The following is a 263,273-nucleotide window of genomic DNA, read 5'->3' as shown; positions in this document are numbered from 1 at the left end:
TCGGTTTCTACACGAATCGTACCGGAACGCTAAATCGCTTAGCGTTACGTCTTTGCGGTTAGGGTGGTAACTAGCCACGGCCGAAGCCTCCCACCAGCCTGACCTGGAACAATTAAGAAAACCTCAATCGGTCCAGCCGGGGATTGAACCCAGGACCTCCGTTTTGTAAATCCACCGCGCATATCACTGTGCCATGGAGGGCCATCCTAAGGCCTCACTCGACCCCCACCAGGTGGACTGACGACATTAAATGAGTCGCAGGGATTCGCTGGATGCAGGTGGCTCAGGATCTTGATGTTTGGAAGTCCTGCAAAACTAGAAACCTGCATAGCTAAGAATTTTCTTAAGACTTTACGTGTGTGAAGTCTGCCAATTCCCATTTGGCCAACGTGGTGGACGAAGACCTAACCCCTCTCGGTTTGAGAGCAAACTCGTGCTAAAAAGTGAGCCGAGTATGGGTTGTTATGGATGAATGGTGATGATGATGTATTTTAAAAGCTGCAACCAAAAAATGCTCCTCGTGCTGCCGCGATTTTGTCGTTATGTTGCTCTGTCTGTCCGCAGCGTGAAAAGCGGCAGGGCGAGTAACAAGAAGTTTTTGCTCGCTTCTCTACTTTCTACGCCACTCTTGAGGCGGACGGTTAAAAGTTAACGAAGCAATCACAGCTGGATATCATGTAATGTTTTTGCATAACTGGCAAATGCGACTTTCGAATTCACCTCTATTTTTCTCATTCTATAGCAAAAAGTGATTAGAGAAAAAGTATATTATAGGACTCAAGGGATTACAAATATAAGAAAACTAATGTCGAACAAAGGTTATGTGTGAACCATAACCTTTGTTCGACACTTGTCAGGACAACTTAATTAACAAATCAAACTGTAACCAAAATAAGACCCTAGAATGGCAGAGAGTGACCTTGAGTGGAGTCACGCACTTGTAAACGATGTGTGTAGGGTTAAAGGATCCTTTGACTTATATCAAACACTCCCCTTTTCCACTCAAGTCACTCTCCCCGCCTATCATAAGTAACCCATTAAGAATTACACAACAAGAGATGTAGACGGCTCGAACCATAGATGATACAGGGCTCGAACGTCACGAGCACACTGAAGCCAACACGAGATCGAGCGACGTCATATCCGCCACAGACTACTATGTCCTACATACACTATTTATTAAAAACATGTAAATTTAAAAGCGGCCAACGCGGCGATAACAAATATTACCTATAAAACCCATGGTTTTATGTTTGTACATCCAATATGTTGTTAGAAGAGTGTAACGAAAAATAAACAAGATAGAACTTTTGAATTTATGCTTTACCATTAGGTCGGGCGGTAATGGCTTCAGAACAAATTAAATCAAGTTACCGAAATGCTACATTGTTCTACGCAACAACGCAGTTTGGGTATAATGTCGTAGCGTGATCAGGAAATTAGGATTCTTTTAAAAATCCTAGATACTTTGTAAGCCAATTCCAATTTTTAATCCAAATTCAAACAATAAAAGGTGCAAAGAAAATAAAAAATAACTTCACCACCGCCTTCAAACTGATCAGAAGGTAGCACATAGGTAAGATGTTATTTTTTGCTTTTTAGTTTAAGTTAAGTGAGTTGGAAGTTTTTTTTTTTTTATTTTATTTTTTACAAGTTAGCCCTTGACTACACTCTCACCTGATGGTAAGTGATGATGCAGTCTAAGATGGAAGCGGGCTAATTTGTTAGGAGGAGGATGAAAATCCACACCCCTTTCGGTTTCTACACGGCATCGTACCGGAACGCTAAATCGCTTGGCGGTACGTCTTTGCCGGTAGGGTGGTAACTAGCCACGGCCGAAGCCTCCGAAGTCGGTTGAATTTTTTTTTATTAAAATTTCTTAGTATAATATTTTTTTTGTGAATATTCTAGGAGTTTTGCAATGATCCTATTTTTCTGATTTCCCTACAACAGAGCCTGGAGGCTGTACAGGATTACAGGACCCAGTGCCAGTTTACCGCGAGACGTTCTACCGACAGCACGTTTTCGGCTCCACTGTACCTTCGCAACGTATACGTATAAAAACATTAAAAACAAACTTTGTAATACTTGTGATTTAAATAATTTAAATTTGAATTTTATTCTCACATACGGTATCGTGTTGAATATTATTGAACAATAAAAACTTTAGTGTTGATTCAAATACTAAACTTCGCTCGTATTTTTAGTTTCATAATTGTAGTTAAGACTTTATTCTACGCATTGACATAATTTAATAAAAAAAATTGCTGGGACTTATAAAGTTTCAACTGCTTGTCTATTTACATAAAGTACGTGAATATTAGTGCATTTTTATCAATTTTGGATACGGAAAAAACTTGAAAACAAATATGTAGGTATTTATGTTAAATTTAGGTTGAAATTTTCATTGTTTTTTCACATCAAATATATGTTATTAGAATAAATTATGGAAATTAATATTTTAATTGTAAAAATTTTGCATACTGTAACCAGTTGAATGTATAGGTGACTCAATAATTTTAAGACCAAAACATGTACCACATTCTAGCAAATAAATGATTTGATTTGATTTGATTTGATTTGATTACCTAATCATTGAGTAATCAATTAATTATTATTATCATTATAATACCTATTATATTTTATTTGGTAATTGTGACTGTTTGTATTTTATTTTTTAATTTTATTTAATTTAATTTGGTAATTACACTTTGTATTTTTTGTTTATTTAGTTGAACGTTGTAAATAACAATAATTCTTACAATGGATAATGTTACTAGGTACGCAAAATCATTTGAAACTTCGTTAAATTAGAGCTTTTATATATACAGATACACTAGATTTTGTTTTACCAAATAGTTATGATTTTACATGCATTCAAAGTTCGCATAAATATCGACTCCCGCTAACGGTCGCGATATTGTACGTGACGTCTCACACAACATTTGCTCACATGTTATAGGCGTTTCGTACTTCTGCCTTACCTACTGACGAACTAATGGTTAAAATTGTTTTTTTTTCAATTCTAACCATTACTTCGTCAGTAGGTATGGCAGAAGTACGAAATTACGTATAACGGGTGAGCAAATGTTGTTTGATGACGTCACGGCGTGAAACGCGAGCCGATCACCGCGCGGTCACTTTAAAATTCTATATCTCGGAAATTAATTAACGTATCGAAATAATTCTTTCACGAGCATTTTTCGTTTTTAATGGAGAATAAAGAAAGCTAACATTTAAAAATAGTTAACATTATTCATTATATGATTTATTTATATTACCTAAGTTTAAGTAGCAATTTTTTTTTTTTTTTTTTTTTTTAAAAAGAATATTTGCCATATTTTTAAATATGACCAATATTCCCATTCCCCTCCAACTAGTCGGGAAAGACTGTATTAGGAGTGGGTACGACAATAGACCAACGGGGCGGGGATCGAACCACCACCCTTCGGTGGTGAGTCCGACCGCTCTTACCGTTGAGCTATTGACAGTGAATTTGTGATTTCTAACATCAGCGGTGCTAACAACAGTGGAAAGCTTGTTTTTTAAGAAATATTTTTGATATTAATGTTTATTCGTGTTAGAATATGAATAAGGGTACAAAAACTCTTATTTGTATTATATTTCTATTTGTATTAAGTGGCATATTAGGCATGTCTAAGCTTCGCCCACGCTCCGTTCTTCAACCACCATCGTCCTTATATTTCAGCCAACCCAATAGTAATTATAAATGCGAAAGAAAGTCTGTCTGTCTGTTACTTTTTCTCGGCCCACCAACTATATCGATTTTGATTTGATAAAATGTACGATGATATTATAATAATATGATAACTTAGACCTTGGAGGCTTGGAACAAAACATAGGCTTTTCATCCTGGAAAATGTGGGAAATGTAAAGAAAAGTTTTACGCTAACAAAGTTGCGGGCAATCGCAATAAAACCATAATCAATTTATATAATGATTTATTTATTTTGCTATCATCCGCGAAAATTCGGCGAACCCATGCGACAACGTCACCCAGGTCCGATAAAATACTCTCTACGTACGTTTCACCCCGAAACCGGAGCATCCTCAGGAGATGTTGACTCTACAACGTGCAATTGCACGTTGTAGAGTCAACAAAATAAATAAATCATTATATAATCATGATGAACTTCCGCAAAGTAACGCCTGCTTCTATCCAATACATAATCAATTTATCAGATTTCAGATAGACGGGGACATTTTTTACAGCTCATAAAAAAAAGTTATCGAAAAAGATAATAATACGCCTTACTTGATTACTTAGGCCTCATTCGCACGAGAGTTTTTTTAACGGACGTTAAAAAAGAGTTCAAACACAACAAATGCATTCCCAAGCATATGTTCTCACGACAGCGTTTTTAAAATACGTCGCTTTTTTATCGAGCAGTGTTGCATTTTCAATTAAGATCGTTATAAAAGCGCCAACGCTGCGGTAGATTAAAGTTTCATTTGGACATATTTTCGTATAACTTAATTTCAATTATGTATATTTAAATGTCAATCTTATTTGTGATTATTTATTTTATTTGTAACAATTATAACATTGTAAGTCTATAATAATTACTTATACAGTGCTTTATAAAATTGTAAAATTTGCACACCATGTTTATGGTAATACTGTGACATAATTTTTTTTTTATTCTTTACAAGTTAGCCCTTGACTACAGTCTCACCTGATGGTAAGTGATGATGCAGTCTAAGATGGAAGCGGGCTAACTTGTTAGGAGGAGTATGAAAATCCACATCCCTTTCGGTTTCTACACGGCATCGTACCGGTACGCTAAATCGCTTGGCGGTACGTCTTTGCCTGTAGGGTGGTAACTAGCCACGGCCAAAGCCTCCCACCAGTTAGACCTGGACAAATTAAGAAAATCTCAATCTGCCCAGCCGGGGATCGCACCCAGGTCCTCCGTTTTGTAAATCCACCGCGCATACCACTGCGCCACGGAGGCCGTCAATTATACTTGTAGAACAACATTTGTATACGTGTATTGGGCAAATATAGTTTCATTTCATTTCAACGCTGGGTTAACGTATCGCTTTTTTAACTCTTGTGCGAATGAGGCCTTACTTTATCTTATACTTGTTACGTCAACGCATTTACATAATAAGAGTCTATTAATAGACTCAAAGTGTCATTTTAAATGCGACGTCACGTTTTGCAAATTCGTTAATTAAGCACACAGCGAAGGTGTCCACAGGCAAAGTTATATTACTCGTAGTTAAAATATTATCTATTTGCAGACGCCCCGGGATTTCGCTCGCGTAATTCCTGTTTTTGTAGGGGTTAAATAAAAAATAAACTTTATAAAATATAACTCTAGTACCTAAAACGGGGTCTAAAAAGAACAGTTCCAATCAAATTAACTACAAAATGGGGATGATGACTAGGTTTGAATTTATTAATTTTTATGATACATTCGGGTAAATAGGGTTAATGTTAACTAATTTATTCATAAAAAGCAAAGATTGTCTGGATATTTGCAAAATAAATGAGATTATAAAATTTCAAAAACTATTAAAAATATTTTATCGTAATTAGATGAAAATTCATACAGTTTTGTCTTCCTTACATTAAATGTGACAATTTTTAATATATGAACTATAAGCATAAACGCACAAATAACAAAGATATTAGTAATTTTGTTTGAACGCGCATACAAATCTAACGATCATTACATTGCCTATGACGTCATTATTTCGAGCCATTTTGTATGGGGCGTTTTTCAGGGATCCGCGGCAGCGCCGCAAATCTGACTCTTTAAATCCCTGTAGCTCCGAAAGTAATGATCGCAGATACCCTGTTCCTTTTACAAAATTGCTTAACTATTAGTATACTCTTAATTTATATACAATTTAAAAAACTGTCATCATCCCTATTATCAGTTTTTGAAAAAAAGTGAGAATTGATTGCTGAATTAATTAATTAATTGTGATATAATAATATAACTACCATTTACTGATAATTACGTGGGAATAGGCGGTGACTTTACTGCAATAGGTCATATTAATAGCGTAAGAGTGATAATAGTTTAAGAGACAGTGGCTACTTCATTACAATAATCGCCCTATAACAAACTATACAATATAATGGCGCTATGGTTGGTTATTTCAGTAGGTTGATGATGAAATTTACTGTTATTTCATTTAAAGTAATAGAGAAATTAAATCAAGGGCTTGTCGTTTGCTTCAGTCACTTTCTAATGTCATTTTGTCGAGGTAACCGCTTTAGTACACACTTCGTAATAGCTATTACTTTAAAAGTACTAAGTATAAGTTACTTTGTAAAAGTTTATGATTTTACAATGTATATTCGAAATCCGTGCAGTACAATAGTATAGTCTGGCAAGTTCATTAATGACACTCCCATGATGGGCGGGCGTAATCGGGAGTGTTACGAACGAAGTTGCCAAGCTATAGCACTATTTTCCCGACAATTCGACAAAACAGTCAACTCAACTGACTCTATCAAAGTGATAGCTCAGTGGTAAAGCGGTCGGACTCATCACCGAGGGGTGGGGGTTCGATCTCTGCTCGTTGGACTAATGTCGTACCCACTCCTGATACAGTATTTCCGGCTAGTTGGAGGGCCTGACGACCTCCGTGGCGCAGTGGTAAGCGCGGTGGATTTACAAGACGGAGGTCCTGGGTTCGATCCCCGGCTGGACCGATTGAGGTTTTCTTAATTAGTCCAGGTCTGGCTGGTGGGGCTTTGGCCGTGGCTAGTTACCACCCTACCGACAAAGACATACCGCCAAGCGATTTAGCGTTCCGGTACGATGTCGTGTAGAAACCGAAAGGAGTGTGGATTTCATCCTACTCCTACCAAGTTAGCCCGCTTTCATCTTAGATTACATCATCACTTACTATTAGGGGAGATTGTAGTCAAGGGCTAACTTGTAGTGAATAAAAAAAGGGGAATGGGAAAGATTTGTGGCAAATATACTTTTAAAAAAATACGTGTACATTTTTTATCAACTTATGCAATTAATATTATTTATTTATTTTAATTATGCAGTATTTTTTTTCTTTGATATTAATTCAAGTTACACTTTTTGAGCTTGGTGACCGAAAAGAAAACAATTTTTTTTCTTTTTATTGAATAAATAAGAAATACAAAAATAAAAGTCACTAAATATAAGAACAAAAAGAATAAATAAATAAAAAATGTCTTTACGTTGTACTGAAATCGAAATCTGGTTTTGACCCTTGGTTTCACACTACTAATTGTCCAGATATGATAACGTCGAAATGTGTTAACTTGATGCACGGCTTAGCTGTTAGGTTTATTCTCGTTACAGAATTTCTTGATTCAGTCGCAGCGCTCAAAGCCGCGATAAAAGTTATGCAATAGCTTAAAATAAATCAATGCCTTTGCAATCCGATGTTGTCGTGATGTAATTGAATATTGAGAGGCATAATTGAATATTGCGCGAAATATGCCTATTAATTATTCGCAGTGGCTGAAAGTGGATAATAACATTATAATATTTTAACCAAGCATATATATTAATTCCAATATTATCTTAATACTAGCGGATACCCATGACTTCGTCCGAGTAAATTACATTTTTCCTTTTTCACAAGTCCTAGGATAAATAGTATAAACGACGAATAACTAGTTCTTTACAATACGGTTTCAAATTACGTCTTCAATTTCATTTATAGATTTCTTATCACTCAACGATGATAACACTTCTTGTCCCTATTACAAACATTTCCATTCCCTTAAATAACAAAAATAAAGTTTTGTTCCAAAAAGTCTGTTCGTATTTTAGATAAAATATAATTTCCTTTTGATTTCCAAGTAAAGGGAAAAATCAACGCCGCTTTTCGTTGTATTTTTATAATTCAAAAACGGGCTCACCTAAACAGTATGTTTAGGCTTTGTTTGGACTATTTACTCGTAGTAGATGGTTTTTGTGAAGTTTGCACAATATCTTCTTAGGGTAGGGTATGGGTAGGGTAGGGGTAGGAGTAGGGTAGTGTAGGGTAGGGAAAGATAGGGAAGAAGTGCAAATAAGTCAAAGCGAAGCTTGACCGAGTCTGCTAGTTCTTTATAAATGACTAGCGAACGCCCGCGACATCGACCGCCCGTAGACCTCCTTAATACAACCCTGTCGCAAAATCTGTTTTTAGCGGACACCTACAAAGATAAACTACCTCCCTGCCAAACTTCGTCTTTGTCTGTCAAGTAGTTTTCGCATTTATATATCAAGACTAGCTGACGCCGCGCGGTTTAACCCGCGTGGTTTTCGTTCCCATAGGAATACAGGGATAATATATAGCCTTTCTCGATAAATGGGCTCTATCTAAATCTAACACAGAAAGAATTTTTCAAATCGGACCATTAGTTCCTGAGATTAGCGCGTTTAATCAAATTTATAATATTAGTATAGATAACGATGAATAAAATACACTATCATGACATAGACACAAGGCACTACGTAGCTGGTCCAGTGGTTAGAAAACGTGGTTTTGGATCATTTTGGTCCAGGGTTCGAGTCCTGGGACGTGTATATTGAGATTTTCTTTCTTCTACGAAATTTTTACTTAAAATGATCAGTTCGCAGTTGTAAAGTTGGTGGTGTTACACATGAAGCCGTTCGTCATTAGAATGCATTGTTTATATAATTAAGTTTCCATATGAATACGGGGATAATATATAGCCTATAACCTTTCTTGGTAAATGGGCTATCTAACACTGAAAGAATTTTTCAAATCGCACCTGTAGTTCCTGAGATTAGCGCGTTCAATCAAACAAACTCTTCAGCTTTGTAATATTAGTATAGATATTTTTCGGCGCGAGTGAGTCACGTGGAGAATGACTTGTGTAGAGAAGGGGAATGCGATGTAATTTTAAAATATGTCTTTAACCCAACATACAACGGTCACAAGGCCGGGATTTCACTCATGGTTTATTTTTATTTTCTGCCACTCGAGGGTTTATTGGTAACATTCTGAGTGAGGAATTGTTAGACCTGATAGGTTCAATAATTGTGTTTTGCTTTTTTAATCCGCTTCTGATATCAACCCGTTTTTTAGACATATTAAACATGTTACAACAGACATTTGGATAGATCAGCTTTGTCATTGTGCTATCGTGAAGTAAGCCGGTCTCGTAAGCTTTTCCGGCGTTCGTAGGCTTCTTACAAATTGATCACGTGTGACGCCTTACGTAGATATAATATAACCTAAAATATAGGATCTCGTGTCGTTATACTAGGTCCTGGATTTGCTTTTCCAAGAATTTTTTAGTTGTGGTTAAGTCGGTAAGGTGGCGGTGTTACACTCCGTGTCTCGGAGAGCGCTAGCTATCGGCCTGGTCGCCATCATTATCACCCGAGACGTCCACTGCTAGACATAGGCCTCTTGTATAGACTTCAAAACATCTCGGGCCCCCAGCATCCAGCGGCTCCCTGCAACCTGCTTGATGTCCGCGGTCCATCTAGAAGGGGTCGAATACTGCGCTTTCCGGTCCGGTCCGGTCATATTAATCGTTAAAGTGTCAAAAATTATCACCATATGCTGGCCAACTCGTATTAGCGTGGTGGGTCGAAGCTCCATATCCTAGTAGGCTTTTATAGGCAATAAATTTTACTGTTTGATAAAGTATAGTAGGCTGATTATAATCATAAAAGCGTGTAATGTTTCAATGTTAAAATTAATGAACTAACTTATATTAACAACCTTTTCAATAAACTTGAGCTTTATTGGACCGTGAATTAGTATTGGAAAATACTGATTATATAGCAACTTTATATTATAGCCATTGCCCGTTTTTAGCCTTAATTAAAACTTAAGCCTTGACTTAAGTTTTGAATTACAAACAACTTAGCCATTTTTTGTTTGTTTCAGGATGTTGATAATCGAGAGAAATTAAATTTGAAATAAAAATGGCGACGAAATTCACATTAATTTGGACACTATTCGTTTTGACCAATGAAATATCTACAAAATGTCTATATCGAGGCATTCTAAACACTAGTGATGTTCCAAATGATATCGCCGAAAATGAAATGAGAGTTGACACAAATATTGATGTGCAAAATGAATGTAAAGAAAACTCTACTAAACCGCTAGTGGTGTTAAATACGCATAAAAAAGTCGATTACGATAAAAACAACTATAACGTCGATATTGGTGACAGCAATAGATTTAATCATAAGAAATGCGATCTACTAAACGTGACTCAAGAAGAGCCATTACAGACGAAAGAAATTGATTCAATCTACATGAGTAATATTCATTCAATTGAAACCATGAATCTTATAGAGGATCAAGTGTCTATGGATGACTTGGAGGTCGGAGGACTCAATTTGTTCGACGTTGTGAAGAGTAATTGCGGCAGTGCTGACATCTGCCCGAGTTTTCGGAGCAACTGGAGTGAAGCGAACACTATTACTATCGGTTTTCTCGGCGCTTACGGATGGAGTCAGGTAAGATATGAGTATATATTTTTGACGGGAAAACGTCCTATAATTTGATGAAGCCAGATGCTTACTCGAAAAAATATGACGTCATGCGTCGTTCCCTCGCTCAAGGGTTGCCAACTTTTTTTTAAGAAATAAAGTATATCTCGCTCTTTCTTTTGAAAAATGCAACCATTACAGCAGTATTTTCTGACGTTGTCACGTTCAACGTCAGTAAACCGAATTTACAGACAACCGATTTTTTAAAGGCTTTCGTGTCACAGTGGTGGCTTTACAAGACGGAGGCCCTGGGATCGATCCGATTGAGGTTTTCTTAATTGGTCTGGTGGGAGACTTCGGTCGTGGCTAGTTACCAACCTACCTGCAAAGGCGTACCCCCAAGTGATTTAGCGTAAGGAATAAAAAAAAACATTAATGCCAGATATCGCAAGCTATTGTCCTGGTGTCAAGTAGAACAAATGTGATGTGTGTCATAATGTATTAATAAAGATATTTTCTTTCTTTCTTTTCTTTTATGAAAATACGAGTTCATGGTCGGTTAGGAACATGGACAATAATAGGGATGATGATCAGGTTACAATATATGAGACATTTAGGTAAATAAGTTCAATATTAACTATTTATTACACACTGAGATTCTGTGTGTTTATAAAACAATTAATAAGAATATATAGTTTCAAAATCTTTTGAAAGACGTAATTAGATACAAATTCATATATATTTATTTTCATTTTTCATTATATGCAGTAAAAATATATAGTAAAAATAAGCGCACAATGATATTTGTAATTTAATTTGAAGAAGATCTCTCTCAACGACGACGTAATTCTTTCGTTTTTTATGCGATCCATCCATCCGTATTAAATTAATTGATTCTAAATGAGTCTGACCCAAGCAAGCTGGGAATCGAACAAAACGTCAAAATATTGACATTGTATTAAACCATAAGAAAGTGACCAAATTACGAGGAGAGTTTGGAGTTCTGTATTAAGTAAGTTAAGAAATAGAAGCAGAAAATTATTATTATCTTATGCGACCTTGTCCGTTCTAGGCTATTCTATTTTTATCTCATATTGCACACTATCTCACCCTACAAGAGCAGTCAGGAAATAAAAACAGTCGTAAATTCTACGAACGAAGTAGCACGCCTACGCAAGCCTCTACGCCGTAGTGGCATCTACGCCGTAGTGCGATCTACGCCGTTCATTGTGTTAAAACAACAACAGTTTATTTGTGAAAAACAACACTTCGTGAGGTTAAATTAAGTCTTATTTTACAACGTAGAGTTTTTCGAATAGAGTAATATCGCTATGGGGATAATTTCGTTTATGGTTACATGCTTTTTTACTTTTCCCACATGCCTAAGCGCACTGCAGCTTTGGCGGTATCGTTGACCGTGTGTTGCTAGCGTAAAGGTGAGTTTCAACTAAACGAACAAAGAGCTAGCACAAAGTATTCTTTATTATTCGTTTAGTTCTCTAAATAAAAACCGATTTTTAGTATTTACACCAAAATAAACCAAAAGTATTACGAGGGTCTACGAGTTCCGGCTAACAAACTATATATATACTATACTATCAATACATTATTATAAACATTGTCTGTTTATTTGCTGAATAATTCATCAATGACATGAATACAGTTTTTCGTTTATAAGATACTGATTTTTATAGCCTCAATAGCTCAACGGTAAGAGCGGTCGGACTCATCATCGCGAACGCCCGCGACTTCGTCTGCTTGGAATTCAATTTTTCACAAATCCCGCGGGAACCATGAATTTTTAGGGACGAAAAGTACCCTGCCAAATCGCTTTAGTAGCCGCAGCATAAAGGAGTAACAAACATACTTACACACTTACACACAAACTTTCGCCTTTATAATATTAGTATGATAGTGTGATTTGTATTAAAATGATATCCATAACTCCATAATGTTAGATTAAGCCGTAAATTAAAAATTTGTTGTAAGATACCGAAACCATTTTGAATTATAAAACCGTTTCGAATCAATCAGTAATTATTTTGTCGTCTCACGTATGTTAGTCAGTCGAGCGCGATATTTCTTGGTGACAATACACGTTGTTGGAATTATACGAAGATTTTTATTGCTGAATACACATTTCTGACGTCACGCTGCCCGTCTCAGTAATAAAAGAGCAAATCGAGAATCAAGAACAAGAATTCCAGCACACGCTCTACTCTCGCACTGAAGGACGCTATAGCCAGCTGTTCGCACGCTCTGGTGCCGTTTACATAAAGCGAGCCATCTTAAAATATTCAATAGAATCATCGTGAGTGAAGACAGAATAACGAGAGCATTGCTCTATCTCTGTTTACACTAAAAGCATTTAACGGGGATAGAATGAGCATTCGCTCGCCTAATATAAATGCGCCTTAATTATAAATTGAATATAATATTAATTACAAAAGAGTGTAACTATTTGTTGCACAAAAAATATTACAAGCTTTATTTAAGTTGTTTAATATTGATTTTGCAATTGTGCTTTTAAATATTACGCCAACCGCCTGAGCTGAGTTTCTGGCTGGCAGACTTACAAGGATTATATTTAAACTTAGGATTAGATAATGAAACAATAAAACCTCACTTTAAATTAGTTACGGCGGATATCCCTAGAATGTTTCTAGTATTTTTGCCATTAATTTACAGAATTTGTGTTGGGTTGCTATGTAAAAATAATTTATATCTGTGGTAGACATACTTTCTTGATTTTATGCTCATAGTAAGGGAGCCGAAGAGGGGATTTTTGCAGTTACTCGAGCACGGCAGTTACGCACAAGAGACTATACCTACCTTGCACGTTGTTGAGTACCTCCACCATGTATGAGCTTTTAATATTATATATTATTTGTACCAAAAAAAAATAACTTCAGAAATACTCATCCAGCACGTCAGATAAAGATATAGTAGGTTAGTTAATTACAAAAAGGAGTGCATTTCGAAAATCTAACGATTTGAGCGTAATATAATGGAATCCATGGGTTCCAAAGTAACAAAATATAACCGTTTTCCCCCCAAAGGGCAGAAAACGATTATTTAGGTTTCAGCCGAAGCTTGATCCACTTACGAGATTACCCTCCAAATTTTGCCCGTTTGCAGTGTTCCTACCCTACATTTCATTGGATAAATGAGGTTTTGACATAACATCACGCCGTCATCCGCCGGCATGTCGCTTGACAGTTGTCAATGTCAATCAGTACTCTCGTAAGCCGGCAAGGCATGAAATTTTAGTGGATCAAGCTTCGGCTGAAACCTAAATAATCGTTTTCTGCCCTTTGGGGGGAAAACGGTTATATTTAGGTGTTCGAGCCTTCAGCTTGATCCACTTACGAGATGTGTTTATATTCTGCCGGCGATGGCAAGGCGTACTGTGATGACCATTTTTTATGATAGTAAAAGAAATGATAATCATTATACATGTAAATTAATGATCAACGACGTTTAAATTATCAGTATATAAATCAGTATATTATCAGTGATTATCATAGAGACAAAATATTTTTCTCATCTCTGAAGTAATTAACTAGATATCAAATTTAGTTGATATTAAAATTATTGTTATTTAATTAATCACAGTTATTAATGTAGATTTCACCCAAAAGCATCACACATATTTTTATTAATTGATATTTTATTTAATGGTAAAAACAAAACCTATTCAACCCATATATTCATTTAAATTGGTGTAAATCTGCTGCACTTAATGCTGTAAAGTAGTAAAGTAAACCTCAAAACATCTGAGGAACTTCTTCAAGACAGCGTAGATATATTGACTACCTACTTTAAATTTCTATTGTATTTTATTAAATCTGTATTTACAGATGCTTTTAAAATTATCTGAGAAAGCTGAAAACGTGCTAATTTCAATAAGCTTCGCAGTTATACCGAAATGACTGCGAGCAGCTACTTTATTCTTTGTCTTCTGCTAGACATAATAAACAAACCAGATTCATTGACATGTCCAATAATTTCTTTACCCAAATATAACAAATTTGTAATATCAGTTTGTACTAATAGATATAGCCCTCTGACTACATAAAGTTAACCAAACCAATGTTTGATCTGGATTTTGTCAGAACCGTACTGTGTATAGTCAAAACATGAACTCTCCACTCAAGATAAAAACAAGGAGTCATGACATGCTACTTAAAATAAGCTATCAGTTGAGTATTTAAATAGACTCATAGGTGACCAACCATGTTAGAGGTTTTGGTTTTAAAATTGGTTTCAATGCTAGTCTAACTTTAGGTTGATCAAGTACCTAGGTAATTATCTACTCCATAATTTTTGGGTTTATAAACCTATTTGACTAAGGATTTCTAAAGAACAATAGTTCTGAGTACGAGTTCTGATTTATTTATTAAGTATTTGCTAAAATGAAGTCCTACCGAAGTAAGATCTAACTGTTAACCCATTCCAACATATCCAGGCTTGATTACACGTATTAATTGTGAATTTACGCCAAGCTGTTTCTAAAATATTCTATCCTCTGTTGCCAGGGACCTTAGTAGTACAGCAAGCACATACAATATGTTACTGAATGTGACCTGTTGGTACTCGCGAAAGAAATGTTAGATTGTTAATTGTAAATGGTTGGCTCTTGGTTCTCTGGTACAATGGAGACCTGGAGAAGAGGAATATCATAAACATTCTCTCCTATCTGGAGCTACCTGAAGATAGGTTCTCAAGCAGTGATTAAGATGTCTCGAATTGAAGGTACTAGCGTTGAAGATGGGAATAAGCTAGGGGCCACCACAGCCTTTAGTTTAAGTCTTTGATGAGAACGTCGACGAATGGGCAATACTAGAAAAGCAATCATATTTTAGATTGGTTAGATCACTGCCCTTGTACTGGTAAACAAGTCTACTTCTGGTTTTTCCATCACCTTGAATGTTGTCTGAAGAGCTTCGTAACTTTAGAATTTAATCTAGCAATTCTAATAATCGGTATAGACCCGTCTGTAATCCCAGAAAAGTACCTGGCTTAGGTATATTTGAAGTTGGTTAGCTAAATCTAGAATTTACTGCTTAATGCAAAGAGGTATACATTTATATATTTGTTATCTTCTTGAAATATTGCATACAGATTTTTCTATCTAAGGTCCTTTCTCACTCGCTCTCTCATAGAAAATCCAATACAATCCATAATATCTCTTTAAGCTTGTGTCAAACATGTTGCCGTTCATTTTAGAAACTGTTTATGAATATTAAGTTTCTTATAGTTCTCTACTGAATCCTACTGCATCTGATGTTATAAAATTTCAAGTAGATGGTCTTCTCTAATACGTATGCAGATATATTGTATAATGTATACTGAATGAGGCGAGGAGCATGCATAATTTATAAATATTATACACTGCTATAACAGTTTCAAGCCACCATGCCCACCAGCGAAATTTCTTTATGAGTAAGTAGCATTTCTTGACTGTTCTTTTGTACTGTCTTTGGCGACATACAGGCGATTTTCCTATTTGTGTTGACATGAGATTGAATTTTCGATAGTTTATATAGATACCACCTAATATTGGGTAGCTGTATCTACCACCTATATGATGAATAGAGGCAGTATGCTTGAATCGTTGTTAAAAAGAATATCATCTATAAGTAAAGTAACTAAGTATAAGTAGGATGAAATCTGAATTACTTAGCTAAATATATATCCATTAACAAATCTATACAGAGTTATCATTCTACAAAGTAGACATTTTTCAAAAGTTTAAGAACAGAAACCGTCTATGAGGCAGGGAAAGATGTGGCTTGTGATACCTTTGCCTGTACATTCAAGATATATAAAGCGACGGAATGATTATATCGGCAAATCAAATAAGCTTTTGTGGGCAAGAGTAATTAATTAATACGGCCATATTTTCCCCTTGAAGGAGAAGGAAATATTTATTCGTTCCTAACTCTCTTAATTTCCCGACAATATATGTATTATATGAAAAAAAAAAAAATTCCATAGATTAATTTAAAATCTATCATATATGACAGATTGACAAACTTAGAGAAGAAATTCAAACAAAGTGTAATTTTAGATCCAGGCACACTTAATTAAGTGCATGAATATTTTGAGCACTAAGATCTTTTCTGACTTCAAATATAATTTATTTATTTTTCCTTCTCATATTTAGTTCGTGGACATTTTCTCGAGCCAGAGCTTCTATGGAGTGGCCTGTTTTAATTGTGTCTGGTACTGGGAATCGAACCCGAGCCTTTGTGTGTGAGCCAAGTATCTAGCCAATAATGACTAAACCATACCGGAAAATATTTATTTATTACATCTTGCATTTTAATATGATAAAGCCAGTTGACTTTCGGTGGCTAAATGGGTGTTGTACAGTGAAATACATTGCAAAAGATTGTGGAATCTCTTATTGGAGGCTTTATATATAGGTCTCAGGCATTGTATGATTTCCACCCTTTTTGTATCTAAAGTGCAGTCATGTATCACGAGTATCTGAAGTGCAACATTCACTGTCACTGTCACTGCATTATGAAGTGATTGTCTGTGAACGCGGGGTCATCTTTGCTAATGCACTATTTAGTATTATCTTCAGTCAAGTGAAGACTGGACTGTTGTTGTATATTCGAATATTCGCGAAGCTTCTGGGAATGATATCCTTGCTTGGCTAGGAATTTTTACTGCATGTCCCATTTTGCTTTAAGATAAAGTATTTATCAAAATAAAAAGATTAGTTTCCTGGTCTTGCTTGTCTTGCTAAGATAATCTTCTAACTGAACGGGAGCAATCCAACAACATTCAGTATTTATATACTCTAATAACATTGTATGATGCTTGGTTCTAAGATTTTATTACGTTGCTCCAATAAACTTTCTGTGCAAAGTAAATTTTTCTTCCGATACAGTCAAGACGAGGCAACTTCGTCCATAAGGAAGGCCATCAACTGGATCTCTTAATATATACAAAGCCTCTCAAAATAGAAGAAGGGCAGTAAGGACAAAGAACATCCGTTTTAAAGAACCTATTATCGTATGCATCGATCAGAAAGATTTGTTTCATTGTTGAAAGTAGGAAATAAATCAGGACTCACAGCAGTAGTTAAATAATTATGTTAGCTTCAAATGATAAGTATGCTTTTGCGTTCTCTAAGCCCATGCGAGCTTTAGACACTATAAACATGCGGTAGATGGAGAGTAGGTATAGTGAAACGCAGTTAATTCCACTGAAATCTTTTCTTCGAACACATCCAGGTTTGATGTGTTACCAAGGAGCTTCAATATTGATAATAAAAATTCATCAAGCATTTATAACTTTCTTAAAGACTCCCAATCAACTTGAGTTTATATACGTTATGTATTCCATGATCTATAAAGATCGTCATTAAGCTGATTACTGACGTCCAGGGACCCTGGTAATTGAAGAGTACCCAAATACGCGCCTTAGACTTCAGGCGCGCAGCCGACAAGGCAGCTGTCAGAGGTCACTTAAAGGACAAGCAAATAGCAAATAGCTGACAAATAGGCATCGTAAACGCCGGCCAAAGCATCGACGGACAACTCAGATGACGTCTCAGTTAGCGAATCAGCCGTGCAGCCGACATTCCAGGCGACGCGTTGGTCAACAACCCAGACGACGCGTCAGCCAATATTTTAGACAACGTCTCAATCAGCGAATCAGCCGACATCTCAGACGACACGTCAGCCGACATCTCAGATGAAGTCCCATTAAACGACACCTCAGCCAACGTCTGAGCAGCCGACGTCTGTGCGGCCGACGTCTGCACAGCCGACGTCTCAGCCGACGTCTGTACAGCCGACGTCTCAGCCGACGTCTGTACAGCCGACGTCACAGCCGACGTCTGAGCAGCCGACGTCTCAGCCGACGTCTGATCAGCCGACGTCTGAGCAGCCGACGTCTCAGCCGACATCTCGGCTGACGTCTCAGCCGACGTCTGAGCAGCCGACGTCTCAGCTGACGTCTGCGCAGCCGACATCTCGGCCGACGTCTCAGCCGACGTCTGAGCAGCCGACGTCTCAGCTGACGTCTGCGCAGCCGACATCTCGGCCGACGTCTCAGCCGTAGTCTGAGCAGCCGATGTCTCAGCCGACGTCTCAGACGACGTCCCAGGCGGGACGTCATCTGCTCATCATTCAGTAGGACTATACAGCGAGTCTGCCGTCCGCAGAGCGGGCATTCGCTAAGACGAAAAAGAGAAAAACTCTCATTCAGTATAGATCTACAAAGCAAGTCTGCCGTCCGAAGAGCGGGCATTCGCTAAGATGAAACAGCTTGTCGGGAGTCACGTGGACACTCGACAGCGAACAATACACATCGGTCGTACAAGATGGCTACGATTTTTTCGTTACTGTCTTCATTTGGTAACTAGGTCTATCCAGCGAGTCTACCGTCCGGAGAGCGGGTATTCGCTTAGAATTGAGAATAATCTCTCGTCTAACTAGACCGTTGACAAAAATATTCTCCAACAAATTTCACTGTGCACTATCACTATTTATTAATATTCACATTTAACACTGCTCACTTAACAAAATTTGAAGACGTACTGATTGACATTGACAACTGTCAAGCGACATGCCGGCGGATGACGGCGTGATGTTATGTCAAAACCTCATTTATCCAATGAAATGTAGGGTAGGAACACTGCAAACGGGCAAAATTTGGAGGGTAATCTCGTAAGTGGATCAAGCTGAAGGCTCGAACACCTAAATAAAACCTATATCATATTTTAGTTTTCAAGTTACGAGTGCGATTAATTTTTTACTTATTTTGAAGGAAATAATCGCTTAAATTTTCTGATAATACCATTAAGCCGAATTAATCAAAATTGCCTTTAAAGTCTGCAGATTTTATTCCCACCACTGAATGCGAAAAAAAGTGTATAATTATTTATATTTCCTATCATCTTATCTACTAAATCTATCTATCTATAAATGTAATCGGTCCCCATGGCGCTTTAGTAACTGCAAATTTAGCATCCCGGGCTCCACTACTATCAGGAGCATATACTGATAAACTTATAGCCTTGTTATAATGTCTGCGTATCGTCACAGTCCAATGTATTTGAATCATGACGTACATTACACTACGCTTCAATGCTTTCTGGCAAGACGTTCGTATGTTCCCTATTTCCTTTGTATGTACATTTCTTAGGAAAACTACGCTCGAGAAAATTTATCGGAAAGTAGTCGGAGTATTTCGATATTATAATAACTGTTATATTTAGTTTCTTGTTACATATTCGTAGTTGTCGTAAAATTTACTATAATACGTGATAAATTAGGCTATTTGTATTCAGTGGGGAATGGAGGAAAACAATATTTGGTTAAGTGCTGCATAAACTGAGATATATAAAGATATTTGTTCTGTTATAACAACAACAGAAAAATGTCTTTATGAATGTCATTCAGGCGAGATAGCTTGGTTTTAGTATACCCTTGTAAAAATAGGTAGTTTATTGTGTTATATGGGATGCTCTTAATGATTTTAACAACAGTTTATTATTTTGATCATTTATTAGTCAAATTTTTGTGAGACATTGCAGAATTAAATCAGTAATATAGTTAATCCAGAGTAAAATCTATTTCCATTCCAAATTTCAGCCAAATCGCTTCAGTAGCCGCAATGTAAAAGAGGAACAAACATACTCACACACTTTCACACTTACACACAAACATAATATTAGTGAGATGAGATGAGATGAGATAAATAAATTATTTGTTCCGCTATTATTTTAATTTGTATTGGCTTTGAAACACTTAGTCAAATTTTAAAAATAATACAACAAATCCATATCTAGTCATGAATCTAGCCGAATTAACAACGACAAAATTATTTCCAGCATAGTAAATACGCCGATATCTTTGCATTGATAGATCTTAGTTGTATAGTAGCTAAGAACCATCTCAATCACGTCAGCTTTTAAACAATAAAAAATCCCCATCACAATCGGTCGATTCGTTTAGAGCTATGATGTAACAGACTGTCACGTACATACATACACATACACACAGATACATCAGTCAAACTTATAACTCTATTTTTAATATCGGGGTTAATAAACGTAAACTTACGTATACATACATTGCATGTACGGATTGTACAACTAAAAAAAGGGTACCTACCTTCAATGTATATAGGTAATGGAAGTCTGATCAAATTTTTAAAACTGTTACTCTAAAAATGAAGGACTTTGCATATAAACTTTCAACCCCTTATTTCACCTCCTTATTTTTCATTTTTATTCTAGGGTTAAAATAGGGTCAAAACCCTATGTTTTGCTCCAAGGTCTCATTTACCTTATTACTAAAAATTATCTTGATCGGTTCAGGCGTTTAGCCCTAAAAAGGTAACTGACAGACAGACAGATAGACTTCCTTTCGTATTTTCAATATTAGTATAGATTTTATGAGAGACAGGGTTTATGAAATCAGTTTAGTAGTTTTGGGGCCTATTTCAGAGCTACGAACAAACAAAAATATTCTCTCTTTATAATATTAGTCTGGAGTCTAGACTGAACATATAGTTTTTTTTTTTTGCATTGCACTATTGTTAAAGTTGCTTGTGCTATTTTTACATGTAAAATCTGCAAAATCACTTTTATTATTTTTTCCGAATACAAAATACAATTCAATGGTTTTTTGAAAAAAAAAACTCGATAACCTTTATTCAAAGCTCGTTAAGGGACTGAAATGTATAACCTTATAACCAATAGAAAACTCATTAAATTCAGGACAAACAACGCATTTTATGTAAATATTTTCAACGATTGATATTTTATTTGCTACACAAGTAGGTATATCAACTAAACACTTGAGAAAGATTGCTAAATCAAGTATCAAGTGAGGCAGACTACTTGATGTTTATAATAGGATTCTCTAGTATAGGTCGCGGAAAATAAGTTGAACCAAAAAAACTATTAAACGCATGCTTCGTCGTTGCTGAGAAAGAAAAATCTTTAAGTTATTAATTTTTCAATGAACAGTGACGTGCTTTACTATAATAAAAAAAAATCAATGAATGTATTAATTTGCACATATATAAATATACTTAAACAATACCACTTAGCCCCAAAGTAAGCGTACCTATAACCTGTAATATATGTGTATAACCTGTGTAATGGGTACTAAGATAGCGGATTTATTATTATTATTTATATACTACATATGTGCTTATATAATGTATAAATACACCCAAACACTTCTTCATGTTGTTAAGTTTTGGGATTTGGTGATTTGGAATAACACCTGATGACTGCTGGGTCTATAGTCAGCTCTACAATACGTTTACTTTCTTTTACAATTATGATAACCATTGATATATAAGTATTTTTATATTATTTTCTTTTATTCTTGCTCCCTTTAAAGTTGTTTGTAGTCGTTTGATTTTCTTGAAATTAAAATTTAGAGAAATTGGATATCAAAGAATTGAAAATTTCGTACACGATTGTAATGGCATCAACGTGTTGGTTACGCGTGAACACCCCAAAACACGCAAGATTCAAGTTATAGGCCGCGACCTATACTTATACGAGTATACTTTAATGTTCGATGCCCCTGATTTTCGGAAAAATCCATAGTTCCCGAGGGCGTTGTGAAAAACTAAATTTCGTCCGCTAGTAGACACCTATAATATTTTATCCATACCTCTGAACACATACCGGAACGCTAATCCACTTGGCGGTACGTCGCTGCCGGTAAGGTGGGAACTAGCCGAAAGCCGAAATGGCCGAAGCCTATACCAGTAGACCCATAACTGTCTTAGAAATGTGAATCTGATTCAGTACCGAATAACTCTGTCGTCAAATAGGTATTTTCGCAGTCAGTGTTTGTAGTCAAAATAAGGGCTGGATATTTTATTTACCGAGTTCGCTTGCCAACCAAATCACGGCTCAAAGATACACAGCCTCGGTGAACGGCTTGCGAATGACCCCATAGGGGTCGCACTAGAGGGCATCGCTTGACACCCTCTAATTGAATTCGGGGGCATTATAAGCAAAGCCTGGAGGCAAGCAAAATCGTTGAGCACTCAAATGGAACTCGGATCATGTTTACTGATTTTTTTTTGTTAGATATAAATCAAATAAATAAAATTGGAAGGGTGTTAAAAGGGTCGACAGCCTACTTTTTAATTCTTATTGCGGTCTTTACGATTTATTTTTTTATACTACAGTTTAATTTAATAAGAAATTGAATAAGAAAGAATTATACAGTGAATTCATTTTTCTTTTTGCCGAGATATTTTTAACTTCAATATGTTCGGAGAGTTTCCTGTTTAATCTTTTCGTGCAACTTAATTGGGTGTATTGGATTTTCTGCTTGAATGGAGTTAGGTTAGTTGTGAAATGTAGAAAAATATAAATAGGAAAAACATTATATATATATGTACAATAATATACTTTTCTTACAAAAATAAAAAACCTATTTAATTTGCGAGTTTCCTTTCGTTTTGATTAGTTTTTTTTTTTTTTTTTTGGTGGATTTTGGTATAGACAAATTCGTTGACACATCTAAGTAAGCGACTATTTTAAGCACAGAGTAGGTATATGTGCACATACAATATTAGCTCAGTTGGGTATCCAACCCTTGAGCTCTTGGGCTTAAGCCCGGCTCCTAAATGGTGTATTTATTGTTGCCTCCTGAGACATAAGTGTTAAGTCTTATGTGTCTGAATGTACACCGACCATCTTACCCTTACTTTTTTTATTCTTCAATCTCACCTGATGGTAAGTGATAATGCAATCTCAGATGCGGGTAAACTTTTTAGGAGTAGGATGAAATCCACATCTCTTTCGGCTTCTATATGACATCGTACCGGATCGCTAAATCGCAGTACGTCTTTGCCGGTATCGATACCTTTCTGAATTTGCTTGATAGGCTGAGTTTGTTGTGGGCTCTTCTCGCACCAAGGTGAATTTGGAACCCTCGTAACTTTAAAATCAAGTTTTCGACAAATTATAGTCACCATCATTTAATAATATTATTACCTGAAATAAATTTTAGCAGACTCAAAGGTGATTACTAAAATAAGAAAACTAATGTCGAACAAAGGTTATGATTCACAACATTTGTCAGGACAATTTAATTAACAAATCAAACTAACCAAAATAAGACCCAAGAATGGCAGAGATTGGCCTGGAGTGAAGTCACGCACTTGTGAACGATGTGTGTAGGGTTTACTTTTTTTTACAAACGCTCCCCTTTTCCACTCAAGTCACTCTCCCCGCCTATCCCAAGTAATCCATAAAGAATTACACAACAAGAGATGTGAACGGCTCGAATGCCACGAGCGCACTGAAGCCGTCCGTACCGCAAGTCGTTGCGACGCGGCAATAGTATAAATTAACTATGACGTTGATTTTGACCTCATGTATGTTTGTACAGACAATCTTGGGCGCTCTCCCGTTGGCTGTGGCAGCCATCAACCGAGACCCGGATCTACTCCCAGGGTTCAAACTGCGTTTCATATCTGCCGACATCGGACGACCCCGACCTACCCTGCCATTGGATAAAGATAGTCTATCTTTACGGTAAGTATTTTGTGGTATAAACTTTTTTATATACGACCAATGTTCCTTTTTATCTTTAACGAAATCCCTGTTTTCTTTGTTTTTTTTCTAATTCATTCCAAGTTAGCTATTGACTACAACCTCACTTGATGGTAATTGATTATGCAATCTAAGATGAAAGCGGGATAACTTGTTAGGAGGACGATAAAAATCCACACCCCTTTCGGTTTTGTAACGCTAAATCGCTTGGCGGTACGTCTTTGTCGGTTGGGTGGTAACTAGCCACGGCCGAAGCCTCGCACCAGCCCTGTGTTTAAATAGATACGGCAAGTAGTAGGTATTAAAGGGGGTATAGTATAACCAAGGTGAAATGTAAAGTAGGTGTCACTAATTAGTATAATAGCATAAAATTTAAAATTTTGAAAAACCCCCGAAGGTGTTGAAAATCCTACTAATATTATAAACGCGAAAGTTTGTATGGATATTTGTTACTCTTTAACGCCGCTACTACTGAAGCGATTTGGCTGAAATTTGGAATGGAAATAGATTTTGCTCTGGATTAACATATAGGCTCATCCCAGAGGTCAAGTCTAGTCTAGTATCTGAGACTAGACTTGACTTACATACATATTTGAGAAATACTTTAGTGAAATGCATTCAAAGTGCAAGCAAGTGAATCAATATTACCGATATTAACGTAACCCAGTTATCTGTATAAACTTATATATTAACTTCATCCAAATATGCATTGCAGAACTAAGTTTCAGAGCTCCAAATAGAGATAACGGAAATCATTCCACTGCAAATACTACGAGATGTGGGCATTCAAAATACATTTACGCTACGATTGAATACCCGGAGATTATGAAATGGGTTTGTGGTGAAATTCTGTCACTGAATAAACATCACCCAGACATTATACTTGCACATAAATACTATTTACAGGATTTAAGCTTAAAGGTATTATACCTACATGCATTTAGATCTACTTAAGAAATGTAATATTTTTTAGTGAACTTCCGGGATTCCGGGACGTCCACTGCCATAGGCCTTTTGTAGGGATTTCCTAACATCACGATACTGAGCCACCTGTATCTAGCGAATCCCTCGATCAACACTGCGCTTTCTAGTGCGGGATCGCCATTCCAGCACCTTGGGATTCTAACGTCCATCGACTATGTGTCCCGCCAATTGCCGTTTCAGCTTCGCGATACGTTGAGCTATGTCGGTGACTTTGGTTCTTCTGCGGATCTCCTCATTTCTGATTCGTTTACGCAGAGATACTCCTAGCATAGCTCGTTCCATCGCCCGCTGTGTGACTCTGAGCCTTCTTATGACCTATTGTTCCGGGATTTTCTCGCGTGGAATTTAGTTTTTATACCTCGACGCTGCTACGCAAAACGAGGGTTGTTATAAGTTTAAATTAATACTGTTTGTTTGTCAGTAGTCCAGCTCAAATTCCATATAAATGGAACTTGAACTGAACTAGCTCACTCAAATGGATCGAAAAATTTATCTAAAAATTTTGTACATATTACTCGTGTCACGTTTTGAAGGCGAAAAAAATACAACCAAACCATATATTTTATTCTTTTTTAGATATGTCTATAAGGTTTCCATAAGTATTGATTTGTGTGTTTGTACACACAAATCAATACTCAATATATATAAAAACTAAAATTTTAATTTGCCTGTCTGTGATTTAAAAACATCCGTGTTTTTTCGAGTTCTTGATGTAACATAGTGTCATGCTCGGCTTATAGACTCCTATGATAATTTTTACTATAGATAGGTTACGTCCCTAAAAAATAACCACAAAACGTGATCTAAATTTAGCTACACCACTGAGCACATATGAACAATTTTGTCTTTAATTCCATTGTAGACGATAATTTGGACGATATTCAAGTCAATTTTCCACAATTGCCCGCCGCAGTTTTGATGCACTAATGCCCCATCTCTAGTATAAAATTTCATTGATAGACTCTACTTGTCCAAGCTAATGTCTGTACTGTTGAATTGAGAAACCTCCTTTTTTAAAGTCGGTTAAATAGAAGAGTTTATTGAGCAACATAAAGCCGAAAATTTATTCCGAAAAATCCATGAATTCCGAGGGAATGGTGCAAAATTGAATTTCACGGCAAAGTCGAGAGCGTTCGCTCGTTCAGCTCATAGTGATGTTTTTGTTGAACAGGGTGATGACTCAAATGCGAGACCTCGGCGTGGTGGCGTTCTTCGGGCCCGACAGCACCTGCCACACGGAGGCGAAGTTGGCCGCTGCGTGGAACCTTCCACTTATTTCTCATGTAAGTATTATAGGACTTAAAACTGATTACAAAAAAAGGAAAACTAATGTCAATTATGATAATGATTTACAACACTTGTCAGGACAAGTTAATTAACAAATCAAACTGTAACCAATATAAGACCCTAGAGCGGCGGAGAATGACCTTGAGTGGAGTCACGCACTTGTGACCGATGTGTGTAAGGTTAAAGGATCTCTTGACTGATATCAAACACTCCCCTTTTCCACTCAAGTCACTCTCCCCGCCTATCCCAAGTAACCCATAAAGAATTAAACACTGAAGCCAACACGAGATCGAGCGACGTCATACCCGATACAGAATACTATTCCTACACTATTTATTAAAATCATGTAAATTTAAAAGCGGCCAATGCGGCGATAACATAAGTACCTATATATACGAGTCTAAATATATATAACTCAATGGTGACTGACTGATATACAGTGGAGTTGTAGGGGGCACCCCCAGGGGATCCTTCAGCCGCAAAGTGTCGAATTTAACTTCTATTTGTTTGAGAATTTGACACTCAGCGGGTGAATGATCCCCTGGGGGTGCCCCTACAACGTTTGTGAATTCCACTGATAGTGATCTATCACACGCACAGCCCAAACCACTGGACGGATAAGGCTGAAATTTGGCATGCAGGTATACTTTGACGTAGGCATTCCATAAGAAGGAATTTTAATAAATTCCACCCCTAAGGGGATAAAATAGGGGATGAAAGTTTGTATAAATGTTCTTAGATTTTCGACTGATGTTCGACATCATCACTCACCATCAGGTGAGATTGTAGTCAAGGGCTAACTTGTAAAGAAAAAAAAAGTTATCAGACCCGGACCTAAGTCTGTTAATTATTAAGCCACAGTCCAGCAATTATGGGAAAGTAATAGAAATGGGGGTTCTATGTTATTACTCGTTCTTAGTGTTTGAAGGTACTGTGAAAATTGCACTGTATACGTACTGCAGGGGAAATGTTAGCGTTCGGGAAGCTAAACCGCTTCGTAACGTAACGCATTACGGGCTACTCTGTCTGGCTTCCCTTTCTCTCTTGCATACGACAGCAGATTTAAGTTATCAGTTCTTTCGAGCGACACGAGACGCACACGTTTTTTTTCTTTTGCTCTTAACTACATAATTTGATTTTTTAATTTTTTCCAAACAAATACTACATAGAGGTAGATTTGTTTTTTGTTTATTCGTTTGTTTGCTAAGAATAGGCTCCGAACTGCTGGACCGATTTATAAAATTTTTGCCAATGTTAAGCTACATTATCAGCGAGGAACATAGGCTTATTTTTATTCCCGTATTTCCACGGCAATGAAACTATGCAGGTGAAATCGCGCGGGTTCTGCCAGTAACCAATACCTAAAACAAATATGGAAACGGTCTATTTTCTCTATTTCTCGTCTCTCCGAAGGGATGATGGTTAGATAGATTAAGGTTACTCAAATAAGACGGCTTAACTGCGTAATAAAATGACGGTTGTTAGTTCAAGACTGATTTAGTATTTATACAGGGTGTACCATAAATCTTACGACATACTCTACAGGCTGATAGCTGACATCAACGCCTACTAAAATATCGCAATATATCTGAAATTTTACGCTTTTTGAGTTATATTAATTTTTCTACTCTGCCCTGAAAAACCGTAAACAACCACAAAATTTTGGCGAACATGTATTTATTTTAATAAGCCTTGATGTATCCATCACCCTGTAAAGTACGTAGTACTATTTTCGAGACACTACTATACATTTACTTATATTACATAGTAAAGTGGTAATATTGTAAGTGGGTAAGAGATGTTACAAAATAAAGATAGTCATCAAAGGTTTAGTTTTAACACAAGATTTGCAAAATATTAAATTAGTTTCTTTAGTTATCTTTAAAATACACAACACGGAAAATAACGAATAATTTCTTTTGTTCGCGCTCTAAATACAATGAATACAAAGGATTTATTTTGAGGAGTGTGTATTATAAAAGTAATTATTGTTTTTGAATGTTATAAGAAGGAAAGTATTGTCATGTAGTGGGTCTCTAAAAGGATTTTTACATACACCAAAAATATTTTTTTTATTATTATATTGTTTTTTCATTATCTTAAGTTTAATATTATTACCTGACGTTTCGAAAGAGCTTGTAATTAGTTTACAAGCTCTTTCGAAACGTCAGGTTTTCAGGCCTATTTGAAATAAATGAATTTTGACTTTTGTAGTTTTTTGAGCCTAAATTTTTATGTAATTATACTGAACTAGTTGAATAGTTATACTATTAGCATTTACCGCCCCTCATTTTTGCCGCTCTGGGCAAATGCCCCGCTAAACAACCCCCCCCCCCCCAACCCCCTGGATCGGGCCCTGCTATATAATAATTTTTTTTTTTTTAATTTCCGTGGCAGAAATGTGCAGGAGCTCAAGGCCGAGAGGGCGGGCTGGGCGCCACGTTCGCGCGCACCCTGCCGCCGGCGCACAAGGTCAGCAAGTCGGTGGTGGCGCTGCTCAAAGCGTACGGCTGGACCAAGTTCGCCATCGTCGCTGGTGACGAGGTGACAGCGGCTGAACAGCAAATGGTTGCTATTAAGGTAAGCTTGAATTACATTTTTTTAGAACTTATAAGAGCGGGTAGTGAAAGAGAAGAAAAGCGAGAGAGCTAAACATATCAGGAAGGTCAGCGTGAAGTAATGCCAAGCGGTTCCGCGCTGACCACGGAGCACAGGAGAGGTTATTTTTAGTCCGCGCAAATCGGACATGCCCTGCTGACTAGCCGGAGGGATTTTTTTCCTCCCCGACAAGAAAAAAAAAACAGGGAAGGGGATTGATGGTATACTGTCAATATCCTAATAATGTTAACCCTACACCTATTGGTCACTTAAGTGTAATGGCAAAATACTATTCTAATAAAATTTATTTTTAAAAATTTTATTTTACGAACTTATTGGCTATCATACTTCATACTAATGCTAAATTACAACTTTATAGTACTAATAGTTTTTGAGCTAAACTGCGGTCGGACATACGGGCTAAATAAAAGGGTTTTAGCACGGCACCCTAAAATTTTTCTAAAAAACTAATTGTATTTTTACTACAGTTACTACAGTTTCTATGTTGTTTTTGTCATTTCAACGGTTTATCTTATGATGCAATGTAAATTCTTATGTTATTCGAATGACAGGAACAATTTTTAATAAGTAACAATTTTTACATAATCATCCCTTTTGGGAACGAAATAGCATAATTTCAAACACTTCGTCACAATTGCTATTTGCTAAATAGCAATTGTGACGAAGTGTTTGAAAATAATGTACATATTTGGAATGCCTATTAAATGAACAAGTTTTTAATCTAAATGTACAAGTTTGCCTAGTACAGTTTTTTTTTCAATGTGACCGTTAAAAGTACATTCAAGAAGTCGGTTACAAAAAAATCGTTTAACTTGAAAGAATATATTAGTCCCGTTTCTTGGAAAAAACTTACTTAGCAAAAGAAAAAAATTGAAATAACTATTCAATAATAATTGCGAACTATAAAATTAACGTTTAAGTAATTTTTCAGCATATGTTATGACTAAACTGCAGTGAAGATAGGGATTTTTGTATTATGTACAAAAATCAAGTGAGTCGTAATAGCCCAGTGAATATGACCTCTGCCTCCGATTCCGGAGGGTGAGGATTCGAATCCGGTCCCGGGGCCTCTAACTTTTCAGTTGTGTGCATTTTAAGAAACTGAATATCACGTGTCTCAAACGGTGAAGGAAAAACATCGTGAGGAAACCTGCATACCAGAGAATTTTCTTAATTCTCTGCGTGTGTAAAGTCTGCCAATACGCATTGGGCCAGTGTGGTGGACTATTGGCCTAACCCCTCTCATTCTGAGTGGAGACTCGAGCTCAGCAGTGAGCCGAATATGGGTTGATAATGATGATGATGACAAAAATCAATATAACTTAAAAACGGTAAAATTTCGGCTAATATATATATTACTTTATTTTAGTAGGCCTTGATGCCAGCTATAGGCATCCAGCTATATATAGAGTATGTCGTAATATTTACGGGACACCCTGTATATTCAATGGTAAAATACCATACTTAACTACGAAAAATAACTATGTTTTTAAAGGCAGTTGTCTCGTTTGTCGACTTAGCAACAAAAAAATACTTTCCTACAACACCTCTGTCGAGTGATCTCTCAACGATAATAATAGGACAATAAATATAATATTTAATAAATTCGAGAAAAGGAAATTAAATTCCTAAAATTCTTATACTTCCTTCTAAAAAACATGCTTATTTCAATAAAAGATATAGACGACGAATATAAGTTATTTAATATCATTTGTGTTGCTAGGTTTATTGTTACATCATACCAGAATATAAATGAAATTTTCTTTTTTCAGATTCGCTGTAATATTTTTTTTTATTTCAAAAATTACAGTTCATTGTGAAATTGTCCATTACTTGTCTAGTAGACAGTGAAAAATATCACGAAATTAATCCTGAAGAATTCTTTGAAAAAGGAAATATCGGGAAATACTCAACATTTCTTTTGTGAACAGGCTTAAAGTTCTTTAACCTTTGCCTATCTTAAACGGCATTCTGAGAAAGCAGAAGTTTAACTTTATTTTACGATAGTCTATATATAACATTTTAAATAAATAAAGTTTGTGGAGTAATTGTAATGTCTCTAACAGGGTAAACCGATTTTGAAAATTCATGTACCTCTAGAAAGCCACGTTATTTGTATAGGCTATATTTTATCCCAGTATTCTCACGGGAACGGGAACTACGCGAGTAAACCGCGGCGCGTCGGCTAGTATTACATTAAAGCGATCACGAAACGGAATAACGAAAGCCGCTTGAAGTAGAAAGTTGAAATTTGGTAGGGAGGTAGGTTATAGTTAGTAGAGGTCTGCTAAAAACGAATTTGTGGGAGTCCGCCAATTTTTTTTATATATTTACTAGCAGATGCCACGCGGTTACACCCGCGTGGTTTCCGTTCCGTAGGAATACGGGGATAATATTATAAAGCCTTCTTCGATAAATGGGCTGTCTAACATTAAAAGAATTTTTTTTTTTTTTTTATTTCTTTACAAGTAGCCCTTGACTACAATCTCACCTGATGGTAAGTGATGATGCAGTCTAAGATGGAAGAGGGCTACCTTGTTAGGAGGAGGATGAAAATCCACACCCCTTTCGGTTTCTACACGGCATCGTACCGGAACGCTAAATCACTTGGCGGTACGTCTTTGTCGGTAGGGTGGTAACTAGCCACGGCCGAAGCCTCCCACCAGCCAGACCAAGACAAATTAAGAAAATCTCAATCTGCCCAGCCGGGGATCGAACCCAGGACCTCCGTCTTGCAAATCCACCGCGCATAGCACTGCGCCACGGAGGCCGTCAAATTCATTTTTTAGTTTTAGTCAAGATTTTTCAAATCGGAGTCGAGTATTTGCTATTACTTTCAACTTGATGGCTCTATGCGTTTCTCATTTATTTACAGGCTTAGTTAGTTCTTCGATCTTTACCTATCTTAGACGGCAATCTGATAAGTAAAAATAGAATGCGTGGGATTGTTTAACTTGAGTTTACTACAGAATTTACCCACTTGTAGTCGTTCGAAAGCTTTTAGACGGAGAGCCAGCGACAGACAGAGCTTCGTCATTTTATAAAAGTTGAAAGTTTATCAGCTCACTCTTCTACTATAGATGAATACCATAACCAACTATGGAGTTTGGATCGTGGTGATAGCTGGTTTCAAGACCCTCAACCACCTAAGTATAAAGTATATTTTTTTGTATATTTTTATCGGCATAATATGACAAATGATATCCTCATTCGCCAGACACTTCGCTTCATGGCAACCCTTCGCTAGAGACTTTTGAAGTTTTAAATTAAATAGTGTTTTTCGAAAGGTTTCCATGAAGCTAAGTGATTGGCGACTGGTAATATAATTTTTCAAATTATGCCGAGGAAAACATAAAAAAGCGGCCCGCTCGCTCGCACGGGTATCACACTATCGTCGTTATCAACCCCATATCCGGCTCACTGCTCAGCTTTTTCAGCTTCAGTTGCTTAACCGTTTGAGACACGTGATATTTAATTTCTTAAAATGCACACAACTGAAAAGTTGAAGGTGCATGCCCCGGACTGAATTCGAACCCACACCCTCCGGAATCGGAGGCAGAGGTCATGTCCACTGGGCTATCACGGCTCTCACACTATCACACTAATATTATAAAGGCGAAAGTGTGTGTGTAAGTGTGTGTATATATTTGTTTCTCCTTTACTATGCGGCTACTGAAGCGATTTGGCTGAAATTTGGAATGGAAATAGATTTCACTCTGCTTTAACACATAGGCTTTTCATCTCGGATAATCCATGGTTACCATGGGATTTGTGAAAAACTGAATTCCACGCGGACGAAGTTGCAGGCGACCGCTAGTAATTTTATAATCAGTAAGGAGGAAATAAAGGGTCCTAATGGTGTCGTTATAGAGTTTTTATCATAATGTTGTTACAGGAACTGTCACAGAGCAACGGGCTCACCATAACCGCCGAGCATCGCTTCGCAGACTACATCCCTCGACACATCTCACATATGGAGCGGATTGTCGATGACACCTACGACAAGACTAGAGGTTAGTATCTTTGGTAGTGTACTTTTATAATAATATTTATAACTAGCGGACGCCCGCGACTTCGTACGCGTGAAACCCTACTTTTACCCCTACCCCTACTCTACCCTACCCCTAACTTACCCTACTCTACCCCTATACCCCTACCCTACCCCAACCTTACCCCTACTCTATCCCTACCATACCCTACCCTACCCCTACCGTAGGGTACCTACTCTATCCTATGGTTACCCTACCACTACCCTACCCCTACTCTAATCCTACCCTACCCTTACTCTACCCCTACCCTAGCACGCGACGGCGACGGAAGCTTAAAAAATGGAGTAACTTTTCTCAACATTTCCCTTCACTGCTCTGCTCCTATTGATTGTAGCGTGATGAAAAGTATACTGTAACTTGCCCAGAAGTGTGAAGAATAATTGTACCAAGTTTTGTTAAAATCCGTCGAGTAGTTTTTGTTTCAATAACGAACATACCACGCGGCGAAAGTTTAAAAAATCGAGTAACATCTCCCGTTTTCCCAACATTTTCCTTCACTGCTCTGCTCCTATTGATCGTAGTGTGATGAAAAGTATACTATAACCTGCCCAGAAGTATGAAGAATAATTGTACCAAATTTCGTTAAAATCCGTCAAGTAGTTTTTGTTTCTATAAAGAACATACATACAGACAGACAGACAGACAAAAATTTTACTGATTGAATTTTGGCATCAGTATCGACCACTAATCACCCCCTGATAGTTATTTTGGAAATATATTTCATGTACAGAATTGACCTCTCTACAGATTTATTATAAGTATCGTCGTCATCAACCCATATTCGGCTCACTGCTGAGCTCGAGTCTCCTCTCAGAATGAGAGGGATAAGGCCAATAGTCCACCACGCTAGCCCAATGCGCATTGGCAGACTTCACACACGCAGAGAATTAAGATAATTCTCTAGTATGCAGGTTTCCTCACGATGTTTTCCTTCACCGATTGAGACACGTGATATTCAATTTCTTAAAATGCACACAACTGAAAAGTTGGAGGTGCATGCCCCGGGCCGGATTCGAACCCACACCCTCCGGAATCGGAGGCAGAAGTTATATCCACTGGGCTATCACGGCTCTTATTATAAAGTATAGATAACATTTATTGATTTACTAGTACACATAAAAATAATTTTACATAGATCTGTGATATCCACACTAGGATTCCCTGTATTGTGGTAATCACTTTCTTCCACAGTAGTGAAACAAGAATATAACAGTTTATGAAGTGTGTGACAAACAAGTTAAATTAGGTAATAAAGTTAAGGTAGGTGGTAAGTTCTTAATGCTAAGTTAATATAATTCAAAATAATTACAATAAGTATATATTAAGTGAATATGCGTGTGTGGTGGTGGGTTTGTATGTGTGTGAGTGTGTGTATGTATGTGAATATGGGTTGATAAGATTGTAAGAAGAGAAACAGATAACGTTGCAAGATTATCTATTATTTTAAGCGCTTCGTATTTACGCAATGGTAGAAAATGCATCGTATTTCCAGTTTAATTAAACTTGGAATGCCGCTGCAATCACACCAGTTCTACAGTTTACAGCGCTCTAGTGGACAAAAATTAGAATGCTTTCTAATATTAGAAAAACTGCTAAAAATTATTCTATTCGCGGACGAAGTCGCGGGCGTTCGCTAGTAATATAAAAAGCTGAAGAGTTTGTTTGGTTGAACTAGCGCGTTCAATCTTGGGAACTACTGTTTCGTATTTTAAAATTATTTTTGAATATTCCATTTATCTAACAAGGCTACAGCGCGTTCAACCAAACAAACAAACGAGCTCTTCAGCTTTATATATATAGATTTCAAGATTAACGCGCTATAATCTTACGCGCTAATGAAACTTGTTCTAAAATAATGCACTTACGAAGGTTTTATGATATTAATTATTCTTCAAAAAAAGTACAATATTCGTTACAAGTATTTATTTTTCAGTAAAATGACCCAAGATATCATTTACTTTTATTAAATATCTTATCAAATATCATAGTTTTAAAATTATTCCGAAACAAAATAACGATCAAATAGGTACAACACATATGATAGGAATGCTCGGAGTGCCTAGTAATAGTTTGATACTGTGATGATCGCGTAACCGTAAACGTGAATTTATAAAAAATAGAAACAGCGCCATCTAGTGGCACCACTGCACAACTGTTTCAATTCCCTAGAAATCCGCGTTTACATTTACGCGATAGTCACAGTATGAAAACATTGTAAACTGCCACACTGGACAGCCACTGATAGCCCTGCGAGGTACCTACCACAAGCGTGACTTCCACGCAGCCAAAGTCGCGAGTATCGGCTAGTCAATAATATGTAGAGCGCCCTAGTTTATTTAAGAGGAGGTTAACCTCTAGTATGACGTTGGATATTACCTGTCTATTGAAGTTCAAGACGATGTCTGAAGCTAGATAGTTGAAGTTTGAATTACTTCCTGTAGCGAACGTTATTCTGTAAAGATATCTCGACATTATAAGTTTTGATTTCATCTCTATCTATCTCCACCTACAGTCACAACGCTTAGTACTTTATTACCCAATCAATTCAGGATTAGAACGAAGGATTGGAAGCCAAACTATGCTAGCCACTGAATAAAACAAGTGCTGCTGTAAAAGCTGAATTTTGGATTCCCCTCTCTTTCTCGGTCGAGAATTCTGGACCAAGATTTACTATGTGCATAGTGGTACTGGCAGGTAGTAAAGTTATTAACGAAAAACTGGTATTTATGTTATTTTGTTGAAAATTTTTTTAGAAATTAAATATCACATGTCACAAAACGCTTGAAAAGTGAAAGGTGCGCAACAGAGGAGCAGCAGGCCGCGCAGCGTAGCAAGGTGCGCAGAATAGGTTGCGCACAAAAAACGTAACGCTTTCATTCGTTCATCGAATTTTACTGCCCATATTTTTTCATACCGGGGGCTATATATGAAAAATTGATTCATAAGGAGCAAACTCCAAAAAACTTATAATTCATAAGATAAGGTATGTCTGGCTACCGCATGTTTTCATTCTACAATATTTTTGCTCTATCGCTTTGGAATATAAAGGGCCGTCGTGTGGAAAATATAACTTTACGGGATTTAATAACGTTCATATTTCGCTACTATCAAGATTGGAGCAGTAAAGGGAATGTGATCGGTAAAGAAGGGAGCGCTCTATGTCTTCAGTGTTTACAGTAAACGAATTAAAGATATGGCCCAAAATGGGCCTTTATTATTTATAATTTATGAGCAGATTGATAGCATTTTTTACAGATAGAAGATACAAAATTCTTGGAACCAGCATTAATTAGATAAATATTTTTTTTTGTTTTGCTTCCTTGTCTGCAAATTAAACAGACAATACAGTAAAAGTGTTCAAAACAGTCAATAAAAACACCTGGAATTCAATTCATATCCGGTGTAAGCTGTCAATGTCAAGTAATATTGTCAAATGTCAATAAGAAACAAGTTAAAAAGAAACATTAAATCGTAGACAGAGAAGCATTAAACAAAAAAAACTCCTTAAATTGCTTTAAAAACCCTTTAAACGAACGCTACTACGCAAATATCACTGATAATCAATCAGGGTGTGAGTTACAAGCCAGTTGCCATTATAAAAAATATTAATCGATGTTATCAGCTAATGAAGAAAATACATTTTATTTCATTAATTAAAAAAAATGCGGGTTCCAAAAATATTTTTATTTTGGGTTTTAAGCCCTATATTTTATGTTCTTTTAAGATTAAAAAAAAATTCTGCTTAGTTGGCACTCGGAATAAAGGCCTAGCCTCCATACAAAATTGGGACATGTCCTTTAAACTTTACATAAGTAAGATAGTTACGTAGGTTTTAAAGGGTCAGCTGTCTGAGATTACAAGCATCGGCAACGAGATTCCTATTACTATCTCCAATCTCTAGGGGAAGGAGTTATTCTGAACAAGCAGTTTAATAACTAGAACTTAATCTAGTTATTAAACTGCTTGTTCAGAATAACTCCTTCCCCAGGTTAAATTAAGACCTCTAATAATATCGCACTTTCCAACTACCAAGTCAGTGTAAATTAGCTTTCATTCAATATTACATTCGTAAATAGAGAGCCGTGATATCCCAGTAGATATGACCTCTGCCTTCGATTCGGAGGGTGCAAGTTCGAATCCGGTCCGGGGCATGCACCACCAGCTTTTCAGTAACGTGCATTTTAAGAATTAAGGACATTTTAGGAATGAAGGAATAACATCGTGAGGAAACCTGCATACCTGAGGAGTTTCTTAATTCTCTACATATGTGATATCTGCTAATTCGCATTAGGCCAGCGTGGTGGACTATTGGCCTACCCCATCTCATTCTGAGAGGAGACTCGTGCTCAGCAGTGAGCCGAATATAGGTTGATATATTATTATTCATAAATAGACAGGTTCTATGTGTGCTGATTATAGTTTTAGCAGAGTAAAGAATGAATGAATTCATTTAAATTCAACAATCCATGATTTGTATGTAACACAAAGTATATTTCAAGCTTATTCACTAATTTGGTCTTTCTTAACAACCTATTAAAATTAACATCAAATCAACTGTCATCAACCTAATGTACAATCGTCGGTATCCACGAAGGGTTGTCAGTAAACACCGGATGACATTTGTTACATCAATTTTGTATTATGTCAACTAACATAGTCAAAGATAGTGAATTAGCCTGCAGATCCGGTGAACATTTTGACTATGTTTTTGATGTGAAACATCTACAGCCCCACGTAAAACCGATTTCTGGCGTGGCGACGCATGGTATATATACAGTCTATATGCAGTAGTGTGTACGGTGTGGCGACGCGTCGCCATGCGCAATCGACTGTGCGATTCTCTCCCACTCGATCCGGCGTTAAGCCATCTCTCTCGGTACACTGAGCTCGGATACCTATATATATATATCTGTCGATGGCTCACATTGTTTTTTTAAAATTTTTACAATTTTGTGAGCCTTGGAGAGAAACACTGAGAGCTGTCCAATCTATTTCCGAACTGAATATACTATACAATGATTACTCGTTTGAATAACATTAGTAAGATAGTTACGTACAAGGTTTCAAAGGGTCAGTTTTCCGAGACTAGGAATACCGGAAACTAGGTACGAGTAGATTTAGTTTCCTATTACTTTCTCCAGTCTCTAGGGAGCAAGTTCTAGTTGTTGAACTGTATAAGTTCAAAATAACTTCTTCCCCAGGCTAAATTAAGACCTCATAGTAACATTTGGAAGTTTTGTTATATATATATTTGGAAGTTTTGTTATATACATAGTAACATATTTGGAAGTTAAGTTACACTGATTTGGAAGTTGGGAAGTGCCAACTTCCAAATTAGTGTAAGTTAATTTTCGTTCAATATTGCATGTGCTGATTATAGTTTTAGGTTAGTTACAATATTAGTTTATATCTGTGTTGTGATAGGTCACTAATTAATTAATTAATTAATTTAAATTCAATAATCAATAATTTGCGAAACACAAAGTTGTCTATGTAGTCTAGCTGGCCTATTCACTAATTTGGTCTTTCTCAACAACCTATTATATAATCTTATTAACAAAAAATACATTCAGATTTTATTTTTCAGTTTTTAGTTTGTCCTGGAATAGTGAACGAAAGCGCCACAGTACGGGCAATTTCGTTATTTTAATTTTAACTCAAAATTACCGGACCGATTTTCATAAAAATTAAATAGGAGCAGTCTGGAAGTATACCTACTCTTTAAAAAAAAAAAAAAATTTTGAAAATAGGTTGAAAAAAAACATACGCAACGAATTGAGAACCTCCTAAAACCTAACCTAAAAATAAAAATCAAATCAACTGAGAAATGTCATCTACCTACTGTATGATATCCACGAAGGTTGTCAGTGGGCACTGGATAACATTTGTTATAATATCGAAACCCAATTTTGTTTAAGTGAATTATCCTGCAGATCCTCCAGACCATTCCACGTGGGCATGATTTGTATAGTTATTAGGATAAGTTAGCTTAAGTTCCTTATTGTTACTTTACGTTCTTACTAATATTGTAAAAAAAAAAAAAGATCCTGTTTGAATATACAATTTTGAGAGCGTGATAGCCCAGTGGATATGACCTCTGCCTCCGATTCCGGAGGGTGTGGGTTCGAATCCGGTCCGGGGCATACACCTCCAACTTTTCAGTTGTGTGCATTTTAAGAAATTAAATATAACGTGTCTCAAACGGTGAAGAAAAACATCGTGAGGAAACCTGCACACCAGAGAGTTTCTTAATTCTCTCCGTGAGAGTTTCTTAAGTCTACCAATCCGCATTGGGCCAGCGTGGTGGACTGTTGGCCTAACCCCTCTCATTCTGAGAGGAGACTCGATCTCAGCAGTGAGCCGTATATGGGTTGATAACGACGACGACGACGATACAATTTTGTGAGCCTTAGAGAGAAACACAGAGACCTGTCTTATCGCTTATCTCTCGGATCGCTTGTTTAAATTACATTAGTAAGTTATAGTAAGATAGTTACGTACAAGGTTACAAAGGGCCAGGATTCCGAGTTTACAAATACCGGAAACGAGATAGTTTCTTCAGTGTCTAGAAACCAAGTACAGTTGTTGAACTGCACAAGTTGAAAATAACTCCCCAGTTTAAATTAAGATCTCATGGTAACATATTGACTCTCCAACTTCCAAGGTAGTGTAACCTAGTTTCCATTGAATATAACATTCGTAAATACACGAATCCTGTGTCTGTATTTATAGTTATAAATTAGTTACAATCAGTTTGTCTGTATTGTGATAGTTGACTAAATGAATCAATAAGTCAATTTACGATAAAAATTAAGTTTTATAACTATAATCCGACTACGTAAAAAGGGGTCTAGAAACTCAGACCAATTATAGAAGGACCTGTATCGCACTCATAGTCGCAAACAAAATTTTCTGTCATTTTCTGAGGAAAACGAGCTTAGATTTGGTTTATATCTTATATTAAACTAGAAGTTTTTGTCCGTTTTTTACACCATTCAACTACACAAATAGGTATTTTTACGGAGTTCTTTAACCAACGAACACGATTACAACTCTTTAACATCGATTCTATAGAGACAGCTTTTATAATCGCATTAGATCGTTGATCATATACTTTGACAGAAAAGTAACATCTAGCGAGGCAGGTCCTATACAATAGTTGGTCTGAGTCTAGAAAGAACGTAACAAGAAAACATTTCAGATTGAAATAGAGAAAGGTATAGACTAAAAATGGTCATGGTAGAGTCGTGGTCACACCCATTATATACCTAGCATATCTACCCATGTTTTGCTCAAATAAAAGTGTATCTGGCATAATCACATTAAACCATACAGTCGGTGCGACCACGGCTCCACCGTGACCATTTTTGTTCCTTACCCTTCCTTTTGGCTTCGCCGTAGTCGGGTAAAAACCGAAGTAACGTGAAGGAAAAAGAAAAAGAAGACAAAAGTAGCCTCACATGGTTCGTGTAAAGATACCTTGTTGCTTTGTTGTCAGCCATTCTCACGAATTTGGTAGACGCTTTCCGCGCGTCTTGATCAAGGTCAATGGACATATTGACATGTTTTTTAATAAATTACACTAATGTTTCTCTTGTTCTTCAAATAGTCGTGAAGGCTATACGACATAGTCCAACGAGTGAAGATCGAACCTATGATAACCTCTTGGTGTTGACACTCCCCTTAACCGTGGAAATATTTAGGGCTTTTTAATTAATTGTAAAGAATAAGCAGGGCTTCACATCTAATTAGATGGAGATACTCATTGAAAATGTTAATTTTGGGAGTAATCAATACATAGGTACATATCTATAAATGAAATTAAAATGAATGTCGGTGTCTTTCAAAGTAACTGTATTTATAAAGTGCTTATAGTTATTTACACGGTACTAAGGCTTTTTATATATTTTCTGTTTGTTTGTCCTGGCTTATTTATTGTTTTTTTTTTTTGGAAAAGGAATTTGACTGGAAGATAGAGGCAGTTATTGAGCAACATAACTAGGTCTGCCTGCTTATAAAAGAGGGGATGTGGTGCTTTTATCCACCAAGCTGCTACAATGAGGTTTGGTGGACTTAGAGGGTTAATGTTTCTTTCTATACCAATCGATTAAACGCCTGCGTATAGGCGTTTAATCGGCATAGGCTAACGTTATTATGTAAAGTAGTATTTACAGCATCCAGTGGTATGGGCTACAGAAATTTATAAAGAGGTATGGATTTTACCTTTTTTGAGGGTTTGTATTATTTATTGTAGCGAAGCAAAAACGATGAAAATTCCATCTTTGATATTTTCAAGACTGAAATATCTTTCGAACGTTATTGTATCCTTTGAAAGAGCAGACAGTGATGTGTTTGGGTTATATGATGAAGCCTCTATAATATTGATATGATTTTAATGAAGCCAAGTTCTGATGTTTTGGTAACAATAAATATGTCCAGTGTTCGATTTCCAGCGTGAGACAAAACAAAGTTTTATGTTTTCAACTAGCAGTAGAAAATATAAAACTTTGCACGCCCGTGCAGTTCTCATTCCCGACGAGCAAGTATGTTATTCGCTTATAATAAAGTTCTCTATTACTGAAAGAATTTTAAAAATCGGTCCAGTACTTTCCTAGCCTATTCGTAATAAACAAACAAACAATCAAATCTTACCTATTTATAATATTAAAGTCAAAGTCAAAGTCAAAATTCATTTATTTCAAATAGGCTAACTATTAGTTTACATTGGCTCCGACAAGATAATTAGAGTCACAAATCTAGGGCACGTGCTTCGAAGAAATACTAGATACAGTTCATCCTGACAGGATAACTTACGAAGTCTTTACTTAAGAAGTAGATATGAGCATGTTTTCAGTTAGGTATGTGCATTTTTAAAAACTAAATATCACGTCTCTAACGGTGAAAAACATTTTATACTTTAAGTATGTGAAGTCTGCCAATCCGAATTGGGCCAGTGTGGTGGAATATTGGCCTAACCCCTCTCATTCTGAGAGGAGACTAATGATGATATTTGATATGGCTTGGGAGGAAAATGCCTCACCACCATGATAAGAAAGAAGAAAGACAATCAATTTACTCAAATCTACATGTTACAGATAGTCACTACCCTACCTTTACGATAGCATGTCTGTCTTTAAGCCTTAAAAGAAAGGGTGTTTGATGTCTTATAGTCATGAATGAATATTTTGTTCCTGGGCCCAGGGATAGGTAACCTACTTACTCCGACTACTACTGAGAATATGAGTGTTGAAAGAAACACTTTATACTTTATTTTTGTTGCCAACCACTGACTCGGATCCTGGGGCGCATAAAGCTAGCTACGATCAAGTATATCCACGTTTCTGCAGCACTCACGGCTATAATTGATCGTGAGTTGGTCGCTGCGTGCATGACGGCTCGACTTCACGCATACATGAAACGTCTTCGCTGCGGGGGGCGCTGCAGAAACGTGGGTATACTTGATTGTCAATGGCTAGCATGACAGTAGCCAAATAGTTCAAGACAGTGGAAGGCTAGGGGTAATAACATCTCACTGGCTACTCTTAAATGTGAAACGTTGGGTCCACTATTGAACGAAAATTCTCTAGTAGGTAGGTATGCAGGTATATGTAATGACTTTGTAAAGTCTAAAGGATAAGACGCACGATAACCTTCGACCCTCGCTCAAAGATAATTGAAAATGTGTAGACGGGATGTACGATTTCTCTAACTATTGTATTAATATGATAATAGCCCGGGATCCGTGGAACAAAACAAGTGATTACTATCAAGTTAATTTTTCGTAAATTCTTGATTTTGGTAGCTACTCGTAACTGGGGTACCAGGTAATAAAAAAACTAATTTTAATAGAATATCGATCAATAGGTATAAATAATTTGTTGTTAAGAGTTCGTTTGTTTGTATATTTGTTTGAACTTCCTAATGAAGTTATTTATCTTTACAATAGTCCTGAGGACCCTGAGTTAAGTTCGAAAAATCTCAGGAGCCTGCTTAGGGTAAAACTACAATACAAAGAATAAATAACTCGTAAGAATTCATGACCAAATTGACTAAAATTAGATAATTTTAGCTAATTCTGCTAATTAGTAAGTAATTAAAAAAATAATTTAATGCTGCTAATTGTAAGTAGCGGACGGGCGCTAGTTAAGTGCCTAGTTTATAAGAGAGTTTGGTATAAAGGCCTGACGCCTGGCTCTATTGGTTAGGATCAAATCTCGTGTCTATTTCAAGCTACTAAAGAATCCTTCAGTAGCTAGAAAATATTAGCGGACCTAGTGAAACACCTAACACCTAAGCTGAATGAATGTTTTAGACAGGTAAGATTTGTTTTTGTGTTTGCTTGTTACGATTTAACTCGAAAACGACTCTATCGATTTTGAAAATTCTTTTACCATTAGAAAGAATCTTTATCGAGTAATATAGGCTATATTTTATCCTCGTATTTCCACGGGAACGAGAACTACGCGGAACGTTTGTTAGTATAAAATAAATATTCCAATTTCATTTTTATGTTCAGGATAAGAGTTAACGCGTCTACTTTTAATAATGTCTGAGCTTTTAGGGCAACAAAACTATCCTTCAGATTAGATTATTCAAATCGTTACAAGGCTTATGAAAGCCAGTGAAATAGAATTTTGTTAAGTATTTTGTTGTTTTTCTTACACAAGGTCAGTTGTCTACTGGTGAATGTAAAAAAAATTATATTTCTATAACCAAGAATTTCTGGGTTCAATTTTATTCGATTTTGTCTTTTAAGGACAAAATTCTGTTATAATTTTTATCAATTTCTTATTCTATTCACGTTAACTAATGTCTTGTCTTTGCTATTTCAAGTTTAATACTTGATTTTTTTTTATTCTATGACAAGTTTACACTTGACTGTGATCTCACCTGATGTGAAGTGATGATGCAGTCTTCAGGTCCACCTAAGACCGCACCATCAGTTACTCTTCCAAGTAAATCCGATTTGATGGTCCTGACTGTTTCTAGGCGGCATCGTACCGAATCGTTTGGCGGTACATCTTTGCCGTTAGGCTGCTAGCCACAGCCGAAGCCTACCACCAGACCAGATCTGAGCCAATTTAGATAAGAAAATATAAGATTCTTAACTGACCCGAGATGGGAATCGAATCCACGATCTTTGTGTTGTGAACCACAGCACCAACTGCGCCAGAGCGTTCGACAAAATTATATTCAAATAACTTATGTCTTGTCTATGCTATTTGAAATAGGTCATAATCACAGATTAATCAATAATAGGCAGATGGAGCGTACGGACGACGACGACGACGGTGTCGTACCCGTTACAAATATGAAATTCAAAAACGAATACACTTTCCAGTCAGTACGATTCGAAGCGTTACATCAGTAATTTTCAATATTAATCAAGAAAAATGGCGTCTCATATTTTTAAATATTTTATAAACTGTTTACAAAAACTAAAGAAATAAGATGGAATATTTTTCATTGGTAATTATTGATTATTACACCTATTAATTACGTACGTTGCAACGTAATTGTTGTTAGCGTTAAATTTTGAAATACAAATTATGAAAAGGTTTGTATGCGGTTATCAAGGAAACGCGTGACGTTTGTTTTTTTATGGGTCCAACCTCAGACCAATTATAGAAGGACCTGTATCGCACTCATAGTCACGAACAAAATTGTCTGTCATTTTCTGAGGAAAACGAGCTTAGATTTGGTATATATCTTATACTAAACTAGAAGTTTTTGCCCGTTTTTTACACCACTCAATTACACAGAAAGATATTTTTACGGAGCTCTTTAACCGACGAACACGATTACAAATATTTAACATCGATACTATAGAGAAAGTTTTTATAATCGCATTAGATCGTTGATCATATACTTTGACAGAAAAGTAACATCAAGCGTGGCAGGTCCTATACAATAATTGGTCTGAGGTTACACCGCCTTCACCAAGTTGATTGTAAATACTCACTCTGTATCGTTATAACTTTGTGGGTAGGTATATTATTGCAAGTGTATAAGCTTCAAAGTTTATTGCACAACAATACCCTGTATGTCAGAAAATAAATGGAATCCACAGTAGGGAGGCTATTAGTACAAGTCTTGAACATGAGGTGGACAATAGAAATAAGCCTGCGGTAGGTCAGGACTCAAGTTTTATAGAGCAAGTTGAAATGAACGACTATACGATAAAGTTTAAAAACTTGAACTCGACCCGGGCTTTAGTTAAAAGTTTTGTTACGGAAATAGATCCTTTATTGAAGAATATAAGCCATTTATTATGTTTTTCAAACAATTTTATTTCTTCTCTCTTGTCTTCCAAGCCTCATCGTCATAATTTTGTGCTCGAGTCATTACCACCCCAAACCCTTCTACTCGGATTATAGCTGGGTGGTCTACGCTCCAGCCCCTGTAACCGAGTAGCACGTCGATTCTGTTTCTATGATCGCAAACGCTTCGAAAATTAGAAAAATGTATAGGATTGACATTTGCTAACGACAGGTCACGTGATCAAGGTCTAATTCATGAACTTTTTGGAAACGGGGCAGGCAATAAATAAGATTTGGTGCAAATATTGCACACTTGGGAAACTCTTTTCGCCTTATTTGTGACAGCTTGTGCAGAATCGCTTGTCAACCTAAGTTGATTATAGCAACCTACACACCTTCTTCGAGTCAGTTTTCTATCTTTTCCATCAACTTTTATTCACCTTCTTCTAGTCAGTTTACTGCCTGGGCATCATTACCAGTCCACAGACCGTATGTGGTCTGTTTGAAAAAAATCTTTTCAAGGGACACCCGGATGGAACGACCGATCGAAGACGATATTATATTTATTCGACCAAACCCCGCAGGGTTTGTATACCTAGTTTTCCCTAGCTAAGTAGGTAACTGCATTTGTCACGTAACATTGGAGTGTAAATGACAAACGTGTTAGTGTTTATTACTGAACGATGTTTAGTCTACGCTTTTTGCGGGGGTTCGTGACCTTTGTGTAGATTTACGAGATTTTGTAATTCGTACATACGAGTACCTATAGTTCTTTTATTTGGCACAGGAACAAAATGTTTATTCATGACCTGCCTGACACTGCTGAATATATGTGGACTTATGTAAAATTTTGTGTAAGTATATGAAATTCATTAAAGAATAATTTTCGTTTATTCATCCCCTTATTCTCACGGGGACCAGCACTACGCGGGTGAAACTGAGAGGCTAGGCTAGTTTTTTTTTTTTTATAAAAATACGTCTTAAGTAAGTGAGTGTAAAAGCCCATTATTGCAGAAACTATTATAAAGGAAGATAATAATAATTTGAATGTGTGAAATTCGTAATCTGACAGTTTTTTATTCCATGTTATAGAGAGCATGTATATAAGTTATGGCTGGTGGGAGGCTTCGGCCGTTGCTAGTTACCACCCTACCAGCAAAGACGTACCGCCAAGAGATTAAGCTTTCCGGTGCGATGTCGTGTAGAAACACAAAAGAGGTGTAAATTTTCATCCTCTTCCAAATAAGTCATTTCATCATATATAGTTTCATCTTAGATTGCATAATCACTTGGCATCAGCTGTGAGATTGTAATCAAGGGCTAACTTGTCAAAAGATCAAAAAAACCATCATGGCCGATAGCGTTTTAGCTCGTATTGTAAAAAAATATTTAAAAATTATAATTTTCATGTATTCACGTCTCAAAAAAGTATGATATATGTTTTAATCTACTATAACGAATAATTTAAAACCATTTAAAAAAAGTATCAACTAACCTATTATGCTAAGAATGGTACCTAAAGAAAAGAGTAAAGCCTAAACACTGCCGTGGGCAATTGAAGACTATATGTGGATACGGTGATGATCATTGGCGTATCTAGGATTATTTCCTAGGGTGGGCCTGCCCCCCCACATAAAGTCTATTATTAGTATCATATATACGCCCATGGTATATATGATACTAACAATATATATAGGTTTACATAGCTTACTTTTTTACATTGGACCATATGACTATTGAAAAAAGAATATAAACTTTATTAATGTACTAGTTTACTTGGTTCTACAAAAATTAAAAAAGATAAAAATTGTCTACAGATTTCTCAGCCTACGCGTCAAACACATTTCGTGTATAGAATACTCTTTTGTTTACGAAGTTTAATTTGCGAACTTCGAACGTAACGCCAAAGCATTTAATACTTTAATTGTATTAAGATTTTATAGTTATTTATATAGGGTGAATAATATTTTAAGTATTATAAAAAAAAAATACGCCCATGGTGAATAACCACAGACTCTCGTATATACGTGAAGTATTGTTTATCGCCAACAGTCTACGTGTTCCTCGGCGAACACATCGCCCTGGTGGACTTCGTGAACACGCTGCAACGTCGCGGGCTGCTGCAGGGCGGAGAGTACGCCGTGGTCGCCGTCGACGACGAGATATACGACCCCAACGACGCCGCCATCACACACGCTGGTACGTACAAACAATTCAATAAACAAAAAAGTGTGTGTCAGCTCCGACGCACGAATGGAGTTTACTCTTTCAGATCGACTGTCTTAATAGGTGTATGTTGTCCCGCAGCATGCACTATGTACATCTCAATACTTACGCGTTATATTGAAAGATGCGCAGAATAGATTGCGCACAAAAAACATAACGCTGTCATTCGTTCATCAAATTTTACTGCCCATTTTTTATTCATTCCGGGGGCTATATTTGAAATATAGAAGGAGTAAACTCCAACAAAGGTTTGCACTCCGAGAGTGCCGGCATCCAAAATGTTCAAAAATACACAACACTGCCGGTAACACTGTAAACTTTGACAATTGAATTCAAACGGATTTACAAATTTACGATCGGCCACGAGTCGTGACGCGAGATTAAAATTTTTTACGCATCCTAAAAAAGTGCAAAACGCCGCTTAAGAAAGTTTTTACTTCAAAAAATAAGACATTAAATTATTTAATTTTTTCATCATCATCATTATCAACCCATGTTTGGCTTAGTGACTGGTGAGCTCGAGTCTTCTCTCAGAATGAGAGGGGTTAGGCCAATAGTCCACCACGCTGGCCCAATGCGGATTGGCAGACTTCACACACGTAGAGAATTAAAAAAATTCTCTGTGCAGGTTTCCTAACAACGTTTTTTTCTTCGCCGTTTTTTTTTATTTATTTAAAAATCTTCTTTTTTAATGTTACTTTAATAACAGATTTACAATATATTTAAACCGTTATTTTAATACAAAATTAGCTAATTAAAAAACTTTCCTTCCTTTCTTAACGTCTCATTAACCCGTATACGTATCCTAAATCTACAACAAAACAAGCCCCTGCCAGACGAAACAAGTTTGTTATTTATTACAGATTTAGATAAATTACACCGAGCCACCGGAGGGCACACACCACTCAAGGCTCACGAAATTGGGTGGGAGGGAAAATTGATACGTAGCAGGTGGTTCTAATGAAAACATAAAAAAGTGTCCTAACTCAAGACGCAAATGTGATTAGGCTTTGTTTACAACTCATATCACATGATCACTCTAAGCATACGCGATTTTAACGATTTTCGGGATTTGTTTTACGATGTATTTGGATTTTTATAACGATTTTGCATGAAAACAAATTCTAATCACACTAATCGCACTTCACATCACACTATCACACTTCACACTAATATTATAAAGGCGAAAGTTTGTGTGTAAGTATGTTTGTTCCTCTTTTACGCTGCGGCTACTGAAGCGATTTGGCAGAAATTTCGAATGGAAATAGATTTTACTCTGGATTAACACATATGCTACTTTTGATTCCGGAAAAATCCATAGTTCCCGCGGGATTTGTGAAAAACTGAACTCCACGCGGATGAAACGCGGGCGTCCACTAGCGAAAACATAAAAAAGTGTCTTAACTCAAGACACAGCGTGATTAGACTTTGTCTACAATTCATATTACATGATCGCTCTAAGCATACGCGATTTTAACGATTTTCGGCGTTCGTTTTACGATGGATTTGGATTTATTTAACGATTTCGTATGAAAACGAAATTTAATGACGTCCGCATCTCAGCTGGGGGTAATGTAAAACAGAGTTTAGATACTTTTATAAGCAGTAAACAGTGAGAAAAAACATAATAAAGTTCTTAATGACAGTTATTTAACCGGACAAATCATATATTTATACAATTATACATATTATCTGTAGCAAAGCTACATTGCTGTTTTTTGCAGCGTAATGGTTACGTGCGTTACAGTAAAAATACAGACAACATATTATATTATAGGGAAAAATATACAAGTTTAACCCGAGGGCTAGAAAAACGTATACAGACGAGACGTCTCGTCTCTCTAGAGAAAAAATTGCGTCGCAGTAATTCGTGTGGTGATTTTCTGCTCTGTGTATGCGTTTTCCCGATTTTAGTTTGATGTTTCTATGTTAAACCTATGTTCTACGTTGTCGTAGTGAATCCGTAGCACGCTGCAAAACCAAACATGAGTGTAGAATAGTTTCACGTATTTTTCGCAGCTTCGTACCATTTTCGTCGGGCTTTTATACAAATACATGAACTGTAGGTACCAAATGCTATTGCTAGCGTGCTATATAATTTTGCTAGCGTGGAACAAATGACAGTATTTGTCGCGTGATTGACGTCGTGAATTTGTTTTTTTACACAGAACATAAACACTAACAGCCAGTTTCTTCATGTAAAGCTAAAGTAACAGTAAAAGTAGTAAGTAGTAAAGAAGACTTTATTTTTCAGTCAATAAGACCGTCACTGTTGCTTTATGACGTTACTTTGACTGTTACTTGCGATGAAGATACTGGCCGTTAACACTCATACGCACGAGAGTTATTTTAATGGACGTTAAAAAAGCGTTATGAAGTTAAATGAAGGTCTGTTTCCATCGCCCAAAATTGAAAAAAACAACACTGGTCGAAAAAAAGCGTCATTTTTTAAAAACGCTGTCCTATGAACATGCACTTGGAAATGCAATATTTGTATTTGAACGCTTTTTTAACGCCCGTTAAAAAGCTCTCAAGCGAATGAGGGCTTGAAAGTGTTTTAGAAGTTTGTGATTTTTAACCGATTTCAAAAAAAGGAGGAGATGAGATACATGTTATGCTTTCGTAACAGTGTTTGTTGTTGCAGATCATCTGATACAGAACAGTAGCAGCGACGTGCTGGCGTTCAGAGCTGTACTCAAGTTGACGCCTTCCTATCCGACCAACCCTTTCTACTTGTGAGTAAACTCATTTATTTATTTATTTTAATAGGATAATTAACAGCTATTACTATGTCATATGTTAATAATTTACATTGGAATAAATATACTAGTAGTTATTGCACAGAAAGAAAGAAAGAAAGAAAAAAGCTTTATTAGTGAATTATGCCACACAACACAATTTGTTCTATAACAATATCCTGCGATTTGTGGCACAACCCAGTAAACGGATCCAACTCAGCATAATAGTCTCTAATACTCTTTAAATAAAAAGAGCATGCAGCGCTGGTTTTCAGTTGGAACCGTTGACCAGATGCCGCCACAAACACAGCACACAACAACCTTATTAACTAAAATAAACAATAATAATAACTTAAACTTAAAATAATACATTACTATTAACTAAAATAAAAAGGGAAAAACAATAAAATACTATACTAAAAAATAATAACGTGAGAAGAAAAAAATATTAAAAATTAAATTGTATCATATATACAAAGGTATTTACAAATTTACGCAATTCTTATACAGTTATTTACCTATAAGAAAGAAAAACAGCTAAATATCTATAGGTTATCACAGCATTCATTATGTCAATACTATAGTTATCAGAAATAAATGAATGTCAAATTAAACAATGCAAATTAATATGCAAAAAAATGCCAGACTACAATAAATTAAAAGCAATAAAAATAAAAACAAGTCGCATACAATTAAATATAAAAAACTAGAAAATGATATCTAAAAATTATTACAAATAAAATTACATTATTAAAGATTACAATACAATTACAATTATGTTATTACTATCAATACATGCCAATAACAAGTCAATTATTAATTAAAAGTCAAATCATCATCATCCATCATCATTATCACAATCAGCCTATTTTAGCAGGCCACTATTGGGCCAAGGCTCTCGCTGTCCGAGAGAGGATATGGAGCTTAGGCCCACCATTCTGCTCCAATACGGATAGGCTGGCTTATTTTGATAATGTTTCTGATAAATAAGCTTATAAAGTAATGAATAAAAAAATAAATGAATGTGACGGTAACAACAAAAAAAAACCTACTTTAATTTTTCATTTCAGACTAAGGTTTGTTTGGAAATCTTTGATTTTAAGCTGACAACTCTAATTTTATCACTATTAGTTAATATTAACAGAAAAAATAATAATAAGTGCATTGCCATTTCAAAATGAACGATTTACTTTTGATTATTTTTAATGAATAAAAAATTATTCATTAAAAATTTTAAAAAATAATGAATAAAAAATTTTAAATTGTGAAAGGCTGTTAAAACCTAGGTTATATATAAATGATAGGGCTTTAGGGCATAGACCTTCGTTGTAAGCCTATAGGTACATAAATCACAGTTATATAAGTCCAATGTAAGCCCCACAGTCGAACAAAAGCCCCTGGCATTAGAGGGATGTTTTGAAAAAGTAAATATCATCCCCTGAATTGATTAAGATTTTTTGCGACCGCAAAAATCTGTCATCTGAAATGAATTTTACTTCGTTTTTCTTTATGCGTATCATTTGAGTTAATTGCTATCCATAATCATAAATTATATAACAATGGATTTATAATACATATTGGCGGACTTTAGGTTGGCAATTAATATAGTAATTCTACAAGCAAACTATGCTAGCGTAATAATTATGTAACGCTTGCTAGTAATTATAAAGTTATTATGGAGTAGTAATCCCTACACTTATGTATGTATATGTCACCGTCAGATTGTAAAATACGTTACTTTATAATCTCACTCGTAATATTATAATCTGCCGTCATATTTTGAACTAAAATACTGATTACAATTTAACGTGTTATTTTTCGATATATTATATAAACTATCAGAAGATTTTGTCTTGATTGGCACTGCGAAGGTATGAAATGTCCTTCCAGCTTCAGTTATGCCTATCACCTACAACATTGGTTTGAAAGCCGCATGGCGCAGTGGATAGTGATCCTGCTTTCTGCATCCATGGCCGTGGGTTCAATTCCCACAACTGGAAAATATTTGTGTGATGAGCATGGATGTGTTCCAGTGTCTGGGTGTATTTATTTATTATAAAAGTAGGTATTTATATGTAGTACTAGTTGACGCCACGCGGTTCCCGTTCCCGTAGGAATACGGGGATAATATATCGCCTATAACCTTCCTCGATAAATGGGCTATCTAATTTTTTTTTTCAAATTTTTTTTTTTTAAATTTTTCAAATTGGACCAGTAGTTCCTGAGATTAGCGCGTTCAAACAAACAAACAAACAAATTATTCAGCTTTATAATATAAGTATACAGAACACAGGCTATACGCTTATTTTGGAGCTAAGTAGTGATGTGTATTAATTAAGTCAGTATAAGTATATTGGTATCCCTTTAGGTCAGGAGTGAATAGGCACCTTCAAAGTAAGTGCGGTCAGACAAGATCGTAGCATTACATTTATTTTTTTTCAAGACATAAATGGCTCCTACGGTACGAAAAATGAAGAAAATTGCGAGGAAAATTTGTAAATTGTTCTCTTATTGAGGAGATGGATGATTTTTATCTATATAATTTACTTGTCTGTCAACGTTTTTGAATTTAATATTAAGATGCGTTAACCGAACCGTTAAATGTTCTGGAAAAGTAGCTTAGTCGTCATCATCACTTGTAAACTAATTTAGAACTATGATTAAAAACTGCAAAATACGATTGAATTATAAGACTGCAATCCAATTCCAATCTCACTTGACTTGATCCTTTATATACAAAAATTTTCTAATACCTTGCCTTTCAATAAAAACTTTTTTGCTGTGGGACACCTTTATATTTATGCTCATATTTTTTAATAATCTTGATTGCAAAAACCATTTACCTTTACATGAATATTAAAATTTATTCTCGGTATTATTAATTTTATTTCTAAGATTAAGGCACCTCACACACTAGGCAACTTGGATGCTGCAGCATAAACGGCAGGTGAAATATCAATCAACAAATTTACAGTGACATTCACTTGTACTCTGATGAGTAATCATCATCATCATCATCATCATCATCATCATCATCATCATCATCATCATCATCATATCAGCCGATGGATGTCCACTTCAGGACATAGGTCTTTTGTAGGGATATCCAAACATCACGATACTAAGCCGCCTGTATCCAGCGAATGCCTGCGTCTCGCTTGATGTCGTCAGTCCTTCTGGTGGGGGGTCGACCAACACTGCGCTTTCATTCCAGCACCTAGATGAGTAATATAGAGTTGAAACTCATGGAATAATCACTCGACCAACGAGCAGGCGGTGTGAACGATTAGTTACTTGTAATTAATGGAATCGCACAAAAAAGCAAGCGAAAATTGGTATTGGTAGTATATTATACATCGGCAAACGATGTATAATATACTACCAATACCAATTAACCAATATTTAGGCTACCAATTAATTAACCCGTATTTAGGTAGTCCTGAAAACCGAATAGCTGTCAAACATTAAGACCTACAATATTGCTTTATACCAATTCAGCGTTGTCGTGTGCCGTGTCACAATCTTTCAATCAATTATGTATTCTGTGGTTCTTCGATCCAGAGGGCTTGGGTTCGAATCCTGTTCGAGGCATGTACCTCCAACTTTTCAGTTGTGTGCATTTTAATGAAATTAAATATCACGAGTCCGCAAACCTGAGAATTTTCTTAATTCTCTACGTGTGTGAAGTCTGCCAATCCGCATTGAGATAACCCCTATGATTCAGAGAGGAGACTCGTGCTCAACAGTAAGCCAAATATGAGTTGTTAATGTTGATTCTATAGTTAAACGCATGTGAGTGTATTTTTCTAATTTGATGGAATATTGCCAACGTATAATCATCTATACTAATATTATAAAGCTGAAGAGTTTGTTTGTTTGATTGAACGCGCTAATCTCAGGAACTACTGGTCCGATTTGAAAAATTCTTTCAGTGTTAGATAGCCCATTTATAGAGGAAGACTACAGGTTATATATTATCCCCGTATTCTTACCGGATCGGGAACCAAGCGGGTAAAACCGCGCGGCGTCAGCTAGTATTCAATATTCATGAGTTACAGGAGTATGCAGCGTATCTGTATGGTTTAATGCATATGTTATACCCATATGGTTTGTTGCAGGACTCTTTGCCAAATGATACGGAAGCTGTCTGCCGCTCCACCGTTCTGCGTGCCGAACTACCACAAGATATTTGACGATACTTCGGTAAGTAAAGCAATCTGTGTGCCTAGTGTGAGTTTTCAATATTTCCATTCTGTTACTATCGCGTTGACGTTTACGCAAATTTATATGGAATTGAAACAGTTGTGCAGTAGTGCCACTAGATGGCGCTGTTTCAATAGAAATTCGCGTTTACGTTACGTGACAGTAACAGTATCAAACTGCCACTAGGCCCTCTGTTCATTACTCACGCATTCATGCTTACTTCATAATATCATCCTATATAGATCATAAAAAGTAGGTAAACTCAAGATTTCTAGTATATTAATATTATATAAATGGAGATTTGATTCTTTTTTTATAATGAATAGGTTCTTCTTTCATCAATGGACAGCTACATTATCAGGGAATAATATAAACTGAGCCGTGATAACCCAGTGGATATGACCTCTGCCTCTGCATGCACCTCCAACTTTTCAATTGTGTGCATTTTAAGAAATTAAATGTCGTGTCTCAAACGGTGAAGGAAAAACATCGTGAGGAAACCTGCATACCAGAGAATTTCCTTAATTCTCTGCGTGTGTTAAGTCTGCCAGTAGCCATTGGGCCAGCGTGGTGGACTATTGGCCTAACCCCTCATTCTGCGGAGGCTCGAGCTCAGCAGTGAGCCGAATATGGGTTGATAATGATCAATATAAACTATTATTCTTATCCCCGTAACCCTACCTTGAAATGACGTAGATAAAACCGCGGGATTCGGTCCTAGTCAAAATCACCGCTGTATGTCCAATATTTGCTTGGTACATGCAGCACAATGCTGAGCTGGATCCCTTTCAAGGTTGTGCCAAATATGTCACAGTGATGTCATGTTCTCATGTACTACTTCTTGCCTAAAGTGGTCTGTTATTTTTTCCTATTCTTTACAAGTTAGCCCTTGACTACAACTCACCTGATGGTAAGTGATGAGATGCAGTCTAAGATGGAAGCGGGCTAACTTGTTAGGAGGAGGATGAAAATCCACACCCCTTTCGGTTTTTACACGGCATCGTACCGGAACGCTAAATCTATCTACCTACCGGCAACGGTGTATTGCCAAACGCGATACACCTTTGCCGGTAGGGTGGTAACTAGCCACGGCCGAGCCTCCCACTAGCCAAAATATCAGGCACTACAATAATGTTAAGGTGTTAAAAGTAGCTCAGTTATGATATAAATGTTTTTCTTTCTTTCTCTTTTCTAAAATAAATAAGGTAAAGCCAACTCGTCGTGGTTAATCACAAATGAGGGGCTCCACCAAAATTTGCAAATTCGCACACTAAATAAGTGATGTGAAGTGCTGGCGCCAAGGTCCATGAATCGATACCTTAATTTACTTTTACGTCTTGTCTAACTGACTTTTGCCCGAAGTCTGTCCGAGACAACCGCAGCGTAAACAAATCCTCAACTTGGACACTTTGACGCCAGGAAAAATCAAATGATCGCCAACTCCTAATCAGGATCGATCTACAAGGCAATGACTTATTATAATCTATGTACATAATTTTCACGTTAAAATTGTAAACACAATGTAAATTAAAAAGACAGTTGGCATATAAATAAATACAGTCAATGATATTTTATACTAGAGATGGGGCACTAGCGAATAAAAACTGAGTCGGACAAATGTGGAACATTGACTTAATTTCGATTAGTCGCTTATTAAACAACGAACGTTATTAAACAAATAATACCTAATTACCGTCTACTATGTCGAGTTGTGTGTTCAGGAAGGTAAACACTATATATACATAAATATAATGGAATTAAAAACAAAATTGTGCATGTGTGCGCTTGGTGGTGTGGCTAAATTTAAATCTATAGTTTAAAATTATCATTGGATACAGTACCTTATAGGTACTCTATAATGAAGAAAAAATATAATTTTTTTTTATTTGGACACCAACAGATTACAATTAAATACAAATACATATATTAACAAGAACTAATTATAATTGTAAAAAAAGTATAATTGTAAATCTACTTATAGGTAGTCACAACATGCTTATTTTAACTATTATTAATTTAACAAATTAACAAGTTAAATTTTTAGATTAACAAATTAAAAAATTATCATGCAGTAGCTTAAAAAATTGACACAAAAGTTCTAGAGCTCAAAGCCGTGGAGCTATCAATCTTTGCATGTATTTTTGCTCGGCGCAGTCAAGGTCAGTAATATTTCAATACTGGGGATAGCCTTCGTTACAGCAGTGTCGAGTGTCCGGTGCAAACAAGCAGAGGTTTTATATTCGTAGGCTTAACGAGACTAACAAGCTTTGTACACTATTTATATTCTACCTACTGCAGTAACATTCGAGCAATTTTAAATTGGCGGCACGATATTAATTAGCTATTGTAGACTGTATTTTCTTTGCCGGGCAATGATAATTTCATACTATAGATAGGTTACGTCTCTAAAAAATCACCGCAAAAAGTGATCTGAATTTAGCGACTCCACTGAGCGCACACGTGTACGATTTTGTCTTTAATTCCATTATATATTTATCTATATATAGTTTTTACGCTTTCTGAACACACAATTCGACTATGTAGACGATATTTAGGTAGGTATTATTTGTTTAAATAACGTTCGTTTTTTAATAACTAACGACTAAATGATATTAAGTAAATTTTCGACATTTGTCCGTCTCAGTTTTGATGACTAATGACAAATGATTGATTTTATTTCATTTAGTCGCTTAATAAACAACGAGCGTTATTAAAACAAATAAAGCCTACAATGTCGAGTTGTGTGCTCGGTGGGTAGCTAAATTTGAATCACTTTTTGCGGTGATTTTGTAAGGACGTAACCTGTCTAAAATTATCATTGCCCGGAAAAGAAAATACAGACGCAATTTTTCTTGAATAATATTGAAAATTACTGATGCGACGCTTTGTGTCGTACTGATTCGAGAATGTATTCGTTTTTGAATTTTATATTCGAAGCGGCTACGACACTGTCGTGTTCCGTACTCTCTATCTGTTTAATCTGTATTATTATTATTGCTAGAAAAAAAAAGATTCCGACGAATTGATAACCTCCTCCTTTATTTTGAAGTCGGTTAGAAACAAAACAGTCAACCTCCACACGAGCGAATCAATTCAAGTTCAAACTTATACTTGGATTAAGTTTGAATCAAAACGGCATTATATCGGAATTTTGAAACAATTATCATTCAAAGCCCTCCATAATCCTGTAAATTTGGCGATTGTTTACCAGTTTGTCTTATCGAATGCACGTGTGATTTGATCAGGACTTAACTAGCTTTGAAAACAATTCGCGTGTTCGAATCGATTCTACTATAAGGTTAGGGAGTGCAAACTGTATGGGAAACAATGGCCTTCAATATAAATTCACCAACTGCAGTCTCCATTGGGCTATCACGGCTCTCTTACTGAGCCTTATGGCCTTTGCCACCGATTCCGGAGGGTGTGCACTGTGCACCTCCAACTTTTCAGTTATGTGCATTTAAAAAAAAAAAATATCACGTGTCTCAAACGGTGAAGGTTAACATCGTGAGGAAACCTGCACACCAGAAAATTTCTTAATTCTCTGCCTGTGTGAAGTCTGCCAATCTGCATTGGGCTATTATTGGCCTAACCCCTCTCATTCTGAGAGGAGACTTGAGCTCAGCAGTGAGCCGTATATGGGTTGCTAACGACGATGCCCTAAGAGTTGTTTACTTAGTGCTTATTAAATACAGAATTTTCCAGTTTGCTTAATTTTATTTCTAGTGCATACCCTGATCGACAACCTTATGCACGCCACTGCTACCTATCGTATTTTCCTATAATAGGAGTATGGCCTGAAGAATATTCAGCTTTTATAAAATTATGAAGGTTTGCACATTACAGATACATAGCGTGGCGTGAACTTCATATATGCATAAATACACTGCATATCCTGGGGATGCAATGCCCATATTGTAGAAGAAATTTTCTAGTTTGTACAACTCACAAGTCTAGTGCCCACCCTAGTTATAACAGAATCAAAACAATATGATTATAAAATATAAACGAGATTTTTATGAAAATACTAGCTAACACCGCGCGGTTTCACCCGCGTGGTTCCCGTTCCTGTAGGAATACAGGGCATATACAATACAATATATAGCGATAGCCTATAGCCTTCCTCGATAAATGGGCTATCTAACACTGAAAGAATTTTTCAAATCGGACCAGTAGTTCCAGAGATTAGCGCGTTCAATCAAACAAACAAACAAACAAACTCTTCAGCTTTATAATATTAATATAGATAAACGAGATTTTTATGAAAATATTTCAAAGCTAAACCTTTCAAGTCGTTATTTTGTGTTACACAATTTTTTCCTTTTCTCTTTTAATATAATTGATTCAATTTCATACTCGGAACAGCGCTTTCAAAGCATCCAAGTGTGTTGAAATGAAAAAATTGTTAGAATTCGTATTTTATGGAAAGCTCCATTATTTTAATATTATTTATGTATTTTTCTTTGAACTGGCTTGCTCTGTAACTAGTTTCTTATCAGGTCAGGACAAAAATAAACTTAAATATTAAAATTCGCATTTGATCTATCTTTCATTTCAATATTTAGGTTTGAATAAAAGAGTGAGACGTCTAGGGTAATTTTCCTTTAAAAAAAAAATTAAATTCATGCTCGTAGATACATTTTTCACTAGTTGAAGGAAAAATTTGTCATAGGTTCTTTTATAATGAAATTGGCGTTTAGTAAGGGGAACATAAAGTCAATTTTTTAAATATAATATATTTATTTAATCAAAGTGTGTACCATTGCTATCTACATTTATGCACTTTTGCCATCTTATGGGTAGTTCATTGATCCTTTTACTAAAAAGCCATTCGGACGTGAATCAATAAAATAATTCAAGGCTCTTTGGACTGCCTCATCAGAGTTGAATTTTTTCCCTTGCAGGAAATTGTCCAAATTTCGAAAAAAAATCGTAATCTGTCGGAACTAGGTCCGAGGAGTAGGTACGGTGGATATCTTAGACATTTCTGTTAAAGCTCGTCTAATTTGGTAGCCGTCTGTCACCGCCATACACATCATTAATTCTTCGAGCCGCTTCTGCAGCACTGGTGCCATGATGAAACTCTCCTAAGATATTCTTTTAAAATAAATAAACAAATCAAAGGCAATTTTGTCTAGAATTACATAAGACGAATATTGTACTTATTTGAATAAGAATTAATGTAATATTTCCAAAAACACCTTCACAAAGTTTTAAACGTGTTTGCTCTGTCACCTCACAACTAAATCCTGGAAAATAATTGATGCAATGTACCATTTATTTCTCAAGGTGCCAATAGAAGCAGCTCATCTGTTCGACGCGGTGACGCTGTGGGCGCGCGCCGCCACCGCCGCGCTGCAGCACAAGCTGCCGCTCACAGATGGCGCCACTCTCGTCAAGCTGCTGCGACCGACTACCTACAGATCATTGCAGGGATTTGATGTTAGTTACTAATCGCGATACAAGTCTCCTCACTTCTTTTTCGTTCACACAGAGATACTGCGCAAACTAACCAGGAATGAGGAGATTCGTTGAACCGAAGTCGCCGACATAGCTCAACGAGTTGTTAAACTGAAATACACGTAGAAGGCACGTAGTTGGAAGAGTCCACCTGTGGCGCTTGGTTCAGTAGATAACTCCTCGCCTCTTTAGGCACAGAACCAATCACCCAACCCAAACAATCAGTAACTGACCATTAACTTACAACCTCCTGTTTCCTACGCAGGTGATCATGGACAGCGCAGGCGACGCGGAGGGCAACTTCTCAGTGATCGGTGTGGTGGAGGACTCCTCGGCTCCTAGCGGCTGGAGCGCGCAGCCAGTCGCCGCCTTCCGATACGTTAACTCCTCACATTTGTTGCCTGTAAGATTTTAAATCTTATGATAAATTAGCATATAACTGTGATCTCATCTACAGGTGTAGCATGCGTTAACGATATAATGTCAAGAAGAGTAAGAGACTGAAGACTATAGCTTGGCAACTTCGTTTGTAACACTCCCGATGGGCCGCGCGGGCCGGGAGGGGGGTATAGGAGTCTTTCCTCTCGTCACCCACATATCATGGGAGTGTCATCAATAAACTTGCCAGACTATAGTACCGGCATCGAAAACATCGCTTTTTGATCCCATCGCAACGAGAGAGAACGATATAAAGAAGCGATATTTTTCTTCATCTCATTCATCTCGCAACGCCTAGGCCAACTGAATACTAGTAAGGTAAGAAAAAGATAAACTAAAGACTCCTCGTTTTGTTGTGGGTTAAAAAGTAGCTACCCGGGTCGCAATCGCAATGCCAAAAACCTTCGTTCGTTCTAAGCTAGTGAACTCATTGGAGAATGAGTGTAAACACCGGCGCACTCACTCTTGAATGTGCCGGTGTTTTCACATTCACTTGTGCACTAGTATCTCCTGCGTAGAGGGTTGGATCAAAATGAAGCACATTGCACATACTCGTAGCTATATTTTTTACCTACTTATGTTTTTGTGTGTCTGCTAGAGCCTGATGGTATCACCCACGTAGTTCCAGATCCCGTGGGAATGCAGGGATAAAATATAGTCTATATTATTCGCTGATAACGTAGCTTTTCAATGGTTTCAAGAAATTTTAAATCGGTTAAGAGGTTAAGCCGTAAAAGCGTAACCACTAACAAACAAACATACTTACTTTTAGGTATGGATTACAATTGACATTTTTTTTATGTTTACGTTTTAATAATTTACTTTCCGATGGACGTTGGGCTCTGATCAAACGAAAATTTAATTTCATAAGTACGTACCTCCTTACTCGATCGTAAGACCATTGAGCGCCTTACTTCGTGTACTAAGTACATAATACCCGGCTGTTGTTCTATAACATTACTTTGAAAGCTTCGACCCGTGGCTACGAGATAGAAAATTTTCTGTTTTCCAAGAAATAGAATGAAAAAGTAAACTGTTTATTATTATCTAAATCACTTAAAAAATAATCTTGCCCGGTCTAAGGGTGGACGCCTGCGACTTCTTCCGCCATTAGACCTCTTTAATCCAGCCCTTACAATAGTCGTCGTCATCAACCCATATTCGGCTCACTGCAGAGCTCGAGTCTCCTCTCAGAATGAGAGGGGTAAGGCCAATAGTCCACCACGCTGGCCCAATGCGGATTGGCAGACTTCACACACGCAGAGAATTAAGATAATTCTCTGGTATGCAGGTTTCCTCACTATGTTTTCCTTCACCGATTGAGACACGTGATATTTAATTTCTTAAAATGCATACAACTGAAAAGTTGGAGGTGCATGCCCCGGACCGGATTCGAACCCACACCCTCCGGAAACGGAGGCAGAGGTCATATCCACTGGGCTATCACGCCTTACAATAGTATCGCTGTAAAAATGGAGCAACTTCACCCGTTTTCCCAACATTTCCCTTCCCTGCTCTGCTCCTATTGATGAAAGTATACTATAACTTGCCCAGAAAGAATAATTGTACCAAGTTTCGTTAAAATCCGTCGAGCAGTTTTTCTTTCTATAGTGAACATACAGACAGACAAACAAAAAATTTACTGATTATATAATATATATCTCATGTACGTAATTGACCTCTCTACAGATTTATTATAAGCATAGAAGATAGATTACACATTATGCTTCAATAGCGTCTCGGTTAAGAGGCTGAATTCAACCACTGAAGGTCGTGCGTTCGATTCCCGCTCTGGTTGCACTAATTCCCAAGTCCTAACATAGTTATAAGGACTGTGTAACGAGTACCTACTTAGGGACGTAAGTAATGAATATGTTACTTATCAGGCTTCTTTTAAGCAAGATCCTTACGGTATTGCTTATCATCAGGCGTGATTGCAGACACAGTAAGAGCGGGCGCACACGATGCGTTGCGGCGCCGCATTACAAAGATTTCACTGTATCAGCGGGCACACGAGGAATGCGGTGCTGCAACGTTGTTATATCGCAGCGGCGCCGTAGCAGCGTTTGACAGTTTGTTAAGAGCGCGCAGCGCGTCAGTACGATATGGATAAAATTCGAAGCGCAAACGAGACGCCGAATTATGACTTTCACGTGAGTGAAAAGCACGGAGCGATTGACGCGCGACGCAAATTTTATGACGTGAAGGCCAAAACCATTTTTACCTAATTGCAAGTAAATTAAACAACATAACGAAAAACAAAATGACCATGTTCAAGATATATACCTAATTTTCTATACAAAACAAAAAATTAAGAAAATAAGTTTGCTTTTCCTGAGATTGAAAGCAAAATGTGAGCAAAACATGTATTTTTTAAAAAAATAAACTATCGAGAAAAGTTTTACAAATTGTGTATTTTGTATAGTCATAACGAAGCTAACACTTTGTTTGTTTGTAATGTTTGAATCATTTACCCAAATTACATATTGCACACTCTTAATAAAGTTATATTGTGACGCATAAACAACTGAGCGGTGCCGCTCCGACGTCGCAACGCATTCACCCCTCCCCGCCTCGTCTCGGTGGTTGCAAGTGCGGTGCACCGCCCCAACGCACCGTGTGACCCGCTCTTAGCAATACTTAGTAGTTTATATCATTAAACAAAGAGAAAATTTAAATTAAGTGACATATAAAAAAAACATTAAGCCTAAAAAATTACTAATTAGCCAATTTTTGCTAAATAGACAAACAAAAATACAGGACCATTTCCATATGGCATATTGGTCGAATGAAGTCAGGAAGATGGCTTTGTAAGATCATCCCACTGCCTCAAGGTTCGCTACATTCATAATTTAGTCCTACTCGCCATGAATATCACATTCACAACGTTAGCGTGGTCATGAATAAATATCTTGTTCCTGGACCCAAGGAACATCCTTTAATCTTTTAATTCATAGCTAGGTAGGTAGTTATACCAAAAGATAATATTTCATAGCTCATTCTACCTATATAAAGCAGCTAAGTATTTTATTTAAGGGTAATGTTTGTAATAAATTATGGTGTAAAACATTAATCATCAAGCAATTTAAGTTAAACGATTTACATTTATAATGCTCAAAACCTTAGCCGTCCCGGATTGAGGCCACGCAACTCGTTAAAAGTGGGTTAACGGTTAACAATAATTTTGATAAATTGATAGAGCTTTTCTTGCTTTGTAGTAATTTGAATGGTTTGTAAGTGTACTTTTGAAAGCTCTTCGTAACGGAAGTAATAATGCTGCCTTATCATGCCATTTCTACCACAAAGCAGCATCAAGGCGTCCGCTAGTCTGTGCCAGGGTTGTTGCGAATATCAGCATCAGCATCAGCTGATCATCAGCTTAATTTTAAACATCAGCATCAGAATCATCACCCGCATTATTTGTTGCTGATGCTGATATTCGAGTCGCAACAACAAGACCTTTCTTCACTGGCTCGGAGATTCCTGTCACCTCCAGCGAGCAATTATTCAGCAGTGCCGGAATTATATACAAACCGACCCGAAACAGATTACAAGCTGAAAAGCAGCTCAACTATTGTTTTTGAAAAACAATTTACCTTTAATACAATTCCAGTATTAATAATAGTTAGGTTAAGTATTTAGTGAATATAGAGATTTTTTTTCGATTATTTAAAAATTAAAGAAACATTTTTATCTTTCATTGTAATAAGTACAGAAGCTAAGAAAATGTAAAATTTATACAAAATATTTTAGCACATTTTAGGAAAATAACATAAATTCAGCATCAGCGTCAGCATCCGTTGATGTCTAAAACAAAAAATCAGCATAAATCAGCAGTATACCTAACAACTGGGCCACCAAGACTCCCTTGGCGTTTCTTAGGATCGTGATTATTTAGCGAAAAAGTAGGTAAGTAAGTAGTAATGTAAAAGAAATATAAATCGGGACAAGTGCGCGTTCTCGCGTAGAACTCGTCTGATTCTTTTTTTAAATTTCTATGTTGTCCTCCTAAGTTACCTCCATATTCAGATTCGTCGATTTACGTAACACCTTTACGATTGGGAAATAGAAATTCATATGTAATCGATCTGGTAGCTATAATCCTATTTAAAGTGACGGACGGACGGACAAGAAGGATCCTAACAGGTTTCCGTTTATTCAGCATACACAAAACACGATTGCAAAAGTGACTGAACTTTTTTTCTAATAAATTATTTACTACTAAGTTCGTAAATAATTCTATTTAGGAATTCGTTGGTGGTACAAAAATCGCCTGGATAGGCGGTCAACCTCCAGTGGCGGAGCCAGCGTGTGGGTTCGACGGCAAGAAGTGCGACCTCCCCCACGACCCTGTGGTGCTGTCGGCTGCCGCCGCGGTAGCTGCCGCCGCCATGCTCGCTGCTGCTCTGCTGCTGCGGCACTATCGGTATGAGCAGAAGCTTGCGTCGGTGCTGTGGAAGATCGAAGCTAAGGACCTGAAGATAATTTCCACTGGCAACGATAATAAGGTAAGTGTGTGGAGATAGAAAGCTACTTACACTTGTTATTGTTGCAACGAATTGCGGTACGGACGGTTTCAGTGTGCTCGTGGCGTTCGAGCCGTCCACATCTCTTGTTGTGTCTTGCTTTACGGGTTACTTGGGATAGGCGGGGAGAGTGACTTGAGTGGAAAAGGGTCTTGACGGCCTCCGTGGCGCAGTGGTATGCGCGGTGGATTTACAAGACGGAGGTCCTGGGTTCGATCCCCGGCTGGTCAGATTGAGATTTTCTTAATTTGTCCAGGTCTGGCTGGTGGGCTTCGGCCGTGGCTAGTTACCACCCTACCGGCAAAGACGTACCGCCAAGCGATTTAGCGTTCCGGTACGATGCCGTGTAGAAACCGAAAGGGGTGTGGATTTTCATCCTCCTCCTAACAAGTTAGTCCGCTTCCATCTTAGACTGCATCACTTACCATCAGGTGAGATTGTAGTCAAGGGCTAACTTGTAAATAATAAAAAAAAAACACTTGTTATCGCCGCGTTGCAACAAATTACGGTACGGACGGCTTCAGTGTGCTCGTGGCGTTCGAGCCGTTCACATCTCTTGTTGTGTAATTCTTTATGGGTTACTTGGGATAGTCGAGGAGAGTGACTTGAGTGGAAAAGGGGAGTGTTTGTTAACAGTCAAGTTTTTACAGGCGCTTTTAACCCTACACATAACGTTCACAAGTGCGTGACTTCACTCAAGGTCGTTCTCTGTCATTCTAGGGTCTTATTTTTGTTACAGTTTGATTTGTTAATTAAGTTGTCCTGACAAATGTTGTAAATCATAATCTTGGTTCGACATTAGTTTTCTTATTTTTTAATTTGAGTCTGCTAAAACACTGTCGTCACTGAAGGGAATATCTGAATACAGGAGCGTATTTCGAGAGTTAATCTTTTAATGTAGTTTGAATTCTTCAGAAGTTCTAATTTCATCATTAGACATAGTACCCCAGCAGTGTTATAATTATGTCAGAACGGTGTAGAAGTTTTATGATGTTGTAATAATAAAATGACGGCCGCGTGGCGCAGTGGGTAGTAACCCTGCTTTCTGCATCCACGGTCGTGGGTTCGATTCCCACAACTGGAAAATATTTGTGTGATGAGCATGGGTGTTTTCCAGTGTCTGTGTGTATTTATACATTATATAAGTATTTATATGTAGTATATAATTGTATATTAATATTAAAATATCAACTATCTTAGCACCCATAACACAAGCTACTCTGTATGCTTACTTTGGGGCTAGATAGTGATGTGTATTGTTTAAGTATATTTATTTATTATTTATTAAATAACATTTATGGTACCTACACAATAGATCATAAATATTTAAAAATACACAATTAAAATAAAAAATAAACATTTCCAAAAGAGATCTAATTGGGCATTGTCCCCAACAGGCTACTAAATCTATAGCAGACACTATTACCTATCTGGAAAACGATTTTCAAGATTTTTAATCTATTAAAAAACGGTAATTTTTTGTGACAAATGGTTCCGATTGCCATTTAATTAAATGTTCTTAGTGAAAAGCTTCAAAGCTTATGAGGCTTTATGTAGCATATTAATTAGCTCTAAGCTCCTTGACGTGCGCATTGTAAGGAGGTTCCTTACTTATAGCCCTTTGCCTTGGGCTCTCAAGCTTCGCAATCGAGAGAAAGGGTTTTCTAAACTTATTTTTATGATAAGAGGTAAGATTTGTTTTTGTTTGTTTGTTACGTAAGCTCAGAAACAACTGGATTGATTTTAAAAATCCTTTCGCAGATGGATATGTACATTACAAGCCAGTTACATGAGCTATATGCCCTTATAGGTTTAATCCCCGTTTTCCCACGGAAATGGTAAATATAGAGAGCTGTTGTTTTTATTTTATATCTTTGATCTTTGACTAGCTGACAACGCGCAGTTTCACCCGCGTGGTTCCTGTTCCCGTAAGAATACGGAGATAATATGATAAATGGGCTATCTATCACTGAAAGTACTTTTCAAATCGGACTAGTAGTTCCTGAGATTAGCGCATTCAAACAAACAAACTCTTCAGCGTTATAATATTATTATAGATAGTGCTGAGTTTCTCATTTTTTTTAAAAAATCGTTTAAATGTTTGAACGCTAAAATAAAAACATTTCTGTTTTAGTCTAGAATTTTCTTCGCTCTCTAATGGAGTAAGTTTACAGTCGAGGGACTATTTATTGCCTATTGCAAATTGTAGCCTAATGTAATAACTTTTATAATTGCCTTCACTGACTTCGTAGACTCTGTAGATCTAAACAATGACATAATTTGTTATTTAATCTTTCAATGATAAATGTGTTTTAAATTATCTAAAAGGACTCGCAACTAGATAATTTAAATTGCTAAATTAATTTAAATTTCAACTGCTTTATTTGCTACTAGCGACGTTCGCGACTTCCCGCGGGAACCACGGATTTTTCCGAGATGAAAAGTAGCCTATGTGTTAATACAGAGTAAAATCTATTTCCATTCCAAATTTCGGCCAAATCGCTTCAGTAGCCGCAGCGTAAAGGAGGAAAAACAAACTAACACACACATCACATCACACACACACAAACTTTCGGCTTTATAATATTAGTGTGATACTGTTTACTTTATTATTGTAAAAAATAATAAAGTGCGAGCCACTCTCGTCCACCGAGGGTTCCGTAAATAGGTGTTTAATTTATTACTTAATATTTAAGTGGACACTTTGGAGTAGGTAGGTAGGTACCATGTTGCTTGATATTTTCGTTGTTCTATGGGCCCTAAACTCCTACTCATACTACTCGCACCTAGTATTTCACTTACATAATACCGGTTCAAAAAAAAAACAAAATGGCGGGGATCGATTTGTCAGATGGGTGCAATATTAGGGGATACATAAAATTGCGCTTTAGAATCGAAAATAACAAGTAACCGTATCGATGTTTTTTAGCTTTTTCGAGCTCCAAGAAGTTTTGTAAGAAAACGTGCCGCAAAATTTCTTTTATACTATTTGCGCGGTAGCATGGTGCGGGTGACAATTAATTTCACTATTGAAAATTTGCCGCTATTCACGATAATAATACGTATTTTTAACATCATAAGGCAACTGTCATCCGCACCATGCTACAGCGCACATAGTAAGACAGTTTTTTTCTCGCGTCCAATAACATAAAACGCCCACGTTCTCTGCCTCTGTAACGTTTGGATTGCTACTCAAGTCTCAGTCCAATTGCGTAATTTAATTTATTTTATATTGCATTTATAAAGTATTTACTATAATAATTAAGAAACTAAAACTGAATTACGCTACGGCCATTTTATCACTCAAAGCGCTTTAATAGTCCATTCAAGTGTTAAATAAAATTTACCCCCAATTTTGGTGCACATACACGGGCAATTAAAATAACTCATTCTAGGCAATCGATCGATATCAACCCATATTCGGCTCACTGCTGAGCTCGAGTCTCCTCTCAGAATAAGAGGGGTTAGGCCAATAGTCCAAAACGCTGGCCCAATGCGGTTTGGCAGACTTCACACACGCAGAGAATTAAGAAAATTCTCTGGTATGCAGGTTTCCTCACGATGTTTTCCTTCACCGTTGGAGACACGTGATATTTAATTTCTTAAAATGCACACAACTGTAAAGTTGGAGGTGCATACCCCGGATCGGATTCGAACCCACACCTCCTAGAATCGGAGGCAGAGGTCATATGGTGGCTATCACTGACTTCTAGGCAATATTGGTTTATATAAATCAAGTTGTTTCATTTAGCGCTACTTTGTTAGGACATGGAGTAATAAATGATTGAATTTAGAACCGCTAGGCAATAAATACATTAAGACATTAGCAAATATTTAGCATTATACCACCATGCAACCCAATTCCAATACGAGACAGCTATAACAACCAAGTAGACAGACCAAGAAAATCACACTAATATTATAGAGGCGAAAGTTTGTGTGCAAGTGTGTTGTAAGTATGAAAGTGTGTAAGTGTGTAAGTATGTTTATTCCTCGTTTACGCTACGGCTACTGAAGCGATTTGGCTGAAATTTGGAATGGAAATAGATTTTACTCTGGATTAGCACTTTTCATCCCAGAAAAATCCATGGTTCCCGCGGGATTTGTAAAAAATTTAATTCTAAGCCTCAATAGCTCAACGGCAAGAGCGGTCGAACTCATCACCGAGGGGTGGTGGTTCGATCCCCGCCCCGTTGGTCTATTGTCGCACCCACTCCTAATACAATCTTTCCCGACTATTTGGAAGCGGACGAAGTCGCGGGCGTCCGATAGTTGAATATAATTTCCGATAGACGTTTAGACGATATTTGGAGCATTTTAATTCAATATTGCTCCAAATTGCTTCATACGTGATGCCAAGCAATAAAAGTGGCTCGTAAGCGTACCATTTATACGTACATGCTTGACGAACACGTTTCCCTAATGTGAAAGGACATTCAGACTCAATGTACTGTCAAAGAAAAGCTTTGTTACACAATACGAGAAAAATAAAAACGTATTTTCCTTATAATGTAAGGTGTCAACCTTTTTGAGAGATCGCATAATGGAGGACGTAAGACTGGCACTTGGTTATTTAAAACAGAAATTATATTTGCCTTCCTTGAGATTCAGTTGGAAGTGAAACGTGGAAGCACTTAACAAATTAGGTTAGTAGGTAAAAGACAGTCCAATATTTATTGGGCTGTTTTATGATATGACTAGATAACGCCACGCGGTTTCACCTGCGTGGTTCCCGTTTCCGTAAAAATACGGGTATAATATATAATTTTTAGCCTTCATCGATAAATGGGCTATCTAACACTAGATTTTTTTTCAAATCGGACCAGTAGTTCCTGAGTTTAGTGCGCAAGCAAACAAACAAACTTTTCAGCTTTATAGATGTACTAGCTGACGCCGCGTGGTTCCCGTTCCCGTAGGAATACGGGGATAAAATTTAGCATATAGCCTTCCTCGATAAATGGGCTATCTAACACTGAAAGAATTTTTCAAATCGGACCAGTAGTTCCTGAGATTAGCGCGCAAGCAAACAAACAAACTCTTCAGCTTTTTAATATTAGTATAGATGTATAATGTTGATAAACAAAAACAAACCCCTGGCTAAGTTTGTTGTCTTCTTGGACCAAGGCGCTTTGGAACCCTCGTAACTTTAATGTTATTAGATAATGGCGATAATAACATTACCTGACGTTTCGAAAGTGCTTGTAAAGTATGCCTAATTGAAATAAAAGAATTTGACTTTGACTATGAATTCGTGTTCGCATATCGTATTAAACAAAAAAAAAAATTTTTCATTTATTTTTTATTCTTTACAAGTTAGCGCTTGACTACAATCTCACCTGATGGTAAGTGATGATGCAATCTTAGATAGTAGCGGGCAGTTAGCCCGGTTAGTAGTAGTAGTAGTTGTAGAGGTTAGGAGGAAGATGAAAATTTAGGTTTCATCTTCCTCCAGGTGGTAACTAGCCACAGCCGAAAATCTCAATCGGCCCAGCCGGGGATCGAACCCAGGACCTCCGACATGTAAATCCACTGCGCCACGGACGTCAAATGTTTTTAATTTCATTTTATATTAGGTACCTAGATATATTAAGACAACACACAAACACACATCACCATGTAGCCCTGAATCAAATCAGGCTAGAGATACTACTAGACCCAGACCCCAGACACCCATTTTCACCACAAACCATGGTGGGAACTTAGCATGGATGATGATTGATGATGATGATATCTCCCAGGATGCTACACCTCAGGAAATGGACACGAGGCGAGCACATACAACCATAGCATCCTACAGAGGGAACATCGTAGCGGTGAAGCGTTTGAAGAAGAAAAATATTGACGTCACTCGGGCCATCAAGAAGGAATTGAAACAGGTAGGTCTATCTTTTAATAGCTCTTTCATTTTCAGGGCCTGTAGCCTTGTAACACGTAGATTGTCTTTCTACAAACGCTAACGCTTCGCAACCAAAAAAATGTATTGGAATGATAGATCCGATCCGTCACTTGATTACATGAATTATTTAATTTTGCAATTGTAGAAAGAGAATCGCCATGACTACAGGTCCAGGTTTTAACCCCCGCGCATCAATGTTAAAAGGTTAACTAGCGGGTAACCGTAACTCGATCGTTAGTTGTAAGCCCGCTTGCTCAAGTTACATCACAGTTGAGTTGAAAAATCTTTTATGATCAATCTTTACAACACAAAACATTATTAATACATCTAATATGATCGTTAAAACATTATCACTGCTTACCCCAATTAGAGCTGTATCAACAGACCTGTGACAGACCTGGCTAGCGTGTCAACTAGCATTAAACCTGCGTTTGAAGCTACATAACCCTTCTCCTATAAGGAAGGAAGCTTCACCCCCTACAGGTACCACTAGGTAACTGTCAGATAATTCTAGACTATTCCCAACAGATGCGCGAACTACGTCACGAAAACCTGACTCCGTTTGTGGGAGTCTGCATAGAGACCGGCGTAGCTTGCATCGCCACCGCCTACTGCTCCCGAGGCTCGCTGGCCACAGTCCTGGACGACAGGGACTTGCACCTGGATGACATGTTCGTGGCAAGCCTGGTGGCGGACCTGTTGCGAGGCCTGACATACCTCCATGACTCGGCGTTGGTGTCGCATGGGAATTTGACGTCAAGCAACTGCTTGGTAGACAGGCGCTGGGTGTTGCAGATTACTGACTACGGGCTGCATACTTTGAAAAGTAAGTATACGTTTATAGTAATTGAACTTCTTCCAAACAGTTTTAACTTGTTCTACTGCCTCTTCTAAGACTCAGCTACAGCCTTCGTTAGTAGACGTGTAGAAACCATGATATAGGCTCGTAGCTGATCAGATGCACAGTTCGCTACTGCTTTTGAGGCTCACTGGCCACAATCCTGGACGACAGGGACTTGTATCTAGGCATGTTCGTTGCGAGCTTGGTGACGGACCTGTTGCAAGGCCTAACGTCTCTCCATGACTCAGCGTTAGTGTTGCATGAAATTTTGACGTCAAGCAACTGCTTGGTAGACAGGCGATGGGTGCTGACTACTGACTACGGGCTGCATATTATGAAAAGTAAGTAATTTATATACTTGAACTTCTTCCAAACAGGGTTTTCACTTGCTCTATTGCCTCTCCCAAAGTTTTCTAGCTACAACCCTTGATATAATTAAGCATACCTAATAAGTATCAGTTATCTATAATTAAATATAAGAAGGTAACGTACACGTAAAGATAATTTAAACCTCAAAAGCTTTACGATGTAAGGGCTGGACTCCAACCCTTGCTCTCTCGTAATTGAGTCCGATCCCGACTGTCGAGCTATTAAAGGCTTTAAGTAACAGCCCTCCTAGCCAAGTGGCACGTCGATTCTCTTTCTACGATCGCTAACGCTTCGAAAACTAGAAAGATGTATGGGAATGACATTTGCTATCGACAAGTCACGTGATTAAGATCTGTCGTTGCCATACATTTTTCTAGTTTTCGAAAGAAAGAGAATCGACGTGCCACTTAGCTAGGGGGTAGTACATCTGAGATAATAAGTAGGTAGGTATGAGATTGTCGTTTAAAAAGTAAATTTCTTTGTGGAAGTAAGATGTCTTGAGCTTGACCTATTTACTTAGGTAACAGATACATTTAAAAAGGAAAACATTAGGATATATGTATGTATAAGTTAAACATAAATTTCTGGAGGTCTATTAAAATATTTTCCTATTGATATGTATTACGAATAACAAAAGGTCCTTCAGAAAGCTATTCAGAGAAATACCTGCTCCATTAACATACCTACTTACTTCGCTTCATATTGATATGGAATATAAGTGGCTCTCCATTGCGACGATCTGTAGGTGCGTAATAATATTAGATCTAAAGATACGCAGGGTATTATATAATTTGAGGTGAAATCGTTTTCATAAGGCTTTCTAAAGTTATTAGCTAAATTCGTGTCTTTCACAGTGTAAAGTCAACAGAGCTTGTTTGACATTAATAGTACAAGTAGACACGTTTTACGTTCCATTATATTGAATGATACAATATTATTAATTACTAGCGGACGCCCGCGACTTCGTCCGCGTAGAAATCATTTGTAAACTTTCAAGCCCCATTTCACCTCTTTAGGGGTTGAAATTTAAAAGTTTTTGAATCACATTATATTTTGTATTTTTGTGAATGCGTTACGAAAAGTGTCATGGGCGAGGCGAACGCTGAGAGGGAGAGTTCACAGTTCGAACCGAAGGATCAGGTACGTTTTGTTTTACTTGAGTAGGGTAAACAATGATGTTTATCTAGCCATCGCCGCACTGGTGCGAACTCCCAGGCAACATAAACACCAGCTACACAGCGTCTTCGCCGGCGAAGACGAGGTCTCCGATATCTGACGTCACCCAGACGTGGGCTTTTTAACTCACGATCTCGGGGGCGCCCGGACTGATACACTCAGGCCAAAACACCCTTCCCGAACGACCCTCTCAGCCGAGGTCCGAGTCTCAGAGGAGACGCCCTTAGAGAGCCGTTCCGTCCATCTACTCTGCTTCTGCCTTCGGGCCCCATCAGGTGATGCTTCTGCGCTCGCCCAAACCCGCCGGTGACGCCGCTAAGGTCCCATAAGGAGCCTACGGCACTTACACAATCAGAAAAAAAAATGGGTGCGAATGTAGAGCTGCCTCTATCGAGTCTATTGCAGTTTTCGGTTCGAACTGAGAGCTAAAGAAGTTGGTCGAAAGCATACTGATGGTTTATTTTTCTAAGGTGGTTGCGCTGACACGGAAGATGCCCTGCGGATGGAGCGTCGGATGCTGTGGCGCGCGCCGGAGCTACTGCGGGATACCACCGCGTCGCCCAAGGGCACCCAGAAGGGAGACGTGTACTCCTTCGGGATCATACTGTATGAGATACTCGGGAGGAATGGACCGTGGGGGGAAACTAATCTCACTAACACAGGTGAGTTTGTATGAAGATGGTGATTTAGTGGTAGTAAGGCTCGGTTTGTGTTCATTAACACGTTAATCTTTGACTGCGATCTCACCTGATGTAAAGTTACGATGTAGATTAAAATCAAATTCAGATTTCACTGAATTCAGACTGAAAAGAACCGTTAAATTGTAAGCAGACACTATCTTAATATATAAATGCGAAATCTAGAAATCGCTTGATTTACAAAGATGAAATTTGACAAGGAGGTAGTCTATAGTTAGTAGGTATCCGCTAAGAACGGATTTTGCAATAGGGCCGGATTAAAGAGGTCTAAAGGCAAAATTTTTATGAAAATTTTAAAACTACAAACTTAAAATTTGGCAGATAGGTGGTTTATATTTGGTAGACGTCCATTAGAAACCAATTTTGTGGCAGGGCTGGATTAAGGAGGTCTAAATGCTCTCGCAAGTTTGAATAAAAGTTCTTCATTTTGTAAGCTACAAACTTAAATATTGGCAGGGAGGTAGATAACTGTTAGTTTACGTTTGCTATGAATGGATTCTGCAATAGGGCCGGATTAAGGAGGTCTAAAGACTCTCACAAGTTTAGTCACTTTTGTGCTAAGACTTTTAAAGCTCACACCGATATTAACGCAGACGAAGTCGCAGGCGTCCGCTTATTTATTCACAAAGTAAGAAATAGAAACTGATAGAGTAAATAAATTCCCGTGATCGTGGCAAAAAAGGTATACAGCGAGGTCTACTGAATACCAGGTGAAATTTTGTGAATTGGACGTGTTTCTTAATAATGGTAACTTGAAATTTTATGGTGATGTTTCAATACTACACCTAACTAGCTGAAGCAGCGCGGTTTCACCCGCGTAGTCCGCGTAGGAATACGGGGATAATATTACATAGTCTATAGCCTTCCTCGATAAATGGGCTATCTAGCTAGCTGAAAGAATTTTTCAAATCTGACCAGTAGCACCTGAGATCAGCGCCTTCAATCATACAAACAAACAAACTCTTCAGCTTTATAATATTACTCGTAGTATAGATTCTAATGTTCTTTACCTGTAATAAAAGAGATAATCGGGCGGGTACGTCAACCCATCGGTGGCGTTTACTTCCGTCCGCCGCTGGGCGGAGTGGCGGCGCGACCATCGGTGCTGGCCGTGCTGAAGTCCTGCTGGAGCGAGCGCCCGGAGCGGCGCCCTGACCTGCGGCTGGTCAGGCTGCGACTGAAGGACATGCATGCCGGAATGTGAGTCATCAACCCAGTGTAGCGTTTAGTTCCTACTGTCGGTGCTGAAGTCCTGCTGGAGCGAGCGCCCGGAGCGGCGCCCTGACCTGCGGCTTGTCGGGCTGCGACTGAAGGACATGCATGCCGGAATATGAGTCATCAACCCAGTGTAGCGTTTAGTTCCTACTGTTGGTGCTGAAGTGCTGCTGGAGCGAGCGCCCGGAGCGGCGCCCTGACCTGCGGCTAGTCAGGCTGAGACTGAAGGACATGCATGCCGGAATGTGAGTCATCAACCCAGTGTAGCGTTTAGTTCCTAATGTCGCTGCTGAAGTCCTGCTGGAGCGAGCGCCCGGAGCGGCGCCCTGACCTGCGGCTTGTCAGGCTGAGACTGAAGGACATGCATGCCGGAATGTGAGTCATCAACCCAGTGTAGCGTTTAGTTCTTACTGTCGGTGCTGAAGTTCTGCTGGAGCGAGCGCCCGGAGCGTCGTCCTAACCTGCGGCTTGTCAGGCTGCGACTGAAGGACATGCATGCCGGAATGTGAGTCATCATCATCACTGCAGAGATCAAGCATTATATAAGACTGGAAATTTGGAGGTCCACCACGATTTATCAGTGTGGATTGGCGGGCTAATGCGAGTAAATTTTGTTTGAAACTGTAACTAGCAACATTTAATGTTAATGACATTAATCATAACCGTTGACCGCTTAACGTGCTCTCTGGAGTACAAGCATCAGTAACAGTTGCAAAGAATTTCCTAGAAGAAAGAAACCCCAATATTTCCTAGTCCGACCCAGAACCCAATCTTCCTATTAATATTATATACGCGAAAGTTTGATGGATGTTTGTTACTCTTTAACGACGCAACTACTGAACCGATTTGGCTGAAATTTGAAACGAAGATAGAAGATAATCATCATTCAGCCCGAAAAATCCATGGTTCCCGCGGGATTTGTGAAAAACTGAATTCCACGCGAACGAAGTCGCGGGCGTTCGCTAGTATCTCATATTCCTTAGCTGTAAAGGCGTATCACTGAATCTAGGAGAACGTGACAAGATAAGTGGATGTAGGTACAAATTACGAGAAAAGTTATTTTCTTTCCATTTAAGAGAAAGCACATGACGGCCTCCGTGGCGCAGTGGTATGCGCGGTGGATTTACAAAACGGAGGTCCTGGGTTCGATCCCCGGTAATAAATAAAAAAAAACATGATTGAAAAGAAATAGGTAGGTATAAGGCAGTAGCGTAGGCCGTACTTTGCCTTGATGGGGCCTCGTATCAAAGTTAGTTGGGGGGCAAATCCCGAAAATCTCTTTACCTGGCTTTTTTTACCCCGAGAAGCACCAAATTAAATGAGATTGGGAATTAAATAGGTACTAATTTTTGCTTTTAACTACCCCATCTATCATTGATACGGCTGATACAGCGCTTACTAGCTACGCCCCTGGTATAAGGTTATCTAAGGGACACCACGCACGTTATAAATATTTATAAGTACCTAACCATTTTATATCATTTCGTTTGATATCCTAGCTCCTAACGCGCCCAAAGTTGTTACGTAATTTAAAAGATGAAAGGTTGTCAAGTAAATTGCGATTTATTTAAAGCGCCAGACGTCTTATTCTCAGACCAGTAAACCCAGGTCTGTAGCCAGGTGGCACGTTGATTCTTTCTACAATCGCAAACGCTTCGAAAAATAAATAATATATGGGTTCGATACCCGGCTTGGCCGATTGTGGTATTCTTAATTGGTCCAGGTCTAGCTGGTAGGAGACCTCGGCCATGGATAATTACCACCCTACCGGCAAACCGATTTAACGTTCCGGTACGATGTTGTTTGGAAACTAAAAGGGGTGTAGATTTTCATCCTACTCCTAACAAGTTAGGCCGCTTCCATTTTAGATTGCATCATCACTTATTCAAGATCAAACTTGTAAAGGATAAAAAAAGTCATCGATCGGTGTTATTCCCATGTAGGTACTTTTCTAGTATTTGAGCGTTAGGGTTTGTAGAAAGAGAATTGAAGAGTCACATGGCTACAGGCGTAGCAGGTTCTTTACTACATTATTCGAAAGTGAGCCTGCAATAGCCATAAATGCTTCATTTTGCAGAAACACAAAGATTCGGACTTTCAAGGTGTAAAAACATCGTTACAGCCCCTGTAGCTAAGTTGCACTGTTTTTCTAGTTTTCGAAGCGTTTGCGATTGTAGAAAGAGAATCGACGTGCCACTTGGTTACAGGGGCAGGATAGCGCAACAGTTTGGAAGCAAGTTATGGTAGCTTATGCGTGGTTTGCAGGAAAACAAACATCTTTGACAACATGCTGTCAATGATGGAGAAGTATGCTTCGAACCTCGAAGGTCTGGTGGCGGCGCGGACTGAAGAAGTTCTGCAGGAGAAGAAGAGAACTGATGATCTGCTCAACAGAATGCTACCCAGGTAGATACAGTACAATTCGACCAGCGATAGCCAGACATACCTAGCTGCCAGCGACGAAGAGTCCTTTTAAAAAGACATACATATTCATTGCCGTAATGAATATAAATATACAGGTTGTCCCGTAAATATTACGAAATTTACAGGGTGAGAGCTGACATAAAGGCCTACTAAAATAATGGTTTTGTATAAAATACAAAAATCGTATACCATGTGCTGAATTATTTATGCGTTGATTTTATGCTTGGTAATTATTTTTGAATAATTTCAGTTGTTTCAGCTAATTAAAGCTACTTTTTTCTTCTACAAAGTGAGTTCTTTCCAAAAAACGGGCCTTATTATTTTTTTTTAAGTTTAACGAAACGGACGATTTTATGAACGAACGAGAGTAGCCAATTGTGGAGTTTGGACTGTGGCTTTGTAAGATAGCAAGTGTCAAGCCTTCAGACTCTCAAGCTCAACCGTCCAAGTATAAGCTTTCATAAAATGAATGAGTATGATCTCGTTCAATAAATCAATATAAAACTCTTTTTTAGAATTTAATTTCTTGCATCGCGGCACGATCCAAACTGGGCCAAGAACCAGCTCATGACTAAGGGCCCCGTATGGGTTCGAAACTAGTCGGGCATACTCCGACCTAATATCACGTGAGTTTTAGCCGTGTTTCATAATCAATTAATATAAAACTTCTTCCATTATCTAGGACGGTGGCCGAAGCCCTAAAGCGCGGGGAGCCGGTCCAAGCGGAAAGCTACGACTGCGTCACCATCTACTTCAGTGACATCGTGGGCTTCACCAACCTGGCAGCTGTCAACACGCCGATGCAGGTAACGAGTTATAGCTCACTAGCGAACGCCCGCGTCTTCGTCCGCGTGGAATTTAGTTTTCCACAAATCCCTCGGGAACCATGGATTTTCCGGGATAGAAAGTAGACTATGTGTTAATTCAGGCTATAATATATCTTAATACCAAATTTCAGCTAATTCGGTTCAGTAGTCCAGGCGTGAAAGAGTAACAAACATTCATATCATCAAAATCATCAGTTTTCGCAAATCTCTAGTAAAAGTTCAAGATAAAAAGTAGCCTATGTGTCAAGTCACAGTAAAATCTATTTCCATTCCAAAATTCAGCCAAATCGCTTCAGTAGTAGCGGCCTTAAAGAGTAACAAACATCCAAACATCCACCATACAAACTTTCGCGTTTATAATATTAGTAGGATAGGATAGGGTAGTTAATTAAAACATACAGTAGGTACATCCAGAGAACTAGAAGCCTCAATAGCTCAACGGTAAGAGCGGTCAGACTCATCACCGTGGGGTGGTGGTTTGATCCTCGCGCCATTGGTCTATTGTCGTACCCACTCCTAATACAGTCGATCCGTCGATCATATCTAGAAGATGACGTGCATGTTTATTAAAAAATCTTTAAACAAGACGATCCACACAAATATAATTTTCACCAAAAGGAAAAATAAGACTCGTCGAGCCAGTTTCCTTACTTTACCTGTAACGAGAACAACTTATGGTAAAAAGACCCCAACCTATGAAGGAGCCAAATTTTACAAAAAATTCCGACACCAATTAAAAATGTAAACTCACTCAATGCATTTAAAACTAAACTAGCAGATTACATAATAAGTAATCCACAGCAGTTTAAATAATTATCACTGAACTAATGCATTGAGTGAGAAATAGCAAGAAAACATGATGGCGAAGTAATATAAGTTAATTTAAGTAAAAAATTATGTTCTCATGTTAGCGGTTAAGCCTTTTTATGAGAATAAATATCATCTTAAACCTTAGATATGACAAAAATATTCTTTTATAAAAAAAAAAACTACGCGTACAGATAGACTATAATTTAATGGTTTTTTGTGTGCAACTTAGGTGCTCCCCTTTTAACGCAAATACTCGATTTTTGGTGATTTTATTCGACTAGGTACTTTACTAATGGTTGTTTTGCCTACTTATATAATCGCACATTAAAATCCTTGGGCCCATAAACTAAATTTTATCTACGACCATATCCACTCGAACTTTGTTTAGTAGGTATGAGTACTAATGAGATATTTATGGTAAATTAGATAAAATGTAGATATTCAGAATTTTTTACGTAATTAATTTTAATTCCCGTATTATTTATGTCCCTTAAATAGTACCTAGATAAAAATAAAGTTTGGAAAACGGGCACGTGGCATCCCGGGACAGAGAAAAGGAGCCAGATTTGTGAGCCTAATTGTAATTCATATCGTATTCGTCTGATCCTGTTATCTGCTTGCTATGCCGCCCTTTGCCAAATTATTAATGCCGGACGGTTTCTTAATGTGATGGTAGATAATGTATTTGAAGATCACAAACGATTTCGTAGTCCAGTAAAATATTTTCATAAATAACAAATACCTATACTTAATTAAAGAAACATCTTACTTTTGACAGCACATGTTCCTACCGTAAGTAGGTAGGTACCTACCTACTTACGGTAGTACGGTAGGCAACTAATGAACTTTTAAAAAAACAAGGTTTTAAGGATACAGATTAAAACTTTTGCCAATGCTCTATGCTAGAGACTCCTATGTGAATCATAATTTGTTAGTTTTTTCCATCAATCTTTCTTGCACCCAAAGCTTTCCCAAAACAGTTATCTTACTTAGGTACCGATATGAATATGTTAACTTGTGCTACCTATATACCTAATAGGTATTTATTTTTGTAACACTATTGAATGCTAATATTTTTTTCTTACGGTCACATAAAGCTCATAAAATGCCAGAGCTGGCTTTATCAGAGGGCGAACCCTAAACTCAAAAGGTAAGGGTGTGTCTCAGACTAAATACATAAGGACTAGTATCGCACCCAAATTCACGAACAAAATTTTCTGCCATTTTCTAAGAAAAACGAGCTTAGATTTCATACATATCTTATACTAAACTAGCAGTTTTTGTTCGTTTTTTTACACCATTTAACTACACAAAAATGTATTTTTACGGAGGTTTTTAACCGACGGACACGATTGTAAACTATGAAACATCGATTCTATAGAGACAGTGTTTATAATCGCATAAGATCGTTGATCATATACTTTGACAGAAAAATAATGTCTTGTGAGGCAGGTCTTTATCTAATTAGTCTGAGGGGGTGTAGATATTCTTATGTTCCAATATGTACATTGTTGCAGGTGGTAGAAATACTCAATGACTTGTATACGTGCTGTGATGAGATCATATCGTTCTACAACGTGTATAAGGCAAGTAAACTAAATAATATTATACCTATTATCCTTCCTAAAATTGACTAGTCTTTCTGTTGACTAATAGTAATTATTATTAGTGGGCATCCGATTTTTACTTGTAGAAATATCTAGATTAGCTTTCCTTACCTACTGCTTTTATTTTATAATTGATTTTTATTTTTTATAATTAAGTATTTTCGTTTATAATTAATGTATTTAATTACCTACATAAATTTTAATTAAATCGTAACGTATGAGTAGGTTGGGGTAAATAACGAAAATAATGATATTTTGAAATTCTTTAAGCCAGCCAATATTTTTTGCTATGGCAAAACTAATTGAGGCCTCATAATATTAATTTTTATATTTGTAACTGCAGAGGAGTTGATTTAATAATTTATTTCCGGATTACCCCATCGAAGCATTTAATTTAATTAGAACATCTATATTAGGTATTACATCGTATTTGTATATATTGTATAAATGTATTCTGTTAAATTTCTTTATTTAGCTTTAACAATATTAAAATAGACAATTTAGAGATCTAAACGATCTCTAAATTACTATCCAACAGGTATCAAATCGCAAAGTTTTCATGTACAAATACAAAAGGAAAAGTGACTCTCCCAAGTCCTAATGAATGTCTTGCTTGAAGAAAAGATTTTGGGAAATTCCAACAAAGAAAATGGTATAGTCTACCATAAAAGTGTAGTTTGCATTTGTTCCGAAATCACCCAAGCTTGTTGCAAGTTGGATCACGGTTGTGGGAGAAAAAAACATTCTTCCCACTACTGTGATGTAACCAGAGGTTTAAACGTGTAAATGACCCCTTTAATTCAGGTGGAAACTATCGGAGACGCGTACATGGTGGTGGGTGGTCTCCCGGAGAGGAGTTCGCGGCACGCAACCGAGGTGGCATCTCTCGCGCTGCACGTGCTGGATGCTGTGCCCAAGATACGCGTGCGGCACATGCCTGCAGCCCGTCTGCATATCAGGATAGGTGAGAAGATTACTCTAAAGAACTGGCATTTGGTACTCACCTGACGAAGCGTATCGTAGTGTCAAATGAATCTCAAAGAACCCACGAAATAAGTTAAGTCACCCTGTAGGAACCACGTCAGTACATACTGTAGGAACATACATATCTAGTGCCTATATACGTTAACATTAATAAGTTATTGATAAGTCTCAATAACTTATTTTTTTATTAAACGCAAGCTTATAGAAAAGTCGTTTTATATGTAAAACATTAATGATTATCTATATACTTATAATAAGTCTGTAGAGAGGTCAATTTTGTACACGAAATATATTTTCGAAATAACTATCAAGGGGTGATTAGTGATCGATACTGATGCCAAAAATGCAATCAGTAAAATTTTTGTCTGTCTGTCTGTCTGTATGTTCGTTATAGAAACAAAAACTATTCGACGGATTTTAACGGAGCTTAGTACAATTATTCTTCATACTCCTGGGCAGGTTATAGTATACTTTTCATCACGCTACGATCAATAGGAGCAGAGCAGTGAAAGGAAATATTGGGAAAATGGGAGAAATTACTCCATTTTTTAAACTTCCGTCGCGTGTGCAGCCTTAATGGGTATGGTAGGGTAATGGTAGGGGTAGGGTAGGGGTAGGGGTAGGGTAGGGTAGGAGTAGGGTAAGGGGTGGGGTAGTTAAAAGTTTACATCTACTTCACGCAGACAAAGTCGCGGGCGTCCGCTAGTTTATACAATAAAAAAGCTTGGTAATAAAATGCGTTATATGACTGGCTACTTGTATAGCTATCTATTATTAAATGGTGTTAAACTAAAAATGTGTGACATTAGGTGGTGTAAAGTGTTGCTTCTTCTCAAATCAACGGGTTTCCACTTAATATCAGATGGTATACCTACTTGTTCCGTCAAGTATTACAACATAAAATCAATTGTCTACCAGGTATCCACAGCGGGCAGTGCGCGGCTGGCGTGGTGGGTATCAAGATGCCACGCTACTGTCTGTTCGGGGACACCGTGAACACGGCGGCGCGAATGGAGTCTACGGGGGAGCCCCAACGCGTGCACATCAGCAACGAAACCTACCGCCTGCTGAAACAGCATGGCGGGTTCCGATTCAAAGAACGGGGAATCATCAATATCAAGGTCATATAACAAATAATTCAATATTCGAAAAACATAGAATACCTACATCTCATGTTGACATCTCATTTTTGACGGCCTCCGTGGCGCAGTGGTATGCGCGGTGGATTTACAAGACGGAGGTCCTGGGTTCGATCCCCGGCTGGGCCGATTGAGGTTTTCTTAATTTGGTCCAGGTCTGGCTGGTGGGAGGCTTCGGTCTTGGCTAGTTACCGACAAAGACTACCGCCAAGCGATTTAGCGTTCCGGTACGATGTCGAGTAGAAACCTAGAGGGGTGTGGATTTTCATCCTCCTCCTAACAAGTTAGTCCGCTTCCAACTTATATTGCATCATCACTTACTATGAGGTGAGATTGTAGTCAAGGGCTAACTTGTAAAGAATAAAAAAAAACATCTGCATAAGAAACAATTGAAAAAATTTGAAAATTCACCCCCAACAATAACAATTACCTAAGTGTGACACGGGTACCTATTTAGTTACCGCAGTTTCATCCGCGTGGTTCCTATTTCCCTTAGGTATTATATAGCCTTTAGCATTCCTTGATAAATGGGCTGAAAAACACTGAAAGAATTTTTCAAATCGGACCGTAGTTCCTGAGATTAACGTGTTCAAGCAAGCAAGTATAGATTAATGTAGGTTTTTAATAACGACATGATCCAAATAATGTTTAGTGACACTTATTAAACATTATATTTTCAGGGCAAGGGAGACATGAAGACATGGTGGCTAGTCGGTGAAGACAACGAGCGTAGGAAAAATTCACTGTTCAAATACCGTAAGTGATCTGATATTAAAAAGTCCGAGAAAGTTCCTACATACTATATATGTACATATATAACGGATCATGACTAAATTTCCACTTCTGATTTTGGAGGAAAACTTAATCACACGGGCTGATAATTGAGTTATTATTCTACAAAATGAATGCGGGATGGATGAAATGGCGACAGGTATCAGGTGTACTATGTGACCCGCGAATGCCTCTTAGACTTAAGGGTAATAAAATTTACAAAACGGTTGTAAGACCTGTCGTGATGTATGGATCAGAATGTTGGGCGGTGAAAGGGACGGATAGTAAACGAATGCATGTGAACGAAATGCGTATGTTGAGATGGATGTGTGGTGTGACAAGAATAGATAAAATAAGAAATGAGTATATAAGAGGAAGTCTGAAGGTGGCGCCAGTGACAGAAAAATTGAGGAGTATAAGGTTAGCTTGGTATGGACATGTAATGCGTAGGGAGGAAAGTCATATTACTAGAAAAATGTTGAATGTGCAAGTGGAAGGACATAAGAGGAGAGGAAGGCCAAAGAAGAGATGGTTGGATTGTGTGAAAGAGGACATGTGTGTAAAAGGAGTGGATGATGAGTAGACGAGTAATAGAGACGAATGGAAAAGATTGACATATTTTTCCGACCCCACTTAAGTGGGATAAGGGTAAGGAGATGATGATGACATTCTACAAACTGTATATCTCAATATTGTAGCTACAATTACTAATTAAAAATACTTGGCGTTCCAAAATGCTTTCCGTTCCATACGTTCGTTTGAGTTTTCATTTAATCGCGTTTCCAATGTAAATGTTCTTTGTAAGTGCTCATTGCAATTACAATTAATAAGAGAAAACTTTGAAATTAATTCATTAAAAACACTAATTACCAAGCCGTTTGTAACCTAGTTAAACTAAATGCAAATGTCTGGGTAGGCCAATAGTATATTTAGTAAAATAGGTCAATTATGTAAATTGGCGTATTATTATGTAAATGACCTTCAATTGACGTCACAGTGACATTGTAAAGTTCGTCTATTTAACTATTTCTCACGAAATACCTAGTAACTAACCATTCATATTTATACATACACATGATGTTAGTAGGAAAACCATAATAGTTATGTAGGTATTATGGTTTTCCTGCAGGCATTATAGTATGGTTATTAGTACTCGTACGATATGATATTTTGAAAATCGCTTGATGTAGAGTTGAAATTTAACAGAGACATAGTTCATAGTTAGTATGATTCGTTAATAACGTATTTTGCCAGAGGCTTAGACTAAACAGGGATAAGGGCGGACAAAGGAAATAGCTAGTAGGTATTTAATAAAAACAAATTATACAAAGTTGCACGCTTTGTTTTGCATTGATTCTTGTATCTTGATGCATAAACTTTAAGCATGAGGCTGACGATTGCAATGCAACGCAATTCATGTTCTTCCTAGCATGTCTAGCAAAGTGTAACAGACGAGGTGCTTTCGCTCGCAGTTACAGCTTACGAAAACAAACAAAGGGGAATGGCCATTCCAAGCCTAGACCTACCCTAACCATCCGGCAGTTTACTTAAATCTAAAAACTCTTGATAATTCTACTAATAATACCTAGATAAAACCATACAAAAATAATAATACAGCTTCAAATGTTGTTTCGCCATTTTGGTACACCGGCGAACAATTTGCCCTAGAAGAGTGATAAAATAAATTTTTCACTACTCTTGCTCAAAAACACTGTCATATTACCACTCCACAGCGGGGCTAAACAAGCATATTAGCCTCTAGGGGCTAAAGTAATTTTGTTTTTTTAATTCTTGTCTGTTACGAGTACTAGCCTACTACAAAACGGAGGAGGTTTTATTCGAAAATTGAATCATTATAGGTAAGGCTCTGATTGTTTTGAAAAATAAATAAAAAACTTTAAATTGGAAATAAATACAGCGTTCTTGTCTGTGGAATGCGTTCATTTTTTTATTTAATTTTTATTGAAGACATGGTGTAATACCTTTACGGTGTAATACCTTTGCCTTTTTCTCATGTGAAAAAAATAAAATTAAAAAGCGAGAATTTAAAAAACAAATAATACATACTTGATTTATTTCAGAAAATAATTGTAAATTTGTGACTGTAACTTTCATATATTTCAACATTAATTGTTGTTAGTGTCTTCATCTACTGACAACTGTGATCCTAATTTGGAGATGGATGAAATTTTCAATCTGTTACCATCAAAGTCCAGACGCATTTACTTAAATACTTACCTACGAAAAATTTAATAAGTGAAGAAAACAACAACAAATGGATTCACTTACGAAAGGAGTTTTTAAAAACTATTATCTCCCACGTTTACCTCATATACTCGTTATTCAGTAGTCGGAAATTATGTTACCGGGTAAAAGCATCTCCCATAATATCCAAAATTGTAGACTTTGTACATTTAATTTTCAATTAATTAAATCATTGAATATTGAACTAAACTATTTTATTTTCTCGCAATCGTAGTGAAAAGCAGAGTGTAACACGTGGGGCTAAACCCATTATATACTCGGTTTCTATTTAGGCGGCCCTCGACTTACGTCTCAGGCCCTAAAAATACCTCGTATATAATGGGTCTTTTTAGCCCCTTGTATAACAATCTACTATTCTTTAACAAACATACTTTTACTAAGCCAATTATTTAACTAGATACTTATTTATACATCATATTATCATCTCCATATACTTTTATAGTAGGTACCAATGCGCTGGACTGACCAAGTAAAAACCGCTCTCCATAGATCACCCCACGAATGTTCTAGGAGAGCCACACTACGGGAGGAACTGGCGACGGATAGTGAGGCCACTGCACCCAAATGACGACCACGACCACTCTGTCAAGAGTGTAACGACAGAGAAGAATATACTTTTATACGTGGTTTCCCTGGTACCTAGTTTCCCTGGGCCGGCGTTGTAAGGGGCGGTGGTCATTCCCCTTTAGTATAGGATACTCTTTTTTTGAAATTTTGAAATTTTAGTTATTTTTATTTGAATACTAGCGGACGCCCGCGACTTCGTCCGCGTGAAAGTCGTTGTAAACTTTCAACTACCCCTATCCTACCCTACCCTAACCTACCTCCACCCTACCCTACCCCTGCCCTACCCCTACCCTACCCCTACCCTACCCTACCCTACCCTACCCTACCCTACCCCTACTATTCATTAAGGCTGCACTTCTTTATTTATTCCTCCCACCGCGAGTCGCGTCGAGCGCGGCAACCGTTACACAAAAATAATCCATATAGCATGAATTAGTATTCACGCGCGATGGCTTAGCATATTTCTTGTATAACTTTGGTGTTTCTTTACCGATTTTTATGATTCTTTTTTTATTGAATAATGTTAACTTTCTTATTTGGGATGAGTGATGTGTGTTATAAACATAAGAGTAGACAAATATAATTAGAAAGCTCCGAACTGCTAAGCTATCGGGAGTTACATGTGTTATTGTGAGTCAACCATAAAAGATAGACATATATATGCTATTGTGTTTTTATAGATAATTATAAGGAGAACATTTCCGTCATACATGATTTCTATGTAGCTTTAACCATTAAGGCAGTACACGCGACGGAAGCTTAAAAAATTGAGTAACTTCTCCCGTTTTCTCTACATTTCTCTTCACTGCTCTGCTCCTATTGATTGTAGCGTAATGAAAAGTATACTATAACCTGCCCAGAAGTATGTAGAATAATTGTACCAAGTTTCGTTAAACTCCGTCCAGTAATTTTGTTTCTATAAAGAACATACAGACAGACAGACAGACAGACAGACAAAAATTTTACTGATTGCTTTTTTGGCATTAGTATCGATCACTAATCACCCCCTGATAGTTATTTTAGAAATATATTTCATGTACAGAATTGACCTCTCTACAGATTTATTATAAGTATAGATGATTTTCTATTTACCTATATATATTTATATACTATAAAATATATATTATGCATTAATAAATACATACACTTCATAATATTATAAATGTATATATATAAATTGCATTGTATATTTTTAAAATGTAACACATATTTGCTGCTTATTTTAATTTAATTTAGTTAATGTCAATTTATTTGTACAATTATAAGCTGTGACGTCACACGGGTCTCAGCTGAAAATCAGCGCCGTGTATTATGCTTGTATGTAGTGCACGGCATATGCTGAGCTGTACACCCTTTCTTTTTAAGGGTTACAGACAGACATGCTGTCATAAGGATAGGGTACTGACTGTCTGTAACTTTTAGATTTGAATAAATTTATTTTCTTTCTTTCTTTCTTTATTGTTTGTTACAGAAGCGGGAATGATTCCCCTACACAAGGACTCGTATGAACACGCGCCGTGGAGCATGGGCAAGAGTATCCTGGACATCCGGGAGCGGGCCCGGCTGTCGTGCGGCGGGTCGCTGGGCCCTGGCTCACTGGGCCCTGGCTCTGCGCTGTCTTCGCCGGGCCCACCTGCCTGTGCGTGCTTCGCCCCGCAGCGCGACCACCACTCCGCCCCTGCCGTTACCTTCTATGAAGACTGACGCTAACCAATCAAAGTATTCCATCCCACAGTCTACAGGTAACTTTATTGAACCATAGTACCTAATCTTCTAATATCATGTCAATGTTAATGATTTGCTGTTATATAAATTTGAAAAACGCTATATTATCTACATTTTAAACCGTTATCAAAGTTTTGAGATGTTCATTTAGCTCGACGAAATTTGCAATATGAAAAAAAAATATTATTGTTTGATAAACATGAACTGTATCTGTTTATGTATAAACAAATACAGTAGGTACGTATAATGACATTTCGCAAAATTACGCTTGTAGGTTATTTTTTTTGTCGATCGAAACTCCTTACCTACATACCTAATTATCTAATATCTCGCGGTAGGTTGGTACCTCTAGGTACGTAGCTAAATTAGACTAACAGAACAAAGTGTAGGTACTAATACAGATAACAAAATATGAACAGTAAAAGCAACCCTTATGAAAAAGTAAAGTCAATGAAAATTGTGTAATGAAATAAACGTCTAATGCATTTATGTTTCCTGCAGGTTGCTTTAGTGGAATAAATCAGGAACTGAGTAGCTTTAAGGGTTCAACTTGGAGTGGCATGGCGAAGTATTTTCTAGATAATAAAGGATACAGGGTGTATGATAGTAAGGTTGCGGGCAACGACGATTTCGACGATGTGGCGATGCGCGCGAGGTTGATGGCGGCCATGCAACGGTTGCGCTGTCTCGACTTCGACTATAATAATTTAACGTAATAATTTGTTTACTTTTTAAGTAGTCTGTTTGTGATGATATAAAAAAACATTTGTATTAAACATGAAGCTACTGAGACTTGGAAGGCGCTATTATAATAACTATAAAGGCATGTGCTTCTGATTCAAATTTATGTATTTATGACATTTTAAATACGAAATATTGTGGAGCAATTAATTGTGTATTTTTTTCGTAGGTATAACATAGCCTAAAGATAATTATGATGATAATATTTATATATCTTGAATGTTCTTGTTATTTACGATAAAGATCAACATATTAGGTAGTTTATACATTATATATAATAAAATAAATGACCTATTGTTAAGAATACAATTGTGTATACTTCCTAATCTTAACTGACATGTTTCGCCATCCTATTTTCACACATGTCTTTTGGAAAGGATGGCACTATTTGAGGAATAATATTGTATACTTTAGGGACTATGTCTCTACTTATACCTAATCGGATTAGGTCAACTGCTATTTGGGTCTGACGTTAAAAAAATAATGTAGATAAAATACTGCGAATATTAAATGTTTTTACGTATGTCTGTGTTAGATATTAATATATGTAGGTTTTTACTCAAAAAACTATAATTGACATCGGCCCAGTAGGTATATATAATAATATAGGCATGCTTTTAATTTCGGATATCTGAAGGATTTAATCTAAAAATGTTTTATTTTTCAACAATTTTCATGAGTTTCACTGCTAAACTGCTGATTTTCCTCTACTTGCATTCGTTTCTATAGTCTCAAGCGAAGATCCGTCCTAAATTAACTGAAATTATATTTACCTAAGTATATTAAAATTAAATATATTGAACATGAACTTCTTTTTCGCTACAAGTAAAACAATATAATATTTCACCTATATACAACCTACTAAAAATAATGGCCAACTTTGGGCTTATCCCGTTTTTTGTTTTCATAGAAATGAACTCTGCGTTATTGGCGAGTCAATTAGATATTACTAAAAAATATATATCTAGATATCATACGTCTCTTGTCAGGCCTATATAGGTAATATAAAACTTGAAAAGTAGATACTTAATTACAAATTATAGTGCTACCTACCTATGTAGCTATCTTCTTATAATTATAACACGAATGTTCAAACCAACCTACATACTCGTAACTATCTTGTTATTTATATTTTTAATAAAATTGACAAAATAACCACCTACTGCCGTAAAACTTTATGAGTAGTATTTTGACCTAAAATAAAACTTACATATTATAAGTACCTAGTGGCTAATGTGCTTTGGGGTAATTATGAAAATGGGGTAATCCTAAAAAGTATTTTTGGATACCTACGTTTATACTTGATAAATACTTTGCCTTTAGTAACATAACACGTTTACTTAGAAAGTATCTAATCGCAAATTTCTTAATTACCCCCCTAACTAACTATGATTACCCCAAATGAAAAAAATACCTTTTTATAATAAGAAATTATACAACTTTAAATAAAAATATGATGTAAGTCATAGTACCGACCTTCCTAGGTCCTACTTAGAAAAGTGAATTATCTACCTACTGATGTCCAATTACTAGTCAATGGTAAAGTCTAGTTTTTAAGAATTATTTATAACTTATTTATTGTACCTATCTCAATGTATTTATACTCAAATATCTAATATAATATATTCATATTTCAGTGTTCTACATGTGTATTGTACTGAAGATCAATGTTTACTTTGTAAACTTAGTCTACATAAGCGAACCCTTTAATGTTATCGTTGTTTGTTAAAATATACACGTTTTTTTAATAAATTTCGTTTTATTTTTTACTAGCTGACGCCGCGCGGTTTTACCCGCGTGGTTCATGTTCCCGTAGGAATACGGGAATATAGACTTCCTCGATAAATGGGCTATCTAACGCTGAAAGATTTTTTGAAATCGGACCAGTAGTTCCTGAGATTAGCGCGTTCAATCAAACAAACTCTTCAGCTTTATAATATTAGTATTGATGAACCTACATAATTAAAAAAAACACTGATACTGAATTTGCGGTTTTCGTTTTTTCATCAGTAGATACCAGCCTATTTTTGAGGAATAAATTGCTATGGTATTACCAAGAGCAGGGGCCGATCCAGCAATATTGCCGCTCTGGGCAAAGATACATTTTGCCGCTTTTTAACCGACTTCAAAAAGGAGGAGGTTCTCAATTCGGTCGGATTTTTTTTTTTTTTTTTATGTATGTACACCGATTACTCAAACGCCTGGACCGATTTTAAAAATTCTTTTTTGTTTGAAACGGTATAGTCCCCATTTGGTCCCATTGCCATCATGTCAAGATCTGATGATGGAATCTTGGAGAAAATGAGGGGAACTTTCGAAAATTATATGGATGTCTAGTGTGTTCGTAAACTTTTCCATTTAGTACTTTTAAGTGCTACAATTTCATGAAGGTTTAAAACCAATCTGATGATGGAGCCATAAAACAGACGAGGGAACTCCTCGGCGATTTACAGCAGTTGCCTTGTGTTTGGGCTTGATGAATTTGTATTAATGAGAACTTTCCACGTAGATAGGTTGTGGACCGTCATTTAAGGGTTTGGTGATGAAGACCAAGGACAGTTAAGGGAACTCCTTAACAGTTTACAGTAACTACCTTGTGTTTGGCCTTGATTAATTTGTATTGCTGATAATTTTGTACCAAGATGGGTTGTGACTGTCATTAGGCGTCTGATGTATTCGTTTGAGATGAAATTTTACACTAAAAATGGAAAAATAATAAAATTTTTAATAAAAAAATACAACCGACTTCAAAACCTAAAAAACGTAACCACTATACTAAAAAGCGAAAAATAACATCATAATATGTTCTACCTGCTGATCAGTATGAAGGCGGTGCTTAGCCGGTGTTGTCTTAATTTAAGCCATTTCTGACAGGACCACATGAAACAACACTGTCTGTAAAATCTAATCATGGCTTGAATTAATACATCACCGGCTTGGCACCGCCTTCATACTGATCAGCAGGTAGAACATATTATGATGTTATTTTTCACTTTTTAGTTTAGTGGGTACGTTTTGGGGTTTTGAAGTCGGTTGTATTTTTTTTATTAAAATTTTTTACATACAGCAAACATATTGTTTTTCAATATTATATTAGAATATAGACTGTTAGAATAGTATAGTTTTTGAGCCTAGTCTATACTAATATTATAAAGCTGAAGAGTGTGTTTGTTTGTTTGTTTGTTTGTTTGATTGAACGCGCTAATATCAGGAACTACTGGTCCGATTTGAAAAATTCTTTCAGGGTTAGATAGCCCATTTATCGAGGAAGGCTATAGGCTATATTTTATCCCGGTATTCCTACGGGAACGGGAACCACGCGGGTGAAACCGCGCGGCGTCTGCTAGTTTGTTATATAAAAAATACTAAACTAGTTGAAAGAAATAAAACAGGTCAAATTAGTAGCACCTCCCCGCCCCTCATTTTTGCCGCTCTAGGCAAATGCCTCGCTTGCCCTCCCCTGGATCGAGCCCTGACAAAGAGATAGAACAACGTCCGCTACCAGAAGGTACAAAGTCGCGACAGCAAGGTCAGGGAAAACAACCTCCCTCATCACTGTGACGAGAAAACTCTTTCTATCCGACAGTTGGGATATCAATTTTACAGGCGTGTGCATTTATATGTTTCGTATAATTGTCAGCAAGCAGTTACCCAAAGAAGGATTCTATAAAGATTTGTAAGTCTGTTTTTGCATAAATATTTATAACTATTTAATTAATTTAAAATGAATTTTAGTTTAAAGAAAAGGGTCAAATAAACTAGTGATAATCATAAATTAGGGTTACAAAAATTTACCATACCCCCTATACTATTTAATAAACTAACCCCGCAGCGCTTATCAAAAAAAAATGGAGGTAGATAACATGCGTTATCTACCTTCATTTTAAATTTAAGTGTTTGTAAACATTTCACATCCAGTTTGGCTTTAGTACTTATAGGTTGCTAGGTATAAATCCATTCAAATGGCATAACCTTCAGAATAACAATTTAAGTTTTTTTTTTATTGAGAAAGAATACAATAAGGAACTTAAGCTAACTTATCCTAATAACTTTACAAATCATGCCCACGTGGAATGGTGGCAAGAATACTGGCTGCATTTCCGCGCTGGACAGCCAGGCTGATCCTTTGCGCAAAAAATGAGCCAGCCCTTCTGTCACCAGTCGAGGCAACAAGCCGCGGTGAAATGGTACAAACCTGTACCTTAATTTATATATGTGCCTACGAGTATAATAGGTACCTAGCTATACTTTCTTATTATATTTAGTCCAACTACCCTATGAGTCCACAATCTTCAGGCTTCAACCTTGGACCATAGACACGTGCACGAAACATAATGTATCTACCTACATTTAAATGCAAAATAAATATTTGTGCATTTTTAAGTAGGCAAAAGCTTAACATCGGTAAATACAAGTTTTTAATTACGACATTGACCCACAGAAGTTCGACGCAAATAAATAAGCCGCGTCCAAAATCAAAATTTATTCTATGCATACGAAATGAGTCCCTACTTTGTTGTATACACGTGATTTCAAAAGTATGCAGAAAACAAGGATTATGAAACCAAATTGAGTCAATCATTGGGGTAAGTATGCACTTAATTTTTGGATTTGAAGTTTAAATTACTTGCAAGCGTCGTTTGGCAGTGGCTTGCACTTCATAGATGCTAAAAGGCTCTGCCTACCTTGAGAACTTATTAGGATAGGTACTGTATTGAGAATAGGGGTCATTCAAGTATTATGTAAGGGGTCTTTGCTTTTCTTATTTTTAATAGAAAACAGAGGGGGGTCTAGATGATGATTAGTCAGCAGTAGTTATTTACTTTTTTACACATAGCAGCCCACACATTGTCATGCATGAGGGGAGGGGGGGGGGGGGGGGGGGGTTATTGTATATCTGCTTATATACTACTTCAATGTCTTACTAGTAAATATTCTATAGTCTCATTTATCTTCAGCTCATGTGGTTCCTTATAAGTGGCGTCAAAAAATAAAATGTAAATTTTAGCTAGTAGTGATTTTATCATAGGTATTTTACATTATTTATAATTAATTAACTAATAACCTAAGTAAGACTAAAGGATGACTTAATATTTTATATAAGGTTAATTTTCTACTTATCTGGAAAAAGAATAAATAAGTTGATACTAAGTTATTCCTTCTTCAAGCCTCTAATCCTTAGCTCTAGTTCCAAATAAGCCCTCATGGAGGGGTCGTCTACGGTCTTCATGATTTTCTCAGCTATCTCTGGTCCGGCGTTATTCATTTTGGAGGCTAGAGTTTCCGCCCATACAATAAACACACAGTTGGCACAACCTGATTGGCAGCAAGCTGTAGGGGGCTCTTCAATTGAAGCCTGAAAGAAAATATATGATTAATGTATGCGCTAATTTATATCTTTTATTTTAATTTTAATTTTTAACTGTACTTATATTATAAAGAGGAAAGATTTGATTATTTGTTTGTTTGTTTGCATTGAATAGACTCTGAAACTACTGAACCAATTTGAAAAAATCCTTCACTCTTTGAAAGCTACACTATCCCTGATGCTGACTGACTGATCACTGAACACAAAAAAAAGTTAACAAAACAATAACTTTACACAAAGTCTTACATTTTTCTTAATTCTCTCAATTTCTCTTTCTTTTTCTTCATCTAATTCAGTTGTCTGATTGGTGCAGTATAATAGCTTTTGACGCAGGAGCAATGACCTCGACAAAAACAGTCTACTTTTCTGTAAAAGAATATTCTGAAAAAAAAATATTAATTTCTGAACTTAAATCTCTCTAAGTTTTAATTTTTAAAACATATTTAATTAACAGATTTAGCTATAGTTTATGAGTGTGGGAATTAAATGTAGTTTCTCCTAGATTTCCTCCAACTGTAATACTATTGAATAAAAGGGGCTTTTTTCAGACAACATACCAGGACATTGCCTGCCTGCCTGTAGCCTAGGGGGGCAAAGTAACATTATAGCTTTAGACCTTTGGTTGCTTTGCATTTTGATATACCTAACCTCTAGATTTTTTAGTTTTTAAGGGGAAGCTTTTGCCTCCCCTTGATATATGTATGTTACATATTAATTCAGCGCTGCCTCTAGCTAGTGTATTGCAAATGAAAACCCTGCAGTCTTTTAGTAGGTTCCATTATGGAATAATTAAAGTACAGTTACATAACCAATGCTGTGATAGCCCAGTGGATATGACCTCTATTTCCTATTCCGGGAGGAGTGGGTTCAAATCCGGTCTGGGACATGCACCTTCAACTTTGTGTGCATTTTAAAAAATTAAATATCACGTGGCTTAAATGTTGAAGGAAAAACGTCGAAAGGAAACCTGCGTACCAGAGTATTGTCTTAATTCTCTGCGTGTGTGAAGTCTGCCAACCCGCATTTGGCCAGCATGGTGGACTATTGTCCTAACCCTTAATCTCATTTTGAGAGGAGACTCGAGCTTAGCAGTGAGCCCATTATGGGTTGTTAATGATGAAAATATGATGATGAGTTACATAACCAGTGAGCAAAAGTAGTAATAATCGCTGATAGTGTGCCTATATGCCAGTGAAGTAAATAGTATTTCATAATTAATACTTAAAATACTTGATACATTATCAGATTCGCAAGGGTTTGGAGCCGTCAGCGTCACTGGTGACACTTAGCATCCCAAAAACCCCGCAGTCCTGCACTGCACATAGCCCATGCCCCACAGGTAGGTTAGAACGAGAGTTTATAAGTATAAAAAATTTACTTACAAGCATACCTCATTATTTATTTTTGATTGTTTTAAATTTTTATTTATTTTGGTTTTTTATTTAAATTTTATTGTTTTACACATGACATGACATTGACCATTGACATTTGACAATTTGACATTGACATATTTTGTTTTTTTTTTTTATTATTTCCCGGCGTTACTCGAAAAAGGCAAATTGACATTTCTAATTTGAAAAGAGATTTGCGCCAGCCGTAGAGAAGGAAAGCGAAATCATAAGCATAAAGATTCAATCACGTTCACTACCACAGTTTTTCGTTTCTTAAAAAGGGTTAAACTGTGGTCGTGCAAGACATTATTGCATTGCAGTCATTAATTCTATGTGAAATGGTTTATTGAGCGTTTCAAACATAGTCTCAATCATTAGATCAAAGAAATAAGAAGAAAAAAGTATTGAAGTATTGAAGAGCTGACACATTCGTGCGAGTCGTATTTTTTTTTCTCGGATTCGGATTATGGTCGGATTTAATTTTACTTTTAGTCGACACTACCGGAACGGGAGTATCATGAACAACAAATAATCATAGAGAAATATATGGCAAAGGAACAGGAAGTGGTCGCTGCCGCCGACCGCCGGGAGCCGTCACTTTATTTGACGTCTGTGGTTGTCGCTTTGCCGTCTGCGGTCCGGTCTGTCATTTTTGATTAAAGTTATTTTACAAATAAATCTAAATTTCTAATTCGATATCGGTCGCTTAATCCTATTTATGTTAGGTGTTGTTAGTAGATAGCCGGAGTTTCTTTTACTTCCAAATTACTATTAAGGTAAGTTAATAATACTCTTTCATTACTTACGAAATTTTAAAAATATGGATGCCTCGATAACGCTGGAATGACGAAGCCGATAATGTCGCATGTTGTATATTCATATGGGCGTGAGTTAATGTCGCCTCACGTTGAAGATATAAATACTCGTGCATCATAATAAATAGTAATTTATGCAATGTATACTAGGAGCCGCCCATGCAATTTGCAAGTTTATGTCGGCACCACGCTATGGTGCTAAGGTTCCTGGCTGTATGAACTTCTTTGCAATAAAAAAAAAACATCATGATTCATTGCGAAATCGATTGTGGACATCGCGGAATGGTATATCCATATAATTCCATTCATTGTATTCTGTTGTATGTATTTATATGGTATCTCTTATCAGATAGGTAAAAGGTAATAGGTATATAGCTTTGGTATATGTTTAGAATATCATAATAGAATTAATATAGTTATTGAAGGTTAAGTAACTAAAAAAGTTATGGGGGATAACAAATTATTTCAAAAGTAACATTTTATTGGTAAAGTTGTGTTTTAACTTTAAATATCCTGCTAGAAATGATGTAATTTGCATCATTTGCATTTATACTTGCAATAAAATGATGAAATATCCCTTTTTTCAAATACATGTTTGTATTTATATTAATACATATGATTTTATTTCATTTGTTTAAACTAACATAATATACTGTATAATGAAATTAAGCCTTACCAAAGTGCAACAAAAACCACTGTTGGTTTTACTGTGAATTGGTACATTAAGTATTTATTAAAATAATTATTACTATATAATGTTTTTCCTTCACCGTTTGAGACACATGATATTTAATTTTTTAAAATGCACACAACTGAAAAGTTGGAGGTGCATTCTCCGGACCGGATTTGAACCCACACCCTCCGGAATATGAGGCATAGGTCATATCTCCTGGGCTATCAAGGCTGTCTTAATAATTGGTATACATATAATAAATATCATTGCAAGGTCAACCACAAGGCATGCTAGCACTTATAAATGTGCAGTGTATTATTCCAGTCCTTAAAGGGTTGGCATGAAATACTGCATTGAGGAAAATATTTCTAATTCATGGCAAGCCTCAATCAACATAGTGGTTAATTAAGATAGCTATAGGATATAGCCATGTAGTCCAGTGACAAACATGCCATAGATTTATATATTAACATCTTCTTCTTTTTCCTTCTTGACCGTTTCCACACTTGGCCATGTATTAATTAACATATCAATAAGAATAATTAACAATTCTGTCCTTGATACACTTAAGCCTGGGATATCAGTATTGGACAGGTTAAGGAAATTTAATAAATAAATGTCAGTTCAGTTATTGTAATTCAATAGTAATTTATTAAAAAAATATTATAATTGTATCATACATAAAAAAAACGGACTGTATAAGCATAATGAACTGATAACAAAAAGACAAGTATCACAATATTTATATAAAATTCTAACTAAATACCTATGACAAATAGTTATGGTAGATAATTCTCTCCCCGTAGCCCATAGTTGTAGGTAAGAAAGTATTGTTTGTCCCTGCCTGCAGAGTACTTAGTTGGTGTTTCTTGCACTCTGCATTCCTGATTCTCACTGCAAAATTTCTTCTGACTACTGTTTTCCTTATAGCCTACAATCATTGACCTCTTATAATAAAAAGACTCACAATCATGTAGAAAATTTTACTTAATAACTGGTAAATTTTGCTTTGACAATTTTAGAATTGTTGTTAAAGAAAACCATACCTAAAGGCCATTAAATAGTCCAATATTCAATAAATTCAACCTTAAGTATTGAGATTAAAGTTGAATTTGCATATGCAACTACTTGATTTGAGTGCCAAGAAGTTGTGTTTGACAGTAATTGAGTGAGGACATTTTTTGGCCGCTGATTGTGCATCCTTTTTTTAATAGATGGATGCCTACAACATCCTTATCTTCAAGTCAAGAGTGAATAGGCACCTTTTAAGAGTGCTCAGCCATAGGTTGCATCTTCACATACCATCAGCCATGATTGTAGTCAAGTACTGGCCTAGCGTCATAAAATATTATTATCCTGTCTGTAATAGTTCTGGTGTTTTAATTAATTTTATTTTATATCCAAATTAATATTTGAATTCTTTCACCAATTGAAAGCTACATTATCAGCAACCAACATACACCATATTTCAGAAATAGGAACTATGTGAGTGAAACTGGGGGTTTGCTAGTTATGAATAATAATGCATACTTCTCTAATTCAGAAAATAAACAATGTCTGGTGAATCTGGAGTAACAATCACACCTGATGAAGACCCCACCTTGTCTTTTGAGACTGAGACATCTGGAGATGTTGAGGAGGAGGCAATCAAGTCCTCATACAAGCCTCCGCCAGAGAAGACCATCGAGGAGATTCTAGCAGCCGACCAGGAGGATGAGTCTCTCAGAAAGTATAAGGAGGCTTTGCTGGGACAGGCGCAAGCGGGTGCTGTTATTATTGGTGAGAATAAAATATTTTCATATTTTCAGCTTTCCCCCCTTAAACCTAATTTGGTTATGTCCAGTTTACTAAAATTTGTCTCACACAAATCGCAGTGTGGACTTTTTCCATCAAAGTTTAAAAAAATTTAAAGGCATTATCGTCAAATTTGCAATCAGCTAGTGATTATTATAAGGTACTAAATATCATATTTATTAATTTATTAGTTTTTAAGCTTTGTTTTTGACATTTTAGCACTTCTTGAATATGTGTAATTGTAAATTGCACCATATTTCTTTTGTCGATCCTAAAATGTTTTTTATGTCAAGCTGTATACACCTGTAAGTGAACATTTTTTTATAACATGTACTGTGTACATGCTAGCTAAAGGTGTATAAAATAACTAAATAAATATTTATTAACATTTTTTAACAGTTAAAATAGAAAAAATTGAAAACCAACATAAAAAATATAATAAATATATTGAAAGTTGCTGTATATCATTGATACATAAATACATACACAGCTAAAATCAACCCTTACTTTGGGCATACCCCAGTAAAAAGGTCCCAACATCTGATAAGAAGGAATGGGCTGCAGCTTGGCTTATCAGTGAGTTGTTTTTTATCTTGTGCGATCTCATGACAACCTTATCAACTGATAGTTTGTGTTTGTCGGGATATTGAAATGCCCCAAAGATGCTGATTGTAGATAACAATATGTCCTGAGTCGAGAAACTATGACATTGTCTCATGGTTGAATTGTTATGTGACTATATTGTAAAACATAGACAAAAAGTAATAGACGCCTTCATAGCATCTGTCGCATTCTTTTAAAAATAATCTCTTTTTTAAGCGACTTCAAAAAAAGGAGGAGGTTCTCAATTTGACGCGTATGTTTTTCCTTTTTTGTTTTTCAACAAATAAATTGAACCTATTTCAAGATGCATTACTATAAAAAGCGAAAAATAACGTCGTAACTAATTTCCTTTCAATTGATCGGTTTCAAGGCGATGCTATGCCAAACAGGCTCTTAAAAGTTCATTTTGTTTTTTAAAAAATCTCGTTGTTATAATCAAAAATATTCTGACGCACAACAGCACCATAATCATAGTGTAGTGACGTAAAAATCAATGTCAAAATATCTTTATTTTTTGACAAGACAACGGCACCCTAATCATTTCAGTCCATTTATATTGCTTCCACGCTTGAAAACCTCTAAGATAGATGACTTTTTTTTGTAGATGCCAACGATCCACGTAAGGTGATTGTGAAGAAGCTAGCCCTGTGCGTCCCCAACAGAGATGACCTTGAGCTTGACCTCACAGGTGACCTTTCGGAATTGAAGAAACAGGTAGATTTTTCATTTATTTTCATTGAAGCTTCAATAGATCAATAGTAAAGTGCTCGGACTTAAATACGAGAGATCTAGCCTATTATGTGCACAACGTATCTCGAGACGAGAGAGAGTCAAATGTCGACAAATAGCAGTACAATAGAAAACATCATCAAAACACATATGATTTGTGCACCTTCAAGGCAAGAGAGAATAGACATTTTCTAGACAAGCGCGCTTCAATATACCTTTTAGACCTCATCATTGCTTTCCACCAGGCATGATTGTAGTCAAGAGCAAGTCTATTAAAAAAAAAAAGAAACAATCTCTCTTGTTTCATCACAGCATTGAGATTGTGTACAAGGCATATTAGGGTCTAAAAATATGGCCGTTTATTATGGCAATTGTCTAAATACAAAATAACGCAAATCTGTATTCACCGAATCCAATCAAACTGGACGTATATCTGAGACAGGTGGCATTAGTAACGGAATATGTTTAGCCTATACAACTCTGGACAAATCTCCTGGCGATAGGCCAACACTGCACTGTGGTTTATCAATCGCACACTCGTAATGCCGTGCGATATGATACACTTCGCGTAAGGCTCAATTCGCACTGACGACATTTTTTGAACATTTAAACTAGTGGTCGCCCAAGCTTTCAACCTTCGGTCGCGTGTTATTACATTTAGATGATTTTGAAAACTTAGGTAAGAAAAAAAGTTTTTTTTGTGTGTTTACCCTACGTCCGATCTGATGAAACAATGAAATGAAACGAAGCCTGGAAAACTAGGCAGAATTTGTTTACGGAAAATAAAAAGCTTTAAGGTCTTTTGGTTTCGAAAAAGCTTGAACCAATAAATAAACAAAAATTATAAAATCACACTACTTTTTTTACACTAATATATGTACGTATAATTTCACACTAAATAACACTAACAAAAAATAAAATTGCGTCCACTGACGACCGCACCATAAGCCCAAAAAATTAAACATTTTAATAGACTATAGAAAATCTCCTAAAACTGCTCTTTGATTTGTAGTAGGCAAGTAGGTATTAATTCTAGAATGCGATTGATTTGTCGTACGTTAAACACTACCCTTCGTTCAAAATGCCGACTCGCGACCAGTGTAAATGTCACGTTTAAACATTCAGATGATTTATTTGACAGCAACTTTAATTTGAGCTGGTCAAATTGCTATGCCTATGCCTTTTCATCGAACTACTATGTTCTTTTATCGATCTATAGATAAGTAATATAAATAGTTGAATGTAAACTCAATATAATAATAGTAGAGTCGTCAGTGGATATGACCTCTGCCTCCGATTCCGGAGGGTGTGGGTTCGAATCCGGTACATGCACCTCCAACTTTTCAGTTGTGTGCATTTTAAGAAATTAAATATCACGTGTCTCAAACGGTGAAGGAAAACATCGTGAGGATACCTGCATTCCAAAGAATTTTCTTAATTATCTGCGTGTGTGAAGTCTGAAAATCTGCATTGGGCCAGCGTGGTGTACCTAACCCTTCTCATTCTGAGAGGAGACTCGAGCTCGAGATGATTTGATAACGAAATTGCTATGTCTTTTGTATGACCATCGAACTACTATGTTCTTTCATTGATCTATGGATAAGTTATAGAAATAGTTCAATGTAAACTCAATTTTTTTTTGTACAAACCCAACAAAATATCCAAACATTTTGATTCATCAACCCAAACAACACCGTTCCCGAACGGCCCTCTAAGCCGACGTCCGGGTCTCAGAGGATACGCCCTTAGAGAGTTGTTTCCCCCATCTACTCTGCTTCTGTCTTCGGGCACCATTAGGCGATGCTTCTGTGCTCGCCCAAACACCCCGGTGACGTCGCTGAGATCCCATTAAGAAGCCTACGGCACAAAAACACCGTTAAAGATTAGGGTCTCTATCGGGTTGCAACGAATGTAAGTGTTTAGTTTTGAGGTGGCTACATACTTTTTTTTATTATTATTATTATTATTCTTTATAAGTTAGCCCTTGACTACAATCTTACCTGATGGTAAGTGATGATGCAGTCTAAGATGGAAGTGGGCTAACTTGTTAGGAGGAGGATGAAAATTCACACTCCTTTCGGTTTCTACACATCGTACCGGAACGCTTAATCGCTTGGCGGTACGTCTTTGTCGGTAGGGTGGTAACTAGCAACGGCCGAAGCCTCCCACCAGCCAGACCTGGAACAATTAAGAAAACCTCAATCGGCCCAGCCGGGGATCGAACCCAGGACCTCCGTCTTGTAAATCCACCGCGCATACTACTTAAGTCAAGAGCATGATATGACAAACTTGAAGCTTTTATGAAAGGGAGGTCTGAGCACGACAGGCCCTTGTTCCATTATGTATAGTGCAAGGTAAGATTGTGTGGCCGTGTGACACAGTTGGCACTATTTGTGTTGGATGAATGACTCTTCCCGACGCCCGACGCGTTGTTTTGTTTAGATTTGTTTTGTTTTGCGGGAAGTGACGTAACTCGTGGCAACTAAACTAATACAAACGGTGCTACTGCTTTGTATTGCTTATGGGATATCGATTTATAAGACTTGTGAAGATTTTTTCAATAAAACAATAAAATAATCATGAATTATATCTTCTTATCAATAAAAAATTGTAGTCACCATTTCTGCAGTATGCTCTGGTAAACTATGTTGAATAATTATGAATTATATTAATTAAAAATTGTAGAGTCAAAATTTCTTCATCTTCTCTGGTTTAAAATTAAAAAAATAGGTACATTCGTAGTAAGTAAGTAGATACATACTGGTAGTTATGTTGTCGCTTGGAGTTATCGATCTTTCGGAGGGAATGGTATAATTAATTAATTTTTTCTTACCTAGACATCATTAAATATTACTCTTTAAGGGTCTTGCGAAGGGTTGCCACCAGTGGCGTGCGCGAGTTTTTATTAAACTAGGGTAGACTAGAGAGAAAACTCCTTCTCCAATTCAGCTCAGGGGCTTGTTTTTGCTAAACTATCATGGTATCTGTCAAACTTATTTAAGGGCGTAAGTAATGTTATCTCAGTAAGTGATATGAATTGAGTGAATGGAATGACGTCTAAAATTGCTATACGAAACAATCCAAATAAGCTTAATGGCCCACAAAGTCCAAAATGTCGCAAAATAATGGAATCACTATGGATTTACGAGTAAGAGCTTGTGGTAAGGTCACTGTAATGAGTTTTCATGGTAGGTGGTAGTGAATTTTTGCACCAATGAAATGCACTGCGCTGGTTGCCACGAAACTAAGTGTCATTAGCATCATTAACAACTCGAGCTCGAGTCTCGTCTCAGAATAAGGGGGTTAGGCAATAGACCACCACTTTGGCCCAATACAGACTGCACACACATAGGGAAAAGAAAAATTCTCAGGTATGCAGGTTTCCTCACGATGTTTTTCCTTCACCGTCTGAGACATGTGATATTTAATTTCTTAAAATGCTGCTGGTGTATGCCCTGGACTGGATTTGAACCTACGCCATCCGAGTCGAAGGCAGAGGTCATATCCACTGGGTTAACACGTCTCTGAAACTAAGTGTACGGTTGTAAAAATGTCACCACTAATGGCATGGCGTTGTACAATTTGCAGGTGTTCGTGATAAGGGAGGGCGTCCAATATCGCATTCGGATTGACTTCGTGGTGCAACGCGAGATCGTGCACGGCCTCAAGTATGTGCAGAAGACCTACCGCATGGGAGTGCCGGGTGAGAACACAGTTTACACTGAACCCTCTAAGAATAATCATTATAAGGGCTTGTTCACGCACAACACGCGGGGGCGATGGACTTGGTGAGCTCGTGTTCACATTGGTCGCCAGAAGATTGCCCGGGTGTGATAAGTCGCCAGGGGTTAAAACATGGACGACGATCTTTAATTTTTAACCGAAAATTCATTACTGAAGTAGAAGATGATAAAAAATTCATTTGTTGTGTGATAGATTGAATTAAATCAATATAGTAAGAAAACAGAATATTTTCTTACCACTTTATTTGTGCTCAGTCTATTTTGTAACACAATCACAAGCTACACATCGTCTTCGCCGGCGAAGACGAGGTCCCCGATATCTAGCGTCACCCGGACGTGGGTTTTCTAACTCACGATCTTGGGGGCGTCCGGACTGATTCACTCAGGTCACGGTTACCTCCTCCAGAATGGCCTTCTAAGCCGAGGTCCGAGTCTCATAGGAGACGCCCTTAGAGAGCCGTTCCGTCCTCTATCTTTCTTTCAGCCTTCGGGTCACATCAGGCGATGCTTCTGCGCTCGCCAAACCCCCCCGGTGACGCCGTAGTGGTTCCACAGGGAGCTATCGGCACCTACTCAGACAGAAAAAAAAAAAAAAAAATCTATTTTGTTTCTAATTTTTTAATTTAATATTTAATTGAATAAATAAACAAATGTACATTTTATTAATTCAATAAAAATACGTGTGCCTCCGCTTTCAGGTGTTAAAATAAAGCGCACTATAATGGGATAATTTTATTTTAATTGCGCATGTTTCTTACGCATTTGATTTAAATCTCTATAATAAGTTAGTTATTTTTTTACTTTGTGAATTATTTCTCTTTAAAAATAAATATTAGCATTAACGGAAATTAAAATCTAAACATTTACTAATACTATTAATACTAATTGAGCTTTTTTAATTTTATTTTCATTTCATGCAATCTGGACAGTGCCCGGTGCGTAATATGTCAACATCTTTTTTGTGATGTATTGTCGTGACGTCACATGTTTTTTATTCTTTGAGGAACTTTTGTTGTTATGTAAAATTGTAATTTTTTTGCTTTTTAACCGACTTCCAAAAAGGAGGAGGTTCTACGTTCGGCTGTATGTATGCTTTTTTTTGTATGTCCAGCGTTATTCCGTCATTTATGGACCGATTTTAAAAATATTTTTGGTACATTATATTTTCAAGTGACGTCACGGCAATTTAGTCCTTACCCTTTGTCACATGTTACAAGTTTGCTATTTTATGTATCTGTGTTTGTGTATGTTGTCTGTGTGTGGTGTCGTAGTTAGTTAAGGACGCGGTTTTTTTAATAGAGAGCTGATTTTTGGTAGATGTTTCATAACTGAGTACTTACCATGAAGAGTAGATAAAGTAAATCAAACATTTACTGTATGAAGACACAATATTGGATATTTTAGCAATATTAGTGACAAGGAGTCAGACGTTTTTAAGAATAACATTTTTTTAAATATTATCTGACCCTGAATGGTGTTCTGTATTTTTAATTTTTTTTTTGTACAAAAATGCTGATATCACTGTAAAACAAATGGGGCTTGGAGGTAGGAAAATGAAAAATACCTAACTATATTCTCATATTTAACTAAATGTCTGGGAAATAATCTGCTCCCAAGACCGAAAACAGCGTCAATAACATTATTCAAGACCGTTTCATTGCTGACAAACAACATAACACGATATCAATATAGATTAGAATATACCTTTAATCTCTCAAATACTCAATATATGACCCCCGAATCACACTATGACGAATCCAGTAGCATAATTTAGATATTAATAGATAGATTAATTTATATTCGTACGTTGTTATTATTACACGCCTATAAATATTCAGCAGATCATTGTTGGGCTATCTTCAGTTAGAATAACGTCTCTATGATGTTAGTAATTAGGTCTATTTTAGAACGTCCAGGTGGTTAAGCCATAAATAGTGAGAGTTATTGTACTAACATATGCGTGACATACGACTACTTTGCGATCCAAGTACTAATTTGTTCCTTGTTACATTAACCTGACAGTTCAGGCCTACAAAGTACTTATTTTTGAAATTGGTAAAATATATACAATGTAATATTTCTATACTTTTTCTTTGTTTGGAATTCCCCTTTTTGAGTCACTTTTTTTAATTTTTGTAGCCTCTTCTATTTAATTGACGCCATAAATATATCAAAATTAAATTATCTTAACTAATATTATAAAGTGTACGAATTTGCTCCGAAAATACTGGAAAATAATCTTTAAATGTGTAACATAGGCTTCAAAAATGTTTACTTAAAACAATATTCGAATTTTGATATCTACACTAAGGAATATTAACTGGATTTATGATCTACTTACTAATTAATTAAGAAGACTAACAACACATTAATGTATTGATTGTGAATTAATCAATGATACATTTACCCTCCGTTTGATAATCTCTTTTACTTCATATTTAGGCAGCAAGTTAACTTTATCAATCGATTAATAAATTGATAATCATATAAGTCAAATTGATATTAAATGTACAGGTAGTCTATCCCACTTCTGATACATACAAATAATACCACAAACACGTTTATTACACTTACTTTCTAACATATTTATTTTATCTATCTAATTATTATCACTTTATTTTTTTTATTTATTTGTTAATTATAATTTATTTATTTATTACTTCATTTATAAAATTCTGTGATTATGATGTGTTAATCTTTATTTTTTTCAATTTCCAGTTGATAAAATGACCCACATGGTTGGTTCGTACCCGCCCAAGACGGAGATCCAGTCGTACACAACCCCCCCTGAAGATGCACCCTCAGGCATGCTGGCGAGGGGGTCGTACAGCGTCAACAGTGTGTTTACGGACGACGACAAAAACATACACCTGGAGTGGGAGTGGTGTTTCGACATTAAGAAGGATTGGAACTAGACGCTTGGCTTCATTTAGACACTGGATTGGACCCTGTCACTTCTATGCACTTTACCTTCCCTGGTATGTGTTTTTGGGTGAGCAAATGTTTTTTGTAATAAATTTCTTTCAAAACTTTTATTTTGTAAATAAACTGTAACAATATTTCGATACCAGTGACAGAAAAGGAGACGGCAAAATTTTTTGATTATAAAATAATTCCGCTCAGCTTAATTGAATGATAGCGTATGTGCCATAGAGTTACATTGCTCAAGAATTGTCCTGATGTTACGCACATTTTATTTATGACGTGTCCAATCCAGTTGTAAGTGTATGCTGATGAGACAACGTTTTCTGCAGGAATAGTCTTGAGTATAGCAGAACCATGATAAAAAGCTATGTGGCATGGTTCTAAACTATCTTTGTTCTTTTGTGTGTATTCGTTTATCTAAATCTTTGTCAGCATTTTTATTTATGTCTTATTCATTTACTTTTATATTCAAATGCAATAATAAAAATAAAAAAAAACTCATTCTATGTAAAATTAAGTACAATAAATTTCTTATTATAATTATTTTCTTTTCGACATCCTAATTGAATTCTGACATTTCAAAGTTGTGGTAACACCACGAAGTACTTTCCCTTCTATATATTTTTTATTTTATAAAAACAGCTGATATTTTTTGTAAAATTTTAACTTCTGTTAATAATAATATAGGCAGAAGCAAAATTTGTGAGAAAAGATGATGTTGCTATCTCAGCATACCCTTTATCAAGTGTCAATACCGTTGGCTGACTGGTAGATTCGACATTGCAATATCGCCTTAATGCCAAAGCAGTAAGGTACATTTGTATCCATCACAATATGTCGATTATAACATATAACGATGTCTATTTAAAAATTACGTTTGACGAGATTCTGAATGTTAATTTGACGGTGGGTACACACTTTTCCAGTATCTGGAACAATCCATCAATAAAATTACGGCGTGATGTATTTAAGCATGATAAAAGCATGCTATTTATTAAAAGTGATACACGTGTATTTTTCGGTAACTATGGCATGTCTAAAACTATTGAACTCTACGGTAATCATAACTAAGAGCTGCACTAGGCAAAGGGGCTAGAACTCAGAGCCGTAACAAAAAAAAGCTGTATTCTTATAATCCTCGATTGCCCATTTTTAAATAAAATGAAAAAAAATAGATACAGTTACTATATTGTTAAAATAATGATAATAATAAAAGTGATTGACAATTTTTTTGACTCTCTAATTTTTGATACTACATACATAGAATGTAAATAGTCACTTTTCTACTCAAATCCAATATTTTTATACAGTTCATATTGTTCCATTGTCTGTGACATGGAATTAGGAATAAGGGTGGCTATCTTAATCAGAAAATACTCATTTAAAAAAACATTACAAAATTCAAGAATGAGCCAACCAAATCGTGTTACATTTTAAATCCTACTAAAATTAAGTTTAATTAAAAGTTTTTTAAACATTGTGTATCAACTAGAACTAATGATTTTTTTTTTGGAATTGTGACTTATTCTAAACTTGTTGTAATATATAATTATATAACAATTAAGTAGGTTCTCCATAGAAAGACACCTGAAATACATTCTAAAAACTGCATTTGCTATGTCGATTTAAATGCATATAATTAATGTTCCTTATTTTCAAACGCCTAGGAAATAAGAAAACTTCAAAAGGATAAGGATTTTATTAGTATAGCTCATTTAAAGAGTATTAATTAATATCAATTTGTAAGCTGTTGAATAATGGAATTGATAAATTTTTATTGAATTTTAGAAGTTTAATACGATATTAAAATCTACGTCGATTATATTCTAAAATAAAAGTGATTGTAGCATGTTCAATAGTAAAACTATGTCTAAAGTAATATGTTACATTTAAATGACTTGATACATTTTGTACGTAACATTTAAATAACTCGATTTGTTTAAATAAATGTTACATTTAAATATCAGGATGTATTTAAATGAGTATATCACATTTAAATAAATATGTTATGTTATTTAAACAAACAAATTACATATTAAGAACTCCGAGGTATTTAAATGAATATGTTACATTTAAACAACTTTATACAACATGTATAATGTATATGTTCTAGAAACATGTATATGTTCTAGAAACGTGTATATGTTCTAGAAACGTGTATATGATCTAGAAACGTGTATATATTCTAGAAACATATGTATGTTCTAGAAACATGTATAAGTATTTGTTCTAGAAACATATGTATGTTCTAGAACCTTGTATATGTTCTTGATTTTAGTCAGCCATATTTGTAGTCAGCACTGTTACCGGTTTCCACCGGCAATTCCTGTATAGAGCATTTCAAGCCAAGCTAATTGAGCTTATGTGTGTGCGTATTGAATTCTAAATCTATTTTATATAGTTCATAAGTACCCTCATTTACACTTAAAAAATACAATAAAAGTACTACAGTTGCCTCACGTTTGTTGAAAAAGTGTTTAAAACAATGATTTTTAACAAAAAAGAGTAAATACTGCTTGAGTGGTGTGATATAGTTGGGAAAGTATCTTTAAAGCCGCGTGACTGGATAAAACTTATGAATAAAAACCGCATATGAATTTGCCTTGGCAGTTTTTCCGACAATATCACATTTAAATTCTCAAAGTTAAAATAATTTTATTTCGGATTTCGGAATTTAGAGCGCCAGATCAAGCCGTATATTCCGCATTTTCAGCTTTCGTGAAGGAAACTGCATTTAGTCCAATAATTTTAGACATTTTAAACTCCTATCTGGGGAAAAGTCCTGCTGAGCTGTATACACCTTTACTACGGTGTTATTATGAAGATGTGAATAAGTTACAAACATCAAAAGTCAGTTTTTCACAAATATTTGACGACCTGTTGCTTGTAGGTCAATAGAGGTCATTATAAAAAATGTTCCTCATAAAATTGTCTACACTGTCTTTTGAAGTTTTTCTGTAAAATTAAAGGTTTTCGGAATAAAGCGCTGAGAAAGCTATTTTTCCCCAGATAAAGCCTAATATTACTGGACTGATTACTTTTCGTCGACTGTCTGTCGTTTTTCGTAATAATCAAGTAAGAGACAAATATCGTCGTCGTGTCTGTATAATGGAGTATATTTTTAATACCTAGCTTCTAATGTAAATTAACCCAGTTATCTACGCGCGTGTGGCAATAATGTTATAAAAGTATTACTTGTAGTTTAAAATAGACCTTAAGAGTTTTCACATAAAGTACATTTTTAATCGCGCCCGTCGCGGGCGTTTATCGCATTTCGGAATTGTGAAGGTTGAATTTCGATCATAGAAGATATTGTTCACAATTAATAAGTATAAAACAATCAGTATGTCCATATAGACTTGTTACTGAGAGCTTATGTGGATTACTGTTTTTCAATTGTACTACTATGATCATTTTTCAGATTAGTATTTTATTATGAGATTTGTGCGCTTACAATTGGAACACCAAAGTAAACCTTACATTCCTGGATTTAAAGTCTAGATTACAAAACAACTTTTTGCTTCAATAAAGTGACAAAATGCTCTAGTTTTGTATGGAGGGAGGATCTTTAATTCTAGGGTCACGCAAGCAGCTCTGACAGTGGAATTCATAGACGTCGGGGGTCGCCCCCAGGGGATCGTTCATCCGCTGAGTGTCGAGTTTAAACTCTATGCGTGTGAGAATTTGACATTCAGCGGGCGAATGGTCCCCTGGGGGTACCCCTGCAACGTCTATGATTTCCATTGTTAATTATCTTTAACATAAATAATAACCTTTAAAACCTTAAAAATACATGACCACCAATTTTTTTAATGAATAAAGTAATATATATATTTGCGACGGCTGGCAACATTAAGTAACAAAGGCGTGAATTTCTGTCATGGCAACATTCTCGTTACCCTGACAGACTATCCCAGTAATATGCGCTCTTTTAAGGCAAATTAAGGTTTAATTTTGTTTCGTGTTTGAAATGATATTTTGACAATATGCATGCCATTGATAGCTTACACCGAACGTGGGGTTATCAAAGTTATATCGCAAACTATGGGTCTTAAAAGAATTTGGACTCTAAACCATGGAATATAAGATGTATTTTACTTTGATTGTGTGTTTAAGCGATCAAATCTCGTAAAATGATACTGAAGGCTTGTCGTGTATAAATGAGGTGCTTCAGTGGTGCCACTGGTGCTCTTCGTTTTAGGTATTGCGTAAATTTAGTGGGTAGCAAGAAAATAAAATACAATATTGCAATATTCAAATACCGAGAAGTGATAAAATACAATAAAACCGATAATAAGAGATGTGAAAATATGTAAATTGTAAGTTACATGAAAATCAAACTATGTTTTCCACTTAGATTTGTATTTTTACATTGTATCAGTAAAAATGTTGAATGATATTTTTAAATTCACTTGTGTATAAAATTTCTTACAATATATTTCATACAATAGTGGAAACATTATTGAGCAGATTTTTACAATGCTTGTCGGTCTGTTAATATTTAAATATATTATATTAGTAAAATATGAAACAGTTGCTTATTAGAGGTTATTAAAACTCGGAACGCATTTATAATAGAGACACGACTAATTTAGGCACAGTTAGTAAGCACGCAAGTTAGGCGCCGTTTCATACTTTACTTTATCTAATTTCATAACAATAAAACATGAGTAAAGAAAACAATTTACTAATTATTATGTACCTTCACATAAATATTTTAAAAAGTAACTTTATTTAAGACGACAGTTTTTATTCCAAATTGTGAACTATAAAGTTGTATTTAGTGTAATTCATAAGAGCCAGCGGGAAAAATAGCTTACCTATGCTTCAGGTCACTCAGACTTTCTGATTTTACACTGCGAATAAGCAGAAGTACCTATTTATTTAGAAGCCACGTAACAATGTTTCAATAGTAGCATCATAACTTGACTAACCGATCGGCGATCATTGTGAATTTCTGAACAGTAAAAAAGTCAAAATGACAGTTAAAATAAATAAATAGCGCAAAACCAGTAAGCGCGAGTATAGTATAAGTTAAGGCTTCCCTTTTATAATATACATATTTTTAGTGTAGACATCTATTTTTAGCTTTTTTCATTGAGTACACTTCTGACATCACACGAAAGACCACAGGTAAGCGATTTGTCATGGGCTAATGTATTACGGAACTTGTAAAGGGAGTGTTAATGTCACAAAGAATCTTGGGGTCACAAAGTCAGGGTCCCGCGGTGCACCGTGGATTGCTCGTCTCCTGTAATATTCGTATCTTAACTACGGGAGTAAGTTGATTTTGATTATAAAATGCTATATTATTACTGATTCAAACCCAGGGTTCTAACTTTACTACTAATACTTTGTTTTTTTAAAATAATCATCTATTTTAGTTTTCATAACGCCATCGCTTGTGAAATAATCCATTTGTTTATTATGTTTGGACGAATTAGTGAGTACAATAGCAGTGTGGGCCATCTTCCAAGAACAGGGGAACATTGCTTTCCCGGTAATGTTCTACATTTCGGGGCTAAGACCTCATTAGGGTCAAGGTCAATATTTGCGAGGTTGTTTCTGGGTCTCTAGCCACGTTACATATCGATCATCTCTCTATAATAAACATTAACTCTTCAAAAATTGAAAAAATTAAGAGAATTGATAGGTGACCACGTGACCTATCGGTAAAGAATGTCATACATTACACATTTTTTGTCTTCGCAGCTTTAGTGTTTGTAGATTTGATATGTAACAGACCACGCAACTTTTGATAGATGTTTTTACGAGTATAATATATTAAAAATACTAGCAATTCGTAGTTTCGTAATACAGAGGCTTATAGTGCTTATGCATTATTGTGATCTGAACCCGAAGATATTCAGCTTAGTGCCAGAAATGGTGTGTTTATGTGATTCGGATTAGACTAGTGCAGAGGTACTGATCGGTGCTTGATGTGTCACAATTTTGTAACTTGCAATGGTGTTATAATGTAAAAGGAGGGTAGTACACCTTAATGTAAATTTGGTATAGGCCATGATTTATGGATTTAAGTAAATGGAAGATTTGCGTTTGAACTTTTTTTTTTACTAAATGAATTTCATTCATTATAAAATAAGTGAATAGTAAATATCGTGTAAAAAATATCAATGCAACATTAAGTTTTTAGCATATTACAAGATGGCGTCGCTCTAGCAAATGACAGCAAATGACAATAAATCTGCCATAATTTTGACTGAAATCTTTACTTTTAGGAATTATAATTTATCTCTCTTTTTATATTATAATACCAGTATTATGGAGTGTACAAAAATTACAATGTAGGTATATTTCTCTGTGTAATTAAGAACTCTTTTCGGTTTAATTAGTGAAAATAACAGAAAATATATAATTATAAAATATTATACCTAGTTAATTTGATTATTTACAAATTGAAATTAGCAATGTTTAATGCTCCTAACCTATTATAATTGTGTAGTAGGTTTTTAGTAATAATATTTTCTAGTGCTATTAGGTATTTTATATTGATTTTATTTGTTACTGCTGTAATTGATTTATTTTTTATTTCAATAGATGTGTAAAGTTGTATGCAATGTAATAGTTTGGCCAAAAATAAAGCTTATTTATTCAGATTTATATTGTTTTAATGTTTTGTTCTGAATTCCCCATAGATATCTAGTAATAAGTTCGGATTATACCACCCTGGAATCAAACCCTTCAAAACAAAAAAATAATTTTCAAAATCGGTCCACAAATGACGGAATTATCGCTGGACATACATAAAAAAAAAACATACATACAGCCGAACGTAGAACCTCCTCCTTTTTGGAAGTCGGTTAAAAACTACATACTACGAGTATGTAGTTGAGGTGAGAAACACGAAAAAGCATACATGTCTTATTGAAAACGTTCATGACATCTACCATTCTGTACCAACTGGAAGTGATATGTGGAACTTGCAACGTTGCAACTTGCAGGTGTTCTCATTCCAAACCTCAAATCTTAGCACGCAACAAAATTATTAAATACTAACTACCAGTCACCATCTCAGTGTCCAAGCGTGGGGTCATAAGTACCAGACGCAGGTGAGTAAAACTTTTTTTGCTCATTTATTTTCAAACTTTTTTTTGCAATTTATTTAATTACTGTGGAATGTACAATTTTTACAACATTTTAACAATGGGTTAATTTATTGTAATTTAGGTCAGATAGGGATCTTTCATCTAACAAGTTAGTCCGCTTCCATATTAGATAGCACTTACCATCAGGTGAGATTGTAGTCAAGGGCTAAATTGTCAAGAATAAAAAAACCTTCCTTCATCGTCATCTAGTTTTACCTCGTTTTTTTGTGTTTAAATCAATGGGTAAAATTAAATATGCTTACGGTTAGCCTAAGCGGCTTGCCCTAAGTTTGAGTTCTCGGTCGAAAATTAAAAAACTGAGTTGAGATCACTCTCTTCAAAGAAATTCTCACAAGCAGCCCGAGTTAGAAAGTTGGTGTTATAACCCTGTGCCTTAGAGAACATCATTACAGAAAGAAACATTATAAAGGAGATGGTCCAAAATTGTATGGAGCCCAGGATCAGTCATTGTACCCTGGCGGAAATAAAACAAAAATATTTTTTTAAAAACTATTTTTGATTATACAAATCTACGTATTTACTTTAATACTTTCAAAATAATATTCATTATCTCCCAAGAAATTCAACACTATTATAGGTAATAATGGCGGATTGATGACGTTTTCAATGCAGTAGTAGATTTGACGTTTGCTGTCAATTGTCATGTCATTCATTTGCTTTATGGGCGCCATCTTGATATAATTCAAAAACTTGGGTTTTAGTTTTATTTATTTCTTTTTAATTAGTTAGATTTATTCAGATTTTCTTGTTTAGATTTTAATACAATCTTTGTATATTTTAATGTACGGGGTACTAGAGTGGACCTGAAATGGACCATATCCTTTAAACCTACCACACCACTTACAGGAGCAGCGTGGCGCATTTAAGCTATAATTTCCCTGTAATGGGTCACCAAAAATAATCTAATGACAATAACACTTAGCAGATATGTTATAGTAGGTATCTTACTTAAAGCAAAACACAGATATTTAAGTAGGTATCAGATTTTATTATTCAAAATGTTTTAATTTATGGAACAATATCTCCAAAAAACTACAATACTATGTACAGATCATAGCGTGCCATGCAAATACAATAAACATAAATAAACTAACACTACAAGTACGAACGAAACAGCTAAACTTAGTGTTTCTCACAGAACTCTTAGCTTCGTAGCATTTTCTATGAAAAACGATGTAAAATAAGTTTTAATGAGCAAAGTTTTATATAATCTTAAAGTGAATTTTGTTTAGACACAAAATTACCAAGATTTGATCATAGACTTATCAATAAAGATTATATAATTTTACAAAAGGCACATTTATTTATGCCGGCGAAGAAAGAAATATTGATTTTTAAATGAAATCTCTACAATCATTTCAATAACACGATTCCCAGAAACATTTAAATTTAAATGAAAATATTAAAGCTAAATTAAAGTGTTTGTGTGTGTTAAAATGCTATATAATGATAAATTAGATATCTGTTATGAAACTATAGGTACCTAGGTAATACAAATTCTGTACATATAGATAAAATAAACATTAATCAGTTTCATTGGGTAGATATACGAGTATCTATTGTTTCAAAATTTTATGTTACTCCATTATTCTTTTTACTTTACTCATTTTACATATACCTATAATTATGAATAAATAAAAAATGAAATAAAAGCATAATGAAGAGAGAAGAATTTGTATTTAATATTATGTTTGATTGGCCGGCATAAAAAATGATATGAATGAACTATCCTTACCTAATCGGGACATAATAATATTGCACTAGAGAAAATAGTTAGGTACACAATACTTAAATATTAGTCGTTGGTTTTATGCGTAACACTAAAACAACTATTAAATTAAAAAGTTACATCATTCATCTCCCTAAACGCAATAATCGATTCCAATATAATCACAATAAAATCGGTGTATTATTTGATGGTCTTGACTTCACGACAAACGTTGATGAATTTTTGGCTTTCTCTTCAGAAATTATAGATTTTTCAGTATAGGCCTGAGGGCATATCCGTAACTTTATTTAATCCAAAGTTGCTTGAAGAACTATTTGATGAGACGGTTTTCTTCAAATCGCTGTAACTGTGTGTTCCTGTCATGACTAAGCTAGTCATGCTTGCCGGTGCATCTCTAATTAAATGGGTGCCAGAGTACAGCCCTGCGGTACTCCCACGTTTCATAATGAAAGCATGATTAAAAGTCGAAGTATCGAATGCTGAACTAGGTTTTATGGGCAATAACTTTTGTTCCTTATTCTCATCTTTGCTTTTATAGGTCGACGATTTCGAATTGTACGTATGAACTCGATTATTCGATCGCGCGAAAGGAACTAGTGGAGATTCGTTTCCAGTTTCACTATTAGTTCTTGATACTGATCTTTGTATTCTTTCGTGCCACGATGATTTCTTAGGTTCATTCGTCATCACTATGTCAACCATAGAATTTAGCCCTTCGTCAATTCTGTCTAAGCTTTTAGTCAACTTTTTTGATTCGATTAGACTGACTATTTCATCAACGCGATTGCATTTTGGAGTTTGTATCTTTGGATCGATTGGACTTTGATTTTGTGATTCGTAAAACATGCTATCAATGTACTCGCGTTGACGCGAACCAATTTCGGAATTTTGAAATGACTCGCTGCGTTTTACTGACGTCCTACGACATTCTTCTCTTGACCTTGTTCTAGAACGTTTTACTCTATCTTCATTACGTTCTACACTATCAAATTTAGCGCGACACTCTTTGAAATCAAAACTTGTTGTAGAGTTCTTTTTCGTTACTTTATTCTGACAACGTGATGCGCTTAACAATGAGTCTGATCCTTCATCACTCGAATAGAAGTTGTCGTCAATTATATCTGGCGCTTTGCTATATAGCAAGCCATGTTCAACAGGCGGTACAAATAAATGTATCAGACTTTTAGCTTTTCTCGGAGGATGAGGTAATATTTTACTGGGAACTATTACGGCTTCCTCCTCTTCAATATTATCATCGTCTATATCTGTGTTATTTTTTATTTGAATGCTGTGCCTAGTGCTTGTAACTGAATCCTCTTTTTCTATAGATTTGTGCTTGTGATAGTCATGCAGCGATATTTCAGAATCATCATTACATCTAGACCTCTCATCGTAATTCTTGTCTCTTACGTATTGTTCGGATTCTGCATGATTTACTATATTTCTTAGTTCCTGTATTACTTCGTCAATAGTGGTTTCATCGTCTTCATCTGATGATTTTAACTTTAAATCAGTCTTTTTAGTACTTTCTAGTTTTTTGTGCAAAGGTCTTTTGTTCCGCATTAAGTCATAGGTTTCATTTTTTATATTAAAAACTTCATAGACCATGGTTTCTCTTTGTGGATCGCCTTCAGGACTAAGTGATCGCTCTGAGGAACTTATGCCTTCATCTTCTGGTGGTGATGACTCATCTGAAATTTAATTATTTAACATTTAAACATAATTGTTGTTTAAATCTTGATTAAAGTATTACCTACTTATAACTTATTGTTAATGCAATATTTAAATTTTTGTTAAATAAAATACGTTTACCTCTATTTTTGTGAGTGGCGTTTTTTTTCTTAATCACAAAAGTCTTCTTTCGGTTTGAGTTACTATGTTCCGACTTCAGAGTGCTCACTTCTTCTTGCAATTCGCAACATTTTTCTTGTAAACATTTCTCTAATGACAACAATATTCCTTTTTCTTCTTGCAATATCTAAAAATATCAATAATGTCAGTTTAATTTGTAAATTTTAATTTAATAATTTATTCAAACTACAAAATAGATATATAAGTTAGGTACACCAATTAGCCACAGAGATCTTAGTCCACAAACCCTATACATATAACCTTTAAGCCACTGTCAAAGTCTCACAGGAGATGCCCTTAGGAACTGTCCTCTTTCATAATTCTAGCCCTCGAGCTCGACTCTGATAAAGTTTCTACACGGAAATCCCCCGGTGACACAGGTTTGATGCCAAAGGGCAATTAAAGCAATAAAATTATACAATTAAAAAGAACCATCGAATTACCTTAACTCTTTTCTCTAGTAACTCCAATTTGTGTCTAAGATCATCTTTCTCTTTCACTGCCTCAATAGCTTTCTCGTTGAGGGTGTCGATATCAATCAGCTGTTTCTCGTAACTCTCTATCTCTTTTGTTACTTGTTCGTTGGTGTTCGGCAGTTTCATTACGATCTGTTGACAACATCATCTCTAAGTTATCCTTCTCAAATTTTCTATGATAAATATAATAAATGAAACACAAATCAATTAACATTAGGTAGAATAATTCCTAGTACTTGAATCTCACCTTCTTTAAAGTGACGATATCGAAGCCAGCCTGCTCCAATTCAGCCTGTATGTAAAGTTTCCGTTGAGGACTTGGCGCGCTAGACAGTAGAGCATTGATGAAAGCCAGTCCAGCGGTCTGCAGCTCCCCAGACCCTCCCCCACTCTGTAGCATCCCCACCAGGAACCTGAAGCGCACCGGCTCACCGAAGCGAAGGCGTAGTGTTGATAATGCTTCGGATATCATGCTGTGGCCTGATGCTGGTGGGTAGCAGGCCTTGGTTAGAAGCTGGAACATAACATGACATTTAGTTAGTAGTACATAGTAACTGCCTCGTGGATCCAGGGGTAGGCTTTTATGACTTTGAAACTTGAGATTTACTTTCTTCTAAGAATTTATCAGTAACAGCCTGGAGTTGAGAAGTTGGTATTGTTACAACCTCATGCTTCGGAAAGGATGCTAAGCTATCGGTCCTAGTCATTACCATTAACATCTGATAGTTATTACTACATCGTTAAACATCATCACCCAAAGCCTCGTATTGGAGCAGCTGGTCTAAGCTCCAAAAGCCCATGTCATATGATAAATGCACTGTAGTATGTTTTTAAAATAGCTTTAAAATTCAAACATTTATAAGCCAAAGATGATAAATACCTGCAGTGCCAACACTCTGCTCTTGTTGACGGTGGACATGATGCAGACCGTGAGCGCGTACACGCCGTTGGAGCCCGCCATCAGCCGTCGCACGCAGTCCGAGTATCTGCTGCAGCAACTCCAGAGGCATTGCCTAGAAATTGGTGCCACAATATACATAAATAAGTAATTAATGAATTAGGAGGTCATATGGAACTGTTTGTAGCCAGGAGGACTAGGAAGTTAAAAATGTTATTGGTGTGTTCTGTGCTGTCCAAAGCATTCGATTGTGTTGACCATACTTTCTTTACCATCTTTTACCACTATGGCATTAAAAATGTTGCGATTGATCTCATCGCCTCATGATATGACGCAAAAGATGTCCATAAATGATATAAAGTTGAGCAGTTCTTCTACAACAATGCGTCCCACAGGGTTCAACTCTGGGTCCTTTTCTATTCTTAGTGTACAAAAACCATTTACCACACCATGTCAGCAGCATCATAAAGAAATGACGCAAAAGGTGTCCATAAATGACATGAAGTCGAGCAGTTCTTCTACAATAATTTGCGTCTCACAGGGTTCAACTCTGGGTCCTTTTCTATTCTTAGTGTACAAAAACTATTTACCACACCATGTCAGCAGCATCATAAAGAATAAGATCCCTAGGTATATAAAACCAGTCCAGAGCAAGTTATGGAAAGCAGAAAGGTGCTTACAAAGGAATGGTGGTACTCACAGGCAAGCCAGCTCATCCAGCAAAGGCCTCCGTCTGACAGCTGGCGGGCCTCGTGAGGCCTCACCTGTTTGGCTCAACTGTATATTGCGCAGCAGTTCCAGAAGAAGTGTCACGCCATCTAGCGGCTCGCATGCAAACTCTTGCACGAAACTAGAATCCAAAATAAGTTACTTAATGAATGATAAAAAAGTATTAGTACAAAAACAATTTTAAGTTTCTTTTCTAGATCGCGGATTTTCAGCTTAACATATCATGTCATAGACAAATTGTGCGAAACTAAATACAGACTTTATATTGTTTTGGAAAATATAAGGAAAAAAATCCGAATTTCTTGTAGGCTCAGGGGTGGTCTCTCATTATTTATTTATTTTTATTAAATTAGTCCGACAGACTTGTAGACTATCTAATAAACTACCTACACATTTACGAGAGGTAGACGTGTGCAAATGTAAACATTCTAAAATATTAATTAAATAATATAAAATGTTATTAAGTGTTGCGTTTGTGTAGGTTCCATATTTGAGTTCAATACTTTAATTAATAATAAATCAAAGGTAAACTATCAGAACATCCTATAGAAAATCAAAATGGCGTTAATAAATCGTTATGAAATATACGCTGTAGTTAAATTTAACCTTATGTTAAGAGTGTCTTTATAAAGTGGCTGCCTATATTTTTAACATGCCATTTAAAATTATTGTACAGAACGTCTGTAATATAATATTACCGAGCCGTTCATTTCTTATTCATCATTTTTGTTCATCGTCGTCTTCTAACAAGTCGTTCGTGGTGTTTCGAATTTCATAAATTATTATTTTCTCTGGTTAAGCTAAATATCTCAGCAACAGAAAATGTAAGAGCAGTTGAAACTCGAAATTCATTTATTTCATGACGTATCTATGGATTTTTTTTATTCTTTACAAGTAAGCCCTTGACTACAATCTCACCTGATGGTAAGTCAAGATGCAGTCTAAGATGGAAGCGGGCTAACTTGTTAGGAGAAGGATTATTTATTTAATATTCTGTTTACCTACTAGCACTTTAGGTACATCTAGTTTGTTTGTCTATTTGTCACTAGTGAGTCTATCATCGGTTCTGAAGAGAGCATCTCTTTATTTGGCCGGTAAGAAACTCAATCGTTGCCCTTTTAAAAATCATAGGTACATAACCATAGTTTATATTCTTTACTCCCATAAACTTTTTGGCTGGTGGGAGGCTTCGTCCGTGGCTAGTTAACACCCTACCGGTAAAGACGTATCGCCAAGCGATTTAGCGTTCCGGTACGATGCCGTGTAGAAACCGAAAGGGGTGAGGATTTTAATCCTCCTCCTAACAAGTTAGTCCGCTTCCATCTAAGACTACATCATCACTTACCATCAGGTGAGATTGTAGTCAAGGGCTAACTTGTATAGAATAAAAAAAAAATTATACTTAGTCACAGTCTAGATAGTTCAAAGATTAGCCGAACCGCACTACAACATATCAAAACAAGATTCTTAACGCGCCAAGCTCGTGGAAAGTCCCCGCAATTGTTTTTCTGATGCTTCGGACATTGTCGCTCATCACATTTTTGCTATGATGTTCGCGGAGGGAGAAACGTATAATTTGTCAGAATAAAGAAATCATTGTCACAAATTACTGCGTTCAGCGGACATTTGCCTCCGTCGCCACTGCAATTTGAGTTGCATAGAAAAACCAAGTGTGGTACAAGTTGTGTAGTTTTGCGTACTAATTGCGGAGTCTGTAATTTATCTGAATTTAAATCACAATCAGCTATTTTCAATGGGCCTGAGTTCCGGCCTTATTGGTCAATTCTGTCTGTTGGTTTATTGTTGTACTTATTCCACTTCATATCAACTAGGCACAGGCTTTTCGTTTTAGCAGTATTTTAGTCGACTACAAGCCTCACTCCATAAATTAGCATAGATAACAATAATCCAACATATGGCATCGAACACATTAGTCAACTGACGTTTCAAAAGTATTTGTAAACAGAGCCTACTTGTAATAAATGAATTTTAAATTAGAATTTGAAGGCCGGGGCCAGCGTATAAATTCACTAACTTTGACGTATGTTAGTTGACTTATAGATTTTATATAACAAATATCATCCGGTGTCTACTGACAACCCTTCGTGGATATTATGCAGAGGTTGACATTTGATTTGATGTTTATTTTAATAGGTTGTTAATAAAGACCAAATTAGTGAATATGCCAGTTGAGCTCTTATTCGTGGAACTATTGATGCTTCAAGTGTATGAAATAAATCCGCTTAAGCTTATGCCAAACACCACACCACGCTCGTAAAAGAAATGCATCTGACCGCATCGCAATGCTAAAGTAAGATGTAATTGAAAAAGATACTTGTCCATACATTATCCCGTTTCGGTTTACTTTTTAGCATCATCACGAGAATTATAAATGGCGGAGTGATTTCAAGTAGCGCGGCAAATTATGCCGCTAGTGGTTACTGTGAAATAAAAAGCTGATGGGAATTTTATAGAATTTAATGAACATGTGTTATGTTCGTTGCATCGCTACGTATAAAAATTATATGACGCATAATTGAATGGTTGATTTGAGTCAGCATTTATTATTCCATTAAGTTTTTTATTAGTAATTGCAGTTATAGGTTGGTTTAATCAGTGGAGGATAAAGATTAAGCTTAACTTTAAGTTAATTTTAAACAGAGCAGCGCAAAAGACATGTTTTGCTTTGTCTAAAATACAGAAAAGTCCGTTTTTTTTCAACGTTAAATAACAAACAAGTCCATAGTGAATAATCTTGACTACTGCATCGAAATTTCAGCTAGATATTTCAGAAGACAGTATTTTATTTTAATCTTTATAAGTAATTATCTCAACGGGAGATGGAGCTAGCAATGCTTGAAGTTCTCTGTGTAAAAAGTAATTTTTTTATTGTGAGTGTTTGTCAGCTCTTCCCAAAAAACTGAACACTTATAAATTATACTTATAAATTGGTGTGTGTATAATGTATATTTTAGTGGGTACCTATTAAATAAAATAAATAATAAATATACCTATACTAGCGGACGCCCGCGACTTCGTCCGCGTGACACTCGATGTAAACTTTCAACTATCCCTACCCAACGCTACCCCTACCCTACCCCCTACCCTACCATACCCTACCTTACCCTACCCTACCCTACCCCCTACCCTACCATACCCTACCTTACCCTACCCTACCCCTACCCTACCACCTACCACACCTTGCCCTACCCTACCCCCTACCCTACCCCTTCCCTACCCTACCCCTACCTTACCCCTACCCTACCCCTACCCTACCCCTACCCTACCCCCACCCTACCCCCACCCTACCCCTACCCCTACCCTACCCCTACCGAACCCCTATCCTACCCCTATTCTACCCCTACCCTACCCATATCCTACCCCTTTTCCTGAATTTTCTTTGCTATAAACCTCACGGAGCCCGAGACCTTTCCAACGAATGCAAAACCGTGGAAATCGGTTCGTGCGTTCTAGAGTTATAGCATCAGGAAGGAAAACCCGACTTATTTTTATATAGTAGAAGATGACATAATTAATTCAGAGAAGACCTATAACTACAATAGCAATGATATTTTTACAATTCCATTTAAAATGGATTAATTGTATTTTCACATAACTGCACAAATTAAAGTAATTACTAATTAAACGGATTAACGTATCCGGGTCGCGCAGCGGTCAGTGCGCTAAAGAGATTACGGTGTTTGTGAAACCCGACGTAAGCTGATAATGCGATTTGACTAATTCAGCGATGGAATTAAAGATCTGTTTATTTGTTAAATGAGGTTAAACGGAATGTTCAATTAATGGTATATGGATTCGCTGGAAACCGTAATCATGTTCTTATGTATTTCGTACGAGATGTAGGTCGTATATAGAAAGTATCCATTGAATATCCTTAAAAAATTGAAGCAAAACCTCATTACATCCAAGTGATTTAAAGATTTTACTCAAATCTGAAAGATTCTCTTCAGAATATTGGTAGAGTCTTGCGAATTTTGGCGAATGTTTAAGGTTATAAAGTGTATACAGCAACGATTATACAACACAAGCTGACACCGCGCGGATTCACCCGCGTGGTTCCCGATCCCGTAGGAATACAGGGATAATAAAAAAGGGAATAAGTATTATGCTAGCGACTCACCATCGAATAAGTTCACGTTCCTGAAACGCTAAACCCTGCTCCCTAACCTGAAACACTGCTCGAAAAAAAGCGTCGTATTTTAAAAACGTATGTTGGTAGCGATTTGCAAGACATCATGCCGATCAAACAACACACTATCAGTGGCTAGCTTTACACTGATGTTCAGATGTGTTGGAAGCGGGCTAACTTGTTAGGAGGAGGATGAAAATCCACACTCCTTTCGGTTTCTACACGACATCGTACCGGAACGCTAAATCGCTTGGCGGTACGTCTTGTCGGTAGGCTGGTAACTAACCACGGCCGAAGGCCTTCCACCAGCCAGACCTGGACCAATTAAGAGAACCTCAATCGGCCTAGCCGGGGATCGAACCTAGGACTTCTGTCTTGTTAATCCGGGCTCAGCTGGGGATCGAACCCAGGACTTTCGTCTTGTAAATCGCATACCACTGCGCCACGGAGGCCGTCAAATCTTTCGGATTTAAGTAAAATATTTAGATCACTTGGATCTAATGAGGTTTTGCTTAATTGACTTTCACGTGCACAGTATTTGTACACATCGGAGCACTATGTGTGTTGAGTAGTGTGTGAAAACTCGTGTGAACACACTTTTTGTTGTTGTGTACCTTATAAAGACATATGTTTGTTTTCAGCAGTTATGACAGTTTCACCTTATTTGTTTAAACTTAGATTGTAAAATCTAGTGCACCTTTTTTTGTATTTACCTAATACGCAACTTTGTCTGTGTGGAATGGTGTTTTTAATATGTATTAGTTTATATTATATAGTAGGTACCTATAGCATTTGCATAAACGGAAACAAATTCAGTAGCAGCGGATTTATATAAAATCATTGGTTAGTAACCCTCCGTGCTTCGGAGAGTACGTAAAACTGATCTTTCTGTTATTGTATCTTTAAGTCACAAAATATCATCTCGCCTTTAGAACATAGTGGAGAGTCTAAATTCCAAATAAGAGGATATTTACATATCCTCATATATTTACATAGCCCGGGAGGCTAGACTTGTCTTAAGTCTAGCCTCCCAGGCTATTCTAATAAAAATAATCACATGTTAATTATAAGTGGTATCTGTTACCTGCACCTTCGTCTCCATAGAATTCGAATATTTTTTTCCCTCAAAACCGATCTTAACTTTGACAAGCCAAAATCTTGGAATTACGTAAGTGGTGTTCTATAGCTCGTTCAAGATTGTCCCACCACCACGCGATGTCGCGTTACCAGCCGCCGCTTAAAAGGCCGCATCACGCGACGTCGCGTGGTATGGCAATGAACGTGCTAATGAAACAATATCTTATTACATTTCTTTCGTCACCATTACACGATAAAACATTGAAGTATTTATCTCACCTGGGGAAGGACAGCCTGAGGTCAGCTCTGAGCTTGGTCAGCAGCTCGCTGGGTGACCCGAACTGACGTAGGCTCATCTCCTCCCCTAGACTCAGACATGGGTTCCTGGAACAGTTGCAATGTATAATCTATAGATACAATATTATATAGGAATAATAGGTTCGACAAAGGCCCCGTCATACAAGCAAGGTCTTTTAACAACGCGGTCATTGGGCAGCATCCAGGGATACATTATAGTAAAACAGAGACTTCAGGGACCCTTAGGGTGAAGCCAAACGAGCGTAATTTTGTGGGTTGCCAGTCGCGTAATTTCGGTCGCAGAAATTCGCGTGTAAGTCGGAATATAACTCATTTTGCGACAGTCAGTGGCAGGAACTGGACTTTTGTATGAAAACGAATGAAGCAAAAAAACGCCACTGACAACACACAAAATTACGCTCGTTTGGCCTCACCCTAAGGCTCCCTGAAAAACAAGCAATACGAAATAATTTATTTCTTACTTAATTTAAACTTACTTAAGTGTTTTATGGTTACAGTGACGTAGCTTGCCTTGGAGTGGGCCTGTATTAAAAATAGTTGGGGGCCCAATAGACGAGCGGCAAATCCCGAAAATCTCTTTAGCAGTTCTTTATTAGCCGTGATAGCCCAGTGGATATGACCTCTGCCTCCGATTCCGGAGGGTGTGGATTCGAATCCGGTCCGGGGCATGCACCTCCTACTTTTCAGTTGTGTGCATTTTAAGAAATTAAATATCCCGTGTCTCAATCGGTGAAGGAAAACATCGTGAGGAAACCTGCATACCAGAGAATTATCTTAATTCTCTGCGTGTGTGAAGTCTTCCAATCCGCATTGGGCCAGCGTGGTGGACTATTGGTACGCAGCACTCTCATTCTGAGAGGAGATTCGAGCTCAGCAGTGAGCCGAATATGGGTTGATGACGTTGACGACGACGATGAGTTCTTTATGTGTTTTTTGTCCGGGAAGCACCAGATTATGAGAGATTGTGGATTAAAGTTTACTAATTGTTGCTTTCACACGTAAGGGGCCCTTGTAGTGGGGGGGGGCCCGTAATATTGATACGGCAGATACGGCGTTAGGTATGCCCCTTTATAGATGTTACAGAAGTGGTTTGTAACCACTTCTGTAACAGTGTTAAGTAAATTATTGTAAGTAAAGTGTTACATTTGTGGGCGACATGGTTTAGATTACAACGAAACGGACAGATATCCGAGACAATGGCTGTGACGATTACAAATTATACACGGATTTATATTGAGGCGCTAACATCGAGGTTCGTTTCATTTATATTATTTGTAAGTGAATATACTGCATACCTATATAGGTACCTGGGAATTTTCAGAATTCTCTAGGTGTATGAAGTCTACCAATCCATATTGGTCCAGCGTGGTGGACCCTAACCCCTCTCATTCTGAGAAGAGGCTCGTGCTCAACAGTGAGCCGAAGATCAGTTGTCAATGATGATGATGATGATGATGATGATGAAGCTAATTCTGGCTTCTAAAATAATTTTAAGAACGAGTTTGTTTAAACTTCTCTTGTATATCTAAACGAAAAGACAAGCAAATAAACATTTTTTTTGTTGTATTTCCCTGTTAGAAATACCCAAGGTGTTGGAAAATTAGGATGCTGGAATCTCATTCCATAACTTTGCAGTGTAAATCAGGAACGAAAAGTTCGTACTAGTCCAAGCAATTACGTAAGGATGCAGATTACTGCGATGCGAGGCAGTTCTATGGTAAAAGTAGCGATTTTCCTCCTCATGGTGGATCCTCTTCGCGTGATCGGTCACCCTCTGCGTGATCGAATTAGAAATGAGGGGATCCGCAGAAGAACCAAAGTCACTGACATAGCTCAGCGAGTCGGGAAGCTGAAGTGGCAATGGGCAGGCCACATAGTTCGAAGAGCCGATGAACGTTAGGGTGTGGGAATGGCTACCCCGCACCCGAAAGCGCTGAGTTAGTCGACCCTTCACTAGGTATAACGAAGACATAAAGCGGGTTGCAGGGAGCCGCTGGATGCTGGCGGCTCGAGACAGTTGTGCTTGGAGGTCCATGCAAGAGGCCTATGTCCAGCAGTGGAATCCTATCGGCTGATAATGATGATGATGATGATTGTCAAGAGGCTAAGGTTATTGGATCTTTTTAGAACTTGAGTAGGTATTCAAGACGACGTGTTTCCAACGAAAACAGCAATTGCCAAACAAGTGAAAAAATATAAACCTGAAATCTTTGCTGCCCTGAGTGGGCAAGGTCCGCGCTTTGTTGGGATCCTGCCCGGGGTCCAGCTCGTAGAGGCTGCCCGCGCCGGTCTTCTTGCCCCATTTCTTGAGCGACGTTGCGTAGTCCTCGGGATTGTATATTGGTGGTCTTTGCTTTTCCTGAAAATTAAAAAAAACGTATCTTTACATAGTGTAAAACCCTCGCTAACCGTTTGTAAGCAAGAGAGATGAAGCTCCACCCTTCACCACCCTTGTGAAGGGGCAATCCATGCATCCCACAGTAAAGTTTTGAGAGGATTAAGAGCTAGGCAAAACCAAAGAGGCCTCAAACTATCGCCCTAGAAAATACTTCGCCTAATGCCTATCAGCTCAGTCGATTCACAGATGATGTTAATATTATAGTATTTATTAAATGTATGTATAGACGTACATTCGGTAACGGTTTTTAATTTAGTGGTTGTTCTGTTGAGTTATGTGCATTTTAAGAAATTAAATATTACTATTATTATGTCTCAAACGGTGAAGGAAAACATCGTGAGGAAACCATACCAGAGAATTTTCTTAATTCTCTGCGTGTGTGAAGTCTGCCAATCCGCATTGAGCTAGCGTGGTGGACTATTGGCCTAACCCCTCTCATTCTGAGAGGAGACGCAGTAGTGAGCCGAATATGGGTTGATAACTAGTGGTTGGCGATTATAGTCACAAGTAGTACAGCTTCTTGTGTGTATGCTTTTCTGGGAATTAGGTACCTTCGCAGGGACTACCACTATGCCTTTAAGTTAAAAAGCATTGCTGAGTGGTGTGGTTGCTGGTGAAATTACAGGGACTAGAGGTTTAACACCCCCCACCTACCTACAATAAGGTATCATGTAACTATAGTCTGGCAAGTTTGTTGATAATACTCCCATGATATGCGGACGACGGGGGGAAAGACTGCGCGAATCTGAAATCGTGGGAAGTGAGGTGCATCAGTTGTAGGTTTTTATTAATTGCTGCACACCCTCCGGCCCGCGCGCAACATCGGGAGTGTTACGAACGAAGTTGCCAAGCTATAGAATAGGCGTACGAGGAGTTTTCGGCCGACTGTCTCACATAAACGTTCGTGAGTACGCCACATTCATATCCCGTCACACTTCAACTTTCGCGAATTTATCATTTAATTAAGAATGTCGAGGTGCGGCTGCACTGTCAGCGGATATTTAAATGTTATCAGATGCTCTTTACTTATTTTTATAGAGCCGTATTTTTTTTTTTGCCTTCTTATCTCCCTTTCCTTCCTACCTTAGGAAGGGGGTGGTCTATCACGCTTGGATATTTGCTTCCTGGCTATCCCATTCGTCTCTAACGCGTATTAGCTCAGTAGATCTATGTCTTTCTTTCGTAGGTTCGAATTCCCACGCACCTCCAACTTTTCAGCTATGTGCATTTTAAGAAATTAAATAATATTTAATTTCTCAAACCGTGTCTCAAACCGTGAAGGAAAAACTTCGTGAGGAAACCGGTACACCTTAGAATTTTGTTAATTCTTACTTGTGTGTGAAATCTGCCAATCTGCAGTGGGCCAGCGTGGTGGTCTATTAGCGTAACCCCTCTCATTGAAAGCTCGTACTCAACAGTGAGCCGAATATGGGTTGTTATTGACGATGATTAAGGTTAAAGTAACGCAAAAGTCATGTATAATAGAATTGTTTCTATGCATACGTTTGTGATTGTGTATATTTTAAGATTGACATTTAAACCTTTTTATGGTAATTAAGAATTGTCAGTTTCATCTAGCCAAAGTCGCGGGCGTTCAAATAATTAGGTTCAGAAATTGAACCTATTTGTCTTATCAAACCCACACATACACACTAATGCACACCACACTAGATTACAAAAAAATAGTAATTCTTTTAAGGGCAATTGCATACGTTTTTATAATAAACTACCACATGAAGCCACTGGAATGTCACTCAAAAAGTTTAAACTGTTTATAAAACGCAAGCTTAAAGTCTTATTATAGTGTTAATGAGTATTTAAATGATAAAAAAGCTTGGTGTTGAACTGTATTATACGACTGTGTGCTTAGTTTTAAATAAGTTTGTAAAATGGTGATAAATAAAAAAAAACCTTGGCTGAGTTTGTTGTGGGCTCTTCTCGGATCAAGGCGCGTTTGGAACCCTCGTAACTTTAATTTAAAGTTTTCGAATGATTATTATCACCATTATCTTAATTTTAATATTATTACCTGACGTTTCGAAAGAGCTTGTAAACTAAGCCTATTTGAAATAAATGAATTTTGACTTTTACAAAGAAGTACCATAATCCAATTTTATAACATTTACAATGAACCAGGTACCTACTATATTTTGATAACAATAATTGATCTATTAATATAATTTGTAGCTCCCGCTAAATGTGGCACCACACTAAACTATTAAGCTCATCCAATTCCACCAAGCGAGATTCCATATAACCTAACAATGGAGTTATGACAATAGCACTAGAACGGTGAAAGTTTTACGACAAAGTGTTTAGTGCCTAAAGCCTAATGCAACAAATATGTGAAATTCTCAAAATTCCTCATAGAGACGTCAATTCAAATTACAATTGGTATAAAGGAAAAGACTTGAGAATAACTTTTAGATGTAGTAATAGTTAACAGTTATGAAATTATAGTCTAAGAGGCAATCTGGAGGCTTCGGCAGTGACTATATAAATATTACAAAAAAAAAATAATAAAAAATATTCAACTTCAAAAATATAAAACCTACCGATTAAACTAAAAAGCGACAAATAACATAATATTTTGTTCTACGGTGTTCGATGATACGCTATAGGTAGTCACCCTTACAATTTTTGAAGGTTACCCTCGATCTCTCCAGGATCCCATCATCAGATCTTGACATAATGACTGTTCAGACCTTGTAAATGTAGTTGCCGAGTCGCATACTAGATGGCGTTGTGTTATTTCGCGGTGAGTGATCAATGACAGTGGGACCACCTCAGTAGTCCAATAGTCCACCAAATCGATCCAGTAGTCTTTCAGTAATTGAGTACCATACAAAAAAAACAACTTTCAGGTTTTATAAAATGACAAAATGTACTTATATACTTTCAGACGATTAACCATTTATCAAAACGGATTACGAATGTAAAAATGAATATTAATTTTATTTCAACATAGATACATTAATCTATCAGACAAACCTTTATAATTTTATGCAGATTACACATCTCGCTTTACGCTAATTATCACAAAACGGGAAGCATTAGCATGATAAGAGCTGCTAATGGTGTTACATCACAGGATTATGCTAAATTGCTAACATCGAGATATCAACAAAATGAGCTCGCCATAAAAAAGAAAGTCGATAACATTTCTTACAGCCGAAGTCATATTTTTCTAATTAATCACTTGGTTTTTCTCGTAGTTTTGCTTAACAAGATTACGGTTCCATATTAATTAGCTGAGTAATTTATTATAATATGCATTATTTATTTTTAAAAAGGTTTTAATTTTAGTATGAGAAAATATTTCTCAAATATATTGGCGATGTAAAATGTATGGGACTGATAGATTTTGATCACGTGACCTGTCGCTAGCAAATGTCATTCCCATACAATTTTCTATAGCGTTTGCGATCGTAGAAAGAGAATCGTCTACAGGGCTACAGGCCCAGGTCACACTAACATTTAAAAATTAAAAATTAAAAAGTTTACTCTAGTAAAAAAAAATAATACTATATAAGTAATATAAGTATATAATATAAGTAATATAATACACTAGTAAATGTAAAAAAATACTGCTTTGAAAATAAGTAGACAGTAACCTTATCTCATAAACATAATCAATTAACTCGCTCATTTATACAATCCACGTAATTTGTTTTATATTGCTACTGAAATACCACTATTGTAATTATGTTTCTAGATTTTATCTATTCATATTATTTTTTGACAGCGGTTACATAGGGCTGTCACAGTTTTTCGCAAAAATGTATAGCATACTTATAGTTTAATTTAATTTATACTTAATTATATTATTTAGCCCCAAAGTAAGCGTACTTACTATTTCTATTTACTATATACTATTATACTATTATAGGGGTTTTTATTTTATATATTTTTAAAAACTTTACATACATACTTAATATATAATGTAGAAATACACCCAGACACTGAATAACACCCATGCTAATCATAAAATTATTTTCCAGTTGTGGGATTCGAACCCACGGCCGTCTATGCAGAAAGCAGGGTCACTACTTCATCTTACATAAGTTAGGCCATCGATTTGATTGAACAGTAAATTAATAAAAAAAAATATAAGATAACTTTAAAGGGTCGAACGTAAGGCCAATCGGATAATTAATCCAAAGTTTTGTTGTTTAATTTTGAACTATTTTGTAAACATGTTTTTTTACTTAAATTTACATACGGACATGTAAAATATTTAAGTATTTTCTTTTTATCGTGATAGTAAATTCGACTATCGACTACTATCATTTTAAATTATGGTCCTGCGACATTAAATTGTTGGACAAAATCTTCATTACGTCAAGAAAAGATACGGTCAAAAGTTAGTGTTAAATAAACAAAATTTGGCAACCCTAGTTTCGTAACTCTAATTGCAAGATTGATGCAACAAGTAATTACATGTAGTAAGAAAAGAAAGGTACTTAATCTTGTATTAAAAAGAAACAATAATCATCATGGTTAATTGATGCATTGTTTGGGTGCGACGAAGCGACGTGTTAGCGCATACGAAAGGTTCTGGATTCGATTTCCGACTTAGCAACGGCTAAATGGACATTTTAAAACCTGATTGAAATTCAATTATTTTAAAATAAATTTATTTCAAGTAAGCTTAGTATATAGTCCAGTATAGTCCAGGTTTTATTTGGGGAAAAAACCCTACTTAGCTGAATTTTTGAATATACCTTAATTACGGTGTTATTATGAAAATGTGAAAAATCTAAAAAGCGCTTTAATCCGAAAACGGTTAATTTTACAAAAAACTGCAGGAAACATTTTTTTGTAGAAAATTTTATGAGGAATAATTTTTATAATGACCTCTATTGACCTCCGAGCAATAGGTCTATTATATAATTATAAAGTCGTTTATAAAACATCTTATGTACCTATATAATATACCCAAAGTTAACTACCGTTAATTAGTATTAGAAGATGCAGAAAAGCAATGCGCCCGATAGAACGCTACCAGACGCGGTAGAACAAAAGAAATTGTGGCTTGCACGTAATGGTGCGTGTACGCGATCGAATAAGCCCCGGATTTATATTTAGCTAGATACCACAAGATATCCACCAACGCCTGCCCGAGCTAAACGCCTATATTCCGCGTTTTTTATTGTGTCCTACATTTTGTAAAAACTATAATAAAATTTGTTTACTTCTGTAGTATAACATCACAATCGAGGCTGAGCCTTTTGTAGGACTGCCCAACTTTGTGTCAACTTCTATCGTGTCATCATCGTAGCATCGCATCACCAAAACACACTGAAATGTACTTTCTGAAATTTCTTGGAAAATCAAGGCAAGGAAACTATTTAAAATTTATAGCTTTAATGATCCATTGAGACATTATCCTTCTCTTTCGATCAAAATAAATCCTGACTGAGTTTGCTGTGGGCTCTTCGCGGACCAAGGTGCGTTCCCTCCTAACTTTAAATTTGTTTTCGACTTTATTTATCAGCATAATATAACACAACGTTTGAAAAGTACCTACTTGTTAACTAAGACTATATCAAACAAATTAATTTTGAAATATCAGCGGTGTCTAGCTAATTACAAGTCCGTGGTGTAGGTGCCTGGCGCGAGTCGCACGCTCTCGATTTCAATATCTCCTGCAGTGTTGCCGCATTTCGACACGCTATCGGTAATCCAATGAAATTTGTGTTGGGAAGTGAAAATTGTTGGTGTCGCGCACGCTGGTGCGTTGGCTCGTGCGTTGAAGTATGCGTTGTATGTTGCGTTATAGGACGTGTTGAGATGAGGGTTGCGTTGAAAATTACGTTGATTGTGTTGAAGGGTTACGTTGAACGTTATGTTGAAAGATGTGCTGCGAGTCATAGGCTAGCACTTGGCTGCAATCACGCAAGAATGTAAAGATTTTTTTATTCTTTGACAAGTTAGGTTTCATTTACACGAGCAGCAACTGCTACCGACGACTGCAGTCGACTGTCGTTGCCTGCCGTGGACTGCCGCCAACTGATATCGGTTGCTGTCATTGATAGCAGTTGCCAGCTGCCGTTGGCAACGTGCTGCTCGTGTCAATGAAACCTTAGCCTTTGAATGCGATCACACCTGATGTTAAGTGATCATACAGTTTAAAATGGAAGCGGGTTTACTTGGAAGAGGCACAAGTTTATTCTATCCGTATCTCCGACTGTCTACTCAACATCGTACCGAAACACTTGGCGGTACGTCTTTGCCGGTAGAGTGGTACTTAGTCACGGCCGATGCCTACCAGCAAACTGGACCAACAGCCAATTTAGAAATTATAAAATCCTTAAATCGGCCGAGCTGGGAGTCGAACCTAGGACCTCTCTGTTGAAAACCATTTACTACCAACTGCACCAGATGCAGCCTTCGTAGAGTTACGTTTGTCTAAAAGGTGTGTATTCACTTCATTTAACTTCACACAACTTATTTCTTGATTTAAAGATACTCATATTATGGTTCGCTAAAAAACCGCGAGGAACGCGATGCGAGGAACTAAAACGTAAATAAAAAAATTGTTACGTTGGTGACAGTTCCCGAATCCTGAGGCACAAAAAGTTTTTAGAGTCAACTGATCATAAATATTCACAGGGATACCCACTTTCTTTAAAAACGAATAATAATTAAAAAAAAAATACCTATTTAAGTTATATTTACCTTAGATACGGGTTCTTCGCTCCAGCCCCCACAATTAGCCATCCCGTCTACAAGAGTCAGCTCACTGTAACAAATAAAAAGAAAAGTAAGTAAACATTTCTTACATAGCTAAATGCATCACGATATTGTGTCTCTAAGAATTCAAAACTGGAATTCTTAGACAAAACTAGTTTTTTTATAATTGGTGTTTTCAACTTATCACGTGCGAAAAGTATTGATAAAAATCCTGGATACTTATAAATGTAGCAAACCAAACATTATTACGCTCGTAGGCGGCACCATGTTGTAAACAAACTACTCATGTAACATGGTGTCGCTTCTAAACGGCCTAGTAAGCTGCACCATTACTTATTTTTAAGTATCATCATCATCATTAGCAACCCATATTCGGATCAGTGCTGAGCTCGAGTCTCCTCTCAGGATGAACGGTGTTAGGCCAATAATCCACCACGCTGGCCCAATGCGGATTGGCAGACTTCACACACGTAGAGAATTGAGAAAATTCTTAGGTATGTAGGTTGTTTCATCCTCGACATCCTCACGATGTTTTCCTTCACCGTCGAATCCACACCCTCCGGAATTGGAGGCAGAGGAGGCAGAGGCTATCACGGCTCCATTTATTTTTATAAGTATACGGCATCTATTATACGTATGCTGCACCCCACAGTAAGTACCTAGTAATTTGCAAGCTCCTTAGGTAAGTAGCTCATTTAAGTAGCATATTTTTCTGTGTAAACATAGTTGGATGTAACCTTCCAAACTAAACAAGTTTTGGAATGAAAAGGAACTTTATGAAGTTGATTTTTCATAATTTTAGAGGTATTATTCGTAAATGAGCTTATTCTATTTGTAGTTAATGTGGACACCATGTTTTCCAATCCTTTAGATGTCATACAATAATGTATGGCTCACAATCCTGTGGAAGCGGGAACCATAAACCGAGTGCGCCGGCGAAGTCGTGCGGGTACCGTAATACTATAAAATGTTTAATGCGACACAAATATAATACAATGTTCGTGAGAGCACGTCGGGTAGTCTTTGTATGCGCGCCGCACAGAATATAATATGGTTGACGACTAAAGCCGGGTTTATATTTATCTGACGTGTCGTGTCGAGATGTGTTATCGCCGCGTTGCGACTTGCGGAACGGACAGTTTTAATGTGCTCGTGGCGTTCGAGCCGTCCACATCTCGTTGTGGACGTTGTGTACTTAATTCTTTATGGGTTACTTGGGATAGGCGGGGAGAGTGACTTGATTGGAAAAGGGGAGTGTTTGTTAACAGTCAAAGGCGCCTTTAACCCTACACACAACGTTCACAAGTGCGTGACTTCACTCAAGGTCATTCTCTGCCATTCTAGGGTCTTATTTTGGTTACAGTTTGATTTGTTAATTAAGTTATCACAAATGTTGTGAATCATTTGTTCGACATTAGTTTTCTTATTTTTAATCTTTTCTGAGTCTGCTAAAATATGGTAACGTTTACACTTATGTGTTTCTGTGATGAGCCGTGATAGCCCAGTGGATATGACCTCTGCCTACGATTCCGGGTGTGGTTTCGCATCCAACCAACTTCAGTTGTGTGCATTTAAAAAAAAAAATTCTCTGAGTGTGCGAAGTCTGCTAAACCACATTGCAAGTATTATTTATTATTATGCAAGTATTATTGCAAGTATTATTTAGTATTACATTATTGGTACATGATGCAAGTTTCTGTGTATAAGTGTGTATGTTTGTTCCTTTTTTAAGCTGCGACTACTGAGGCAATTTGGGCAAAATTTGAAATGAAAATAGATTTTACTCGGGATTAACAGAGGCTTTATCATAACTTCTCACCCGGAAAAATCCATGGTTCCCGCAGAAATTCAGTGCAGACCAAGTCCTTAGTGTCCTCTAGTAAACCATTAAAAATCTTGGAAATAAAATGCACTTTAAACTAGGTATTTGGTTTTCTAAAACCAAAATTCATGTAAAATGTGTAACTATAACCAAAAAAACTTAGCCGAGTTAGTTGTGGGCTCTACAAGGCGTGATTGCAACCCTCGTAGCTTCAATATTGATCATATTACACAGTAGGTACTTTGTAATATGATTTTGTTAGAGCCCATAGAACCTGTATATACATATTTGATTATTATGTGGCTTAGATTAAAAGTAGCTAAGATTTGAAAATGGAATTTCTGATGTTTGTTTAAAATGCAATTTCAGATTAACGGTAGCCTTCAATTGAAAACAGTGGATATTGAAATATCGCATTAATATAACAAAGCCGATGGTGGTACTGTTCGAAGGCTCGGTCCGTTACACGAACGTGACCTACCGCACGCCGTACTGTGACTCAAACATTATACTTATGATTATTCGAAAGAAAGAAAGATTTTTTTTTGTTTTTTTTTTTTAATTTTAAGGAATGAACCATAAGCCATGATCGCCCAGTGGATATGACTTCTGCCTCCGATTTCGGAGGGTATGGGTTCGAATCCGTTCCATCTTTTCGTTTGTTTGCATTTTCAGAAATTAAATATCACGTGTGTCTCAAACGGTGAAGGAAAAACATCATAAACCTGCATAGCAGAGAATTTTCTTCGTTATCTACGTGTGTGAGAACTCCTCTCATTCTAAGAGGAGAATTGTGCTCAATAGTGAGCCGAAAATGGGTTGCTAATGATGATGATAATTTGCTGCATACATTTTTAAATATGAGCAATATTCCCATTTACCATCCAACTAGTTGGGAAAGACTATTATTAGGTGGGTCATTATCATCTACCCAATGTATGTATGTTATACATTTTGATTGATGTTGATTATTGATTTGTTTGTTTGTTACAAATAAGCTGCAATACTACTAGACCGATTAAAAAAAATCTTTCACTAACAGAAAACTAAAACTACATATTATAACTACATAATTTGTCCCCGTATTTTTCACATTTTTCACGGGAATATGATCTTTATGATCTCTTTTTCTCTTGCCGTTTGGTTATTGCGCAGGCGTCGACTACGTTCCAAATACAAAATAACTGAATCTATACTAATATATAAAGCTGAAGAGTTTGCGTTTGATTGAACGCGCTAATCTCAGGAACTACTGGTCCGATATGAAAAATTCTTTCAGTGTTAGATAGCCCATTTATCGAGGAAGGCTATAGGCTATATATTATTCCCATTTTCCTACATGAACGGGAACCACACGGGTAAAACCGCGCGGCGTCAGCTAGTGTCTATATAGAAGCGAAGATATGCGACCTTCTTGTTCACCACAAGGCAATTGGTCAAGTTCATTGACATTAGTTATTTATATCTCTGTGGTAAACGGCCTTAGAACTTGTGTCCAAGAAAACGCTGAAAACTGTAAATCTATCCCGTTGACAATGAGGCAGTAAACAGCGCGATTAACAACTTCATTTGTAGGGGAACTCATAAAAGTTGTACTTCGCTTTATGGCTCCATTAGTTTCACAGCTACGTACTGGCTTGTTAGGGTAATCGCCCACTAGACAGAATGTGAGCTAAGGCACATAATTTGTAAGTAATGTAACTTGTTACTAGAGCTCATCATCATTAATACATGCAGGCATATGCTATACCTACTTGTAAAGGTAGGTTTATGCGTTTAGAACCACTAAACTTCTGTAATGTTTGTTGTTGGATTTATTTTATTAATGTTTGTAATGATCCCTACTGGGCGATATTTGTATAGGGTTTTTTTTTATTCTTTACAAGTTAGCCCTTGACTACAATCTCACCTGATGGTAAGTGATGATGCAGTCTAAGATGGAAGCGGGCTAACTTGTTAGGAGGAGGATGAAAATCCAGACTACTTTCGGTTTCTACACGACATCGTACCGCTAAATCGCTTGGCGGTACGTCTTTGTCGGTAGGGTGGTAACTAGACACGGCCGAAGCCTCCCACCAGCCAGACCTGGACAAATTAAGAAAACCTCAATCGACCCAGCCGGGGATCGAACCCAGGACCTCCGTTTTGTAAATCTACCGCGCATACCACTGCGCCACGGAGGCCGTCAAACAAGTAAGGTCAAAACTCTGTAAATTTTGAGTTTGAGAATTTGTTATTAAGATAGTGTAGTGACAGATCTTTGATTTTGTTTAAATTCTTATTACAAAATACATATGTGTGTAAATAAATTATTTGTATGTCTTTAATTTTTATTAAATTTCCCAACTGGTTCCTAAAAACAGTTTATTTATTCACTATAGTAGAGAAAGAAAAAAAATATGTGACCAAAATGTAGCCTGTAATGTACTTTTACCATGTTACTCGCTAATAATGTTGCTTTCAATTGGTGAAAGAGTTTTTCAAATAGATACACTAGTTTTTGAGTTTATTCGTTACATGCATACAAATTTTACCTCTTCATAAGTCATCTGGTAATCCTAAATCGTAGTTACAATTATTCCTATCAAGCAGCCGTTTTGAAAGCATATTCAATTGAAACCAATTTAAGTATAATAAATACCCTTTCAGAGAGGAGACTCGAGCTCAGCAGTGAGCCGAATATGGGTTGAAATGATGATGATGATGATGATGATGATAAATACGGGCTGGCGCTCATTTGTTGCGCGAAGGATCAGCCAGTATTCTTGCCACCATTCCACGTGAACAAGATTTGTATAGTTATTAGAATAAGTTAGCTTAAGTTCCTTATTGTATTCTTTCTCAATAAAAAAAAGAAAGTATATTAATCTCAGTAATTACTCTTTTACTATGTGACCATTTCACAATTAACAATACATTAATGCACTATCTATAATATGTTTAAATGAAAGCCGAGGTGCAAATGAGGCGTCGTTAACTATAGATGAGCATTAAGAAACATGGACGTATCCATAAAATGTAATGAGACTAACGCATTGCTTTGTACTAAATACAGGCTCAAACTGTGTACATATGATCCGTGAATATGTACAATGAAGATTGAAGACATTTGTAAAAAACGAGAATATAAATAAGTAAAGTGTTTACGTAGCATAAACAAATACTGTAACCTTAAGTATAAGTATGTATATCTTTTAAATTACATCACAGATTTTAATGTTTTTTTCATCAATAGATAGAAAGGTATAGAAAAGCAAGTCGTTGTTTAGAATTTATACACGGACGAAGTCACGGGTGCCCGTTAGTTAAGTAAAAATATTATATTTATGTTAAACCTATTATTTTTTTTTAAACGTCACCTTAAAAAATAACAGGTGTTAAGCCATATTTAAGATTTTGCAATATTGGATTGGAAATAACGTCATCTAGCTAACCATAGAAACCAAAAAAATATTAATTATAATAATAGTAAAGCCTTTATTTCCAATAATATATTAATTTTGAACATGTCAATTTCAATTCTAAATGTAAAATGTTTTGTCAGAAAAATTCTTCGTCATTTTGAATATTAGTCTAAAAAAAAATATTTCTATATGTCAGTGCTTTATATTAATTAATTATTGGAACGACCATTTGTGACCTTTTCCATCCTTCTCCATGTATCTTTATCTCTCAAAACAAAATTACGAATCGGATAACTGTTTTAAAATTTAGTTACAACATTCCTAAATAAACAAACAAACTTACATATAAATAAAAGCTTGTAAAAATTTGGCCGCACCGTAGAAAATGGTTTTCTAGTAGGTGAGCAAACACCTTTATATATCCGTGACTAGCGAAGCTTGCAGTAAACTTTCATAGCACGAGCCCAAATAGCCCAATAGAACTTCCACACGGAACTTCCAGCAGTTAGGAATTTTGTTATATTTCCTTCAAAATTATGTGGTAAATGCATATAGTAATTACATATGTAAACGTATAAATTAGAACGTTTACAAAAGCGAGCTTATCGGTTTTGTATTAAAAATTAATTAAGGAAATTATTATTGTATACGACTTTTTTTTAAATATTAATTAACGATCTATAGATTATATGATATTTTTCGATCTTTATAAAATGTTACATTAATACTACGTACCTATCTATATAAACTACATATTATAAAAAATAATAAAAAAGGAAATATACTAAATTTAAATTATATCTAAAGACTCAGGCGTCGTAGAATTCGTCCGAATTGATTTTCATTGGTAAAGTGCTCAGAAGGCTGGCAGTATTGCCACGTTGTATGGCAATACGAATTCTCTGGCCTAAATATAGGCCAGCCTTCTGGTCATGGGAGGCGTCGATTAAACGCTTTGCAATTTACGAATACGAATTATTGGATTAGCTATTTTCAACCAAAAGATATATCTAAGTTCGATCTCAAAAAATTACAAATAGCAAATACAAAAGTATGTATGTGATACCGCGTTAAGAAATCATAAACAATCATTGACGCCAGGCTTCTATCCATATAGATATAGGAGAGGAGATATGGAACTTAGACCCACCATGTTGCTCTAACGTGGGTTGGCGGACGGACCTTTTCCTTTTTCATTACAAGTTAGCCCTTAGGTGCTTAGGGTTTAGGAATGAGGTACGGGTGTAACACCACTGACTTCCGGATTGAAAATTTCGAAGAAAGAAAAATTCAGTATCTCATAGCCCGACCCAGAAGTCGAACCCGTGATTCGAAACCACATTGTCTAACCACTGGGCCAACGTGGTAGATGCGGATATAATAATAAACAATAATATTTGCCGGGAATGGCTTCCGGTCATCCGTCGGTATCAGAAGTGGGATGGATACATTCCTTTATTACGGTTGTAAAAAACATTATTGTCGGTTTCTCGCTTGACCCAATGAATGTGACGTCAGCGCATCGTAAGTGCAGTAAGTGATTTCTGTTTATTGCATATTGTAGCACTAGACGCACCTTATTGAGTAAGTTATACATAAGGGGTTCTGTATTTCACATGTGTCGGTCAACCCTAGGTGGACTGATAACATTAAGAGAGTCGCAGAGATTTGCTGTATGCAGGTGGCTCAGGACCGTGATGTTTGGAAGTCCCTACAAAAGGCCTATGTCCAGCAGTGGACGTTAATCAGCTGATATGATGAGGATTATTGGTTGAAATTTGGAATAAAGAAAACTTTTGGAAGAGAAAAAATTGAATTCCACACGGACGAAATAGCGGGCGCCCACTAGTGCCATATAAGACTGCATCGTCACTCAACATCAGGTTTTATCGCAGTCTCGGCGCGTTAACTTGTAAATGAAAAACAAAGCCAATAACAGTCATCAAATCTGTCAAGTGACTCGCACAAATCGTTTACTTGCGGTGTGTGTCGCAGTGTGCAATCACCATTAGCCGCGACGCTATACCGTTGTAGCCGCTGGCTCGGACCGTTCAAATCGTACACCATTACCTCCACTCAATTCGATATATTTATTTATAGCTTTTGATTACCAGTAATTTGCCACTGTTTTTTGCTTCTTAAGTGTGAATGAGGAAAAGCGATTTACTTCGCCACTGCTAAGTTGGTTCATTGGTTAGCCAATGTGGCATTGGATCTCGGGGAATCGGTGTCGAGTCCTGGGTAGGTTTGAAGAAATTCTCAGTAGCAGACGGAGTTTTTTTTTAAATTCTTACGAGTTGACTAAATTTCACCTGCTGGTAAGTGATGATGCAATTTAAGATGGAAGCGGGCTATGTGTGGATACTGGATACATTTCTTTCATCTAACAAGGAATCGAACCTCGGATTAACAATATTTTGATAGTCAAAGATCAATTTGTAAATTCTACTAGGCTCGAGTAACTTATTATATAAGCAATTAAACGTTGAGTTTTTCGTACGGAAATAACTTTACCATTTCGTGCCACGGAATTGGAAAATATTATCAAATGTGGGTAGTTATTTATGTCCGTGTATGGAAAGCGTGACCCAGTGTCCGTAACAAATTTTGAAATTTTCCACATCTTTTTTGACATTATCTCGCTAACAAGCAAACTAATATGGCGGTAAGCAATCAGTCACTGATCTCTTTTTTACTAACTTCATAAAAAGATGAGGTTTTCAATTCAACTTGTTTTTGGAACAAAGTTCTAACTGAAATGTTTTTTGTATTCTAATATTTTTATAATATGTAGAAATAGTAGCAATTGTATTTCTTGCTACTGATTCTTCATGGTCAGGAAGTGGTTTGTTTAGATAATTTCACTTTTGAATATCGGTTAGAAAATGTAATTTTCCGACCGATTGCTAGCAATATAATAGATATTTACCGCAACTGTATTTGCTATTGGTTTTGAAGAAAGTGCGCAAATTGTTAGCCGATGATTACGAATATTTTGTTTGACGGCCGAGTGGTGCGCCGGGTAGTGACCCTGCCATCGCATTCTAGTCCGTGGGTTCGATTCCCACAACTGGAAAACGAGTGTGATGTGCTAGGATGTTTTCCAGTGTTTAGGTGGTTAAAGTAGCAATAATACATTTAAGTAGTAATATATTATAATAATAATATAAAGCCCAGTGGATAAGACCTCCGATTCCAGTGGGCGTAGGTTTAAATCCTGTCCGGGGCATGCACCACCATTTTAAGGAAGAAAATATCACGTGTCTCAAACTTTGAAGGAAAAACATCGTGAGACCTGCATAATACCTGAGAATTTTCTACGTGTGTGAAGTCTGCTAATCCGCATTGAACCGCCATCCTGGTGAACTAAGGCCTAAGGCCCTCATTCTGAGAGGAGACTCGTGCTCAGAAGTGAGCCGAATATGGGTTGATAAAGATAATACACCTACTCGCATATATGTACAATTACAACATATTATATCTAAGTAACTATAACATAAGCTAGGCTTTGACTAGATGGCGATATTGTGTGAATTGTCCTAATCTAATCTAAAAAATAGAATTTAAATGTCTGTTTGTAATCTCAAGTTAGCAGCTTTTCACTAAATGTTAATATATAAATGCTAAAAGCCATTCATCACGAAATCTCAAAAAACGCTTGACGTACAAAGATGAAATTTCGCAGGGAGGTAGTTTAAAGATAGTTTAGTTTATATATTATAGAGGTACGCTAAGAACGGATTTTACGAGAGGGCTGGATTAAGGAGGTCTAAGGGCGGACTGCGGGCGTCTGCTAGTGATATAAGGTGTGTATTTTAAGAAATCAATTTTATAATTTTTTGTCTGTTCCGACTAATCTTGGGAAAAAAATGGTAACATGGAATGTTTAAACAGACACACTAAATAGATTCTCAATATATGACAGTTGGGAAATAGGCGGTTGCAAACATTCATTTCAATTCAAATAAATTACTCGAACTGATAAATAAAGATGATCTTTTATATCTTATCGTAAATTTTGCCGTTAACGGTATAGTATATTAAGTATACTATCATCACTTACCTGCAGGTGTAATAGCTTGGTACAACGTCAATTCTTTTGTGACAGACCGACCGACGGTCGTAAAACGTGTGCGAGTAAGGTCCTTGATCTTGCGACTGTAAGGATGTCACTATTAGTATATCGATAAAATTAAAAAAAAATAATTGTCATTATGTTTTATTTATTATCTACTCTACTTGTCATCTGCAATACTTCTATGGGAGAGATAACAATTTTGATCTTTTTAAAAAAGATCCCTAATCCCCTCCAATTAGAAAGAAAGTCTGTGGTAGTGTCTTTACAAATAGTAAATTTTGACTTTTCAAAAGTGCTTGTAAACTAAGCCTAATTGAAATAAATAAGTGAATTTAGATTTTGTTTTTTAAGTACATTAGCCTTGGATCAAACTTATGACCATTTTGTCACTTTACTGCGAAGTCATGTAGGCTTTAGCCTTATTTTACTAACAAATAATCGGTATACACATTTGCTAATTTAATTGATGTATTTTAGGTAAATAACCTTGAGTTGGCGATAGAAATTTAAATAAGAAACACTTCAGCAAAGCCTTGAACTTTATTTTCTTGTAAAAAGAATAGTGTCATGGCAGTGAAACGAAATTTATTACGCTCAGCAAACAATTAGGATCATCCCAGTTGAAGAACTTAGAAGGTCGTCGCTAAGTTACGTAGTTTAGCTTATTAAATCTTTATTTTTTAATAAGACTGGTCATTGTTTCAAATCAAAAATTAGTTAACTGTAGGTATGCATTTGAATTTACCAATGGTTCCGTTTGCGGGTAATTCTGTTTTTTTTCGGATAACTGGTTTTTAATTCTTATCATAATGAAAAAAAGCTGTATTAAATTAAATAATATCTACTATTGCTTAATCTCGATCGAATACCAAATAAAAACTCCGTTGAGTAATTTCAGAAATAACAGACAGAAAGCATTTAAAAATAATGTTTTTAAGATCAACCAAATTCATTAATGCCTCATGAACTAATTTTTTGATAGGTGATTGTAATCAAAGTATAGACTTAGAAACTCGATTTCTACTTTCTTATACAGATAGAAAGATAGATTTGTATCATTCATAGAGTTTTTTATGTTACCTATTGGCAAATTATGAAACCTATCTGACTTAAGCCAACCTCACAAGAAACTAGCACATGCAACAATACCTTCATACATTATTAAGAAAGGTGAATTGCCTGTCTGCACGCACGATATCGACAAAAATCTTATCGATATTAATTAGTTTTCACATCACTATAAATAAAAGTAAAACAATGGCACCCAGTCATTCTCACGCAGTACCAAGAATACCACCAACGAATTTCCCACACCACAAGATCACAAGATGCACATATTATATTGCATCAACACATTTGAATACCAAATGCAGGCCAATACAGTGTATATTCTGTATACAGGATACGCCCTTTGGAGGTCGTGAAGGGAATTTTAATTTGATATAGCCCAGTTTTATACGGAAACCGATAGATAACCGTCTATATAGCACAGTAGGATTTATAGTAAGAGTTTTATTAGGGGAGAATGGGGATTTTTGGATTCACTTAAGCGCGCCAGATGAACATAAGGGAGGATACCATGCATGTTTGGGGGCAATATGGGTATCAAGCGGGTTACAGTCGGCGGCTCAAAACAGTGTTGTTTGAAGGCCTATCTTCAACAGTGGACGTCCATCGGCTGGTGATGATGATTAGATTTATGTATCTATTTATTATTTAGTTTTATTGGGTTCCGTATCCCTCATAGGATCATTCGGTTGTCCGTTTGTCTGTCTGTCAAGACCCTTTTTCTCAGGAACGCGTGGAGGTATCAACCTGAATATTTATATCTAATAATTCGGTTTACTGTCTCTTAGAACTGTAAAAAAATCGAACTTCTAAAAGGAAAATTTTTCTTTGTTTTTTTTTATTCTTTAATAAGTTAGCTATTGACCTGATGTTAAGTGATAAATTCATGACGCAGCTTAGGCTCATGATGAAAGCGGGCTTACTTGCACTATGTGGAAAAATTGGAAAATAACTTGTCCAACTATGTATTCTGTGGTCCAACATAGGTTTGTATTGGGTTCTTAGGGTAGGTAGTGCATTTTTGCATCTATGAATTGCATGCCACTGCTTACTTGGAAGAGGCACAAGGTAATTCTGTCTATACCTCCGACGGTGTATTCACATTGTACTTATGAAAACCCTCTATTCCTGCGGGAAAATAGGAAATTCCACGAACGGAAACTGCCATTACGTGAGCAGCAGATGAGTCAACCGCCAAGAGCCAAGAGCTGACAATTATTGCAAGCGATTACCACTTGCGACGCCCGATGTCGGCTCCAGATAAACGCTGTTCACTGGACAGGCAGTTTAACGACTTTTTCTTCCTTTATTATAGTTAGTTGGAGAACTAATGACAAACTATAGAGCTAACTAGCTAACTAAATAAATTAATAAATAAATATATTAGGGGGATATCAAACATAAATAGCCCTAGAGTTAGCAAAGCCTGTGTTATCGTTCGACTTCTACCAATTAAATATTTAAAAAAACTTGTTTTTCTTTTAGTGTCATACACAATAATATTTTTACAATACGAGTGAAGGGAAAGAGAAAGAAAGGTAAGGTTTTTTGGGATTAGCTCTTTACCTTTTTAATAAATTACAAATATACACGTAATTATAAAACCTTCTTTCTAATTTTGACGGCCTCTGTGGCGCAGTGGTGTGCGCGGTGGATTTACAAGACGGAGGTCCTGGGTTCGATCCCCGCCTGGGCAGATTGAGATTTTCTTAATTTGTCCAGGTCTGGCTGGTGGGAGGCTTCGGCCGTGGCTAGTTACCACCCTACCGACAAAGACGTACCGCCAAGCGATTTAGCGTTCCGGTACGATGCCGTGTAGAAACCGAAAGGGGTGTGGATTTTCAGCCTCCTCCTAACAAGTTAGCCCGCTTCCATCTAAGACTGCATCATCACTTATCATCAGGTGAGATTGTAGTCAAGGGCTAACTTGTAAAGAATAAAAAAAAGACTCCTATCAATTATAAATTAAATAACTTGTCTTTCTTTCTACGTTTAGCCCCCATTCGCACGAAAGTTTTTTTAAATGACGCTAAAAAAGCGTTCAAATACAACAAATGCATTCCCAAGTAGGTATATTCACACTACAGCGTTTTTAAAACACAATGTATTTTTTCGAGCAGTGTTGCATTTTCAATTTTGGGCTTTGGATATAGAGATTCATTTAACTTCATACTATATTTCAATGTTTTTTTAACGTCCGTTAAAAAAACTCTCGTGCGAATGAGGGCTTACTGTCATATACAATTATATTTTTCAATACGAGTGAATGTCCGCGATTTTGTTAGTTTGGAAACCCTGAACCATGATTATATTTTTAAATCGAATTTTAAATTTATTATTTTATTAGTTATTTAAATTTCTATAAAATTTCAAGTAGGTATACACGTATCAATCTATCGATTATTGAAAACTGAATTAAAATTCGTTCAGTAGTTTAAATATACTGAACCGATTTTAAAAATTCTTTTGCCACTAGAAAGTCACACTGTTTGTGAGTGTCTTATGCTATACTTTATGCCAGAACTATACGGGTAAAACCGCAGTGCTTCAGCTAGTATAGCACTATATACTCTTAAACAACATTGTACTCGCATATAGTTTCAGTTTTTGATTTCATCATCATCAATGTTCTGAATTGCTAGTTGCCTTCAACGATAACAAACTTAAAGGCGTATTCACATCAAAAAGTGCCATTAGTTAAAACTTCAACATAATCGTAAACAAATCAGTGTGTCTAGGACTTTAGACGTACGTAAAACGTTTGCTACGTATTGAGTATGCATTCGATGTGGCTGATAAAACGCATCGTAGTTTATTGGCTACGATATTTAATTACAGCGTAAGTAATGTGTTTAGATGGTATCACATTAATAAGCACATGCTACATTGATACTCGGGTATGCTTCTCTGTAAGTGATGCGTAGGCCTTCAGCTTAGATTTAAGGCTGCGTTTGTTGTTAGGCGGAAGCGGAAAAACGAATACAATTACATAATTTTATTGGATAGAAGTTGGCGTTACTTTGCGGAAGTTCACCATGAATATATAATAATTTATTTATTTTGCTATTATCCGCGAAAAGCTAACGAACCCATGCGACAACGTCACCCAGGTCCGACAAAATACTCTCTACGTACGTTTCACCCCGAAACCGGCGCATCCTCAGGAGATGTGCAACGTGCAATTGCAATTGCAATTATTGCACGTTGTAGAGTGATATTAGCAAAATAAATAATTTATTATATATTTACATAGTAGTTACATTTATTATATTTTTGTGAAAGGAAGGGCCCTGGAAAAATACTGTGTACTGTGGATGTAGTAGGTTTGTAAAATTTAAAGAGGATCAGATGCGAAAACCTTACAACATACTAGCCAATGCTCCGCGATTCACCCGCGTGATGTGCGTTCCCCTGGAAATACGGGGATAAAATATAGTTCATGCCATTTGCGAAAAACGTGGCTTTCTATCGGTAAAATAACTTTTAAAATCGGTACAGTAGATCTAGAGATTACTCCGATAACCTCACAGACTTTACCTCTTTATAATATTAGTATCTATAGAAATGTTAAAACATATATTAATTATTATTATCAAGTTATCAACTACTTGTGTGCTAGGCAATGGTTCTTTTGATATACGGCTTTAGATATCATACGTTTTCGTACACTCTAAATAATTTAACAATGCGTATTTGTTATGTTGACGTTCTTTCCTTTACGTTACACACACAAAGGCGTTAGTGCTATCAAATTACTACTACATTCAAAGACAAACAGTCTTCGCATCGGAGAACTATGCAGATACAGGTAATCTAACTGTTGACAAAATTATGTATTCTGTGCTTTATAGAGATAACGATATAAAATTATCGCGTAATCTCTGAATAATCTGATTGGTTGTTTGTTGGATCCGCTCCGCTAGTCTCAGCGCATTGCAGCGACAAGCTAAACAGAGATAGGTAAATGACGTTAAGTTATTCCTGACTTTGCTTAACCACCTGCGAACCACAGATACAGCTCCTACTAGCTACAATAAATAAAAGGAACTGGCGATTTGAAGTTATTTTTAACTCGCTTTTAAAGATCTTGGCCTCACTAGAACCGCAGCAAGTTTTTTATTGGAACGGGTATTCAAAGCATGCTCTAGTAGGATCCTACCAAATTTGAGCAGGTAAGGATAGGGGGAAATTAAAATCACGTGTCTCAAATGATGAAGGAAAATATCGTGAGGAAACCTGTACCTCAAGCTGAGAATTTTCTTGATTCTCTGCGTATGTGAAGTCTGGTCTGGCCTAACCCCTCTCATTCTGAGAGGAGACTCCAGCTCAGCAGTGAGCCGAGTATGGGTTGATATTTAAAGGATATGGGGAGAGTTGACATGTTATACAGGAACTCCCAAATATTATACATGGGTCATAAGACCCAGGCTGTGCTCGGTGTTTTTCCCTGTCACACGATAAACCTGGCATGGCATGGCTGCGTGAATGGCTGTGATATTCGTAGTATTAGATTTGTCTAATATTTTTTTAGTTCGAGCCTGAGATGGGTGCGCTCAAAGCAAAATACAAACTAACTAAAAACTATAGAAAATAGAATAAAGAAATACAATAAAGAAGCCTCAATAGCTCAGTGATGTCAGGATTCATCACCGAGAGGTGGTGGTTCGATCCCTGCCCGTTGGACTATTGTACTACCCAGTCCTAACATATTTTTCCGATTAGTTAGAGGGAAACTAAAAATAAGCGACTGTGCTTTCTTTCTTTCAATGTCCATTCACCTTTCCCGATTACACTTTTTGTAACACATCTCCCCAAATCAAGCAGTTAGGAAGTTTTACTTAATATTGAAGACTGGCAACACTGGTTGCTCGCTACTCTACATTAGTAAACAAGATATAATGTGGCGTTACACAAACCTGCTTGTATGTACACTGTACAGCGTACAGACAGGACGCCGTGTCGAGGCTCGTTGATAAGTGATAATTATATCATATTATTTAGAGCGATAACTATCAACTACAGCTGGCTAACCACTATGGTTTAAACTATAGCTCGACGAGTAGACGACATGCTTTCTTTTAAGAAGAAATGACAGTGAAATCAGTTATTTTTGTGTTGTATTTTTTGTTCTGTATTTTAAATATGACCAATATTCCTTTTTCTCTCAAAATATTAGATGAAACTTATGGTTAAATTTAATCTGTAACCGAATTGAAAGACAAACTCTGAGAAACCTTACCCACCTTCTTATTTCATAGGTGAGGTACCTACTTAGGAAATACACCTACAAGGCCTACCCTAGGGCAACATTACCAACCCACAGTTAGTAAACTCAACTATTGTAAAAAACCTGTCCTTAACCGAACTTCAAGGTGAAATCCATAATACCTTTACTTTTACTAAAATACACCCTAAGATATGCCAAGATTTAATCTACACTAATACTTTATAGCTGAAGAGTTTGTTTATTTGCTTGAACGCGCTAATATCAGAAACTACTGATCCGATTTGAAAACATCTTTCAATGTTAGATAGCCCATTAATCGAGGAAGGCTATAGGCTATATATTATCTCCATATTCCTACGAGAACGGGAACCACGCGGGTGAAATAGCGCGGCGTCAGGTAGTATAAAAGCCATAAGCTATTTTAAAATCACATTCAAAGGCTTACAATCTTATTTATTTGTACATTTGCAGATAGAAAGATAAATGTAGCGCATACCTCAGCCCTCATTCGCACAAGAGTTTTTTTAACGGACGTTAAAAAGCGTTCAAACACAACAAATGCATTCTCAAGTAGGTATATGTTCAATGTTCACATGACAGCGTTTTTAAAACACGACGTTTTTTTTCGAGCAGTGTTGCATTTTCAATTTTGGGCGATGGAAATAGACCATGAATTAAATCAAGAACGTAAATAAAACCAAAAACGGCTAAGCAGCGTCCGGGAAACTCCGCGACATCTTTTTGTCCGAAATTCCTCAGTGCTTGAAGACGAAGGTCTTCGAACAGTGCGTGTTCCCAGTGACGACATACGGATCCGAGACTTGGTCGTTAACTATGGGCTTTATTAGAAGGCTCAAAGTCATTCAGCGGGCGATGGAGCGAGCTATGCTTGGAGTTTCTCTGCGTGATCGAATCAGGAATGAGGAGACCGGAGGAGGAGAGAAAGCGCAGGATTAGTCGACTCCCCATTAGGTGGACCCAAGACATCAAGCGGGTTGCCGGGAGCCGCTGGATGCTGGCGGGTCGAGACCGGTGTGCTTGGAAGTCCATGAAAGAGGCCTATGTCCAGCAGTGGACGTCCAGCGGCTGATAATGATGACGCCAACGCTGGGTTTTCGTATCGCTTTTATTAAATCTCGTGCGAATGAGGACTTAGTACTTGAACCTGACATAAATACTGGTAGGTATTTACACGCAGGGTCCTAGTCCAGTAATTTTAGGCATTTTATACCCCAATCTGCGGAAAAATTCCTAGTGAGCTGAATTTTTGTATACACCTTTATTACGGCGTTATTATGAAGTTGTGAAAAATCGACATCGATATCGTGCCGGCTAAAAAAATTACAGAGGTCAAAAGGTCACGAAAATCAGTTTTTTGCAAATATTTCGCGACCTATTGCTCGGACGTCAATAGAGGTCATTATAAAAATTGTTCCTCATAAAATTGTCTACAAAAAATGTCTCTTATAGTTTTTCTGTAAAATTAACGGTTTTCCGATCATAGCGCTGAGAAAGCGGCAAGAATGCACTCACATACGGTATTGTATACCTTACACCAAGGCGTAAACTCTATTGCTTTTTAGTAATGTTTGTAAATGTCTCTAAATCTTTTATTTTACATTTAGATGTTTCCAGAAAGATATATTTATCGTATAGGGGTTTAGGTTTTTAGTAAGACGTACTATATCTCATTCTAATGACCTTCAATGGCAGATGTTTCGTATTTCATTGTTTCGAGACCCGTCCCTTTATACCTGCTACTGCCAGTTAGACTGAGTATACTCATAGCACGCACTCAAATACTTGATCAATCTACATCAATTTTTTTCAAAAAACCAGGAAAAAACAATGCTGAAACAAAAATATACTCGACTGATAGCCTCAACAAGTATCCACATTGCAAAAAAAATATTCTGTTTCTGCATGCCATGACCGGATGCGATACAACTTCAGCACTTTTTGGGAAAGGAAAATTGAAAGTCATGAAGATGTTTGAAAAAAGACTTGATTTAAACAATTGTACAGAAATATTCCAACAAGAAAATTGCTCTCGAGATGTCATTGTCAATACTGGAATACATTTTCTACTAGCTGTATACGGTGCTCCAAAATCAGAAAATTCAATTGATAATTACAGATAAAAGCTACAGCTTTGCTAAATTAACAAGACAAAATACAGCTGTAAAATTTCCTTCATTACCACCTACTTCTTCAGCTCAACAGCATATTTTTCGAGCATATTACCAAATATAAACCTGGCTAGGAAGAGACATCGATCCAGAACAGTGGGGTTGGGAGTTAAAAAATGATATGCTGCATCCAATAATGACTTTATTACCACCAGCACCCGATGAACTACTGAATACAATCTTTTGTAATTGTACAAAAGGTTGTGGCGGCAAATGTGGATGCAAAAAAATTGGATTGAGATGCTCAAAAGTTTTGTGCATTAAGCATTGCCGCGGCCAGTCATGCTTAAACGCAGAGTCAACGAATGATGAAAATGATGAAGATGTAGATTTAAATCAAGAAATAACTCCACTTGACATTTTGTCAGTAGCCAATAACGATAGTGAAGCTGAAAATATTGACAATGAATAAAAAAAAAAATTATTCGCAAAAATTTATTTTTTTCGGTATTTTTCAAAATTTTGATACTAAAATATTAATTGTAAATTAAAATAAACTTTCATTATATATCATGGATTATGCCTACGGGGGAAACCATGTAAAAAACGCGCCTTGCATTCTACCTCGAAGGTGTTGAGGAAACGAGTGCATCGTTACAATATAGTCGCTTTCTCAGCGCTATGATCGGAAAACCGTTAATTTTACAGAAAAACTATAAGAGACATTTTTTGTAGACAATTTTATGAGGAACAATTTTTATAATGACCTCTATTGACGTCCGAGCAATAAGTCGCGAAATATTTGCAAAAAACTGATTTTCGTGACCTTTTGACCTCTGTAATTTTTTTAGCCGGCACGATATCGATGTCGATTTTTCACAACTTCATAATAACGCCGTAATAAAGGTGTATACAAAAATTCAGCTCACTAGGAATTTTTCCCCAGATGAAACCTAAAATAACTGGACTATCCAGCGTCCAGTGGCCACGGTGAACCGGTTATATTATGGGCTATTAATTAACAACTTATGTAATAGTATCTTCATGTTAGGTTCACATCGTTCGTTTTAAACCAAGGATTCCCAAAGTGGTCGATCGATATCTCGGGAGTCGGCAAAAACACAAAAAATAGGTGAATAGTAAAGTCTATATAAAAAAAATCGACTTCAAAAAAACATTAAGTACACTGAAAAGCGAAGATATCTATGTCCTTTCTATTAATCGATTTCAAGGAGGTGCCAAGTCAATTACGTATAAGCTTTTTTTGGAGTTTACTCCTTATGAATCGATTTTCCATATATAGCCCGTATGAAAAAAATATGGGCAGTAAAATTCGATGAACGAATGACAGCGTTACGTTTTTGTGCGCCATCTATTCTGCGCACCTTTCACCGTGCGCTGCCGCCAGAAGCATAAGCATGCGTGCGGCTTGCTGCTCCTCGGTTTCACTTTTCAGGCGTGAGTATTGAGATGTACATAGTGTATGCTGCGGTTCAACATACATTTGAGCGTCAATAGCTCAACGGTAAGAGCGGTTGGACTCATCACCGAAGGGTGGTGGTTCAATCCTCACCCCGTTGGTCTATTGTCGTACCCACTCCTAAAACAGTCTTTCCCGACTAGTTGGAGGGGAATGGGAATATAGGTTATAAAAGATATGGCAAATATTCTTTAAAAAAAAAAAAAAACACCTATTTAGACAGTCGATCTGAAAGAGTAAACTCCATTCGTGCGTCGGAGCCTACACAATTTTTATTTTCGGTATAACAAGCTACCGTAGTAAGCAGGAAGGGTACTGAAATAGTTTGGGAACCTCTGTATTAAGCGATGACACTGGCATTTATTTCAATCGTTTTTTTTCTTTCTTTTTATGTCCGAATATGTATGATACCTAGTTATTAAATAACTTGCTCTACGTACCTAACAAACGAATTGAGTTTATCTTATAGTTTACATTTTTTCATGACTCTGAATTTAGAAAAATTTAAAATGGTTTTTTTTACTAACGCATGCGGATATACGGATGATTTTTTTTTTCACAACTCCCACGAAAAGTAGTGTTTTTTTTTCAAGAATAAAGTTATGTTTCTATGTAATTGTGTTGTATATTCTATTTCAAGTTCCAATTTATTGTACCAAAATACATCAATATCAGACAATAATTCTTTTTAGGCAGGCCTATTATGCAATTTATTTTATACGATAAAATATAACTTATATTACACTAGCTGACGCCAAGCGGTTTTACCCGCGTGGTACCAGTTCCCGTAAGAAAAACAGGGATAATATATAGCCTATAGCCTTCCTCGATAAATGGGGTATCTAACAGTGAAAGAATTTTTCAAATCGGACCAGTAGTTCCTAAGATTAACCCGTTCAATCAAACAAACAAACTCTTCAGCTTTATATCATCATCATCATCATCATTCTCAGCCCATATTCCGCTCACTGCTGAGTTCGAGTCTCCTCTCAGAATGAGAGGGGTTTCAGCTTTATATATTAGTATAGCTTTATATATTACATTGGATAAACACATGGGTGAAGGTCAACCTTATAAATTTAGACCATTACATTTCCCTCACTTAGCCATCGGCGTTAGTATGATTAGTTTGCCTCATCTCATTGCTTGTCATCTTTAGAAGCCAGGTATAACTTCATCGCGTTCCACTGCTTACTGTAAAGCAATCTACTCGAGATTCTTATCAAGAACCGTTATTTCTAATAGCCTGCAGCTCATATTTCATTTGACAAGTTCACTAGTTAGTTGGCCGTAACACTTTCGCTTGGCTTAGTGGTCGGATATCGGTTACAAAAACCTTTTATTTGTGTTTATTTTTATTGCTTTAATAGACAAAATATCAAAATTAAAATTTGCTGGTAAACCCTCTAGCTCGACACTAGCCACTAGCCTAGCCTAGCCTAGCCTAGCCACAAATCCCTCGGGAACCATGAATTTTTCCGGGATGTAAATAAGCCTATATGTTAATCCAGAGTAAAATCTATTTCCATTCCAAATTTTAGCTAAGTCGGTTCAATAGTTGCGGCGTAAAAATGTAACAAACATCCATACAAACTTTCGCGTTTATAATGTTAATAGTATTGGATAAGAAATATAATATTAATTGTAGGTTTTAATTTGGCTATTTGTTAAATCTCTAGGGGGTAGCTAACCTTCCTAGCTCCACCCCTAGGCGATGGCCTTTGAAATTCTCCTGAATTCCGAAAATTGCCTTAATTTCAAGAAATTTTTTATTAACAAAGTTGTTTTTGGGGACTTTAATTTTTTATTAATATAATTAATTATTATTGGTAGCTTTTATTTTCTTTTTACAATATTAGGTAAAAAAAATAATAAACATTGACAACAATGTAAAATAAATAATTTATTGACGATTCAAAATTATCCATAAAGGATTTTATTAAAAAGTTAAAAAATAGATAAAAAATATCCTAGAATTCGATCTTTAAGGTACCAGTTAATGTGTAGTAACTTATACTAGTGACATTTCCTCAGTAAAAAGTTGTAATTACCGGTATCTGGTTCATCCACTTTACTAATGATTGCTTCTAATAGCAGCCGTGTAATCAATCATTATTATCGATCTTCTGAACGATGTACAGAAATATAATTTAACGACCGTATTTTATAAACATGGATTAAGATTTAAACCCTTTATTTTCTTGAAAGTAAAGTGTACATAATCACTAAAGTTCATTTTGCTTTGAAAAAAATTGATGGTTACATTTTAATTTAAATTTATTATTTACTAGCGGACGCCGGCGACTTCGTCCGCCCTTAGACCTCTTTTATGCCTTTACAGTAGTATCGCAGTAAAAATAAAGTAACTTCTCACGTTTTCCAAACATTTCCTTTCTCTGCTCCTATTGATCGTAGCGTGATGTAGTAAAGTATACTTAACCTTCCCAGGAGTATGAAGAAATAATTGTACCAAGTTTTGTGAAAATCAGTCAGACAGACAGACAAAAATTTTACTGATTGCATTTTTCGCATCAGCATCAATCACTAAACACCTCCTGATAGTTATTTTGGAAATATATTTCATGTGCAGAATTGTCCTCTTTACAGATTTATTATAAGTACCTACCTATAGATTTAGATAGATAAATATGACATTAGACTCTGACATGCTATAATTCTGCAAGGCAAAACTTATTTGGGGAAGTACTGCTACAATGCTGAAGTAGGTACCTAATTTTTATTTAATGACAATCCATGACTGCGATCTCACCTGATGATAAGTGGTGTGGTGCAGTCTAAGAAGCAAGCAGCTTTATCTACTTTGAAGCTGTAGAAGTAAATTCTACCAATACTTCTGACGGTTTCTACGAGGTATCGTACCGGCTAGCTGGGAATCGAACCCAGGACCTCTATGTTGAGAACCACAGCACTACCACTCTCGCTAGAGCGGTTGTCAAAAACTGCCCAATTAACATTGCCGCTTTGTTTAATCGCTAGCAGAACTTCGCGATTTCACTTACGTTGGCCCCATTCTTGTGGAAATACAGGGATGAAATATATCCTATGTTACTAAATGATAATGTAACTTTCTATTGGTGAAAGAATTTTTCAAATCGGTCCAGTAGTTATTGAGTTTATTCATTCTATACAAAACTTCGTATTTTTCCTTTATAATATTAATGTAGACTAGCAGAAGCGACTTTGTTCGCGGGAAATTTTGTTTTTCACAAACGGCTGTTGGTCGATATTTATTGTTGCGGTTGTAAGTCGTATAATTTTCCAGTTTCCTTCAATAAATTCTCTCAGAACATATTTCTGAACAGCTTTCGTTTGGCGGTATGACTTAGCTTTTACTGTGCGTGGGAAAACATAGGTATAAGTTATTAGAAAAGTACGTTCAGTTTAATTGTTACAAAGAATCAATTCTTATACTTAACTAGTTTCAACACTAATCTTAATTACAGCAGCTACAGCATTGAAAAACTGATTCAAGATATAACTTGATCACTCTAGGGATTGTATCAAAACTATTCAAATTAGTTGTAGGTAATTGGATGGTGTATCTACCATTTACGTTTTAGCCATCAATTACTTAAAACTCAAACTTCATTCATTTGAATTCTGCTTATAGTTTACAAGCTATTTTGAAACGTAAAGTTATGTCAAAATGGATTTAATGGTGAAAATTAAAGGCGAAAACTTAAAATTAAAGTTATGAGGGTTTCAAACATAAAGTTATGAGGGTTTCAAACACGACTGGGTCCGAGAAGCCCACAATAAACTTAACCAGGGTTTATTTTTTATGCTTATCACTGTTTACAAAACTATAGAACTAAGTACATAATCCGCACTAAAAAACGTTGGTCGACCCTCTACCAGGTGGATTGCCGACATCAAGCGAGTCGCAAGGATTCGCTGGATGCAGGCGGCTCAGTATTGTCACAGTAAAGGTTATACTGTGGTATTGTGATGTTTGGAAGTCGCTACAAAAGTCCTATGTCCTGCAGTGGACTTCATCGGCTGATATAATGAAGTACATATTCATATAGTGCAGTTCAATACTGAGCGTTAATCGCTTATAATATAATCATCAACACTATAAGTTATAAGCCTGAAGTATCTCGATGTTCATAAAATGTCCGAAGCAAATAAATAAAGTCTTTACACCTCCATGCACCTTACACCTGTATTTCAAATAGAAGTAAACTATTCAATGATTTCAAAAAAGGATTCCTGCCTAAGTGCTACTTGTGGGCTCATTCAAAAGTCACTTTCCTAAAGCCTATAGCATTTTAACAGCCATATGGTAAAGCTTGCTTGCACTTTAATGCCATGCTTTTTCTATGCATTACTATTCCAGAATTTCAATAGATTCTACATACGAGCACGTTTGGCATGTTCTACATCCAATTTAAACTTATAGGTAGGTTATATATAATAAAATAATTTAATGTACTTGCCTATTTAAATTGTGATCACATATTTTGAAAATTCTAAAGTTCTGAAAATTTAATATAATTCAAAAAGTTAATTAATTTACTTTGCCATCAATCACTATAGAATAATATTATATCTTCTTAATCATAATAACGGCTAAAATATAATAATAAGACTCTTAGGGCTTGTCTTAAAAAACAATATTTTTTTATTCGACACAGAATATCTAAAATATCTAATGAAAGACAATTTGTTTTTTTGACACACACACACATTTGAGGAAGTCTTTGTTTTCTGTAAATCTGTCTTCACTTTCTGTAAAATAATTTTTTAATTTTTATAAGCATAAACAATAACACAAAATGGGTCTTTTCTTTAAAAAAATAATTCAAACACTATAAGAAACAGCAGTTAGAAAAATTCTTGCTTGTCATCATTCCTGGACTCTAGCTTGAATTCGAGTTTTGGATACTTAGGTTATTGGGGTTTCTATTTGGATATATACTACCGAAAATCATATAAATTACCGAACTAAAATTATGGTATGTAATATGTAATGTTCTAAGTTGCATCATCATCATCATCATCATATCAACCGATGGACGTCGTAGGACAAAGGCCTTTTATAGGGACTTCCAAACATCACGATACTGAGCCGCCTGCATCCAGCGAAATAAGTAAGTTAATAAGTAGCATGTGGAACTACAATTTATTTTATTTATGTGTAGTTAACTAAAATAAAAAAAGTGTAGCAAAGAGGCAAGAACCGTGCAGAAACAAGACGAAACAAAAACGCAACTAAACCTTTTCTTTGTCCCGTAGAACATGTCGCGTACTAAAATAGCAATACACTGGTGTTATTAGGGTTCCGAGGCCAAATGTGCTAAACTAGACTCTATCAGGACGCCACTGCTATATTGCTCGGTAGTACTCGTAAAAAAAAGCTGCAAGAAATTCTTGTTACTTTGCTATAATATCATATTTAATCTTAATAATGGCTATAAAAATATAATAATGAGACTCTTAGAGATTGTCTTAAAAATTTTAATAAAAATCAATTGGAAAAATGTAGTAGGTATGTAAGTACTCACGTCATATAAAAAAGAAACAAGGAATTGTTTTTTATTAGGTATGTCCGCAAATGTTTTGTTGTTTTGCTGGCGGCTTGTTGGAATGATTCGATGGAGAGGCAATATCAGCGGACCCAAAAGCATCGTGACCAAGGAAACAAGCCTAACAGATGCTTTGTAGGTTTAACTAAGTGTGTATTATCTACGGAATCCTTCGTATCCTCGTCCGTCTCGCACTTGGTCAGTTTTATCAAAGAATCTCAGCTATTACGACTATTACCGCGATATAAGTAACAAGCCGTGACCGGAAACGCGCTGTCGCAGCCGACGGGTAATGTCGTCACAACCGGTCCCTGGAACCTATATTTTATCCGTTTATTTGTCCCGGGTTGTTAGCTCGCTGCTTCCAAGAACTGCGCATGCTGTTATGGCAAATGGCTTTCCTTTTACATGCCGAGCGATCTCTTTGTCTAAAATAAGATGTGGGAACCAAAGTATGTAGGTTTCTTATGCTGGCCGACCCCCGCTAGGTGGACTTGGAAGGGGTTAACAGGGAACTAGATGCTGACTGGGCTGGGGAAACCGTGTTGTTTGGACGTTCATCGCTGAAGAGGACGAATAAAGGAATATTACTATCACAACGACTAACTGGCTGAATTATCAACGTATATGTATGTACAACCAAAACTGTTTGAAAAACTTTTGACGGCCTCCGTGGCGCAGTGGTATGCGCGGTGGATTTACAAGACGGAGATCCTGGGTTCGATCCCCGGCTGGGTCGATTGAGGTTTTTTTCAAATTGGTCCAGGTCTGGCTGGTGGGATGCTTCGGCCGTGGCTAGTTACCACCCTACCGACAAAAACGTACCCCCAAGCAATTTAGCGTTCCGGTACGATGCCGTGTAGAAACCGAAAGGGGTGTGGATTTTCATCCTCCTCCTAACAAGTTAGCACGCTTCCATCATCACTTACCATCAGGTGAGATTGTAATCAAGGGCTTACTTGTAAAGAATAAAAAAAAAAAATGTTTGGGATATTTTGTAACGTTAGTGAAGCAGCCTCTACACAACAACTTTTTCAGTATTTTTTGGGACGGCTAATTTACAAGTAGTCCATCTGTTCTTCGAACTATTAACTGCGCTCGAATTTGTAGTAGACGAATATATATATACCCAGGACACACAGTTCAGTTAGGTAGGCCCAATTTCGAGAAATTGCCGAATCCAGCTCGGCTGGGCAGCGTTCGGGAAACTTCGTGTTCGTGACATCTGGGTCCTAACTGAAAATCAGTGCTGCATACTTTTTTTATTGAAAGTATGCGGCAAAATGCTGAGTTGGGGCCTTTTTCTAGGTTGTGCCACATATTACAGGGCATTCTTTAGTGCTCCACTGTTTGAGTGGACAGTTAAGCCATAATATGTTATAATTTAGATTTTATGTGATATGTGGCATTACTTAAAAATAAAGATCTTTTCTTTCTTTCTTTCTTTCTTACATCTTTTCGACCAAAATTCCTCAAATGGCTACATTTTTTAAAAGTTAACTAGAAATACAAAGAAGTCACAGGCGTTGCTAGTGCTAAGTATTTTCCATTCAAGAGAAAGGCAGTCCACAATGTTTGTGTTGTTTACCCTCCCAGCCGCTCGATAGGTATCCGTGGTGATACTGGTACTGTTTATCGGATTGTTCCATTTGTTTATAATAAACAGTTTCCTGAGTGGCCGATACAATGTAGTGTATGCAAGGAAATTATGTCGCGAATGTACGTAAACAGTCAAAGTCAAAATTCATTTATTTCAAATAGGCTTAGTTTACAAGCTCTTTCGAAACAGGTAATTATATTAAACTTAAGATAATGGTGACAATAATCATTCGAAAACTTAAAATTAAAGTTACGAGGGTTCCAAACGCGCCTTGGTCCGAGAAGAGCCCACAACAAACTCAGCCAAGGTTTATTAATTTTTTAATTTATCACCATTTTTCAAACTTATTTAAAACTAAGCACACAGTCGTATAATACAGTTTAACACCAAGCTTTTTTATCATTTAAATACTCATTAACACTATAATAAGACTAAAAAGACTTTACTAAAAGCTTGCATTTAATGTGGACGTATACCTACAATTGAATATACAATTTCGAAAATTGCACATGTCTGAAAATTTTAAATGTCCAAGAATTAAAAAAAACGAATTATTTTCCAAAACAGTGTATAATTTCTAAAATTAACTATTGTACATTACTGGCCTTCTAATATTACTAAAATTATTTATTTTAAAATTAATCTAATCCTAGTTATGTTATTAAATTAGATTTATATTTTAGTTATGTTATTAAATGAGATGTAAGTATAGAATGATCTGACATGTCATGTGCCCTTTTCGAAATTGAATATTCAATTTATTCTACGCTATTTTCTATAGCAATATTGTAGAAGATTAAGTTAATAGAAATCACGGATATAAGTTAGCAAAGTGCTCTATGTTCTGTACTAAAAATATACAAACACATTATTGGACTGACGGGAGTCGAAACTAAGACTCTTTAAAAATAATCCACTAGTGGTTTTTACACTATTTCAAACTCTTTTTTCTTGTAACATCATCGCTTTCCACAAATAAGTTGACGCAACCCCCAAATCTCAGCAACTCTCAAGAATTTTTGCTGAAATTTTCCAGGAAGAAAGAAAATCTCAAAACTTCATAGACCGATCCATTCTAGAAGGCCTATTCCTTAACGATGTTTTATATAAATTGAAAGATTTATTTATAATTCACTTATACATGATAATATTTAAATAAAAAAAAATTAAAACTACAAATTAACAGTATATTAAATTTAATATATATCTTTCTCTTTCTATAGTATCATGTTGGACAGAGAGAGATAGAGGTGAATTCAAAATTCGGACTTGAAAATAACGTCACACAGAAAAATCATACAGGGACTGAAGGTGTTAACCACTGTATCACTGCAGCTTAAATTATATTGTATAGGTACATAATATTAACACGTCCGCTGCGGTACGAGGTCAATTGACCTTGTAAGTCTAGCGTGATCAAGAGTTACGAGGTCGATGGACCTCGTACCACAACAGACTAAAGTACAGATAAATCAGTGCCGCAGCAAAAGTGTTAAATGTAAGCTTATTATTTTCATGGCATCTCACAACAAACTTGCAAATTAATTTTGAATATTTAACTTCAATTCCTTCTTAACCGCTGCGTCATCATAAGTCTGACAAATCGTGTATCGGCAACGAGTTGTGTACAGTTAGAGCATCATTAGTTAGCACTTGTCATGGGATTAGCAGCTCGGCTGGTAGCGGACTGATGGTAATAAATCATTATACTACCTTTGTAACTAAATAGGATGGATGGTGGGGTTTTATTTGAGTGGTCGAATGTTCGAACCACAAAATACAAAGAACTGGCAGACGCCTCGTGGTTTCACTCGCGTAGTTTCCATTCTATTGTGATACTCGTAAAACATGATATTCGCAAATAACGTGACTTTCTATTAGTAAAAGAATTTTTAAAATCGGTTTAATACATACAGATCAATGATAATTTTATACTATAGATAGATTACGTCCCTTCAAAATCACCGCAAAAAGTGATCCGAATTTAGCTACACCACTGAGCGTATACTTCACAATTTTGTCTTTAGTTCCATTATATATTTATGTATGTTATATAGTTTTTACAGTTCCTGAACAAACAACTCGACATTGTAGACGATAGTTAGGCATTATTTGCCCAAATGACGTTCGTTGTTTAATAAGCTACTAATTGAAATTAAGTCAATTTTTCACATTTGGCCTCAGTTTTGATGCCCCATCTCTAGTGTATAATATCATTGATCCAGATACTATCCCCTATAACCTCACAAACTTTTCCTCTTCACAATATGAGTATAAGATTATTTATTTATTTATTTTTAAGAAAAATCAACAGCGTTACCAAGAATACAATTTTACAATATTTCCTGATGTTACAGCCAATTACAGATTTTCCATAGTTAGAACAATTTATAAAAAAACACAATCTGAGAATACATTCAAGAAAAGGAAATAATAAAAAAAGAGAGAGAAGAAAAAAAAACACATTAAAACGTATGTATGAGTGAACGTTGGTATGAGAAATTGTGTGTGTGTGTGTGTGTGAAGACAGTGTGTGCTAAGTAATTAACTATTTAGTTTCCGCTAGATGTCGCTTAAAAGTCTTTTTTGAATACCGGAATATGTCAATTTGTGCGTATAGCTTATTGTAGCTATCTGTAACTCTGGTCATTACCGAGTTCTTAGTAAAGATTTTCCTTTTATGTGGCACTTGGAATAACGTCTTTCGGCGGAGTCGAGTAGGAGCTGCTATTAATTTAAGTTTTGATAACAAGTGAGGACTATCAATATGCCCATTTACTATATCATATAACAGTGACATATCAACAATTTACCTTCTCTGTCGTAAGGTTTGTAATTTATAATGGCCACCGTTGTCAACGTCATTCAGAGGAACAGTATGTGTACGAAAATTTAAGTGTTTGATAAATTTACGTTGAATTCTCTCTATATCTTCCCTTGGCTTTATATAATATGGTGACCATATACTACTACATATTATAATGATTTGATACCTCATCGACATTAACTCGACGAAATCTCAAATAGCCACTCGTCCTAGATTAATCTCATGGTTAGCCTAAACCAGATCGAGTCTCCCATTCCCCATGATTGCACCATGACGCTGTGGTCCACTTTTTCGTAATTATACTATCATTAGATCACGATCATCGGGCTTTTTGTGCATTAAGATCGAATCTGTAGCTACAACTATAATAATGGAGGTTGAGCTTTACAAGTAGGTGCTTTCTTGCTAAGGTTTTCTCCTTAATACCTATTTTGTTGAGGTTTTAAGAAAAGGTTTTAATGGAACTTGATTATCTGTCATTTCTGTCTATCTGCCTTGATGGTTTAGTGGTTGAGATGTTTAACTTCGAAACATATTATTAGGGCATGGGATCTAATATGAGAGGTGACTGGTTTTTGTTTCTTCACTAAAATTTCAAATCCATTTAGTTATATTACCGATCATCGGTATGTTATTTATTTATTTTATTCTTTACAAGTTAGCCCTTGACTACAATCTCACCTGATGGTAAGTTGTGGAGGATTTTGGAGAGTCCAAACCACAGGGAGACGCGTATAAATAAAACACGTAATTCTTGTTATGTAGAGGTGCGATCGCTTCAGGCTTCGGGAGTGAAGTGTGTGTTTGATATATGGGGTGCTTTATTATATAGCCTTTGAAGCGTCCGCATTCCCTTGTCTTTATTGCAGTAATAGTGTACAATATAAAGGAGACAGAGTTACATGTATAAAGGAGATAGTTATACAGTGAGAGCGAGATAACAATAGTGTGAGAATAGTACAATAAACATACCTCAGAATGAGACAGTTATTATTAGAATAGTAAAGCAATATAGAATATGATGGTTAAACAAATACATGGTTATAATATATATAATTTAAGTACACTATCATATAATCTACATCTGCATGCATATTTATATACATTAATCATTGCTCTTATAACTAATTAGCTAAATGGAAATCATTCTTAATCACACAGATATTATACTTAATAAACTATGAACATATAAGGAAATACGATTAACAAACTTAGTAATCTAATACCTACCATTATTATCTATATCCTAAGCGCATAGCTGAACATTTACTAATGTATCGACAACTAGAATTGGTTGCCTAACAATTCTTAACATAAGTGATGATGCAATCTAAGATGGAAGCGGGCTAACTTGTTAGGAGGAGGATGAAAATCCACACCCCTTTCGGTGTTTACACGATATCATACCGGAACGCTAAATTGCTTGGCGGTACGGCCTTAGTCGGTAGGGTAACTAGCCACGGCCGAAGTTTCCTACCAGCCAAGGTGGATCTAAGCTCCAAATTATTCTCTTCAATAAAAAGATAAGCAGGACCATGCAAAGACAGGTGATTGCGCAAGGAATCGTTTGTAATTATAATTATTAGCCTATTTTAATGACCCAATACAAAGCGCAGGTCCGTCCTCTTCTATAAAAGTAGGAAGTTTTATGTTTGGACCCACCACTCTGCTTCGATACAGGTGGGCGGGCTAAATAAACTGAACATTCAATAACAGTACACTTTCTCGGCAGATCTCATTTTTTTTTCAGCAGATGTCTATATATTTTCAAGAATTCTTGTTACAAAAGTGGATAATAAATTCATTTCCTGACACACATTCCGAGATGAATCTCTCGGAAGGCCGGTGCGCTGAATGCTGCGCTGTACCGATACGTACGTGATGTAAAAACGTCGCATCATCGCATTGAGACAATATGAGCCGATTGTGTACAGTTACTCGTCTCTGGACACCGTTTTCACAATATACTGACGGTTTTGGAATACTTTGCACATTATCTTTGTACAAACAAACTTTGTGTGTATGAAATATATGGTTTACTAGTTGACGCCGCGCAGTTTCACCCTCGTGGTTCCCGTTCCCGTAAGAATACGGGAATAAAATATAGCCTATAGCCTTCCTCGATAAATGGGCTATCTAACACTGAAAGTATTTTTCAATTCGGACCAGTAGTTCCTGAGATTAGCGCGTTCAACCAAACAAACAAAAAAACTCTTCAGCTTTATAGTAATAGTATAGATTTAGATACACGTTAATAATGCAACTTATCTTATATTTAAAGATAATACCTACAATACCACAAGGTAAAGTTTGTGGTATTGTTGGGGGTAATCTCTGGATCTATGAACCGATTTTGAAAATTCTTTTACCACTAAAAAGCTACATTATTTATAAGTGCTATAGGCTATATTATAACCCCGTATTCACACGGGAAAGGGAACTACACAAGTGAAACCGCACGTTGATATTGGTTTGGTTTGCACAAGCATCTTCTCACTCAAAATGCATAAAAAAAACGAAATAAAAAAATGAAAATGCTACAGCAAGATACATCGTTGCTTAGAATATTCTTGTATTCATTTATAATTATTTTTCCCTACGACTGTGTAAGGTAAGAAACATTAGTTAGCTTCCTGCAACCCGCTGCGTCTATGCTAATCCCTGGAAAATATATGAGACAAAATACACGGAGACTTTTGCGGTTATCTGCATAAATATGATTTTATATTTGCGTTGTTACTTCGTAAGTAAAGACAACAACATAGAGGAAATAAAAATATGCAACACTGAGATACGTCTTACAATTTATTATTATGAATAACATAGTTTATGACTAGTTTAAGAATGAGCATGTGTAGTTATAATTTTAATGTCCAATAAGTTATAGCAATTTTAATTACCCGATTGCGTCAGAAGGAGTGTAATGTTTTTATTCTCAATAGACATGAGCGGGACTACAATCAAGTCTGATGGAAAGTAATGGTGAGGTCCAAGATAAATTCACTATTGCCTGAAAGGAGGAAACACAGATGCCGGAATATGCCTTGCATTGATTTTGATACCGGAAAGACAGTTCACTGTATAAGTACTCGTGGATACGTAAATGATTAATTATTTACTTGAAAATTAAAAAAAAATCTATTAAAAATATTTTTTTAATGATTTCTAAAACCAGTTGTAGAAGCGATTATATTTCAAGTTTAGCAAAAAATACAGCCATTTATAAAAAAAAAACATACTGTCTACTTCTCAATCAGAAGCAATCGAAGCAAACCAGTTTCAAATTGGCAGAACAAAATTATTGACTACTTTTTTAGCTGATCAAACAACGTAATTCAAACACCAACTCCGCATAAATCCTAACGGCGTACTGAAAGTGAAACAAAAACGTATAACGATCGAATCGTTTAGCTTCCATCACTCCACGTAATAGTCGTTACGACGCAATGTAAACGGGACATAACTGTCTATACTGGTTCACGGGTGGTTTTTATGTACAAAATCTGAGGACACGATCACGATTTTCATACATAAGAAAGTGGTAGAGGGCTGGTTGCTAGTACTGCTTTCCCGTTACGTATTCCGTATGATAATTAAATGTTTTAATTATGTTACGGGTACGGCTTGACGGAATTTATTAATTGGTTTTTTATTGAGCTACAATAAAACAATATCCGCCATTTTGGTTTTTGTTTTTGAATTGCGGTTGCGCGTTTTAAGTTTTTATCATCATCAGCATATTATTAGGGTCAGGAATCTTTCTTTATATTCATCACTACTCCAATGCGGTTTGGCGGGCATAAGGTGATAAAGTATACATCATACACTGTAACCAGTGGCGTGCATAAGGTTTTTAACAAGGGTATGCACTATAAGTAAAAATTGGAAAATCCCTTGTCCAACTTTGCATCCTGTGTCTAAACATAGGTTTGTATTGTATTTTTGCATCTATGAAATGAACACCACTGATTGGAACGATAATTATCAGAATTATCAGAGGAGGCCTGGTACACCACCACCACTTTCCTAACTGTCGTATACCTACTGAGAACGAGAAACGTTGCCAAACCCGGCTCTCGAACCTAAGACCTCATGATCCGAAACCGCTTTGGCTAACTAACCACTAGACCAACGAGGCAGTCACTCTCAATTGGATACATACCACCAAGCAGCGTGGTGGGTCCAAGCTCCATATCCTCTCATAAAGGCTTTAGCTTACTATCTCTCAAAGCTCAAATTCTTAGGATTTGTTTCTAGAAAATAACGGACGCTTCAATTAAACAAAGCCTTCAAGAATCCTAGCATATTTTACCGTACGCTGTTTACACTGCAAAAACTTGTTAACCACTCTACTCTAATAACGGAACTGTCTTCCGTAACTCCTTAATTCCCCAGCTTGTCCGTAATTCCGGATCAAAGTGGGAACATTTTTTACGGCGCTACGGAGATCGTGGAATTCTTTGTAAGTAGTTAAGCGTGCTTTTTTTGGCGTCTGGGATTTCTTTCCGTTTTTTGTTGACATTAGTACCTACTGTTTTGCTCTCTATGAAATTACAAGAGTTTTTTTTTAATTATATAATAATTAAAAAAAACTGAATTAATAATTAAAAAAAAATGAATTCACTATTAGATTGAAAACCTGCGACATCTTGTAAAATAGGAAAGTTTAGCAACTCATACTTCTAAAGTTGGGACCTTGTGTTAGTGTTAACCCTTATTAAAAGTTAGCCCTTGACTATAAGGGCTAGATTGTAAAGAATAAAAAACCCTAGTTAAAAACCTCATGCACGCCACTAGCAATGATCTAATCTGAGACAGCGTCGTCACTTATCATCAGATGAGATCATAGTCAATCGCAACTTGTTATGAAAACAGACATACAGTCGCAGTTAATTACTTGCGTTGAATAAAAAAATAACTTGTTCCTCTATGATCGTTAAAATAAGTTTCTGAACTTAATTAACGTACATATCACTCTATGCTCTATGATAATGATATTCACACGCACAAACAAAACCGGTTTACTTTAACAGAAATAAAAATGCTTGTTAACTTAGATACAAAATGCATTAAACGTGGCTGATAAAGATATTAAAAAGTTTATTTTAAACGCATCTGCAGTGGGCGAACGTGTTTACAGGTCACTTGATATCAAGTGATCACAAGGTCCAATGATTATATCATTAATCGAAATACGCGTTATCCACGTCTCCGAAATCGGTTTTGTCTTGTAACGTTTCAACCCCTATTAAGCCCACTCAGGAGTGGAATTTCCAAATAAACCATAACTATTTTTAACCGACTTCAAAAAAGGAGGTTTCTCCATTTGACCGTATAATATATTTTCTTTTCATGAATATAATTTGTAAAATTATATTGAAGAAACGAATCTCTTATATCATCTCAATGACGCTAGCCAAAAATATAGAAATATGGCTATACTATTGTTTCGATATATCCTGCAAACTAAACTGTAAACTTGATCGTGTGTGGCTGGCGTTACGAGTACAACCCTCTGTAAGGTTCTATTTATTAGCTCGCTTCAGCAATTTATGCTATAAAACATGCTTTATGTTTGGATTTATAATATTAAGTGCGGATTAAGAAATTGATGAAACACTAAATACTATTGGACTTAGACTAGAGTCTAGACTCAAAGTCACTCAGCGGGTGATGGAGCGAGCTATACTTGGAGTTTCTCTGTGTAATCGAATCAGAAATGATGAGATCCGCAGACGAACCAAAGTCACTGACATAGCGAGTTGCGAAGCTAAAGTGGCAATGGGCAGGTCACATAATTCGAAGAGTCGATGGACGTTGGGGTTCCAAGGTGCTGGAATGGCGACCCCGCCCTGGAAAGCGCAGTGTTGTCGAGCCCCTACTAGGTGGACCGAGGACATCAAGCGCGTTGCAGGGAGCCGCTGGTGCTTGGAAGTTCTTGTAAGAGGCCATCTGATAATTATATTTTTTATATAATTGGAGTAGGTACATGCATTATGGCTTTCACTGGAACACCATTGAACATGAGTTTCAAGCTCTCAACCTAATCCACCATGACAATATAGATCGGCTACACCCATTCCACGTAACACGCGTGTCCACTGGAAATGAATGCGATTTCACTGTCATTGTACACGCATTCATTTCATTTATTTATTAATACTGATTGTAAATTAAATTAAACGGATTTATGTGATTAATGCAATTAATAAATTAGATTACACAGCAATAATGTATGAATGATATACAGGATGCTCGGGAGTATTTATCATAACTTCAAGGTATTAACGAGACACACGATTAAAGGAACCGAACTGCATAACAAATATTTCATGACCTACTAGTTGACGCCGCGCGGTTTCACCCGCGTGGTTCCCGTTCCGGTACGGGAAAAATATATCACTCACTGAAATATAACACTGAAAGAATTTTTAAAATCGGACCAGTAGATCCTGAGATTAGCGCGTTCAAACAAACAAACAAACAAACTCGTCAGCTTTATAATATTAGTATAGATTCATACAAAGTAATTCAAATAATATCGACTATCCGTGTAACACACGCCTTTAGGTAACATAGCGACGTTGCATTTTAAAATATAATTACGTTATTATTTATAAGGAAGCGTATAAGGTACACATAATTTTAAGTTCTACTTACAAAATAAATATTATTTACTCAGAAAAATATTCATTTTAAAACACATTTGTTTGTTAAACATTTTAAAATAATTTTTGTTAAAGAATATAACCCTAAAGTTATGGGAAATACTCCCGAGCATCCTGTATAAAGCAAAAAAAACAATCATAATCATCATTAGGGTCTCGTACGTCTAAATAAAACCCCTATAGAATCACAAGTGAGTCTCCAAATTTACTAGACCCATTAAGATGAAACTTGGTGGACATATCAATTCCTAAGATCCAAACGTATGACGTGATTATTGAAAATTTTGATATGGGAGTCGGAAACATTGTTGTAAAATTACGATCATTTCAAGCTTTAATTACGAAATGCACATGTATTGTACAGCACATTCAAGCACGCTCACATAGTATTGCGATGAAATTTAGAAAGTGTTCCGATTCGAGATACATCGCCTTCAATAGATATATACAGAGTGGTATTTTGAGATGGGCCAATGAACAGGAAAATACTCTATTAGAAATACATAAATACTCAGTTTTGATTAATGTGAATGAATCTGAAGAATTAAACTTAAAGTAATAAACTAGTTTATTTTAATTATAATAGTGATAACAAATAATTAAGTCAACCGTTATTGTTGCAATTGTCCTTTCAGTCAACGCTCTGACATCGAAAGCTTCGACCAGCACTTTAAGAAGATTTCACTTGAATGGATGCAGCAAAGGTCAGATACAGAAAGCTGTATCCTTGGGACGGCACGTAGCAGAGGTATTGTGAGGAGGTTAAGGAACCTCCTCACAATACCTCTGCTACCCTGAGTTACCTACCATTTGCTTGAGCACGCAATAGACCCACAAGCGGTGGAGCAGGTTTTTTTTTTAAATTTGGAAATGCTTTTTCAATATCAACATCGCAAGAAAAATTTAGGTATGAGAGAGGCTAAAGATGAAATGAGAAACTAATTTAGTGGCAGTAGTTTTATTTTTACGATTGGTATGATCGTTCTCAAAATCTCACTCTGTGCAAAGATGTACAAGTTTCCGTTCTTGTTAATTACTGCACGCGATGTGTCGGTTATTTTGTTTTTCTGCAGCTAAGCGCATGATATTTGAAATTTATTTGACGTATTGCGATTATCATTGCAGTTTTTCAACATGAACGGATACCTTCAGAACGTGTGGATACCGAATGGTATCCGATGGTAGTAAATGAGCATCTTGCCACGTTCCAGAATAAACGTAGTATTTTGCTCCATACACACAATTGTCGAAGAAGATTTTTGTACGTATGAATGTTTGGCGAATTGTCACGTTCTATATTCAAAATTGTTAGATGGATTTCGACATGGATATAAGAAGTAAAGCGCAGCTTTGGTGCTTTATGTTCAGTGAATTTCAACATGTTAGGTGTCATTAGATTGGTCTTGGTCGTAAGAGTTAGTTACATTAAGTATACATATTACTATTTCAGATTACTATTTATGCCGTGGTTTATTGGTATAGTTATATAAATATATAATACGTCTTAATTAATGCGAATATAGTGTGAATATCATAAAAGTAATTCACATAAAAGAAGAAAGACGCAGGACCTAATAACCTACCCTGTGCAATACGCTCAGAGTAACAATAATATACCTAGGTAATGTTCTATTACTTTGAAGAAAGTTACGAATAGCTGTTTATGACATCATAGTCGTGATCTCATAAACAGTAGTAATATCTAATGACTGCTTGCTTACAATATTTGCTAGAGGAATGTTAAATAATAAAAAACAAACTTTGATTATATTTGATATTGTTTGTTAGTTGCTTTCATAGTGTAGCACTCGTCTCACTATTTTGCAGCTCTACTTTCATTCAATCTTCAATGTAGATGATGTCGGATGACTGAGCATATTTCACGCATTTATTCAAGTCAAATTAGTTATTAATTTGAATTGAATGGAAACTTTTCTACTCATTGTTATCTGACAAAGAACCATTTCAGTCAAATATTAAAATAATAGACTAGCGGATGCCCGTGACTTTGTTCACGTCAATTTCTGTTTTTTACAAATCCCGCAGGAACTGTTGGTTTTCCGGAATAAAAAATAACTTATGATATGATTCAAGTTCCCATTTATCACTGCATCACATTTCATCGTTTCTGTGATATATCTATAGAAAGGTGACAGACAGATTGACATACCTACTTGATTTTGGATACAAAATATTAGGTAGGATTATTAAGTCAAAATATGACAAATATATTACAATATATACCTACTTTGTTTATTCCCTTTAATTTTAAAATTCTTGCTTCTTTAGATGGTGCATATTTGCTGTGGTCACACATGTCTAAAGAGAAGGCAGTCCAAACTTGCATGGTGTCAACTTTTAGAAGTGATAATTGGTTGAATGGTATTACCAAACATTTAAGTTGAATGGATTGCATGTTTTTATTGACGTAATAGGTACATACATTTTTATAATATCTTTGACCTTAATAGTTAGTTGTACATTTACTGCATAAGACTTCTACTTTTCTTAAATTGTAAGTCCATTAGAAACAGTAGCAAATATAATATCCACAATAATAGCGAAACTGTTAATTTAATAGCATCTTACGTTGTTTCCTATAGTCTTCCATTGATCATACTTTAAAATAATCTTTTGTTTCACCTTCAATATTGTACTAGACAAGCGTGACACGTGATCAATCACAGTAATACAATGTCTAAAAAATTCGCACTGAATAATTTTCTATTGTCTTTTCGTGTATTATGTTTGACATTCGTCAGTGTCTTATCTGTTCTGTGTTACAATGTGTTCCAATTTATTCTCATACATTCTAACTTAAATCATTAAAATAAATTTATTTAGATTGTGTGAGAGTGATTTGGAATAATCAGACAGTTGACAATGTAAACTGTCTGATTATCAGAGTCGGTTACCTTTTAGATACTTTAACCACAGATCTAGTGTTATTAGCATTAAGACTTTAATATTCAATCCAATTCAATCACTGAGACAGACATTATCTTTAGTCACGCTTACAGGCAGCGCCGGCACGAAGTAAATTTTAAAATGGAGCAAGATCCAATTATGGCGCCTCTCTTGTTTGTTCCTAATAATGTGTAGATACCTATACCAAATTATGAGTGTAAAGTAAGAATGTAACGCGAAGATCTCGACCATACTCTGGGGTGACCAATTGAAAATCAGGCGCAGTACCTTCTGCGGTTAAGTAGGATTATCATTTAGGCGCTCTCTAGGATTTGGCGCCTGGAGCGACTGCTCCGTTCGCAGTATGGACGGACCGGCCCTGCTTACAAGATAGTAGTTATAAAACTGTTAATTATTAAAAAAGAATATTATATTTTTATCAATCGTAGCGCGTACATCTCGTGCTGTTGTTATAATATAAGGAATTTTAAATATTTAAATAATACTTCATCAAATCTTTCTCATATCAGTTGATGGATGTCCACTGCAGGACATAGGCGTTTTGGAGGGATTTCCAAACATCACGTTCCTGAGCCGCCTGCATCCAGTGAATCCCTGCGACTAGCTTGATGCCGTTAGTCCACCTGGGGGTACTAAAGCTTTTTTCGGAATCCGGTTTCAATTATATTTAAACTACTATAAAGTAACTAAAATACTAAAGTCCATTATACCAGGATATATATTTAAGTAATTACAATCAATAGAGACCTTAGTTAGTATAGTTTCCGAACAAGGTTTTAAGCTCCCCGCACCGGAAACCGCAGTGTTGGTCTACCGCTACCTCAGGGATGGGTTGGACCCCCGCTAGGTAGACCGTAGACATCAAGGGCGCGGCAGTAGGTATACATGCGAATCACCTGGCCCAATTAGTAATTTGGACTTTAATAACGACTAATTAAAATAAACATCAAATTTACTGAGCACCGAATGTCATTTGTTACGTAGAATCTGAATTTCGTTTAAGTCAACTAATATATATCAAAGTTAGTGAATTAGCCTACAAGACTGTAATGTTTGGAAGTCCCTACAAGAGGCATATTATTATTTCCAGCTATGGACTTTTATCGGCTGATAATACTTATTATGGTGATGAGATAAAGTTTTTAAGAATAACTAAAACACGTTTTGCTTTGTTGCTCATATATTAAATTAGACATTATTTAGTATTAGGACATCACATAATTAATCTAATAAACCTAAATTAAGCAGCAAATACATTTATAGACGAGAATAAGAAATTTTATTGTTAAGATCACAAAACATCTTCCATTCAGTCCTAGTACCCAAGTTTTTGTTTCAAAGAATTTTTAAATCACCTCGAAAGCCTCCATTTAATTGCAATCGTAAGAATAGGACAAAAACGAAACCGCGGGTTTTCACAATCGAGTGAAGAAAATTATACTCAGTGCTCAGTGCTCTAATTAAAATGCCGAGAGAATCGCAGAATTTAATATATCTTTAAGTGGTCATAACTTTTTATTAGTTCTACTGCAAAAAGATATAATTATAATAAGTTGTATGGAAGTTACAGCAGAGTTAAACTATAATATTATTTTTATAGACATTTAAAGCTTAGTGGAAGTAGAATGTAATTTGCTTTCTGAAATGCGTACGTAAAATGATTTCTAGGGTTGGGTGTCGTCTCCTTTTCAATATGAATCCATTCCATCTATTCCATTCTATCACAAACCCATTTATATAATCACATAACCTATTTCACACACAGTCCATCCAAACTTCTTTTGATAGTAATTTTAGACATCGTTATCAACCCATATTCGGCTCATTGCTGATCTCGAGTTTCCTCCCAGAATGTCCAATGCAGATTGGCAGACTTCACACACGCAAAGAAATAAGAAAATTCTATGGTATGTAAGTAGGTTTTCTCACAGTGTTTTCCTTCACCGTTTGAGAAACGTGATATTTAATTTCTTGAAATGCACACAACTGAAAAGTTGGAGTTGCATGCCCCGGACCGGATTCGAACTCACCACTCTCCGGAATCGGAGGCAGAGGTCATATCCCCTGGGCGTATCTATCTATCTATAATTTTAGACATGCTTACCAAATTTGAAGTTTATAGAATGTTGCTTTTGCTGTAACTATACGATTGTCTTCATGAAAAAGTTGATTACAGTACCAGTCGGATTATATGTGATCAGATGATGAGTATACTCGTAAATATGTCAATTTAGATTTTTCTCGACTGCTGATTTTTCTGGCTACTCTTTCTCATATTAATTTCCTGTAGCAGTATAATACTTAGTATTGACTCTACAGGTTGGTTTGTTGACAGTCAAAATGAAATTTTCAAGTAGGCTTAGTTTACAAGAACTTTGAGAGATTGACTATTTGTAAATACTCTACCACCGGTTCGGAAGAGAGGCTCTATTTACCTTTCGAACAGAACCTCTCGAACCTCTTGAATTTAAACCAGAACCTCTTGTATTTAAAATGATGATTTTTAAAGAACAGTCTTTAAAATGTTTCTTTATTTCCATCTTTACACTGCATCCATATTTAACCCATAATCTATAATAACCTTCAAATGTCCTATGTCAGCCTAAGAACTAATAATCTTCTTTAATGGTTATACTGTGTAATAAACAATTAACAAGTTAGCATTATATTCTTGCACGGACCCATCAAATAACAGTGGATTGCCCCGTCATTAGAAACGGTAACGAGTTAGAAAGCTTCCATCTCTTTTAAATAATGTACCCGATATGATTACTATAATTTCCACGCGTATAACTTTGTGTTCTTACATCATCACCGCTATTGTAGTATGTGTTAGTTGTTAGTTATTTCAGAAAATTATGGTATTGCCCTTTTTATATTCTTGACAAGTTATCCCTTGACTACAATCTCACCTGATTGTAAGTGATGATGCAATCAAGATGCAAGCGGGCTATATTGTTAGGAGGAGTATGAAAATCCACACCCCTTTCGGTTTCTACACGACATCGTGCCGGAACGCTAAATCGCTTGGCGGTGGTCTTTGCTGGTAGGGTGGTAACTGGACCAATCAAGAAAACCTCAATCGGATCCGGGATCGAACCCAGGACCTCCGTCTTGTAAATCCACCGCGCATATCAATCAACGCCACGGCGGTCGTCAAATTGGTATGGTTTTGTTATCTTTTATTTTAATTCACAAACCTTTCTTTGAATTTCGTCTTTTAAAAGCTTGATATGTGATCAATTCGTGCATCATACTATACACTAGGTATGTTGGATGAAGTTTTGTTGAAGTGTTTCAATGTCATTTTACCGTTGGGGGTTCCAAGGTGCTGGAATAGCGACCCGAACCGGAAAGCGCATTAGAGTGACGACATTATATTATGTGTCGCTAATTAAAGGAAGTTCAGGACCACATTCGCCATTGGGCCAGCGTGGTGGGCCTAATCCTTCTCATTCGGAGAGGAGATCGATTTTAGCAGTGAGCCGAATATGGGTTGATAACGAATGATATCGTCAAAGTCAACAAAAATTAAAAATAAACAAACTTGATATTTGAAGTCATTTCTGATACTGATTACTTTTCAAAGAAACAATGGAAGCGCGTACAGAATAACAGCCATCGCTTTTACCGAGTATCGAACAATAGCTACTATGTGACCAATATACGTGGTGAAATTATTGTTAGTTGGTTTTCCATCGACGAACAATAAATACCTATTGAAAACTGGCCAAGTGCGTGTCTGACCGTAATGTAGGGTTCTGTAGTTAAACGTCATTAATGCTGACTTACAATAGTTGTTTTTAGTCTACAACTCTTTTAATTTTGCTTTGCTTAGCTTTCCTTTTAATTTATTTATTTATTATTATCTTGAAATATTTTCACGTAGCCATAAACAACCTTGACTCTAACAATAATAAACACTTAAATCTTAATATTACACAAGGTATTTAAAAAAAATTACAGATGTGTTTTCTTCACATCGTAGACGAGTGAAGAAAACTCGAACTATTAAGAACTTTGTCATCGTCATCACTTGATAATAATCAGCTAAAAAAATGTCTAAATCGTAAAATAATGTTTACACAACCTCAATATTTTTCTGGAGCTATCCAATGACATCCTATCCAAATAACTCGTTTTTACTTATACGTAGGGGAGGTACAGGTAAAAAAAAAACACCTAATGCTAAATTTCTTAATTAAAGTGCTCTCTAGTACTAATAGTTTCTGACTTCAGCCGTGGACATCTGAACATGGCGAAACTATAAACATTTCTTTGACTACGGAACCCTAAAAAGGTATATTTGACCAAATCTTGTCGTAATATCTACTGCAGTAGCACTACTATGACGAATTCATAAATCCATGACATACTTAATTTTTTTTTCTCAACCAACAATGCCCGTTAGGTACTAGGCTATCATAGCGTTATGAGAGGTAGATGACCGTTGCAATACAAAATGAATTTATAAAGGGAACATGAACTTTAATACAAATATTAAATAAGGTTGGTTTCAGCTTGTGTTGTTGATAATAAGCGGCGTTCTGCTTAGAGATTATTCAATAAGCATAATTGAAGTGGATCAAATGAAGAAAACGAAGAAATCGTTCGATTCAAGGCCGACCGATTTGAGCGAGCGATTATTTTGTTAATGGGGTTACCGGGTAGACGGCTTCTCATTGATTTATATGGTTCCATTGTTCTTGAATTTGATGACGGTGCAAAAATGTGGAAAAATGGAAAAGTATTTCAGTATTTATTCCTTAATTGCAAAAGTTTAAAAGGATGTTGGTTTCTCGATCACGCTCAACTATTAATCGTTATATGGACTATTTTAATATTATTAAGTACACTGTTAATAATCCGTATTGTTTGTAGCATCTTCACACTTCAATTTTCTTTAATAGTTTTAATTTCAGGTTCAGTTTTTTCAAAAAAATTGTGGAAACTTCCGTATGTTTTCATGAATAACTTGAAAAATATTTAATTTAAAATCATAAAATAAATATTTTGGAGATCCTCACAACGAGCAATTTTTTTTGATATGTCATATTGATGTAGTTTGCAAAAGTATTTTTTTTTATTTTGCCATATTGCCTCAATAAACCAAAAGTGCCCCTAATTTACGTCAAGCATCTGCATTTGCGTCATAGAAATTGATATATATTTTTTAACTGTATCATAAATCAACATAATTAGTCTAGAACAGGAATTTGAGTAGAAGAGAAAGACTAGTAGAGGATTTTAGTGAAGGACGTACAGACGGACGCACGATTGATCCTAATAAAGTTTCGTTTTGAAAAAAGGAACCCTAAAAATCGAACACATCAATCATTAATTTTGATTACTACTCTATTACTACTAGTAATCTCTATGAATATTATAGAGCTGAAGAGTTTGTTTGTTTAAAGGCGCTAATCTCGGGAGCTACTGGTCCGATTTGAAAAATTTTTTCAGTGTTAGATAGCCCATTTATCGGAAAGGTTATTATATATTATCGGAAAGGTTATTAGGTTATTATATATTATATATAAAGGCTATATATTATCCCCGAATTCCTACGGGAACGGAAACCACGCGGGTGAAACCGCGCGGCGTCAGCTAGTAAACGATTAAAACTCACTCTCAGAAAAAAATAACAACACTATACTAAAGCCATACTCGAGGAGTACTGTTTACTAACAAACAAATTAGAAATGAGGGTAGAAAACGCATGTCATTTCATAACTTTTTTATTTTAAATTATGAATTGTTGTTTTATAAAATATTATTCGAAATATAGTAACTTTATCTAATTGTTTTAAGCTTATTAATCAAAATTATTTTTATTAATTTTAGAACAAGTTAATTATAACTATTATTAGGTGGGAAATGACTAGTGATTTATACCCTCATTTTTAATTTGTTTGTTGGTAAACAGTACTCCTCCTGTATAGCTTTAGTATAGACACTAAGTTAAGTTCCACACAAATCATATTTCCTTTGTGTCAATGCACCGCTTGTCCAGCTATGAGCTATCCGGCATCTCGGCGGCTATTAAACAAAATGCCACGTTATCAAGTACCGGTCCGGAGATGCACGCAGAGTTATGTCAACATACGTGACAACACACTACATGGTGCGTGCCCATATCGGTATTACTTACGCGTTTGTTTTTGATACTGAATGGGCAATGGGACATGCTTCTGTTGGTATTGTGGGTCACATGTTGGAACTTAAATTAAACGTTTAATTCAAGAGTCGATAGATGCGAATGGCAAACCTGCACTGTAAATTCCGATGTAGGCTCCATAATGATGATGATTCGTTGAATTAGATTCAAATCTGGTATACTTGTGTACAACTATATAATATGTAAGATATGGACTGTTATTGAATTTTTTTTAGAAGGAAATCTGCTGATCAAAGTCATTATTAATATTAGTAATATTACCTACTTTGACCAGCTGGCTTATTTCCTATTTTGGTCTTTATTATCAACCCATCAAAATTAAAAACAAATCAATTGACAAAATGTCATCCACATACTGTGATACAAATTACAGATGTCATCCGGTGCTTACGGTGGATATCATGTAGTACCTAGGTATGTAGATGACACTTTGTTGTCCACTTAAATAAGTTGATAATAAAAATCAAAATAGTGAATAGGCCAGCAGTAGTTTTTTAAGCAACAAAAAGGTAATATATTTTCAACTTACTAAATTTTAAAACACTTTTCATCCAATATACAAACGAGTGGAGGATTCTAATAGCGATCGTTATACTATCAACATAAATACATACAGATGAGAAATCATCATTATCAACCCATATTCGGCTCACCGCTGAGCTCGAGTCTCCTCTCAGAATGAGCCTGCCTGCAGCGCTAACGGCAGGACATCAAATAAAACTGATCGTTTGTTGGTCACGATGTGAATGACATCACGTAGATGCAGATTAAAGATAGCAATGCCAATTACTCCGTACGTTTGTCTGTAGACAACTTGATACATATCTTAATCATCATAACTTGAGAATCTTCTAAGAAGTAAGAGCTGGTCCACGTACAACTATGATGTGTTGATAACATAAATCACCGGACAATGATAAGAAATTGCAACTTTTTCCACAAATATAACATGACTTGGTACGATTCGGCGAAAGCTTTTGAATAGGTACAACAAGATAAAACTAGACATGTTTTAAGATGAAGATGTTTTATGGAAAGTTGCAAAGAGGTTTCGGTTAATTTTTTTATGGGTGGTAAGACCCAGTCATAAAAATTCACGTAATTGACAGGAAACCGGACAAAAAAAAATTTTTTTTCAAGTAACTACAATATTTACAAAACTTTAAGTTTGTAGCACCGGTTCGGAGAGTTATACACATGTTCCTGAAATAAACTCGTAAAAGAGGATAAACATTTGGAATGCCCTTCCGGCGTTTGTGTTTCCTGACACATATAATTTGGACACCTTCAAAGTTAGAGTGAATAGGCATCTTCTAGGTAAGCGCGCTCCAACTTAGACCGCATTAATGCTTACCATCAGGCTTAATTGTAGTCAAGCGCTGGCCTATATTGCATAAAAAAAAACATAATCCTAGCTATAGTTAATACTTGTAACAGTGTGGTCAAATTTTTAAGCACCCTACTCGCAATATTCTCAATTCAATTCAAAACTAATTTTGAATGGGAATTTTAGGTTGTATGAAACAGCTAGTAACCTATATTCTTAAAATATTCGACCTGAGTTCTTATCAATCCAATATATCATACAAACAATACGGATAGTAAATTACTTTGAATCCACTCCACACTGTAACAAAGAGCTTCTCTCCGCGAAGTTTCTCATGGGATTTGTATGGAGCCTACCAATTAGATAGCTTTTGTTTCTTGAGCGTTTTCAGGTAGAGTTCATTACGTACCGGAAACGCATTAATTCGATATTGTGTGCTCTGAAAAAAAAAACTTATAGTCTAAGATACGAATTCAAAACTCACTTCACTCGTCCGTTTAATGGATAAAAAAGCTTTAACACGCTTAAATGAGCTTCATTTGTAACTATGTATGTAAGAAAATCTTGGAATCTTAATTTGACCCACTTCCCGGTCTTCGATTAAGATGAAATTTAGTTCTCGCTCTGTCTTTTGTTTTCGTTCTGTCTGATGACAATACATAACTAGCTAAGAAACGTTATTATAAATCCAATATGGCGGCCACCCCAAGATGGTGTACTGGCTGTTTGAAATCCACCCCCATGATATGGATATCAAATGAAAGGGTGTGCTGTCAGGAATGCGAAAAAAAATCACGTGACTTAAATCCAATAATTGTAATTTTTAGTGCGTTCTTAAAAGCGTGTAATTTAGTTTTTTTTTTTAATTATTTAAAGTTATTTACTCACAGCTTGAATTCATATTTCAATTCAGGATCATTTTAATGTAATGTGTAGTACCTGTAAAAGAAATTATTATTATTAAAAAAAGGCATACTTTTTTAATGTGGAACATTGGACGTTGCTTCACAATCATACTTACGTACCTACTAAGCATTAGTGTTTAATATATTTTAAGTACAGAGGAATCATCATCATCATCATCTCCTTATCCTTATCCCACTTAAGTGGGGTCGGAAAAATATGTCAATAAAGGGTAATAAATAATATAGGTAGCAGCGGCGAAGAGTTCATGCAAGCCGTTTCCCGCTGGGTTACCTTTAAAAATTCATGCATATTCATAGTTGTACTGATTTAATTAAATGAGAAACCGGAGTTTATATCACGGCATATGAATTTCCTTTTCTTTTGGACGGCTTACCTTCATCTAAATTCCATCCTTCGCCACTGATAGATAATTTAAAAAATATAATAATTCATTTATTTATTCAAGTAGGCTTAGTTTACAAGCACTTATGAAACGTTAAATTTGTCTGTTTGTAATGAGTAGTGACTCTACCACCGGTGTAGGCATATTCTGCTAAGAGAAATCCAACAAACCGTAGATTTTATAATTACCAACCCATATTCGGCTCACTACTGAGCTCGAGTCTCCTGTCAGCACGAGAGAGGGTTAGGCCAAATAGTCCACCACGCTGCCCGATGAGGATTGGCAGACATCACACACGAAAAATATCAGGTATGCAGGTTTCCTCACGATGCTTTTTCTTCACTTTTTGAGACACGTGATATTTAATTTTTAAACCGTAGATTTACCTAATCATAAATGTAAAATTATTGATTAATAAGCAGTAGTTTATAATTGGGTGTTACTAATTAATCGTTTGACAGCAATTAACTGCGCTCTTGGTATGCGGAACGGCAGCCGTTTGCGTCGAAAACAAATATTACGTGAAATCGTGCAAGAAATCATACTTAGCTATTTTTACATCCGCGAAATTAGTGAAGTGGCAGTAAAAAATAGAGAAAATACTTTTTTTAATTGCCTGGTTGGTCCATCGTCAAGTGGTTAGTTAACTTCGGGTGTTTCGGATGACGAGGCCCTGGGTTTGGGGCTGTATTTGTGCTGAGTTTTAATTTCATCTACGCAATCTATACTAATATTATAAAGTTGAAAAGTTTGTTTGTTTGTTTAAACGCGCTAATCTCAAGAACTACTGGTTCGATTTGAAAAAATCTTTCAATGTTAGATAGCCCATTTATCGAGGAAGGATATAGGTTATAATTTATCCTCGTATTCCTGCGGGAACGGGAATCACGCGGGTGAAACCGCGCGGCATCTACTAGTTTTCAATAAAATTAACAGCCCGGATTTCGAAAGTTAGTGGTGTTACCTCCGTGTTTCGTAGAGCAGTGCCATTCATTATCATTAACTTTTGATAGTATTAGTATGGTAGTATGGAGCCGTGATAGCCCAGTGCATATGACCTTAGTCTTCGATTTGGAAGAAAAATTCGAATCCGGTCCGGGGAATGCACCTCCAACTTTCCAGTTATGTGCATTTTAAGAAATTAAATATTGTCTCAAACGGTAAAGGAAATCATCGTGAGGAAAGCTGCATACCGGAGAAATTACTTAATTCGCGTGTGAGTTTGCCAATCGTCATTAGGCCAGTGTGGTGGACTATTGGCCTAATCCCTCTCAATCTGAGACAAGACTCGTGCTCAACAGTGAGCCGAATATGGGTTTGCTAATGGTGAGACCATGAGAACATAATTACGCGTGTTAATTATTATTAAAGATAGTATCAATTACCAAGATTACAGGCCGGCAATAAGCGACGGTGCGAAGCTGTTTTGTCATCCATTATACTTACTCGTTATAAATACGCAGTCGGGCGAATACGGGTCAAAGGTGTTGTGTTTACATGACACGCTTTACCTTACGTCAGAATATGTAATATGTATTGTTATTGAGATATCGAAATGGGTAACATATGTCGTTAAAAGAAATCAAATTCTTATTCAAATTAGTCGATTAACATAAGCTTTATTTCATAAGCGAATCATATATAATAGACTATATGTTCTGACGTTTAGCAGCAACGGTGGTTGTACGATTATTTTGTGGCAGAGGAAACACCTCGTCCAGGTCCCAGGACTTGTGATCTTGGGAGTAGGTTTATGGGATCCCTTTAGAATGCATCAACACTCGCCTTCTCTTCACTCACTCAATCAATTAACGCGACTGGCAGCGTGACGGTGTCGATGCTGCCTAACAAACAACTGAACTCAAGTCATCATATACCAACACCGATACCTCTTCTCTACAATAACATAAATAATGAATGTTATTTCATAACTCACAGATATAAAATGGAAGCATAGGTTACGTGTTTTATGTTCTTGTGGATTGCTTGTCATTTTTCTACAAACGTAACGCTGAACAAACTTTTCAATTCTATGTATGAACAACAGTCTGTACAGAGCTTGCTTAGAGTATTGCTGAAATAAAAAAATACAATAAATATCTTCTGAAAACTAACGCTTGGTGATATTCGATATCTGATTAATTCAAACTGTACCGATGTTTATTCCATAAACTCGTACCTATAGGCAGATATTCATATATACTTACATATTATATGAATCTATTTAAAATAAAATGATTCATTAATTAGCATACATTCGTCAGAATCCTCATCGATCTATCAACAACAATATTTAAATTTCAAATTCAAATGCAGTAAGTCGTAAATTTCGCAACGGAATATCTGTTTGCATACAGCTTTTTTACGCAACACGACACGATTTAATTTGAAATATCATTAGAAAATACGAAAACACAGTAAAAAAACAGTTTGTTTGCAAGAATTTATGAATTGTTAATAATATACATTAGTTTCTCTGGTCTTGAAAGAGGTTTCATCGCCTCAGTTACAGTAGCCATCTAATATTACGCGCTTCAATTTCGGTTCAATATCGCTTTCAATGACAAATTTCAATGAAGAATTTGCACATTAACCTGGAATCTGCCCTAGCAGGTAGGTTAATCAAACATTCAAGTAATATTTTTTTTATTCTCTACAAGTTACCCCTCACCTGATGGTAAGTGATGATGCAATCTAAGATGAAAGCTGACTAACTTGTCAGGAGTAGGGTTAAATCCACACTCCTTTCGGTTTCTACACGACATTGTACGCTAAATCGCTTGGCGGCACGTCTTTGTCGGTAGGGTAACTAGCCACGGCCGAAGCCTCCCACCAGCCAGACTGGACAGCCCATCTAGGGATCGACCCTCCGTCTTGTAAATCCCTTGTTTGCTATCTCAGAGACAATGTAGTCTAAGATGGAAGCGGGCTTAATTTCGAGAGGTACAACTTTATTCTATCCACACCTCTGATGGCTTCTACGTAGCATCGTACCGGAACGCTAAATCGCTTGGCGATACGTCTTGGTTAGTTGGGTGGTAACTAGCCACGACCGATGCCTATATCAGACCAGACCTTAGACAATTTAGAGAACATGAAATCCTAAATTGACACGAACTGTGAATGGAAACCATTGAGATCCACAGCCAATAACAGTGTCATAGAGGTCGTCAAAATCGGACGTAAGAAAAACCAGTTATCCAAAAAGGAGTCGTAGACACACTGCTTTTAAAGGTTTTATAGTGATCGTGTCGTGATCGTAATATGGAAATAGTTGAAATTAGGAAAATATCCTCAAGAATGTAGGACCAATAAACAGTAGGTAAAAGTTATTTATTTGGACATAACATTTTACGTGTTTGTCTAGTTTTGATAGCCGATGGGGCGAAAGTTTAGGTTTCATAATTAATGAGAAACAGTGAGAAACGTTTATCGACATGACATTTTAAGATCCACCATGCTGTTCTAGTATGGGTTGGTGAAGATCAGCTTATAAATTGAGTATAGGATACGAGCAACAAAAGGGAATTTTGAATTAAGATGTTTCATGATTCTTGATCCGGTATAGCTTTAGGAAAATGCTTGCCTCGACTTCAATCTTATGCGCGTCTCCCGTAAGAAAAACTCTTAGTGAGTCTCTATTTGTACAAATTTGAAGAGAAATGCTCTACAACCTTGAACAAGTGTCTTAGAAATCCATCGCAGAAACTACAATATACGTTTAGAAATTGAAAAAAAAAAATAAACAGTGCCTATCTCGCTTCCTCATCAGATTGTCGCGTATTGCTATCGCCACAGGTCAGAGATTCTCAAATCAATGCTGACTCATCATTTTTATTCTTTTTGCCGTGACTTGTCAGTTTGTATGGAGAAAGTGACACAGATAGTAATTATGTGTGTGTGCCGTTATCGGAAATAATGCTAGAGAATTTCAATGTGTGTGTAATCAGTAGATCTTTTCATGATACAGTTTTCAACTGCCTTCCAAAATTATCCTCTCTTTTTTTCGCGCCAAATTTTCGGGTGCCGATGCCGATGAGAGTATTTTGGCAAGCTAGTCAGAAAAGGACTGATTAAAATGCTTGTAGGTACTTCTTTTCTAGAGCCACGAGCGTGTTTATATTTATTTAAGGAAGTAATCTCAAAATTACTATAAAAATATTTCCAGATGACTTCGGAAAGCCGAAAAAATAATACTTGTGTTTAATTTAGCCTTACAGTGTAATTCATAGACGTTGTAGGGGCACTAATAGGGAATCATTCGCGCAGAGTGTCAAATTTAACCTCTATTTGTTTGAGACACTCAGCAGGTGAATGATACCCTGGGGTTGCCCCTACAACATGTAAGAATTCCACTATTAATCTCAACCGCTGAAAGCGAAAATAGTAATTACAACCTAATTCTTCATATCATCTATTCTATCGATCGATCGATCGATATCAACCCATATACGGCTCACTGCTGAGCTCGAGTCTCCTCTCAGAATGAGAGGGGTTAGGCCAATAGTCCACCACGCTGGCCCAATGCGTATTGGCAGACTTCACACACGCAGAGAATTGAGAAATTCTATGGTGTACAGGTTTCCTCACGATGTTTTCCTTCACCGTTTGAGACACGTGATATTTAATTTCTTAAAATGTACACAACTGAAAATTTGGAGGTGCATGCCCCGGACCGGATTCGAACCCACACCCTCCGAAATCGGAGGCAGAGGTCATATCCACTGGGCTATCACGGCTCTTCATCTGCCATCTATTCTATAAATACTAATAAATAAGACTAAGCTTAGCATCTTCCCTATCAGTAATGAGCAGTTTATTTTTGTTCAGGAGAACCAGAGAAGATGAGTGGTGAAAATCATTTCTTATAGGAACTTTTTAACTCTACACCCGGGTCACAAGTTTTGGACTTTGCTTGGAATTTCTCTCTCTCAGATAGACTCGGCACCCAAACGGTGAATCCACGGACTGCGAAGATATTCGTCTATACTTTCATTTACTTTATCGTGGGCGATTATTAATGGGACTAGAAAATAAAGGTGATAGTACCACTTTGTGTACATTAGCCGGAGGGTGTAAAATGGTCATTAGGTACAGAGCAGCCATATTTATTTTAATGTCTTAATTTTCCCCTAGCTCTGTCATTACGTGCAATTTAAGTGAATTATGTAAATCTACTGTTATTGGTGTTTATGATTACTGGACTAGAAAGTTTTACAACAAAAACTTCACTTAGTTATATTAAAGTAAATAAATAAATAAATAAGTGTTTTTCAGATAGCATGGGTACGGTGACAGTTGCCTTAACCATTCGCGGCCCGCGAGTGTTTTATCGACGAGCCCGACTGCGTTGAAGAAGCCGACAGTCAGGGAATGCGGTTTTAATCTACCGTTGTGAGCCATTTAAAAAATCTTTATATTCCTCTATCGCGCGGAGCATGATACTGTGCTCGCCTATTGCCCTTAGTTTACTTTATATTTTTTTACATGTCACGTAACGGATACGATGGGCGACCGGTCGTCCATTTAGGAGTCAAATGGTAAGACGTTCTTAACACGTACTATTATCGTGAATTGCGGCAAACTGTCAAGAGTTAAAAGAACTGTCACCGCACCATCCTATCTGAAAAACACTATACATCGAAAGATACTTGTAAATTTTTTAATGCAATGATCTAATTACCAATTGCTGTATAAGAGCCTAGCGGATATTAGCGATTTTTAGCGCTAAAAATATAATAAAAGTTTATGATATTTTTTGCGCTAAATCTCGCTAATATTCGTACTTTAGTGTTTTATTTAGTTAGTTACGTTTTGTTTATAATTTTTTATTATTGTACACTACGGTATCTAAATTCGATCACGTAGAGATACTAGCATAGTTAGTTCCATCGCCCGCTGTGTGACTCTAAGCCTTCTTATGAGTTATGTGTTTATAATTGTTTCTAAGTATCGTACATATTTAGTATGAAACTTGTAACTCGGTTAATAAAAAACTCTTAAATCCATGTTGTGGTATCATATCTACTGCGTAAGCATCTACAAGCATTTCTATGTAATATGTAGTCAGACAGGAATGGTTCCTACAATGCAATGAATTATTTCTCACAGTGGTCCCCGCTCATTCCACGTTCGATCTGCTTCACGATAATATTATGAATATTCAGAATGCTTCAGATCTCCGCCACCGCGCCTTGCATACTAAGTTTTTAGAAAATTGTTTTAATAAACTATTAAAAGTAAATCGGTTTTGATTTTAGCATTTTTAATCTAACATATAGCATTTTTATCATCATCATCAAGGAAATCCTGAAAGGAGATCTTCCCCTTTATCTTAAGAAAACCGTCCTGAAAACTATATAATCTCACATATGGGTCCCAACGCAACCACAACACAATAAATACAAATAGCAGTATGCCAGAAAGCAATGTAAAAGAGTGTAGGTAATGAAAGTAAGAAGAATATAGAAAGTCAAGGGGTGGTCAGGTCATAAAGCAAGATACACAGACAAAAGATGAACTCTAAAAACAACTGGTATTGGAAGGACCCTCTAATTCTCAGAGGAGACTCGAGCTCTGCAGTGAGCCGAATGATAATGATGATGATGGTATGGGAAGGACCAACAGTAAAAAGGAGAAGAGGGCGACCCAAAAATAGGGTAGATGATACACGAAAAATAGCCGAAAATGCATGGATAAAGAAAGCTAAAGACAGAAAGGTCTAGAAGAAGCTGAAGTAGGCCCGAAAAGAGGTTCCGATCAATGGTAACGAAGACAGCAACAGCAATTAATTAATTAATTAATTAATATATTAATGTACTTAATTTGCAAATTTTTTTTTGTTTTTATTGGAAATAAATATGGTTATTATTATTATGCCAACCATCGTAGTGATCTACATATATATACGTATACATCCTACGCAATCGATGTCTTTGGGACACGAAGCATATCGGTTCTTGGTTCCTGATTCGTAATAAGTTTTGGTTAGTTATGGATTTGTGTCTGTTTCCGTTCTACGTACAATGTGAACATCTTCAAGTCAAGAATGAAAAGGCACCGTCTAAGCTATCCATAATTATCCTATATACATGGTAAAAATCATTTAATATAGGTACCTACATCCTTTAGGAATTTCACAAAGGAGTTCTGTGTCATTGGCCCCTAATTAAATTGCTAATAAATTACCTTATTGCTATAAACATAAAGTTTATAATCGCATAACTTTACGATTGTGGTCTAATTTGAATATAATAGAAAATTGCTCGCACGAAAGACGAGTGCCTGACAATTTGTATGTACAATTCCATCAAACCATCTGCTGGCGTTTATTAGACATAATTGCATACGACGCATGCATTTAAAAGCGCACCAGCAAAAGAACTTCGTGAATATTTTTTTAATTCATAAACAGTTTTTATAACAGACTGATCCGACAATAAACTACCTTCTACATAGATCGTTATTATACACAATAAGCTGTGGATTCATTTAGCTACTAGATGAAGCCCGCAGTTTCGTTCACGTGCAAAGAGATTTTCACAAATCACGCGGGAATGAAGGATTTTTTTAAAACATAAAACATTTTAAATTTTTGAAAAATTTCAAAAAATTGTATTCTTACAGCATAATTAAGAACAAAAATGTATCATACATACCAAAAAATGTAACATGATCTTTCTTAGCAAACATGAACAATCTAGCATTGCTACACAACAAAAGCACATAAATATGCAAAACGAGGCATCCAAGGGGAATTGAAAGCAAACGTAAAAACAAGTTAGTTACTTGGTTACAACTTACACGCTCCCACGATGGTACAAGTTTGTTATCGAAACAGATTAACTATGTTGGTGTCAAGAATCAATTGTTTTTTCCAAAGAACTAGACCAGTGGGTCCGAAAATATATGGGTATCACGTTTTCAAGGGAACGTTTTTATTATTTAACTTATGTTTATAGTCAGGTGACTAGAAGCAGGTGACCCAATATATAGCGTTTATTTGACGCAAAGGATATTGCCATGCATTGCATTGCCATGGGAAGAGTAATAAATATCTCACCGCGTTGGGCGACTTACTTAGGGATGAACTAATTTTATTTATATACGAGTTGATACCCGCTACTTTGTCCGCGTAAAATTACGTTTTCCATAAATCGTGTTACAGCGAATTTGGTTCTGTAGTGAAAGAATAGCCTAAAAACATTGGATGTTTTCTCAAACAAACAAATAAATATGAATTTATTTTAACAAAACCCACATAGTAATCCCTTAAACTCTATTACCAATAAAAAGCTACATTATCTGTGAGTGTCTTGAATACTTTTTTATCCCAGTAATCCCACGTGAATGGGAACTAAATGACTAAAACCGCGGGGATCTGCTAGTGCAAAATAAAGGTCTATGTCTAGTTCTAGACGCGTAACTCGCTCCATAAACCATTCGGCGTTCCCACGTAGCACGTTGCGAGTAAGTTATCGAAACATATTAATCTACGCGGGCGTAAAGAATTTATAGCAATTAAGGGATGCAATCATTTTTTACTGAATTTATAGCAAGATGATAGTTTATCTTATATACGAGCGCCCGTGTATAAAGCTAATGGAAACTCGTAATTAATATTCATATCTATTAACGAGACATTTATAGAGTAGCTACCTAGTAGTTTATGCGGTATAAGATTTTATCCTGTTTCGGATGTGTAGCAATTGCTTATATAGTCAATACATCCGAACAAGCTTTTGCAAAGCTTTACATTAAGACTTATACTTTTTTGCATATTTTACAGAGTTCTTTTCAGAAATAGATAAAGTAAACGAAAACAGATAACAGGAAAACCGAAAATCCGACTTGGCATTTTAATGCTAACTTGAGGAGGAATGAGGATGAAAATCCACACCCTTTTCGGTTTCTCCACGACATTGTAACGGAACGCTAAATCGCTTGGCGGTACGTCTTTGTCGGTAGGGTGGTAACTAGCCACGGCCGAAGCCTCCCACCAGCCAGACCTGGACCAATTAAGAAAACCTCAATCGGCCCAGCCGGCGATCGAACCCAGGACCTCCGTCTTGTAAAAATTCTAAAAAAGTTTGCTTCAAATCGGGTGCGATTCTGCTATTTTAGACTCGTCTACGAACGTTTCGCCTATAACACGTCCTATTTAAAATTGAACTTTATGTTTATAGGATGCCAAAATTAAATTGACACTAATAATGAAGTCGCCATGGAAACGAAAGATGTTACAGTACTGTAACTTGACTGAACGGAAATTCTTTTTTAGCGGTAGGTATAAGCTCCAACAGAAGCTCTGCAATAAGCAACTAGTAAGCGAGTTCTTTATAATGTAGTTTAGTTTTTATTTTTTTATTATAACCTGTCACATTTAAGAGCCACAAACAAGGAAGACCAACCTGTGCAAAATGTATTTGGCTTTTAAATTGCAATAATTATTTAAAATGACATTTTTTTCATCAAACTACAATTTCCAAAAACCAACAAAATTAGATACTGAGAGATTTAATTTAAGTAAATTGAATAAAAAATATAGCAAGGCAAGTAAACTCGCTGAGTGTGGTGAGCCTTTAAGGTTAATTGGTGTTGCGGTAAACGTCGGTCTCGCTGAAGCCTTGTTAGAACGGTAATCGGCTACCGGTGGCTACCGACTTAATGAGAGTAAAGTGTTTGTTCAGCTCAACATGGTAGCTTGAGCGAGCTAGCTCGTGCGAGTCAAATGAGTTAAGTGTAGTAAAGCCTTTACACATTATCAAGCCTTTTAAAGAGTTAATAGGTACGCAACACCGTGAGGTCATAGGTTTGATCCTCTGAACTATTGTCTACTCACTCCTAACGGTCTTTCAGACTAATTAAAGGGAAAAGTCATACTTAAAAAAATATGTTTTTTGGTCTACATGCAATGCAGATTAGAGGGCAGAGGAATTAGAAAATGGAGATGAATCTCACTCAAATTTACAAACAAAATTGCTTGTCGTTTTTTGAGGGGGACGAGGTAAACTCACACATCGAAAATATTTAACACCATTAAAAATATTCTATGTCCATACACTACACAATAACTATAAATTTGACTCGCAATACACACACGCGTAATTTTTACGCAGACTAACAAACACATCGCTTGGACTATCCACAGATTAAATACATAGAATATTCGATAACTGATCGATGTTTGGCTGTTTCGTCAAAAGAATCGATTATTTTTATAAATTGTTTTTACTACAAATTTGATAAAATTAAGGTTTAAATACATTCAAATGAAACGTTACTCCATCTTTTAGTTCCAAGTTTTTGGCCGTTTTTTATACCATTTAACTACACAAACCGGCATTTTTAGGGAGCTCTTTACACGACGAAAACGATTACAGTAATGAAACATCGATTCTATAACAACAGTTTTTATAAACGCGTTAGATCATAGATTTTTGATCTTTGACAGGGGGTATCGGTTAGCGAGGCAGGTCCTGTTATTTAAATGGTCTAAGGGCATAGCAAATTAACAGACTTTGGATACATTATCCGGGCGGAAGAATTTTCAGAGAAATTGTACTCGTGTCCGATGTCTGGATAAAGGCCTTGCCTTGATTCAGAATAAAAAAATATATTTTTTTATTGATTTCACCGGCTTCAACGTTGCTTATAAAGACTCATTTTGTGTGATCTTTATTCTGTGTGTAAAACTTAAATAGTTTTAAATTAAGCATGACCTTTAAAAACACATAAATAGCCAGAGGCAGGTTGCGTAATGCCAGGCAGATGTGCAAACTGCGGTATTTCTTGACAGGTAATACCTATTTTTAAATAAAAATATTCCAACATTGAACAGTGGGAATGACATGTCGAGATGCATTTATCAGATGAATGCACTTCATCAGATGCGTCCTGTTAAATAAATAACTGGGCACCTTGCATGTGGAATGTGTAATAATGGATTAGATAAAAAAATAATATATTCTGTAAAAAAATACAATTAGCTGGAGTCTAGGAATTATAGAATACTAGAAGATGACGCGCGGTTTCATCTGCGTGGTTCCCGTTTCCGTAGGAATACGGGGATAATATATAACCTATAGCATTCTTCGATAAATCGGCTATCTAACACTAAAATTAAAACGAATTTTTCAAATCGGACCAGTAGTTCTTGAGATTAGCGCGTTCAATCAAACAAACTCTTCAGTTTTATAATTAGCACTAGCGGACGCCCGCGACTTCGTCCGCGTGAAATTCAATGTAAACTTTCAACTACCCCTACCCTCCCTCCCCTATCCCGTTTTCTTATTATTATTATAAATATGAACTTTATACAATAACAATAAAGCTCAAATTGACTACGTTTTAGTTGGAAAACATTTGTATGGGAAAAAGAAAAGGGCTATTCTTATGGTTTTTCCGGCATTTCTTCCAATTTTTCTCGCCGTAAAAACCATCCCAGTACTTCAAAGAACATTTTAAAAAAAGAATTGGCCAAATTGGTCCAGTCGTTGTTGAGTTATGCGCTTACCAACGCATTTTGCGATTCATTTTTATATTATAGATAGATTGATACATTCCATTATATATTATGTATGTATATACAGTTTTTGATGTTAGAAAAAGCTAAATTTTTTTATAAATGACGAAGTTAAGAGTTAACAAACATTACAAAAAAAACGCTACGTCAAATTGAGAACCCTACCTTCTTTTATTGAAATAAAAAATCGGTCCAGCGGTTTCAGATGAGTTTGATTAGCCTTTCCAGCTAGTACCATGCCATGATAGACAGAATAGACTATCTTCTAGAAGGTAGGTAGTAAGGTAGAAGGTATCTTCATTTGACATCAGTATTAAAGTCAAGCACTAGTTTGTGCTTGATTTTAACAGTTGTTTCCGATCATTATCATCATCTATTTTGAAACGGTTAAAATCCAATTAATAATGGATTAAAAAGTGTGACTAAGCAAATAATGTTCTGTTTTATTTAGAGTGTGATTTGCTTTTAGAACATTTTAGTATATACATTTAGTATGAATTTTCTGAAACTAAATTCGATTTCGACTAGACATGATACCATTATCTACTTGCTTCGCTACCATACTATTATAAAATATTTTATATCCTATTTTTTATCCTTTTGGAAAAGTTTTGAAGTTATTTTTTTAATCACAAAATGTTGCCCATATCTTTCATGAAGGTCAATTAATAGAGAATATCTTATAATGATAAGTGATCTACAATACTACGCTACGTAAATTTTACGCGAGTTATTTTTCATATTATATTATAATAGTATGATCGATTGTTTAAATAACGAGGTTAATAAGTTTCGACGACAAGATGTAGGGGAAAAAATTGGAATGTATCGACAGAGGGTTTTACTAGAGCCGTTGGGTTTATTTATTGTATTTATTAGTGTATGTTGGGTGTCGACGAGTGAAAAGTAGTGATTAAGGCTACTGTTTATTAGATACAGGTTAATTTTATTTGGGTTATTTTCCATAGAAAATGTGTGATTTTTTCAATTGTTTTGTGATTGTTCAAATGTCATTTAAGCAAACGTCGATATGTTTCGAAGGCAATCGTACTAGGGACAGAATTTTGTATGTCGCTTTGGTAAATCATGAGACTTGTACTAGGGTCGTTCGGTTTGTTTACTGTATGGATCAGTGCTTGTTGGAGCTCTCGGCTGTTAATGGTCGGTGTCGGGCGAATGAAAAGCAGTTATTATGGCTACTGTTTATTAGCTACGCGTTAATGTTCGGGTTATTTTCTAATACTTTGCTTCAGTGGAATGATGTTTTACTGATGGTGACCGTTATTTAGTGGGATTATACGGCGTTATAAGGATATTATGGCGGTCAATTGGGTCAAAATTATGCTTAACATTTTATGTATCTTTTATCGGATTTGGTAATCGCATGTGGCAACTTAGACATGACATAGGCAGTTGACAGAGAGACGGACATGATTTCACATAAGACTTTAGGTAGTAAGTATACCCACGGCGTTAGTTTTAGCGTTTTATATGGTCTGTGGGTATACCTTTAGGCCTGTGATGCGGGCCACAACATATTTCCTGAAGAGCTATGTTGTGACCCGCATCATATTGGACATAGTCGACCAATAGTGACCGAACCGGATATCGCTCACTCTCTTTTGAGCCATCGCAACGAAAGAGAAAGAAAGAGAACCGATATCAAAAGTAGGTAAGGCTAAGTAATTGTCTTAATTTCATTCAGCCGCTTTCGCATTGTTATCAACGAAAGTTATTTAATCAAATAATACCTTAATGTTGTCTACAATGTCTAGTTGTGTGTTCAAGAAGTGGAAAAATTATACATAAATATTAAATACTAGCAATTTAGTTTTTCACAAATCCCTCGCGAACCATGGACTTTTCTGGGATAAAAAGTAACTTATGTGTTAAACCAGAGTAAGTAAGAGTAGGCGTTTAAGAGTAACAAACTTTCGCGTTTATAATATATATTAGTAGGATGAACAATTAAAAGAGTAACTCTAAAAATGAAGGACTTTCCATACAAACTTTCAACCCCTATTTCACCCCCTTTTATTTTTATTTTAGGGTCAAAAAGTATCCTATGTTTGGTCCAAGGTCCCATTAACGATTTTACCAAAATTCATCTTGATCGGTTCAGCCGTTTAGCCGTGAAAAGATAACAGACAGACAGACAGAGTTACTTTCGCATTTATAATATTAGTATAGATCTAAATAAATATAACTCAAAGGTGACATAGTGATCTATCACAAGCACAGTTCAAACTACTGGATGGATCGGGCTGAAATTTGGCATGCAGGTAGATGTTATGACGTAGGCATCCGCTAAGCAAGGATTTTGATCAATTCTACCCCCGAGGAAATAAAATAGGGGTTGAAAATTTGTATGGATAATCCTTCATTTTTAGAGTTACAGTTAAAAAAAAAAGAAATATAACATAATTTAAGAATTTTTCAAATTCAACCCCTAAAGTGGTGAAATAGGGGTAGAAAGTTTACATTGACTTCCACGCGGACGAAGTCACGGGCGTCCGCTAGTGTAATATAAGTAAACACAAAACTGTGCATGTATGCGCTTAGCGGATCAGATAAATTCGCATCACTTATTGCGGTGACTTTATAGACACGTAACATATCTATTAGTGGAAAATCTTTGCTTAGTTATTTTGTGACACAATTCTTCTAATATCTTTCTAAATCTGCCCTGATTTTAAATACAATGATTCCAATCAAACGCAAGTCAAATTCCTACCAGTATATGATTACGGGCCCCACAGCCTTTTATTAAAACTTGTTCAATTTAACAACTTCCTGATGTTCTGTGAATTGTAAAAGACAAAGTACAGTTATTTGGTATTACGTTTTACGAGTACGAACTAGGCCAAGTGGGCAAACTAACGAACTGGCTGCTAGATTGTGGGAGAATTTTTCGGGTCTATTTTTTGTTGACAGTCTATGGAAATTATGATTATATCTCATCTCTTGATCTTTAATGCGGACTTTGTTTTGGTAAGTGAAAGAGGCGTGGCTAGGTAGTGTTAATTAAATTTGTTTTCTCCAAGCGTGAGCCGTGATAGTCCAGTACCTCTGCCTCCGATACCGAAGGATGTGGGTTCGAATCCGGTCCGGGGCATGCACCTCCAACTTTTCAGTTGTGTGCATTTTAAGAAATTAAATATTACGTGTAATCGATCACACTAACCGTGAATGAAAACATCGTGAGGAAACCTGCATACCAGAGAATTTTCTCAATTCTCTGCGTGTGTGAAGTCTGCCAATCCGTATTTGGCCAGCGTGGTGGGCTATTGGCCTAACCCCTCTAATTCTGAGAGGAGACTCGAGCTCAGCAGTGAGCCGAATATGGGTTGATAACTAAGGGCATATTTTGACGGCCTCCGTGGCACAGTGGTATGTGTGGTGGATTAACAAAACAGAAGACCAGGGTTTGATCCCCGGCTGGATCGATTGAGGTTTTCTTAAGATCTGAATTATTTTAATTAAAGATTACCCCTAACACCACAAACTTAACCTCTTTGTAATATTAAGTACTAGCTGATGCCGCGCGGTTTCACCCGCGCGGTTCCCATTCCCGTAGAAATATGGGGATAATATATAGCCTATAGCCTTCCTCGATAAATGGGCTATGTAATACTGAAAGAATTTTTCAAATCGGACCAGAAGTTCCTGAGATTAGAGCGTACAATCAAACAAACAAACAAACAAACCCTTCAGCTTTGTAATATTAGTATAGATTGGTTGATTAGCGTTAGATTAGATTACCTACGTAAACAAATGCGACGAGCCTTATAATGAAGTATGCAGCGGTCGATGACCTTGAAAGAACCTGCTATAACACTAAAATTTGGACGAAACGATACATTTTATATCCGGACATCCGTCTATAACGGTTGTATAATTCTTGATTAGCGAATAACGTAACTTTTCACTTAGTAGTTCTTGCCAGTGGCGTAGCTTGCCTTAGAGGCCCTGTATTAAAATTTGTTGGAATCCCAAATGAAGGGAAAGATTTTTTTTTTTTTTATTCTTTACAAGTTAGACCTTGACTACAATCTCACCTGATGGTAAGTGATGATGCAGTCTAAGATGGAAGCGGGCTAACTTGTTAGGAGGAGGATGAAAATCCACACCCGTTTCGGTTTCTACACGGCATCGTACCGGAACGCTAAATCGCTTGGCGGTACGTCTTTGCCGGTAGGGTGGTAACTAGCCACGGCCGAAGCCTCCCACCAGCCAGACCTGGACAAATTAAGAAAATCTTAATCTGCCCAGCCGGGGATCGAACCCAGGACTTTCGTTTCGTAAATCCACCGGCATACCACTGCGCCACGGAGGTCGTCAGAAAAGAAACAAGAATGCTTGCATACGATATATATTAAAGTTAACTGACCTATGTAGGATGTTTCAAAGTTTTAGGCGCATGCTAAAAATATTATTTTGTCATATTATATGTTTTTTTTCCGGAAAGCAGTGTGATTGTAGATTACATTTTACTATTTTTTGCTTTTACACATAAGGGGTCCTTGTAGTTCGCGGGCCCCGTATAATTGATACGGTTGATACGGCGGCAGCTACGCTCCTGATTCTTGCTTCGAATAGCTTTTTTTGTATGAGTACGTCAATCATTTTGAATAAAGAGCCTGGAATAGCCAGACATGCCTCATTTTGTGAATGTTGTACGTTTGTTAGCTAAGTACGGTAGCCTTAGGTAAAGGTTTCAAGTGTTCAGATCCAGAACCTGTATCCATGTGGCACGTAGATTTTCTTTCTACAAACGCAAACGCTTCGAAATCTAACATAATGTATGGGAGTTACAGATCCGATCTACAACTTGATCTCATGCTCTGTCGATAGTGAATGTCATTTACATTCATTTTGTTAGTTTCCGAAGCATTAGCGATTGTAGAAAGAGAGTGTACATGGCTACAGGCTTCAAATTCTAGAGCGTGTTTTGTAATATTTTGATCGGCATAAAATGAGAAATAATGTCATCAGATACACAGTTTTTCGTCATCCCTTTGAGACCACCGTTAAACATGAAACAATAAAGGTCTCTGGTGAAGTGTTACCAAAATGGTCTGGCGACTGGAGATACGACTTTTCTTGATATTTCGTTGAAAACATACAAAAAAATACTATATTTTCACTTGGACAATTGAGGATTCAAGGACCCAGTCCTTGAATCATGACATGACAGAGATGTATTTTAAAAGTAGAAGGTTTCAACTGCTACTTTTAAAACCCATCACTGTCAAAACTTCGTAGTTGTCTATCGTACTAACTTATGGTAGAAGCATCAGCTGTATTTCAGCTTTTATAAAACAGCGCAGGTCTGAACATTACAGGCTCTTTTTCAGTAATAAATCACTAATGTTTTGTAAATAGAGTAAATATACAAAGCAAATAGAAAACCAAAGTCAAGGTGGGGACTTTTTGCGCATTGTTGTCGATTTTCTTTTGATGTTTGTTTACAACAATGAAAACTGCTGAATGGATTTCAATGTAACTTTCACTATTTGTCAAGTTTTCTTTGCTTATGTTAGACTCAATTTGGTGTAGTTTTTTTGGGTTCCAATAACTTCGAGTAGTCAAGTAAAGTCGACTAAATTGATACATATTTTAAAAGAAACTCCTCCGCCGCTTCTGACTTTCTGTCTGTATAAATACGAAATTTTATGTGGAGCTTATCCAAAACATTGCATTCAGCCTTTCAAGATTTAAGGAAAATAATGAATCTATTCGACTTTAAAATTACAAAAGTCCGCGATGACGTCATTTAGCTTAGCTTACTACGAGTGTATCTATTTTATCGTCTAAAGTCAGCCATTGACGGTCAATTATTCTCACGTTTCTGCAGCGAAAACGTTTCATGAGTCGAGCCCTCATGCACTCAGTGACCAATATGTACACGATCAGTTATAGTCGTGGGTGCTGCAGAAACGTGAGAATGATTGATCGTCAATGGCGTGCATTAGTCGAGCCGTCATGCACGCAGTGACCAATACATCAGTTATAGTGCTGCAGACACGTGAGAATAATTGATCGTCAATGGCGTGCGAAAATGATCATGTAGAATTTAGGGGATATTTTCGGGGACGAAGTTGCGGGCCATTTGTTTTTATTTAAAAAACCTTTACAATTTAAGTACAATCTTTACTATTTAAGTATAGATTTATATGAAAAATGTCTAACCAGCGTTTGTATAAAGAGTTAATTACACGCTCTTCAACGAAGAAAACTAGAAAGCATCGTACCGGAACGCTAAGTCGCTTGCCGGTACGATTTTGCCGGTGGGGTGAGTACGGAATAATTAAAATCATTTGATCACTGACCCCAATAGGAAATCGAACGTAAGTATTTTTTTAATGATCTCTAAAAGGGAGTTTTATTTAGTTTTAGTACCTTCTGTTCATTTTGAAGGCGGTGCCAATCCAGTGTCATGTTTTAATAAAAGCTGTTTCTAAAAGAACCACAGAAATTTTGTAATGTAAACGGCTTGATCACTGACTTGGCACCGCCTTCAAACAGATCAGAAGGTAGCAAATAGGTAAGATGTTATTTTTTGCTTTTTATTTTAGGTTAATTTTTTAGTTGGAAGTCGGTTGAATTTTTTTTTTTATTAAAATTTTTAAGAAAGGTTGGTTGTTTTTACTTTAGACAAAACAATAATTATTGTCTAAAAAATACAAGTTACTTCATTGTAGGTACCTATAATTTTAAGTATGTTTATTTTGATTAATTGTAGATATTTCCTTTTGGAATGATTAGAAAAGACTAAAGACTAAAATTCTAACGGGCTAAAATCGAATCTAGAACTCTATGGTCTTACCCCATTGCCGTGGGGGGTAATTTCTGAATCTACTAAACTGAAACAAAGCCTTGTTAGTTGTGAGTCACAGGCTATATTTTATGCCCATATTCCCATGGGAAAGGGAACTACACGGGTAAAACCAGTGCATACTAACGGCGCCTGTTAGTATACGAGAATAACAGTGGCGAAGGCTGGAATTTTGTCAAATTTAACCCAATGAAAAGGAAATTCACACTGCGTGATATGGTTTCACATATATACATCATATTAATTATAATAATGAATATGTATGGATTTGTACGTAAACAGTAACCCGGTACAGTAACCAGTAATCGGTTTGTTGGACTCTTCGCCAGGTAGGTTGTTCCGCCAATCGTTTGTTTAAATAATAAGTAATTTTGTAATGGAACCGACCTGAAAGACGTATTTCAGTTATTTTAATTTTAAACACAAAACTACTGAACGGATTTTGATGAAAATGAAATGGGACCAATTTGGAAGTATACTCTTTCAAACAAAAAAGAATTTTCAAAATAGATTAATAAATGACGAAGTTATGGTTACGTAGTGGATGAGGTTATGAAAAAAAACGCGTCGAATTGAGAACCAAGAAAAAAGAAATAAAAATAACATAAACTTATGGAGTATAAAGCATTATACTAAAAACGTAATAACGTCCAAAGAACCGTGTATAGATTTATGGGATACGTCATGATTTTTTATGTGCGTAAGTCATAAGTTAAGGTTATATAGATGGTTCATATTACCATACCATAAAATTAATGTTCTTCAGTTATGTTTCGCATTTAAGTTATTTTGCAATTAAATTTATGTTTATTTTATTAGCCATTACTTATATTCTATGACTTATACGTTCTATATGCGTATCTAGGTGCTTTATTAAAAAAGTCCTGATTTCCCTAATCATAGGGAGCGATGTTTAGCATCATGGGCCTCCCTACGATTAGGGAGGTGTTTTTTTTATTCTTTACTAGCGGTCGCCCGCGACTTCGTCCGCCTTTACACCTCTTTAATCCAGCTCTTAGTAGTATCGCTGTAAAAATTGAGTAACTTCTCCCGTTTTCTCAATATTTCTCTTCGCTGCTCTGTTCCTATTCATCGTAGCATGATGAAAAGTATACTTTAACCTGCTCAAGAGTATGAAGAATAATTGTACCAAGTTTCGTTAAAATCCGTTAGTATTAATAAATACCTACTATTAGTTAATATTAATAAAAAAATAATAGGTTTTGTTTCTTTATCGAACATACAGACAGAAAGACAAAAATTTTACTGATTGCATTTTGGCATCAGTATCGATCACTTATCACCCCTAATAGTTATTAACCGACTTCCAAAAAGGAGGAGGTTCTACGTTCGGCTGTATGTATGTTTTTTTTTTTTTTTTTTTTTTTTTTTTTATGTATGTCCAGCGATAATTCCGTCAATTATGGACCGATTTTGAAAATTCTTTTTTTGTTTTGAAGGGTTTACTTCCAGGGTGGTCCCATTTTTTTCATGTCAGGATCTGATGATGGCATCCTGGAGAAATTGAGGGGAACTTTCGAAAGTTGTAGAGACGGCTAGTGCGTTTGTTAGTGTTTCCATAAGGTATTTTAAACCACTACAAATTTATGAAGGTCTGGAGTTGGTCTGATGATGGAGCCGAAACACAGACGATGGAACTCGTCAACGATTTACAGCAGTCACCTTTTGTTTGGGCTTGATTAATTTGAATTGATGAGTACTTTCCACCTATATGGGTTGTGACTGTATTAAGGGTCTGATGATGAGGACGAGGGACAGTGAAGAGAACTCCTCGACGGTTCACAGTAGCTACCTCGTGTTTGGACTTGATAAATTTGTATTGATGAGAACTTTCCACCTAGATGGATTGTGACTGTATTAAGGGTCTGGTGATGAAGACGAGGGACAGTGAAGAGAACTCCTCGACGGTTCACAGTAGCTACCTTGTGTTTGGACTTGATAAATTTGTGTTGATGAGAACTTTCCACCTAGATGGATTATGACTGTATTAAGAGTCTGATGATGAAGACGAGGGACAGTGAAGAGAACTCCTCGACGGTTCACAGTAGCTACCTTGTGTTTGGACTTGATAAATTTGTGTTGATGAGAACTTTCCACCTAGATATATTGTGACTGTATTAAGGGTCTGATGATGAAGACGAGGGACAGTAAAGAGAACTCCTCGACGGCTCACAGTAGCTACCTTGTGTTTGGACTTGATAATTTTGTATTGATAAGAACTTTCCACTTAGATATGTTGTGACTGTACACACGCAGTATGTATGCTAACACTAAAAATAAAAAAATAAAAATTTTAATAAAAAAAATTCAACCGACTTCCAAGTCAAAAAATAACTTTAACTAAAAAGCAAAAAATAACATCCTACCTATGTGCTACCTTCTGATCAGTTTGAAGGCGGTGCCAAGCCAGTGTCGTGTTTTAATTAAAGCTGTTTCTGAAAGAACCACAGAAATTTTGTAGTTAAAACGTGTTTAATTAAAACATCACTGGCTTGGCACCGCCTTCAAACTGATCAGAAGGTAGCACATAGGTAGGATGTTATTTTTTGCTTTTTAGTTAAAGTTATTTTTTGACTTGGAAGTCGGTTGAATTTTTTTTATTAAAATTTTTATTTTGAAAATATATTTCATGTACAGAATTGACCTCTACAGATTGATTATAAGTTTAGATAGATTCACAAGTTAGCCCTTGACTACAATCTCACTTGATTGTAAGTAATCAAGTAATAAATAATTAAAAAAATCTCAGTCGATCCAGCTGGGGATCGAACCCAGGACAACCGGCTTGTAAATCAACCACGCATACCACGAAGGATGTCAAACTAACTTTTTAGCTATTAGGTATCTGACCTACCTTACTCTTATCATTCTGTCGTGCTGGTAAGTATTTCAGAAGTTATTTCTTTTTTTGTTGTGATGAGTGTAAATAGTCAATAGCATGAAAGTAGAAGGGGGTAAATCCAAAAATCCCCTCCACGACTCTCCAGCTATATTTTCAAAATAGAGGGTAGGTTATACAAGTAACACACATCTTAAGGTAATAGATAACGGCAGATAGAGGAAAAATGGAAAATATACCCTAGGATCTCAGTTTTCTAAAGTTTATTTTATTTTAGATTTATAAAAAATATTCGTACGTAATGGTAGGTAGGTATATTTATGTTCCTACTATTTTTATACACGATCGATACGGCAAAAAAATTATATTCACTAAAACAAGTGCAATATACCAAGTAAAATTTATTTTATTAAAAAAAAGAGTTCTCTTAATATAAATTTAATAATATTAAAAAATATTTTTATTATTAAAAAAAAATATGTATTAATATTTTTTAAAATCTCACCTCAAATTAAGCCGCGATTATAAATCCTCGCCACAAATAAAACACAAATCACAAAAAAATATATCACCAACACATAATTTTCAAAATAAGAACTCTTTAGACGAAAACTTCGTCAATAAACCGTTTTATTTGTCTATAGAAAGTGTCGGTAAAACAGTCGCGCGCATTTCTCGGTGGACGGCCGCGTACTGTCACTAGCGACGCGTTTATTTGAACTTGGAAGTTTTCAAGAGCGCGGGCTTACTCTGGTGAGCGTCTTAATAAAATTATCGCATCATTATCGCATCTCTATCGCTATTGAACTGTTTTACTTTTTCTGTTCACTTCAGTAGGTATTAATTATTACCGAGAAAATCGGATTTGCGTGTTCGCGATTTTGTATACTCACTAAAATTGCTTTCTTTTTCTAGCTTTCGCTCATCAGATTGTACATTTGTAATTTGATTTCATCATGGTTTTTTGGAAGTTAAGTTTATGACGAAAAAGAAAATCATCAGCTATTGGTAGTGGTAGGATTGAGTCCCTACTCATCCCTTGTATGGAAGGGCAGATGTAGAGTGAGAGTAGGGTAGTAAAAAATATTCCATCTTATTTCTTTAGTTTTTGTGAACAGTTATAAAATATCTGAAAACATAAGATGCCTTTTTTCTTGAACAATATTAAAAATTACTGATGCGACGGTTCGTGTCGTACTGGCTCAAGAAAGTGTTATTTTTTGAATTTTGTATTTGGAGCGGCTACGACACCGTCGTGTCCCGTCGTTATTGATCGAGACGACAATCGTCTAGCGGACGGGGATCGAGCCTATCACCTGACAGTATTGAGTCCGGCCTTTTACCGTGGAACTATTCATCATTATCAAACCATATTCGGGTGTCGTTAGATATCGGGGACCTCGTCTTCGCCGGCGAAGACGCTGTGTAGCTTGTGATTGTGTTGCCTAGGAAGCATAGTCGGTCGTCATGTCATCGTCTGGATCGTAAAGGACGTTTTTGGGACGCCTAAGATTGAAATTAGCGTTAAGGTTGGGAGTGTAGTTAGCAGGCCTCAACCACTAGTTGGTTGGGATGGATGGCAGCCCTGTCGAAATAGTTCCGAGAGAGCTGTTTCATGTTAGCTATTAGTTATAACGAGAGAGCTATTGAAGGTAAATCTGAGTCTCTATGGAAGTCGTTACTGCGTACAAACCACGGTGCGCCCGTGATTAAAGTACCTTTACATATAATTAGTGGATAGGCCAGGACACGTTAAGAATAATAACCAGAGCCATTAACGTACTCTCCGAAGCACTAGAATATTACAAACTTCCTAACTTTTGAAAATTTAGAAGAAATAAAAACTTACAAAAACTCTTCCATAAATAACTAAAATACAGTAAACCGGCAAACTATATGGATTAAAATTATTTATACTTGAAGAAACAACAATAAAAATAAATATAGAATAAACACCATAAGATACAATGGGAATGATAATAGCGCCTCGAACAGCGCCAATGTCTCCATTGATTATGGCAGTGCACGTAACTGCAGAGCGTAACCACGGACACTCACCCGCTTCTCGAACGCGACTCGATTTTAGTATTATTCTTAAACACGACATTGTCATGTCACATGTCGCTAGATAAAAAAAACATTAGGTATAAAGAAATCATAACGTACAAACCCTGTTTGACTTTCAGGCGATCCGCACCAAATATTTCGCTTCAACAATTATTCTAATTCAAATTGCTAAAGTGTAGGAAACCCTTTTGGCCTCTATATTTCTGGCGTCTTTTTTCGGCGTTTTTTTTAAATAATAAAGGTACTGACTACCTGACAAGTAAAAATACTATTTTTCGCAACTTGACTTTATTAGACTTCATTGGAAAATTAAAAAAGCTAAGCATTTTTCATTTCATTAATCTTAGTTTTGGGATAGATCACTGAATTCCTTCATTTAACTATTTTTACAATTCATTAACAATTTTTCTCTATAATTTTCAATCCACATATACTTAATATAAAACATTTTATAGAACAATATCTTCCCACAACATTATTTTTAATTTCTGAAATGTATATTGTAAAATTCTTCTGCTACATTGTAAGTATCGTTAGACTTATCTTTTCGTTCTGCTGAGTAGGTAAGTGAAAGTCTTAAGACAACTTTTATTTGCCACAATATGAAATTCCAAAGTAAAACAATTGTAAGGTTTACTACAAATTCTCGAAAATTTATTACAATAACATAAAAATACAAGTACAAATTAACATAATATTATGTAAATAGGGTTCCTAATAAAATACTACGAATTTAGAAAATACCGTTGTATTTTCTAAATTCGTAGCTCACAAGCATAACATTTATTATGTTACTCGTAATAAAAAGTCTAGCATAACCTCAAACATCGCCACCAATCAGTCTTTATAACGGGAAATGTATACTTTACTTTACTTAACTTGAAATATGTAAATCATTAGATACAATCAAAAGTAAACGCTTGAGATGCTACACATGGTCAACGACTTTATGACGAATGTTCAGCGGTGTGTGAAGGAATACCTTTTTTGTTTTTAGCTGTAAACTGGAATAATAACTACAATGTAGACCTTTTTAACAATTTCTACGAGTACTTTGACAGTTATACAATATAAATGATTTTAATATCTTTTATATAAAATTAATGACACTAATATATGCATATTATGTCTTACAATAGTCGTAATCTAATCCAAACAAACAACCATTTTCCGCTCTTTCTTTATAATGTAGAGTAGACTTTTCGTGCAAGAGAAAGACAAATAATAGGCTAGTTGAAACTTTTTTATAATGTTCTTAAATAGCTCATTATCGTTTTACTAGATTGAAAAAAAAAACATATTTTTTTGAGACATGATAATTTTAGTTTTTAAATATGATTTTGACGATACGACCCTTAACGCCTGTTGGCCATGACGGTCTATATTTCAACTGTTTCATGACGTTACTATAATAAATCCCATACAAATGGAGCGTTTGACAAAAATATTAGTTATCAATTAGTTCAACGTTTAATACATCAAGTGTGTTAATAATGTCAAAAAATGAACGACAGCGTTTTTGACGTTTGGAAAATTTGAAAACATACGTGATATTTGAATTAAGTTAACTTTTATTATAGATTTCCATTTGATATGAGGTAACTATCGAATTAAATAGTGTTCAAGGTGTAGTGCTGAAGGCACAGAATATTTATAACACGAGCAGTATAAGCCTCAGACGTATGGTACGTGTACCGTGGATTGCTAAACGCTTATTATGTATTAATTCTTCTACAGCTTTAAATTAAAGTAAGTCTCTCGTGTTTAAACGAACAAGCTTGGTATTCGATTTTAGGGATAGGGATGTAACGGAGGTAATTTTAACGACTCCGAAGGCGGAGTCGGAGTTTTTAAATTTGATTTAGTATTTTTTATTTTATTTTAATTATAAAATAAAACATATACAATAAAAAAAAAATTGTGATGTTTCCAAATAGAAAATTATGCTTCAAGCTCTGATTAAAACCTCCGATTTAAAAGTGTCGAAGCCGAAATCAGAACCGAAGGTATAATAATAATCGGAAGTTCCGACTTAACGGAGCCGGAGTCGAAGCTCCGTAACATCCCTAGTTACTCGATTCATATTACTATGAATCGAATACCAATGGTAGTAGTTACGAAGCGATATTTCCAATCCAGCATACCGTTTTGATCACGTTCGGCATCAAACGGACCGTGCTATGGAATTCCGGACCGGTAGCACTTCTATAATAAATGGTCGGTTTAGTGGTTAACTTATTCCACTGTACCTTATGAGATCCAGAGTTCGACTCCAGCGTAAGAACAAAAATTCCTAGATATGACTGTGTTTTACACAAATAAGCGTAAATAAAGGAAATGCAGTGTGCGTAATATGTAAAATAGGTTTTCTAATTAATGTTATCAATACGAATGAGAGTTTGTTTGTGACACTTTGAAAATAATTTAAAATTAATTTGTCAATGGAAAGCTACATTATCAGCGGGTAACAGCGTTATATTTTTAGTCCGTATTCTTACGGGTACTAACTGTCTTATTGGTCCTATGGTTAGCCGATGCATCCGATCACGGGGTTGTCGGTTCGAGTCCTGGGTCGGGCTATGAGATACTTAGATTTTCTTTCTTATAATAGTAGAAGATACTTATTACAAACGACTTTCACCCATCAGTTTAATGGATGAAAGTGTTTATATAAAAATTAGTTAAAAATTATAGGTAATTGGTATTAACAATCATTAATAATAGTTAATAACGATATTAACCGGTATTAACTACCATTAATAATAGTTGATAACTACTAAAATAGTCGTTTTTCTTTTGTGATCCTGCAAATATTAAAAGATCCAGTACCTAAGTACCTATTCAGGATTTCAGCAAATTCACATATTATTTTACAAACATTATTATTGAATTGATAAGTGATTGTTCACTTCATTCCCAAAATAAGAGTTACTGAATTCAAAACTGTAAGAACTATTATTATATTATAATAGAAAATTATAAATTACTGAACTGAAGCAAACGAAGTAAGAAGATAATTTTATTTTAAGACATTAGCGACATCTATTGAGAAACGTATAAACTACTATGTGATCACCGCCACAGCCTTGTGCAAGAAAACTTCCTCTCTCTGAAGTTTCTCTGTAACTAAGAAGTGACACAAGACAACACTAGATGGCGCTATAAAAATATGTAGGTACTGTCCCTACATATTTATATAGCGGAAGTTTTATATACCTATCAGATGTTTTTTTTCATTACTGAGAAATAATACAATAATGAACTTAAGCTAACTTATCTTAATAACTATACAATCATGCCCACGTGGAATGGTGGCAATAATACTGGATGCATTTCCGCGCTGGATACATATATTAATCTTTATTGCGCATAACAAAATATACAAAAACACAATATTAATCAAAAAATAACATAGGTGGTTATAAAGAAAATACCAAAAATGTTATCTACAAACTGAATTTTATGTGTCTGATATTTTGACAAAATAATGTATTCCCAGGAATATAACCAAACAGCCTCAGAATATGAAACTTAGAATAAATAAAGAGGTCATCAAAATATTGCTTTAGATCTAATATTTTTCTGAAACCTTTTGAAGCCACAGTATAAATATTAGGTACCCGTCAGGAAGCGTTCATAATGAACAAAAATATTTATTTGTTTCAAATATTTTCTTGAACCGACAGAAAACACAAAATCAAACTTTATAATACGACAAGCGGACGCCCGCTACTTTGTCGTCGTCTTCGTCGTTAGTTTTTCAAAAATCCCTCGGGAATCATGGATTTTCCGGGATAAAAAGTAGTCTATTGTGTTAATCCAGAATATAATCTCTCTACTTCAAATTTCAGGTGATTCAATTTAGTAGCCGAGGCGTGAAAGAGTAACAAACATTCATACCATCAAAATTATCAGGTTTTCACAAAACTCGGTAATCCATGAATTTTTTCGGGATAAAAAGTAGCCTATGAGTCAATTCATAGTAAAATCCATTTCCATTCCATATTTCAACCAAATCGCTTTAATAGTAGCGGCGTTAAAGATTAACAAACATAACATCTATACATACTTTTACTTTTTACTTTTATAGTATTATTAGGAAGTAGGACTAGTAGGATTTATTTTTTTAAAAATAAGATAAGATGTCATCAAGATTGTTACTAAGCAGCAGTATTTTATTTATTTTTGATTCATCATCATCATATCAGTCGATGGATGTTCACTGTAGGACATAAGCCATTTGTAGGTATTTGTAGACTTCCAAACGTCAAGCCTGCATTCATTGATTCCCCTGTCAGGGGGTCGCCATTACAGCACCTTGAGACTCTTCAAACTACGTGCCCCGTCAAAGTCCACTTTTAATGAATTAATATTTAAGTATAAGTATTGCCTATAGTTTGACATTGACGTTATCCCGATTCCATTTATCACAACCGAGATTTTTTACAAAGGAAAATGTTTTTGGTTTTCACCAAAGACTAATATAATATCTACTTACTTAATCACGAAAAATTTTAATTATTTCACCAAAAATACTAATACAAAACCTACATACTAATAATTTGTAAAAATATTTCACGGATCCTGAAGTATTCTATCATATTACAAGTATAAAAAACGTATTACAGTAAAAAATACTCAAAAAATTAATGAGCAGATATTTAGGTAATATTCTGTACGGAGCTTTATAACCGCAATATATTTTCGTGTCCGAAAATTATGAAAAGTCGGAGTCACGCCAGAGACGTTCAAAATTGCTTAAAGCTCACGTCTCAAAGCCTTTAAGCTGGAAACGTACACAAATTTGGAGATGTTATCCTTTATGTAAGTCGCCCTTTTTGAGCCAAGCTCAAAGGGGTATTTTGGAAATTGAATAAACCGTTTCAATAGCATAGAAAGTTTGTAAGTAAGAAAGCCATTGCATGTGTTATATGCATACTGTATAATAGATATACCTACCATTGGAAATTCTCAATAAATATTTTCAATAAATATTTCTTATTATTTATAAACAAAAATAATAAGTACATAATATAACAATGCAAAAATAAAAATAGAATACTATTGGTTATATAGCGACTTGGTCGCTAACTATGGGCCTCATAAGAAGGCTCAGAGTCACACAGCGGGCGATGGAACGAGCTATGTTAGGAGTATCTCTGCGTGATCGAATCAGAAATGAGGAGATCCGCAGAAGAACCAAAGTCACCGACATAGCTCAACGAGTTGCGAAGCTGAAGTGGCAATGGGCGGGGCACATAGTGCGAAGAGCCGATGGACGTTGGGGTCCCAAAGTGCTGGAATGGCGACCCCGCACTAGTAAGCGCAGTGTTGGCCGACCCCCCACCAGGTGGACTGACGACATCAAGCGAGTCGCAGGGATTCGCTGGATGCAGGTGGCTCAGTGTCGTGATGTTTGGAAGTCCCTACAAAAGGCCTATGTCCTGCAGTGGACGTCCATCGGCTGATATGATGATGATGATGATGATTGGTTATATACTGAATGTTTATTGTTACGGCTAAGTTAATAAAATAAAGTAAAAAAAAGCACTTAACGTAGAAGAACAAAAAGAAAAAAAGGTTCTTATGTAAATAACACTACAATAATAATTTCCATTGATGTGGAACAGGTCTTGCACAATCGTTAATTTCATTAAAATATCTCTTTTTATACCTATGTATAAAAGCGTAAATGAATAAAAAAAGATTAATAATAAGCAGACAGAACTTGAAAATTTAATTTCAGTTGAATGTGGGCGGTTGAAGATTAAACAAAGACTTGCCTACTTTCAACACTAAAGTGTTAGACGTTTATTTAATAAAAAAAATACTTTTCTTCGGATCAAAGCAAGCACTTAGCAGCCTAAGACTAAGAGCAACGGATGTCGGCAAGTAAATAGCATTTTTCTAACGAACTGAGCATTGAGCATTGAGCATTTACTGAGCGCTCATTACGTGAAAGCCTTTAAGAGTTCCGACTGAGTGTTCGCTTGGAAACTCTAAGAAACGCTTCGCCGTTAATGCTGCTAATTTTGTTTGATTTACCACTTTTGTTTCTACTTCTCTTGTACGTAAAGCATTTGGAAATTGTTCTGCATTTCTCTCAGGATAGCCTGTAATTTTTATAATCTGTAATTCTGGCATGGTTGTCTCTTGGTCACTTAAGAATTTAATAAACCTTAAGGTAAAATAAATAAATGAGGCAAAAACTTTAGGCAGGTAATTGGATTAGGCTTATCACGAGGGTCAAATGTTTTTTGACGGCCTCCGTGGCGCAGTGGTATGCGCAGTGGATTTACAAGACGGCGGTCCCGAGTTCGAGCCCCGGCTGGGTTGATTCAGATTTTCTTAATTGGTCCAGGTCTGGTCGTGGCTAGTTACCACCCTACCGGCAAAAACGTACCGCTAAGTGATTTAGCGTTCCGGTACGATGTCGTGTAGAAATCGAAAGGAGTGTGGATTTTCATCTTCCTCCTAACAAGTTAGCCCGCTTCCATCTTAGATTGCATCATCACTTACCACCAGGTGAGATTGTAGTCAAGGGCTAACTTGTAAAGAATAAAAAAAGACGCCCGCGACTTCTTCCGCGTGGAAATCGATGTTAACTTTAAACCCCTGTTTTACCCCCTTCTGATTTAATTTTTGCGACTAAAAGTATACCTTTTACGTATTAGGGTCTCAAATCGAGCCAAGTTTCAACACGGACAGACACAAAAAAAAAACATATTTTTTGCTTCTAATGAATGTTATAATGGCCCTCTAACTAAAATTATAATAAAAATATTTTCAACGTACAGAGTTTGACCTGTTACAGTTTTATTCTATTTATAGATTTGTACAGCCGTGATAGCCCAGTGGATATCTCCTCTGCCTCCGATTCCGGAGGGTGTGGGTTCGTATCCGGTCCGGGGCATGCACCTCCAACTTTTCAGTTGTGTGGATTTTAAGAAACTAAAAATTACGTGTCTCAAACGGTGAAACATTGTGAGGAAACCTGCATACCAGAGAATTTTCTTAATTCTCTGCGTGTGTGAAGTCTGCCAATCCGCATTGGGCCAGCGTGGTGGACTATTGGCCTAACCCCTCTCATTCTGAGAGGAGATTTGAGCTCAGCAGTGAGCCGAATACGGGTTGACAATGATCATAGATTTGTATGTTTTATACTGGGTCTTTTACCTCAAAAAAAAAAAACAATTACCTATTATTATATCTAAAGTTTGTACAAATCAGAAAGCGCACTCTGCAGTTCATTCTTTGAAAAGCTAGATGCACTTCAGTAAATTCAATTTCTGTGTTACAAGATTAAACGGAGAGTGCAGTGATCTCATTGTTTACTTACATACACTCTACTTAGATATTTGTTCAATTGTGTTTGAAATGTTTTGCTCTAGAGGGTGTTAATGTATCTACGAAGGTTATTAAAGTAGTGGCTGTTTTTTTTATGTGAAATATCTATAGCCGCACGCTTCGCCACGCTATATGATGGTATATATATACAGTATATATGCAATAGTGTGCACGATGTGGCGACGCGTCGCCATGCGCAATCGACTGTGCGATTCTCTCCCACTCGAGCCGGCGTTAAGCCATCTCTCTCGGTACATTGAGCTCGGATACCTATAGTGTATACTCCGTAGTGCATACAGTGTTGTTTAACTCCTACAAAATAATGTCGATATTTCACATCTGCCAGGCGTCCCGTGACGGCTCACATTTTTTTCTAAAATACCTTTTTCGAAGGCTTTCTCGTAGGCCACAAACGCTACGCAAAGTTATACAACCTGCCGCAGAGTATACCTAGTTAATAGATCTGTCAAAATTGTAGAATAGTAGATTGTTATACAAGGGGCTAAAAAGACCCATTATATACGAGGTATTTTTAGGGCCCGAGACGAAGGCGAGGGCCGCCTAAATAGAAACCGAGTTTATAATGGGTTTAGCCCCGCGTGTTACATAATACTTTTCACTACGATTGCGAGAAAATAAAATAACTCGATACAGTATTCAATGTTTTATTTTATTTGAAAATTAAAATGTAGGTACAAAATGCTACAACTTTGGATGTTTCGGGGAGATGCTTTTACCCGGTAACTTAATTTTCGACTACAGTGAAGTTGAACAATGAGTATGAGGGGTAAACATGTTAGATAATTGTTTAAAAAACACCATGCGTAAGTTGTAAGTAAGAATGCACTTGTTGTTCTTTTCTCCACTTATTAAATTTTTTGTATTTTTTTTTTATGGTTTCAGACCACAGATTAAACAGTGTTTAATTTGTAAGTCTTTTTTTAACCCATCTCCAAATTAGGGTCACCATTCTCACTAGACGAAGACATAACAATTAATGTTGCGAAACATGTAAATTACGGTCACAAATTCACAATGAATTTATTTAAAAATATCAAGTAATTAGATTATTCACGACAATTGTTTTTAAATTCTCGCTCTTTTATTTTATTTTCTTTATTAATATATTTTTTTCCCATGAAGAGAAGGCAAAGGTATTAATTACACCGTACACCCTTGTCTTCAAATCTCGCTCTATAAATTCGCAACTCAATAAAAATCAAATAAAAAAAAATAACCGCATTCCACAGACAAGAACGCTGCATTTTATTCCAATTCCAAGTTTTATTTTTATCAAACAGTCAGGACCTTACCTCTGGCTCAATCGCTCGACGCGCGAAGCCATATAACCAAAAGAAGAAGAAGAAGGGCCTTACCGGATGATTCTATTTACGAATATCCGAACAGACAATAATTAAAAAAAACAAAATTACTTTAGCCCCTAGAGGCTAATATGCTTGTTTAGCTCCGCCGTGGAGTGGTAATATGACAATGTTTTTTAACAAGAGTAGTGAAAAGGTTATTTGAATGTTTGACAGATTTTCGAAGTTTTGCAAAAGCTTTGATAGAGTTGTTCGCATTAGTTAGAATTTCGTCTTCAACTCGGATTATGGTCTCTATGTCTGGGCTGTGGCTAGCGATTTAGGGTTCTGGGCCCGTGGCCATGTGGCACGTCGATTCTCTTTCTACGATCGCAAACGCTTCGAACTACAGGGGCCCCTTACGTAGTGAAAGCAAAAATTTGCAAAATGACTACAATCTCACTGAATCTGGCTCAGAAAAAAACATATAAAAAACTGCTTAAGAGTTTTTTACCCTTTATTTGGGCCCCCCAACTAATTTTGATATAGGGCCCCTTCAAGGCTCGCCACAAGTGAGAATTCAGTCAAGGGATAACTTGTTAGTGAATATAAACAAACACTACGGAACCCTGAAAGGTCCGTCTACCCAAGATTGTCACTGGATAGAAACTTTCTTCCATGTAAAACGCAAAAGCTTAAAGGCATTTTTTTTTATATTTTACAAGTTAGCCCTTGACTACAATCTCCCCTGATGGAAAGTGATGACGGAGTCTAAGATGGAAGCGGGCTAACTTGTTAGCCCGTTTCGTGTTAGGTTGTGTTTGATAGACATCGTACCGGAACCCTAAATCGCTTGGCGGTACGTCTTTGCTGGTAGGGTGGTAACTAGCCACGGCCGAAGCCTCCCACCAGCCAGACCTGGACAAATAAAGAAAATCTCAGTCTGCCCAGCCGGGGATCGAACCCAGGACCTCCGTCTTGTAAATCCATCGCGCAAACCACTGTGCCACGGAGGTCGTCAAAGAAGCTAAAAGATAGCAAATTTTGAAATTCCAAAACGTCAAACGAACTTTTGAGCGAGCGTTTTAATAATTTCCTACGGTACACTAATAAAATAAATACATGAAAAAAAATGACAAACAATATAAAGTTACATAATATTTTACTCGTTCGTTAAAAGTTTTGCCAATTAGCCGCCAAAACGTTATGGCGAACGTTACCTACGTAGCACTTTACGATGTTTTTCATTTGCAGTCTCAGACCAATTATTGTATAGGACCTGCCTCGCTAGACGTTACTTTTCTGTCAAAGTATATGATCAACGATCTAATGCGATTATAAAAACTGTCTCTATATCAGCATCATCATCATCAGGTGCCCTCTTCAAACTGAAGTTTGGCGGTCAGATGGAGAAAACTTTTCCGATCACTTGACATAATTTTCAGCTGGCTGTAATTACGCTTGGTCCACTCCTTAATAACGTCCACCCATTTACGTCTCTGCCGTCCTTGTGCCCTTTTTCCGACTATCTTGCCTTCTAGGATCAACCTAGGAAACTCGTAGAGGGGTCCTCTTTGCAGATGTCCGAAAAATGCAACCTTCCGCCTCATTATAGTTGTCATAAGCTCGCGTTTGCAGTTTGCTCTCTCCAGCACTTGAGCATTTGAGACAACGTGATTCCAAGAGATTTTCATCATTTTCCTTAATTCCCACATCTCAAATGCTTGCAAACCTCGACAACAGTCCTTTTTCAGAACCCACGTTTCACAGCCATATAAAAGAGTGGACCAAACGTAACATTTTAAAACGCGATATCTTGTCAGAAATGAAATTTTGGGATCGCATAGTACTTTGGACATTTTACTAAAAGCAGTTTTTCCTTGTCCGATTCTACATTTTATTTCTTCGAGATGGTCCAAATCTGAAGTAAAATATCGCCCTAAATATTTAAATTTATGAGCAACTGCAACCTCTAAACCACGTAGGTATATTTTGGGAAGCGGAACCTTAGTTTTTGATATAACCATTGTCTTTGTTTTGTTAATATTAATGTTCAAACCCATCGCATCACCAGCAGCATGTCTCTATATAATCGATGTTAAATAGTTGTAAGTGTTGTTGTTGTTCGTCGGTTAAAGAGTTCCATAAAAATACTTTTCTGTATAATTGAATAGTGTAAAAAACGGGCAAAAACTTCTAGTTTAGTATAAGATATACATCAAATATAAGCTCGTTTTCCTCAGAAAATGACAGACAATTTTGTTCGTGACTATAAGTGCGATACAGGTCCTTCTATAATTGGTCTGAGTTTGCAGTACGTATTCGTTCATTTTATTTGTTACTTAATGTTTTACACAGTCTGTTTAGTTTTACAATGTAATTTTTATTTGTTCTTTAATTACACGATAAAGCTGATAGACGATTTTTTTACTTGTTTGTTGTGAAAATTGAGTAAAAGAAGTCGTCACCTTGGCGAAATTTCATTACTAAGATCGATCGATTATATCGACGACTGATTCACGCCTCACTCACGCCATATTCACCCGTGTGGTTCCCGTTCCCGTCGGAATGCGGGGATAAATAGCCTATATATATTTAGATAGCTTTCCTTGATAAATGGGCTATGTAACACAATTTTTCCAATCGGAACAGCAGTTCCTTTATAATATTAGTATCTATTATTGTAGGACTCAAAGGTGATTACAAAAATAAGAAAACTAATGTTGAACAAAGGTTATGATTCACAACATTTGTCAGGACAACTTAATTAACAAATCAAACTGTAACCAAAATATGACTCTAGAATGGCAGAGAATGACCTTGAGTGGAGTCACGCACTTGTAAACGTTGTGTGTAGGGTTAAAGGATCCTTTGACTGATATCAAACACTCCCCTTTTCCACTCAAGTCAATCTCCCCGCCTATCCGAAGTAACCCATAAAGAATTACACAACAAGAGATGTGGACGGCTCGAACGCCACGAGCACACTGAAGCCAACACGAGATCGAGCGACATCATATCCGTCACAGACTACTATTTCCTACACTATTTATTAAAACAAAAACAAATTTAAAAGCGGCCAACGTGGCGATAACACTATAGATTATGAAGAATTGAAAAAAATATTCTGATACTTATAGCCGACGCCCGCGACTCTGTTAGCATACAATTATGTTTTTCGAAAATCTCACAGGAATCATGGATGAAGAGTTGACTGTGTCAGTATCAGTTCGGTAGTTACAGCGTGAAGGCGTAACAAACATTACACACTCACAAACACAATTACATACAAACTTCCGGCTTTGTAATATAAGTATGACTTTCTGCGAAAAACCGACAAATACAAGCAGCCATGCCACCCAAGAAAAAGATGAATGTAAATGAAATTTCGGGAGCTCTTAATAACCTTGTAAAATACCCAACAGTTTTAATTTATACATTTTAAAATAAAGAATTACAAAAAGACTTATCAATTAATTACTTAAAGTGTTTAACCCTAAGCCAGAAAGCCTTTAATCATAATGTTATCTTTAGAGAATATTTTATAAGTTGTCAGCAAAAAGATTTGAGCTGTTTAATCTTGTCTGGAATCACCCCTTTGTTTTAATTTCATTTTGCCCCTCGAGTTGATAAGATTAATCTACAATATTCATCGGTTAGACTCTTTTTATTGAATTACTCGCTAACTGCTAGTTGAAGGTTTTTAAGTGATCTTTATGTATACCATAGATGCAGGTTTGTAACCATGATCATCATCATTATCAACCCATATACGGCTCACTGCTGAGCTCGAGTCACCTCTCAGAATGAGAGGGGTTAGGCCAATTAGTCCACCAAGCTGGCTCAATGCGGACTGTCAGATTTCACACACGCAGAGAATTAAGAAAATTCTCTGGTAAAATTCTCTCACTATGTTTTCCTTCACCGTTTGAGACTCGTAATATTTAATTTCATAAAATACACACAACTGAAAAGTTGGAGGAGCCCCGGATTTTGTCCCAATGCTGCTATTTTGTCATGATTGAATTATTTTATGGTTTAAATTAAACCCTTATCAACCATCATTATTATCAGTCTATGTAACAGTGCGCAAGCCTCTTTCTCTAATAAAAGACCAAGAACCAGATCATTGCCAGATCTTTGTCATTTTATAAAAGCTGGAAGTCTGTCAGCTCATGCTCCTCCGGACCGGATTCGAACTAACGAAGGCTGTCACGGCTCTCTTTGTAACCATGGTAAGCAAATATTCGGGTTTTCTTTATAATTAATTCTTATTAAAAGCCTCATAGTATTAAGATGGTGCGGTGTTACAACGTTGTCTTAGAAAATATATACAGCTCCTGCGGATTAATTTAAGACCTGGCTCGAATGATGTGTACTTTGTTTGTATGGTTGAGTTTGATAGCCAGGTGACAAGTTAATGCGCACGAGTTATATGTCCCAAAAGTGTAAATTTAATTCGTCAATCCGAATTGATACAGTGCAATGAGTCTTAACAATGTATAAGTTCCAAATATTCCTCTCTTTTCAACCGACTTCAAAAAAGGGAGGAGGTTCTCAATGGGGATGATGACTAGGTTTGAATATATTGATTTTTATGATACCTACATTCGGGTAAATAAGTTCAATGTTAACTAATTTTAAATTACGCAAATCTGACCCTTTAAATCCCTGTAGCTCCGAAAGTAATGATCGCAGATACCCTGTTACTTTTACAACATTGCTTTACTATTAGCATACTCTTAATTTATATACAATTTAAAAAACTGTCTTCATCCCTAATCATCATACGCGTATAATGTTTGTTACTTCAATATTATTATTATTCGTCATTTATTAACCAACTTAGAAAATTATTTTTTTGTTTGAAAGAGTATACAGATTGGTCCCATTTTATTTTCTTAAAAATCGGTTTTTAATTTTGTGTTAAAATCAAAATACCTGAAATACGTCTTTAAAGTCAGATCCTTTTTATGGAAAATAGATTATAAAAGAGAAGCGAGCGCCCTTTAGTGTATCATTAAAAATCTGCTGACGATCACGATGATGATTGGAAAATATCCATCGAAGAATTTGTTACCTTACCTGAAAGAAAAGAGAATAAAATATGTTAATAGAACGATTACCTTCGGCTTAAAACTATTCAACACGTCATGTTTTCCTATTCAAATAGTAAGTTTTTAGAAATGCTAATAGATCCGTCGATTTTTACAATCGATTACTATCAATTTAATTTTCCGTGAATAGCTCCATCTTAATGAGAAGCTCAACTTTTTTATTTACGAAAATTCTCGATTCTGGTAAAATTTTTTACCGTAACCCAGTTATCCGGTGATAAAAATTCTGAGCGTCGGTTCAACGAGATAATGTACCACGCAATTTGTAAGACATTGTGGCTGTTAAGTAATATAACAATTAATTAAAGAACAGTAAAAAAAACATTTGTTTAGTAACAACCTTCGGTAAACTTCCCTCCTCCCAACTTGTATCAATAACGAGGTTAACAGCCATAATATCCTACAAATTGCGTGGTACATTATTTCGTTAAGACGCTCAGAAATTTTGGAGGGTTGCATGCTATTCACCTGATGCAGTCCTGGGCGCAGTCCCTCAGGCGGCAGTAGCTGCAGCTGCAGGCGGAGTAGCAGGAGCCCCCGGAGTCCAGGCTCACGGAGTCAAAGTGGCGCAGACCCTCGCCTGAGCTGGGCACGGTGTGGGAGCCGCGCCACCTGGAATTACATATATGACTTTGATGAGCAAGGACAACAATGCATAGGTACAGTTTGACTTTGATGACCAAGGAGAAGAATGTCTACAGTTTTACAAGCTGTCGTAAACTGATAAGAAGGCTCAGTAAGTCGCGAAGCTGAAGTGGCATTGGGCAGGCCACATAGTTCGAATAGCCGATAGACGTTGGGGTCCTAAGTTGCTTGAATGGCGACCCCGCACCGGAAAGCGCAGTGTTGGTCGATACCCCCTTAGGTGGACCGAGGACACCAAGCGGGTTGCAGTGAGCCGCTGAATGTTGGCGGCTCAAGACCGACGTGTTTGGGAGTCCATGCAGGAGGCCTATGTCCACTGTCCAGCAGTGGAGGTCCATCGGCTGATAATGATGATGATGATGATGATGATGATGAAGTTTTGCCACTTTTATTAAATGACTACCGAAAATGCGCCATTATCTCCAAAAAAATACTATTGTTGTGGGCGGATGTCGCAATAAAAACCGTAAAGCAGTATGATATGAATAAACTTTTACCACTGGCAAGTTACTCACAAAGATAAGAATTTAGTTGTCAGAATCCAATAAGCCAATACTAATTGGTTATAAATATTAAGTATACGTCTGTTTGTTACCTTTTCACGGATAAACTGATGAACCGATTTAGATGAATATTGGTATAGATAGATAAATGGAACCTTGGAGCAGAACATTCACTACGTATAAACAGGAAAATTCATAGTACCAATAATATAATGTAAAAACAAAACTACCCACTTTATGACAAACGAAATATTATTTTACAAATACTTTCAAAATCTACAACAAAAGATGCTTACCTTCCACTCTTCGAGTCCATGTGTTCCACGACTACATTCCAGGTCCTGTGTATCAGATACAGGAGGAAGAGAATCCTCGAAGACTCCGGGTTGGGAGCTTCCTTTTTCGACCACTTTCGGCTGTTGGCGCTGCTTAGGCCGCTCCCCATTTTTGAATTTCGAATAATTAAGGCATTTGGACGGCCGCTGTTGATTCGAGATGACGTGTGCTGGAATTGAAATTGTATACTGTTAGTACTTGGAGACGTTTAGTAAATATTCTTTAGTGAACAGTATTTTAAAAGGTTTTGAGATGTTTTATCGCTTAGTTTAGTAGTAAGTACTATAATTTTCGCATTACTTTAAAATGTTGAATTGATTGTTGAGCCTTGAAAAATTAATGACACAAAAAAAAAATTAAGCTTAAAAAGAAGACGAGAGATCTAAAGATCTAACTAATTTGGCTGTTCCTTTGCAGTTTATGTGATACCCACGAGTATATACATATTTTATGGCACCACTTGCGTATAAAACTACTTTATTAGTTTAGTAACCAATGCAAAAAAGGAAAAGATACTACAACTCCTAACTTACAGGTTATAAATATTTCAACTGGGCAACGCTTTCAAAACTATCAGAAGATAGCAAATACGTTGTTATTTTTTGCTTTTAGTGCACTATTTGTGATAAGAAGTCGGTTATTTTTCTTTAAAAAGTGATAATTTTAAAGCGTCTTTGGGTACTTTTTGACTTTCTTGAGTATATTTTACAGAAAATAAAGGAAATCTTACAAATTAGTAGTAGATAAGTGAGGATCAAGCGTAAATAGCCAAAATTCTTGCTCCAGAAAGTAAGTAAATAACATGCACGAAATAATTTACGAGCGCCGTCATCCTAGATTTCCTCTAACGCAGAACAAATGTACTATCCACAAATCCGTACACTGTATTTCTGCGGAAGATAAACAGAGTAGTGCAAGAGCTGGTAAATAATTTATTCATATATTTTATATAATTATCCTTATTTTATAAATGTTGTCCTGGTCATTATCCCAAACTAAGTGGGGTTGATAGCATTTATCTTCCTCTAGGGTATTTAAAACATATTATATGTATATATATGTTGGTAGCTATGACCGAAGTGTGTCACCAGATTGCATTGGGATCAGCTGGCCTATTTCCTAATTTGGTCTTTATTATCAACCCATGAAAATAAAAAAAACAAATCAACAAACTGACAAAATGTCACCCACATACTGTGATACAAATTATTAATATCATCTGGTGTTTACGGTGGATATCACATACTATATATACAAAATTAGTGAGTAGATTAGCTGATAGTAATCGTTAAGAGTCAAACATTATCACTCTATGTCCACCAATTAGCATTGAAACAGCGTTGTGGGTCTAAGCGTTACTTTCCCAACGAGATAGGTCTGGCAAACAGTCTGATAATGATGATAAGAAAAAAATTCAAACTAAGAGGATATTGATGACAGTTGTAAAACTGTTCACTATCTCTCTGACTACATTCTTTTTGCAAAGCCACTTGACTAAGCGGCTTCCCCAAAGATAGTATTAACTCAAATTTATCTCCGTCCGAGAACCAGTGTTGGGATTTTTATTAAAGCCGACTCTCAGCTGATACATTAATATTGTCTGCGAAGTAATGTCCCATTTATCGTCAATACTCCTTCATCCTTTCAGATTGAGCCTTCAACAAAGGATAAGTTGTGGAAAGGCATATTTAAAAGAAATATATACCAGTCTGAACACCAATCTATACTTTAATATTACAAAGCTTAAGACTTTGTTTGTTTCAACGCGCTAATCTCAGGAACTTCTGGTCTGATTTGAAAAATTCTTTCAGTGTTAGATAGCCCATTTATTGAGGAAGGCTGTATTTTATCCTGGTACTCCTACGGGAATGGGAACCACGTGGATGAAACCGCACGGCGTCTACTAGTTTATTCATACACTAGAAGTCGCTCGCGGCTTCGTGCGTTCGAAATTCAGTTTTTCACAAATGAACCATAAATTTTCCAGGATAAAAGCAACCTTTATGTTGCTCAGTAAGCTTCTCTATATTTTCAGTGATAAGCCTGAACAAACAGACAAAAAGAATTTAGTTTTACTTTCATGTAAATACTGCGCACTTGAAAATACACACAACACTACATTATGGGTACCTACTTAAAATTCATCATTATCAACCCATATTCGGCTCACTGCTGAGCTCGAGTCTTCTTTCAGAATGAGAAGGGTTAGGCCAATAGTCCACCACGCTGGCCCAATGTGGATTGGCAGACTTCACACACGCATAGAATTAAGAAAATTGTCTGGTATGCAGGTTTCCTCACGATGTTTTTCCTTCACCGTTTGAGACACGTGATATTTAATTTCTTAAAATGCACACAACTGAAAAGTTGGAGGTGCATGCCCCGGACCGGATTCGAACCCACACCCTCCGGAATCGGAGGCAGAGATCCACGGGGCTCTACAAATTAATAGGGAATTATTAAAATATTTGTCTGTCTGTTTGGTCCGGCTAATCTCAGAAGCGGCTGGACCGATTTTGACAGAACTTCACTGGCAGATAACTAATTATATGAGAAGTAAATTATATAAGGTATTTTGTATCCAAATTATCACGGGAACTTGAATGAATATGAATCGAGACGTGCGGAGTGCGTCTAGCAAAATTCCAGAAAACGTGTGATCATATTTCACTTGAGAGAAGTTAAAGTCATTCATTACTAAAACACCGCAATATAAAAACGGAGCGCTGTATTCGTAAATGAAAGCCAGTCTTGGATTTTTATTAACTTCGAGTCGTGTTCCGAGATACATTAATATCGTCTGAAGCGAAGAATATTGACGCATTTATCACTCGAACCTTCGTCTTGGGTTACCGATATCGCCTGCCGAATTATTTATTAACCCTCCTGTTAGTCTGTAGCGGCGGGCGTGCACAGCTCGCCTAAACGTGAACCATAATGCTGGTCGAGCTGCGCTGACTGTTTGTGTTGGCTAGGCTGCAACCAACTGCCTACACTATTCTTAAAAGTACGCACCTTTTGCTCCTTCGATAGCGGACTGTATTTTTCTTTTTCTAGTGCCGCAATATCAGCTTGTAACCTTTTTTCAATCAGTTGCATATCAATGCGGGCCTTTGCTTCCGCTGCCGCTAGCTCCAGCTGTGCCTTTTTCGCCCGGATGGAGGCTGAGGACCGCTTTGAATGTGCAGAAGCCCTGCTACGTGCAACTGATATGTTGCTTGGGCCACTAGGGCCCGCTTCTGCGAAATCAAAGAGTTTTTTCCGGATTTCTTCTTTAATGAGAACTTGCCTTTCGATTTCAGTGTCGCGGTGTTTCTGCTCCCGTTCCTGCCTTCCTTCGGTACGCACAGGATTTGCCATGATGCTTGGCGGCGGAGTTTGAAACATACCTTTGTATATCGGCTCAAGATCCGGCTCGAAGGACCAATTTGTAAGGGCCAGGCTTAATAAAAACACAGTTTTACTTTGTTAAAACGGCTTAAAACGGGAACGTGTATGGTGACGCTTAGGCACTTGGCGTAAAAGTCGGTTTGTATGTTTAAACGGCTGTCAAAGTATGACGTATGCTGTCACCATATACGCTGCTTTTTTGCCCCTTTATTGTAAAGCACAGATTAAATAATTAAAGGCGTTTGCGTCGCTAACACACTCCACCCCAGTGCTGGGTCCAGCACTCTAACCCAGTCGGCGGAATATGCGACGCGTATCGTCGGCCACCGAAGCGGACGGAGTGCCGCTCTCGTCCAGTACCCGCAGGCGGCCGTGCCCGCCACACTGCTCCATCTTGATGACGGCGCGGGTCCTCGCGTCTCTTGCCACGTTGAGGTCGCCCGTGAATGCTTATTTGTTGACCCCCTAAGGCCTGGAATCTGTAGTAGTTGGGTAGAGTACCTGAAACAAACTGATTAGAATTTTCAGCCCCAGTTGTCGCAGGCTGATTCCGTATTAAATCAGAGAATGCGTCATAATAATTGTCTTCCAGATTCATGTCTGCCATCAAGTTAAGTGCCTGCTCTGTGCGTACCTGAATTTTAATTTTTTCCATTGTTTGATTTTGAGCTCCACCCCAGTGTAGGCTACAATAAGGCACAGAGCTTTGTTTAGCATCGTAATCCATGACGATAAAATTACAAATTACAGACACCGAGTTAATGTGATCATTCATTTGCAGCAGTTGCTGTCCTTCGTAAGTCGAGGAAAGTAATTTTTCTTTTGTTATTATAATTTTTAATTTTCCTATTTTTACGTTGTTGTTACGGTCATCAAAACATAGTACGTATGACGGTATTAAAAGAATCTCCACGCGCGACGTATCAGTGCCGATAAGTTTATTGTTCATTAAAATTACGTTGTCGCTAAAAACATCAAATTGAAGCGTTCTCAATGCGTACGCGCTGCTGTTCAGTGCACGGACGGTTAGTGTCGGTGCATAGTTTGCTGTCTCAATCGACCGCGGTATCTCTCGCTCTCGTCCCGGCACATCGATGCTACACATTTGTGTATGCGATTTTGGTCTGTCAGTCGTTCTGCTAAAAAGTTCAAATTGCTTTACCATTTCGCTATAGCATTCGATCGTATTGGTGTCTATTACGCAGCGCACATCTGTGATATTTCTATGTCCGCGTAATCCCACTCGTTCGGCGAGGTGCGACCAACTTAGCAAAACAGTTTTCTCATTACTAAGTGAAGCGGCTGTTGTCTCTGTTCCCGTCGGCCTCTTTATTTTAACGTTTATAATATTAGTTTTTGATTGTTTACATGTATTGACATGTATTGTTTCGGTGCTCGGTCTGATGCTCAGTTCGTTTCTACCGGTGTAATTTTCTGTTTTCTTTTCCTTGTAGTCGAATGTGTAGTCGAATAACAGGCATTGATCCTTGATCATTGGCTTAGTGCAATAGTTATTTTTGCTACATACCGTTGCCGAGCAAGTGCTTAATAAGTGCGTTGTTGTTATTAAGCGTTCATTTTGTAATATCATATTATTATAATATTTACTCACGACCTTTGTGGGATATTTATCTTTATTTTTACTCGTAATGTCTTTCGTCGGTAACTTAGACAACACGGCCGATGTAGAATGAGTAACTTTCATGATTTTTAGGTGTTCTTCAGTGTCACCTATGTACTGGACTTTGGTGCTGCCCGTGTATGCAGGTAGGTTTTCCTTGGTGCTGATATTGCTAAGCTTAGCGTCGGATGCGTTGTGGTTGGAGTTGGCTGTACCATTAAGTGCGCTAGTCAACACTCGAACAGTCCCATCAGTGCCACCGTCTGTAGCGGCGGGCGTGCACAGCTCGCCTAAACGTGAACCATAATGCTGGTCGAGCTGCGCTGACTGTTTGTGTTGCCTAGGCTGCAACCAACTACCTACACTATCCTTAAAAGTACGCACCTTATGCTCCTTTGATAGCGGACTGTATTTTTCTTTTTCTAGTGCCGCAATATCAGCTTGCAACCTTTTCTCAATTAGTTGCATATCGATGCGGGCTTTCGCTTCCGCTGCCGCTAGTTCCAACTGTGTTTTCTTCGCAAGGTAGGCTGCTGCGCTTAGCTTTCTAGACCTACTTGTCCTCCTGTGCGTAGAAGCTCCATCCGGTGCCACTGCGTGGCTGCTAGTGACTTTGCCACTGGTGCATGCTTCTAGCTGGTCTAGAAGTCGTTTTGTTCCTTCCTCTGTCATGAGCGCCTGGTTACCTGTTAGTACTGCCCTTGCAGCTCGCTGGATCTGCTCCTGCTCCGTTAGCTGCTGTTTTTCAACAGAGCTCCATCGGTTCACCATAATTGGCGGTGGAGTATGGAACATACCACAATGATCCGGCTCGAAGGACCACTTTGTAAGGGCCAGGCTTAATAAAACACAGGTTTACTTGTTAAAAACGGCTTAAAAAGGGAACGTATATGGTGACGCTTAGGCACTTGGCGTAAAAGTCGTTTTTTACATTTAAAAAGCTGTCAAAGTATGACGTATGCTGTCACCATATACGCTCCGTTTTGCCTCTTTATTAGAAGGCACAGATTAACAAAAAATAGTGGCATTTGCGTCGCTAACACCTCCAATAAAAAGAATGATAGCCCAGTGGATATGACCTCTGCCTCCGATTCCGAAGGGCGTAGGTTTGAATCCGGCCCGGGGCATGCACCTCCAACTTTTCAGTTGTGTGTATTTTAAGAAATTAAATATCACGTGTCTCAAACGGTGAAGGAAAACATCGAGAGGAAACCTGCATACCTGAGAATTTTCTTAATTCTCTGCGTGTGTGAAACCTGCGTATCCGCATTGGGCCAGCATGGTGGACTATTGGCCTGACCCCTCTCATTCTGAGAGGAGACTCGAGCTCAGCAGTGAGCCGAATATGGGTTGATAATGTTAATGAATAAAAAGAGGGGCGTCATGTTTTACTATCAGTATTGTAGCTAGTTATGTCAAGAATATCTTTGCTACAAAAAGGTCTACAATTTGGAGATGTAGCGGTTGATTTAGCCCATCTACTAGTCAAGACTAGTCAGGTCTCCAGTACTATAATAGGGTAGAAGGTATAGGAGAGGTAGGTACAGACCAAGTTTTCAAATTGCTTCAAATATCTACCCAAAAATGTGGACCCGGCATCATATCGGAACGATCGTTTGGCGGCTTTGCCGATAGAGTGGTAGCTAGCCAGGCCCCTAGCCAAGTGGCACGTCGATTCTCTTTCTACGATCGCTAACGCTTCCAAAACTAGAAAGATGTATGGGAATGACATTTACTATCGACAGGTCACGTGATCAATATCTGTCATTTCCATAATTTTTTCTAGTTTTCGAAGCGTTAGCGATCATAGAAAGAGAATCGACGTGCCACTTGGCAAGGGGGCAGGTCCGATAACTTTATTTTAATTCGTTTATTAAAAATAGAAAATAAAAATAGATTTTTGAAAATATCTCATTTCTTATGGGTTTTACGCTATTTGTATTTTATACTTATCAATATTGTATATAATACAAATAGCATGTATACTTACTTTTAGAATGCCTAAATACAAATTTATACTTTTACTAGCGGACGCCCGCGACTTCGTCCGCGTGGAATTTAGTTTTTCACAAATCCCTCGGAATCCATGGTTTTTTCCGGGATAAAAAGTAGTCTATGTGTTAATCCAGAGTAAAATCTATTTCCATTCCAAATTTCAGCTAAATCACTTCAGCAAACATACATCCAAACATCCATACAAACTTTCGCGTTTATAATATTAGTAGGAAGTAGGATTTTGGCATTCTTAAATTTATATGTTCATTCACATTCACATTCAGCTGGGTATCTCAAATTACGAGATTATAATTTAATTTTGACTAATTTGACTGTGTCAAGTATGGTAGGAACATGGGCTTACTTTTAACTTTCATAAAATAAGGTAAGTATAACTCGTGCGCATTAACTTGACACCTAGCTATCAAACACAACAAACACAATACACACATCATTAGAGCCAGGTGTCAAGTTACTCCGCACGAGATGTATATCTGATTGTCTGGCTATCTAGTTAATCTATTTACCAAGAAATTTTTAGGCAAAATACAACAGCAGGTAGGTAATTCATTAAATAAGATGATGATGATGATGTTTTCCATGATAGATGACTTCAATATTTGCGCGCTCTAATCAATTATCGTGAACGCGCTACATTCGTTTTGGATTTTATTATACCTGCCTTCTAGAAAAAAACATTTATAAGCACTTTAGACGTCACGACTAAAGGGTAACTATAACATAGTAAAATTAAAAACAAAAACCACCTTTTTACCATCATCAATGTGGGATCAGCTTAAAGAAAAACACTTTATCTTAAGCTGTGGCTAGTTACCACCCTACTGACAAAGACGTACCTATAACATAATAAAATAATACAAATTAATCAAGCCCAAACACAAGGTAGCTACTGTAAACCGTTAAGGAGTTCTCTTAATTGACCTTCGTCTTTATTACCAGACCCCTAATGACAATCAAAACCCATCTAGGTGGAAAGTTCTCATCAATACAAATTAATCAAGCCCAAACACAAGGTAATAGCTGTTAATCGTTGAGGAGTTCCCTAGTTTGTATTTTGGCTCCATCATCAGATCGATACCAAACCTTCATTAAATAGTAGTGCTTAAAAAAATACTCAATAAAAAAATTTACGAACACATTAGTCATCTATAGGTACATACAGTTTTTGAAAGATTCCCTCGATTTCTCCAGGTACATCATCAGATCCTGACATAATGAATATGGGACCACCCTTTAAAACAAAAAAATAAATCAAATCGGTTCAGGCGTCTTCGCGTAATCGATGTACATACATTAAAAAAAATACCGGTAAACTTGAGAACCTCCTCCTTTTTGAAGTCGGTTAAAAATAGACGACATAGGTAGGTATATTGACCATAATAACACGTCCTATTTCCGGCAAGTTTTTTTCATAAGTCACCAAAACGTGTCTTATTTTCCTTTATGATTATGTGCAATTGTTGCCTTTGAGTATAAAATGTCGTAAACGTAATCGTGTCGTACTCGTGTCGATTAAATGGCATCGTCGTAGTGAAGTAACAGTACATCATCCAGCCGTGGTGACTAACGGATCCGCTGCATTAATATCCAGATATTAGCATTATTTATTTACCCATTAGCATGTGGAGTCTTTATAAAGAATGCGTAGGCATCAGCGTACATCGAAGAGAGAGAAAGCTTTGCAAACATGTTATACAATACGGTAATGTGACATGATATTTGACTTGTGTTATATCGGGTACGGTCTAGTAGGTTACCATCAACCTATTTTACTAAAAAGTCACTCCCTCCTTATAGAAGAGGGGATGTGGAGCTAAGACCCACCAAACTGCTCCAACAAGGGAGGATTTGGGGTATTTAATACATGGCTATGGTTTTCTTAATATGTCCAGGTCTGGCTGGTAGGAGGCTTTGGTCTAAGCGATTTAGCGTTCCGGTACGATGTTGTCTAAAACCGAAAGGGGGATTTTCATCCTCCACCTAAAAAGTTAGCCCGCTTCCATCTTAGATTGCATCATCATTTACCATCAGGTGAGATTGTAGTCAAGGGCTAACTTTTAAAGAATAAAAAAAAGCCTTTGAATGTACTAATACGTTGACAGAATGAATTTGTGCGTAAACGCTCATTTTACAATTTTATAAAACAACATTCAGATAGACGGACACAAGTTATAAAAAATAGTTTGTGTAAATAATTATAAGCACTTATGAGAGAGAAAGAAAGACTTTCTTCTTCTTGGCCCCCGCCGATCAACAGTCATGGGTGCAAACTCGCCAATCTCAAGAATATCGAAACTATACAATAAGTTTCATATGTTAGACATCCATTGTGGGTCCTTGGCTAATTTCAAAAAGCAAATGCGTGTTAGTCCCATTACACTCTGATTTATTCTTAAATATGTAGGTATATAATATATTTCTAAGACGTTTATAAGCGATTGTGATTTTTTTCTTTACAATTTTGTATGAATATTCTTGTACAGCTGTTTAACTTTAATTAGTATTGTAATATTTAGATAAATTTAATGTTTAGAGCATGTAGTGTTAACCTATAAGTGGCCGAACATTTTGCCTTGACGCCTTATATTATTAAAATATTATATAGCTTGTAAGAAATGTAAGGTTGTTGGTTAACCTAATAAATAAAAAAAAAAAAAAAAATAAGCACTTGAGAATAGTTACTTTCAAATCACAGACATACATTTCAATGCTACTCCAGACCTCACTCTTCACACACGTGTCTGATAAAAAATAAGGAATAGCTATTTAAAAACTGTTCGGTCACTGAATTCTGTTATCCTGCAATCCGTGTCTGGGAGCCGACAATTTTTGCACACGCACTGTGAGTGAAATTTCATCAAAATCCGTCCAGTACAGCTATAATACTAATATTATAAAGAGGTAAAGTGTGTGTTATTGTCGGAGGTAATATCCAGATCTATTGAGCCGATTTTGAAAATTCTTTTGCCACTAGAAAGCCGCGTCGTGTCAGGATAGCCGTGATAGCCCAGTGGATATGACCTCTGCCTCCGATTCCGCAGGGTGTAGGTTCGAATTCGGTCTGGGCGTGCACCTCCAACTTTTCAGTTATGTGCATTTTGAGAAATTAAATATCAAGTGTCTCAAACGGTGAATCAAAAACATCGTGAGGAAACCTGCATACCTACCAGAGAATTTTCTTAATTCTCTGCGTGTGGGAAGTCTGCCAATTGGGCTAGCGTGGTGGACTATTGGCATAACCCCTCTCATTCTGAGAGGAGACTCGTGCTCAGAAGTGAGCTGATGATGATGAATCTCACAGAAAACTACGCGAGTGAAACGGAGAGGCATCGGCTAGTTTATTGTAAGAAAGTAAACGTTACAAACTATCGCATTGTATAAAATTGATAGGAATCAGGAAGGAAGTTCGATTTATTAGTATTTAATTGTTATTGGAATTTCTTGTTTAATAAGAATGTTGTTTTTGCTAGCATTCTCATCGTGGCAGTGCAAACACTAGGCGATCGTTTCCCTAGCGTGCTGCTTTGAACCTACTTACCCAGTCTACCTTATAATTTGTTGTTCCAAGTAGACTGAACGTTTTTGTTTATACAACACACTTGTACCGGAATTTGAGAATATTATGGTAATTGTATGTTATTAGAAAGAAAGTTTCTATATTGAAAGGAATAAGGAAGGAAATATTATTAAGCTATGAGCTTGTCGTGGTCAGACATTTCTTATTCATGACAATATTATAATGGCGAAAGTAAGTCTCTCTGCACCTATTTGGATGTAATTTGGTATAGAAAATTGGACATTGGAGCAGAATACTTTTTATACCCAAATCCGTGGTTCCAGTGGGATTTGTAAAAAGCAGCATTTCCGTCCGCTAGTTTTGTAGTAAAAGCTAGTTTGTCCGAGACCTTTGAGACCTGTGCCTAGTGGGAGTTTTCAATATTTACATACTGTTACTATCACGTTGACGTTTACGCAAATGTATATGGAATTGAAACAGTTGTGCAGTAGTACCACTAGATGGCGCTGTTTCAATTCCTTAGAAATTCGCGTTTACGTTACGTGACGGTAACAGTATCAAACTGCCACTGTTTCACCTTCTAACAGACGTCGTATAGTCCAAATGTCAGTTTTGTCACTTTCATTTGTCATGCTAGAACTAACATAATACTATTGAAAATCTTTTTTAAATTTGGACTTTTTTTCTCTGGGACGCCACAATTAGACGTACCGCCAAGCGATTTAGCGTTCCGGTATGATGCCGTGTAGAAACCGAAAGAGGTGTGGATTTTTATTCTCCTCCTAACAAGTTAGCCCGCTGCCATCTAAGACTACATCATCACTTACCATCAGGTGAGATTGTAGTCAAGGGCTAACTTGTAAAGAATAAAAAAAAAAATTAAAATGTGCTTCTACGTATATAGCAATAAGGTTGCCATGAAAACTAATTCGCGTTACAAACTTTACAGAATCGCTATGCAGAAACTAGGGTAACATGCCCCTAAAATTTAAACATTAATGAAGCTAAATAACTGGCGCAATATGATCCATCATATTATGCCCAGGGATTAGATTTTTCAAATTTGCTGCCTCCCAAAATCAATATAGTCAAAACTCTATACACGAACTCATAGGTGGGCTTCTCTCGCTCTATGAAAGCTATAGCTTGTTAGCTAATACGTAATTGGTATTACCAGCTGTTAACCGAGATGTTCAGCACATAAAATCTACATGATTTCCGGTCTGAGGTTGTATGGAAGCTATTGAGGTCTGTAGATCTATAATAATAAATTGATATGTGCTGTGGCTTACATGCAAGCATTCAATCTATTGCATCATTTTTATCATCTGTTGCGATCTTAACCGCTTTAAAAGAGAAGTTTAAGCATTTTTTTCGAAACGACAGGCAGGGAGAGTTCATACGAGCTGCTCCTTCGGGCTTGTAAGCATTAGAAGATGGTTTAAAGGTGCCTTTAATGTCAGCACTCATCTGGTCCGCTTGTGGAGTCTTTCCCGCTCATATAAAACGACTTATAAAGAATTAGCGACCGCCCGCGACTTCGTACGCGTGGAATTCAGTTTTTCAGAAATCCCGCGGACACCATGGATAAAAAGTAGCCCATGTGTTAATCCAGAGTGAAATTTTATTTCCGTTTCAAATTTCAACCAAATCGCTTCAGCAGCCGCAGCGCAAAGGAGGAAAAAACATGCACACTTACAAACAAAGTTTCGCCATATAACTTAAATTCAAATCTTTCGTTAAGATCTGAAAACTGAATCAATCGAAAATATTTTCTGTTCGCGTCAATCTATCTTGACGTTGGTACGCTTAACAGCTTTGAAATTGATTAAAGGAATCCATACTAATATTATAAACAGCTGACGCCGCGCAGTTTCACTCGCGTGGTTCCCGTTCCCGTAGGAATACGGGGATATTATATAGTATATAGAATTTTTCAAATCGGACCAGTAGGTAGTTCCTGAGATTAGTGCGTTCAATCATACAAACAAAGAAACGAACTCTTCAGCTTTATAATATTAGTATATATGCGGAAGTAAGTCTGTCTGTCTGTTACCTTTTCATGGCTAAATGGCGAAACCGATCAAGATGAGTTTAGGTATTATGATAAATGGGACTTTGGAGCAAAGCATAGGCTACTTTTTATCTGTAAAAATAAAGAGAAAATGGGGAGAAATAGGGGTTGAAAGTTTGTATGGAAAGTCCTTGATTTTTAACCGACTTCCAAAAAGGAGGAGGTTCTACGTTCGGCTTTATGTATGTTTTTTTTTTTATTAGTTAAAAATTTGTTCATAAATCATTCGAAATATAATGTGATTCAAGAATTTTAAAAATTGAACCCCTAAAGTGGTGAAAGAGGTTGTAAGTTTACATTGATATCCACGCAGACGAAGTCGCGGGCGTCCACTAGTTTAGTATAAAACAAAGACTATAGACCATTGACATTCTCGTTGTTCAAAATGTAACATTGGTAACGGGTGTCGTGATGCAATTCCACACATATAAAGGTTCCCGTTTCAAACGACCGCACCAAATCGCCATTTAACACATCACTAGATGCGATTGAACCGCTCTAAAGAAATAGCGGATTCAAATGTTTTTGAGAATGTATGAAATAGAACGAGCTTTTTGTGTGAGGATTATTTGGCGCATTTGGTACTTCAACGATTTTGTCCTAGCTCCAATATATATTTTTTTATTCTTTACAAGTTAGCCCTTGACTACAATCTCACCTGATGGTAAGTGATGATGCAATCTAAGATGGAAACGGGCTAATTTGTTAGGAGAGGATTAAAATCCACACCTCTTTCGGTTTCTACACGACATCGTACCGGAACGCTAAATCGCTTGGCGGTTCGTCTTTGTCGGTAGGGTGGTAACTAGCCACGGCCGAAGCCTCCCACCAGCCAGACCTGGACCAATTATGAAAACCTCAATCGGCCCAGCCGGGGATCGAACTCAAGACCTCCGTCTGGTAAATCCAGTGCGCATACCACTACACCACGGAGGCCATCAAAATAATATATCGAATTACGACACCGGACCTTAAGGCTTACTTGACGTTACACTGGACGTTTTTGGATGCTAGTAATTATGAAACACTGGACATTATGAGACTAAAGGTCGTAGCTCATTAGAGCCACCCGGGACCCGACTCGCACCGCCTCGCCTCGAGTGGTTAGTATTCTTCGTATGGATTTGTATAGGCATGCGCTCACTACATCAACTCTGTACTATTACCGGATCGCCTCGCTCGCGAGGACTGCGAGTGGACTACTCGATGATAGCTCGGTGTGACTCGTGCATATAGGGCCAAGCGCTGGTAGACTATTCGGAAATTCGTTCACTGGTGACAACACGGCATCGACCTGTGGTCCACTTGTCGCCTACAAGTGGACGCCTAGCGACGAGGCGGTGTGGGTCGGGTCCCGGGTGGCTTTAATGAGCTACGACCTTAAACCCTACAACAGGTAACAGGTCAATAAGCAAGATAGCACACTCGACATTTCAGGACACTGGACATAGTCAACCTGACGACAAACAATCGTTGACCTCCGTGGTGCAGTGGTGCGCGGTGGACATACAAGAAAGAGGTCCTGGGTTCGATCCCTAGCTGGACCGATTGAGGTTTCATAATTGGTCCAGGTCTGGCTGGTTGGCCGTGGCTAGTTACCACCCTAGCGGCAAAAACGTACCGCCAAACCATTTTGCGTTCTGATACGATGTCATGTAGAAACCAAAAAGGGGTGTGGATTTCATCCTACTTCTAACAATTTAGTCCGCTTCCATCTTAGATTGCATCATCGCTTACCATCAGATGAGATTGTAGTCAAGGGTAAGGAATAAAAAAAAAATTGTTTGCGGAATTGTCTCACTCTGCTCTTCTGGAAGTTTGGTATGCACCTATGATGTTGTTAGTTTGTTTGTTGTCTTGCCATGCCACAAACTTATTTGGCCCAGTGAGGGTGTCGCGAACTAAAAATATGGGGATGTCATTCGTTATCGATAGTTTCCGTTATCAACCCAACGGACGCAAATGTCATTCTCATACATTTTTTTAGCTTTAAAATTGTTGTGTAACTTGGCTGAAGACTGGTCTTCATAACAACGTAGTATGTATGTATGAAAATTATTGTATTTAAACGACGTTTGTTATGATTTTCATTTGCTTTATCTAAAAGTGTTTCCTCATGGAAAGGTACTGCTAATGACAAATAGATTACACAGTTCCTTTCTACTCAGTTTCTAGTGTAAAGAAAGTCGTCCCGTTTTCTGATACACCGGACAGGTACCTATGTCTACAAGAAAGTTGTTGCAAGGAAGGTTTTTGTTGCAATTCTAATGCAATATTGATGTACGACTCCATGTATAGCGCTAATGAACTTGACTAATGAGTCTGGTGCAGGAAATCAGGAAATTAATTAATTTATTAGGTACTTGATATAAAACAAAGTCTTTCGCCTCGTCTGTCTCTCTTTTTCGGATAAGACAAAAAGTACTGTGTGGAGTAATTCATGAGGAAGCTTTTATGTTTTGTCAAAGTTTTGTGTAAATCGGTTATAATACGGCTTTCTCCATTATATTCATAATAACGGAGAAAGCCATATATCTTTATTGAAAATGTTACAGGCAGAACCGCTGACCTGACCTTGGTCCTCGACTCTGCATTAGTACTAGGTTCACTTCGCTTAACCTCAATAATCGCTTACATAATTAACCACTTTTTTGTTGTTGTTTATTGTTGTTTTCCTAAAAATATTTTACTATTTATCCTGATACTTATGGTAGAAGAACTTCCTCGAGCAGGTTTTACGCTTTACGTGTCAGCGGATCACGGACTGGCAATCGCTAGTAGTAGGGTTAAAAGATCCTTTTAAAACTAGTTAACGGTCCCCTTCCCCGTTCGTGTTGGCTTCCAGCTAAGCAATTAACAATGCCTGACTATACGGATAACAGACTCAGTCATGATAAGATATTAAATTGAATGTTGTTTATATACGAACTTCTATTGCGGAACGAGCCCATAAACTGAATAACTTCTTACATATTTCTAGACAGAAATTAAAAAAAATGTCGATGATATAATATTAAATAAACATAAAAATGATATTTTTATTGAGTATGTCATAATAGATCGAAGAAAAATTTATAATTTTATCGACCATATGAGTTTACCTATGCGGATCAACCCTAACTACCCACTCGTCATCATATTTCAAACAGTCTGGACCTAGCATTACATGATCGAGAATAAAAAACCATACTCGCCTGACTCGATCAAGTTTCTTTTGAACAACTAATCGTTATTTTATGCATACGATACTAGTTCGCCTGCTCGTCTATTCAGTTATACTTCACGTAAGGTAATGAATTAGTTTTGTAAACGAAATACTACTTTGTTTCCTATTGGCTGAAAAAGTTTTGTTTCCGGTGTTTTATTAGCGATAAGGTTTTTGCAAATTGGGTTAGTCGCATCGTACTTTTTTTGCTAAATATTAGGCCGTGGAAAAATCATTAATTAATAATGTAATCCGTTATTTTCCACAGTAGTGTGAAAAGAGCCGTGATAGCGGATAGAAAAATCAATATATAACTTAAACCTTATACTTGCAACTCAGATATTACTCGTATATTTCGTCATCCCTAGTATGTCTCCAGTTACGGGACACATTGATACACATCGCTCAAGCAGTCCCGTCGTCAAAATATCTATAATAACTAAATTTTAATAAAAAAAAAATACAACCGACTTCAAACCTAAAGACGTACCCACTAAAATAAAAAGTGAAAAATAACATAGTATTATTACGTTCTACCTGCTGATAAGTTTGTCGTATTAATTTAAGCCGTTTTTCTATGAACAACATGAAAGAGCACTGTCTGAAAAATTTTCAATATTCATATATTACCCTTTAAATCAAAAAAATATTTTTTCAAATCAGTTCAGGCGTCTTCGAGTAATCGATGTACTTACATTAAAAAAAAGATACCGGTCAACTTAACCTCCTCCTTTTTGAAGTCGGTTAAAAATAAAAAAATGCACGGAGGTAGTTCATTGTTAGTAGAAGTCAGCTAAAAACGGATGACGGAAGAGGTTTTATAGGACATAAATAGATACTTTAAACTTAAACTCAAAATTTTTTTTCATCAAACCCATACGTGTGAGGTGTAGGGATAGGTCTTCAAAAATGTAAATGATGTTTCCAATATATTTTTTTTTCTAAACTGAATAGAAACAACAAAGTGGTAATATGCCCCCCCCCCCCCCTGTAACGTTTAAAATAAGAGATTGATAAAATTAAAATAAATATATAATGAACATTACCATGCAAAGTTCCACCGAATATTGATTTGAACGAGATCTTGGAAGTAGTTTTTTTAAAACGTCATAAATTGTAATATATATATATATATATATTACAATTTAAATTATGTAATAATGAGCAAGAAGTTTATGTTACTTACTGCTACGAAACCCTTCATGGGTGGTACCATGACGACCCCAAAGATCAATCCTACTACTAAAAATACCCAATCTAAGTATTAATTAGGCTATATGGCAAGTCAAGAAATGAGACAAATACATACGGTAGAAAGACATAAACCTCCTTTAACAGTCGGGTTTCTGTTACGACTTGACACTTGAGTGTTATCAGAAATAACCATTGTCATGATTACAGATATGATATTGATCGTTCATGCTCCTCGGTATGTTGACATCAATACTATATTGTAGTTGACATTTGACTCGAGCTCGGTTGAACATCGTGATCGTGCATTGGCGTGGTATGTGAAAGGTAATACTTTAGGGATCAGATTTTTGGTTTAAGATATTGCAAAATCAGTGGCGTACAGAAGGTTTTAAACTAGAGTAGGCACCGTAAGCACGAAATTGGAAATTTCTTTCTTCAAATTACGAACTCATGTTCGCAATGAGTCTTCAGGGCAATGCATTATAACATTTAAGCTGTTCACGATACTGTCTTTCTTTAATTAATGTATAATTTGTATGCTACTACAAAAACTTAAGCTACTTTTTTGGTGCTGTGATTAGCCAATGCCAAAAATTAGGTATTTTTTTCTACGGAGAAAACGCTCTGTAGCAGAAATGATTAATATGTCTCAAAGGGTACGTATCTAAAGCTTAAAGTTAGGTCATCGTTCAAAAGCCTAATTACATTATCATTTAACAGCATCATCATCATATCAGCCGATGGACGTCCACTGCAGGACATAGGCCTTTTGTAGGGACTTCCAAACATCACGATACTGAGTCACCTGCATCCAGCGAATCCCTACGACTCGCTTGATGTCGTCAGTCCATCTGGTGGGGGGTCGATCAACACTGAGCTTTCTAGTGCGGGGTCGCTATTCCAGCACTTTGGGACCCCAACGTCCATCGGTTCTTCGAACTATGTACCCCGCCCATTGCCACTTCAGATTATTATCATTTAAAAGTATTAACTCCCATGGCACACCAATCCTCATTCAAACCAGCGAGGTGGGTCTGCAAAAGCTTTTTCCTATAACGAGGGAAGTCAGTCGCTATACCTATTTTAAGTGTTAACATTTTTTTGTGTCCAAAAAGCACAAATTTCGAAAACACTTGCTGATGCATCTTAATAGTAAAAGTATTCTGCATTAGCATTTTAGATATCGCATCAACTTTCGCGAATTCAGAATTTATTGATTCTATTGAGTGCAAAACAATAAATTACACATTCATAAGAAAATTATACAATATAATATACTATTAAATAGGTATAAGTTCGTTTAGTAGTAACTACATATTTTTAAACGTTTAAAAAAAAGGAGGAGGTTCTGAATTCGACGCGTATGTTATGATTGTTTTAGCATTTTAATGTTCATGAAAATCGGTTCAGTAATTTTGTGTTAAAATGAAAATAACGAAATTACCCGTACTGTGGCTGCCAAGCAACTAAAGCCGATTAAATCATAAAGCTACAGGATTAATAATAAAAATTTTAATAAAAAAAATACAACCGACTTCAAAACCAAAAAACGTAACCAGTAAACTAAAAAGCGAAAAATAACATCATAATATGTTCTACCTGCTGATCAGTATGTAGGCGGTGCTAAGCCGGTGATGTATTCAAGCCATTTAGATTTTGCAGACAGTGTTGTTTCATGTGGTCCTGTCAGAAATGGCTTAAATCAAGACAACACCGGCTAAGCACCGCCTTCATACTGATCAGCAGGTAGAACATATTATGATGTTATTTTTCGCTTTTTAGTTTACTGGTTACGTTTTTTGGTTTTGAAGTCGGTTGTATTTTTTTTATTAAAATTTTTATTATTTTTTCATTTTTAGTGTAAAATTTCATCTCAAACGAACACATCATACCCCTAATGACAGTCACAACCCATCTTGGTACAAAATTCTCAGCAATATAAATTAATCAAGCCCAAGCACAAGGTAGCTACCGTACACCGTTAAGGGGTTCCCTTAATTGACCTTGGTCTTCATCATCAGACCCCTAATGACAGTCACAACCCATCTTGGTACAAAGTTCTCAGCAATACGAATTAATCAAGGCCAAACACAAGGTAGTTACTGTAAACTGTTAAGGAGTTCCCTTAATTGTCCTTGGTCTTCATCACCAAACCCCTAAATGATAGTCACAACCTATCTATGTGGAAAGTTCTCATTAATACAAATAAATCAAGCCCAAACACAAGGTAACTGCTGTAAATCGCCGAGGAGTTCCCTCGTCTGTTTTATGGCTCCATCATCAGATCGATTTTAAACCTTCATGAAATTGTAGTGCTTAAAAATACTAAATGGAAAAGTTGACGAACACATTAGACACCCATATAATTTTCGAAAGTTCCCCTCAATTTCTCCAGGATTCCATCATCAGATCTTGACATGATGGCAATGGGACCAAATGGGGACTATACCGTTTCAAACAAAAAAAGAATTTTTGAAATCGGTCCAGGCGTCTTTGAGTAATCGGTGTACATACATAAAAAAAAAAAAAAAAAAATACCGACCGAATTGAGAACCTCCTCCTTTTTGAAGTCGGTTAAAAAGGAGTTCTTTCCCGTGGTTCTTTCGAAAACTGCTTTAATTAATACGTCACTGGCTTGGCACCGCCTTCAAAGTGATCAGAAGGTAGCACATACGATGTTATTTTTCGCTTTTTAGTTTAATTTTGTGATTTTGAAGTCGGTACAATTTTTTTGTTAAAAAATATTTTTTGTGACAATGCATTAGTATTACTGAGACGGGCAGCGTGACGTCAGGAATGTGTATTCAGCAATGAAAATCTTCGTATAGTTCCAACAAAGTGTATTATCACCAACAAAGATCGCGCTCGACTGACTACCAGACGACAAAATAATTACCGACTATGACTCAAACAGTTTTACAATTTAAAATGGTTTCTGTATCTTACAACTACTTTTTAATTAAACAGTTTTACGGCTTAGTCTAACATTATGAAATTAATATCATTATAATATTTAAATTAATTATAAAATGTAAATAGTTTACTTTAATCTGAGTTTAAATAATAAAGCTAAAGATAGAATCTTTAGGTTTAGTCAAATCAGTATCTTATAAACGAAAAACTGTAATCATGACATTGAAGAATTATTATCAGCAAATAACAGACAATGTTTATAATAACATATAGATAGTTTAGTATATTTATAGTTTGTTAGATGGAACTCGTAGGCCCTCGTAACATTAGTATGTTGAAAAATATGTTGCGAGCAGTTTACTTCAAAAATTCCTGGCCAAATTATCACTATAGTTAATAATGGTTAGATAATAATTAGGCCAGGGGATTTTTAGGCAAGCTACCCGCAATGTATTTTTTACGTACTAAATTTGATATAAAGCACTTTTCTTCCATTAAACAGATGGGTGAAGGTCGTTTTTAACTCGTATCTTTTACTATAGGGATATCACACATTTGTCGGTCCATCCGGTTGGAGATAAATATTAAGTTTCAAGTCAGCAAGTCAACACATTATATGGCCCGCACATTGCCACTTGAGTTTTTTTTGTTATTTACAAGTTAGCCCTTGACTACAATCTCACCTGATGGTAAGTGATGATGTAATCTAAGATGGTAGCGGGCCAACTTATTAGGAGTAGGATGACAATCCACATCCCTTTAGGTTTCTACACGTCATCATACCGGAACGCTAAATCACTTGGCGGTACGTTTTTGCCGGTAGGATGGTAAATAGCCACGGCCGAAGCCTTCCGCCAGCCACACTTTGCGGACCATTAAACATAGTCTGACGATCATGTTAGTGTAAGTGTTTTCAATGTTCTGTGCTGAAAATGGACAAAATAGAGTCCGCGCCACGAAAGAAGTCCTACGGCTAAAATCTGAACTAAAATTGACAGCACAAATGACAATAAGACCGCCATTACCAAATCACAATGAGCACCATTGAGACATTAGCGCCGCGTCTCATCATCATCATTATTATCAACCCATATTCGGCTCACTGCTGAGCTCGAGTCTCCTCTCATAATGAGAGGGGTTAGGTTAGCCAATAGTCCACCACGCTGGCCCAATGCGGATTGGCAAACTTCACACACGCAGAGAATTAAGAAAATTCTCTAGTGTGCAGGTTTCCTCACGAGGTTTTTCCGTCACACGTGGTTTATTTAGCGCCACGTCTACGGGACTTGTTTCGTGGTGTGGACTGTAACACTTCGTTTCGACACGATTCAATGTGTCAATGTCAATCGAAAGAATATTAACTGATCTAATTGAAGTTCGATTTCGAGAGGTATTAAAAGAAATTTATAAAAATAAAATCGCCTCTCAATACAAGAGCGGTTGGTAATTGCCTCCACTGTGCGACAGAGCGGTGAAAAAAAAAAGAAAATATTTTTTAATATAAATTGCGACGGTATCTATAGGTTGCAAACCGATGAGTTCGTTTAAAAAACTCTTTCATCGCTTTTTGCCAGAAAAATGGCATTTTTTGTTAAATAAAAACCGGATTTTTTTAAACGTTTTGAATACTTATAAAATGGACTTGCGTGAGATGTGTTTTGAGGTTACCTTTTTATATTTTTTAATTTATATTGTTTTTTTTTAAACATTTTGCTGTCCAATTTATTACTTTTGGTCAAAACATTTTTTGTTGTTGTTTTTAGGTAATTTAAAAACCTCAATGTTTATTTTACTGTGAAATACTGATAAGATACCATAGAATAACATTTTAAATAGTTCTAAATAGTAAAGAGCAAAACTTTTATCGATAAAAATCTAACGCATTTAATGATATAATTATATTAATGCTTTTAAATATAAGATTCTCGATTTATAGCGTAATATATAAAAAATAATAATCATAGCATTAAAAAAACAGTAAAAAATAACAATGTTTAATAGAATAAAAATTTTAGACGGCATCCGTGGCGCAGTGTTGTGCGCGTTGGATTTACAAGACGGAGGTCATTGGTTCGATCCGCGCACTGGGCTGATTGCGGTTTTCTTAATTGGTTCAGGTCTCGCTGGTGAGAGGCTTCGGCCGTGGCTAGTTATCACCCTACGGGCAAAGACGTACGGCCAAGCGATTCAGCGTTTCGGTAGGATGTCGTGTACAAACCAAAACGGATGTGAATTCTCACCTTAATTGTACATATGTTTTCTGTACCCTTACCTTACCTTACCTTAACAAATAAGTCCGCTTCTATCTTAGATTGAATCATCACTTACCATCCAGTGAGATATAGTAATAAAAATAATGTTGTTATTGGTAAAATACCTCACTAAAATAATTGATCTCTGATATAAAGCGCCAGTCGCTTAAATCACAGCCGCACTGTTACCTCTATGGCTGCGGCTGTTATGGTTAATTAGCGGTCGTTCCCCCTTCAAAATAATTAATTGTCAAAGAGGTCGCATACCTCTGAAGGATTATAACATGTACTTAATTCAGAAACCGCGCAAATGCGGTCGCTAATGACAAATACCTATCAAGTTACGTCTAGGTTCATACACGTTATAGTATGCGCATTATCATCTGAGTCGTCCGGTCATAAAAGTCAAAAAAGATAGGAATGTGCAGCGCGCCTACCTGCGCACCCTAATTATCGATAAACGGCTACCTGCGCACGTGCTAATGATGAGTCAATAATGATTTGGACGATTCTGATTGGTCGGTTTCTAATGTAATTGCATTGCGTATTTTTTTTGCTATAAATGTGTTTACTGCAATTAAATAAATACATTCATGTGTTACTCGTTGCGCACTATGGATACTAATATATAATAAATTTGGCAGAAGACGAAGATTCTGATGATGAAGACTCAGATGAAGATTAATTTTATTTAGTTAATAATTATATAATATGAAATATGTATTATATTAAATCAAATATTGTTAATTTTTTTAATTTTGTGAACAAGATACGATAATAAACTTTACTTATCGATAATATGTCTTTCATTGTTACACCCTTCACTAGACGGCTCCATAAGACCCATAAGTGCAAGCGAGATAGATATAGAGAAATGATTTATGGCCCTAAGACTCAGTTGTTAATGCTATTAGTATAGTTGATACCTACATATCGTATAATAATAACCATTATTAAGTCTAAGTCTTGTATACTACGTACTGGAGTACATTTCATGGGTATTGGCAATTTATTCAATTTTGTCATAATGCTGATATTTTGTCACGATTGAATTATTTTATTAATTAAACCCATAATTACATCATCATTATCAGCCTATGTAAACAGTGGCCAAGTCTATATCTCTGATAAAAGATCAAAAACCTGTCATTGCCAGATTTTTGTCATTTTATAAAAGTTGGAAGTCTGTCAGCTCATGCTCCTACTATAAGTAAATTTTGTAGGAAAAAATGCAATGCTTATTGCTTATACAGAGGACTCCTACCATCCCCATGACTTCCCTGGCATTACGGTCAAGAAGGTTGAATAATAGGAAGGCGAACCCTGTATTTGCTCTTGGCGTATTTACCTACTAGTTAGTGGTGTTTACCCAAAAGACTGACTTAAGAAACTGCATTGAAAGGAAAAAAGGAAGAAATTAGGTGGCGTCTTTGAGAGTCAGCAAGTCATCGACAATCGACTGGTCGACGAGCTTACCAACATGCCTGGTATGTCATCGGCAACTTGACATTTCAGTCCCTATCGCGGTTAAGTCTCATAGTTTATCATTTGTGATACATTGGCTATAATTAGACAAAGCCATAAGCACTTGCTAGTATGTAAGAATGAATGCCTGATACATAATTACTAACAATAAATCATACAACAAACGAAACATATAATAAAAATTACGTAAACTCAATACAACGCTCGTAAACCAGCAACAAGAAAGTAGTTTAATTAATATGCATTCACCTCCAATCCGCTCGCATTCCTTTTCGATTTGCACCTTGCAATTATCGGATCACAATTTTCACTTAAAACATCGATATTAACAACAATCGATAAAATGTATAATCACTTCACTTGAAATCACACGGAATTCGAAAATCAAATTCTTTTTATTACAAAAAAAAAAACAACACTTTTTTAAATATCGAATCAATTGTTTATGTTTTGAGTTGAAAAAAAAATGTTTATCGTTCGCGCTAGTTTCAAAATTCGAATGTCGTTCGTCTGTTTTTGTTATCGCGGGAAGTTTACGAAGAAATTGCGCTAAGCGCGCGTTCGCAAAGAAACTGAATATAGAACTGAATGATAGGATGCTCGGCGCACGCGCATCGATAGTTTTGAGATGTCTACAGCCAGTTTGTGAACGATCGCTGATTAGCTATAAAATTAAATAGATAAACAAACTAACCCAAATCTACTAAAAAAGGAAAGCCAATATGCTAGATCTCAGTGGTAGTATCAAATCTCACTCGTTGGTCTACTTAAAATGTTATTACATTTTTAGTTTGAATGATAAAATAACAATATGCTCCCGATCGTGTTGTTTTTTTTTATTTTATTCGGCCACGGCGGCAATGGTGAGGTTAACCATGTATACAGGAGATATTATAGTGCACACGTGTATGCGCAAGCACAGGTGCACTATCTATTCCTTCACTGTCAGAGTCCGAAGGGACGGCAGACTGACACGACCAGTCAGAGATCAGGCACAGGATCGACGGCTTTACGTGCTCTCCGAGGCACGTGAATGAATAACGAATGAATGACAGATTTGTTTGTTTCTTTTCATAATCATTAGTTTTAGGTTGACAAATAAAGTTCATTTTAGTAGTTTTTTTTTTCTGATCAATATTTAGCTGCTTAATGGTCCCGCAGTCAAAGATTTGATAATAGAGATATGTCACTGGCGCGTCAAAACTGAGGCAAACAAAAGCGGCTAATTGTTTTAATTTCATTGAGTTGCATTGTAAACAAAGAAAGTGATTTAAACAAACGATACCTAAATCTTATTGTTAATAATGTCGAGTTGTGTGTTCAGGAACTTTAAAAACAGTATATAAACATAAATAAAGAGTTAAACACAAATGAGTGCACTCTAAATTCGCCTCACTTTTACGGTGATTTTGTAGGCACGTAACATGTCCATAGTATAAAATGTCGTTGCCCGAAGAAAAGTTACCTGGGTCTTTCTTAGATAGGAGATCTGTCTGAATTCTGCACAGAGCGTTTGGGGACATACATAATAATAATATACAAGCACGTTAAACTATTACAAACTACTTAGTTTGCCCTGATATACCAGGATGTGAACCCAGGACCCTCAAGTATGCTCCTTGCGCCCCGAGTACCAGGCTATCATAACAAAGAAGGGTGCTAATTCGACGCCGTTGAGTGATCATAGAATTTCCTCAAAGTTGCCCAACCGTGGCTAAACACCTTCCACTCTTCCGTAACTTTGTTGTTCACTTGTTTACGAAATAGTTTATACTACGACTAACTTACTCAATGTCAAATATTTTAGTACCAGTTTGTTAATAGAAATGTAAAATATTTCACTTACTTACAAAACGTTACACTCAACAAAATATTCACGACTAAATTAAAGTTATACGTTAGCTTCTAATTTAATTTCATTCTAAATAGGTAAAAATATTACAAAATTAAAATTTAACAAACGTAATTTTACGAAAATAAATTGAAAAGTTTGAAATTTGATTATAGAATTTCGTGTATCTACTTTAGTGCTGTGTAGTAAGAATTTTTTGGTTATCGATATTTAATATCATTCTGAGAACTACTTTTTTACTAGAATTAATTTTCTTATACAGTAGCTATAAGCCCCTACTGTGTTACGGAATGTTTTTATCTGTTATTTAATATACTGTCTAGAAAGTTTCCTTCTTTGACTAACTTAATGTTGTTATTCTAGGGTCCTTTTATCGAGTCAGCCGGGTACCCTAGCGTTTCTAACTTACTTTCCAATAAAAATGAGTTTAAATAACAAAATTATGGTCTGTTCTTCATTTTATCTTATGAAAAGAAGTTGTTCAAAGTATTTTCGGAATTTAGGGTACTATAATTTTTTAGTTTATTATAGTTTATGAGTTTGTGTTGGCTTATACTTTTGTCATCTTTTAAAAGCCGTAAGTTTGTCGATTCTTTAGGTTATCTATAGGTTAGTACAGTCGGCAACTAAGAAGTTTGGACTGCAATGGCTTGGGGTGATAACAGATATCAAGGGTTATAGTAGTGCTAACATTCGACCAAGTGTAGAAAAATAGACAAAATGTTGTCCTATGGCGGTTATCCATGTCCCACCTCTTTCATCCCTAAGCAAAGAAAGAGCCTGCCCCTGCAGCCAAGTGATACGACGATTCTCTTTTTAAGATTGCAAACGCTCGAAAACTAGAAAAATGTATGGGAATGACATTTGCTATCGACAGGTCATGTGATCAAGATCTGTCATTCCCATACATTTTTCTAGTTTTCGAGCCTTTGCAATCGTAAAAGGAGAATCGTTTGCGAGCGTAGAAAGAGAATCGACTTGCCACTTGGCTAGGGGGGCTGATAGCGTTATAACGGTTGAAAATTGTCTATTTCTCTTCACAAGATTATCTCGTTGGTCGCAAGTTAGCACTACAGATCCACAAATGCCCAAGTGTTGACGTATTTTTAAATATTTTCTACGGCATATCATATCCCTAGTTTCAATATCATATCCCTAGTTCCCACCACACATTTCGGTTCGTGGTTAACCTTACCAAACCAAACGCTATAGAACCTCTAAGTGTCGCCGCATACGGGCCACATGTGATAGCCAGCTACAAGAAGCAAGAAGGGGCCACAAAAGTAGCCGAAGCGCGCGATAGCCACTTGTGGCAGGTGGTCGATACTAGTCGATACTTATGGTTGGTGGCTGCTACTTTTTAACCCATACATGCTGTAACCTAATCGCGCGAGTGGCGTGTTGCGGCGTTTTGTGTCAATGTTTAGTGGTCGATGCGGGCCACAAGAAGCGAGCAGCAACGATTGTAGCGTGTGGCGGCCACCGGCGTCAACCGTGTGTGGTGAGTCCGTATAAAATGTATGAAAACTACAGGAAATATGCCGGTAGTTGCGTTTTGTGGTTGTGGCCGGTGACCCGTGTGCAGGAGCCTTTAGAATGGTTTTGAATGGTTTTTTTGCTTTTCGTATATTACAATTATGATTATTAGATATTAGCAATAAGACTGCCTTTGCGCATGTAAGCTATGTTTTCTATTATTTTCTTTGTAATTGTTATTTTTGTGCAATAAAGTATAAAAAAAAAATCTTAGCAGTTCCCGAAGTCTACTTTCGGTTAGGCATTTTTACTATCTAACCACGTAGTTTTTTTAGTTATTAGGTTAAAATAAAATTTCATAAATATTGTCGAGGGTTTACAATGCGTATTCTAAACCTTCAATAATTGTAAACTCCCAATTGTTGTGTATTTTTGTGAATGTAAGTAGATAAGCAGTTTAATTACTCTATTGCTAATTATGCTGATAATGTGTAATTACTAATTATTCATAAATCGTAACGTTATGCTCTTATAAGCAGACAACAGTTCCAAATAAGGGTTGTGTATGCAAAACAAGTAATTATCTAACTATTGCTGTTTCAACGGCCTCCGTGGCGCAGTGGTATGCGCAGTGGATTTACAAGACAGAGGTCCTGGGTTCATTCCCCGGCTGGGCCGATTGAGATTTTCTTAATTGGTCCAGGTTTAGCTGGTGGGAGGCTTCGGCCGTGGCTAGTTACTAGCCTACCGGCAAATACGTACCGCCAAGCGATTTAGCATTCCGGTTCGAAGTCGTGAAGGAACCGAAAGGGGTAAAGATTTTTATCCTATTTAACAGTTTGATTTTGTCCTGACAAATGTTGTGAACATAACCTTTGTTCGACATCGGTTTTTTTTATTTTTGTAATCCACTTCTATCCACTTCTTGATTGATTAGTCTGCCAAAAATTGATTAAAATAAAATTAATATTAATTAAAATTTATTTTGAGCATTTTTCTTTTTAATAAGCCCGCGTTGCAGCAGTGTGTACTTTTACCCCTTTACCCTTTAGCCCTTTACCCTTTTACCCCTTTAGTACCTATATTAATTTCAAAATTGCAAAACAAGGTAGTTACTTTCTCTTGACCTAGACAATATATTAAATTTCGCAGTAAACAAAATTATATTAAATTACAATATACAAATGTTTTTGTAGAAAACATGGGTTATATTGGCTTATATAAAGAAAAAGAAGAGGAAAACCTAATTTATGCACCAGACAATAAGCATTTAGAAAATAATAATTTATGTTGTAAATGTTGTTGTCATTATGATTATTGTGCAAACAAAGCGGGCGCCGCAAAACGCCTAATAACAAAAGCGATATCGTGAGTGTGGTTTGCCTAAACAGCCAAAAACGCGAGGTTGTTGAAAAAAGAAAAAGAACTAGAAAGAGGGTAGATCGATTCTGCCCCTAACAGCTGATGTCAACTTCGCATCTCGCAACTTCAGTCCCGTCGTGACCACGATCCATGCAACTGGGTCGAAATATCGACATTAAAAATCTCGTCATTTTATCGTGGTATGTATTATATAAGTAATAATCATAACTCAAAAATCCTTTACCTACTCGTATTTACTAGAGTTTTTTGCGAGAAGTTTTATTGAAATACGAAATCTCCGGGAAAGCACGACAAACCTTCATTTAAAATTGTAATCGGATGAGAGCCAGTGCGAGCTTTTACCGTTTGCCGATAAGAATGTCTGTTTGTGTTGACACACGTTACGGGTAGCTCATGCATTAATACAACAGCATCACCCGGGTACGCACGACTCGCTGCCAGATTATACGATAACATACATAATTTAGTGAAAACTAACTTAGCTTTACTGTTGATTTATTCTAGCTATGTATCACTTTAAATATAAAAATTTTTTAAAAGAAAGTATTGTACAAACATAATACGAAAAGTCGAGGAAATGTTGAGAAATAGTTCCAACATGCAAACCATTATAATATTTTGTTAACTACCAGCAACTACCAGCGTTCCGGTACGATGCCGCATATAAACCGTCAGAGATATTGGTAGAATAAACTTGAATTGTTTATGAAACACGACTAAAACTCACGTGTAAAAATGTCGGAGTATGCCCTACTAGTTTCGAACCCATACGGGACCTATGGTCATGAGCTGGTTCTTGCAACGCAGGAGAGTGCTACGGAACCTTCACTCCTCATCACTCAACCCCTCTCCCGGCGCGCGATGCGAGCAGCTGCGCGCCGCGCCGCCGCTTCGCAGTTTAGATCGTGCCGCGTTACAAGAACTAGCTCATGACTAAGGGCCCCGTATGGGTTCGAAACTAGTCGGGCATACTCCGACCTTATATCACGTGAGTTTTAGCCGTGTTTCATTATCAATTAATATGAATAACACTTACGATAGTTTAAATTCTAAAATAGAATATACTTTTTTTTTTCGAAGGGGGAAAAATCCTCATGGAATCCCATGTTGGGTATTGCCTTACCGGCTAAAAACCCTCCTACCTTCTAGACGCTGGTGTCCCTGCCATAAAGCCTACCGCCAACGTCACGATTCTTATTTGCCTCTCATTTTCTCTTTCATCCTTCTCCTTGATCATTATATTATCCAGATAATTCCTAACTATAATCCATTTCTCTGCATTTCAGCATTATATTTATTACATTGTCTTGTTCCAGGTCCTTCAGAATAAACTTGCATCTCTTCCAATTACGATAGCTTCCATCTTAGATTGTATAATCATCAGGTGAGATAGCTGTCCAGAGCTAACTTGATGTAGAAAAAAAAAACCTATAAAAAACATAATTATCAGCCACGGGCCAGTGCTGGACCTAATCGTATGTCCTGCAGTCGACAAAAGTTCCTACAAAAGGCATATTTATTTTGTATAAAGACTTGGAATGGGAAACACTGTGTTCCTAAACAAAGTCCATTTTGCAATTCCCTGCGTCAAGTCAACCGCTTTCCGCTGCGGAGTCTCTGAAAAAAAAGGCTGATGTTGATTTTTTCACAGTCGCAAATTTCACAAACCTCAAAAAGGCCCTCTTAGCGTGCCGCAAATATATAATTGCAATTTAGAATGCATTGTACTACAAGCTGAGCATTTCTGTACAATTTCCCGCCAAAGCCCGGAGCGCTATTAACAAGTTGTAGTGATTAAACGTAGTTTACAGTTCAGCAAAGATTAATGAGTGTTTCGTAGTTTCATGTGAAGTATGAACAAATACCAAGACATTTAATACCAATCCTACCCTGCAAGTACAAATCGCTTTTCCTTGAAAGTATTACAGTTTTGAACATAGTGCATTAAACCAAAAAAAAAATATACTATAAACATGTCACTAGCGCGTCAAAACTGAGACGAACAAAAAAGGCTAATTAGAAAGCGATTTAAAAGCAATTAAGCAAAGAAAGAAAGAGAGCCGTGATAGCCGAGTGGATATGACCTCTGTCTCCGATTCCGGAGGGTGTGGGTTCGAATCCGGTCCGGGGCATACACCTCCAACTTTTCAGTTGTGTGCATTTTAAGAAATTAAATATCACGTTTCTTAAACGGTGAAGGAAAACAATCGTGAGGAAACTTGAATACCTGAGATTTTTCTTAATTCTCTGCGTGTGTGAAGTCTGTCAATCCGCATTGGGCCAGCGTGGTGGACTATAGGCCTAATCCCTCTCATTCTGAGAGAAGACTCGAGCTAAGCAGTATTATAGGACTCTAAAGGTGATTACAAATATAAGAAAACTAATGTCAAACAAAGGTTATGATTCACAACACTTGTCAGGATAACTTAATTAACAAATCAAACTGTAACCAAAATAAGTCCCTAGAATGGCAGAGAATGACTTTGAGTGAAGTCACGTACTTGCGAACGATGTGTGTAGGGTTAAAGGCGTCTTTTACTGATATCAAACACTCCCCTTTTCCACTCAAGTCACTCTCCCCGACTATCCCAAGTAACCCATAATGAATTACACAACAAGAGATGTGGACGGCTCGAACGCCACGAGCACACTAAAACCAACACGAGATCGAGCGACGTCATATCCGTCACAGACTACTATTTCCAATACTAAACGGCATAACAGCAGTGAGCCGAATATGGGTTGATAATGTTACAGCGAGGAAATGAAATTAAGACAACTTTCAAACTGACAAAATATAAATTAAGACAAAAGACAAAGACAAGTCTTAATTTCATTATTGATACCTATAGATGTATTTGCTAACATTGAGTTTATAATAATCAGTTCCAGGTACACCGCACTGGGAAGCGATAGATGCTCTTAATTTGTTCGGAAGAACAAAAACAACCGAGCAGCTAATGATAGCTTGCACGCGAGCAGAGCCACGGACTGCTGGTTTGTTCATTACATGTGTACTGGACTGTGCAGGTGCAAAACTTTGTAAGTGACATCTTTAGTAGGAAAGAAAATGCCGTGAAATGTCAAAACATAGCAAGTGGTTATAGAGTCTGCGCCACGAAACAAGTGCCGCGATGATGCGGCGATGTCTTAATGGAGTTCAATGTCATTTGGTAATGGCGGTCTTATTGTCATTTATGTAAGGACTTATTTCGTGGCGCGGAGTCTAATAACATATTTATTGGAAAAATTAAACAATGCATTTTGTTCTAAAATCGTATCAAAATCTCGAACTGGTGTATTTGTTCATTACATGTCTAGTGCGGCTGTGCAGTTGCAAAACAATGTAAGTGACATTTATTGAAAATAAGCATTGTAAAAGTGTACCCTAATTACTTCAATATTTACAAAAAGTAACAAATCATTACTAATTTACATTTAAAACCTTCTATCGCCTTCTATTATCATAATCATATCCACGTTTTAAAGAATTTGTTTTCATAAGTATGACAAAAAAACAAATAGATATTAGAACAAAATATATGTATCGTAGATACATACAAATATGTGAAAGTTGGATATTCGTTACTCATTCAAGCAGAAGTGTCAGAACAACTCAGATACGATGTAACTCATGACGTGAGCTCATCACGACACTTAAAATAATAGAGAATGAAACATTTTACATAAATTGAAATTCAAAAATTTTACATGATAGTATAATGATAATATTATATTCTATACTTATAATAAATCTGTAGAGAGGTCAATTCTATACATGAAATATATTTCGAAAATAACTATCAGGGGGTGATTAGTGATCGATACTGATGCCAAAAATGCAATCAGTAAAAACTACTAGACGGATTTTAACGAAACAACAATGGTACAATTATTATTCATACTCCTGGGCAGGTTATAGTATACTTTTCATCACGCTACGATCAATAGGAGCAGAAGAGTGAAGGGAAATGTTGGGAAAACGGGAGAAGTTACTCCCTTTTTGCAGCGATACTACTGTAAGGGCTGGATTAAAGAGGTCTAAGAGCGGACGAAGTAGCGAGCGTCCGCAAGTGTTAGTATAAAGTCCTCGTAGTAAATTGTTAGGACAATAAATACTATCACTTAAACCTTAACCAGTCCCACGAGAACTGAACTATTTTTTTTTGTACCTAAAGAATCTTGTAGAAGTGTATGGATTTAAGACCCATCACACTCCAGTGCAGGCGGGCTTAGGATGAAAATGGTTTTAACAATCATTATTAGATATTAGTGATGGCTTAATCTTCCACAGACTTCCAAACTCCTGGATTTTACTGCGAATTTCTCAGAAGAAAAGCTCAGTATTTCGCCTCAAAATGCCTCGAACCTACGAACTTGCAATACGAAGTCACACTAGTTACCCACTGGGCCAATGGGGCAGTCCATGTAATAAATATCTGACATTAATTACCGCGTGTCAAGAGTCTCAAAGACAATACGTTAAGCAGTTATCGTCTCTCTAAGTCCCCGGGCCAGTGTGTCAACTATGCGATATAAGGCTGATCACATACGATCCATTTTGCAGAACGAACGAATCCACGAATAGGTAGGTTGATTTTGAAACGATCATTGACAGAGGTTAATATGTAGGTAACAGTAGCGAAGACTGAAATTTTGTAGTAGATATCCCGTTTATGTGTTTTTTTAGTCAAAATGTATTTTGACTGATTACGTTAAATTTTCTCTCATTTATTTATTAGACCTTTTTTTTTTAAATTCTATTAAAAATTTATAAAAAAAAAACCCTCCCGATGCGGGACATTTGAGTGCCCAAGCAACCGGTGGTCAGGGCTCCAGAGTAAGGAACCTCCTCACAATACGCACACTCTCAAATGTCACTTTGCCTTCTGTATCCGGCTCTTGATCCAACAGTTAAGCAAAAGCTTCTTATGGTGTTGGTCAAAGCTTTTCGCTATAAGACCATTGATTGAAACGACTATCGAAAGTATAATAGTTGACTCGACATATATTATATAGATATTATTATTACTTCGCTTGTGAAAACGAAAGCCGATTTAATTGCCTGCAATACAATGCATTATTAGAAACATGAACTTATAAATATAACAGTTATTATCATAGTTAAACAATAGGTCATTGATATATTTATGTACTTAACATATAATTATTGTTAAATTTACTTTATTATTCAACGTTGCGTCAGAGTTAACATAATACAGATTATACTCCTGTTACGGAGTGAAATTTACCAACTAGAGGTATTTTTTGTCAGATCTGAGTGATATTATAGCATCACATCGTACGAAAGCATAGCAAAATAAAACAATTAATTATTATTAATTAAACATTGTGCTTAAATCATAATATACTTCCGTAATAACATTAGCTTTTGTTGTAATGTTAACAACTCGGCTTATGGAAACTATCATTTATCTCTTTTCTTTTTTATACAGACTCACATTGTTTTAAAGTAGTAAGCACAGCTAGTACCTTATCTAATAACTGTAGGTGGAATAATGTTTCCTTAAGTGTCTATCGTATATCTTTTGAATTGCAACGGCACACCATTCAGTTGTCTATTGACTTTTCTGTCTATACCTAATATTTAAAAGTTGACAGTTGTTGTCAATTATACTGTAATAACCAACGTTTATTACCGTGGAGGGAGAATAGTATGGAGTAGCTATAAGGAGTCTCCCGGTAAGGGACAACAACAAAGTACATAGATTATCTGGTGTTACCAGTGATCGAAAAGTTACCCTATATTTCAAGACTAGCGTTATATTTTTATTTCATACTATTTGACAAGTCTATAAATATTTTTATATCATACTATTTGACGAAATTGGCCAATTCAGAAGTCAGAGCGTAAAAGCTGGCACCGAGGGGTGATGAATCGATCCCCGCCCCGTTCGAGTATTGTTGTACCCACTCTTGATACAGTTTGTCCCGACGAGTTGGAAAGGAACGGGAATGTTGGTCATATATATATATACAAAAAAAAGCATTAAATATCCTGATTTAAAAACATATATACAACCAAAGTCCTTTCGACAGTCATATTATTTTACTTTTGAAGGCAATTAGGGTCAGATATTTTGAAATTAGAATTCATTTTTTAAATAAAAATATAACTACTAAAAATGAAAGAATTTGAAATTTTCACAACTAACTGATTTTGTGTAATTGGAAATAAATAGTCTTCAGAAATAATACGCTTTTGATTGATTGATTTATTGATTGCTTGGTGTATTTTGTGATTTGTTGATTGTGTACAACATAAAATATTAGTTAGGAAAATATACTAGCACAGCATATAATTAAGAATAAAATCTTTTTACCAAAAAAAATTTACTGTCCTTTGAATAAAATTAATTTCGTGTAAAAATTTCTTACATTTTCTTCACAAGTTAAGGATTTAGTACAATAATGTAACCTCACATTTAAGTATTTTCTACAAATGGCTTTAATTAATAAAATATAATGGTGGTTATCACGAAAATGGTCATTTTCGGAAAATAAATTAAGGTCATTTCGTACAACATGCTTGCAGTAGATGCTCCATCAAGTTTGTTTTGCTTATTAGTAGTTTATTTTTTTTAAATATTTCCTCCGCTATTTCACATAATTTAATAACTGACGGTGACGGATAATGAAGGCCACCTTTGTCTTCCTGTCTTCCTGTGTCTTCCTGTCTCTTCCTGTCGCCTTTGTCCATATTTTATTAATAAAGACATCTCGTGGAAAACTGGAAGAATAAACAAAAGCACCCATGTTCATCACACAAATATAGGTCACAATGACTTTATATAATGTCTATAGTAATATTTTTATAACAAAGCTTTTAACAATTAAAGCTATAAAAATACGAGTTACTACTTAGGCAATGAAAAATATAAGTTACTATTTTTCCCTAATTTTAGGGAAAAGCTAAATGTAACACAATTGGTAACCCCAAAATGCAGATAATCCGACTAATTTAAAAATGTTTCTTAATGCACGGAAAATGGCTATTATTATAACCTACTCAATTTCGGTGGTTAATCACGCAAAATTTCATTATTTTGTAAAGACTATTTACGAGTTTCTTTTATTATTTCTGGATATTTTCATTGTCATTCAAATCCTAATTACAAACTTTACCTAAGTATCATCTTTCATGATAAAAATAAGTTGAAATTATAGTACTAACGTATGAAAGGTTATGTTTTCACATTTTCGTTCAGTGCGGCTTTTGCAGCCCAAAACACTACAATTCACCATTTTAACTATCTAAAGAAATAATTATTACACTTAATTAAGATCATGAGAACACAATTTATACTTTAAAAAACAAATTTTAGTCCACATTAAGTTTACTCCACAAAGTTCGTCTGCCCCGTGAGGCAATTCTATATAATTCTTTTTCTTAGTTTATTACAGTATAATTGACAACAGCTGTCAACTTTTAAATATTGTATCCTGTGAGTTCACTGGCTATTCAGTAACGACGTTCTGACGACTTGTAAGAAAGAGTTTCGAATTCACTAGAAAAATTCTAGGAGTATGTATGATGACTTCATCACAAATACTTTTTGGCCGCCTGCGCTTAGTAAGCTAGTTGAAAAAATCAGTTCATTTCTTATCCGGCATCCGGAATGTCTAAGGCATTCGCCTCGCGTGTGGTCAGCCTTAGGGTCTGTACATAATGTAGTAGCTGGAAGTAGCGGCGCGTTATTAGCGAGCGTTTCTGTGCTAATGATAGCGATTAGTTTGTAATGTCATTGTGTAGTCTGCCTTACCGCTAGTTGTACATACTGAGTTGCTCTTTTTAATGAAAGTTTATGTTGACGTCAATCGTCGTCTCTGGCATAGTTGGGATTTGTTTTATTTGAGGGTCCCAGGTTCGTTGAACTTGTGTCACTTTTGAGATTTTTTTTTATAATGGCTCATGAATAGAATAGTAATAACCTGTTTGCTACTGATTTATTGAATACTGAATAGTCCAGCTGACAGTAGCGACCAGTTTATGTTAAGCGTGATACTAATTTGACTCCATAGTCACTCAAACATCAGCAACCATGATTTTGCAGAAAAATAAATATAAATGGCGACACTCACAATAATCTCTACTAAGTAGGGACTATTGAAACTCTGTTACCAAGTCTTTATTACGCAGTCTATAATAACAGAAACACAACTGTACTGTTTAAAACTGTTAGAACTGCTACAGTGAGCGAATATTCCTCGGAATTGAAATAATCAACATAATGAGTATCCACAAGTGTTTGCATTCCTCAGATGACACGGACTTGGATATAGCTAGACACTGCTGTGCATTCTTTAATGTGAAATGTACAAGAAAGTTTTAGTAAGGAAGAAGGCGTATTTTAGAAGCAAGAAGGAACATTTTGAGAGGCCTTTTTGAGCGGAATACGATAATAAATTGTAAAAAAAGTGGTGAAAATTACTCTAGTCACAAGTAAAATATTATTTATTTAATTAAACAATAATAAGATTTGAAACACAACCTTTTCAATTTTAAATGTATTCTTTATATTTCATTAATTTTTATGTATTTCATAAATTAATGTTCAAATAGCCGCAATCGTATTCCACATTTTAGGAAAAGAAAAAAAACTATTCCTAAATTAGTTAATAAAGTTAGCTTCAGACACAGTGAGTTAAAAAAGCAAAGACGCTCCAACACAAAAATATATAAACCAAAGAAAACATTTTATAATTCGGTAAAATTCTTGGCTCACGTAACAGAAAATGGTACAAATTTACCTAAAAGCTCTACTTTTAGTGACATTTCAAACCCTCCACAAACAACGTTCCCAAGGCAGAGCATCCTGTATACGGGGCACGCGCGTAGCTGTATACGAGACGTGACGAGACTGCACCCGCGTTGCACTCTGTGATAAGTGACAACTATTACTAACCTACTTGATTTAGGAGATGCTTATGTGAGAAGATGAGAAATAACCTCAAGGGATGTTCTTCGTTTCACTTGTTAGATGACATATGGAAAGCTTTATCGGCGCATACGAACTTTTACAAATGTAACTTGATAAATTAAGAACTTTTACCTTTCAACCCCTATTTTCACTCCCTTTTGATTTAATTTTAAAAAAGTAAAGAAGGATGATATAATCTTCCTTCCAAAAAGTAAAGAAGGATGATATAATCTTCCTTCTTAACCTTCTTCGTATTATGGTCTCAAATCGTGTCAAGTTTCATTTGAAATCCAGTAGTTTCAGCTTGAACAAAAATACGGACGGATAGACAGACAAACAAAATATTTTAGTTCAGTTATACTTCAGTTATAATGCCTTTCAACTAAAATTTTTAAAATATCTTTAACTTGTATGTAGTATAGTTACGTTGAAAATAAAAACATTAACTGTCGTAAATGGTACAGGATTTGACCTGTATGCCTAGTGGGAGTTTACTGTTACTATCGCGTTGACGTAAACGCGAATTTATATGGAATTGAAACAGTTGAGCAGTAGTGCCACTAGATGGCGCTGTTTCAATTCCTTAGAAATTCGCGTTTACGTTAACACGATAGTAACAGTATCAAACTGCCACTAGGCCCTTTGTTACATTTTTTATTTGTATTTATAATTTGTTTGTACAGCTTTTTCGTTACCGTTTGGACCGATAATTAGAAATTGTGAAATTAAATTCTTGTTAAAACAACCTTTTTTAGCAGGTGGGTGAAAAGACACGACTGTTATTCTTTTAAAACAAAATAAATTAAAAAAAATAAGTAACAGTGTAGACACACCTTAATTCCAAATTGGATCCGCTCCGGTCGATCTGTTCCCCAAAAAACTCAATTTAGACATAATAAGGATGAAAAAATCTATTAACCGAACAAATTGACTATTAAGTATTATATTACTCAGGGCAAAGATGTTACAAAAAGTTTTAAATTACTCTACTATTTACGCGAAAGTTCGTGTGTATGTGTGTACGTTTGTTACTCCTTCACGCCGCAACTACTGAACCGATTTGGCTGAAATTCGGAATGGAGAAGATTATACCATGGATTAGTATATAGGCTATGTTTGATGGTTTCCGCGGCATTAGTTTAAAATAGAATTAAGCCCAAACAGACCCGCGTAAATCTGCTAGTTGTAGAAATGTGGCGAAAAAGTTTTTATGTTTAAAAGTTTGTTACTCGATCACGGATTTAGTTACATGTTTGTCACACAGATTATCATGTTACAAGTACAAGTCTATCTCATAGTATAGTTCTTAGATCAATTTTAAATATTAATTTATCTATTTGGTTTTATTAGAATTGAATCGTGACAGTTATATATAATATATATATTAATACAAATCTGAAGAGTTTGTTTGTTTCGTTAAATCTAAGGAAGAAGTATTAGTTCGAATTCAATCTCAAGAAATACGACTATTAGTTCGAATTAAATTTATCGCTGCCGTTTGCGCTGCAGAAATGTGAGAATAATTGACACTCGCCCAGTATTTCGCCTCGCGGCTCGTCTCGCCGCTTGCGCGAGAGTGCTAATGAGGCTATTATACATAATTATATTGATAGATAAATAGATATAGATTGTATCTCATTTTGGTGAGATTCCACCGAAATTCCCCCGTCTCAAAAAGCCACGTAGAAAAAAGTTAGGATCCTTTTGGGAGAACACACAGACACACACAATACATATAAATTTACAGATACATCTATTTCATTGTGTCGATAAAAAAACAACTTTTCTTAAGCGTTTTAACCAAATATTAATAAAGTGAACGCTTTAGCGGAATGTTTAAGGAATAAATTGGGCACCATCAATTTCCCGTCGACACTGGAAATTGCTAAAAGTTTTCCTGTTATTATCGTGAAAAATTGATTCCCAAGAGTTAATACTTTGTTGATAGTGTTACACTGTTATTAACGATATTATATCACAAACAAGTTACTATATTTTATAGAATTTTGACTGCCTCATTGGTAAATGATTAAACATATTTAGCTCTTTGATGCTTTGGATACCTAGACACATCGATTCTTTTTCTACAAACGCTAACGCTTCACAAACTAACAACATTTTGACGGCCTCCGTGGCGCAGTGGTATGCGCGGTGGATTTACTTGACGGAGGTCCTGGGTTCGATCGCTGGCTGGGCCGATTGAGGTTTTCTTAATAGGTCCAGGTCTGGCTGGTGGGAGTTATAGTATAATATTAAAATATAGGTACTTGTAGTATAACTCAAAACTCAAGTCTATTTTTTTCATTTATTTTTTTATTCTTTCCAAGTAAGCCCTTAATTGCAATCTCACCTGATCGTAAGTGATGATGCAATCTAAGATGGAAGCGGACTAACTTGTTAGGAGGAGGATGAAAATCCACACTCCTTTCGGTTTCTACACGACATCGTACCGGAACGCTAAATCGCTTGGCGGTACGTCTTTGTCGGTAGGGTGGTAACTAGCCACGGCCAAACCCTCCCACCAGCCAGAACTGGACCAATTAAAAAAATCTCAATCGGCTCAGCCTGGGTTCGAACCCAGGACCTCCGTGTAGTAAATCCACCACGGTCTGCAGAAATTTTGTAGTTGGTATCTAAAATTATAAACAAAACTCCGTAGTATTCCTTTGATGATGATAATTTTTTGCAGCGATAACGAAATAGAGAGCAGCCCGTGAATTTATTACTTAAAAACTTTTTTTATAACATCTCGAATCTTCCGAATTCACCTTTTTATGGAACTCCGGTCCGACCGAACAAGTCCAATTTGGAGTAATATTATTTTTACAGCCATAGTATAGGATCCCACCTTACAATGTGTAAGGAAAATAATTAAAATATGGATGGCCACTTTTGGTTGGTGTATTTCATGAAAGACGCGGTGCTAATGTCTTAATGGTGCTCATAGTCATTTGATAATGGCGGTCTTACTGTAATTTGTTTAAGGCGCTCACAATTTTAGTTCCGGATTTATGCGCGGGATTTAATTTATGAAAAAAACTCTATTTTCCAACTTCTGATAACTTCTCTTAAATTAATCAAGAACATCCATAAGTGGTAATTTAATGTGTTATTATATTTGCATTCATTTATGGACGACATTGGGAAAACAAAAATGATAACAGAATTAGAGGAACCAATCTGGTGTTACAGCTACATAATATCTAAAATTATAAACCTTTTATTTTCTATTACACCATCTCATGGAACTTGTTTCAGTGAATCAGGACTGTGTTGTATTGTATTGCACAGCCATTTCGAAGTGTAACTCCATTATAAACTCTCTATAAGTACGTTTATTATAAAACAGGCGTTTTGTTGGTGTAGGTATCGTTTACCGTATGCCCCGCAGAATAGTACATACTAAATTATTCACTTAATTTTTACAAACAGCCATGTAGTGGACTAAATATTTTTTTGGAGTATATCGTTTATATAGCCCCGGGTATGAAAAAAATATAGGCAGTAAAATTCGATGAACGAATGACAGCGTTACATTTTTGTTCGCAACCTATTCTGCGCACCTTTCATCGTACGCTGCCGCCAACAACGAATACATGCGTGTGGGCGCGCATGCTGCCGCCTGCTGCTCCTTGGTTGCGCACCTTTCACTTTTCAGGTATTGAGGTATTAAAACGTACACAGTGTATGCTGCGGGGCAACATACCTATTTAGACAGTCGATCTGAAAAAGTAAACTCCGTTCGAGCGTCTAAGCTGACACACACTTTTTGATGTGACACTTCTATAGCCGCACGTCAAACCGAATTTTTGGCGACGCCACGCTATAAGATGGTATACATATACAGTCTATATGCAGTAGTGTGGACGGTGTGGCGACGCGTCGCCATGCGCAATCGACTGTGCGATTCTCTCCCACTCGAGCCGGCGTATGCTCCGTATTCTATACAGTGTTGTTAAACTTTTACAAAATAATGTCGATGTTTCACATCTGCCAGGCGACCCGTGACGGTTCATATATTTTTTTTTCTTATTAATAGATACATCACAATATCATCACATATTACAAGTTCCAGTTTTAATAAGAAACTCGGTGGGAGTAGATTTACGTAAGTCGGGCTCTTAGACTAGCAGTAAACGTCGGACCCGAGTCGTGAGGGACGCTGGACGTTCGGTTTTTATTTGCCTGTTTTATTAAAAATATTATTTGCGAAGTTTTCTCATTAACTTGATTTTCCTTTGAAAAGGGCGAGCTCAGTTGAGCGAGAGACATCATTCTTCCAGTGGTGAAAAGTTGGAACATCGACTTTCTTTATTAAAACATTTTTCTAATGTGCTTCAACTTTATTTTATTTTACAAATCTTGTCTGTTTTCGAAATACCAGTCTTTTATTTTCATCATTATCAACCCATAATCGGCTAACGAGCTTGAGTCTCCTCTCAGATTGGCCTAATTCTGTGGTATGCAGGTTTCCTCACGATGTTTTTCCTTCACCATTTGAGACATGTGATATTTAATTTCTTAAAATGCACACAACTGGAAAGTTGGAGGTGCATGTCCCCGATCGGATTCGGACCCACACCCTCCGGAATCGGAGGCAGAGGTCATATCTACTGGGTTAACATGGCTACAGTCTTTTATTTTGCTTTTGCTGTATTACCTTGTCTTGTTTGGCATACCTAGTAGTTTGCCGTCACCCTATTTGATTGGCCCACGACAGGGCTCTTTTTCAGAGGCCAGGCCTCTGACTACAAGACCTGGCCTATGAAATGGACCTGGACCTGTACTGGGAGGGAGATTTGCAGTTTGATTAATACACCAACTTAAAGTTACTTTTACTTTTATAACTTTTCACGTCGAAAGATTACGTCGTTTTGGAACGAAATTTCTCATAATACCTTAAAACAACACTTTTATTAGTAAGGAATTGTGGTTTTTTTTTCAAAAATTAACAAAAAGTGGTAACTTTATTCTTCAGAAACATCGTCATCTTTCAAATAATCTATACTAATAATATACAGCTGAAGAGTTTGTTTGTTTGTTTGGTTGAACGCGCTAATCTCAAGAACTACCAGACCGATTTGATAAATTCTTTCAGTGTCTTTCAGATAGCCTATTTATCAAAGAAGGCTATAGGCTATATATTATCCCCATATCCCTACGTAAACGGGAACCACGCAGGTGAAACCGCGCAGCGTCAGCTAGTATGAATATAAGTAGATGTCTGCAATATTTAGTATTAAAGTTAAGGTATTTTTGCGCTTAACTGAACTCCTCTGAAGAAGTTTTTGTAAATATAATCTAAAAAGAAACTCAAGCATAGTTCGTCTCAGTTGTAAAAGAGCGAATAGCGAACTAAAACTTCGTAAAAGCAAACAGCATAATCACAGGATGATATCGCGTGTTGGAGTCTTTTGTGCACTATATTCAGGACTTTCTTGTTTTGTTTCCCACAAACGACCAAACTTCGAATAAGTTGCTAAAACCCTTAA

At 36.4% G+C, this 263,273-nt stretch overlaps 4 protein-coding genes and 1 long non-coding RNA gene across 7 annotated transcripts; 2 read left to right on the top strand and 3 right to left on the bottom strand.

Moving 5' to 3' along the window:
• Positions 1-10,043: 10,043 nt before the first annotated feature.
• On the top strand, positions 10,044-88,953 carry LOC112048075 (guanylate cyclase 32E-like). The gene is made up of 23 exons (XM_052884411.1): positions 10,044-10,463; positions 23,834-23,979; positions 26,153-26,264; positions 28,666-28,848; positions 32,783-32,900; positions 47,249-47,395; positions 50,067-50,157; positions 54,279-54,363; positions 59,653-59,805; positions 60,089-60,226; positions 64,509-64,769; positions 70,526-70,663; positions 71,212-71,509; positions 73,540-73,731; positions 74,790-74,967; positions 77,248-77,388; positions 78,089-78,212; positions 80,561-80,629; positions 81,455-81,614; positions 82,553-82,755; positions 83,454-83,529; positions 87,848-88,118; positions 88,603-88,953. The coding sequence occupies exons 1-22, from the start codon at positions 10,044-10,046 to the stop codon at positions 88,078-88,080; spliced, it is 3,666 nt and encodes a 1,221-aa protein (XP_052740371.1). The 3' UTR covers positions 88,081-88,118; positions 88,603-88,953.
• A 4,891-nt stretch (positions 88,954-93,844) lies between these two features.
• On the bottom strand, positions 93,845-95,739 carry LOC112048085 (oxidoreductase-like domain-containing protein 1). 2 transcript variants are annotated; one of them, XM_052884190.1, is made up of 3 exons: positions 95,593-95,739; positions 94,457-94,576; positions 93,845-94,198 (listed from the first exon to the last, which is right to left on the bottom strand). In XM_052884190.1, the coding sequence occupies exons 1-3, from the start codon at positions 95,596-95,598 to the stop codon at positions 93,995-93,997; spliced, it is 330 nt and encodes a 109-aa protein (XP_052740150.1). In that variant the 5' UTR covers positions 95,599-95,739; the 3' UTR covers positions 93,845-93,994. The 2 variants fall into 2 exon arrangements, with proteins under 2 accessions (XP_052740150.1, XP_023941228.2); XM_024085460.2 differs by having other exon boundaries at positions 94,457-94,591; positions 95,593-95,727.
• Positions 95,740-96,220: 481 nt separating this feature from the next.
• On the top strand, positions 96,221-113,500 carry LOC112048084 (rho GDP-dissociation inhibitor 1). The gene is made up of 5 exons (XM_024085458.2): positions 96,221-96,377; positions 98,633-98,868; positions 100,091-100,200; positions 103,804-103,918; positions 106,677-113,500. The coding sequence occupies exons 2-5, from the start codon at positions 98,643-98,645 to the stop codon at positions 106,871-106,873; spliced, it is 648 nt and encodes a 215-aa protein (XP_023941226.1). The 5' UTR covers positions 96,221-96,377; positions 98,633-98,642; the 3' UTR covers positions 106,874-113,500.
• A 1,477-nt stretch (positions 113,501-114,977) lies between these two features.
• Positions 114,978-244,714, bottom strand: LOC112048070 (uncharacterized). Of its 2 annotated transcripts, XM_052884122.1 has the most exons (12): positions 244,378-244,714; positions 220,422-220,630; positions 219,446-219,589; positions 134,318-134,381; positions 127,440-127,597; positions 125,200-125,304; positions 119,665-119,814; positions 118,947-119,079; positions 118,314-118,580; positions 118,034-118,198; positions 117,552-117,717; positions 114,978-117,430 (listed from the first exon to the last, which is right to left on the bottom strand). In XM_052884122.1, exons 2-12 carry the CDS (start codon positions 220,568-220,570, stop codon positions 115,992-115,994), a joined length of 2,940 nt encoding a protein of 979 aa, XP_052740082.1. In that variant the 5' UTR covers positions 220,571-220,630; positions 244,378-244,714; the 3' UTR covers positions 114,978-115,991. The 2 variants fall into 2 exon arrangements, with proteins under 2 accessions (XP_052740082.1, XP_052740083.1); XM_052884123.1 differs by lacking the exons at positions 219,446-219,589; positions 220,422-220,630; positions 244,378-244,714 and adding an exon at positions 203,651-203,848.
• Positions 244,715-255,176: 10,462 nt separating this feature from the next.
• LOC128198485 (uncharacterized) lies at positions 255,177-256,219 on the bottom strand. The gene is made up of 2 exons (XR_008251247.1): positions 256,035-256,219; positions 255,177-255,590 (listed from the first exon to the last, which is right to left on the bottom strand). It is a non-coding gene; the product is annotated as an uncharacterized LOC128198485 (long non-coding RNA).
• Between the last annotated feature and the right edge of the window lie 7,054 nt (positions 256,220-263,273).

The sequence above is a fragment of the Bicyclus anynana genome, chromosome 11, assembly GCF_947172395.1.
Source record: "Bicyclus anynana chromosome 11, ilBicAnyn1.1, whole genome shotgun sequence".
Classification (NCBI taxonomy): Eukaryota; Metazoa; Arthropoda; class Insecta; order Lepidoptera; family Nymphalidae; genus Bicyclus; species Bicyclus anynana.
Note: the sequence above shows the minus strand (reverse complement) of the source record. Positions and strands in the feature narration are given on the sequence as shown.

Coding starts and splice junctions, on each gene's coding strand:
- LOC112048070 (XM_052884122.1), bottom strand. CDS start 220,570: ATGGGGAGCGGCCTAAGCAGCGCCAACAGCCGAAAGTGGTCGAAAAAG. Junction 219,590..220,421: donor ATGGACTCGAAGAGTGGAAG/GTAAGCATCTTT, acceptor ATGTAATTCCAG/GTGGCGCGGCTCCCACACCG. Junction 127,598..134,317: donor GCGAAGAACCCGTATCTAAG/GTAAATATAACT, acceptor TTTAATTTTCAG/GAAAAGCAAAGACCACCAAT.
- LOC112048085 (XM_024085460.2), bottom strand. Junction 94,199..94,456: donor TTGAGAGAATTAAGAAAAAT/GTAAGACTTTGT, acceptor ATTTTCTTTCAG/GCTTCAATTGAAGAGCCCCC.
- LOC112048075 (XM_052884411.1), top strand. CDS start 10,044: ATGAGAGTTGACACAAATATTGATGTGCAAAATGAATGTAAAGAAAAC. Junction 50,158..54,278: donor CCGACCAACCCTTTCTACTT/GTGAGTAAACTC, acceptor GGTTTGTTGCAG/GACTCTTTGCCAAATGATAC. Junction 71,510..73,539: donor CGGGCTGCATACTTTGAAAA/GTAAGTATACGT, acceptor TATTTTTCTAAG/GTGGTTGCGCTGACACGGAA.
- LOC112048084 (XM_024085458.2), top strand. CDS start 98,643: ATGTCTGGTGAATCTGGAGTAACAATCACACCTGATGAAGACCCCACC. Junction 100,201..103,803: donor TTTCGGAATTGAAGAAACAG/GTAGATTTTTCA, acceptor TACAATTTGCAG/GTGTTCGTGATAAGGGAGGG. Junction 103,919..106,676: donor CTACCGCATGGGAGTGCCGG/GTGAGAACACAG, acceptor TTCAATTTCCAG/TTGATAAAATGACCCACATG.